Source organism: Thamnophis sirtalis, unplaced genomic scaffold (genome assembly GCF_051295495.1).
Source record: "Thamnophis sirtalis isolate CommonGarterSnake01/CBP01778 unplaced genomic scaffold, rThaSir2_p1.2 scaffold_2, whole genome shotgun sequence".
NCBI classification, from domain to species: Eukaryota; Metazoa; Chordata; class Lepidosauria; order Squamata; family Natricidae; genus Thamnophis; species Thamnophis sirtalis.
The window spans coordinates 113,009,408-113,261,044 of record NW_028261382.1 but is presented as its reverse complement, the minus strand read 5'-3'; the positions used below and the strand labels follow the sequence as shown (position 1 = coordinate 113,261,044).

Here is a 251,637-nt window from a genome sequence, read left to right as displayed (position 1 = left end):
AGAGATAATGTTCATAAATAAATCTTTTTTAAAAAAAGTGTTCTGATGGAAATGCTGATAGTTTTCTTTGCTTGTTCGTAGAGTTTTCCTCACTCTGATATAGGCACATATGCAAATTAGTCAGAATGACTTAAAAGATTAAAAAAGACTTGCTCTTTGAATATTACCTAATAACGACGGTTTGCAAAACCATAATTCATACTTTAAAAAGCTCAGTGACTAAGTCCAAATCAAGCAAATTGTATTATATCTTATTGTGTAGCCTATGGCAATATACTAAATCCCAGTGAAATTCATTTTGGTTTTGTATATCTTGTAGGTGTGCCTTTGAGTCAGTCTTGATGACTCCCTGGACAAATCCCTGCAGTTTTCATGGCAAGGTTTTAAAAAATGGTCACACTTGGCCAATCAAGAATTCTATCCTGTTATGTTCTGCTCCGTTCCATTCCATTCCTATTTCTTTGGAGCACATGAATGTAGCACCCCAGGACCGGTGGCAGTGAAGTACAAAGCATATTTCATAGTCTCCTACTTGATGATTTGCTTCCCATAACTGGAAATTGCAGACAGCTGTCACCTGTTTCTTCAGGCCTGTTTTCAAACTACCATCAGCTACTCTTGTGGAAGCAGTCCTGAATGGTGTGTTGTTTAAAAGTGTTGTTTTATTTTTCAAATTAAAAATGGAATGACTTGCACAGCGTTTGCACAAACCAAAGTTGGATGGTGGGGAGAACGTGTTGGGTGGCAGCATACAGAGAATGGCTTTGATGAACATGAGTCATCACAGGAAGGCAGATGCAAAAAAAACACCTCCCAAGATAAAATCTTGGCATGCGTTATGCCAGGGTTCCCAGTAACACCCCCAAGGAAAGAAGACTCGGAGGCTTGAATTTCCTAAAAGTTCCATTTTATTAGAGATGTCATATTGGCACATTTGGGAAAACCCGAATCTGAAAGCTTCCAGGTTTTCCCCACCCAAGTGAAAATTCAATTCCCTGCCCACATGTCCATCACATGGTCCAATCAGACCCCGTCCCAATTGGAGATGCCTCCCAATCACACCACTCCAAGTGCAGGGAAAAATGTCCCTGATACTCTGAGGCTCTCTGAGAAAGGAATTGTCAGGCATGGAGAGGGCTGGGTTATCATTTGATATGTACATGTTCGTGCATTCTGGTTCAGATCTTGCTTAATGTCAGGCGTGCCTCCATCAATAACCAAGAAAGAAAACTCCCAATTCCATTGTCCATGGAATTAAAATACTTTGGTTATGAAAAGATAGCAGCGAAAGTAAAGCAAGATCTGAGCCAGAAAGTCGCGAACAAGTACATATCAAATGATAAACCAGGCCCCTCCCTCCAACAACCCCACCCCAGTGTTCAATCTGCTACTCCCTTAGGTGTCTTGTGGATTGCATCTCCAAAAGGCAACATCATGTTGGTATGCAGGACAGTTGACCTTGACCAGGTCCAAACACCTGCCACCAGCATGTGCAGAAGATGGTGAGAAGAAAATTCCCATTTTCATATCACCTCCTGTACCATTTATTCCCATCCCAAATACCATGGCCCCACCCTCCCCATTTCTATGGCAGCCGATAGCAAGTAAGCGAAGCAGAGGCTGGCAGGAATGTTATTTTGACTATATATCTCCCATACTCCATATAATTCCCCCTCCTATTTTCCCACAGCAGAAAATGTGGCAGGCTGGAAGGCCCAATGCAAAAGATGGCTTGATACATTAACATAGCATCAAGAGAAGTCATTGTCTTCTTTCTTCTGGATAGTTTAGACCAAATCTAAAATATACCTGTTCTGTCCTCGGAGATACGACCGGTGCCTGTCAAGAAATGCAGAGAAAATCTGGATTGACTGCGACGCGCCGTCCGGCTGGCGGAAGAAGTGCAGCTTTTCTATTGGTTCCCCGTCTGACAGCCTCCGTATAAATAGCTGTCAGATGGGAGTGTATTGTTGTTGTCCTGTTACTGATTGAGTTAAGGTTAATAAATAGTTTTGCTTCAACCACTATCTCCTCAGTCATTCAATACTTGAGAGGAGACGTAAAAATACCACTCAGCTCTGGGCACTGAATTCTGGGAAGGAAATTGACTTAATTATTAGAGCATATCCAGAGAATTGAATAAACAATCCAAAAGGGGAAAAAAATTAAGAATAGTTGGAGTCATTGGGTATCTTTTGCCTGGAGACAAGAATACTACAGTACACTGAAATGTGATAACCGATTACAGGTATCTGAATGGTTGTTATGTAAAACCAGGACAGAATTGTTCCACAGGGCCGGATAAGAAATGACAAGGGAGTAATTTATGCTTGAGCAGCAGAAACAAAATCTTGCAGTAAGGGGTAAGAACTCTTCCGTAGTAAATCAACCTGCCTTGGCAGGGGGGTGAATTCTCCTTTCCTGGAAGGATTCAAAGATAGCTGAGCAGCCATCTTTCAGAGATGCTGCACTTGTGCATTCCTGCATTGAGCAGAAGTAGAAATAGGGGTGTCAAACTCGATTTCATTGAGGGCCGCATCAGGGTAATATTTGACCTTGTGGGTGTAGGGCGTGGCAGTGGCGAGGGTGGGCGTGTTGAGCTCGAACTCATTCGAGACTCTGTTTTTTGTCTGTGACAGCTTTCTGCAGCCCTCTGCTCATTCACATCCAGCAAAGTCTTCCAAGGGAGGATTTATAGTCACAGACCTTATCTGGCTTGGAGAACTGACAGGTCGATATCTGCAAAACTTGTCAAGGAGTCTCGGAAAATCACGAACCAATTAAACGAGCTAATTGTCTCCTGCAAACTCCACTCCCTTTTTGCTCCTCTTTTATTTCTTCTGGGAGGGGACATTCATGGTCTACCTGTGGCCTTACTCCCAAGTCGACCCCTGTTCTTTAGCTGTTTCCTTAATCTAGCAACTCTGCACATGAACACACTGGGAACAGGCTCCAGCTGTTCGTCCGCCTCACTGATGTCTGACTCTGAAGGCAGCTGATAACTGGCATTTGGCCCTGGCCCCCTCTCTGCCTCCGACACAGAGCCCTCATCAGAGCCTTCCCCAGATTCCAGGACTGGCCCATGATCCTCCCCAACCTCCTCACTGTCCGAATCTGCTACCAGCTCCGTTGGCTGCTGGCAGGCCACAACAGGCTGATCCACATTCATCTCAGTTCATTTTATCAAGGTTGGACTTGGAATGTTGCTTTTCAACCTGTGGCTGATTAATATATTTCAATGTGCACCAATGGCAAAATAATTGGGAAGGTTACCCACAAAATACTGTATATAGTATTTTATTTGTGAGAATCAGAGCATGCTGGAAACATGCAGCAACAACATGTATTTTTGTGCCTGGATTTCTAACTTGTCTCCAACTTGAAAAGTCTGGGCAAGGTTATGTGGCTTTTCAGCACATACGATTATCTGGAGATGACAATGGATGATTACAGCTTTGTAATGTAAGAGGAGTAGATGAATGACAAAGAGCATCAATGAATGAATAAGATGAATAAAAGTAGGTTCAATGAGTACCTGGGAAATTAAAAGAAAGGGAAGGATGCACCGTAAGTGATTTAAATGAGGCTCTGATCCTGCAAGTAGAATTGATGAATATGTGGACAGGAAGGAAGAGGGAAACAGAAAATTATGATTGGACAAAGGAGAAGTGAGAAGTTTAATCAATAAAAGAAAATGTTACAAAGCAGAGTGTGGAGGTGGTTGAAGCAAGCAATAAAATAGAATAAGAGCTGGAAAGGACCTTGGAGGTCTTCTAGTCCGACCCCCTGCTTAGGCATAGGTATTAGGGGGTCTTGGTATAAATTGGGTTTAGCTGTGTTTTCTTATCTATCTGTCATCTGAATTTCTTTGGATTAGTATCCCTTAGTTCCTTTCTGCACTTTGCATAATGTTGCTTTCTTAGAAATGGGATCACACGATGGAGGTGTGTGTGTGTGTGTGTGTGTGTGTGTGTGTGTGTGTGTGTGTATTTTGGAGCAATCCAGTCGTAGATGGGAAATGAAACTTCTTGCTTCCCATTGCTGTTCCGGATTTCAAGAATCTTGATGTGCATCAGTCTATTTTTAGGACAACTGCAGCCCTCTCATTTCCCCATTCTGGAGCTATGCTGCAGTCATGCTCTGCAGCTGTTGAAATGTGTAAGTGATTGATGCACACTAAAAAGATGCGGATACGCCATTAGAAGTGCAAGTATAATGAACACTTTTGGAGCACGTCCAGCTGCAGAGTCAGTGAAGCATAAATCTATAGCAATATGTTCTGGTCGGACTGCTGGCCATAATGGTGGTTGACAACTGGGATGTAATAATTTATTAAGATTTATAGCTTTCTCAGGAAGCATTGAGCAAAGAGCAATCCTTGTGCTGCATATACTACTAAATATTTACAGCGCACAAACTGCCTATTAGGCCAATCTTCCTGAAACGGATGTTGTCAAGATGTGTCTGGGCTACAAGTTTTCAGAAGTCCTAACTAGCTTGATAGACTTGCATTCTCACTATATTTTAGAAAAGAGCAGATTGGAGAAGGCTTAGCTAGGCTAATCGAATCACTGCAGTTAAGCGAATCATAGAGTCATTAAGTGAATCTGGCCTTTTCCATGCACTTTGCTTGTGAGACATTGGCTGGGAAGTTCACAAATCTCCAGCCATTCCAGGCCTTCTTTCTAAATGCAGAATTTATATTTCTGAGCGTTAATGTATTCACTAGCTATAAAATACTTCATTGTGGCTCCAGCAGCCAGCCTTTGGGAAACTGTTGTCAACAGCCATCAGTGGTTGCACAGTGGTTAGAATGTTGTATTGCAGTCTAACTCTGCCCACTGCCAATAGTTTGATCCTATGTGGCTCAAGGTTGACTCCTCCTTCCATCCTTTGGTAAAATGAGGTTCTAGATTGTTGGGGACAATATGCTGACTCTGTAAATTGCTTAAAGAGGGCTGTAAAGCAGTGTGAAGCAGTATATAAGGCTAAGTAATATTGCTATTGCTAGTAGTGAAAGCAGGAGAATGAGTTCTAGTCCTATCTTAGATATCAAAGCCCCAGCTGGATGACTTTGGACCAGTCACTCCCTCCCAGCTAAACCCAGGGTTATTGCAGGGAAATAAATAACCTTGAGTTATTTATTTAAAAAATAATAAAGGCAGGATTAAAATAAATATTGTCTTGGGATTCTCAGATGACGTTGGAAGGAAACCTATATAACACCATCCTTCTGATGATCAATGCTTCTCTTCCCACTATCCATTTTCTCTCTAAAGGTAAAGGTTCCCCTTGCACATATGTGCTAGTTGTTCCTGACTCTAGGGGGCGGTGCTCATCTCAGTTTCAAAGCCAAAGAGCCAGCACTGTCTGAAGACGTCTCCATGGTGATGTGGCCGGCACAACTAAATGCCAAAGGCGCACGGAACACTGTTACCTTCCCACCAAAGGTGGTACCTATTTTTCTACTTGCATTTTTACATGCTTTTGAACTGCTAGGTTGGCAGAAGCTGCAACAAGCTCACTCCATTACGCGGTGCTAGGATTCGAACTGCTTACCTTTCTGATCGACAAGCTCAACGTCTTAGCCACAGCCACCGCGTCCCTACATTTTCTCCCTAGTTACTACTAAAAGTCTTGGTGCTGTCTGTTTGTAGCCTTTAATTAACCAAAACGTTGTATCACAGGACAGCAATTTTTGAATCAAGGTACCTCAAATACACTAACTTAAAAAATGCATCCAAAATCCAGGACCTGTGATTCCTATGGAATTGAAATTTCAAGGATATTCAGAGCAGTTGTGTTCATAAAACTGTGGCCTCTGTGGTGCTGTTGTGGTCAGCCACGGCCATGTGGTCATGATTTCTGATATTCCCTGCCAACTTCCCACAAGCAAAATCAATGGGAAAGCCAGCAGGAAGTCAGAAGTCCCTTCTGCTCCCATTTTTATTTTTTGGTCTGCCTGTTGTGATTCTGTTTAGGTAAGTAAATACTGACAAAGGATGACCCAGTGGGTCAGAGTTGCCTAGTATGCACTAAGGTTTAACCATTCAATTTAATTAATTTAATCGTTAGGTGAAAATTAAACCCATCTTTCAGGATAAAAGCCGTGTCCTTCGAAGACGCCCTCTGAAATAGGCTCATTTGGGCTTCTGCTCCACTTAGAAAGAACTGAAGGAGCAGTTTGGGACCTTGAATTAATGTAATCCATCCTAATTCCCATAGACAGATTCTTATGTCCCCGAATAATTAATCCCAGAAAATAGATTTTCCCCTTCATTGAGCAATTTTAACTGAACTATGGGTGAATGGAAAAGCATTATAATTTTAAGGGTTTCATGAATATCTTCTAACAAACAAATTCACGCGGTCATATATGAACGAGGGGCTATCAGAAAGTGCACAGTCAGTGACAGAAGATGTGCCATCAAGTCAGGGTCAACTCTTGGCAATCAACTAGATAGATTTTCTCCAGGTTGATCTACCTCAAAGTGGCCCTTCTGATTTTCCAGTTCTTTTATCCTAATTATCAATTAATTATCCACAGTAACTGAGTCCATCCATCTTGTTGCTGGTCATTCTCTTTCCTTCCTTCCATTATACCCCACTAAATACATACATATATCCATATATATGTATGTATTTAGTGTCACAACGCTTTGTATGCCCAAATATGGGAGGAAGTCTACTGCTTCCTATCTCTGTCTATCGGCTCGTCACAAGAGACCATCCAGACAGAAACCCAATATTTTTACTGTTGCCTTTGTTACATTTGTGTGGGTCTCTTGTGACGAGCCGATAGACAGAGATAGGAAGCAGTAGACTTCCTCCCATATTTGGGTATACCAGGGGTTGTGACACTAAATACATATCTATTTCCCTGGCTCAGCTGATAAAGGAGGAGAACCTTGTGGCTTAGTGGTTAACACATCTGCCTAATATGTAATACAGCCCAGGTTCGAATCCCAGTAAGGGTATGGCTAGCTGATGAGAGCTAAATAGCTTGAAATAGATCTATACTAGTCTCCCTTTATTTATTTATCAGCACAAATACAACATATATATATATATATATATATATATATATATATATATATATATATATATATATATATATATATATATATATATATATATATATATATATATATATATATATATATATATATATATATATATATATAAAACTGTCAGAACATTTCTCCTTAGTTCTCCTAGATATTCCACAGTTTGACATGGTTGACACAACAAAGGCTTTTCATAATTGTGAAGCACATATGGATTTCTAGTTAGTATTTCTTTGGGTTTTTTTTTTGCTTTCTCAATTATCCAGTGTGCAGCTGCAATAATGTCTTTTCCTAATAGAGGCACAAGGGTGTATTAATTGTGCTGTGTTTATCTAACTGCAATGTTCTCTTTTCTTCCCTTTACCAGATGTTGCTGTGTTTACATGGCACATTCACCTAACTGAACTATGCTTTCTTTAAACATGACCCAAGTTTGGGGTTTCATATTGGTGAGTTCATATGTGTGTGTGTGTGTGTGTGTGTGTGTGTGTGTGTGTGTATCTGTATATTATTTGTAATTTTCCTTTAACTTCCATCATCCATACATCAGAGGTGGGTTGCCAATTTTTCTACTACCGGTTCAGGTACACTCCTGCCCACGCCCGCGTGCATGCATGACACTTCTGTTGCACATGCGCAGAAGCATCCGGGTGGGTGGGCGGAGTCTCCCGCTTCTGCTACTACCGGTTGGCCTGATCCGGACCGATCTGGAAACAACCCACCTCTGCCATACATACTTTGTGGACAATGCATTGACTGGGTCCATATACTTTTTACACAGTGCTAACAATAATAATACAAATATACAAATATACAAATATACAAATATACAAATATACAAATATACAAATATACAAATATACAAATATACAAATATACAAATATACAAATATACAAATATACAAATATACAAATATACAAATATACAAATATACAAATATACAAATATACAAATATACAAAAATACCAATATACCAATATACCAATATACCAATATACCAATATACCAATATACCAATATACCAATATACAAATATACAAATATACAAATATACATATGTGTGTGTGTGTGTGTGTGTGTGTGTACATATATATATATATATATAAAAATCCTTGTCTTCTATATTGAAACTTATAGCTTCTAAGGATTCTAATTCCAGAGGACTTAAGAGATACAATCCCAGGGCTGATCAAAACTTACTAAGAATTTGTATTATTGCTGTTAATAGAAAATTGAGATATCAGAATTATAGTGGAACATTGAGTAATTTTTGTGAGCACAAATTGGGAAAATAGTATCATACACATGGATATATAAAATAATTTATTACAATTATAATGTGTACGTCAAGGTTAGAAGTTGGAAGACAGACTTTGAGCTAAAGTCAACAGCAATAAACTAAACAGTGCAATTTGCCTACCACTCTTCCTCAATTTTTCCCCACAGCGCCTAAGCTTTTTCTTATTTTTAAGAAGAGCTATTAATCATGACAAAAATATCTGCACTTTTCTCTGGTAAGGCCATAAAACTTTTTTTGTGGAAGTTTATATTCTAAAAGTCTCAGTTGTTGCAGCAGGTGGCAGCATCTAGCTGACCTTGACTGATTTTATTTATTCATCAATTTTATATGGCTGTTTATCTCATGGAAAGTGACCTGGGTGGCATCCAACCATCCAATAAAACAGCAAATATATGAAACATTCATTGCCTAAAGCCATTATATAATAGCTATTAAACAAGCATTAAAAACTACAAAGGCAGAACTAAAACAGGAGAGAAAAGAATAGACGGAAAGATGTTAAAGCTAATCAGCTTCAGATCTGATCAGGATTTGGAGGGGAGACTGTGGAAGCCCTAGAGATAATAAAGCAGATTGGAAACTTGAAATTCCCTAGGGGTAATGGGAAGCATTTCCATATTTCACCCCCCACCCCAAAAAACCTACTGTACATAGATGGTTCCACTTAGGTAGCTATCAGGAGAGAAATTTTCTCTTTTTAGTTTATAGATTTCCCTTTGAATTGGGCAATTGAGTATATTAGGCTAAGACAGTGATGGCTAACCGTTTTCCCATCACATGCCAAAAGCAGGGGGAGCGCAGGGGATCGTGCGAGGTGTACCCACACCCATAATGCTATGCATATGACTCCCCCCTCGTGTGCATGCACATGCGACCCCCACCGTCCTTCCCCCGCTTTTGATGCACGATGGATCCGTTTTTCACCCTCCCCAGCCTCCAGAGGCTTTCTAGGAGCCCGAGGAGGGTGAAAACAGCCTTCCCCACTCCCCTGGAGGCTTCAGGAGGCTTCCTGGAAGCCTCCGGAGGGCGAAAAACAGCCCTCTGAGCAACCCGGAAGTGACTTCAGGTTTGCCCATGCGGCTATTTTTGCCCTCCGGAGAGCAAAAAATGGCCCAATGTGCAAATTGGACATCCGTTCCTGAACCTCCGGTTTGCATGTTGGGTTGTTTTTCGCCCTCAAGAGGGCAGAAAATGGCCAAAAAAGAAGGCCGAAGTCAGCTGGCCAGCGCATGCCATAGGTTCGCCATGATGGGGTTAAGAAATTGTCACTGACTCGAAATCTCCAGATTTAATGGTTAAGAAAAACTTGCAGATTGGTCTCTCAAGTATGGTATAATACAGTGGTGGGTTCCGGCGCACGCATGTTTTGTAGCTGGAAATGACGCTTCCGCAAGCCTCCTTGATGCTCCAGCTGCTCAGCGGAGTGTCACGCAGGTGCTGTAGGCGCCATGCACGTGCACAGAAGCGTCGACAGCTTTAAAACATGGGAAGGCGCGCAGGCGGGCATGTGGGCCCTCCGGAGCACCGTACTAGAACAGTACCCGGTGCTCCGGACAAGTTCCGGTACGCCCGTACCGGGGCGTACTGCCTGCAACCCACCACTGGTACAATACTAATTATAAGCGCCTCCCCGCCAGCTGTTCAGACTATTCATAAGATCTAAGAACTGTAATTTTCCTGCTTCTTGGGACAGAGAACAAAGAATGTCCCAGTTAAGACCAAGATCTTGTGAAATATTACTATCGCTCTATAGAACCCTATTCAGACTACACCTGCAATACTGCAATCAATTTTGGTCATCATAGTACAGAAAATAGGTTGAGATCTTGGAAAAAAGTTTAGAGAAGAGCAACCAAAATGATCAAAGGCCTGGAGACTAAAAAAATATGAAGAACAGCTGCAGGATTTGGGTTTGGCTAGTCCAGGGGTCAGCAACCTGTGGTTCTGGAGCCGCCTGTGGCTCTTTCAGCCCTCTGCTGTGGCTCCCTGTCGCCGGTCGGCTTCACAATTGATAGGGCTTTTGGTTAGGACAGGTAGAGGAAAAAAGACACTGTGGTAGGAAGAGACTCTATGGTGGAAGAACCGGACCTCTGGTCAGCAGAGGAAAAAGGATGCTGTGCTACGAGGAGACTCTATGGTGGGGGAACCAGGCTTCCGGTTGGTCCAGAATTGAACAGGGAGTTTTTAGTTAGGACCTTTGTGGCTCTTTGAGTGTTTAAGGTTGCCGACCCCTGGGCTAGTCTAAAGAAAAGAAGAATTAGGGGTGACATGAAGCAGTATTCAGGTACTTGAAGGGCTGCCACAAAGAAGAAGGGGTCAAATTATTTTCCAAAGCACTGAAGGGCAGGACAAGAAACAATGGTTGGAAACTAATCAAAGGGAGAAGCAACAAGGAATTAAGGAGAAACTTCCTAACAGTGAGGACAATTAACCAGTGGAACAGCTTGCCTCCAGAAATCACGGGCACTCCATCATTGGCTGTTTTTAAGAAGAGTCTACAGTCACTTATCTGAAATAATATAGGTTCTCCTGCTTGAGCAGGGGGCTAGACTAGAAGACCTCCAAGGTCCCTTCCAACTCATTCATTCTAAAGGTTCAGCTCTAGTTCTGGTAAAAAATATCTTCATGTTCAGCCAACACTTGCTTTCTTGACTCCTTCACAACACAAAACGCAACTTGGAAAAAAAATCATTTTCTGCCTTCATTCTTTCTCTCAAAAAGAATAACTGTACTATCTCCCTTCTTCCTTTCTGCTGTCACCTTATCACAATGGTCAAATTTCTAATCTTTTAATAGTGTCTCGTCCTCTGGAAAGAAACTTTGGGATAGAAACTGTAAAGTAAATTTCTAATTTTAGCTCTGCCTTTGCAGTACAGATATACTGTTCTTAAATTTAGAATGGAGGTAGGGATGGTTAATAACAATATGGATGAAATAAGGAGCATTCAGATGAAGGGTTCTGTCTATACCAGTCAAATATTGTTGCACAACTGCTCTGTGTACAACAAAATGTATATAATGGAAGATAATAATGTACCTATACTATTGGGTTTTAATGGGCTGCTAATCCATAATGTGGTTGAGTTTTGATTTAGTATATTGTGTAAAACCAACTCAAATACTTTGTTGTAATTGTTATAATCATCACCAATATCATCATAGCAATAGCAATAGACTTCTATAGTGCTTTATAGCCCTCTCTAAGCAGTTTATAGAATCAGCCTATTGCCCCCAACAATTTGGGTCCTCATTTTACCCACCTCCGAAGGATAGAAGGCTGAGTCAACCCTGAGCCTGGTGAGATTTGATCTGCCACTGCTGGTAATTGGCAGTTAGCAATACTGCATTCTAACCACTGTGCCACCACGGCTCTCATCAGATTTTTGTCCTATTTTTTATCAATCAGTTGGTAGTAATTTGGAGTTCATGATTTAGTAAATAACATTGATAAGAGCCCAGTTCTATCCATATATTTTTTTTCAGAAGAAAGTGCTGTTGAGATCGGTAAGCTTTATCAGAAGGTATCAGTGCCTACATCTACAGAAATGTGTGGAAAATAATTCTAGCACAAGAAGGATTCTGCCGATAAGGAGCTTTTTGAACTGCTGTTATAGCAGGTAGATTTGGAAAACTGCCAAGGGAAGGGATTGTGCAGAGTTTATTTATTTATTTATTTTTAGCAGATTTTTAAAATTATTTTTTCCCTTCTACAACACCTTACAGTCATTATATCAACATTATTATGTCATCATACTTGTACATGTATATAATATTTCGCTTCTATATTTACACACCTTTATACACAATTCTATATATATTTATATATATTGTTTTTTGGCTTAATTAATTTTATTCTTGTTTTGCAGCCATTTGTACCAATTGTTCCAAATTTCATAATATTCCGACTCTTCTTTATTTTTTAATTTCAATGTTAACTTGTCCATATCTGCACAATCCAAAGTTTTTTGTATCACTAATTCGTCCGAGGGAGTATTATTTTGTTTCCAGCATTGGGCAAATGCTGTTCTAGCTGCAGTTAGCAGATGGGTTAATATGTACTTAATTTTCTTTGTATATTTCCCTTTGATTATTCCCAGCAGAAAGATTTCGGGTTTGTATTTTATCTGTTCTCCTGTAATTTCTTGCACCCATTTCCAAATTTTTGTCCAATATTTTTGTGTTTCCAGGCAGGCCCACCATATGTGATAAAAAGTCCCTTGTACTTTTTTACACTTCCAGCAGGTCAGATTCATGTTTGGGTACATTTTAGCCAATCTTGTTGGTGGCAAATGCCAACGATAAAACATTTTGTACATATTTTCTTTAAGTGCTGCTGATTGTGTTAGTTTATAATTTGTGTTCCGAATTCTTTCCCAACCCACTAATTCTATGTTGTAACCAAAGTTTTTGGCCCAGGCTATCATGCAACCTTTAACTTTTTCTTCTTCTAATGTTACTTCTAATAAATATTCGTAAATTTTTGTTATGAATTTATTTTCCGGGCCAATTAAAATTTTATCTATTTGTTGTAATTCTGTGTATATTCCATATTCTTTTACATCTTTTTTGTATTTTGATTGTAGTTGGAGATATGGCCACCAATCTATATTTATATTTTGCTCCTTTAATTCTTGATCTGTTTTCAAATTCCCTTGGCTGTCTAAAATTTCACTATATCTAACCATTTTTGATAGATCTAGTGTATTGGGATGTGTCGTGGCTTCCATAGTGAAAAGCCATGTTAGTACTTTCATGTAATGTTTTTCTCTAATTTTATTCCAGACCTGTATCAGTGCATCTCTAATATAGTGTCTGTGAAAGTATTTTTTTCTTTCTTTTTACCCTCTTCCCATAGGAAAAAATGCCATCACATTTGCAGAGTTTAAATTACAATACAATACAATACAATACAATACAATACAATACAATACAATACAATACAATACAATACAATACAATACAATAGCAGAGTTGGAAGGGACTAAACTACTTCATTATTTTCAAACCAGAATGTAAACACAGCCATGATGGGATTAGACCAGTAATGGCTAACCTTTTTGTCAGTGTGTGCTGAAAGCATGCGTGCAGGCGCCCACACCCATAATGCAATGTGCCAGCGACCCCCGCCCCGTGCCCCTTGTGCATGTGTGCGTGACATCCCCGCTTGACCCCCCCATGCATGCACCCCATGCATGTGCATCTCCACATGCGCCCTCCCATACATGACAGAGACCCAAGGAACAGCTTGCCAGTGGGAGGGGCGCATGCATGCATGGTGGAGCTGGGCTGGGGTGACAGCTGGCATGCTCGCAGAGAGGCACTGCATGCCACCTGTGGCACGTGTGTCATAGATTTGCCATCACGGGATTATACCAAAACTCTTTCACTGAGATATGGCCTCTGATACTAAAAGCAATGTCTAGTAGCCGCTGGGTCTTCTCTGCCATGCTTTGGTCCCAGCTTTTGATATCTATCTATCTATCTATCTATCTATCTATCTATCTATCTATCTATCTATCTATCTATCTATCTATCTATCATCTCTCTGTCTATCTGTCTATCTGTCTATCTGTCTATCTATCTATCTATCTATCTATCTATCTATCTATCTATCTATCTATCTATCTATCTATCTATCTATCATCTATCTATCTATCATCTATCATCTATCATCTATCATCTATCTATCTATCTATCTATCTATCTATCTATCTATCTATCTATCTATCTATCTATCTACTATCTATCTATCTATCTATCTATCTATCTATCTATCTATCTATCTATCTATCTATCTATCTTTCAGTTTGACTCCAGAGTGTAATCAGCCTTTGGTGAAGAATGTTGACTTTTTCATACGCTTCTGAATTCCTATTGTTGCAGAAGCTTTTGATATCTATCTATCTATCTATCTATCTATCTATCTATCTATCTATCTATCTATCTATCTATCTATCTATCTATCTATCTATCTATCTATCATCTATCTATCTATCTATCTATCTATCTATCTATCATCTATCTATCTATCTATCTATCTATCTATCTATCTATCTATCTATCTATCTATCTATCTATCTATCTATCTATCTTTCAGTTTGACTCCAGAGTGTAATCAGCCTTTGGTGAAGAACGTTCTCTTTTTCATACACTTCTGAATTCCTATTGTTACAGAAGGAGAAAAGCTTTATCTTCTCTGCACAAAGCATAGTTTTAGATACCTTCAGAGATATCTAAAACTTAAAGAGGGGTCCAACTTACTTTCCAAAGCACCAGAAGGGGGAAAAAAGAAGAAACAATGGATGGAAACGAATCAAGGAGAGAGGGAACCTGGAATTAAGTCCTAACAGTGAGGACAATTAACCAGTGGAACAGCTTGCCACTAGAGGTTGTGGACGCTCCATCATTGGAGGCTTTTAAGAAAAGACTGGACAGTGGCGAGCCGCTATCTGAAATGGTATAGAGCAGTGATGGTTAACCTTTTAGAGACCAAGTGCCCTAACTGCAACCCAAAACCCACTTATTTATCTCAAAGTGCCAGCATGGCAATTTAACCTGAATAATGAGATTTTACTATCTAAAAGAATGATAAACAGGGCAGAGTTCAGCTAATTGTTCTAAGAAAAATATGATAAAGGCACTTTTATGGCCCTTCATTTTTTTTCTGCTTTTGAAATATTACGTTTAGCAACAATAAAAAAGAAAAAAAGTAATATCATTTCTCTTTCCCTTTGTCTCTCTTTCACTCTCTCTCTCTTCCCCCTCTCTTTCCCTCCCTCCCACTTTCCCTCCCTCCCACTCTTCCCCTTTCTCTCTTTCTTTTTCTCTCTCTCTCTTCCCTTCCCTCTCTCTTTTTCCCTCCCTCCCCCTCTCTCTCCTTCCTCTCTCTCTCTCCCCCCCCCCCCCGTGGGAGAAATGCGATGGAGCTGGGCTGGGGCGATGGCACATGTGCCCACAGAGGGGGCTCTGAGTGCCATCTCTGGCATGCGTGCCATAGGTTCACCACTACTGGTATAGAGTCTAGAGGACCTCCAAGGTCCCTTCCAACCGTATTCTGATTCATTTGTTCCTTGCTCTGCTTCCCCCATTGATGCTACTGACTGGGAAAGAAAGCATTGCTTAGAAGATCCAGATGCAGCTGTATGAAGTCAACTGCTGGCTCAGCAACTAAAAGGGGGAAAAATACCATCTAATGTACTGTATAGTGAACACACTATGTTCACTAGAGACGTGCAAAAGATTATGTGTTGGAGGAATCTGATTTTAGAACAGGGGTGTCAAAATCGCGCAGTCACATTGTCATCACATGACGTATCACGATTCCCCCCTTCGCTAAACTAGGGGTGGGCGTGGCCAGCGTGTAATGCATCCACCCCGTGGGCTGCGAGTTTGACACCCCTGTTCTACAACCTCCCTTCTCTGAAATATTTCCTTTTTCACCACCAACATCAAAATAGGACAATCCTAGCAATCCTGGTGTGTTTTGTGTGTTTCCCAAAGTACATTGTCCAAAACAGGAAATGGTTTGTGGTGTTACTAACATTTTCCAGTCTAAAACATTTTCCCCTGGCATTCTGATGCTTATCTACACATGAAGGCTAAGCCCTTCAGTACCCTAGATACAGTGGTGGCTTTCAAAAATTGTTGGAACCTACTCTGTGGGTGTGGCCTCCTTTGTGGGAGTGGCTTGCCACCCATGTGACCAGATGGGAATGGCTTGCCGCCCATGTGACCGGATATGAAGATGCCGACGACACTTGTCAGAACCACCTTAAATTACCTCACACACAGCACTGGCATGCATAAGAATATGATGTAAACTTGTTTTTTAAAAGGCATCTTTGGTTTGCGTTAAAACAACTTCAACACTCGCAATGTTCTGATTGCACCACAAACGCAGTAGTCATCCTTACCTTTCACAGAGGGCCTGAGTTTTATAAATATGATGAGCATGATAGTGTAGAATAATCATATCCAAGGACCAGTGGTGGGTTTCAAAAAATGTTGGAACCTCTTCTGTAGGTGTAGGCTGCTTTCCGGGTCCACTGGTGGAACTTCTTCTAACCGGTTCGGTAGATTTGACGAACCGGTTCTACTGTATAGGTGCGAACTGGTAGGAACCCACCTCTGCCTGGATAAGACCGAAGATTGGCCAGAATGTCACAACTGAGTCCTTATATTGCTTTTTCTGGTCTTGGTGCCCTCTGTATATGCTGGGCAACAAATCTAAGTGCTGAGCTATAAAGAGTCCAAGATTTGTAGTCCATCTTATCTGGACAATCTGAACTGTCATCATAAAATCTGCTTTCTTGATGCCTCAGCATGTTCTCCATCAATAACAAACCCAATAAGTGAGTCTGTCATTAATGGGAGACAAGGAAAGTGATTGGTGGATCTCTGATATCATTTTCCCTCCTATTAAATCAGCAACTGCTGGTGAGAGAGAAAAAAATCATTGGTTGCTTGCCTTAATGGGAAGTGACAAGTGTTGGTAGGTGCTTTTAAAAAATGGATTTAGGAGAGGAGGTGGAAGGGAGAGAAAGAGAAGGAGAGTGGGTAGGAAGAGGAAGAGAGAGAGCAGGAGTAGGGAAGAGGTAAGGGAAGAAGGAAGGAGAAGGAGAGGAGGAAGGAAGTAGGGAAGGGAGGGAAGAAGGAAGGGAAAGAAGAGGAGGGTGGAAGGGAGAGAAAGGAGAGATAGTAGGAAGGGAAGAGGAAGAGTGGAGGAGAGGCAAGGGAAGAAGAAAGAGGTAAGGAGAGGTGGGTGGAAGGGAGAGAAAGAGAAGGAGAGAGGGCAGGAAGGGAAAGAGAGAGGGTAGGAGTAGGGGAGAGGTAAGGGAAGAAGGAAGGGGAAGGAGAGGAGGAAGGAAGGAAGTAGATAAGGAAGGAAGGGAGAAAAGAAAGGGAAAATAAGATGGTGTTACAACAGGTGCTAGGGATAGTAAACAAAGCAACCCAAACTGTATATTATAACCTTTCAAATGGAATAACAAAAGTATAAGAATGGCAAAGAAAAAGAATAACTATGGGAAAGTATATCTATAATTGTATGTAAGAGAATAAATGATAGTAAGAATATAAAGCATAATATAGGTAAACAATATTTTGTTATAAATAGCTAAGTATAAATAAATATAGAAGAGCACATAAAAATGGATAACGATTAAGGGGACCATGAATGCAAGATAGAAATGTATAGAAGGGAAAACACTAACTGTAAAGAAACCGATACGGAACTGCTATATGATATATGATGGAACTTCTTGTTCCTATGTTGTTTTAAGTCATGTGTTTGTTTTTGTTGATGTGTTTATGTGTTTAAAATAAAAAAAATGGATTTAGCCTCTTGTTAAGTTAGAGAGGTTTATCTGTGTCTTCAGGGTCACCTGAGTGGGGCTCCTGGTTCCTGTAATCTGCAATCCCCCCACTCTGAAAATCCATTCCTACTCCCACACATTCCAAGGGTGTTCATCCCAAATTGTACAGCTAAAAGTCTGTAGATTCTCAGTCATCCAGGTCATGCTTGTCCCAAGGATGCATTTTTCAGGAGGAAACTGGACTTTCTTGTTTTTTTTCTTTTGAAGATGTTTTGCTTCTCATCCAAGAAGCTTCTTCAGCTCTGACAGGATAGGGTTAGGGGGCAGGGGTGTCAAACTCGATTTCACTGAGGGTTGTGTTTGGCCTGGGGGTCCAGAGTGGGCGTGGACAGGGTGGGCATGGCCAGCTTGTATCGGGGGCACCTGTGGCGGCCCCAGCACTCAGCCAGTGAAAATGGGCTCCTGAGCTCTGTTTTGAGCTGTGACAGCCTCCTACAACCGTCTGCCAGAAAAAAACAAAGCATAGGAAGGCTGCGTGCAGCTCTCTGCATTTTCTCTGGCAGAGGTACCACCGGCCAGTCCTTCACTGTTTCCAGGGCAGCCCCGTAGGCCAGGTCTAAGCACCCTGTGGGTTGGATCCGCCCGCCCCCCCCGGGCCTTGAGTTTGACACCCATGGGTTAGGCTTCCCAAAAAAACAGAAAGTCCAGTTGCCTCCTGAAAAAAGCATCCTTGGGACAAGCATGACCTGGATGACTGAGAATCTACCGACTTTTAACTGTACAATTTGGGATGAACACCCTTGGAATGTGTGGGAGTAGGAATGGATTTTCAGAGTGGGGGGATTGCAGATTACAGGAACCAGGAGCCCCACTCAGGTGACCCTGAAGACACAGATAAACCTCCAAGTGCTTCAACGACCTTCTAAAAGGATGCAAATGACCAGCTGTCTGCAAGGAATCTAAATCCTTCCATTCCCCACTATCCTGTCAGAGCTGAAGAAGCTTCTTGGATGAGAAGCAAAACATCTTGAAAAGTAAAAAACAAGAAAGTCCAGTTGCTTCCTGAAAAAGCACCTTTGGGTCAGGTCTATCCTCGCTATCTTAGGCTATTTCTCCACATAGGTGTTGAATCTTTCAGAAGAGTGTTGAATATGTCCAAAAAAATAGCTGACAGATAGATCATAGACCCAGAGAAGGCATTCGATGAAAAGATCTCCTTCACTCCCCCTTTTCATCTGTGATCTGTCAGGCTCCATGTGGGGCGGACTAGATAATGACCAGGTTTCATGCATGACTGGAACTGACAATGCAGACAAGGGGTTTCTGGGCCCAATTAGAACAGTGGTGCAGGTAAAATGCTGCAGGAGGGACAGAAATGGTGCTATCCCTGCAGCAAAGTTATAGAAATCATTTTCAAAATAGCCATGAGTTGACAGGAGGATCTATAAAGCATTTATTGGTTTACAGATTTTTAATATTCTTTCCCATTTCTGAAAGTACGTGGCTCTGACCTGGGGGGGGGGGGACGGACAAGGAAGGAATGAGCAATCCATTAAGGAGGGAACGACAGAAAATATTATTCAGTCCAGGAAAAGGGGAAGCGTGAAAAAGAAACTCAACATAGCTCCACCTTGATTTTGTTTGGTAGGAGACGGGACAGTCAAAGAGAGAAAACCTCAACAATCTGTGATTCTACCTTACAGTAATGAAGTGATATTCCCGGAATCTCGGCTATGCTTGTTTCTTGACTTTGCCTGACTCGAAGGGTTGATAACAATTTTGAAAGCCTCTTCAAAAAAGGTCGACTTGGATCATGTCCTTGTACTTACAATCCTGAAGAGGTTCACATACCATTGGACCTCTTTGGAAGGGCAGGTATTTTCCCCCTTTTCTCTGAATTCTTAAAGTGCTTCTAACGTTGATAGATTGATGTAAGATTTACTAGGGCTGAAACATACAAGGAAAGTCTTGCTCATAGGGAAGGTTTTCATGTATTATTTCTTGCACAAATGAATGTACAGATATCCACCAGGTCTGTAGTACAAATAAATGATCGGAGTTCATGTATTCTATAGCAGTGGTGGTTAACTGTTTGGCATGGGGTGCCAAAACAGGAGCATGTGTGCGCGCATGTGTCAGAGTGCCAAAACCCAGAAGAGAGAAGTTGGCTGGTGCGCATGTGTGTGGCGGCTAGCTGCACTTCCGGGTTCCATTGTGCACTTGCACGCTGACCAACTGGTCTTTGAGCATGTGCATGACGGAAGCTAGAAGAGAGCAGCTGGCCATGCATGCATGTGCGCCATTGCTAGCTGCACTTCCAGGTTCCGTCGCATGCATACACGGAGACTAGCTGGCCAGTGCACATGCATGCAATGAAACCTGGAAGAGAGCAGCTTGGTGCGCATGCATGCGTGACAGAACCCGGAAGTGCAGCTGGCAATGGCACATGTGCCCACAGAGAGGGCTCTGCGTCAGTGGTGGAATTAAAAAATGTTTACTATCGGTTCTGAGGGCGTGGCGTGGTAGGCATGGCAGGGGAAGGTTACTGCAAAATCCCCATTCCCTCCTGATCAGGTCGAACTCGAGAGGCAGAGAATAGATGGGGGCGGGGCCAGCCAGAGGTGCTATTTATTGGTTCTCTGAATGACTCAAAATTTCCACTACCAGTTCTCCAGGTCGGTACCTACTGAATACTACCTACTGCTCTGGGTGCCACCTCTAGCACATATGCCATAGGGTCGCCATCACGGCTCTATAGGGTGTAGGGTGTAGGAGATGGCCTTTGGAAAGTAAGTACTAAAAATGAATGAGACACTTCTGCTTCATATATATTTTGGACAACTTCTGTAAAGATGCCTGGGAATTGCAAATCAAAATATTTACTGGCTTCTTAGGCTCCTGAAATGCTTCATTTATTTTCAGTTTCTTCATTGTTTTCTCAGTATTAATCCTGTATTATGCTAAAGATGCTGCAAGAAATTAATGCTGATATGTTCAACAAAAAAAGAAGAATCAGGTGACTCTTGAAACTAGCTGCCCCATAGCGGAAGTTCCCTAAAATGATGCATGGTGTGTGTTTTTTCTGTATATATCTCAGTTCGTTTCAGATCCCCATTCCTTTAAGATTGCAGACCTTTTGAAAAAGAATGCATAAAATTAAAATAAGAGTGTCATGAGATTACGGGGATGTGGGGGCGGGGGAGAGCTATAGAAATAAAAAGAAAATATAGAGGCAAAAATAGAATATACTTGATAAACAAAGATATGAAAAAGCACAGAAACACTAAGGTACATATTGTTGATAAACAAAAGAAGAAACTGATAAATGAGATCAAAGGCCTTTCTAACTTACAACCAGAGCTGCGTTCCTACCAGTTTGGACCAGTTCAGCCAAACCGGTAGTAACTTGGTGGCTTGGGTCACTGGAACCGGCAGCGACCCAGGCCTGCCACATCCCCAAACCAGTATGATAATGCTCTTCAAATACTTCAGAGTTTTCAATATTTCCCCCCCCCCCCTGTTATATTCTCAGGGTACAAATTTTATAGGAAGACATATTCCAAGAATATTAATAAAGGCCTCTTAAAGGTAATGACAAGTTGCTTGTGGAACTAATTTCCTAATTGGAGGTTGCGAGCTTCTCTTCCAGGGATATGTTCAGTTAGAGGCTGGACAAACAGCTGTTAAGGATAGTTGCATCTGCTTTCTTTCATTGTTTTCATGTATTTCCTGCCAGAAGATGGTGGAATAATCATCGCCAAGGAAGATTCAGTCCGTGCACAGCCCTGAAATGCCAAGTTGCCCATCGCTGCTATTTAATCTTCTCTCCTCTCTGTTTTTTTCTCTTGAATGGATTCTCCCACCTTGGAAGGATGGAAAGCTGAGTCAACCTTGAGCCAGTGAGATTTGAACTGCTGAACTCAAGATTCACTTTATTATTAATAACTGCAGTGATTCACTTAACAACTATGACAAGAAATGTTGTAAAATGGGACAAAATTCACGTAACAAATACCTTGCTTAGCAACCTGAATTTTGAGGATTGCCTGCACTGTAGCCTTGTTCTAGGTAGGCTAATGGTCTGGTTCTCTATATGGCAATAGGAGATGTAGCTCCACATGTATCTGAATTGTCCAGTTTGAGAAATAAATCTCTTTTTATCACTGCAGCGACCTGGCCCACTTTCTCTTCTGGTTCAAAAACTAATGAAGGGGAAGGCATTTCAGAGAATATAAATACAAAAGACAGGATAATAGGGGTGTGTGTGAGATTCATATCCTTAGAATAAGATTAGGCATTCCAAATGCGTGTTTTCTTTTGTTTTTGCAGATATTGGAGATGTGTCAAATCAAAAAAACCAGCGGTGGAATTCAATAAATCCTTTGATATTGTTGCAAGAGGCCTGAAAATCTGACATGAACTTCTTGATTTTTTAAAATTGAATTTGCCCAAGAGTTACCACCCGACTTGTTCTGATTTTGCCATTTTCAAAGAGGCATCTGTAGGAGTGCAAAAGAGCAATAAGCTACAGTAGAAGCGACTTAAAGGTTAACCACACTATGTATATAATTGTCTGGAGGGAAAAGAGTATTGTCTTCATGCCTACAACTGACTCAGCTGTGATCATTTTTAAACAAGAGATTATTAACTGGGCTGATATTAGGTGGGAGGAAATATCTGGTTTTCCAGAAACAACAACAGGTGGCAGATAGAATTGAAATCAATATTATTATGTTTTTCCCATTTGGCTGAAATAGAGGCTTGGGAGATTGCACTTGAAAGGGATGATCTACAAGAGATACCGAATTTATTTATTTATTTATCAACTTTAGAGACTGTCTATCTCACACACAAAGCCAGCTTGACATTGCATTGTATTGCATTGAAACTGGATTGAATTGCATTGTCTTATAGGAATGGAAATGTCACCCCAGGCAGTGGTGAAATGCAATTTTTTTACTACCAGTTCTGTGGGGGTGGCTTGGTGGGTGTGGTGTGGTTTGATGGGTGTGGCAGGGGAAGGATACTGCAAAATCTCCATCCTTACCCAACTCTGGGGCCAGCCAGAGGTGATATTTGCCAGTTCTCCAAACTACTCAAAATTTCTTCTACCGGTTCTCCAGAACCTGTCAGAACCTGCTGGATTTCACCCCTTCCCCTATGACATGTTAAAATCAGTGTCAATCCTGCAACATAGTCAAAATTTTTAGAACAAATATCTCAACCCTGATTTACGTCAGACCACTATCTCCATCATTTCTAGCCAACATAGAGAGTGGGTTGTGTGCGTGCTCAATTCATTAGTGAAGTCATCTCACTACTTTCCAGAATGCAACTAAATAGGCCATTGTGGCTGAGGATAATAGGAATTGCACATATTTGAAGGGCACAAAGTCTGGGAAAGCTGGGTTAAAAGAAAAAAAATGTCTTTCTTATTTATTGCATGCTGTAATGCAACATGAAAGGCATTTGGAAGTAGCAGGCACAGCATCATTTTTATGTGGGTCTCTCTGTCACAGAAGTAAGGGTCATCCTAGAAAGAGAAATATGTACCAGTCAGATCTTAACCCTAGCTAATGAGCATCCATCCATCCATCCATCCATCCATCCATCCATCCATTGTTTCATTCTCAATTCTCATGGGTAGCTGCTACGTGAATTTCCATTTAATTTCCACGTGACATGAAAATTCACGTAGCAGCTACCCTTGAGAATTGTGCACCTCTGTTGGAACTATATGGGAAGTTGTGCGCCTCTGTGGGCAATTATGGAATTGTAGGGCTTCCCAGGAGATGTAATGTTATGTGGGGATGACCTTGGGAGACAGGAGGAAGAATCATAGACTAGGCAACCATCTTGCAAAAGACATCTCAGTCGACAGAAACAGAGAGGGTGTGGGAAGTATTTCAGAAGGGACCCTCCCTAGTTGTCCACAGAATAAAAGGAGAGGAAGTGAGAAATACTTTTTAAGCTTGAAAGATTTTGTTAATGTCACCTTGACCTAAACATAAGTTAGTATTCATGCTTGTGCATATTAGTTGTGCCTATTAGAGCAGTCTTCCCCATTATGAGGCTGAGATTAATAGCCTCTCGATTCCCCAGCATGCAACATTCTGAAAAATTATACTCACAATACAACCATTTGAAAGGCACCAGATTGGCAAAGACAGCTGTTAATCTCTGGGAAATTCCATGAAATGCGTGACTTGTTTCTTGGCCACATTGCAGCTTGTTTAACTCTCTCCAGAGCTCCCTGCAAAACCAAAATTTGTATTTAGTGCTGTGGGTACATAACCAGAAACCTCAAGAGATATTTGCAGCCTCCAAATCACTTGAACGTTACTGCAGAGCCCATCTAGAATTTGCCACCAAAACATAACCTTGAACTGTCATGGACACCACTGTGGCTGCGTTCTCCAAAGACGGTTTAGAGTTCCAACTAAAACTGGTTTTTTCTTATACTTTTCTTCCACCGTAGAGGGCAGCTTTGGGGGATAGAAGGAAGAATTGCTGCCAAAACAATGGTCAGATAAAAGAGGTCTGAATCTGGAATAAACATGTTATCTGAAAAAAACATCTCAGACAAGTTCACACAGATAAAGGGAGGGAGAAGGAAAGTGGGTTCAGATTTGCAAGATTCTGTTATTATAGTTTTACAATAAAAATAGCATTGATGTATTCAGAGGTGGGGAATTATGGCCCCTTTATCACTTGTGGACTTCAACTCCCAGAATTCCTGACCCAGCCATGCTTTGTACTCTGGGAGTTAAAGTCCACAAGTCATAACAGGGCCATAGTCCCCCATCTCTGAATTATGTGATAATGGATTCCTAATTTGATTTACCTAGAAGGGTTGACCCCCACCCATGGATTCCCAGGGATGGTGCTGGATTTCTTCTAAATTGCTTTTATGGTGCAATAAAAAGTGAACAGGTTTTCATGTCAGGAATGGTGATTGTGGGTTGCGCTCAACACCTGTTGTGTTAATCTTCCCTCTCCTGTTTGATTAGGGCAAGTAAAGATAGCACACTCCCTTTTCTTAAAATAGTGTATTTTGAATTTTAAAAAAAAGGTTTAAAAAGCTGGATACAAATTTCCCTTCCTTTTTCTTTGCTTCTTCTCCATCAACCTGCCTTGGTTGCAGTTAGAGCTAAAAACTGTAAATCTGATAGTTTTTCTTTCTTATTTCAGTATTTAAAATTTCAATGGCTTTCCATTTTTTTTACAAAGAAATCTGCTACATTTGAGCTGTACAAAAAAAAGCTGGACCCTTTAGAAGTATTGGTTGCCTAGGCAAGTAATAATAATAATCCTATTGCAAGGTGGTAGTCGTGATTCTTTGCTCCCCATCAGTCCTCCTGGGTAAAGCAGACAGGAAACATGAGTAGATGAACTAATTCTACTTAATTGTAATGCTACATTTATAGAAACTTGCAAATCAGAAGGCACAAAATCCCTACCTCCATTTTTAAGTATCTGATCCATGATAGATGATAGATGATAGATGATAGATGATAGATGATAGATGATAGATGATAGATGATAGATGATAGATGATAGATGATAGATGATAGATGATAGATGATAGATGATAGATGATAGATGATAGATGATAGATGATAGATGATAGATGATAGATGATAGATGATAGATGATAGATGATAGATGATAGATGATAGATGATAGATGATAGATGATAGATGATAGATGATAGATGATAGATAGATAGATAGATAGATAGATAGATAGATTTGATAGTTAGACAAACAATATGTTAGATGATAGATAGATATAGATAATAGATATAATATGATAGATGTTAGAAAGGTAGATAGATATAGACAAACAGATGATAGATAGATAGGTAGATAGATAGATAGATAGATAGGTAGGTAGGTAGGTAGGTAGGTAGGTAGGTAGGTAGATGGATAATATGATATATGATAGAAATATAGATAATATGATAGATGGTAGATAGATAGATAGATAGATAGATAGATAGATAGATAGATAGATAGATAGAGACAGAGATGATAGCTAGCTAGCTAGCTAGCTAGCTAGATATAATATGATAGATATAATATGATATAATATGATCGATGATAGAAAGGTAGATAGATATAGACAGACAAACAGATGATAGATAGATAGATAAATAGATAGATAATATGATGGATGATAGATAGACAGAGATGATAGATAGATGGATAGATAGATAGAGACAGATGATAGACAGACAGACAAACAAACAAACAAACAGATAATATGATACATGATAGCTAGCTAGCTAGCTAGCTAGTTAGTAGATAGATAGATAGATAGATAGATAGGTAGGTAGGTAGGTAGGTAGGTAGGTAGGTAGGTAGGCAGGCAGGCAGGCAGGCAGGCAGGCAGGCAGGCAGGCAGGCAGGCAGATAGATACAGGCAGACAGACAGATTTATCTGGTGTCATCCCCCTCAAAATAAAGTTGCAACTGTTTGGAGAAATGTGACTAGTTTCTGTTTTGCTTTTTCACTGAAAGCAAATATCAAACAGTTGTGCTTTGCCTCATTTAACTGAATGGTCTTGGATGCTCTTGGGCTTAACGTCAAAAGTCTTGAAAATAACTGTATGTTTGAACAGCCCCACCCTGTTGCAGCAGCTGATACTTTGGGAACAATTACAAGGAAACCCTATGAACGGGAGCAGAAAAAGAATGACTTGTTCCTTGAATTAGTCACAGGAGATTCCGTCTGGAGTGGGCTACTGGGAAGTAAGTGTGGAATTCAGGAGGACCATGGAGAAGCCAGCAAAGTAAGTGAATGCATTGATGATTGCAATCTGCCTTGGGAAGTTCAGAAGAGGAATCAGCCCAACTTAGCCATCTACAAGTGTTAGGAGGGACTACAACATCCTGGATGGGAACACTGAGACTTGCAGTCCTCACATTTGGAATTAAGTAGGCTGGGCAAGACTCTCATAATAATTGCAGTGTCTGCATGGCTCCTGTATGATACCCATAGCAAAACAAAGGCACACATCTATAGTTAATGAATACAAGGGTAGGTAGATGCTTTAGAGTGGCCAGCTTAGCTTGAATGCATTCTGTGGCTCTGTTCTGCTGGTACCACAATTGAGAAAAAATTTAGCCCATCTTGTGCTATATACAGCCAGCCCACCTGATTTCTTTATGGCTTAATGTATTGTGTACAGATGAAAAATCAGGTTGAATAAAGCAGGGTTCAGTTAATTGAAAGGAAGCATGTTATTTGAGCATAATATAAGTGGGACTTTCTTCTGAATAGATCTTGCATAACACTAAAGAGAGCATTTAATGTACTGTAGTTGTTCTCTAAGAGATTCTGTATAATTCTGTGGTTTTAGACTGGATTCTAGAATAATAGAATTGCTGAAGTAGCTGCACCTGTTCAACCAGTCTGGCTCTGATAAAAATAGTGACTTAATACTTTTCTTCTTATTAAGGAGATTTCTCTGCATACATTAGAGGAAAGAAGCCTGTTAGTTCCTGGAGTTATCAGACGAAAATTCTCACCATACTTTATTCTTGGTTATCTTGACCTAGAATGCTGCAACGTGTTGGTCAGCAACCGCTAGAGCAGGGGTTTCCAAAATTGACAACTTTAAGACTTGTGGACTAAACTGGCTAAGGAATTTTGGAATTGAAGTCTTAAAGTTTATTTATTTATATTTATTTATTCAGTTTGTCGAACATGTACAAGATAGCAGGTACAAGTATAAAAAGGACATGAGCAAGGAAATGAGTACAAATAAATGGGAATAGTAGGACAGGGATGGTAGGCACCCTTGTGCACTTATGGACGCCCCCTTTATGGACCTCTTAGGAATAGGATGAAATCAGTGGTGGGTTTCAAAAAAATTTGGAACCTCTTCTGTAGGTGTGGCCTGCTTTCCTGGTCCACTGGTGGAACCTCTTCTAACCAATTCAGTAGATTTGACAAACCGGTTCTACCGAACTGGTGCGAACTGGTAGGAACCCACCTGTGGATGAGATCCACGCTAGACAGTTTAAGGTTAAAGTTATGGGGGTTTGAGGATGTAACAACAGAATCATGTAGTGCATTCCAGGCATTGATCACTCTGTTGCTGAAGTTGTATTTTCTGCAATCAAGTTTGGAGCGGTTTACCTTGAGTTTGTATCTATTGTTTGCCCATGTATTATTGAGGTTGAAGCTGAAGTACTATGCTTAGGGTTAGACTGTAGGCGGACTAGTTCCAGGTTGTCCAAGCCTAAAATTTCGAGCCTGGTGGCATAAGGGATTCTATTGTGAGCAGAGGAGTGGAGTACTCTTCTCGTGAAATGTGTGAAATACCTCCTGAAAGTTGCCAAGCGTGGAGACTCCTGACCTAGAGAGTTAGGGGTTCCTCATATTTAATATAATCTGATGGCTTTGAAGAGTGGGGGTGATTAGACATACCTGCAGCATCTAATTGATCTTGACGTTATTGTAGTGGGGATCAGAAATTAACAGAGAAGAGGAAACACCTTCTGAGGTTGAATATTGTCAACAAATAATCTAATCTAAGAATGAGCTTTTGCCACTCTATTTTCCTGAAGAAGGGAGCGAGGAAAGAGGAGAAACTATGTTTAACTTTTATCGTGCTTTATAGTCCCAATCTAAATTGACACTTTGCATAGAAAAAAAAAAGAATACTTAGATGTAAGTAATATGTGCAAAGTTTAGTGTAGCATTGACAAGAGTTTTGGAGCTGTAGAGTGTCTGTGGAGATTCTTAGTTATCCAGGTTATGGTTGTTTCACCCTTGTCCCAAGGGTGCTTTTTTCAAGAGGCAACGGGACTCTTTGGTTTTTCTTTGAAGATGTTTCGCTTCTCATCCAAGAAGTTTCTTCAGCTCTGACTGAAGAAATTCCCCACCATCCAGTCAGAGTTGAAGAAGCTTCTTGGATGACAAGCGAAACCTCTCCAAAGAAAAACCAGAAAGACCAGTTGCCTCTTGAAATAGCACCTTTGGGAGCTGTAGAGTGGAAAAGATCTTTCCTTCTCAGCTTATCAACCATGGTCAAGATATCTAGAGGTGGAGTCTTCTCTTCATCTGATCACCACCTTCAGGATGGTGCACTCTCATTGGGACCCCAGACCTACTGACAGAGCCAGGTCTTCTGGCCGTTATGGGAGGTCAGAATGGTGGAGGCACCAGATCTCACCTTGGGGAACACGATGTCTCAAAGAGCCACAGCAGAAAAGTATCTTCTCTTGGACTCTGCCAGCTGAAATTTCTTGAATAATGGGACCCACAACATGCCCTTCTTGCTGGCACAGGTGGCAATGGGGACAGTTCCTCAGATAGCCTGGATCCATGCCATGAAGGGCTTTAAAAGTAATTACCAACACATTGAATTGTACCTTGAAGCAAACGAGGAACCAAATTAGTTTATGGAACAGCCATGTAATAGGGGTCATCCTAGGGTCTCCAAGAACTATCAAGATTTGAAGAAAAGGCATGTGAGATGTCATTGTCAGCCTCTGTTTTGCTGCTTGCTTTTCGGCTGCCATTGAAATGGGGAGGGGGGGGCATGGTATTTGGGGGTGGGAAGAGCCGAGGTGGCGCAGTGGTTAGGGTGCAGTACTGCAGGCCACTTCAGTTGACTGTTATCTGCAGTTCAGCGGTTCTAATCTCACCGGCTCAAGGTTGACTCAGCCTTCCATCCTTCCGAGGTGGGTGAAATGAGGACCCAGACTGTGGGGGGCGATATGCTGACTCTGTAAACCGCTTAGAGAAGGCTGAAAGCCCTATGAAGCGGTATGTAAGTCTAACTGCTATTGCTATTGCTAAATGTTCTGTGCAGAAGTGACTGTAAGAAGGGAGTTGTTCTCACCATCTACTGCGCATGTGGCAGGGAGAAGAGTTCCCGCCAAGGCCAACTGTCCAGCATACCAACCTGATGATGATTTTTGAAGATTTCTCCCACATAATACCTGTGGAGTGTTTGGATTGGACTATGGGATGGGGTTACCAAGGGGAGGGGAATGGATCACATATTGATATCTATGATATCTTTTGCCTCAAATCCTGCTTAGCTTAGCTACTATCTACTCATAACCAGTAAAAGTACTCTTAATTCTGCAAAATGGAGTTGAGTGGTTTCTTTCTTGGTTAGAAAAAGGTCTTACATTTTTAGTGAGAAAGGTTGGTTGTTCCCCATGTGCTCCTTTTCCTCTTTGTCTAATTGTGCTGACGGTGTTTTCAGCAATTCATACTTACTGAGTGGCTTTGGCTAATAGCAAACAAACAGAACTGATAGACTGAAGGAAAAAAAGATATGACCGCCTGACTCATGCGATTTATAGCAAAACAACTAGACTCTTGTCATCTAAGGCAAGTTATTAACACATTTTCCTTGAGAAGGCGCAACAGCAAAAGCGCATGAAAAGTTAGCTGGTTTTCTTTGCTTGTCTGTGGCCGCTTGGGGGTGCAAGAGAGTAATTTTGCAATGGGACAATGAAAAGGCAAGAGGGAAATAAATAAGAGTGAATATTTTGTACCCGCTTGCTTAAAGAATGCACTGCTGTCTTCTAGATATTAAAATATATGTGTTGCTGCAGTTTTCAAGCTCTGGGGTGTTACATTCTCTTGGTATTGCATTAGATTGGAACATTATAATGGGTGCTGAAATCCACAACATGAAAATGGCTGGGGAATTCTGGGAGATGAAGTCGGCTCATATTAAAGCTATCAACATTGAGAAACACTGATCTGTGTAGATCATCAGGATCTACATGATCCTTTATTTTCACGGTCCTTTAGTTTCCTGATTTTTGGGGTTATTTCAGACTGCAAGGGATGCCTGATCTATGTAGAGATTACCTCATGAAGATGATTCATAATCCCAAATAACCAATCGGATTTGGCCATCTTAAAACATGAAGTGAATCTAAAGAGAAAATACTGTTTCTTATTTTTTCATTTTCTTCTGAAACTAACTCTCCCTCTACATACTTCTACATATCAGTGGTAGGTTTTGGATCCCGTTGCAACCAGTACAGTTCAACGGGGACAGGTGTCCACCACATAAACACACGCAGCACGCGGGCACACACTCACAGCTCCGCGATGCCTCCGTGATGCTCCAGCTGCTCGGCGGAGTGTCACACAGGCACCGTATGCTCCATGCGTGTGCGTGGAAGTCCCAAACAGCTCAACTACTGGTAAGGAGCACAGGCAGGCAGGTGGGCCCTCCGGAGCACCATACCAGAACAGTACCTGGTGCTCCTGACAGGCACCGGTATGCTCGTACCAGGGCGTATGGGTCGTAACCCACCACTGATACCTATACCTATACCTATACCTATACCTATACCTATACATACACATACTGTATAGATTAGATTAGATTAGATTTAATGAATTTATAGGCCGCCCAATCCCGAAGGACTCCGGGCGGCTTACAACAAATACATTTAAAAAATAGAAAAGTTAAAAAACAGAGAAACATAGATTAAAAAAAACCACAAAATACACCCAGACTAATCAGGGCTGGACCTCAGTCATGAGGTCAACAGCCCGGGGCCTGCCGGAATAGCCAGGTCTTAATAGCCTTTCGGAAGGCCATGAGAGTGGATAGGGTCCGGATCTCTGGGGGCAGTTCGTTCCATAGGGTCGGAGCGGCTACAGAGAAGGCCCTCCCCCGGGTGGTCGCCAGCTGACATTGTCTGGCTGACGGCACCCGGAGAAGGCCCCACCCTGTGCGATCTTATCGGTCGTTGGGAGGTACGTGGCAGAAGACGGTCTCTATACATATACATATACATGTGTGTGTGTGTGTGTGTGTGGGTGGGTGTATTCTGCTCCATATGTGTATCTGGAGAAAAAAAATTGTGGCTGTTGCTTTTATCAACAAACAGTAATATTGTTTATTTGTTTTAAAAGAACCACCCTTATTGACACAGCAGATCTATGTGAGGAACAAAAGAATAAACATAATAGAAAACCCCCAACCATCAAAATAAAACTCCATAAAAACTTATGGCATCCCAAGGCAGTACTGTCCCACACAACCACGCACCATCTTGGTGGGCTCCAACCTCATCCTACCCCAAAGCCTGTGGGAAGAAGCACCTTTTCAAGGCCTTCCATAAGATAAAGAGGGTTGGGACCTGCTGAATTCTGCTGAAGAGTCCAGGAAACAGAGAAAAATAATCCTGAGTAAATATGCTATAGATGATAATATTTAAGGGAAGGGACTTGGAGTGTGTTTCTCATCTGTTTGATAGGAGGTTTTATCTCCCCATTGATTTCGTGTTAAATAAGGGTGATGAAATTAACAGAACAAAATAACAGAATTGAAGGAAACTTGGAGGTCTTCTAGTCCAACCCCCTGCTCAGCCAGGAAATCCTATACCAGTGATGGTTAAGCTTTTTTGGCACCAAGTGCCAAAACTGGAGCACATGTGTGCATGTGCATGCGCTGGAGCACCGGAACATGGAAGAGAGCAGCTGGCTGGTGCAAATGCACTCAGTGGCCAGTTGCTCTTCTGGGTCCCGTCGCACACATGAATGCCAGACAGCCGGTTTGTCATGCATGCGCACCAGTCAGCTGCTCTCTTCCAGGGTCTGGCATGCACATGCACACTGGCCAGCTGATCTTTGTGCAAAGACCAGCTGTCTGGCACGCATGGGCATGACGAAACCTGGAAGAGGAGCTGGTGACTGTGCATATGCCCACAGAGAGGGCTCTGTGTGCCACCTCTGCAGTGGTGGGTTTCAAAAAAATTTGGAACCTCTTCTGTAGGTGTGGCCTGCTTTCCAGGTCCACTGGTGGAACCTCTTCTAACCGGTTCGGTAGATTTGATGAACCGGTTCTACTGAATAGGTGCGAACTGGTAGGAACCCATCTCTGCACCTCTGGCATGCATGCCAGAGGTTTGTCATTATGGTCCTATACCATTTCAGACAAATGCCCAACATCTTCTGAAAAACTTCCAGTGTTGAAGCATTCACAACTTCTGGAGGCAAGTCGTTTCATTGATTAGTTATTCTAGCTGTCAGGAAATTTCTCCTTAATTGTAGGTTGCTTCTCTCCTTGATCAATTTCCATCCATTGATTCTTGTCCTGCCCTTTGGAGGTTAAATTGACTCCCTCTTCTTTATGCCAGCCCCTTAGATATTGGAACATTGTTATCTAGCCCTTCTTTTCATTTCCAAAATATTTGTGCAGTGTGATTTGAAATATCTATAAACCTTTAGCTCTATCTTACCCCCTTGGCTTACTCATCAGTCTGCGCACTTGAAAATCAAGAATATTGACATTTCCCCCATTGGATGAGATAAAAAAAACATAGCAATGTCAAGAGATGGCTCATTATACGGTACTTATTTGTTAACAAATTCCTTTTTGCCTTCAGTTCTTGTCTTTTCACAGCAATGCGGTAAGTGCTGATGACAGATGTCCCCTTAATCAAAAGTGATGGCAATGCCAGTGATCAGAAATGTTTGTTTGGTTTAGCCTTTATTTGATTTAGGGATGGACTGAGATGGGTTAATAATTCAGTCTACAAGCCTATACTCATAATGACCTTAAACGTCTTGTAGTTGTCAATTTTCTTTTGGGAGACTTAGAGAGCAGTAGATTGTGAAGTTTCTGCTGTTCGCCCATGAGGCCAATGTTGAGAAAAGACAGGAGACAAATTTTCTCGGGATGGAGCGACCCAGATTGGGGGTCTGGTAGCCCCTTTTATTGGGATAGAACAAAGGCAGGAGGAGCAATAGCATGTGATAAAAAACAGCCTGTAAAAGTACAATTTCTAATCTACTGCTTCAGGAAAGTTCTCTCTATATATGGTCAAATCCTGGGCGTCATTGGTAGAGCACATCTCAGAATGTTATGTTATTCACTATCAGGATGTTATGGCTTTCTCGAAGCCAGTTGTCTCCTGTGTGATTCAGCGTGGCTCTGCAGGCCTTAATATGAACTAGGCCATGGAGGACACACACCTACACAAGGAACCATATTACAACAGTAGATATACTTCATGGTATACGTATATGACATGCACAAAGAAGACATGACAACAGTAGATTTAATTTCACCTCTGTTCTCAGGAGCACTGATGCAGAGCTTCAATGTATTTGTATTTAGTTTATTTGTATGCCGCCCTTCTCCAGGAGGGACTCAGGGCGGCGAACAACTCAGGGGGGAAAGGGGACATAAACACAGTACACATAATTAAAATACACGAAAATCACACAGCCATACAAGTCGAGAGGGGAGGGAAACTCATCAACCCCAGGCCTGCCGGCACAGCCAGGTTTTGACGGCTTTCCGGAAGGCCTGGAGAGAGGTGAGGGTCCGGATCTCCGCGGGGAGTTCATTCCAAAGGGCCGGAGCTGCTACAGAGAAGTAAACTTATTGACTGATAAGATGATATTCTATTGCAGTTTCCCCATAAATTTGAGGAAAATAGATCATTTGCTGACCGGGGAATTCTAGGAGTTGACGTATTCACATATGAAGTGTCCACAATTGGAGAAGATTAGATTATGTGAATGTTTTTTTCAAAATCCTGCAGGAGCAATCTTTTGTTGTAGAGTAAGTAGGAGGAGAACCATTTACTTCCCATGCATGAAGAATCATCTCATACCAAAGAGCACATCAATCAATCAATCAGAATAGATCTGGAAGGAACCTTGGAGATTTTCAAGTCCAACCCCACCCTGCTCAAACAGGAGACCTTATACCATTTCAGACAAGGGGCTGTCCAGTCTCTCCTTAAAACCCCCCAGTGATGAAGCATCTACAACTTATCCTCACTATTAGGAAGTTTCTTTTTAATTCCAAGTTGTTTTTCTCCTTGAGTAGTTTCCATCCATTATTTCTTGCCTTACCTTCTGGTGCTTTGGAAAACAAGTGTACCCCCTCTTCTTTGTGACACCCCCCTCCTCAAATACTGGAATACTGCTATCATTTCACCTATTTCTTCTTTTATCTAGACTAGCCATACCCAGTTCCTACAATCGTTCTTCACATGTTTTTATTTTTGTCTCCAGGCCCTTAATCATCTTAGTTAGCAATAGCAATAGCAATAGCAGTTAGACTTATATACCGCTTCATAGGGCTTTCAGCTCTCTCTAAGCGGTTTACAGAGTCAGCATATCGCCCCCACAGTCTGGATCCTCATTTCACCCACCTCGGAAGGATGGAAGGCTGAGTCAACCTTGAGCCGGTGAGATTAGAACCGCTGAACTGCAGATAGCAGTCAGCTGAAGTGGCCTGCAGTACTGCACCCTAACCACTGCGCCACCTCGGCTCTATATAGTTGCTCTTCTTTGCACTTTTCCCAAAGTCTCAACATCTTTTTTGTAATGTGATGACCAAAACTGGATGCAGTATTCTAGATGTGGTCTTTATCTTTACATAAATGAATTCTATGCACCTTACAAAATGGAGACCTTTAATTCATGGCTAGCTTATGCGGGGGAAAAGACAAACTAGCTGGGACATTTCACCAGCATCTTATTATTGTTTTTTTTGCAGTGGTGGGCTTCTGTTTTTTTTAATACTGGTTTGCTTGTGCACGCAATGCTTCTGTGCAGAAGCGTCCAGGGGGTAGGCGGAGCCCGATCTGGCCCCAACCGGGAACAACCCATCTTTGGTTGTTTGTCTATGGGGAATAAAGTGATCCTTATATACTTAGCAGAAACTGTACTGTAATGGGAAGAAGGAATAACCTTGAGGGACAGGAGGAAAAGCCACAACTCAGTCAACAGTCACATAAAAGAAAACGGAGTCTGGGCTAGAATTGTAGCCTGAGTAAACGTCTCAGACAAGATACTTCCTGGTTCTCACAAAGATTAAGGGAGAGAAGGTAGAAGCACATTCAGACTTAATGTTGATGAAAGAAATGTCCTTCTGGGTTCGGCTCCGAGTGGGGAAAAAGACACTGGAGACATGGAGGCTGCTTGGAAAGATGGTTTTAATGGTGGACAGGACCACATGGCTTGAGTCCTGAACAGAAAAGGGGATCACGTGCTTCAATGTTGGTGGAGAAAAGAGAAGGAAGGACTGAGATGCTGAGTCCCTGGGTTTTATGCCCCCTCTGGCCTTTGATCTTGAGCTTGCATTCTGATTGGTTGTCAGACTCCCATGGGCCCATGCAGGGGCAACTCTCTAGGCTGCGTTTTGAATCCAGGTTTGGTTGAGTTCTCAGCTGTGCACAGCTCAACTTACGCAGGTTGACCTGTTTGTGCATGCACATGCTTCAACAAGTTGAATTTCACATGTATGTACGCGCTGGTCCATCTCTCATGTGGCCCGGTTCTCTCCCCCCCCTACCACCTCAGGCCACCAAGCCACAAAAGTTGTGACCGCTGATCTAGTAGATCCCATGGCTTTTCTTTCTTTCTTTCATGTAGTATACAGGTAGATTAGTTTCTTAATCAATAATATCTACTTTAATGAAGGTAAGCGCTCTTTTTCCAGAAGTGCTGTATACTTTAGGCAGACTGGTAAAAGATGTTGCAGAACTATGATGTAATGCAATATAGAACTCCTCAGGCATTCATAATTTGAGATTCGTCTTTCGGTTTTGGTGGGAACACTATTTCGTGACAAAGTTTTTTCAATTTCACAGCCCATGACTTGTGGCTGGGTGGAACCCCCCCACTTAAATTTATCATAGTGCCTAATGAAACGCCTCCTTTGTCAACAAAGAAATTTCTGTTCAACTTTTGTATTCACCTCTCTCGCTCTGCAAAAACAGAGGGGAAGGATATAAAAGAATAGAATGAGATTCACCTGCATTTATGGGGATGAATGGCAGGGATTAATTCATCATTGTATAATTAACTGATTTTTAATCTGCTTAATCAGCAGGAATTTTGGGGGCGGGGAGCAGAGATAATTGCAACATTGTCATGACACTTCATTCCGTTCTTTCAAATAACTCTGTCAACTGATGGAATCACAGAGTTCTTTTTTAAAAATCCTAAAACATCAAAGATGCAGACGGCTGTCTAATAAAGAGGAACCCCACTGTTTTTCTGGATAATTTGCCTCGTTTTGTTAGGAAGTTACTCTTTTTCCCCCCAGCCTTCATACTCCATCTCTCCAGAATTTAAATCCATTATTCTGTTTCTCGCCGTGGAATGACAGTGAATAGGTCTGAATTCATGCCAAAGGTTTTCTTTTCCAATAGACAATGAACAAGGCAAAATAGTCTGGATCAGCAATCTGTGGCTCTGGAGCCGCATGTGGCTCTTTCATCCCTCTGCTGCGGCTCCCTGTTCCCAGTCAGCTCCACAATTGATAGGGCTTCCGGTTAGGACCGGTAGTGGAAAAAGGATGCCGCATTAGGAGGACACTCTATGGTGGGGGAACCGGACTTCCAGTCAGCTCCAGAACTGGACAGAGAGCTTCCAGTTAGGACCTTTATGGCTCATTGAGTGTTTAAGATTGCCAACCCCTGGTCTAGATGCTAACATTCTTTTTTTCTAATTTTGAGTCAGTTTTGGACTCCTGGAGAATCCCTGCAGGGTTTTTCCCCCCAAGATTTCTTAGAAGTGGTTTGTCCTTGCCTCCTTCTTAGAGCTGAGAGAGAGTGACTGTCCCAAGTCACCTGGCTGGTTTTGTGTCCAAGGTGGGACTAGAAGTCGCAGTCTCCTGCCTTGTAATCTGGTGCCTTAACTACTACATCAAACTGGTTCTCTTTTAGTGATATGAGTTTCTGTGATTATAAGAAAAGCAGGTAATTTTCTTGTCATAATGCAAAAGTGGTTGGTCCTTGCCTCTTTCCCAAGACTGAGAGAGAGCGAGCAACTGATCCAATGTGGTCAGCCTCATGCTTCAGGTGGGACTAGAATTCAGCTTCCTGGTTTCTAGCCTGATGCCTTAAGGCAGGGCTCTCCAAACGTGGTAACTTGAAGACTTGTGGACTTCAACTCTCACCTTTTCTTCCTGTCCATGTTAAATATATGGCAAAATCCCATTGGAGGGTAAACCCTCTTAGGGTAAGGGTTAGGTCCCCATGAACTCAGAGAGCAAAATGGATGTTGCCAATGAATTGCAGAGTATCAGTATATTTAGAAGGGGCATAGTTTTCAGCCCAACTTTTGTAGCTGTCCATGTCAATTACATGGGAAAAATCTCACTTAGGGTTAGGTCCACGTGAACCCAGAGAGCAAGATGGATTTCATCAATGAATTCAGAGCTGATTGGTATGGTTATTACGGAGCATAGTTTTTTAGCCAACCTTTTTTACCTGCCTAAGTTAAATACAGGGCTAAAAAAACTATGCCCTAAAGATAATGATGTGCTGTGAAATCATTGGAACATCCACTTTGCTCTCCGAGTTCAAGGGAAGACCTAACCGTAACTCTAAGTGGGTTTACTGTCCAATGGGATTTTCCTGTGTAATTGACATGTACAGGTAGAAAAAGGTGGTGTTAAAACTATGCTCCCTCCTAACGATACTGTGTACTGCAAATTCATTGGCAACATCCATTTTCTTCTATGAGTTTATGGGGACCTAACCCTAAGTGGGTTCACCCTCCAATGGGATTTTCCCATGTATTTGACATGGACAGGTAGAAATGTTGGGCTAAAAATGTCAAACGCCTCTTAAGTATACCAATGTGCTGTAAGTTCAGTGATGACATCCACTTTGCTCTTCAAGTTCAAGGGAACCTATGCCTAACTCTTAGATTAGATTAGATTTATTTGGCTTGTATGCCGCCCTATTCCCGGAAGACTCAGGGCGGCTAACAATAAGAAAGGGAGGGGGTACAAAAATAAAAATTGAAAAAAGCAGTTTAAAATTCAACAACACTCGTGACCTCGGGTGGGGCTGGATAATTCAACAGCCCCAGGCCGGCCGGAACAGCCAGGTCTTAGTTGCTTTGCGGAAGGCCGGAAGGGTAGTAAGGGTCCGAATCTCAGCGGGGAGATCGTTCCATAGGGCCGGAGCAGCCACAGAGAAGGCCCTCCCCTGGGGAGTCGCCAGCCGACATTGGCCGACAGATGGAATTCGGAGTAGTAGTAGTAGTAGCAGTTAGACTTATATACCGCTTCATAGGGCTTTCAGCCCTCTCTAAGCGGTTTACAGAGTCAGCATATTGCCCCCAACAACAATCCGGGTCCTCATTTTACCCACCTCAGAAGGATGGAAGGCTGAGTCAACCTTGAGCCAGTGAGATTTGAACAGCCGAACTGCAGAACTGCAGTCAGCTGAAGTAGCCTGCAGTGCTGCATTTAACCACTGAGCCACCTCGGCAGACTAGGAGGCCTAGTCTGTGGGATCTAATAGGTCTTTGGGAGGTAACTTAGTGGGTTTATCGTCCAATGGGATTTACCCATGTATTTAACATGATCAGGGATGCGGTGGCTCAGTGGCTAAGACACTGAACTTGTCGATCAGAAAGCTCAGCAGTTCAGCGGTTTGAATCCCTAGCGCCGTGTTACTTGTCCCAGCTTCTGCTAACGTAGCAGTTCAAAAGCATGTAAAAATGCAAGTAGAAAAATAGGGACCACCTTTGGTGGGAAGGTAACAGCGTTCCGTGCGCCTTTGGCGTTTAGTCAAGCTGGCCACATGACCATGGAGACATCTTTGGATGGCGCTGGCTCTTCGGCTTTGAAACAGAGATGAGCACTGACCCCCTAGAGTCGGAGACGACTAGCAAATATATATAAGGGGAACTTTACCTTTACCGTACTTTAACATGATTAGGAAGAAAAGCTGAGCTGAAAATTATATATTTAATGTTTGAAGAATACAAGTTTTCGGCTGTACCAACCTGAGGAAGCCCGTTGTTTGCACAAGAAACAGGTTAAACTTTGTAGGGAGTTGTTCTTGGATCTCACTGACTTATCACTGAGAGGCAGAGCTATGTTCAAATGCAAATATATATTAATTGGAAAACCTGTGCCCGATGTAACAGACAAGGCAAGAAAGACAACCATCCACAAGGAAGATGGATTCTTCAGGAAACAGCCCCGAATCCCACAGGTGAATGTTAGAATTATTCAGTGATTTTTTAGTTGTTCTGTGTGTATCTAATGATGATTACAGCCCACTGGGTAATTATTTCAGACTAAGCTTCATCAAATATAGATAAACTTGTTACAAGCAAGCAGATGATGCCTTTTAATCAAATATTGTCCTGGATTGGTCTGGGGATGTGGGAATTCAACAGTTGTGGCTTTTAAAGTATTATTTATGACTAGCATTGTGGTGAATCCGTAATTGAAATTTACTTAGTAAAACCGTAGTTTTTTTTTAAAAAAAGAGTTAATGTGTGAATCCAGCCTTACTACTTTATAAATTTAATAATCTAATTTTCTCACTATTCCATTCTAGCCATTTTCTTAAGTTTTGAGCTGCCCATTAAGACTGGCTTGATTTAATCTACTTATGTAGGGGTTGGACCTATTTTTATATATACAGTATATGCAACAATATATTCTGAATTAGTAAATAACTGAGATTTCCAATTTATCTGAACAAGTTACTTGAAAAACAAACTACTTTTTGCTAACAGTTACCAAACTGTCAGAATGTATGTTAAGAATGTTAAGGAAGTTGTTGACTTTAAATGTTGACTTTAAATGTGTAAATTAGGTATCTAAATATGAACATACATGCTCTTGGTCATAAGGAATTTCTTCCTTTTCAAGTTTATTTAATAAATTGTGACTTTTATTGTATTCAGACCAGAGGTGGGTTTCTGCCGGTTCGGCCCGGTTTGGCCAAACCGGTAGTGGTGGCGGTGGGAGGCTCCGCCCGGACGTTTCTGCGCATGCACAGAAGTGTTGTGCGCAAGCACGAGCAAACCGGTAGTAAAACGGTGGGCAACCCACCACTGATTTGAAGTCTGAATTTATTCCAACTTCCTGAAATAAATGGTGGAAATATGAATTAAATAGGGCTATACACTACTCAGCGTAGGTTTCAGGATTCTTGATCTGTAGAATTTTGTTTAGGAGAAGGAGGACAATGAGAAGAACATCTGGATTGTTCGCGAATAAGCTTTGTTCTAATGTAACTAAATTTCATTCACAATGGCATACATTTGCATTCAACAATTAATTCTACCCTGTTGCTTACTTTTGGAAACATCCTTAATCCCCGAATGACTACAGGTAGCCCTTAATTTACAACCTTTACTTTAGCAACCGCTCAAAGTTACAAAAGCACTGAGAAAAGTGAGGTGACCATTTTTCACACTTACGACCGTTGCAACATCCCCACGGTCACATGATCGAAATTGGGATGCTTGGCAACTGGCATGTATTTATGACTGTTGAAGGGTCCTGGAGTCATGTGATCATCTTTTGCGACCTTCTGACTAGCAAAGTCAGTAGGGAAGTATGATTCCTTTAACAACCATGTAACTAATTTAACAATTGCAGTGATTCACTTAACAACTGTGGCAAGAAAGGTCATAAACTGGGGCAAGACTCACTTAACAACTGCCTTGCTCAGCAATTGACATTTTGGACTCACCTGTAATAAATTCACTAGGCTAAATATTTCCTATATACTTTGAATTTGTGAACTCTAGGAACTTTAAGAAAAATAAATGCTAGAATTTTCTAAAATCAGTATTTAGCATTATTAAAATTAAGGAAACACACTTTCTAAGACATAGCAATATATATATTTTTCTGCTTGCTTTATTTTACTTTTTCTAGTCAGCGAAGCTATGCACTAGTCCTGAAGTACATAAGTGATGGAATGGATGCAATATTTTTCAATCACAGCAACTTTACGATGTATGGACTTCAATTCCACAATTCCCCAGCTAACCATCTTGCTAAGACTGAAAAATGCTATAGAATAGAGTATTCATCTAAAAGCCATATGCAAAAGCAAAAGCCCACAATCGGCTGTATTTTCCAGCTGGCGAATCAAATTTTTGTTTGCAACACAATAAAACGTTTGGAAGAAGTTTTATTCACATTAAAACTTTCTTCCGATGTACAGTTGGAAGCAAAAATGCAAGATACGGCCAGAATAATAATAACGATTAAGATCTGCACTTAGTCATTTAAAGCAGCTTTTAAAAAAAAGACCTGGATATTATAAATTCTCCTTACAGTAAGCTTTTGCAGATATCCCAGCAATATGAATCCATTACTATTTGCTTGACTTTTGATTACATTGTGCAAGAAATTGAATGAAAATGGGGTTTGAGTTATTTGAGCGTTTTCCTCAGAAAAAATAAGAGAGGTATGAAAAAGTATTTCAAACTCATTCTCCCAAATCATGGAGTAGGGTGTTGTGAGCATCTGTGTTTTTTTTTTAAGTCAAGTTTTTTAAATTTATATATACCCTGTTTCCCTGAAAATAAGACTTCCCCGGATAATAAGCCCAATCGGGCTTTTGAGCGCATGTGCTAAAATAAGCCCTCCCCTGAAAATAAGCCCTCCCCAAAAATATTGCAACACAGCAGCAGTCATGAGGTGACCATGCTTGCTGCCTCCTGCACCTCAAAAATAATAAGACCTCCCCGAAAATAAGGCCAAGCTCTTATTTCAGCAGTCAAAAGAAAATAAGACCCTGTCTAATTTTGGGGGAAATACGGTAAATATTTTGAAGAAAGAGTATTGTCCGGACATTTTGTTTTACAGAAGAAAAAAGTAACAAATATACTGAGTGTTAATGATAATACATAAAATAATTATAACCATATTTATAAGTATATTAGCTTATTTATGATCATATTAATTATACTAACATACTTAGTTATAGACAACATTCATATTTTACTTAAATATAACAATAATCTTTCATCTAATTTCTACCTCTTATCTCTAACCGTTGATAAAACCTATTCCACATTGAGTAGTACTCTGTATCTCCTTTATCTTTTATTTTCAATGTCAACCTGTCCATCTCTGCGCAGTCCATTATTTTCCGGATATTTTCATAATGGGGTGGGGTGTTCTCATTTTTCCAATATTGTGCAAATACAATTCTCACTGCTGTCGATACATGTAACATTAAGTATATAATCCCTTTATCATAACTTTCTGGTATTATACCTAACAAAAATATTTCTGGTTTTAACTCTATATGCTGCTTAATCATCTTTTCCAACCAGGTGTGTATTATCATCCAATATTTTCTTGCTTTCATACATGTCCACCACAGATGATAATAAGTACCTGGAGTCTGATTATATGTCCAACATTTGATGGACACATTGTTAAATATTTTTGCTAATGTTGGAAGAAATGTCTTTCTGGGTTCGGCTCCAAGTGGGGAAAAAGACACTGGAAACATGGAGGCTGCTTGGAAAGATGGTTTAATGGTGGACAGGATCACATGGCTTGAGCTCCTGAACAGAAAAGGGGGATCACAAGATGTTGGGTGAGGAAGAAAGGAGAGAGAAGGGATGAAAGTTCCTGGTTTGATACTCTCTGTTTGGCCCCATCTCTCTGTTTCCTGTTCCTGTGTAAGAAATGTATTCTGATTGGTTGTCAGACTCCCACGGGGCCATGCAGGGGCAACTCTTTAGGTTGTGCTTTGAGTCCAAGTTTGGTTGAGCATTGCTTTTTCCAGGTGCCCTGTGGTGAGATGGGTAAAGAACTAATAGTATCATGCCATAATCCCATCACCCTGGAGCCGAAGGGGGGAACTGTTTGTTATATAGAATAGAGTGGCTTGGGCATTTTAATGGCCCATTAAGGAAACTGAGGGCTATTAAGAGTGAGTCTGTTTCCTGCCTAAAAACATGTTTCTCCATTTCTGATTCAGGGAAATATAATATTCTGCCTTTTCGATATTTCCTAGGATATTTCATTTTTCTAGGAGAGGGGTGGGTGCTAATTTCCTATGCTAGTCTTGCCGGTGGCAAATGCCACATGTAAAACATTTTATAAAGATTTTCCTTCTATGCAGTAGCCATTGTCATACAATGTGTCTGTGTATGCTTAAGGTGTATGTTTTTTTGTCCTCCTTCTGTATGTACACAATCTGTTTTTCTATGCTATTATTTCCTCCTTTTTAAAGGTTAAGTGTCATCAGTTGTTGGGCAGTGCCTAAATTGTATAATATAAATAAAAAAATAAATAGAAACAGAGAAAAGGGATTTGTGCTTCCGTGCTGCTTCATCTGTTTCCGCTCCTCTATTTTTAATCATCAGGGTGGGTTCTTTACATTTTTACAACATTAGAAAGAACTGCTCAGCTACCGGCTGTTCTAATTCTCGGGAACGGAGATGGTGGGATTGCAGGCATATTTTCCAACTATTTTGCACAAACATGCCATTTGTTCTGCAAATGTGCTTTAAGTTGCCCCAAAAGCAAAATGCTCAGTTGGGTGGGTAGCTCTTAGTATAGTTTGGAATCAGCACCTTGGATCAGCAAGATGCTTGTTTTGTCCCCTATGGTTTTTGCTGAGATATTAATGATATAGTGTTGGAAGAAATGTCCTTCTGGGTTTGGCTCCAAGTGGGGAAAAAAGACACTGGAGAAATGGAGGCTGATTGGAAAGATGGTTTTAATGGTGGACAGGACCACATGGCTTGAGTCCTGAACAGAAAAGGTGATCACATGCTTCAATGTTGGTGGAAAAGAGAAGGGAAGGAAAAGGAGGAAGAGAAGCTGAGTCCCTGGTTCTATGCCCTCTCTGGCCTTTGATCTTGAGCTTGCATTCTGATTGGTTGTCAGACTCCCATGGGGCCACGCAGGAGCAACTCTCTAGGCTGCATTTTGAATCCAGGTTTGGTTGAGTTCTCAGATGCCATGTGGCAAGTTGGGTAAAGGGCCAATATTATCATGCCTTAATCCCATCACTCTGGAGCTGAAGGGGAGAACTCTTTATTATGTAAAGTGGTCCAGCTCAGGCTTTAATGTCTCATTGACAAAGGGGGATGGGCAGGAAGCTGCAGGCAGCTATTCTGTCTTTTAAAACATGTTTCTTTCTTTTCACATCCAGAGACATATTCTGCCTTTTCAATATTTCCTAGGATATTTCATTTTTCTGGGAGAGGGCTGGGTGATAACTTCCTACAATGTCTATGGAGATTCTCAGTCATCCAGGTCATGGTTGTCCCAAAGCTGCTTTTTCAAGAGGCAACTGGACTTTCTTTGTTTCTTTGCAACTGGACTTGCTTTGTCCTTCTTTCTTCAGTTGAGTCTGAAGAACTGAAAAAGTTTCTTGGATGAGAAGTGAAACTTCTTCAAAAAGGAAAAATAAACATAGAAAGTCCAGTTGCCCAGGAGTGGCATTTACATATCTTCCCTACCGGTTCGCAAATGTGAATGTGCATGTGCTTGTTGCTAAAAAGGGCCCAAATGGGATGCCATAGAGCGAACTGGTCCAAACTGGTAGAATACCACCTCTGCAGTTGCCTCTTGAAAAAGCACCTTTTGGAAGCGTTCAGACTTCTAAGATTCTGTTACTATAACTTTATCATAAAAGTAGCACTATCACGTACGACTCTGGTTTCCTAGTCTAGTCTACCTTGAAGGCTTGACAGAGGCTTTTAACAGTGGTTCTTCATCCTCCAACACTATGGAGGATACGGTCCATTCCATCGAAAATGTAATTCAAAAAGAAGGAAGGGATGATATACAGGTAGTGCTCAACTTATGACCACAATTGTGTCCTAGGATATTTCATTTTTCTGAGAGAGGGCTGGGTGATAACTTCCTACAATAGAAGAGAGCTAGACAGATGATTAGACAACTGGAGGCTAAAACATATTGTAGAAAGGTAACACCCACCCCTCTCCTAGAAGAATGAATTATTTTAAGAAATATTAACAAGGCAGAATATGCCCCCTAAAAGAGAAATAGAAATCGTAAGACAGAAATTCAGCCCCAGCTCCCTGCCCCCTTTGGTTTTCTACAAGACAAAAGACTGGGCCAGCTTATCTACAAAACAATAGACCTTCACCCTCAGGACATGATAGGATTAACCCTCTACCCATCTAGCAACAGAACTCACCCCATGACACCTGGGGAGATTGCATCACCCAGCAAGGTTCAATCAAACCTGGGACTCAAGACAGCCTATAAAGTTACCCCTGCATGGCCCCATGTGAGTCTGACAACCAATCAGCATACTTGCCCTTACACAGCAACAGGAAGCTCTAAGGCGGGGGCCAATGATAGGATGTGTGGGGTGTGTGTGTGTGTGTGTGTGTGTGTGTGTATTCCATGTTCTTGATTGCCCAGAACCTCAAACCATATGTAGTCTAGTGAAAGGGAGGACTATGGGTGACATGATAGCAGTGTTCCAATATTTGAGGGGCTGCCACAAAGAAAATGGGGTCAACCTAGTTTCCAAAGCACCAGAAGGCAAGACAATAAACAATGGATGGAGACCAATCAAGGAAAGAAGCAATCTAGAATTAAGGAGAAATATCCTGACAGTCAGAATAATTAACCAGTGGAACGGCTTGCCTTCAGAATATGTGGGTGCTTTTAAGAAGAGACTGGACAGTCCCTTCTGGAGTGCTGTAGGATCTTCTGCTTGAGCAGAGGTTTAGACTAGAAGACACCCAAGGTCCTGTCCAACTCTGTTGTTACAGTGCTTATTTTCTCCTTCTGCTGCTCCTGTTCTTCTTGGTCTTTCTCCTCCTCCTCTTATTTGTTCATTTGTTTGTTTATTTGCAGAAAAGGATTGTTCGCTGGAATAAAGATGAAAATGAAGAGGAAAGGAGACAAGGGGTTATTTATTGCAAACAAGGGAGCAACAGGTAAGCCTGTCTAGTTGGAGAAGATTTCAGCCAAATGAGAAGATGATATCCGAATGTTGCAGGACAATTGCTTCCTTGAGACATCCTATCGTTCTGTGCACAATAAAGAGCATGATATCATGCTACATTTGTCCCAGGGAAACCTGAACTCTGAACTTGAGTCTCTTGTAAAGGGAGGACCTTTCAAGCATCAATAGAGCAAGATCAATAGACTGTTTTATGTGTGTTTTGTGTGTGTGTGTGTGTTTGTGTGTTAGTGTTAGTGTTACAAAGTTTGTGCCATTTTCCATGCTGATTCACTACACTCTTGAGCAGGAGATTTGAAAACTCAGAGCCACCATTTATTATTTATATCCAGCTTTTATTCCTTTTATCAATAATTCAAAGTGGCAAACATATACTGTACTCCTTTCTCCTCCTATTTCCCCCACAACAGCAACCCTCTGAGGTGGGCTGGGCTGAGAGAGAGAGTGCCCGGCTTTCATGGCAAAGGCAGGATTAGAACTCACAGGCCTCTGGCTTCTAGTCTGGTGTCTCACACCAAATTGGTTCCTAGACCAAATTGGTCCCTAAAATTGGTTCTTAATTGAGACTCTTCTCAACCATTGAGAATATCTGCTTAGAGCAGGGGTGTCAAACTCGATTTCATTGAGGCCCGCATCAGGGTGGTGTTTGACCTTGGTGGTGGTGGTGGGACAGATTGACATCACTTGTGTTGGGGGTGCCTATTGTGGCTCAAGCACTCTGCTGGTGAAAACGGGCTCCTGAGCTCCGTTTTTGGCTGCAACAGGCTTCTGCAACCCTCTATCAGTGAAAATGGAGCTTGGGAGAGCTGCGTGCGAACCTCCCGAGGTCCATTTATTGTTGGCAGAGGCACTGTTGGCCAGTCTTTTATTGTTTCTAGGGGAGCCCCGCGGGCCAGATCTAAACACCCCACAGACTGGATCCCCCCCACCCCCCGGATTTGAGTTTGACATCCCTGTCTTACAGCATTTCTCTAGTGCAGATAAATTTCTGGAGCATTTCTCTAGAACCATCCCTAGGAAACAATGGGTGGGTGTCAGCCTTTCTAGGTAAATCAAATTAAGAATCCATTATAGAGCATAGGTGGGAGACTATGGTCTAAAGGTGGTATTCAGCAGGTTCTGACCAATTCTGGAGAACCTGTAGTGGAAAGTTTGAGCAGTTTGGAGAACCGGCAAATACCACCTCTACTTGGCCCCACCCCCGTCTATTCTCTGCCTCCTGAGTCCCATCTGATCGGGAGGAAATGCGGATTTTGCAGTAACCTTCCCCTGGAGTGGGGAAGGAATGGAGATTTTGCAACATCCTTCCTTCCCTTGCCATGCCCACCAAACCACACCCACCAAGCCCACCAAGCCACACCCACCAGACCACGCCCACAGAACCAGTAGTAAAAAAAAATTGAATCCCACCACTGTTACAGTCCCTTTATGAATTGTGGATTTCAATTCCCAGAATACAAAGCATGGTTGGCTCAGGAATTCTGGGAGTTGAAGTCCACAAGTCATAAAAGGATCATAGTTGCCTGTTCTAGTGGACTAGCGCAGTTTTAGATCAGAGGTGGACAAATATGTGATGGTTTGAGACCTCAGTTAACATTTCTGGATGTCCAGGAACCACAATGATCAAGATAGGGATGCAAAATCAAGAAATCTTTAGGCCTTTAAAGGGGAGGGAGAGAACAAAAGGCTTTGTTTTTTGTTAGAATGTTAAATCTATTTTAGGGCCTAAGCTATTGAACATTTCTTATCCAATACGGCAGGAAATTTTTAATTTTCAACAAGCTTTGATCACCGAAGGTTCTAATAGTTTGAAACAAGGGGCTTCTAGGCAGATATTTGCTCTCTCCTGCTTTAAACCTAATGCTCAAGCTGTCACATGCAGATATGCAATAGTTAGATAATCATTTCTAAAACATCAATAATGGAAGACATGTTTCTCTGAAAGTCCTCCTGCTTATCAGAAATGAACTTTCTCAGCCACATGCAGCTGTTAGGAATATAATCTAACGGTTGGGTTGGCAATATATAAATTACGTAACAATGTTGTACCTGTTTCTTTAAATCATACTGTAAAATGTGATTGGTTGCTGGTTTCCTCAATCGGCCATAAGAGGGAGCCAGAATGACTGTTAGCTGTCTGTTCGTTAGATGCTGGGCTGATCTGGAAGTGCCATGAGCTATTGCAACTGCTAGTAAACTTTGTGTACCGGACTAATTATATGATACTGGACTTTGTTATTTGGATTGTCCCTTAACTGAAAGACGTTGATGACTGACTGTCTTATCCGTGTATGACTTGGACTGTTTGATGGACTCTGATACCTCTATTTCCACAAAAGTAAAAGCCTATTTAAATTGCAGTGTCTCTGTATGCTGGTTTGTGTGTTCTCCAACACAACTCTCACAACGCTTCGCTGAACGCACTCGCTCTCCCAACGGGGAGCTTACCTAACAGCAGCTATAGTGGATTATTGCTTTAAATCTCAAAGGTCCTCCCTAAATTTATCTACGTGTTTTTCCCCCGCTTTGGGAATGTGTGTTTTAGGGAGAGGAAGGAGAGAATGGCTGTACAGTTATAAATCTAAACCAAAGCTAGACGTCAAAGGGACTGATTAACTTGTCCACAGAGATGTCACGAAGAAACTTCCAATTTCCCTTTTAATTATGAGCAGATAAATAAGGAAAATGTCACACAGGGCTTCATTATTGACATTGCCAGCAGGCATTTCAAACAGCGTAATGAGGTAGAATTCATGCTATCCAAGCAACATGATGTCTTTTTCATGTTTTGGATTTGGATTTGGATTTATTACATTTATATGCCGCCTTTTTCCCCGAAGGGGACTCAGGGCGGTTCACAATTCAGTCAGGGAAGGGGGTACAGACAGGGGATAAAAAGACGAACATAACAATACACAATTTAAAACACACAACAACCATGCCATTCGAGGAGGGGGGCAAAAACTCTTTAGCCCCAGGCCTGTTGGAACAGCCATGTTTTTAGGGCTTTGCGGAAAGCCTGGAGGGTGGTGAGGGTTCAAATCTCCACGGGGAGCTCGTTCCAGAGAGTCGGAGCAGCCACAGAGAAGGCTCTCCTCCGGGTAGTCGCCAGTCGGCATTGGCCGGCGGATGGAATTCGGAGGAGGCCTAATCTGTGGGATCTGATCGGTCTATTGGAGGTAATTGGCAGCAGGCGGTCTCTCAAGTACCCAGGTCCAATACCATGAAGGGCTTTATAAGTGATGACTAGCGCCTTGAAGCGTATCCGAAGACCAATAGTCAGCCAGTGCAGCTCGCGGAGGATAGGTGTTACGTGGGTGAACCGAGGTGCACCCATGATCGCTCGCGCGGCTGCATTCTGGACAAGCTGAAGTCTCTGAATGCTCTTCAAGGGCTGCCCCATGTAGAGCACGTTGCAGTTTTGGACTAGAGTTCCAGTCATATTACATATATATAGGGCAAAGTTTGCACACTTCTACCACAAAAAATCCATGCTTTTAATAATAATATAGTAATAATTCTCACAACTACAATTGAGCCTAAAATTTATGTTGCTAAGCAACACAGTTGCTAAGTGAGGTTTGCCCCATTTTACAACCTTTTTTGCCACAGTTGTTAAGTGAATCACCACAGTTGTTAAGTTAGTGATATGGTTGTTAAGTGAACTTAGCTTCCCCATTGACTTCACTTGTCAGAAGGTCACAAAAGGGAATCACATGACCCCAGTAGACTACAACCATCATAAATACCAGTTGCCAAGTGTGTGAATTTTGATCACGTGACCACGGGGAGGCTGCAACAATCAGACGTGTGAAAAACAGCCATAATTCACTTTTTCCCCAGTGTTGTTACAACTTCAAACAGTCACTAGGTCAAGGTTTCCGACTAATGAACCCAAGCAAATAGCAATAGCAGTTAGACTTATATACCGCTTCATAGGGCTTTCAGCCCTCTCTAAGCGGTTTACAGAGTCAGCATATTGCTCCCAACAACAATCCGGATCCTCATTTTACCCACCTCAGAAGGATGGAAGGCTTGGTTTGGTTTGGTTTTTTGACTCAGGCTGAGTCAACCCTGAGCCGGTGAGATTTGAACAGCCGAACTGCAGAACTGCAGTCAGCTGAAGTAGCCTGCAGTGCTGCATTTAACCACTGTGCCACCTCGGCTCTCTAATCAGATGAACCCCATCCCTGAGTGTCACAGATCATGTTGGCCAATTAGGAAAATTGGCGGGCTCTCCAGGCACTCCTTCCCCAACCTTATCCATTGCCAGTAGAGATGACCTTGGTTCTCACGAGAAAGCTCTTTGTTGTGTCTAGTAAGGCGTTCTACCCTCCTTCCCCCCCTTCCCTCTCTGTGTGGCAACTGAGGACCAGAAAAATGGCTGCTGCCAGATTCAGTTCAAAGTTGACAATCGGTTCTCCCTCTAGTGAGTGAGAAGTATCGTTGGGTTGCCTTTGCCCCCATCTTCGCTGTCATGGGAGTTGGGCTGCCCACTAGTGAGCAAATTTGCTTAAGTTAATAATCATTAGTCCGAATCTTGACACACTAAATAAATGGCTGTAAGTCGAGGGCTACCAAGTAGAGGGCACAATTTGCTCACAACTACCACAAAATCCATGCTTAGGGACATTGACATATTTTTCTTCCACAGAGGAGCAGATACATGAACATTTACAGCATGAGGTTGTGAGCGGTCGAGATGACGAACTACAAGATATGCTGAATGATGAAACTGGCGCCGTGTGTAGCGCTGAAGTCTCAGAGTCTTGGAGTAAAAGGTACTGTATATCAATCAAAAAATCTGTTCCCTTGCTCCTGTCTCTTGTTGATCTACTCCGGGGGTGTCAAACTCACAGCGTCACGTTGTCATCACCTGATGGATCACGACTTTTCCCCCTTCAGTAAAATAGGGATGGGCGTGGCCAGCGCGTGACGCATCCAGCCCGTGGGCCGCGAGTTTGATCTAGCCGAAGACTGGAAACCATGGAAGTTGTCACTTTTCTCCATCATCTGGGATTAACTCTCAATAGATTGAGAGTTGGAATGAGTATTGAGTATTGAGTATTGAGTAATTTATTTATATGCCGCCCTTTTTCCTGGGGGGACTCAGGGCGGCTTACAACTCGAAAAGGGAGGGAAACAAACAATTAACACATAAGACAGTACATCATTAAAAGCACAACATTCATACTATTCGGGTGGGTTACAATCTTTAATCCCAGGCCTGACGGGATAGCCAGATTTTAAGGGCTGTGCGGAAGGTCTGGAGGGTGATGAGGGTACGAATCTCCACGGGGAGATTGTTCCATAGGGTCGGAGCTGCCACCGAGAAGGCTCTCCTCCGCGTGGTTGCCAGTCGACATTGACCGGCAGATGGGACTCGGAGGAGGCCTAATCTATGGGATCTAATTGGTCGGGTGGAGGTAATTGGCAGTAGGCGGTCTCTCAAGTACCCAGATGCTTAAGCATAAAGGTGTAAAACTCAAGTGTAAATGCTCATGTGGACGCTCTTAGTGAATAATGACATGGAGGAGGAGGAGGAGGAGGAGGAGGAGGAGGAGGAGGAGGAGGAGGAGGAGGAGGAGGAGGAGGAGGAGGAGGAAGGGGCGGAAGCTATATGTCAACAAAATATTTCCACCTGAAGACAAACCTGCCTCAGATGAAAAAGTGGGAAGGAACAGATCAACAATCTTGATTTAGCCTTCGCTCTTGTCTGTAGAAAGCAAGATGCTGACTTCAGTGCAAATTGAATCCACCTTCTGTTATAGATGAAGCTACAAAATACATGTACAGCAGTATTTTTCATGTATATGAGATTGATAGCTGTACTATATCATGCAAGAACTCAGTTTGGCATGCAGGCAACCTCAACATTCCCGGTGTTATATCCTGTTCTTTGGGCTGATAACAGTCTCTTTGTGGTTAATATTTAAACACAAAGCAAGTTTTGAACAGGTGACTGTGGCTGTTTGATTCACACAGACCGGAGTTCCAAAAAGATGAATTTTCAGCATGCAGCACCTGCCTGCTTCCCTGGAAAAGATGCAGCTGCTTTAAAAAGCTACTGTGGCTATGTTTGTATTAGCAATAGCAATAGCACTTGGATTTATATACTGCTTCATAGTGCTTTTATAGCCTTCTCTAAGCGGTTTACAGAGACAGCCTATTGCCCCCAACAATCTGGGTCCTCATTTTAGCCACCTCAGAAGGATGGAAGGCTGAGTCAACCTTGAGCCACTGAGTACTGTACATTTAGTACTGTATTTCTCCAACAATAAGACCTTATCAGAAGTAAGCCCCAATTTGTCTTTTGGAACAAAAATTAATATAAGACCCAGTCTTATTTTCGGGGAAACATGAGTACTAGGTGGGACAGTCAAGCAGAAGAGTATCGGAGCACATCCATGAACACCAAGTAGTAGCCAGAAGATATCATGGAAACTCCTTAATCTCACAATACATGGACATACTCAACTGTATTCAACTGTGAAATTGTGACCCTCCTAGATCAAGCTAAATCTAAAAATACTAAGGAGTTCCAGAAGCTTGGCATCCCCCCAAATAAGCCATCAATAAAGTCATAAAAATAAACCATATTTACAAAGAAACAATAAAATGCTAATAAGGAAACAAAAAGACCAGAGCACGTTATCTCCAGCAGCCAACACCCAGATAAGCAGGGATTAATACCCAGCAAGTAATTAAGCAGAAAACAATATCCTAATCAAGGAATTACCAAGAAAAAACCCACATCCCACTAACACTGGGAGGGCAAACTACAGCAAACAACTTAGTTCACTTGGGTGACATTCATTCAGAATATCCATGATATTTTCAAAATCTCCATTAATATTCCATTATCCCATTCACTACTGTGCTGTGTGCGGGTATCACTAACCTACTAATTCCTACTTTCATATACACCCACAATAGCATAGATGACACCAATTCATAAGTTTCCAATATGCATCTTAGCTCTTCCGTTCATGATTAAATCTTTCCAGCTGGTAGGAAAGAAGGAAGGAAGGAAGGAAGGAAGGAAGGAAGGAAGGAAGGAAGGAAGGAAGGAGCAATGGAAGAAAGGGGAAAGGGAAGGGGAGGGAAGGGGAGGAGAGGAGGGGAGGGGGAGGAGAATGAAGGGAGCTGGTAGGAAAGAAGGAAGGAAGGAAGGAGTAATGAAGGGAAGGGAAAAGGGAAGAGGAGGGAATGGGAGGAGAGGAGGGGAGGGAGAGGAAAAGGAAGGGAGGGAGGGAGGAAGGAGCAATGGAGGGAAGGGAAAAGGGGAGGGAGGGGAGGGAAGGAGGGAGGGCGGGAGGAAGGAAGGAAGGAAGGAAGGAAGGAAGGAAGGAAGGAAGGAAGGAAGGAAGAAAGCATTCTTCTAACTTTCTAGCAGGTCTGATTTATACAACATTTTAGCCTTGAGTGGTATGTTGTGCAAACTCAGTCACTGGACACGTCATAGATGAAAATATTCTAAACACTCATTCTAAATAAAAGGTTTGGGCTGTCCGGTTCTAAAAAGTCCTTCCAACATTTTGCTCTTGGAATGGATGGCTTTATGCTCTTGGGAAAAGACTAACAGAGCACTCTCTTGCTTGTCCTCCATATTAAATCATGTTGAGGATGATAGCGCCTTTAATACAGAAGGTCATCTAGATGCACCATGTAGAGTAGTGATTGATCGCCACTTTCTCCAATGCTGATTAAAGTTCTCCAACTGACTGACCATAGGACCTCTTGAATGCTGAAACCTGACATTGTTCTGAAAGGATGGTTTCCCTCCAATGTTATATAACATATGAAGCCATTAAACCTCATAATTGCTGGTATTATTTAATGCCTTTTACATTAGGCTCCCAAGGGTTCAGAGAGAGATTGTTTCTAGTTCCTTTGGGAGTGACTTTGAAAACATAGTTTTTGGCTTTGGCTTGCATTTTGAGTGGACTAAACATTTTTGCTATACATGAACCACCGACCGAAGTTGGTTCTCCTAAAAATCATGCTTAGAACCAAGGGTGGCCTACCAGAATCCTCCCGGATTCGGGAGAACCCCTAGCTAATGTTATGGCCGCTTTGGAGAACCTCCAAATCCCATCCCTGGCTGGCCCCGCCCACCACAACTTGCTCCTCCTGCCCCGCCACGCCGCTCCCAGGAATCTGAGTCCCCTTCGGGGGAAAAGGGCAGCATATAAATATAATCAAATCAAATCAAATCTCCACGTGGCCCATTTTGGATACAAGATAAGTGCAGGGACCACACGGAGGCTCAGGGAGGGGGGAAAACAGGCCTCCTGGAAGTATCAGAAATCTGGAAACAGGTCCGTTTCCGTCTTCCAGAGGGCCTCTGGAGCCTGGGAGAGGCTGTTTTCACCTTTCTGGAGGCTCGAGGAAAGCCTATGGAGCCTGGGGAGGGTGAAAACGCCGCCCCATTCCCGCCGTGGTGCATGAAGCTGACTAGGCCACACCCCCATGGCCAGGCCCACCCAGCAACTGGGCAGAGAACCGGTTCCTAATTTTTTTCAATCCCGCCCACATAATGGTTCTCTGAAAAACTTGCAATGTTAAGTAATCCCTATGTCTGAGTATGGAAAGGGACAAATTAAATCGTATTAGACTTGTTAACAATGTAAAATGTAGCTTTCTGAAGTCTCAGTGCTGTCTTTATCTTCTGAATTGGAAACAGAGCCAAGCTGCAGTTGAAAATCCATGAAACGGAAACGAAGACCCAGAATTATCAGGTAAGGTACAAAATGTTGGCCAGCGTCTTTGGTCAAGGACCTGAATATCCCTTTCGGTTTTGCAGGAGAAGGCACAGCAGAACCTGGAGGTGGAGTGAAAGAGGGATCAGCCTAGAATCCTTACGTAGTCACAAGCAAGCTGAGTCTAACAACCCCCCCCCCCACCCTTGAGTGCTGTTGTCCTTCAGCTAACTCTTACCCTGGGCTGAGTATTAGTTGAGAAGAGTCCTGTAAATAGGGTTTTAGCAATAAAGCAGCTTAGTTGAAGCTTCACTGACGCCCCCATGTTATTAGTGTGCAGTACCGTGGGTTATTTATGCTGCCTGCCAGCTGCCTGCAATTTGGCAATTCAAATCTCACCGGGGTCCAGATTGACTCAGCCTTCCATCCTTCCAAGGTGGGTAAAACGAGGACCCAGATTGTTGCGGGCGATAGGCTGACTCTGTAAACCGCTTAGAGGAGGGCTGTAAAACACTGCAAAGCAGTATATAAGTCTAAGCGCTATTGCTAAGTGCTGTTGCTATTCACAGGTGCGCCTGGTGTTTCCCACCTGACAGATCTTGAGTCAAATTTCCATTGCGTTCTTGCAGATTGCCATAACCATCACGGAAGCACGTCAGCTCGTTGGTGAGAATATAGATCCGGTGGTGATTATAGAAATTGGGGATGAAAAGAAGCAGACTACAGTCAAAGAAGGAACCAACACACCATTTTATAATGAAGTATGTAAACTGAGCAAAGTGGTTAGGAAACAGATGTTTTCCCAGTTGGTTTGCTTTATTTTTTATTTTTTAGTAAAATGAATAAAATGGTTAAAAGGCCAGCTCTGCCACTTGTTGAAGTGATCTTCCCCCATTTGGGGATATATTAGAGTGATACGGGCGTTATGGCAGAATACACGTTGTCCTCGAACTTGCGTCTGGAATTGAGTCTGGAATTACGGTTGTCAGTCTTTAAGCGGGTCACCACATGACTGTACTTGATTTTATGACTTTCTTTTGCAAGGGTTGTTAAGCAAACACCTTGCTTGTTAAGCAAAGGCTATAATCGTTAAGTAAATCTATTGTCTGCAATGGGGAAATTTTGTCAGAAATTGGAATTAAAGACCAGTTTCCAGCAAAAAAGTCATATCATGTGACCGTGGGGATGGGGCTCAAAACTTTAAATCTAGGTTGTATACAGCCCTAGGACAGTGATGGCTAACCTTTTGCATGCATCCTTAATGCAATGCATGCGTGACCCCCCTGCACACACCCCACCCCCTGCACATGCACATGTGACCCCTGCATGTGTGTCCCATCCTCGTACATGCGCGGCAGAGACCCGAAAATCAGCTGGCCGGCGGGAGGCGTGCACGCATGCGCAGTGGAGCTGAACTGGGGCAACAGCTTGCATGCCCACAGAGAGGGCTCTGCATGCCACCTGTGGCACCCATGCCATAGGTTCACCATCACAGCCCTAGGGATTGTAATTTGTAATTTTGAATGTCACTAAGCAACCAGTTATAAGTCAAGGACTACTGCACATTCCAAGATAACTTGCAAATGTACTTATAGCTTAAACATGCTAAAAATGTTGCTAGAGTTTCACTAAGTTTCAGTTCCCAGATTTCTTTCTTTAGGAGAAGGACTTATCATTTAATTTAGGGTTCAAATGAAAAAAACAATCAGAAATCAGAATTCTGTAATAATTAAGATGATAACAATAAATGTTGTGTCTCAGCTGGATGAGGACAAGAGCGATGGAGAAGTTATTATTATTTTTTCTCTATGTGATTCTCTCATGTTATCTTTATAGTGGAAAAAAAAATAAAGATATGAGATTTAAAGATACTCTTCTGTTATACTTATTTATTTGGTTTTTTTCCCCCCTTCTCAGTATTTTCTATTTGATTTCACTGGGCCACAAGTTCATCTGTTTGACAAAATTATCAACATCTCTGTAAGTACACACACCTTGGGCAGACAGTTAATGTGTTGTTTGAAAATAGTTGTGGAGGAGAGAAATGGCTTGTACTTGAAAAAGTTAAAAACTGGCAGGACTACTTTATGTTAGCACACAGCTTAGGTATTTTTAAACACTGCCTCTTTAACTTTATTTCTAATTGTAATAATATTTATTCCAAGAACAAATCACTATTCTCGTTCTTCTGCTTTTGGAAAGTTCAAATGTTAGAGACGGAACTAAACTTTCATATAATAAAAACGTTTATTCTCCAGAACTGTAACTTCTCTGGGTAAAATTGCTTTAAAGTTCTTTAGTGAGGTAGCACACTAAGATAGATAAATACATAGATGATAGAAGATGATAGATAGATAGATAGATAGATAGATAGATAGATAGATAGATAGATAGATAGATAGATAGATAGAAAGAAAGAAAGAAAGAAGATAGGGGATGGATGGATGTACAAGATTAGATAGATAGATGATATAGATATAGATTAGATAGATAGATAGATAGATAGATAGATAGATAGATAGATAGATAGATAGATAGATAGATAGATAGATAGATAGATAGAATAGAGAGAGGGAGGGAGGGAGGGAGAGAGGGAGAGAGAGAGAAATGGACAAACTTTTCATGTCTTCTTTCATAGGTTATGCATAACAAACTTCTAAAAAGTTTATTGATTGGCTCCTTCAAAGTAGATTTGGGAACTGTTTACAATGAACCAGGTAAGCAAGATCTTTTCAGCAATCCTTTTTTTGTTAGATTTTTTTTCTGCTTAACTTGTTGCATCTCAAAGTGAATTCACTTAACTTGCAATTAAAACAAAAAGCAAACAAAGCAATCCACTTCTGTATTGTATAGATATTGCATATTCACTGCCCATATTGTATCATCTATGTTAAGGTTTCCCACGAGAGTGGACAAATTTGGATCACAACTTTTGCTATGTTAGAAGTTTGAAAATTGGCACCAGCCTCATGTAAGAAAGGACAATATCCATAGGCAGAATATTTGAATACATTGCAATTAACCCAAAGGTGATCATAAACCTTCAGAAACAGAATTACAAAAATTGGTTTCTTTGAGCTAAAGTTGACAATGAGATTTAATATTATTTCTTGACTTCTGGGGGAAATAAAAAGGGGAGCTTAATTGCATATTTTTTCGCGCCAAGCTAATAGATGATAGATAGATAGACAGATAGACAGACAGATGGATGATAGATAAGATAGATAGATAGATAGATAGATAGAGAGAGAGAGAGAGAGAGAGAGAGATAGATAGATAGATAGATAGATAGATAGATAGATAGATAGATAGATAGATAGATATAGAGAGATAGAGAGATATATACGTAGATAAATAGGGAGGGAGGGAGGGAGGGAGGGAGGGAGAGAGAGAGAGAGAGAGATGATAGATAGATAATAAATTGATATATACAGATAATAGATAGATAGATAGGTAGGTAGGTAGGTAGATAGATAGATAGATAGATAGATAGATAGATAGATAGATAGATAGATAGATAGATAGATAGATAGATAACCTTTATTGTCATTTTTTACTGTGGGCACACTGGCACCCATTAAAAATGTTGCCTGCTCTCAAATGTGTGCACATACATTACACACACACACACGAAATGTGTATACGTATGTTATATATGTATATATATATATATATATACATTAGTTCATTTACGTTATTGTCATTGCATCTCGTACAATGAAATTAAATGCCATCTTCAGTGTACATTATACATATAAAAACACACATCCTTCACATTATTGTGTTATGTGTGTGTGTATGTGTGTTTGTGTCTGTGTGTGTGTGTCTGTATGTATATAGTATATATACATATACATACACACACCACAGAAACATACACACACACAGAAGTCAAGGTCCATCTTGAATATGTATTGGAAAGAGGAAGCTTGACAGTTGACAAGGTTGATTATATGGATCAAAACTGTGACCGAATCTGGATGTTTTGCTTCGGACACCTCCTCCCTGAAGGTAACAAGGTAACAAGGAAAACAGATTCTGCCTTGCTAAAATCCTTTTAGCAGGGATCTCAAAACCCCTGCTGAATGCTGTTCTCATGTGTATATATTTCCAGGTCATCAGTTCTGTGACAAATGGGCCGTTCTCACAAATCCAGCTGACATTAAGACAGGAGTCAAGGGATATCTCAAATGTGATATCAGTGTGACGGGAAAAGGAGACGCGATCCAAGCAACTCAGAAAGGAAGTAATGCCGAAGAACAGATAGAGAAGTATAACATCACTTCCCTTCTTCTCCAGCTGGCCCTTACCTTCCATTTAAAGCTGCCATGCAAAATAATGGAAATCCTGCAGGAGTAACATGGGTCTTAGTTATTGCTTGGCAAAATCTCTCTTAGCTCTGGTGGTTTGCTTGTGATTAAAGAGTTCCTTGGGAAACGGCGGTCTTAATTGGGGCAGACCTCTTGGGATTTTATGGAGAGAAGCTTTGATGGTTGCATGTGGGTAAAATAAAGATGTTGAAACGCGTATCATGCATTTCATTTTCAGTCCCATTCTGAGATATTACTGATCATTCCTCGCTAGACTGGAGGCTGGCAATTTAAAATTTAAATTGAAACAGCAAGCATGAGAGGCAGGATGGATCTGCACTAAAAGGAATTCAAACGCTTTCAAATCATGGTCATAATTTGAACAGAGGGCCCTCTGTTTGTTTTTGGAATTTATTAATACCTGTCCACCATTACTTGTGTGAACGGTGTCTTTAGCATTGTGTTCCTCAACCTTGGGCAACTTTAAGATGTGCGGACTGCACAGTGCTGACTGGGGAACTCTGGAAGTTGAAGTCTACACATCTTAAATTTGCTATGGTGGCACAGAATCCAGTATTGCAGGCTAATTCTGCCGACTGCCAGCAGTTCAATTCTCACTGGCTCAAGGTGGACTCAGACTTCCAGTGACAGGGACAACAGGACGTGGTACATTCAGATTTGCAAGATTCCATTAATGGATCCTCACAATAAAACAGAATTAGCACAACGTTTGTGTTTTCTGAGCCATGGTGGCGCAGTGGTTAGAATGCAATATTGCAAGCTAACTCTGCCTACTGCTAGGAGCTCAATCCTGACCGGTTCAAGGCTGAATCAGCATTCCATCCTTCTGAGATCGGTAAAATGAGGACCCAGTTTGTTGGGAGGCAATATGCTGACTCTGTAAACCGCTTAGAGAGGGCTGTAAAGCACTGTGAAGCGGTATACAAGTCTAAGAGCTATTGATATTCCTAAGGTTGAGAAACAGTGCTCTGGACAAATATATACAGTTGTTCCAAATTCAACATCCAATTTGACTTGGCTTTGAAAAATAAATAAATCAAATTTTGATTTAATTTAGGTTTGAATGTAATGAATGCAATTAAGAGTAATAGACTACTGAATTAAAGTCACTTGATCATTTTGCCTAGACAATAATTTCCTCCTACAGATCCATTCAAAGGGGACAAATTTGGGTAGCAAATTTGGACAGCTTTGGGTTGCAGCCAAGAGTTCATTAAGCATTGAGTTGCTTGGATGTATGCAACTGTTTGTGTGGAATTTATTTGCTGAGTTTTCTTCAGAGGTTAGCTTATTTGTCTCTTTTCTTTTCTTCCATTTCCCCCTCTTCTTTTCCAGAAATCTCTTGATTCCAAAGGGATTTCCATCAGAAAGACCTTGGGCTAGATTTTATGTGAGAATCTACAAAGCTAAAGAGCTTCCAAAAATGAACTCCAGCATCATGGCCAATGTCACAAAAGCTTTTATAGGTGATACTAAGGATCTGGTGGACCCATTTGTGGTTGTCATGTTTGCAGGTCAAAGGGTAAGTGGGCACATACAGGGGCTGTCCTTTCCTGGTCAGTTGGTCTCCCACAGCCTTCGGTTTTTTTTCTTGTTGTCACCTAACAGCTAAAAAAGCATAAAATTGTATTTTAGCTGTCTTGAATTTTGAATGAGCAGGGTTATGTTGGCGGTTCCACCACAAAACCGCGGTAGACAAAAGCGCGGTCGACGAAAGCGCGTATGTGACGTCATCACAGCGCGACGAAAAAGATCAAAAAATGTAAAAATAAAGCGAAAACCTTACCCTAACCCCCCCAAACCTAACCCTAACCTAACCCTAAACCTAACCCTTAACCTAGCCCTAAACCTAACCCTAAACCTAACCCTTAACCTAACGAAAAACCTAACGCTAACCCTTAACCTAACGCTAAACGTAACGCTAACGCTCTAAACTTAAACCTAACCCTAACCCTTAACCTAACCCTAACCCTAACCCTAAACCTAACCCTTACCTTTATGTGAATCGGCTTGCTGTAATTTAATTTTTATTTCACTTTTTCGATCTTTTTCGTCGCGCTGTGATGACATCACATACGCGCTTTCGTCGACCGCGCTTTTGTGGAACGCGGTTTTGACGGGTCACGTATGTTGGCAACTTCAGCAATTTATGCCTTTGTTTTACAATGTTTGTATACTGCCCTAAATCACAAGACTTTGGATGGTACATAATAAAGGGGAAAGCCACAATGTGGTCAGTTTTCCTAGCGCCTTTCAAATCTGAATTTTTGTCAGTATTAATCAACTGTAGCTGCAACTGCTGTAGATTAACTGCCCATTCAAATGAGGCTGAATGATCATCTCTTAGAAATGTTCTACTAACCCACTTAGACTGGAGGTGGAGAACTATGGCACCTTTATGACTTGTGGACTTCTACTCCCAGAATTCCTGATGGCTGGCTCAGGAATACTGGGAGTTGAAGTCCAGAAGTCATAAAGGGGCCCATAGTTCCCCACTCCTGTACTAGATACTGCAGTGAATAAGGGCTTGGAGTAGATGAAGTTTCACACTTCATCTGATTCTATGAAACAACTGATTTACAGAATTCCTGGAATTACAGAAGGTTTGGGGACAAATGTATCTCAACAGTTGTGGTGGGACCCTCAACAGATTCCCCAATAAGTGGCCAACTTATAAAATGTGGTGAAACTCACTTAACAACGCTCTTGCTTAGCAACCAGAAAGAACTCTGGCATATGAAGCACGCAAGTCTTAAAGCTATCAAGTTACAAGACCCTTGCACCCCTAACCCTTTAGAAAAAAAACCCCCAGGGGTGTTCAAACTTGACAGCTTTAAGACTTGTGGACTTCAACTCCCAGAATTCCTCCTCCAGTCATGTTGGCTCTGGAACTCTGGCATTGAAATGTACAAGTCTTAAAGCTATCAAGTTACAAGACCTTTGCACCCCTAACCCTTTAGAAAAAAAACCCCAGGGTGTTCAAACTTGACAGCTTTAAGACTTTAAGGTTTAGATAGGACTCTTAGAGGCGGGCAGGGCAATTGGTGAGCCAGCCAAACAGTGAGCGGCGGGGGGGGGGGCAAGCCTGGTGTGGATGGGGGGGAGGGAGCTGGAACCAGTTCTAAACGGCACGGTAGATTTGTGGAACCTCTTCTATAGAAGAGGTTAGAACTGGCAGGAACCCATCCCTCGAATCTGCCCACCGGCCTGCCACTTGCCCAAGTTGAGCTATGCACTTGTGTGCTCACCGAACCACTGCTTGCATGGCCCAGTTCCCCTCTCCCCTCAGCCAGGCCCCCAAGCTGCAAAGATTGGGGACCGCTGCATTAGAGAATATTGTTCCCAGTGAGAATAGAATGGGTATTTGGTGGTGACTTCCTTCAACCCGTCTCTTTTGTTTTAGGGGCGAACCACAGTGCAAAAAAGCTGCGCGGATCCTGTGTGGCATGAACAGGTTGTCTTTAAAGAAATGTTTCCCCCATTGTGCCGGAGAGTCAAAATCCAAGTATGGGACGAAGGCAGCATGAATGATGTGGCTTTGGCAACTCATATGATAGAGCTGAAGAAGATCTCAAATGAACAGGATGGCGATAAAGGTAAAGAGACAAATGCTGCTCTGGTGAAAAAACTCAGGCTGCAGTGGTGTGATGAAACTGTGGGTGATCTTGGGTAATGAAGGGAACAGATGCTGCCTAGGAAACAGTCAGATAAGAGAAGCAGGAGCCCCCAGTGGCTTAACGGTTAGAGAAAGAAACTTAGAGTGGACCTATCATAATTGATCAAGCATTTAAAAATGACAGCAGGAAATGTGTACATTCAGATTTGCAAGATTCCATTAATGGAGCCTTATAATAAAACAGAATTAGCACACCTTAGTTTCAATTGAGAAAATGTGACCAAGCCAAGTCAAAAACGTCAGGGAATTTCTAGAAGACTGGCACTCTGAGAAATCAGCCCTCGAGATCAGCATAGATTAACTCCAAGCTTACATCAGACCAATAATCAAATAAAAAACACCCCAATCAAGAAACTGCCAAACAGCAAACAGAATCCTTAAGACAATCCCCACCAACACCGACAGGCAAGCTACTAGAATATAAACTGACAGCAAACTGTACTCCTTACTAGCACTGATGATGTTACCTAGTTTGGGTAATGAAATGTCTGCAAGAAAACAAGCAAGCTCAGACAGCACCAAGGACCTCTCCTTTCAACCCTGAGCTACAAATATTCTTTATACACCTTTTGAGATGTGATGGCGCAGTTGGTAGAATGCAGTATTGCAGAATAACTGTCAGGATTTCAAGCTTCACCATCTCAGGGTTGACTCCGCCTTCCATCCTTCTGAGGTTGATAAAATGAGGACCCAGACTGTAGTTAAAGAATATATCATTTCTTCTTGCAGGATAGATTAAATTGCCTTACACACTCATAGCCACAGTTTTCCATTGGAGGAAAAAAGATGGTACCCAAACAGAGGTAGTATTCAGCAGGTTCTGACCAGTTCTGGAGAACCGGTAGTGGAAATTTTGAGTAGTTCGGAGAACCAGTAAATACCACCTCTAACTGCTCCCTCCCACATCTATTCTCTGCCTCCCCAGTCCTAGCTGATCGGGAGGGAATGGAGATTTTGCAGTATCCTTTCCCTGCCATGCCCACCAAGCCATGCCACGCCCATAGAACCGATAGTAAAAAAAATTGAATCCCACCACTGTACCCAAATGCATATACACAATGCATTTCCTGTTATTTTAGTTCACCACAGTACATATATCTAAAATTGTAGAAAAGCTATCCAAGAACTTGGTTTTCAATCATACTTCCTTTACTGGAGCTTCTTTTCATGGAAATCAAACTCTCTTGTTTTCCTCAACTGGATTGGATAAGGTACAAATAAAGCACACACACACCCAATTCATTTACAATTATTTAAAAGTCACCTATAGTTTCTAGTCAAGACTTTATTTTTCTTCTATAGATTTACTAGCAAATAAATATATCAATTTATAAGACGGGCAGGAAGCCACTGTGTCAACTCAAAAAATTATTTGGCATGCAACTAAACATGCCCGCTTGTCTGGGCATTCTTTGTTTTTCTCCTGCTTTATTAGACTTTCTCTTTATGGAATGTGTCTCTTTTTTTCCAGGTTTTCTGCCTACTTTTGGGCCCGCTTGGATCAATCTTTATGGGGCACCCAGAAACCACAGCTTGATGGATGACTATCAGGAGCTCAACGAAGGTTACGGGGAAGGTGTCTCTTTTAGGGGACGTCTCCTAATTGAGCTTGCAGTGGAAATCCTCTCTGGTGGAGCTCAGGAATCAAAGTTCTCAAAGATGATCAAGGATGTGAAGCGGGGGTCACCAAAGGACAAAGATTCTAAAAGTTCAAAAGGGACCGGAAAAGACAAAGGGGCAGAAGATGGCAAGCCACCTTCCTCTCCAGATAAAACAAATTCAACAGATGCGGAAGTGGAAGCTTTTGATGTGCCCCCTGAGGTAAATAATTAAAATCTGGATCTGCTTTACTAGATGGATCCCGAGAAGTAGGTCTGGCCTTGTTGTAGATAACACAGCTCCTACTGAAAGGTAGTTCTGTGGGTCATTTTTTCAAAATTTTCTGTTTCCTCAACACACTACATTTCCCAGAAGAGTTGAGTTAGAGGTACTTTTGCATTCAGAAACAATGATAATGTATTATGATCTATTGAGGCAGGATAAGGAAATAACATAATCATGTGCCAGTAGTGGGATTCAAAAATTTTTATACCGGTCCTGTGGGTGTGGCTTGGTGGGCGTGGCTTGGTGAACGTGGCAGTGGAAGGATACTGCAAAATCCCCATTTCCACTCCACTCCAAAGCAAAGATACGATAAAATCCCCATTCCCTCCCCACCCCACTAACCTGCTTCCCAGCTCCATTCTCCTGTGCAGGGCAACAGAAGACCCAGTCGATCAGCTGGGACTCAGAAGGCAGTGCATAGATGGGGGTGGAGCCAGCCAAGGGTGGTATTTGCCGGTTCTCTGAACTACTCAAAATTTCTCCTACTGGTTCGCCAAAACCAGTCAGAACTGACTGAGTACCACCTCTGACGTAACCCAAACCAGCAATCAAAGACTATTCAATTATACTAAAGAATATAATAAGACAAACAAAGACCTTATGACCCTTCTGGCAAGGAATCCCAAGGAGATGATGGCAGGTGGAATCCTTTCAAAGCTAGAACCTATGCTCCATGGAGCATAGGTTCTGAACATGGAGCATAGGTTCCATGGAGCATAGGTTCTGAACCATAATTAAGCACATCTGCTTCTCTATGGTCTCATCTCACTGGATTTTATCAGTGACAAGAGGATAAGTATCTGTTTTGGAATATGCTGTATTCCTGCCAGGACTAAGATCATCAAATTTTGTTGAAGGTTGTGATGAGACCATATGAAAGTTAAGGCTCATCTATTTCTTAAGGTTATATAGCAATAGCAATAGCAGTTAGACTTATATGCCGCTTCATTGGGCTTTTAGCCCTCTCTAAGCGGTTTACAGAGTCAGCATATTGCCCCCAACAATCCAGGTCCTCATTTTACCCACCTCGGAAGGATGGAAGGCTGAGTCAACCCTGAGCCGGTGAGATTTGAACAGCTGAACTGCAGAAATGCAGTCAGCTGAAGTAGCCTGCAGTGCTGCATTTAACCAGTGAGCCACCTCGGCTCTTATGAAGATGGGAAATTATCATTCTACTCTACAAGTCAGAACAAAGAACTAGGCGGAAGAGTGTGACCTTTTAGTGACTAAAACAAATATTTGCTTAATTATGCACTACATGTTTGTCCACTACATGAGAATATTAAGAAAGAGGCATACAGCATTATCTAATTCTTCCTCTGTTGGAGCCACCCTCACTACAGAAGGTTCATGTAGAAGTCATATGTTCTTAAAACGCTTTACAATTTGTACTGGGCCTATGTCAACACGCAAATCTCTAAAGGCAGAGACCGATGGAGCTGGCCTTCTGTTTGCCTCCAAAGCACCTAGGGCAGTGGTTTTCAACCTGTGGGTTGGGACCCCATTGGGGGTCAAACAACCCTTTCAAAGGGGCTGCCTAAGATCATTGGAAAACACAAATTTTTGATGGTCTTAGGAACCGAGACATCAATTTTATGGTTGGGGGTCACCACAACATGAGGAACTGTATTAAAGGGTCACGGCATTGGGAAGGTTGAGAACCACTGACCTAGGGGCAAAACAAGATGTCACAGATGGAGGAGGATTAAAGAGAGATCCAACCTAGAATTAAAGAGAAATTTCTTGACAGAACAATTAATCAGTGGAACATCTTACCTCCAGAAGTTGTGGGTGCTCCATCATTGCAAGTTTTCCAGGAGAGACTGGGCAGCTGGAACAATAGTCTCCTGCTTGAGCAGGGGATTGGACTAGAGGATCTCCAAGGTCCCTTCCAATCCTATTATTCTGTGTTCTATGTTCTAGTTCTACTTTAAATTATATGCAGTGCCAACCTTGGGATGGTAGGAAGCGCCAAGAGCTGTTATCTCCTTGGTGTTCTTATATTTATATCTGATCTGTCTGCATATTAAATCAGAGACATTTTTAAGGAAGAGCATCAACATCCTTTGATGGCAAATGGTGTGACTAAGGCTGAAGGCAAAAGGATGAGTGAATGGGTAATGAGGGTAGCATTGATGAAAAGAATATGGAATGATTAGGGGACTGGAGACTAAAACATATGAAGAACGGTTGCAGGAACTGGGTATGTCTAGTTTAATAGAAAGAAGGATTAGGGGAGACATGATAACAGTGTTCCAATTTCTCAGGGGTTGCCACAAAGAAGAGGGAGTCAAACTATTTTCCAAGGCACCTGAGGGAAGAACAAGAAGCAATGGGTGGAAACTAATCAAGGAGAGAAGCAACTTAGAACTGAGGAGAAATTTCCTGACAGTTAGAACAATTAATCAGTGGAACAGCTTGCCTCCAGAAGTTGTGAATGCCCCAACACTGGAAGTTTTTAAGAAAATGTTGGATAGCCATTTGACTGAAACGGTATAGGGTTTCCTGCCTAGGCAGGGGGTTGGACTAGAAGACCTCCAAGGTCCCTTCCAACTCTGCTATTGTATTGTATTGACTTGTGCTTGATAGCACTATGTAAAATGCAACATATTTCATCCACATGAGGGGGTTTTCTGTCCTTGGGCCTTGCAGATTTGCTTTTAAGGATCCTCGGCTTTTTAGAGCAGGTTGTGAAAATGGGAAGGGAGTAGGGCTGCAGGGACAGAGAAATTACTTCTCCCAGTTCTATTGATGTAAGTAATTTGTTAACTTGTCCAGGGGCTTATTGTTTAGAGCTGAACAGTATAATTAAACAGGTGACATTTTATCCTAAACACACACATTATTTAACATTGATTTCATGCCATATGCGCTTAGGCATGAATAAAGAAGTCAGTAATTTATGTTGGTAATCAACCTTGTTGCAGCATTTTATATATATCTCCCGTAAAGCTAACTTTTATCTTATGGAATTGCCTGTAAGAAAAAAAATGCTCAGTGCATAATAATCAGGGCACAGATTGGTACTTGATGAGGATTTGTTTTGGTATAAAATGACATAAGTACTTTTACCATCTGATGCCGGCAGCCATATTCAAATGAAATGCATTTGTAAATTCTGCCTGAATCATTGACAATGACTTATGTGAAGATGGATTAGAACTGAATTATCTAAGAATTGATGTAATTGAGGCTTCACCTCTATCAAATCTCATCAATTTCCATGGAGGTAACGTCTAAGTCATGATATGCAATATTGTACAATATGATTCTCTTAGAACTTAAGGGCATCCAATAGATATCTGGTCATTGACTGTAATAAAAGGTTGATCAGGTGATCCAATACAGCAAGCTTTTCAAGTTGGTGGAAATTTTGAAAACCTGTTACAAGCGGATTTGGCAAGTAACAAAACATCTTGATTTGCGCAGGGCTGTGGCCATCAATTATTTTAGTTTCTAAAGAGGCTTCTAACTTGCAGTGGTGGGATTCAAATAATTTAACAACCGGTTCTCTACCCTAATGATTTCTTCCAAGAGCCACTTCACCAAACTGCTCAGAAAGTTAACAACTGGTTCTCCCGAAGTGGTGCGAACCGGCTGAATCCCATCACTGCTTCTAAGGGTTAGCTATGGCCAGAGGCATTGCTAAAATACAAGTTATGCTTGAAGCCAGTAATTTTTTTTTTTTTTGCAAACTTACTAGTTTCCTATTCATTTTTGTTTCATTTAAAGGAATCTAAAAAGTAAAATAAACAGTGCAAGAAATGACTTTCATCTATGTTTTGCTCAGTTCCATAGCATATATTTCCCATAGCAAATATAAAACCAGCAGTGTGCCAAATTTTTCTGTGCATATCTTAGTGTCTGTTCATGTGTAAGCTATTACAAATTCATTTTAAAATAGATTCCCTTTGTTATGTCTTCATCAGATCCATGAGGAACAACTTGAGGAGTTCCTTCTTTTTGGGGCATTTTTTGAAGCAACAATGATTGATCGGAAGGTTGGAGATAAACCAATAAGCTTTGAAGTATCTGTTGGTATGCGTATACAACTCTATTCCAAATAGAAATTCCCCAGGCTGATGTTGCTGTTAACCATTTGATTTGGCTGTTCTTTCAAATAGCGTTACCTAATTTAGAAAGTGGGTACCAATATCTCAGGGGTTGCCACAAAGAAGAGGGAGTCAAACTATTCTCCAAGGCACCTGACGGTAGAACAAGAAGCAATGGGTGGAAACTAATCAAGAAGAGAAGCAACTTAGAACTGAGGAGAAATTTCCTGATAGTTAGAACAATTAATCAGAGGAACGACTTGCCTCCAGAGGTTGTGAATGCCCCAACACTGGAAGTCTTTAAGAAGATGTTGGATAGCCATTTGTCTGAAACGGTATAGGGTTTCCTGCCTAGGCAGGGGGTTGGACTAGAAGACCTCCAAGGTCCCTTCCAATTCTGCTATCGTATTGTACCAGATGTGGTATTCTGTCGGTTTGCCCCGATTCGGGCGAACCAGTAGTAGCGGCAGTGGGAGGCTCCGCCCACCTGCCCAGATGTCATCACTGTGCATGTGCAGAAGCACCACGCGCACGCTTCCGGTTCCATACCGGTAGCGAAGGTAAGAGGATTTCATGCCTAGTGGGTACTAATACCATGAAAAAACCCCACATCTTGTTCTCTCCTCAGGTTGCTTGATTCAGGGCCAGTAACAAACTTCAGGAAAGATCCAACATGTCTCTTCAGTACAAGAAAAAAAATTCTTTCATTCAAGTTACCTCAGTTGTTATCTCAAGATAACAAGCCTGTATTATCAGCTTGGGTGTAGAGAAGAAGGCTTTTTAGGTAAATAAGCCTAAGTCTAATATTGACTGAAACATGAGGCTTGGGAGAGGCTGAGTATCTCAGAACCTCATGAGTGTATTTGTGTACTATGGTTAAGAACAAGCCCTTATCCTGTTTCTCCACCCTCTGAAGAAAAGTTAAGGGAGATACTTTTCCATTACTCATGTTGGCTAGTATAGATAGTCCTCGACTTATGGCCACCATTGAGCCCAGAATTTATGTTGCTAAGTGAGGAATTTGTTAAGTGAGCTTTACGACTTTTTATTTTTGCTACATTTGTGAAGCGAAACCCTGCAGTTGCTGTCTTAGCAACATGGTGAGTCTGGTTTGCCCATTGGCTTTGCTTGTCAGAAGGTCTCAAAAGTTGCTCATTCGACCCTGGGACCCTGGGCAACCGTCATAAGCATGAGCCAGTTGTCAAGCATCTGAATTTTGATCACATGACCACAGGGATGCTGCAAAGGTTGTAACTGTGAAAAATAGCCATGTCACTTTTTTTCACTTTTTTGTAACTTTGAACGGTCACTAAATGAAATGTTGTAAGTCAAGGACTACTTGTCCTGTATTTCTCAACTGGATATGATTCTATAGGATCAAATAATTGATAGGATAGTAGTCCAAACCGTCAGGATACCAATGGGAAGGTTGCAGACAGGGATTTTTCAATGACCAAGGATATAGGTGAATCACACAGGTGATTTGTTATAGGGATCCAATTTAGGATGCCTTTCTAAAGCCTGGACTATAGGAGATCTCTCAAAAACTACCTGAAGGAAGGAGAATTATGGTTGGGCCTATTCCAAAGTTCTCTTTTTCCAAGGAATCAAGATTGCCATTTGCATTTATCGTCAGATTAACTAGATTCTGCTTTAATTGCCACTCTAGCTTCAATAGAAAGACTCCAAAACATCGACTTGAAAACATAGACATGCAAAACAACGAGATCTCTTTATTTACATATTTCCTTCTTCTCTCTCTCTCTCTCTCTCTCTCTCTCTCTTTCTTTCTGTCTTTCTGTTTTTGAAATGGAGATGAGCACCGCCCCCTAGAGTCAAGAATGACTAGCACATATGTGCGGGGGGGGGGGGGGACCTTTACCGTTAACTTATAGTTTCGTACACCACACAAAGTCCACTGTAGTTGGCCGCCAATAAATTTAAACAAACAAACAATTAATGAATGCAATGTTGTTATACTGCCTGTGAAATTAGACAGACGTTGGTTGTCCACTGATGAACCCAAAACCAATTGTAAAACTTGGTTACCTTTTTCTTAAGCATTTGGATACCTGAGGGAGTTACAGTATTAGCACTGGCGGAGGGAGATGTTCTGTGAAATCCTGCAGAATTTTAAGAAATCTTTATGCTACCCTCTCATCAGCACCAGATGTCTGGGACTGTAAATGAATTCCTGGCTTTTATCTTTAGTCCTAGTCTCATTTCCATCTTTCTCATTTTGCCATCCTGACAAGCAGTTTGGGTTTTTGCAGGGAACTTTGGAAACGTGATTGACGGAGTGTCATCTGGAGCCAGGGGGAAGAAGAAGACCCATGAAGAAGAAGAAGAAGGCTCCCCTTTGCTGCAAGAAGGAACAGGAGAAGATTCACCTGATGTTGCAATGCCTCTGATATCTACCACATCTCCTGAAAAGCCATTAATTACAGAAGGAAACAGGTAGATTCGTTCTGCTAGGTCTCCATCTCTTGCTCTCTTTAGAACTTAAAAAAACAGTGTTGGAAGGGACCTTGGAGGTCTTCTAGTCCGGTTCCACCACAAATGCGCGAACAACAAAAGCACGCCTGACTAAACCGCAGTGACAAAACCGCGCCGACAAAACCGTGCGACGAATGAGCGACGAATGAGCCCTGAAGCGCACCGACAACAGCGCGCCAACAGAAGCGCGCTGTAACCTAACCCTAAACCTAACCCTAAACCTAACCCTAACCCTAACCCTAACCCTAAGCCTAACCCTAACCCTAACCCTAACCCTAACCCTAAACCTAACCCTAAACCTAACCCTAACCCTAACCCTAAACCTAACCCTAACCCTAACCCTAACCCTAACCCTAACCCTAACCCTAACCCTAAACCTAAACCTAACCCTAAACCTAACCCTAACCCTAACCCTAAACCTAACCCTAAACCTTACCTTAACTTAAATCGCGCTTCTGTCGGCGCGCTGTTGTCGGCGCGCTGTTGACATCGCGGTTTTAGTGCTGCGGTTTTGTCGGCGCGCTTATGATGTTCGCGCTTTAGTCGGATCACGTTCTAGTCCAAGCCCCTGCTCAAGCAGGAACCCCTATGCCCGGGATGGAGAACCTATGACACGCGTGCCACAGGTGGTACACGGAGCCATTTGTCAGGGCACGCGAGGCGTTGCCCTGTCAGCTGGCCAGTGCACATGCAAAAACAGTCTCCCCTGCCCCACTGGAGGCCCTCTGGAGGCTTCAGGAGCTTCCCTGAAGCCCCCGGAGCGCAAAAAACCGGCCCTATGGGCAAACCGGAGGTTCCCACACACGAGCCAAAAAAGGTTTGCCATCACTGCCCTATGCCATTCCAGGACAAATGGCTGTCCAGTCTCTTGAAAACCTCCAGTGATGGAAGGTCCACGGTTTCTTGAGGCAAGCTGTTCCACTGGTTATTTATTCTCACTGTCAGGAAATTCCTCCTTTAACGGGGGTTCTTCATATAATGGATTGGCACATCATTGAGCTACTGAACCAGTTTTGAAGCTAATAGGATACCATTACTGCCTCCTGGGCTCCATTTTTGGTGGCAGAGGGCTGCAGGAAGCTGTCACAGCCGAAAACGGAGGGCTGTGCGTGGCCCTCATGGGCTCTGTTTTCACTGACAGAGTGTTAGCAAAACAAACTACTAGCAAAAGTGGCCTTTGATCACACAAGTGACATTGAGCTGGCCACGCCCATTCGGGCCATGCCTACCCCAGCCCCTCCGAGGTCAAACACAACCTTCATGCGGCCCTCAATGAAATTGAGTTTTTGACACCCCCTGCTCTTAACAAATAACCCCACAGCTCCCTGCTTATTATGCAATTGCTCTTTCTGGAAATTTGGGGATTCGTCTCTGTGCGCTGTGATGTACCTGATGCATTTTAAATAGTCAAGGAAGGTTAAGGATTAGCAGCCTAGAAACACTTGCGTATTTGGAATGGAAGCACCTGAAAAAGAAGCTGTTAGACAGGTGGAAAACGTTGCAGCTGAAAAATAAGGCTGCCTCGAAAATATTGTTCCCGGAGAACAAACATAAAACACCAGACTTGGAATGAAGTCATCAGTCAGTGTGTCAGAATGACGGTGTAATACACAGAACTGAACTACCTGCAGTTTTCTTTGTGTTTGTAGGGAAGTGTATTTTTTTAAGCCCAAGAAATTTCTAAGTTCAGATATATAAATATTTTATTGATTCATTTCAGTCCATTTAAATGGACATCAGTCAGACAATAAGGACTGGATGGTTAACTTAACATTTGCGGGAACCTGTTTTCAGTCATGGCTGCTTCAATTTCTTTAAAATAATGTATCAAATGACTTTGTACTGGACCATAATCTGTTATGAACATAAAGGCAGTGATATGATGTTAACTGATGTGAATAAACTAAACCAGGGGAGATTTGGCTAAAGGCTGGATGTGAAATCTCCCCTCCCAGATATAGGTTAGACCAGGAAATAAAAACCAAGCCAATTGTATACAGGTAGTCCTCAACTTATGACTACAATTGAGCCCAAAATTTATGTTGCTAAGTGAGAAATTTGTTAAGTGAGTTTTGCCCCCTTTTACGAATTTTCTTGCCACCTTTGTTAAGGGAGTCACTGCAGTTGTTAAGTGAATAACATGGTTGCTAAGGGAATCTGGTTTCCTCATTGTCTTTGCTTGTCAGAAGGTCACAAAAGGCGACCACATTACCCCCCAGATACTGCAACCGTCATAAAGGTGAGTCAGTTGTCAAGCATTCAAATGTAAATCATGTGACTATGGGAATGCTATAGCGGGCATTGTGAAAAATGGTCGCGTCGCTTTTTCAGTGATATTGTAACTTTGAACAGTCACTAAATGAACTGTTGTAAGTTGAGGACTACCTGTATTATTGCTGAGGAACTTAGCATGGCTGTTTTGATGAAGAATTAAGCTCAAATCGAAAGAGATTTTTGCTCTTTTCAATGCAAGGAAAGAACTGGCTCGAACCCTACCCTCAAACTGTTTGATGTCAAAAGATGAAAAAAAAAAACTTTCCCATGGTACTGCCTGGTGTGATGGATGGATGGATGGATGGATGAAAGGATGGAAGGAAGAAAGGGAAGGGAAGGGGAGGAAAGGAGGAAGGAAGGAGGGAGGGGAGGGAGGGAGGGAGGGAAGGAAGGAGGGAGGGAGGGAGGGAAGGAAGGAAGGAAGGAAGGAAGGAAGGAAGGAAGGAAGGAAGGAAGGAAGGAAGGAAGGAAGGAAGGAAGGAAGGAAGAAAATTAAGAAATGGGACACCCAGGCATATCTGAGAATCCCAAAGAGTGGTTTGACCAGGTTCTAGCAGCACCAATGATTCAATTCTCTTCAACATCGTCATCAATGATTTGGATGAGGGAATAAACGGGGAACTCATCAAATTTGCAGATGACACCAAGATGGCAGGAATAGCCAACACTCTAGAAGACAGGCTTAAGATACAGAAGGATCTTGACAGACTTGAACATTGGGCACTATCTAATAAAATGAAATTCAATGGTGAAAAGGGTAAGGTTCTACATTTAGACAAGAAAAACGAAATGCACAGGTACAGTATAGGTGGTACCTTGCTCAATAGTAGTAACTATGAGCGGGATCTTGGGAGTTCTAGTGGACAACCATTTAAATATGAGCCAGCAGTGTGCAACAGCTGCCAAAAAAGCCAAGACAGTTCTAGGCTGCATAAACAGAGGAATAGAATCAAGATCATGTGAAGGGTTAATACCACTTTATAAATGCCTTGGTAAGGCCACACTTGGAATACTGCACCAGTTTTGGTCGACACAATGTAAAAAAGATGTGCAGAGAAGAGCAACAAAGAGGATTAGGGGTCTGAAAACTAAAACATATGAAGAGCGATTGCAGGAACTGGGTATGTCTAGTTTGATGAAAAGAAGGACTAGGGGAGACATGATAGCAGTCTTCCAATTTCGCAGTGGTTGCCACAGAGAAGAGGGAGTCAAACTATTCTCCAGAGCACCCAAGGGTAGAACAAGAAGCAATGGATGGGAACTAATCAAGGAGAGAACTAAGGAGAAATTTCCTGACAGTTAAACAATCAGTGGAACGACTTGCCTCCAGAAGTTGTGAATGCTCCAACACTGGAAGTTTTTAGGAAGATGTTGGATAACCATTTGTCTGAAATGGTATAGGGTTTCCTGCCTAGGCAGGTTGGACTAGAAGACCTCGAAGGTCCATTCCAACTCTATTGTTCTATTCTTATTCTATTCAATTAATTCATTAATCAATTCATAATTTAATTGGATATCTTTTTTAAAAAACAGTTAATTTTTTTTGAAAAATACTTTTTTTATTTTCCATTTTCATAACATATAATCACATGTATACTATTACATAGCCAATATCCTATTGCAGTGTTTCTCAACCTTGGCAACTTGAAGATGTCTGGACTTCAACTCCCAGAATTCCCCAGCCAGCATTCACTGGCTGGGGAATTCTGGGAGTTGAAGTCCGGATATCTTCAAGTTGCCAAGGTTGAGAAACACTGTCCTATTGTATTAACTAGTAATTACATCAGTTCCTTTTGTCATCAACGCCCAGAAAGATAAAAACCCATTATTAGCTCTTCTGCTCTCCACACACCTCTTTCTTCTACCTCTCTCCTACCTCCTTTCTTCCTTCCATCATCCTTTTCTACTCTACTTCCCCTTCCCTTCTCCTTCTCCTGTCTCTGCATTCCACTCCTCCTTATCCTCCTCATCTTCCCCCCTTACCCTCTCTCCTATCCCTCTCTTCCTCTCTTTCTTCTTTCCTCTGTTTCCCACTCTTCCTCTCATTGGTGTATTTCCGCTTCTGAGCAAACTCTATTCTATGTTGATGGTATTTATGCTTCCATATCAATATACTTAACATATCTTGGTTTTAAAGAAAAAATAAGAGAAGACAGTATACATGTGCAATCATATTACATTAAAATTTAACACCCCTCATCAAGCCTAATATGCATTCCTCCCTCCCTCCCCCCCCCCCCCCAGTCTTCCCTCCCCTGACTTCCCAGAAAGTTGGTTGGATTAGAAGACCTCCAAGTCCTGACTTGGGAAGTGGGTCTCAACGGACCAATGAGCATTCTTCTCTTTCAACAGAAACTACCTATACTTGCCATACGGTGAGAAGAAGCCTTGTGTTTATGTCAAGAGCTTTTGGGGGAATCAAACCTTTCGGCTGTATTTCTCAAATACCCTGGAAAAAATGGGAGATCTCTTGGTAAGTTTGGAATAATGCTGATGTTTGAGCCGCACACAGAGAATGCGTCTTTGTGAAACAATTTTGAACTGAATTTATTATATTTCTATGCCGCCCTTTTCCCCGAAGGGGACTAATTTTCAATCAATCAACCAATCAATCAACTCAGTTGTTTGAACTGGCATAAGTGAGCAGCCTTTTCTGGATGGTTTGAAATGCTGAATACATACTGAGGATGCATTGTGCTCCTACGCTTTTGCTGTTATTTTCGAGGGGTTGCTTCTATTTATTAAATTCGTAGACTTCCTAAAGTCCCTGGTTATCCACTGAGTTGCCTTTGCAAAATGGGTAGCCATACAAATTGACTAAATAAATAGGTTTTTATAATACAGTAATTTCCCTCTAGAGTGAACACACATCTCTTATTGGAAATCTTTCTGTTAATTAAACTGTTTTGAATCCAGTGAGAAGGAGCTGGTATATTCACTCTCTAGTAAAAATGGTTTAGGTTTTGTAGGAGTTAGCACCCACCTCTCTCCTAGAAGAATGAAGTATCCTAGGAAATATTGAAAAGGCAGAATATTGTATTTCCCTGGATCAGGAATGGAGAAACATGTTTTTTAGGCAGGAAACAGACTCACTCTTAATAGCCCCCACTTTTCTTAATGGGGCATTAAAATGACTGAGCTAGTCTACTTTACATAACAAAGATAGGATTGGCCTTATATAGAAATTCACCCCATGGCATCTGGGAACTCAATCAAACTTGGATTCAAAGCACAACCTAAAGAGTTGCCCCTGCATGGCCCCATGGGAGTCTGACAACCAATCAGAATACATTTCTTACACAGGAACAGGAAACAGAGCGGTGGGATCGAACAGAGAGTGTAAAGCCAGGAACTTTCAGCCCTTCTTTCTCTTTTCTTCTTCGCCCAACATCTTGAAGCATGTGATCACCTTTTTCCCCAAGACCTGAAGCCATGTGGTCCTGTCCACTATTAAACCATCTTTCCAAGCGATCTCCATGTTTCCCCTATCTTTTCCTCCACTTGGAGCTGAACCCAGAATGACTTTTCTTCCAACAGTTTGTTTTACTATTATGGTGTATCACTTGTCACACAGGCTTCCTTTTAATAGTGTCAGAAAGGTTAGACTTCTTTCTTTTCTCTTTTTCTCAAGTCGGAATTTTAATAAAACACACCAGACAATCAGTGGAGAGTCGAAATATATTTATTCAGCCAAAGTTGTCGAGTTGCTTTGGATGGATGGCTACACCATCTACTTATAAGTCTTTTAAAGATTTAGTCGATCATTATCAATGGTATAAAATATATTGGCTTATTACAAGAGTTTCCTATTGGCCCTATCAGCATGAACATCTTGTGCATCAACACCCCAATCAACAACTAAAAAATTATGCACAACCAGGCATAAACCATAAATATGATGCATAGAATAGCTCAAAGTACATATTCCAGTAGAGGGAAGTTCCCTGAGAATGGGCTTCAGCAGGAATCAAAAAATTCAGAAGACTAAATCTCTTGTCCCGGTGACTGACCTAGATTGGATCCTGCAACATTATTCCGGGATACTTATATTTGCCTTCATTTGTGAAAAGTTTCCTTTTATAGTCTTTAAATAAATGTTTTCTTATCTTCAAGTTTCAGCAAACTTCATTATTTAGAGTTTAGCAGATGTTTCTTTAGCTACAGCTAAACAATGGGCATTTTTTTTCTTTCCTATACATGTGTTTTTCTAAATATATGTTTTCTTTTGTTACATGAAAGATTCACCTATTTATACTAACAGTGGGAACCAGCTACTGTCTTCCTTATTGTAAGCATATAAAAATATTCCAACAATAAATGCACCGAAATGGATAGACTCACAAAAGAACTAAAAGACAAAGAGGAATCCGAGTATTACTTAGTATGGTACCAATGGCTAAAGAGGGGGAAAGTAGGAAAGCAATAAAGGGGGGGGGGAGATTAAGAGACCAGAAAATAAATACAAAACTGCAGAATTAACAAGAGGGAAAAATATAAGATATATTGTATATAAAAATAGTATGAAATATGATCAAATGTATGAAAAAGATATATTATATGGAATTATTAGAGATAGAAGATATGTATGTGTGTGTGTGTATACATACATACATACATACATACATACATATATACATACATACATACATAGATGTATAAGGCATATATGTATAGATAAAAAACCATAATGGATAAAAAAATATTCCAACAATAATATATATCTAAAGCAATATGGGTCGCAGTGGCTCAGTGGCTAAGACGCTGAACTTGTCGATCAGAAAGGTCGGCAGTTCGGGGATTCAAATCCCTAGGGCAGCGTAACGGAATGAGCTCCCGTTACTTGTCCCAGCTTCTGCCAACCTAGCAATTTTAAAACATGTAAAACTTCAAGTAGAAAAATAGGAACCATCTTTGGTGGGAAGGTAACAGAGTTCCATGCATCTTCAGCGTTTAGTTATGCTGGCCACATGACCACGGAGACATCTTCGGACAGCACTGGCTCTTCGGCTTTGAAATGGAGATGAGCACCGCCCCCTAGACTCGGGAACGACTAGTACATAGGTGCAAGGGGAACTTTTACCTTTACCTTAAAGCATCGGCTGCTGTTTGGAATTATTTTAATGCCCTTCATAATATTGATCTTCTCTTTATCTTTCAGGAAGAAGGTTTGGAGCAAGTGAAAGATCTCATTAAAGTTTCTGAAGTTGCATCAGAAGAGAAAATAAAGTCAACTCTGAGTGATTTTATCAAGCAAAGTAGGTAAGAATACTCAGGGAAGAAACCTCTCAGAATAGTCCTACATGGTTGAGAGAAACTGGTGATGTTTGGAAAAGTTACACTTTCTGAATCATGTAGAGAGAGCCAGTTTGCAGGTAGTCCTCAACTTACAGCCACGATTAAGCTCACAATTTCTGTTGTTAAGTAATACATTTGTTAAGTGAGTTTTGCCCGATTTTTACGATCTTCCTTGCCATAGTTGTTAAAAGAATCACTTAGTAACCCGGTTGTTAAGTGAAACTGGCTTCTCCATTGACGTTGTTTGTCAGTAGGTCATAAAAGGGGATCACATCAGGGGTGGGTTCCGGCAGGATTATGATCGTGGGAAACAGCAACGGTCATAAATATGAAGCAGTTGCCAAGCATTTGAATTTTGATCACATGATCATGGGGATGTTGCAGAGATCGTAACTGTGAGAAACAGCGCCATTGTAAACAGCAGAAACAACAACAGAAACAGCGCCATTTTTCAGCGCCATTGTAACTTTCAACAACTAATTCAGAATTGCTTGCTTTTTTTATATCCTATAAGTATAAAAGTTATTACTGGCTTTGATTCCAATTTTATGCAAAGATCTACTTTCAATTGTTTTTTCCTTTATAAATTTACCAGCAATTCATTACTAGATAATCCAGCAAGTGTTTGAATCTTCCAGAAGAACATAACATTGATTGGAAGTGTTCATTAACAATTCTTGCAAACAGATATTGCCAAAATCCACAAGATCAACATAATTATGCATATTTGTTTAAACTTCCATTGGGTGCGGCGATGGAGGTGCAAAATAACAACCTATTCCCCCAATACATTTAATTTCCTTTGGAATATTAACATAGAAATTGTGTTTCTGAAGCCTCATATTTTTCATAAATAAAAATGATGATTCTATTTTAATATTATAAATTAAAGCTCTTAGTATATTCTGCCTCTCTACTTTGCTGAATCAAAGTATATCCTGGTAGAAGCGCTACCAGGAGATATATATATATTAAAGAAATGTTCTTTTATTGCCTCTAAAGCTTCCTTTGTGCATCCATAGGGCCTTTATCACAAATGCTGAAAAAAAGCCCAAACTCTTGAATCGGACAGCTTTGGATAAAAAAAGATTGAAACTGTGCAAGCAAGAACTGGTATGTGGACTATTTGATTAGGCTGTTGTGGGAATGAATTAGAAACTTGCTGGACCAATTGTCTGGCATTATATTTGTGCTAAGCCATGTATGGTTTAACTATAATGTAGCAATAGCAATAGTTAGGCTTATATACCGCTTCATAGGGCTTTCAGCCCTCTCTAAGCGGTTTACAGAGTCAGCATATTGCCCCCAACAACAATCTGGGTCCTCATTTTACCCACCTCGGAAGGATGGAAGGCTGAGTCAACCTTGAGCCTGGTGGGATTTGAACAGCCAAACTGCTGAACTGCAGTGCTGAATTTAACCACTGCGCCACCTCGGCTCTTAATGTAATGAATAAACTGAATAAACTGTTCCAAGATCGAATCTGAGTCAGTCAATGGGACCAGAATAGAATGGAATTCTTTATTGGCCAAGTGTGATTGGACACACAAAGAATTTGTCTTTGGTGCATATGCTCTCAGTGTATATAAGAAGACAAGATATCTTCGTCAAGAATCATAAGGTACAACACTTAATGATAGTCACAGGGTACAAATAAGCAATCAGGAAATAATATCAATATAAATTGTAAGGATACAAGCCACAAAGTTACAGTCCTGCAGTCATAAGTGGGAAGAGATGGGTGATAGGAACAATGAGAAGACTAATAGTAATAGTAGTGCAGCCTTAATGAATGGTTTGACAGTGGTGAGGGAATTATTTGTTTAGCAGAATGATGGCGTTTGGGAAAAAACTGTTCTTGTGTCTAATTGTCTTGGTGTGCAGTGCTCTATAGCATCGTTTTGAGGGTAGGAGTTGAAATAATTTATGTCCAGGATGCGAGGGGTCTGTAAATATTTTTGACTCGTGCAGTATACAGGTCCTCAATGGAAGGCAGGTTGGCAGTAATTGTTTTTTTCTGAGTTCTGGTTATCCTCTGAAGTCTGTGTCTGTCGTGTTGGGTTGCAGAACCAAACTAGACAGTTATAGAGAGCAGACTGCTAGAGCAGGGGTCGGCAACCCCCTGGGTCTGGAGCCGCATGTGGCTCTTTCATCCCTCTGCTGTGGCTCCCTGTTGCCGGTCGGTTCCACAATTGATAGGGCTTTCAGTTAGGACAGGTAGAGGAAAAAGGACCCCGCACAAGGAGGAGACTCTATGAGGGGGGAACTGGACTTCCAGTTGGCAGAGGAAAAAGGACGCCATGCTAGGAGGAGACTCTATGGTGGGGGAACCAGTCAGGTCTAGAATTGAATGGTGGGGGAGACTTCTGGTTAGGACTTTTGTGGCTCTTTGAGTGTTTAAGGTTGCAGACCAGTGGTGAAATCTAAATTCTGTGGGCATGGCTTGGTGGGTGTGGCTTGTTGGGGGTCATGTGACCAGGGGTGGGTTTCGACCGGTTCGCACCGGTCCCTGCGATCCGGTTGGTCGCCGAACCCGGAAGTAAGTAACTTCTGGGAACGGCGAAGCCCCGCCCCCCGCGCCCGCGCGCGCCCGCACACCCGCGCCCGCTCCTTACCCGGTTTTTTTGAATTTTGCGCTTTCCACGCATGCGCAGAACGCCTGCACGATCCTCCAGGAGCAGCTGGAGCATCGCGCAGACGCTAGTACGCACGCGTGCGCCGCGTGCGTGCGCGAGGACGCCGCCGGCCTCGTTCCAACCGATCCGGTTGGAACGGGGCGAGAAACCCACCCCTGCATGTGACTATGTAGTCATGTAACTGGGGGATCAAAAGACAGAAACTCACTTTAACAATGTCCTGCTGGAACAGGGTTGGACTAGGTGACCTCCAGGTCCCTTCCAACCCTGGATTATTCTCTGAAGCTGTGTCTAGTGCCAGGTTGTAGTCCTTCCTTCCTCTTCTTTTTCCCTCCTTCCCTACCTTTCTTTTTCTTTCCCCCTTCTTTCCTTCTCTCTCTGTCTCTGTTTCTCTCTCTCCTTCTTTCTTTCTCAGCAGAGCTGTCTGCAATTTGGCAGCTCAAATCTCACCAGGCTCAAGGTTGACTCAGCCTTCCATCCTTCCGAGGTCGGTAAAATGAGGACCCAGATTGTTGGGGACAATAGGCTGACTCTGTAAACTGCTTAGAGAGGGCTGTAAAGCACTGTAAAGCGGTATATAAATCTAAATGCTATTGGGGGTTGAGGTCTGTTCTCCAAGCTTTTGGGTTGGTTTTATTACCAAACCTTCCATGACCAGGAATTTAGGGAGCGATTCAGGAAAGATTTAAGGAACGATTTCCCTAAATTCCCCTGAAGATATTACCTAGCCTGGTAACAAAATGTTTGGAAACCAATCCCCAAGCTCGGGGAATGAAACTCTACTCTCCTCCTACACCTGAGCTACAGATATTCACCACTACTGCAAATCCGTTGTTTCTCTGTGCTTTTACAGGAAGCCATGTCGAGGGATGCTAAAGGGATTCTCCAGCAGCAAAAAAAGAAGATTTCGCTAGATGAAATGATGCGTGAAACACAAAACTTTATAGAGAGGATTCGGTTCTTAATTGACGAGGTAACTGCTCAAGTTTCCTTTCTTGATCCACTTGACCTTCAAAGGCAGCACCCTACTTTCTGCCTTAGAAATGACTTGTGATAGGTAATGTCTTCTGAGACCGGAGCATTGCTTGCAAATTGCTATGGGCTTCTCTAGTGTAAAGAATAAAAGCATGACTAATTAGGCAATGAGTACCAATAAGAATGAGCACCAGTAGATATGCTTCTCAACATCTCCGTTGGAACTGGAACCTATGGTCAAGATTCACTTTACAAGAGAAAACATAATGTCTCCTTAGCCTACATCTGTGATGGTGAACCTAAGGCCAGAGGTGGTATGAAGCGCCCTCTCTGTGGGCATGCACGCTGTTGCCAGTTGCTCTTCTGGGTTCCATTGTGCACCTGTGCGCCAGCCAGCTGTTCTCTTCCAGGTTCCTGTGCTCCAGGGTGCACCCGTGCTCCAGTTTTGAGACTTGGTGCTCTCTCTGTTTGTTTGTGTGTGTTTGTGTGTTTGTGTGTGTGTGTGTGTATCAGGGGTGGGTTCCTGCCAGTTCTAACCTGTTCCATAGAAGAGGTTCCACAAATCTACCGGGCTGTTTAGAACCGGTTCCAGTTCCCTCCCCCCCCCCCCCCGTCCGCACCACGCTTGCCCTGCCTGCCGCTCACTGATTGGCTGGCTCACCAATCGCCCTGCCCGCCTCTAAGAGTCCTATCTAAACCTTAAAGTCTTAAAGATGTCAACTTTGAACACCCCTGGGGTTTTTCCCCCTAAAGGGTTAGCAGTTAGACTTATATACCGCTTCATAGGGCTTTCAGCCCTCTCTAAGCGGTTTACAGAGTCAGCATATCGCCCCCACAGTCTGGGTCCTCATTTTATCCACCTCGGAAGGATGGAAGGCTGAGTCAACCCTGAGCCGGTGAGATTTGAACAGCCGAACTGCAGAACTGCAGTCAGCTGAAGTAGCCTGCAGTGCTGCATTTAACCACTGCGCCACCTCGGCTCAAGGGGTGCAAAGGTCTTGTAACTTGACAGCTTTAAGACTTGCACATTTCAATGCCAGAGTTCCTGAGCCAACATAACTGGAGGAGGAATTCTGGGAGTTGAAGTCCACAAGTCTTAAAGCTGTCAAGTTTGAACACTCCTGGGTTGTTGTTTTTTCTAAAGGGTTAGGGGTGCAAGGGTCTTGTAACTTGACAGCTTTAAGACTTGTGTGCTTCAAATGCCAGCGTTTCTGAGCCAACATTTTGGTTGCTAAGCAAGAGCGTTATTAAGTGAGTTTCACCACATTTTATAAGTTGGCCATGCCCACCCAGTCACATGACTGCCAAGTCATTCCCACTCGGTCACATGGCTGGCAAGCCACTCCCACTCAGTCTTATGGCTGGCAAGCCACTCCCACAAAGCAGGCCACACCTACAGAAGAGGTTCTAAAAAAATTTGAAACCCACCACTGGTGTATATGTGTGTGTATTTTTTACAAAAACCTTTTCTTACGTTCTGATGTATACATTTGGACGAAGGACATTCAATTTTACTCCCTACCCAACTGAGTCAGCAGATGTCTGAATGTAATTTTAATTTTACCCTATGTTGTACTGAATGTTAGTGAGTCCCTAGCAAGATAACATGTAAACATTGGGGTTATTTTCTTTTTCATGGTTGGTTTTTCATGATTGCCCCATTCTGATGTACAAACATGACTTGTTTAAAAGTAGCCTTATTTGTCTTTTTTTCCACAGCCCTCTCTTTTTTCTTTCTATTTTTTGGAAAATGACAGAGGCATAGGGTCTTAAAAACCCTCTATTATTATCGCATGGATTGAAACACAAACACGCACAAAAACCTCACACTCCCCTGTGTATAATGGGCAATCTAAAAGAAGGAGCTACAGGACTGGAATGAAGGATTAATTTTCCTCATTCCAAGATATTTAATGATGTCAAACTGGGTAGGATTAGTATGTGTTTATGCTACAAAAAACAAAAGCTGAAAGTTAAGAGATCAAAATGTTCAATAAATAAACCCTTAAATCTGAGCTCTGAGTGCCATTAAAAAAGGTATAACATTGTGCCATAAAATAGAGGTTGTAAATACTTTTTTATGAATGCAAGCTGTGCCTGTGTTTTTTAATTTTGAAATATGAGCTCGATGTATTTAACAGAACCTTTTTTCATCGATCTGTATTTTTCAAATGGCTGCGGCTTCAAGAACAGATTTTGCAACCTGCCTTAAGCTGTCAATGTTCCCCTTTCTCAGCCTCAACATACAGTGCCTGACATCTTCATCTGGATGCTTAGCAACCACAAAAGAATCGCCTATACAAGAATCCCAGCCAAAGACGTGCTGTATTCCCCTGTGAAGGAGCAGCGGGGCAAACATTGCGGGAAGATTAAAACCCACTTTTTGAAAGTAAGGCTGAAAAGAAGTAAAATCATCTTAATCCTGACTAAGTCTCATAGCAGTGCCCCCCCCCCCCCAACCTATTGGGCATCAGGGACTGGTTCTGTGGAGAAAGGGATTTCCACGGAGAGAAAGGGGCAAGGGGTTTCGCACGCTGCCTGCATACCGCAGATAGGGCTTCATTTGTTTATGTGGCCCAGTTGCTGGGATCACTGACGTCAGTGCACAGATCGAGGGTTGGGGAGCCCTGTTTTATAGGACATTTATCCGTGACCCATCAAAACCGCGTTCCACAAAAGCGCGGTCGACGAAATCGCGTATGTGACGTCATCACAACGCGACGAAAAAGATCAAAAAATTGAAATAAAAATTAAATTACAGCAAGCCGATTCACATAAAGGTAAGGGTTAGGTTAAGGGTTAGGGTTAGGGTTAGGTTAAGGGTTAGGGTTAGGTTTTTCGTTAGGTTTAGGGTTAGGTTTAGGGTTAGGTTTAGGGTTAGGTTTGGGGGGGTTAGGGTAAGGTTTTCGCTTTATTTTTACATTTTTTGATCTTTTCCATCACGCTGTGATGACGTCGCATACACGCTTTCGTCGACCGTGATTTTGTCGTCCGCGGTTTTGTGGTGGAACCCATTTATCAAGTTGTGTTGTGGCCTGTTGGTCATCAGCCCAACCAGCAGCCGAATCAGATGAGGAGGAGGTGTGGGAGTCAGAGTCAGCATCAAGGCAACCTGAGAACTCTGAGGGGGAAGAGGGAATGGAGCTGGCAGAGAGAGAGAGACAGAGAGAGAGAGAGAGGCAGAGCCTGGGCCATCCTTCAGCCCTCAGATGGAGAGTCAAAAGCCCTCAGGACTGGAGGTGGCTAATGAGGAAGATGAGGAAAAGCTGGGTCCAATGCCTGACGTGTGGATGCAGAGGAGAGGAGAGCAGTGGAAATCTATGGGCCGATCCTCAGGACAGAAGAGCCACCGCTACTAGCGAAGCCCCACCCTAGCTCTGGGGATCAAAGGCAGCGGGAGGAGGATGGACAGACTTGTTTGCCTGCTATGTATATGAGAGAGAGACTTTTGCTGGGGCTGCTGGCACTCCTAATAAATAAATCATTTATTTAACTACAGAGGGTTTGTCATGTTTGGGAACTGGGTCAGAACAGGTTGCCAGAATTATTTGTGAAGCTTCTGAATCTCTCAGACGACTTTCCCAATGAGCTGCAAATATTCTCTTCTATTGCATATGGAGATGCTCAATCATTCGGGTCATGGTTGTCCCAAAGGTGTTTTTTCAAAAGGCAACTTTATAAACTATTGTAGGTGTCATGGCAAGTTAATAGATGTGCAGTATTTTTGCAGTGACAGATTTTGTATTTTTCCCATTTTTTTCCCCCTGCGGAGTAGAATTCTTTCTCCTCTCTTCTCTATCTAAACATCTCTCCTATTATTCAAATTGATATTCTCCACTATTTCTAGATCGGTCTATTAATCCATCTTTCTACGGTACATATTGTATTTTGTTTGTTTGTTTGTTTTCTTCTATAATACCTTTTCAACTTCTGGTCTGGCTACAGCCCTAGAATGTCCTAATAGACTCCCTTCCAAGTACTATCCCAGCTGGGCCCTGCTTAGCTTCTCATGATCAACAGAAGCCATCTAGGTGATGCCACCAGTGGGATATTAGGAAAAGAAATATGGTTAGAAATATCACTAGTGGTTTGATATTTTATCTTTTCCCTTTAGTTGCCAGGAAAAAGGTCTCCAGGTTGGAACGTCCATGGAAAAGTGGACACTTATCTCTGGCTTGGCTCTAGTAACTACGCCCATGCTATTTTCGACAACTTACCAGTTGGATATGAAGCAGAAGCACCTTTGGCAGAAAGCACAGGATCCCATCCTACTCCGTATCCTGCCAGTCTGATCTACAAAAGTGAGATCCTACATTATATATTTAGTTAACATTAGCATTATTTTTCCCCAGAGAGTATACTTCTATTTATTGTTAATCTTGCATTTCATACCTTCAAACAGAGATCTTATTCCTTCATTGTTCAACAAAGCATCACTGCCTATATATACCAGTTTTCATTTGTTCCCCTATTAGAATTGCTTTATCAGCAGCAACATGTCATTATAGTAAGTTCTTAACCTTATAGATTATATCCCCAGACCTTATGTTAATACTTCATTGTGTCATTATTAGATTATTTCACAGCATAATTATATCATCATTTACTTTTTTCAATTAAGGCATAAGTATATCATTTTTCATTTCCAAAGTTTTTTTTCCCCCTAGCCACCGATAAAACAAGTCCCATATCTTATAAAGAATGAAAATAAGGCCTTTAGTTATATTAGATGAAATATCTGAGACGGTAAATAATACTTGAAGATGCAGAGGTTAAAACAACTGTAACCAAACGACATGCTGCATGTGATGATGGTTTTTTTTTTGTCTTTTTTGTCTTTTTTGGCTTCCCCCTCCTCCCCCCACTTTTTTTTTAAACCCTAGCTTATTGTGGTGTTTATTAAATATACAACAGAGAGATATGGGATGTATAAACTTAGTAGGGATGCACCTGTGATCAAATGACATATTGTATGTGATGATGGGGTTTTTCCCCTCCTTTTTTTTTCTTCTCCTTTTCCCATTGTTTTTTTTCCTCTATTGTTATGTGATGTTGTCTTTGTAATTAAAATAAATAAATAAATAAATAAATAAATAAATAAATAAATAAATAAAAAAAAAGTGAGATCCACTTTGTACTTGGGTACTAACAAATTATCTAATGTATGAGGGGTCCTTGATACTCTCTGAACTTGCTTGTTTTCTTGCAAACATTTCATTACCCAACTAGGTAACATCATCAGTCCTAGTAAGGAGTGCTGTTTGCTGTTAGTTTATATTCCAGTGCAGTGCTGGTGAACCTTTTCAGCCCTGAGTGCCGAAACAGGAGTGTATGCGTGGGGAAGCGCCGGAAACTGGAAGAGCAGCTCCCCAGCATGCATGTGTGTGCCTGGAAGCTGAGCTTCCAGTTTCCAGCATGCGCAAAGACCAGCTGGCCAGCACGCATGTGCACGCCAGAAACTGGAAGCTCAGCTTCCTGGCGCACACATGCGCGCCAGGGAGCTGCTCTTCCAGTTTCCGTAGTTCCCATACGTGTGAAGACCAGTTGGAACCCGGAAGAGCAATGGGCGGAGGCTGGCATGTCCAGAAGAGATGGCTTTATGGGCCACTTCTGGCACGCATGCCATAGGTTTGCCATCATGATTCTAGTGGCTTGCCTGTCACACTGAAAGCAAATGACACACATTACTAGCACTGATGAGGTTACCTAGTTTGGGTAATGAAATGTCTGCAAGAAAACAAGCACTCCAGCTCTGAGAGCATCAAGGACCCCTCATATCAACCCTGAGCTACAAATATTCTCCTTTATTAGTATATAATGTCTGTTGTGCAGTTGTTGCTTATAGTTTTAGGCACTTCTTCGACTCTAAAGAACAACATAATTAAAATTTAAAAATTATCTTTGGTTTTTGTAGAAAATGAAACGTAGATCACTGGTTTTATTCAATTGATTGAATTTTCCTGATTATATGTTCTACTCAACAAAAACATACTACTTTAGAAGGAGTCGTTCGAAAAAAGAAAATTAAACGGAAGCCATACATTGGATTATATGACTATATAAATCCCTTCTATTAGAAAGCGAGGATTAGTATAATCCTCACTAACTGCCCCGTCCATTTTGTTATGAAATGTCTGACATGAATTGACTCATCTAATCAGGAACAAATAAGGGTTCAACTTAATTTTCAGCATTAATGAGGAGTTGGGACTTCGGACATTTCATTCTCACAGCAGAAATATCCTGAGTGTTGTGCAACCATGTACATTTTCTTAAATATATAAATTAAATTCACCCTGCTTAAACGGTTCCACCACAAAACCGTGTTTGACTAAAGGGCGCTCGATGAAACCGCGTAGCTGACGTCATCACAGTGTGACAACAGCACGGAGAAAAAAGCACGCTGTGAACGCTAAACCTAAAATTAACCCCTAAACCTAAACCTAACCCCCCTAAACCTAATCCTAAACCTAACCCTAAACCTAACCCTTAACCTAACCTTAAACCTAACCCTAAACCTAACCCTTAACCTAACGCTAAACCTAATCCTAACCCTTAACCTAACCCTAAACCTAACCCTAACCCTTAACCTAACCCTAAACCTAACCCTAACCCTTAACCTAACCCTAAACCTAACCCTTACCTTAACTTGAATCGGCTTGCTTTAAAAGCGCTATTTAAAGCGCCCTTCTTTCTCTGCGCTTGCTGTTGTCGCCCTGTTGATGACGTCAGTGATGCGGTTTCATTGGGCACGCTTTAGTTGAGCGTGGTTTTGTCGTGCCATGGCTTAAACAAGGGCATTTTGAAGCACATCTTGGAATGACCATGTAAATGGTCTCATGGTCAGGCCCAAGAAGTACTAAAAAACTAGGTGCAGAGAATCGTATAATACTCATATGTTGTTGGGCAGGGGTGTCAAACTAGATTTTTTCGAGGGCCAGATCAACATTATAGTTCTCCCCTGTGAGCTGGCCGCGGGGGGACGGGAACAGGACGGACATCTCCTGCAGCACCCTGCTGGCCAAAATGGGGCATGGGGGGAATGCGCCAGCCCCCACAGCCTGTTTTTGGCCTGGATGGCCTCCTGCAGCACTTGCGCCTCCCCATGCCCTGTTTTGGCTGCCAGAGGCACCGCGGGCCAGTCTGTTGCTATTTCCAGACCGACCCAATGGGCCAGATTTAAGCACCCCGTAGTCCGCATCCGGTCTGTGGGTCTTGAGTTTGACGCCCTTGTTGTTGGGGATGTCAGCGTTCCAAATATCATCCAAAATTAAATCAGAGTTCAAGTCAGAGCTTTCCTCAAAGTTCCAATTTATTAAGAGAGACATGTTGGTACATCTGTGGAAAACCTGAATCTGAAAGCTTCCTGGGTTTTCCACCCAGTTGAAAGTTCATGATCTTGCCCCCACACCAGTGGTGGGTTTCAAATTTTTTTAGAACCTCTTCTGTAGGTGTGGCCTCCTTTGTGGGAGTGGCTTGCCAGCCATGTGACTGGGTGGGCATGGCCAACTTGTAAAATGTGGTGAAACTTGCTTAACAACGCTCTTGCTTAGCAACCAAAATGTTGGCTCAGGAACTCTGGCATTGAAGTGTGCAAGTCTTAAAGCTGTCAAGTTACAAGAGCCTTGCACCCCTAATCCTTTAGAAAAAAAACCCCAGGGGTGTTCAAACTTGACAGCTTTAAGACTTGTGGACTTCAACTCCCAGAATTCCTCCTCTCGCTCTTCATCTTGATGATGTGTGGACAGGCGGGGGGGGGGGGAGGGAGCTGGAACCAGTTCTAAACCGCACTGCAGATTTGTGGAACCTCTTCTATAGAAGAGGTTAGAACTGGCAGGAACCCATCCCTGTCCCACACCCACAAGTCCATCACATGGTCCAATCTTTCACTGCCACGCTGGCAGCTTCCACTCATCCAGTTCTGGTCAGGCTCAGAGGTGCGGAGAAAAAAAATGACCTTGGGCTTCTAGAAAGGAGTGTTTTATTTTGACAACAACACACTCTACAATTCTACTCCTTACTATTTCCCCCTCCCAATTACCCCACTAATGAAACAGCAATAGAGAGTGTGGCAGGCCAAAGCAATAGCAGTAGCAATAGCAGTTAGACTTATATACCGCTTCATAGGGCTTTCAGCCCTCTCTAAGCGGTTTACAGAGTCAGCATATTGCCCCCAACAATCCGGGTCCTCATTTCACCCACCTCGAAAGGATGGAAGGCTGTGTCAACCTTGAGCCGGTGAGATTAGAACCGCTGAACTGCAGATAACAGTCAGCTGAAGTGGCCTGCAGTACTGCACCCTAACCAATGCGCCACCTCGGCTCTTAAAGATCCTAAAAGGAATATGACTGCAGGCCTGACAGGGGAAGGAAAGAAAGAAAAAGTTCAAAGTATACCATTTCAGATGTGAACTGGATATTTTTCCTCTGGCGGAAAAGAAGGAAGAACTAGGCTATTTTCCAGCGAGCGTTGATCCCACCATGAATCAGAAGAAAAACGATACAACCTGTTCCATGCTCTTTTATAGTCCCTTCTCCTACTGCCATGTTTCTATCCTGCTCCTGTTCATCCCCAAGTGATATGCCTAACTCTCTCCATTCCCTGCTTGCAGCCAAGAATATTTTTCAACTGAGAGCTCACATGTATCAAGCAAGAGGATTAATTGCAGCAGATAGCAGCGGCCTCTCGGATCCTTTCGCTAAAGTGACTTTTGTTTCACACTGCCAGACCACAAAGGTAAGGGGAAATGGGAATAATTAATGTAGTTAGAGCAGAGTTTCTCCCAGAAGCATTCTTATTAGGACTACTAGAACAAAAAATGGATAAACAATCTCAATACATAATCATACACATACCCACTGCAGCCAGGATTGCTTTCGCACAAAACTGGAAAAAAAATACACCCTCAGATGAAACAAAAATTGGAAAAGTACTCGAATGTGCAGAAATGGACAAAAAGACAATAGAACTAAAAGAAAGAGAAGAATCAGACTTCTATAAAAGTATGGAATAAAATGTATAAGTGGCTAGAACTCAGAAGCCAAAACAGAAAATAGAGAATATAAATATATGGTGATACAAATAATGAATACTATTATAAGTGTTAATATTATGTTTGTTACATTATAGGACAAGGTTAAAGTAATAGGAAGGCAATGCAGAAGGGAGAATTATAACCAGTGTTGGGTTTCAAATTTTTTTAGAATCTCTTCTGTAGGTGTGGCCTGCTTTGTGGGAGTGGCTTGATGGCCATGTGACCGAGTGGGAGTGGTTTGCCAGACATGTGACTGCGCGAGCGGGGCCAATTTGTAAAATGTGGTGAAACTCACTTAACAACGCTCTTGCTTAGCAACCAAAATGTTGGCTCAGGAACTCTGGCATTTGAAGCACGCAAGCCTTAAAGCTGTCAAGTTACAAGACTCTTGCACCTCTAACCCTTTGGAAACCCCCCCTCCCGGGGTATTCAAACTTGACAGCTTTAAGACTTGTGGACTTCAACTCCCAGAATTCCTCCCCTCGCTCTTCATCTTGATGATGTGCGGATAGGCAGGAAGTGGGAGCTGGAACCGGTTCTAAATGGCACGTAGATTTTTGGAACCTCTTCTATAGAAGAGGTTAGAACTGGCAGGAACCCTCCCCTGATTATAACAGCTAAGCAGGAAAGCTGATATAGAAAGCTGTAAAATTACTGTACATTGTTATGTATGTTCTGTGTTTTGTTTTGTTTTCTCTTGTTGTGTCTTCCTTACTGTTTTTAAAGGTTAAAACATTCAATAAAAAAATATTTTTTTTAAAAAAGAGCAGTGTTTCTCAACCTAGAGCAGGGATGTCAAACTCAAGACCAGGGGCCTGGATTTGGCCCACGGGGTGTTTAGATCTGGCCCGCAGGGTTGCCCTGGAAACAGTGAAGGACCAGCCCGTGGTGCCTCTGCCAGCAAAATGGCGTTCGGGAATTCTATTTTCGCTGGCAGAGCGCTAGGGTCACCACAGGCGCCCCTGATACGAGTGACATTGAACTGGCCATGCCCACCTCAGCTCCCTGAGATCAAACACAACCCTTGATGCAGCCCCTCAATGGAATCGAGTTTGACACCCCTGACCCAGGGCATTGTAAAATGTGTGGATTTCCTCAGCTAACATGATGGCTGGGGAATTCTGGGAGTTGAAGTCCACACATCTTAAAATTCCAGAGGTTGGGAAACACTGACCTAGAGGAATGCGGTTGTAGTAAGCTTGATGTGATTAGGTAATGCAAGCCAGAAGAAATCCTCCTGCAAGTCTGAGCAGGTGTAGGAAAACCGATTCTGTAACTTGTTGGTTAAATAATTAATAGTGCCAAAGTTTTAATTTTAAAAAAAATTTTTTTAGAAATGTGCAAGACGAGCCACTTTTGTCATGATTGTGGGTAGCATACAGCAAAGATAGTTATACAATATAATTTTTTTTAAAAATCTTCAAGACTGAAGAAAAAAAATCATTAAAGACAATCAAAGGATCTGTTTTAACCTTTTTAACTTGCTTTCCGTGGTGGCTCAGTGGCTAAGACGCTGCGCTTATCGATCAGAAATGTTGGCAGTTCAGCGGTTCAAATCCCTAGCGCAGCGTAATGGAGTGAGCTCCTGTTACTTGTCCCAGCTTCTGACAATCTAGCAGTTTTAAAGGATGTAAAAATGCAAGTAGAAAAATAGGGACCACCTTAGTGGGAAGGTAACAGCACTCCCTGCACCTTCAGAATTTAGTCAAGCTGGCCACGTGACCACGGAGATGTCTTTGGACAGCACTGGCTCTTCGGCTTAGAAACGGAGATGACCACTGCCCACTAGAGTCAGGAACGACTAGCACATATGTTCAAGGGGAACTTTTACTTTTACCTTCACCTAACCTGCTTTAACCATGGTCATTTGGATATATTATGTTGAAAACTATGGCCAAATTCATTTGAAAGATATCAGGTTATTGCCAGGATAAACTGTAGTATCTTCTTGCAAGCTCTGCTATTATTAATATACTATTTTTTCCCTTCTCCCTTAGATCATTCAGCAAACTTTGTCTCCAACTTGGAATCAGATGTTGCTTTTTAATAATATTGAGCTTTATGGTGAAGCCAAGGAAATTGCCGAATTCCCTCCTGTAATCATTGTGGAACTCTATGATGATGATGCTGTGGTAAAGATAATTTTCCCTTGTTTATATACCTTATTTTAAAGGGTTGTTGGTCAATGTAATGAATTGCAGAGGCTTTTTAAAAATATATATATTTTTGAAAGCATCCTAATATCAGGGACAAGATACGAATGATACATAGAAGCAGAGGCTGCTCTAGAAAAAAAATATTCTAATTCTATTAATACAGTGAAGGAGCTGAGTAAAACACTGATTTGTTGCCTTTCACCTAAGACTCAACAGTATTGGAACTAATATACTGTATGCTAGGGAGACATGATAGCAGTGTTCCAATGTTTGAGGGGCTGCCATGGAGAGGAAGGGGTCAACCTATTTTCCAACGCACCAGAAGGCCAGACAAGAAATAATGGATGGAAGCTTATCAAGGATAGATTCAACCTAAAAATAAGGAGAAATTGTGGGAGCGTCATCACTGGAAGCTTTCAAGAAGAAACTGAACTGCCACCTGTCAGAAATGGATGTAGGATCTCCTGTTTGGGTGGGTGGGTGGATTGGACTGGATCAGTGGTGGGTTTCAAACATTTTTAGAACCTCTTCTGTAGGTGTGGCCTGCTTTGTGGGAGTGGCTTGTTGGCCATATGACTGGGTGGGAGTGGCTTGCCAACCCTGTGACTGGCTGGGTGTGGGCAACTTGTAAAATGTGGTGAAACTCACTTAACAACGCTCTTGCTTAGCAACCAAAATGTTGGCTCAGAAACTCTGGCATTTGAAGCACACAAGTCTTAAAGCTGTCAAGTTACAAGACCTTTGCATCCCTAACCCTTTAGAAAAAAAAACCCCAGGGGTGTTTAGGAGAAACAGGAGGAGGAGAATTCCTCCTCTCGCTCTTCATCTTGATGATGTGCAGACAGGGGGGAGGGAGCTGGAACCGGTTCTAAACGGCACTGTAGATTTGTGGAACCTCTTCTATAGAAGAGGTTAGAACTGGCAGGAACCCACCTCTGGACTGGATGACCTACAAGGTCCCTTTCAACTACTCTACTCTACTCTACTCTACTCTACTCTACTCTACTCTACTCTACTCTACTCTACTCTACTCTACTCTACACTACACTACACTACACTACACTACACTACACTACACTACACTACACTATTAAAAAATCCAGAAAGACAAGGAAAAAACTCACAGGCAAACGAAGACAAATCTAGCAGCTCAAATGAGAGCCTTGAGAACTAGATGCTCACCTGGAAACAAAACATCCATAGTTTTAGATCCCCAGGCCCCAATTTTGCTATGGCTTTGGTGTCCCTATCCAAATCCTCCCAAACTTATGAAAGGACTACATGGAAAATAATTTCAACCATCTCTCACTGGGATCTCACAAAAAAATCCCGAAGTCTCAATAAAGGAGAATATTTTTTAGCTCAGGGTTGAAATGAGGAGTCCTTGGTGATCTCTGAGCTTGCTTGTTTTGCTGTAGGCATTTCATTACCCATTTTATTATCAGTGCACTGATGATGTTATCTAATCTGGGTAATGAAATGTTGGAGTAGCACAAACGCTTCAATCTGAAGTCTCACTAGAATTTCTGCAAGATTCCTGGTTTGTTACCTGAGATCTAATAAATTGTTGGCACCAGAAAGTACCCAGGGGTCCTATGAGTGTTAACCACCATACACAATTATTTTAATTTGGATGGTGGGTTCCGAGTGTTCTTTGGGGGAAATGGATGCTTATCTTGCCAAATCTTGAGGTGGGCAACAGATAGGATATCAGAATTTAATGGGCTCGGGTAAGCTATTAACATACTTTATCTTAACTAAGGGAATATTGACATGATGCCCATTCTTGCTTCTGAAATATCACCAAGGGTTTAGTTTGTTTCATTAAATGACGGCACACTTGTTATTTAATTTGTGTTAATTGATTATGTGCCATCAAATTAGTGTTGTTTCTTAGCAGCCATATGGATAGGGGTCCCCCCCCCCTCAGTTTGGATCTCCAGCTCTTCTAATGCTGCCAGAATTCTCTTTTTCTACCTCCATCAGTAGACTAATGGGCCACTTATAGTTGATTGATCAAAGACATATAGAAGTACTAAGATAGATTAACAAATTTCTGTTGAAATCCAGATATTTAATATTGCTATGCTGCTAGTAATGCCTTTGCTTATTCCAATGATTGCAAGCATGAGCTTGGAGGATCAGCAGAATATATATGTGTGTGTGTGGGTGTATGTATGTGTGTATTTATCTATCTGTGTGTATTTGTGTGTGTGTGTGTGTTTTCGTAGATTTTCACAGGTGTAGATATGTTGGTCTTGTTATATTTGGGTCTTTTCCCATGTAAGATTGAGATTGTCTTGGTAACATTTCGGCGAGGTCTCACTCACCATCTTCAGGCTGGGTTTTGGGCTCAAAACCAGCCTGAAGATCCCAAAACCCAGCCTGAGGATGGCGAGTGAGACCTCGCTGAAACGTTGCCAAGACAATCTCAATCTGACATGGGAAAAGACCCGAATACAACAAGACCTGTGTGTGTGTATGTCTGTGTGTATGTCTGTGTGTCTGTATGTATGTGTGTACATGTATGTATGTATGTATGTATGTATGTATGTATGTATGTATGTTGTGTTTGTGCTGATAAATAAATAAAGGGAGACTAGTATAGATCTATTTCAAGCTATTTAGCTCTCATCAGCTAGCCATACCCTTACTGGGATTCGAACATACACAGAGAGCCATGTATATGTGTGTGTGTGTGTATGTTCCAGCATAACTCTGGAACGCCTGGAGCAATTTCAACCAAACTTGGTACACAGATGACTTACTCTCTGGAAGCAAATACTGTGGGGTAAGACACCCCTAAAACCCCTCAGGTTATGTGTTCTGTTAAGATACAGTCTGTTGTGCCTTAAAACGGTTTCTACTGTAGTGCCGTAAAATGGCTTCTACTGTGCAGTGCAGTGCAGTGGAGTTGCCATGGTAACAGCTTCACAGCTGTTACCACAAGGGGGATGGTAAGGGGGAAAATCCAATATTAGGAATTACATTTGATCCGGACATTTTCCCCCTATAAATAAATACCTGGGCAACACTTGTTACACAGCTAGTGTGAACATAAATGACATTGTGTATTTTTTTCCTTTTTAAACAAATAGGGAAAATCAGAATATATCGGTGCAACTGTGGCTGCTCCAGTAACTAGGCTGGTGGAGGACAAATATGAACCCCCAAAACTTAGTTACCACCCTCTCTACTGTGGCAGTCTTTCAGGGGGAGATCTTCTGGCTGCATTTGAACTGCTTCAGGTGAGTTTGGAACAATTTCATTTTTAATAAATGGATTCAAGTTTATTCGGTTTTATTTTGACTTCTAGAGACCACCTAGATAGATCTGCAGAGTTTCCAGTAAGAATGATCTTTATGTAGAAAATCATTATAGGAAGGTTTTATTTGAATTAAAAGTTGGGGGCAGAAGGACTGTTAATTTGATCAAAAGAGGATTAGGTTAATTCCAGGGAGAATTGCGGAATGTTTTTTTTCCCCAGAGTGCTTTGAATAGCATCGCGGCTGAACAATAACATGTTTTTTTTGTACTGTAGGTCCCTGATTCTGGCCCAGAAAACCTTCCACCTCTTGATCCTCCTGATGCCAGTCTAATCTATGCAGTCCCAGCCAATATACGACCTGTATTAAGTAAATATAGAATAGAAGTAAGTTTGGATAAAATGAACAGCCTAATGATCCTCTGAGCCCTTGTGTAGTGCATGTAAAATATGCTGAGGCAAAGTGAGTTTGTTCACATCTATTTGTACTTCTGATGCACACCAGTATGGATGTCATTCTTTGAGGGGGGAGGGGGCAAGAGGGAGAGGGGGGGAGGAAGGGAGGGGGAAAGAGAGAGAGAGAGAGAGAGAGAAAGAAGGAGAGATTGAGAGATCATGATTGTCCCGCACTTAAGTAGGTCCTCGCAATTCACTATGTATTAACATTCTAATTTAAGATTCTTAGCCAAGAAAGAGAGATCTAAGTTGTGTGCCTCTTCGTCCTCAATTATTCTTTTGCTTTTCTTTCTTGTTAACTAATGAATTAGTTAATTAACACAATCAGGGGTCAGTTGCTTTATCTATATATATATAAGCCAAGTACCACTCACTCATCATGAAATCTCCAGAACTATAAAGCCTACAAACTTGACATTTGGCACGTATGTTCCTCTTGGCTTCTAGGTGCTCGCTAAGAAAAGATTTTTCAAAAGGATCATCAGATTATTAGTATTTCTTTTACAGTAATTAATATGCTCTGATGCTAAGGAGTTCTACTCCCCCTTCCCACCTGAAAAGAACTCTGTTCCAACTGCCAGCTGCCTCACATTCCTACCTCAGTTCAACCTGGCAGACATTCCATTCCTTCACTCAGGAGCTGTCTGGGTACAGTACTAAATGTTGGTACCTCGCCAAAATGTCTACGCCTTCCACCTATGGAACTGCTTCCGGGCTCAAGGCGGTGGGAGCGATATTCCCTTATGTGTTTCAATCACCGCCCACCACTGAGCCAGCAGATTGAACCAGATTTCTCTTGCATTGCCTGATCACATAGTTTTGTCACAAAGCACAGGTATCCAGCTAGTCCTTTATAAGTTGCCCAAAAGAAAAACAAGATTGATCTCATTGCTTCATGGTTAACCCAATCACCAGCTATCCACACCCAATGCTCTTTTTACCAACCTTATCTTCTCTCCTTTCCTCCCAACCTGCAGTGTGAGGATCCAAATTATCACCTCCTCTAAAGGGTTGTTGTGTTTAATACATTGATCCCTGAAGTGAATTCTGTAGACATTACATATTATTTCTTTCCCTGCCACAGGTTCTATTCTGGGGTCTTCGGGAATTGAAGAAAGTGCAGTTTCTATCTGTTGATCGTCCCCAAGTCTTCATTGAATGTGCCAGTAAAGGAGTAAAATCCTGTGTGATCCAGAGCTACAAAAAAAATCCCAACTTTAATACCCTAACAGACCGGTTTGAAGTGGTACATACATACAAATTTCTGCTAAATATATTCATCTTTGCAATCTTTGCCTTTTGCTTAAAATGATGAAATAGCATTAGATACAATTGCATAAGAATAATTTAATAATCTAGCCCAATGCAACCCATGGGGGACATGAGCTTCAGTTTTGATTGAGTTCTGAAGGGCAGTAGGTAACGTTGAACAAATCACTTCACTTACGGCTTGCCTTACTGTAGTGGAATGTAGTCTGGATTCCCAGGTGGGAGGGGCTGCATTCCAGAGGCCGACCAGGCAGGGAAGCTTAGATAGTTTGGTTGGGAGGAAGAGAGTTAAAATGGCTCCTCCCTAGCAATTATCAGATTATATCTATGGTGATGCAAATAGTATTTGTATTTTATTTCATTTGTATTAGTTTGTTGAACATGTACAAGATAGCAGATATATGTATAAACATGGACATGAACAAGGAAATGAATACAAATAAACGGGGACAGTAGGACAGGAATGGTAGGCATGCTGGTGCGCTTATACATGCCCCCTTTACGGACCTCTTACAAATGGGGTGAGGTCCATGGTAGATAATTTAAGATTGAAGCTGTGAGGGTTTGAGGATATAACAACAGAGTCAGGTAGTGCATTCCAAGCATTGATCACTCTGTTGCTGAAGTCATATTTTCTATAATCAAGTTTGGAGCAGTTTACCTTGAGTTTGTATCTATTGTTTCCCCATGTATTTTTGAGGTTGAAGTTGAAGAAGTCGTTGACAGATAGGATGTTATAGCAGATAATTTTGTGTACTACGCTTAGGTCAGACCATAGGCGGCGTAGTTCCAGGTCAGTCGTGGGTTTCAAATTTTTTAGAACCTATTCTGTAGGTGTGGCCAGTTTTGTGGGAGTGGCTCGGCAGTCATGTGACCAGGTGGGCGTGGCCAACTTGGAAAATGTGGTGAAACTCACTTAACAATGCTCTTGCTTAGCAACCAAAATTTTGGGCTCAATTGTGGTCATAAGTTCTCTTTTTCTTTCTTTCCTTCTTTCCTTCTTTCCTTCTTTCCTTCCTTCCTTCCTTCCTTCCTTCTTTCTTTCTTTCTTTCTTTCTTTCTCTCTCTCTTTCCTTCTTTTCTTCCTTTTGTCTCTATCTCCTTTTTTCTTTCTTTCTTTCTTTGATTCTTTCTTTCTTTTTCTTTCTTTCTTTTTCTCTCTTTCTCTTTCTCTTTCTGTCTCTCTGTGTGTGTGTCTGTTTGTCTGTCTGTCTGTCTGTCTGTCTCTCTCTCTCTCTCTCTCTCTCTCTCTCTCTGTGGCTCTTCGTCTTCCTCTCCCTCCCTCTGTCTCTGTCTCTGTCTCTCTCTCTCTCTCTGTCTCCTCCCTCTCTCTGTGTGTGTGTCTGTCTGACTCTCTCTCCCCCCCTCTCTCTGTTCCTCTCTCTGTCTGTCTGTCTCTGTGTGTCTATCTGTCTGTCTCTCTCACTCACTCACTCAAACACAGACACACACATATCTTGTTGAGTATTCCAATCACATTTGAAACACTCAACAACTAGACTGTATTGACGGTTTTTTGCAGCATTCTGCAGCCATAAGACCAAAATATAGGTTAAAAGTACCTGGCAGCGGCATTTTTCCCTGGGGGGCTCAGCACAACATCCCAAGACCGATGTCACCACATCCGCCCTCTTCGGGGATAGGTTCTCTTAAGAAGAATGGCCCTCTCGCATTCCTCGTCTTCCGGCCGCATCCCCACACCATGGAAAAGATAGACACGCGCATGCCCCGCACAATTACAGGCCCAGAGAGGGAAGCCTCTGCACAAGCCCTGGTGAGTGAGAACAAGTTTCTGCCATTATGAAGGCTGTGCGATGACGGATGGAATCTTCGCCGCAGGGCAGTAAAGCTCTGTCTGCCAGAGGCAGCAGGATCAAAGCCCCTCTCCTAACTGGCCCTCCTCCCTCTGAGGGTGGGGGGGCGCAACTGTCACACTGCCTCTGGCTTCCCTCTGAGAGTCTCCACTCTCCGGGGCTGTAATTGTGCAGTGTGTGTGCGCACGTCTATGTTTTCCATGGGGGGGGGGTCACAGATGGGCTCCGGAGTCGCTCCACGCTCCACTCCAGAGAGGAGTTCGGATGTTTGAAAAGCCCCGCGTGGAACTCCTCTCATGTTCCTTCTTTTGCTGTTTGTACATGCCGCGTGGGGCACGCTGCCTTGTCTTTCACAGCCACCTCGTTTCCAATTGGGGCCTGGATCCATGGAGAGGGATGGAAAAGATGGATTTCTCCCCCTCCCCCGCATTGGAAATGAGGCAGCTGTCAAAGACAAGAGAGCTCGACCCACGTGGCTTGTTCAAACCGAAAAAGAAGGAACAGGAGGGGAGTTCGGCTGTTTGAAATGCCCCACGTGGAACTCCTCTCCTGTTCCTTCTTTTGCTGTTTGTACACGCTGCGCGGGGTGTGCTTCCTTGTCTTTCACAGCTGCCTCGTTTTGAATTGGGATGAGGATCCATGGAGAGGGACGGAAAATATGGATTTCTCCTCCAAATTGGAAATGAGGTGGCTGTCAAAGACAAGGGAGTGTGACCCAAACAGCAGAAGAAGGAACAGGAGGGAGGATTCATTGGGCAAGCCCACGGGCGTGAGCTGCTCTCTCCTCTGACAGCTGCCTCGTTTCCAATGAAGGGGGTGGGGAATCCATGCGATTTCCTCCCTCTGCGGTTCCCCACCCTCCCTCCGCGTGCTTGCACTAGCCAAAGCCTCCCAGAAAGCTTCTGCTGGCAGGGGGGGCAGGCCAGGGGAGGGACCATTCTGGTACCAGGCCCCCGGAAGCCCCGGTACGGGAAGCACGCTAAATTCTTTCAACCGGTACGCATGTACTGGACAGGACCGGCTGAAACCCACCTCTGTTCCAGGTTGTCTAAGCCCAAAATTTTGAGCCTGGTGGCGTAAGGGATTCTATTGGAGTGGAGGACTCTTGTGAAATACCTCTATATATTGTGAAATACCTTCTTGTGAAATACCTCTTTATATAAAACAAATAGTTGCTTTAGTTTAGCAAGATTTCCCTCTATAGGTGAGGAACAATAAGGGAAATGGCTCAGAAGTAATTCCACATGTTTATCTAGGCTCTTAGGGCCTGACACTTACACTGTGGTTGAAATCAGAGTTTACAACCTGATTGTGAATTTCATTTCATTTTTAAAATATCAGAATGGAATTAAGTATAACTTTCCTACCTTCTTCAGCTGCCATTCTTGTGGGACAGCTGATAACCAACAGTTAGAATTACAGTATGTTTCATACCCATGAAATTTTTATCCCTAATGCTGTCTGCACAGTAGAGAGGAAATTCTTACTTTAAAAAAAAAAGAAGAAGCTATGCAGTGGTGGGTTTCAATTTATTTTACCACCGGTTCGTTCGTGTGCGTGCAGAAGCCTCCCGCCATCACCACTACCAGTTTGCCCGATCCAAGGTAAACTAGCAGAAACCCACTTCTGAAACTATGTCCAGAAAGAAAATAATCGAAGACTTAACTTTCCAAACTCCTCTTGCATTGTTTTTCACTAACTTTAACTGCACCCTATGCACTTCACATTTCTAGCGGCATCTGGCATACAATTTTAAGAAAAATATTACAGAATTGTTGATTACATCATTAAGATTGTAGAAAGTTAATGCCCACCCTTCTCCTAGAAAAATGAAATATTCTAGGAGATATTAAAAAGGCAGAATATTATATTTTCCCTTAAGGAGGAACTTGTTTCTAAAGACATAAACTCAGAGCTTCAGCTCCCTGCCCCCTACACCCCATCAGCAGACAAAAGGCTGAGCCAGCTTATCTACAAAACAAAGGACCTTCACCCTCAGGACATGATAGGATTAGCCCTCACTCAAGATCCAAAGCCATTAAGTCATAATAGGAATTGCCCAACACCCTTTCAGAACACAAGCCTCTTCATTGCAGCATCATCCAGCAAGATTCAACCAAGCCTGGGACTCAAGACAACCTACAAAGTTACCCCTGCATCGCTCCATGGCAGTCTGACAACCAATTAGAACACCTGCCCTTACACAGGAACAGGAAGTTCTAAGGCAGGGCTCAAGAGAGTGTATAAATCTCTCTCTTTCTCTCACCCATGTGCTCAACTACCCAGGTCCTCAAACCACATGGTCCTGTTCATCATTAAAACGATCTTTCCAGACAGCCTCCATGTTTCCAGTGTCTTCCTCCCCACTTGGAATTGTTGGACTTTAAATTAGGTAGAGGAAGAAAGGGAGAGAAATGCAATTTAACTGATGTTTTAAATGGAAAAAAATAGCATGGGAAACAAAGAGAGAAAACTTAATCTTTGGTTGCTTATTTATCAATCTATTTCATTTCATTTCTACATGTTTTAGAATGTTTTTTAAAAAAATACTGAGAATGCATGCATATTTTTTGCAAATTTATAATTCATGTGTGCTTTTTTGTTTTTCACATTATCAGATCATATACTTATTTTAGTAAGATCTTTGCATAATGTATATATCTTGCTGTGCACTTTATGAGTGGTGAAGTTCATTAGAACATTTGGACAAGTATGGCTTTGATGTTTTAATTATCTTAATTTGTGTGCAGTTTCAGAAGTGTCAGTTCAATACGCTCCTGTTGTAGTGATCATCAAAGAATTTATGTTTCATGAGAAATTAATCAGGTAGACTGATCAAATAAATTGTGTCTAATATAAAAGTCTAGCCACCGTAGCACATTATCCAAGTTTGGAAAGAACGAATTATGACAAGTCTCTTGTTCCAAGGTTCTTATGAATCAATAAATGGACTTAGACTTCAAACGTGACTTTAATTAAAATGAAAATGAAGGTGAATCTAATAACTAGGATTTATTAGGTGCAAAATCAGAGGCTTGTTGTTTTCAAATCACAAAATGCCTGGAATTAAATGGGATTTTTACTGAGAGGTTTATGTAAGGTTGGACTATAACTAAGGCTATTTTTTTTTTGTAAATGTGTTTTTTGTTTTCCATTTTCATTTCGTACAGTCACATATATACTGTGCATAACCGGGGACATATAACAATAAACAATAAACACAGCCATTCCTCTTGTCAACAATACCCCGCAAAATAGAAACCCAATGTACCTCTTCGACCCTCCATACACCCTTTCTTTCGCCCCCCTCCAACTTTCCATCTTCCCTCTACCCTACTTTCCCTCCCCCTCTACCACTCCTCTCTCCCAGTACACTCCCTCCCTTCCTTCTCACCCTCCTTCCCATCCTCTCTCCCACCCTCTCTATCCCTCTACTCCTCCCTTCGGTGTATTTCTACTATCTATTAATATATTCAGCTTGTCCTATTTTTACAGTGAAATTAAAGAGCAACAGTATACAAGTGCAGTCGCGTTACTTTAAAATCTAACACATACTATATATCCCCCCTCCCCCCTAACACCCCCCTCCCTCCCCCCCCACTTCCCAGAGCCCGTACACGGTATAGATTTTTAACCTAAAAACCTAACTAAGGCTATTTTTTTAAAGAGAAACATCTGCAGTGATTTTAAATCCAATAGATTTTAATCTTTGTGACATTTAATGGGATTGTTCAAAGGAACAACGACATGTTGGAAATAGTTGATGAAAGGTTCTAAAACACCAGTGGCCTTTCTACCGAATATGAGATATGATATTTAAAGAAATCCGGCTTCTTGGGGAAAAAAAATCCGGAAGACAAACTGCAAATCATCTCAAGTAAATTACAGAAATCCAATTGCCAGAGGATTTTCTTGTGGGATTTGATAGAAAACCCATTTCCAGTTGGAACTAAAATGTGCCAAAAGGAAATGAGCAAAACTGCCGTTTTGAGAAGATAAGGAAAGATCTGACTGGTTCTTTTATGTTTCTCCATTGTTAGGAATTGCCCGAAAATGAACTTCTGCATCCTCCACTAAGCATATGTGTGGTTGACTGGAGGGCCTTCGGACGCAGCACACTTGTGGGGACCCACACCGTCAACTGCCTTAAGCAGTTTCTGCACAAACTCAAGGAACCTCTCGTTTCCTTAGCTAAAGAAGCTGATATTGTGGAAGTGGACAAAGGTAAGACATGCCAAAAGTCCGATCAGAATCCACCCTCCTTTCTTTTCACAGAGCTGTAAAGATGTAAGGCCTTGGAGACCACGCTGCTGTTGCTATATTAAGTGGAGCTGGTTGTTTTTGCGACATCTACTTTAGCAGGATTTATTGGTTAATGTGTCATTGTTAAATTCTAATGTTTGTTTGTTTTATATTGTTGAACTGAGCAGCATGGAAGGATAGTGGTGGTAGTGGCCTAGAGGTCTGATGAGGGTAGTCCTATAGCAGTGGTGGGATTCAGCCAGTTCGCACCTATTCGGGAGAACCGGTTGTTAACTTTTTAAGCAGTTCGAAGAACCGGTTGTTGGAAAAAAAAATCTCCTTTTGCTTCTTTCCACTTTACAGAGCTAATCCTGTAAGGAAGGCAGGAAGGAAACATTCTGGTTTTATTTCTAGCCTAATCTTTATTGCCCTGCTTACAGAAACTGCCTCTCCCGTTAACCCTTATTAGATTGTAACTGCTAAGGCGAAGCGCCCATTGACGTGAGTGACGTTGAGTTGGCCACGGCCACCAGTCACATGACCACTGAGCCACGCCCACACAGCCGTTCATTAGGGCAGAGAACAGGTTGTTAAATTATTTGAATTCCACCACTGTCCTATAAGTTAGGGGTGTCAAACTCTAGGCCTGCAGGCCAGATCTGGTCTATGGGGTGCTTAAATCTGGCCCATAGGGCCGGCCTAGAAATATCAAAGAACCAGCTGGTGGTGCCTCTTGTTGAATTTTATATATTGACTTCTTTCTAGCTTCACCTGCTCCAGCACAACCTCACATAAGTCAACTTCCATCACTTCCATCAGATCACATTTATGTTGATGTGGAACACGGAGAGCCTCATTTAGCCTTCCCCAAACCTGAAGCAGCAGAAGTACATATTCCCATATCACCTCCACTGCTACCACCAGCTCCTTCACGGAAACATTCATTAGCCTCTTCCTCTAGACCTTTGAAAGATGGAAGATTGAAAGTAAGTTACATCCAATTTGGAGCTTTTTGCATTTTCCACTAGACTATGCATTCCCTTCTTTATGATGAAACAAGGGGCAAAAAAATATATCAAGCTCAAAAACACATCCATGTAGTCCTCAACTTATGACCGGAGTTGAGCCCTACATTTATGTTGCTAGCCACGGTGGCATAGTGGTTAGAGTGCAGTACTGCAGGCTACTTCTGCTGACTGCTGGCTGATTGCAATTTGGCAGTTCATATCTCACCAGGCTCAAGGTTGACTCAGCCTTCCATCCTTCCGAGGTGGGTAAAATGAGGACCCAGATTGTTGGGGGCAATGCGCTGACTCTGTAAACCACTTAGAGAGGGCTGTAAAGCACTGTAAAATGATATATAAGTCTAAGTCAGCAACCTGGGCTCTGGAGCCGCATGTGGCTCTTTCATCTCTCTTCTGCGGCTCCCTTGTTGCTGGTCGGTGCCACAATTTTGAGAGGAGCTTCCGGTGGGTGGGTAGGAAGCACAGCGCTCCAGGAGGAGACTCTATGGCAAGGGGTGGGTTTTCTGGTCAGTTCCACAATTAGGACAGGTAGAGGAAGGACACCGCACTAGGAGGAGACTCTATGGTGGGGGAACCGGACTTCTGGTCTTCTCCAGAAATGCATGAAGGGAATTTTGCTTAGGACCTTTCTGGCTTTTTGAGTATTTAAGGTTGCCGACCCCTGGTCTAAGTTCTATTGCTATTGGTAAGTGTAACAGTTAAATGAATTTTGACCCATTTGATGACCAGTCTTGCCATAGCTGTTAAGTGAAGCGCTGCAATTGTTAAGTTAATAATACAGCTGTTAATTGTTTGATGAGAACATGACAGGAGAGAAGTAAACATATACAGACAATCCATGTAATTACAAGTAGTCCTTGACCACAATTGAGCCCCAAATTTTTGTTGTTAAATGAAACATTTGTTAAGTAACTTTTGCCCCATTTCATGACTTTTTTTTATTTCCATTGTTATGTGAATCATCACAGTTGATAAGTTAGTAACCCAATTGTTAAGTGAAACTGGCTTTCCCATTGACTTTGCTGGTCAGAAGGTTGCAAAAGGGGATCACATGACTTTGGGGTGCAGTGATGGTCATAAATATGAACCAGTTGCCAAGCATCCGAATTTTAGTCTCATGATCATGGGGATGCTGCAAAGGTCATAACTGTGAAAACGGTCATAATTCACTTTTTTCAGTGGCTCTGTAACTTTGTATGGTCACTAAATGAACTGTTGTAAGTCAGGGACTACCTGTATATACAAAACCTCTAAGGGGGTATGGCAGTGGCCTCACAACTGGATGTCCAACTGGCGTTGCTTCGTGAAAATTTTCTATGGGACCAGAGAACACACCTTGTGGGCAATCTTTTACAATATGTTGAATAGCTTGCATATCAGTATCACAATAGCAACAAGGCAAATCTTTCCATCTCCACTGATACGGGGCAGAGGGATTTCTTTACACCGTATCCCATCCGTAGCTTTCCTTAAGCTTCACATGCTCCCTGGGGGGTGCTTAACAGGTGACAACGACCAGATGCAGGCCTATTGCCCTTATGAGCCTCGTGGCCATGACAAACAGAAATGCATAAAATCAAATAGACTATATCTATATGACTATGGAACTATAACGTCACATTATTATACTCTCAAGGCAATGGATTATGAAGCTATTGCTTATAGTTTGTTCCTTATAGGAACATAAACTAGGATGAGTAACCATGCTGAAAATTGTTATATAATTTAATGCTATAGGTTAGACAGGCCTGATTTGAAAAAAACAAAACAGAAAGAGCACAAAAGAAAAGTGTGTGTGTGTGTAAAATATATATATTATATATTATATATATATATATATATATATATATATATGTATGTATGTATGTATGTATGTATGTATGTATGTATGTATGTATGTATGTATGTATGTATATATATATATATATATATATATATATATATATATATATATATATATATATATATATATATATATATATATATATATATATATATATATATATATATATTTTCTGAGGTTTTCGCGGGTGTTAGTATGTAGGTCTCTAGTTGTTCGGGTTTTCTCCCGCGTAGAATTGGAGATGTCTAGGCGACGTTTCGACGAAGTCACATTCGTCATCTTCAGGCTGCTGCTGACTACTTCAGGTTTGGTGTTTCCAGGAGTAGTGGTGTTTCACTACTCCTGGAAACACCAAACCTGAAGTAGTCAGCAGCAGCCTGAAGATGACGAATGTGACTTCGTCGAAACGTCGCCTAGACATCTCCAATTCTACGCGGGAGAAAACCCGAACAACTAGAGACCTACATATATATATATATATATATATATATATATATATATATATATATGTATGTATGTATGTATGTATGTATGTATGTATGTATGTAAGTATGTATGTATATGTGTATCTATGTGTATGTGTCTGTCTGTCTATATATGTGTGTGGTATGTGTATATGTATATGTATGTATGTATATACAGTATACACACACACACACACACACACATCACGTTTTCCCGAAAATAAGACCTCCCTGGATAATAAGCCCAATAGAACCCCGTGTGGATAATAAGCGTATGCATTACAATGAGCACTCCTCTGAGAATAAGCCCTCCTCTAAAATATTTAACCACATATTTAGCCCTGTCCCCACCATTTACAATACAATACAATAGCAAAGTTGGAGGGAACCTTGGAGGTCTTCTAGTCCAACCCCCTGCCTAGGTTGGAAACTCTACAACATTTCAGACAAATGGCTATCCAATATCTTCTTAAAGACTTCCAGCGTTGGGGCATTCACAACTACTGGAGGCAAGCTGTTCCACTGATTGATTGTTCTAACTGTCAAGAAATTTCTCCTCAGTTCTAAATTGCTTCTCTCCTTGATTAGTTTCCACCCATTGCTTCTTGTTCTGCCCTCAGGTGCCTTGGAGAATAGTTTGACTCCCTCTTCTTTGTGGCAACCCCTGAGATATTGGAAGACTGCTATCATGTCTCCCCTAGTCCTTCTTTTCAACCATTCTTCATATGTTTTCGCCTCCTGTGCCCTAATCATCTTTGTTGCTCTTCTCTGCTCTCTTTCTAGAGTCTCCACATCTTTTCTACATCATGGCGATTTCCTGAGGGGAGGGGGGAACATGCTCTACGTGGCCCAAATGCACCAGCCATCCATGCAGAACGCCCTCGCAGAGGCTGCTCCCACAAACCCTAGCTACTGTGTCCCTTCTCTTAGTGGTGGCCGCAAAAAGAGCAGCAGGCCCATAGACGCTTGGGCTGGCAAAAGTGTGCCAGAAACAGAGAAAGAACTTCTGGTCCTCTCTGGATCAGTTGATCTGTGTGCCGCAGGCCAAGGTTAAGGGGCCTCCTGCACCTCAAAAATAATAAGACCTCCCGAAAATAAGGCCAAGCACTTATTTTTTGGGGGGGGGGGGTGTCAAAAGAAAATAAGACCCTGCCTTATTTTCAGGGTAAATCTCATCTTTACTATTTTTATTAATAACTCAAAATGTTGAACATCGCTAATATTTCTTCATGCTCCTATTTTTTTCACTAAAACAGCCCTATGGGGTGAGTTGGGTTGACAGAGAGTGACAGGCTAAAGTCACCTAGCTGCTTCAATGACTGAGGCGGGATTAGAACGGATCATCTCCTAGTGATTGGTCCAAAGTTACCCACCCAGCTTTCATGCCTGAGGTGGGACTAGAGCTCACTTTCTCCTAGTTTTCAGCCTGGTGTTTTAACTACTAAACTGGCCTATAATTCATCATCCTAGAAGGAATCCAGATTTAATATATCCTTATTCAGTATTTCTTTGTCTTAGACATTTGTATAAATTGGAACCATTTGTTAGGGAATAACTGTGTTGATATAATTGAAAATAGATACCAAAGTACTTTTTTTTAAAAAAATGACTTCAAGCAAAAATCATTTTTACCTGTAACATTTTTAAGGACCGCAAAAAATCAATTTACCGCTCTACCAAGAGAAAAAAGAGAACTGTCGCTGATGAATCTGCTGAAAATGTCATCGATTGGTGGTCAAAGTATTATGCTTCAATACAAAAAGTACAGAAGGTAGGCAAAGTCATAATACACATTTTAATCTATTTTTCTATGTGATGTAATTTTTTTTGGGGGGGGGGGATTGAAGTTTTTTTTCCTGAGTAGGAATAGCTCCTTTTCAGACACTACACACACACACACACACACACACACACACACACACACACACACACAGAGTTTCCAGTAAAGAGTTTCCTAAGTAAGTCCTGAACTCATTGGTAGCCTCACATGAAATGAGCAAGGACATACATTCAATTTTGCAGCTACTAAGATTGTCAGACAAGCAGGCACAAAAACAGCTGGGGAAGTGATTGAAACCTGGGAAACGGGCCCTCGACAGGGGTGGTATTTACTTACCTTTCCTACTGGTTTGTAAATGTGAGCGCATGCATGCGCTTCTGGATAAAAAAGGGCCTAAATGGGATGCCATAGAGCCGGGTTGAGTGGGGCGGGGCCAACTGCGATTTCTGCTACTGGTTCGGGCGAACCGGTCCGAACCGGTAGAATACCACCTCTGCCCCTCTTCAGTCAACAGGCGTGCTTATTTACCACCAGATTTTTTGGTACTTAGAAGGCAAGGGCTGGGCAGCACAAGCAAACCACAGTCAACAATTTAATGGCCAGCCATCAACACCCCAGTCAGCATCTAAAAAGCCACATACAACAGGCACCACACAGGGAATAGCACACACTCTGCTAGAGAGAAGTTTCCTGAAGATGGGCTCCAGTACGAGTCCTAAAGCTCGGAAGACAAAATCTCTGGTCCTGGTGATCAACCCAATTTGATCCTGCAATATTATCTTGGGACACATACATTTGCCTTCATCCCTAAGTAAATAATTAAATAACAGAAAGTAAATATGTTAAAGCTGGATTGCAGTTAAGCAGCTTGATCTGTATTTTCATAAGTACTTTTTGTTTTATTTCCAAAGGCAAAAGTCTTCGATTTCAGTGATGGAAAACCAGGAACATGTGAGTAAATATTTACATCTTTATTAATAGTGCTTTTCATAGTAAATGGTAACAGTCCATTCTCTCAAGAATACTCACACTCAATCAATATTCTGGTATATTCTAAGTGATTTGTATCCAAAATGTCTGTTTGCCTACAGAATATATCTTTCCTTGGAAAAGGAATTTTTGATCCCACTGAAAATGTCATTTGTAGAAGGAGAAAGAGAAGTCCATTATCATGGCAATTCCTCTTCATTCCTATCCTCTGGTTGTCCCAAAGGTGATGTTTCAAAAGGCAATTGGACTTTGTTTTTCCTTGAAGACATTTCGCTTCTCATCCCAGAAGATTCTTTAGTTCTGAAGAGTTCTGAACAGAACTGAAGAAGCTTCTTGGATGAAAAGCAAAATGTCTTCAAGGAAAAACAATGTCTAGTTGCCTTTTGAAAAAGCACCTTTGAAAGTTCCATGGGGTATTCAGACTTCTCTCTCTCTCTCTCTCTCTCTCTCTCTCTCTCTCTCTCTCTCTCTCTCTCTCTCTCTCTCTCTCTCTCTCTCTCTGTGTGTGTGTGTGTGTGTGTGTGTGTGTGTGTGTATCTGGACATCCTAATCTACAAAAAACCCAATGGCTCCCTAGGACACACCATCTACCAGAAAAAAACACACACCAATCGCTACTTAAATGCACAATCCCATCACCACCCTGCACAGATCAACTCTGTAGCCAAGACTCATCTCCAGAACCAAACGCCTAGCCGACAAAGATCACCCGAAAACTGAATTACCCACTCTCACAAACGTATTAATCTCCAACGGATTCCAAAGAAAAACAACTACCAAACTAATCCAAAGGGAGACTCCCCCCAAAAACCGAGAAACAGAATAGGACAATGGCATCGCCCTCCTCCCTTACATCAAAGGCACCACAGATAAAACCAGCAAAATTCTCCACAAACACAATATCAAGACAGCCTTCAACAGTGACCAAAAAATAGTCAACCTCTTGAGAAACCCCAAAGATAAAATCCAGCTAGAAAACCAAGGAGTCTACAAAATACCATGCAAAATCTGCACTGCAACATACATAGGACAAACGAACAGGAGAATAAATGCACGCATCGCAGAACACAAGAACGCAGTAAGAAAAAAAGAAAAGAATTCTTCCCTTTTTCAGCACCTTAAAGCTACAGGACATGAAATTAATTTTGAAGGAATCAGGTTAATCTCCAAAACTGAACACTTCAACAAGAGAATAATTATGGAAGCTATCGAAATAGAGAAACACCCCCACAACATGAATAAACGTGATGATACCTCTCACCTACCAGACATCTGGAAACCAGCCCTAGTCAACAAACAAGGCCCACCCACCCCCCAGGCCGTTTCAACACGAAACAACAATAGACACACAGCCAGCACCAATCAGCACCAATCTACCAATCATGATACAACCACACAACCAATCATTCCACTTACTGAAACAAAGCCAGCACTCCACACACCCCCACCAAGATTTATAGAAAGATGGCAGTTCTGATCACACTTTAAGCCCAAAACCCAGCCTGAAGGTGGCGGGTGAGACCTTGCTGAAACGTTGCCAAGGCAATCTCAATCTTACACGGAATGGCTGTGTGTGTGTGTGTGTGTGTGTGTGTGTGTATGTGTGTGTTCCAGCATAACTCCGGAACACCTGGGCCGCTGAAATGAAAAGGACTGAATTATGTCCATAGTGTCAAGTCACTGAACCTTTGATAGTGATAGTGTGCATTTTGGATCCATTTTCTGTTAAGATACAGCCTGTGGTACCTTAAAATAGCTTCTACTGTACACCACAGAGGAGTTGCCATGGTAACGGCTTCGCAGTACTTCACAAGGGGGCTCCCTCTAATACAGGATTGGGATAAATACATATCTGGGCTATGCCGGGTTATCAACTAGTATCCACTAAAACAGATATATAGAAAACATGGGATTACTGGAATGCAAAAGACTTTTACCTCAAGTATGTTGGCAGCAAATCTGGATGTTCTACATCAGGGGTGTCCAACCTTGACAACCTGAAAACCTGTGGACTTCAACTCCCAGAATTCCCCAGCCAGCCAGGCTAACGAGATTCAGAAGTTTAGCACATTTCAGAAAGGTCTCAAAAGGCATACTTAAGGCACGTCCACATAGAAGGAGATTCTGAGTGACAAAGGATCCCCCCCCCCCCAACATCCTTCTTCATGGAGAACTTGCCACAGTAGGTTCTTTCTTACCTACTGCAATTTCATAGATGGGCTGCAGAAAACAGACTCAAGGTTATGGGACCTGTTTTTGCATTCACATGGTGTGTGAGGTTATTTGGCCATTCCTCTCATAGGAACTTTATAACTGAGATTATATAGGAAGGGTGATGTTTAATTTTCCCTCCCTCTGGTTGCACTTCTGATATACCCATCTCTAGTACATACTGGCAAGGAAAACATGGAGAAATGCTGGGCATTCATTGTCTACTTTGGCCCTAAACTTGAGTGTTTGGTCTAAATTTCTAGTCTAAATGAGCAGAGAGATGGACTGCAGGAAAGGAGCGGGTTAATTCAAGCTATAGCATCTTAGAGAAGTTTTATTAAGAAGATGGTGGCTCATAATGTCATCTTTTGTGTAATTGTTATTAGCTGGGAAGTTGGTCAAGGTGAGTGGAATTCTAATCATTAAACCACTGACACAGCAGAACTTCTGGGAGATTTAATTATGCGGATTATTTGCATCTGCCCCTGAGTGAAATGTTTTAATCAGTTAGCCAAATTATACGGAGTTCTTCTTTCCGATTCTGTATTCATGTTCAGTATAATTTTGCCCTCATTTGAAATGCAGTTCTGCTGTTTAGCAGGCTATGCGTAGTAGTATGTGGGAAAGATCTTGGAGAGGGGGACAAAGAGATACTGCCTAGAGAATGGTCAGATAAGAGAAGGCATAGCCCACAGCTGTATAATGGATGCAGAAAGAGATTCAGAAGGGACCCTCCCTAGCTTTTCAAGCTGTGAAAGAGGCAGCCAAAGAATTGTACCTTCAGACCTGTAAGATTCTGTTAAGGTAGCCATACAATAAAGTAGAATTAGCGTGTCTGGCATATTTCTTGTTTGATCTACGTGGAAATGCTGACACCATGTGCCATTGTTCCCCTTGTTGTCTTGGTAAATACTGTTGGAAGAAATGTCCTTCTGGGTTTAGTTCCAAGTGGAGAAAAAGACACTGGAAACATGGAGGCTGCTTGGAAAGATGGTTTTAATGGTGGACAGGGTCACATGCTTCAAGATCTTGGGTGAAGAAAAAAAGGGAAGGGATGCTGAGAGTGCCAGAGTTTTATATCCTCTCTGGGCTTTTGAATTTGAACTTATATTCTGATTGGGTGTCAGACTCCCATGGGGCCATGCAACTCTGTAGGCTGTCCTGAATCCCAAGCTTGGTTGACTCGTGCTGGGTGATGATGTAATGAAAGGGCTTTGGGATTCCTATTATGGCTCTGTCTGAAGGAGATAGATCTTTGTTATGTAGTATAGACTGGCTCAGGCCTTACTGACCCATTTACAAAGGAGGGGGGCTGAGTCTCTGCCTCATTTTTAGGGGAAATATTCTGCCCTTTTAATATTTCCTAAAACATTTCATTTTTTAAAGAGCTAACTTCCTACAGCACAGTATACGCCTTCATAGAAAATATGGCCCAAGCATCAAATGTTGGCTTGGAATATCTGAATGCCGGTGTGAAGAAATTTGAAATATTTTGCCAGACCTAAAATCAAAGGCTATTTAAATAGCGTGGTTATTTATGAAGAGCTATTTAAATCAAAAGGAAGTGTGAAAAACAAAGGAGTATAGTGTGAAGACTATGCCTGTGGAAATATGGAAAGCTACAGCATGGGTGGGCATGAACAGAAGCAAAACTGAAGCAGTTTTTTGACATGAGTACAGAAGTGGGTTCCTACCAGTTCGCACCTATTCGGTAGAACCAGTTCGTCAAATCTACCGAACCGGTTAGAAGAGGTTCCACCAATGGACCCGGAAAGCAGGCCACACCTACAGAAGAGGTTCCAAAAAATTTTGAAACCCACCACAGCCACACACACCCCACACACAGAGAGAGACAGACAGACTGACACAGAGAGAGAGAAAAAGAGAAAGAAAGGAAAAAATAAATAAAGAAAAAACAAAAAAAGAGTGAGAGAGAAATGAAAGAAAAAAAGAAAAAAGGGACAGAGAGACAAAAGGAAGGAAAGAGAGAGAGAGGGGGGGAGGAAGGGGGAGAGAGAGAGAGAGAGAGAACACATGGCTGGCAAACCACTCCCACCAGGTCACATGGCTGGCAAGCCACTCCCACAAAGGAGGCCACACCCACAGAGTAGATTCCAAAAAATTTTGAAACCCACCACTGCATGAGTAGCAGAGCTTCATAGCAAGGATCTCCAAACTTGGCAACTTTAAGATTTGTGGATTTCAATTCCCAGAATTCCTTAGCTAGCATGTTTACAGTTACTCATCTGGTTTGGTTGCCAGTTTCAATTGTATATTCAGTAATAGTAGCCTTGAGTTTCAACCTTGGTGCAGAAATCTTGATGGAAGCAAACAGAAACTTTTAACTGGATTTTGGTCTGGATTTGTACAGCCCATACCTAGCAGTTCTATTTTTGTCAGAGCCATTACCATTAAAATAACTGTATTTTCATTTCTATAGCAAAAGACATGACGACCTCTGTAAGCTTTAGCACTGAAGATGAGCCAGATAAAAAGAAGAAAGAGAAATTGCTGAAAGGCAAAGTGACAGAGACGTCTTCCAAGCTAGCCACCATGGAGGTAAAGTTAATTATGATTCATTCAGATCTGAGAATATTTCATATTTATACTGATTTGGAAAACTGAAATCCCAGTTTGGAACATTAGTACAGTATTTGAGGAATGCAGGACAGTTGGTATTCAGTGTGAAATGAAACCAGCTATAATTCTGTACTCCTATAGGGAAAGGGACGCGGTGGCTCAGTGGCTAAGACGCTGAGCTTGTTGATCAGTTTGGCGGTTCGAATCCCTAGCGCTGCCTAACAGAGTGAGCTCTTGTTACTTGTCCCAGCTTCTGCCAACCTAGAAGTTTGAAAGCATGTAAAAAATGCAAGTAGAAAAATTGGGACCACCTTGGTGGGAAGGTAAGAGTGTGCTGTGTGCATTCGGTGTTTAGTCATACTGGCCACATGACCATGGAGACATCTTCGGACAGTGCTGGTTCTTTGGCTTTGAAATGGAGATGAGTACTGCCCCCTAGAGTTGGGAACAGCTAGCACATATATGCAAGGGGAACTTTTATCTTATAGGAGAAGGAGTGGTAGCACTTGGGGGAGTTAAAAGAGGGATCAGCCTAGAATCCCTATGTAGGTACAAGCAGACTAAGTTCAACTTCCCTTGAATTTCTTTCACCTTTATCTAACTCCAAGGAAATGCTAATCGTTAGTTGAGAATGTTCCTGTGCATAGATGTTTTAGCAATAAATGTGTTTAATGACCTTCACATGTGGATCTGAACTTCCATGCCTGACAACTCCTCTGAATAAAATAAGGCACATTGATCTGGATCAAAAAAAAATCTCAATTATGAAAGCAAGAGTAATCATCTTATTTTGTATCAATGATTGTTTCAAATTTCTGAACACAGAAGCTTGCTTAACACAACTGACAGGAAACATCATTAAATTTGCTTTATACAGTGCAGTGCTACACTGAAAGGTTGTTGTTTATGTGATAAATTTATGAATTACAAGTAGTCCTCGGCTTTCAACAGTTCATTTAGTGACTATATTAAGTTACAATGGCATTGAAGGAAGTGACGGATGACCGTTTTTCACACTTATGACTGTTGCGGCATCCCCATGGTCATGTGATCAAAATTCAAACGCTTGTAACTGACTCACATTCAATGATGGCTGTAGTGTCCTGAGGTCATGTGATTACCTTTTGTGACCTTCTGACAAGCAAAGTCAATAGGGAAGCCAGATTCACTTAACAACTGTGTTACTAACTTAAGAACCACAGTGATTCACTTAACAACTGTGGCAAGAAAGGCTGTGAAATTGGGCAAAATTCATTTAACAAATGTCTCGCTTAACAACATAAAGTTTGGGCTCAATTGTAGTCATAAGATGAGGACTATCTGTATAGCTATATATAGCTATATAGCATAGTTTAGACTCTCTAGGCAAGGCACCAGAGGTGGGTTCCTACTGGTTCGGGCCGGCCTGCCACGCCCCCAAACTGGTTCTATCAGTAGTGGTGGTGCCATCTTGATTTTCAGTTCTGCGCATGCGCAGAACAATCTTTATTACAAAAATTAATTTTTCCCCTTTTCTACAGCTGTGCGCCTGCGCAGACCTTTTTAGGTGCAAATGTGCATGCGCGTAGAACAGTGATAGGTTCCAGATCCCATTCCAACCGGTCGTAGCTGCCAGCAACGCTTCCGCAAGGCTCCGCGATGCTCCAGCTGCTTGGCGGAGCGTTGCGCAGGCGCTGTACGTGCCATGACTGTGTGCGGAAGCACTGAAGGCTCTAAAGGACAGGTAAAGAGCTCAGGTGGGCAGGTGAGCCCTCCGGAAGCACCGTACTGGAACGGTACCCGGTGCTCTGGGCAGGCTCCGGTATGCCCGTACCGGGGCGTACCGCCTGCAACCCACCACAGGCGCAGAACATGCGTTTGGCATGCACGTGAGCGAAGAGAGCATGCACATGGGGAAAAAATTGTGCACCAAACCAGCAGTAATAGCCGATAGCATCCCACCCCTGCAAGGCACATAGGAAATATAAAAGAAAGTAATAAAAGCAATTTATTCCTAAAATATAGTAACAAAATAGCAAAAACATAAATGGAAACAAAACAGAGTACATGCGAATAAGCTATAGTAATACAGAAAAGAAAAGACCTGTGTTTTTCTTCCTTAGCAGTGAATTTTGGTCCATTCCCTCCCCCCCCCTCTCCTGCCCTCCTTTAAGGTCTATGATGGCGATTTGGAGAGCGAGTTCAACAATTTTGAAGACTGGGTAAAAACATTTGAACTCCTTCGAGGCAAAATTACTGAGGACGATCATACTGATTTTGAAGACAGGATTGTCGGGAAATTTAAGGTAGGGTTCAAGACGGACAAAATATATGTGTGATATGTCAAGGATAGGTGTTGTAGAAAAATCCATATTACTCGTTACTGCTGTGTACTGCTTCAAGAGCCGAGGTGGCGCAGTGGTTAGAGTGCAGTACTGCAGGCCACTTCAGCTGACTGCTATCTGCAGTTCGGCGGTTCAAATCTCACCGGCTCAAGGTTGACTCAGCCTTCCATCCTTCCGAGGTGGGTGAAATGAGGACCCAGATTGTGGGGGCGATATGCTGACTCTGTAAACCGCTTAGAGAGGGCTGAAAGCCCTATGAAGCGGTATATAAGTCTAACTGCTAATCTTCTGAGAGTGCAAACATAGATGAGCTTATCTGCAAAGCTTGGCAGCCCTGCTTTTCCTCAGAATTAAATCAGCTCTGAGCCTCAATGAACTTTGCTGGCTTGGGAATTCTGGGAGTTGCTGTCCACACCTTTTGCTGTGTTGCTGAGGTTGAGAATCACTGACCTACTCTATATGTAAATATTAAGAAGTGGACAGAGGGGTATATTGATCTATAAGCCAAATGTTGCAGCAAAACAAGATCAAATATTTTTTTAGCTCTTCACTGATTGACAAATGAAGGTAATTTTCAGAACAGAAGTGGGTAAGCGATATATAAGCGATTGAATAATTTGTGGAGTGTTAGGGCTGCCATAGATTGTTCCGTGGCACGACAAAACCGCGCTCGACTAAGCCGCGCCCGATTAAACCGCGTCGCTGACGTCATCAACAGGGCGACAACAGCGAGCGCAGAGAAAGAAGGGCACTTTAAATAGCGATTTGAAAGCAAGCCGCTTCAACTTAAGGTAAGGGTTAGGTTTAGGGTTAGGTTTAGGGTTAGGTTTAGGGTTAGGTTAAGGTTTAGGGTTAGGTTAAGGGTTAGGGTTAGGGTTAGGGTTAGGGTTAGGGTTAGGGTTAGGTTTAGGGTTAGGTTAAGGGTTAGGATTAGGTTTAGGGTTAGGTTAAGGGTTAGGTTTAGGGTTAGGTTTAGGATTAGGTTTAGTGGGGTTAGGTTTAGGTTTAGGGGTTAATTTTAGGTTTAGCGTTTACAATGTGCTTCTGTCTCCGCGCTGTTGTCGCCCTGTTGATGATGTCAGCTACGCGGTTTCGTCGAGCGCGCTTTAGTCGAACACGGTTTTGTGGTGGAACCAGATTGTTCACATAGTAGATAATGTTCTATAAAATATGCTGAAAGGTTTCCAACTTTTGATACAGTTTTTGGAGTGGTCTTGATTTCCTTCCTTCCTTCCTTCCTTCCTTCCTTCCATCCTTCCTTCCTTCCTTCCTTCCTTCCTTCCTTCCTTCCATCCCTCCCTATTTGAACTGTAACTCAGTTTAGGCTTACAGTACAGTAAAGTTTAAGCCATCCTATTTTATGAAATACACCATTGTTCTCAACCCTAGCAACTTTAAGGTGGGTAGACTTCAATTCCCAGAATTCCCCAGCCAGCAAGACCAACTCTCCAAAGTCCACACATCTTAAATTTACTGAGGTTGAGATGCACTAAAGTATTGAATAGTCGGCACCTCTTTTCATATTTCAAAACCATGCCACTGAACTTTGGCAGTGTAGCCAGAAAGCATTTTAGATGCCATAAATAATAATAATATTTTAACTGCATATTGCACTATCACCAACTTATCCATAGTTTCCTTATATAGTGGAGGGGGTGGGGGAGAGTTGAACTAGTGATATTTTTCCTTTAGTTTAGTTATAATGTCACCAGTTAAGATTTACAGACCTTAATCCAGCTGTCAAATAGTATCCGCGTTTTTTCCTTTGGCAAGTTAACAGAAATGCAGCACTGAGTTGCTGTTCTGAGATTGTTAATCTTATAATTGCCAGACCAAGGTAAGCAACCTAACAGCAGATAAACAAGTCAGAAAATCTAAACATTGATTGCAGAGCTGCTAGCCACATCTGTTTCGTTCCTTTGAATGCTAGACTTAAAATAACAATGCCGAGATATTGCCAGAAGTGACTAAAATATTAAATAAAGTTGTCCTTAAGAAAAAATGAAAGAAGAGCATCAACCTAAGATGATGGGGTTTAGGGAATAATTTCCAAAATCCTTTTTTTCCCGTCTGCATTACCTGAGTTTATTTGACGTGAGTAATTTAGCCATGTTGTATATATTGACCGAAGGGCTGCTTCTGCATATACAAAACTCCTGAAGACTCTTCCTCAGGCGACGGAGGTTCTCTGAGAATTCTGCAAGGCCTACCCCCAAATCACTCAGTGAATGTTCTAATCAGAGTATATATTGTGGCCGTAAGTATCCCTTAAACTCCTGTCAAATTCTTCTTTTAAGTTAAAAAGATTCCGTTGGTTCCAATGCAAGAAAGAGTTCCAAGATAATGAAGATATAAAGATCTATAAAAAGCAAATAACTTGCACCTCTACTTGTAGGAGGAGTGGCAGACCTGGTGGGTGGAGTTAAAAGAAGAATTGGCCTAGAATCCCTATGTAGCTACAAGCGAACTAAGTTCAACTTCCTTTGCATTCCGTTGATCTTTATCTAACTCCAAGCAGGTGCTGTTAGTTGAGTAGATTTCAGTGCCTGGGCATAATTATCGTGTTTCCCCAAAAATAAGACAGGGTCTTATTTTCTTTTGATCCCTAAAATAAGCACTGCAGGAAGTGGCGAGTGTGGTCACATCATGGCTGCTGCTGTTTTGCAATATTTTGGGGGAGGGCTTATTTTAGCGCATGCGCTCAAAAGCCCAATTGGGCTTATTATCCGGGGAGGTCTTATTTGGGGGGAAACAGGGTAGGAATAAATCAATTTAATTGATCTTCATGTATGGATCTGATCTTCTGCACCTGATACATATTCTGGGAGTTGAAGTCCATTCATCTTAAAGTTGCCAAAGTTGGGAAATGATGCTTTAGACTGTCAAACCACAATGACACATTGCTGTCATGTGATGTATCACATCTGTTTCCCTTTGCTAAAATGGGGGTGGGCGTGGCCAGGAAGTCACGCATTTGGTCTGTGAAAAGCAAGTTTGACACCCCTGCTTTAGACTGATGGAGAGATGGTTCAAGAATACCACACAGACCTCTTCTGTCAGTCCTTGTTCAGAACAGATTGCTCAAAACAGAAGCAAGAACAAATTGAAAATAATCCTCCACCCCTTGAGAACCCGTAGGAAAACAGAAGCTTCTCATAGTGGGAAAATATTGGGGAAAGGCAGGTTTAATCTCATTTTTATTTTAAAGTAGAACATTTTCCACTTGCTCAATGGGGAAAGACTGGAAATCTTGGATAAATGGTAGAGTTGGGAGGAGTTCAGATGAAGGAGAAGAGCTTCATAGAGGCCTTCAAACAGGATCTTAAACTCCCCAACTTTTTCAGTCTTTGCACATCTGCCCTTCACAGATGCAGCATCACCCTGAAAAAAAGAGATGTGGTTTAACAGGTTTGTTTATGTATTCTGTTTGGGTGCAGCCAGATCAATAGAAACAGGGTGAGGGAGAGGAAAAGGAAGTGCAGGCAGCTGTGTTCCTGTTTTGTTGCCCTGGTATGATTGGTGCCCTCAGAGCAGTGGTGGGTTCCTACTGGTTCGGACCGGTTCAGCTGAACCTGTAATGGTATGGCGGCCTGAGTCGCTGGAACTGGCAGCAACCCAGGCCTGCCACGCCCCTGAACCGGTTCCCTGGTTTCTTCTGCCATTGCCGGCATGTTTCCGCGCATGTGCGGAACAGTTTTTAGTCAACTGCGCATGCGCAGCCATGTGTGGTGGGCGCGTGCGCGAGCAAAACGCCCTCTCAGCGAACCGGTAGTAAACTGCTTAGTAACCCACCCCTGCCTCAGAGCCCACCTTGGTTCATGGAATCATAGAATCCTATGGCTAGATGGGACCTTGGAGGACTTCAAGTCCAACCCCCTATCTGAAGTTTGTCTTTAAAACCAGCTTTAATGAACAGAAGAGCGTTTATTAAATAATATTTTTTTCAATTTTTTTGCAGGCCTTTAATCTTAGTCCTGCTGACCCTGATGGTAAATCTGATCCATATATTGTGCTGAAATTGGGGGAAACACAAATTAAGGACCGAGACAGATATATTCCAAAGCAACTAAATCCCATCTTTGGTCGGTGAGTTCATTAAATGTGCACAGTGTTTTACGATTAATGAGTTACTCCTGACATTTTTCTTCCCTTGAGTTGCATTTATTAAATCTTGAAATGTCATGGTTTGTAAATCTTGGTTCTCAAAGCTATGCATACTGTCTAATCTAGAGTTATGTGTGGGAAGAGATTCATAATTAGCAAAATGTTGGATGTGTTATGATACAAGTCCCATCCTTTTGAGTGTATGTGTTAATAGCTGTCTACTTTTGCGAAAATTTTCACACAATGGCATAAAATCACAAATCATTTGAATATTATATTAGGAAAAGTGAGGTCTAAAGTGATATATTCTCTTAAGAATACATCTTAAGTTTAAAGTTACTCTTCTGTAATTAAAATATTTGTACTGGAGTTTTACCTGTGCAGCTTTCTACATTAGATGTATATCATTCTTACAACACATCTGCAGAATTCCTAGTTTGGTCTAGAGATTACTTTGGCCTTCTAGTAGGTTGTTAGAACAGCAGCCCGCAACCTTTTGAGTGCAAGGGACTGTGTGATGACCCAGGGCAAGGCACAGAGGCAACATGGTCAGCTGAGAGTTCAAACTCCCCTTCATTGCTCCAACTTTCCCCCAAACCAGTGGTGGGTTCCGGATCCCATTGCAACCGGTTGGCTGCAGTGAGGCCCAGCGTCCACCACGTGCAGGCACACAGCACGTGCGCAGATTGCGCATGCCTACTTACCACCCGCAACACTCCAGTTGCTCAGTGGAGCATCGCGCAGGCGCCATATGCTCCGTGCCCATGCGCGAAAGTTCCAATTGGCTCAAATACATGTAAGGAGGGTGGGCGGGCGGGTGGTAAGACTTGGCACAGAGTCTCTGAGATTCATGGACAGATCTTCACACTCCTGAAACGAATGAACGAATTGTTTTCTGAAAAAGCCCCCTCTCCTTTTGCTCCCTTTTTATTTCCTATGGGAGGGGCCATTCACCATCCACCTGTAGCTTTATTCCCAAGTCAACCCTGATTTCTGAGCTGTTCTTTTCTTCTGGCAGCTCTGCTCATGCACACCCTGGGAACAGGCTCCAGCTGTTCCTCTGCCTCACTGCTGTCTATCTCTGTAGGCACCTGATCACTGCCAGGCGGCCTCAGTCCTGTGTCTGCCTCTGATGCAGAGCCCTTGTCTGAGCCTTCCCCAGCCTTCAGGACTGGCCCATGCTCCTCCCTAACCTCCTCACTGTCTGACTCTGCTGCCAGCTCTGCTGGCCGCTGGTGGGCCACAATAATAGTCAACCTAGCAGGTAGACGCACTTGGTTAAGGTGGCCTACATTTTGTACAGGGATCAGACCAGATCTTTGGATGGAAGACCACTGGGAGATCCCAAGACTGTAGTCTAGAAGGGGAAGTAAATGAAATCCCAGAGGAAGATACTGTTGTCAAGAAAACTGTATGAATGTGTCCATAAAGATAAGAGATTTTATTTCTGTTTGTGCTGAAAACAGAGATGTTTATAATTACTTTGCCAACTGGTGTGACGAAGCTTGAAGATTTCCACCTGTGACTTCTCATCTCGTTACCTTGCTTAATTTGTTGCTAAATTTTCTGCAGCCTCATTAAACTTTGGAGAAGAGAAAGTAGAGAGAACAAATGGCATAAACCCCACTAAAGAGACTTTTGTGAATTAACCCTTCTACCTCTTTCTTATATTTGCCTTGAATGCTACTATCTTGCCTCTGTCTGTTGCTGATTAATCATCATTTCGTGGTGATACCAGCTAGGATTTTCCAAGAAAAAAATGAACTAATGTAAATGAAGTCCATTATAAATGGAAACTTTGGATGAACTTCAATTCTTTCCCTCCATCTTGTCTAGAGGCTGGTTTCCAGGATATTTTTCCCATCCGAATGTCCATCACCCTCCACTAAACACACTTATTTTCCTTTCTATAGGATCACTTATACCTAATATAATTCTTTATAAGACCTTACATTGTTTGCTAATATAGCTTTAGAACTATAGAGCTCCCACTGCCTTAAAAAAGTTCAAAACATTCTTAAAGATTCTTCTCATCCTGGGCACCATTTTTTGAACTATTACCATCTGGCAGGCGGTACAGGACAATAAAAACAAGGACAAATAGGCTGAAAAACACCTTCCACCCCAGACCAGTAACTATATTGAATTCTATTGTATAATGCAATTTTTTTATTTATTAATTGGAACTTGTCAAACAAAAACAAGAAAAAGAATAAGAGAATAAAATACAATGACAGGGGCGATAGGCATATTAGTGCACTTATGCACCCCCTCCCCTTTCTCACCACTTAAAAGTATGAAGTGAGGTCCATGGAAGTTAATTTGTGACTGAAACTGTGAAAATTTGTAGCTGAGACAACTGAATCAGGTAGACAATTCTATTACAGAAATCATATTATTACAGTCAAGTTTAGAATGATTTACATTGAGTTTAAAGTAGTTGTTCGTGTGCATATTATTGCAATTAAAACAGAAAAAGAAAGAAAAAGGCAGAAACAAAAAAAAACCCAGAAAAATATTAATGCAGGTTCAAGAGTTTTCAATTCAATTGTATTGAATGTGAAGGATACTGTATGTGTTTCTGTTTTATTTTTATAGTTGTTGTTGTTGTTATTGTGTATAATGTACACTGAAGATGAGATTTAATTTCGTTGAACAAGGTATAATGACAATAAAGTAATCTAATCTAATATGATAACCTGATTAGGGCAAAATCCACTCCATTCTACACCATGAACAACTCATAATTTTAGTTAGCCTTTTTCTTAATTAACTATTTTTAGGATTATAGTCCAATCCTGACTACTTGAGAGACCGCCTGCTGCCAATTACCTCCCAAAGACCCATTAGATCACACAGATTAGGCCTCCTCCGGGTTCCGTCTACTAGCCAATGTCATCTGGCTACTACCTGGGGGAGGGCCTTCTCTGTGGCTGCTCCGGCCCTTTGGAACGAACTCCTCTCTCTCTGGGCCTTCCAAAAAGCCGTTAAAACCTGGCTGTGTCGGCAGGCCTGGGGTCGATGAGTTCCCTTCCCCTCTCGAATTGTGTGGCTGTTGGTTGTTTTTAAATTCCCTGTATTTTTTGTTGTAGTTCTTGTGTTTTCCCTTCCTCTCCTTTGGGTTTGTGCGCCACCCTGAGTCCCGCCGGGAATAGGGCGGCATATAAATAAAATGAACCTCAAACCTCGAACCTCAATCATAAATGAATTTGACATTATTATTATTGTTGTTATTATTACTATTTTACTCTTTTTGCATTAGGTCATTTGAAATTCAGGCAACTTTCCCTAAAGAATCCTTGCTTTCAGTCCTGATCTATGACTATGATTTGATTGGTTCAGATGACCTCATTGGAGAAACTAAAATTGATCTGGAAAACCGTTTCTACAGCAGGCACAGGGCTACTTGCGGATTACAAAGCCAATATGAAATGTAAGGTCCCTCCAGGACATTCAGTTCTATAAGGAATGGGGGTGGATAAGGAAATTGAAAAACTTCTAGAGCAGGGGTGTCAAACTCAATTTCATTCAGGGTCGCATCAGGGTTGTGTTTGACCTGAGGGGGGCAGGGGGTGTGTGGCCAGGGGAGCGTGGCCAGATCAACATCACTCCTATCGCTGGCATCGGTGGCAGCCCAAGTGCTCTGCCAGCATTAACAGGCTCCCGAGCTCCATTTTCACTGGCAGAGGGTTGCAGGAAGCCATGGCAGCCAAAAACGGAGCTCGGGAGCCCATTTTCGCTGGCAGAAGCACCGTGGGCTGGTCCCTCGCTGTTTCCAGGCCAGGTCTAAGTACCCCGCAGGCAGGATCTGCCCCCCAGACTTTCAGTTTGACACCCCTGTTCTAGAAGAAACTTGAATTTGCTGAATTGTAGACATTTATGAAAGTTTTGTACAGTTCAGCAAAGCTAATTTTGACCCACGGTTTGAAATGAGCTTCCTTCTCTCATTCCTCCCTCTGCAAAATCCTCTCCTCTCCTTGAATTTTTAGTGAAGGATACAACGCTTGGAGAGATGCCCTCAAGCCAACTGAAATCTTGAGCAGGTTATGCAAAGATAACAAGCTGAATGAGCCGATCATGCAACCTGGAAAGATACAAATAGGGAGCAAGATCTTTACAGGACGGACTGTCTTTCAGGAAGATGAAAATGGTAACTGTGTTGTGCACAGGGTGAATTATTACCAATATCAACAATACCCAGAGAATACCCCGCAGTGCTTTGGCCACTATATAAAAAACATCGGGTGATGCATTATTATTTCATCAGTAACAGTTCATTAATAATAAGTATTGCCAATTAGCTTGCAGAGCTAAGCAATGGTGGCTCATTAAGCAAGGGGGATCTAAAACAGTAGCCCCCAACAGTAGCCACCAGGGATTGGTTCCGTGGAGAGAGAGTTTTTCTACCAAACGATGGGGGTGTAGCTTTCATCCCACGGATGAGGCTTTCCTTGTTTGCATGGCCCAGTTTCTGGCATGAATAGAATAACAGAGTTGGAAGGGACCTTGGAAATCTTCTAGTCCAACCCCCTGCTTAGGCAGGAAACCCTACACCACCTCAGACAAAGGGTTATCCAACATCTTCTTTAAAACGTCCAGTGTTGGAGCATTCATAACTTCTGGAGGCAAATTGTTCCACTGATTGTTTAACTGTCAGGAAATTTCTTCTTAATTCTAAGTTGCTTCTCTCCTTGATTTGTTTCCACCCATTGCTTCTTGTTCTGCCCTCAGGTGCTTTGGAGAATAGGTATGGAGAATGTATGGAGAATATAATAGAGATGCGGTGGCTCAGTGGCTAAGACGCTGAGCTTTTCGCTCAGAAAGGTTGGCAGTTTGGCGGTTTGAATCCTTAGCGCCGTGTGACAGAGTGAGCTCCCATTACTTGTCCCAGATTCTGCCAACCTAGCAGTTTGAAAGCACGTAAAAAATGCAAGTAGAAAATTAGGGACCACTTTGGTGGGAAGGTAACAGCATTCCGTGTGGCTTCGGTGCTTAGCCATGCTGGCCACATGACCACAGAGATGTCTTTGGACAACGCTGGCTCTTCGACTTTGAAATGGAGATTAGCACAGCCCCCTAGAGTCGTGAACGACTAGCACATATGTGCGAGGGGAGCCTTTACCTTTACCTTTGTGGAGAATATATACATGTAGCAACCCTATGCCATTCCAACTCCCTGCAGCTTCCTGCCCCCAGCAGATATTTGGTCCCTATTGAGAAAGACTGGGCCAGCCTATCTACAAGACAAAAGGCCTCCAGCTCCAGGGTGATAGGATTAAGACATGACCCTCCAGGACATAATAGGATTGTCTATCAGCAGAACTCACCACATGGCACAAACACCTGGGAACATTAAATCACCCTCCAAGTTTCAACCAAACCCAGTAGCTCAGACAACCCATGACCCCTGCATAGCCCCATTGAAGTCTGACAGCAACCAATAGAATACATGCCCTTGCCACAGGAACAGGAAGCTCAAGGGCAAGGTCCAAGAGAGGGTATAAATAACACTCACTCTCCACTCCATATGCTCAGCTGCCCAGGACCTAAAACCCATGTGGCTCTGTTCACCAATAAACCATCTTTCCCATCAGCCTTCATGTTTCCAGTGTCTTTCTTTCCACTTGGAACGGAACCAGATGGCTATTTTTTCCAACAATTGTTTGTATTGTTCCATGGGGCATTCTCATTCTCAGTATTTGGTCATCTGTCTCTACATTTTTTTTGTGGGGGGGAGACTTCCTAGAAACCAACTCAGCACATAGTGGTTTCATGGACATTTCTGTTAAGTTATTTTGGCAACAATATGGAAAAGGTTTACATCTTCTGAGATGTTTTCTACTTCCTTAATTCCTGGAGTTCTGCATCTTCAGAAGACCAAACTATATTTAGATTCCAGGCTGCCACCAGTTGAGACTTTCTTCATTGTACAATATTGTAATGACCCACTTTGTTAATTGATGCAATGATAATTAAACAGTATATTAACCTTCTAACTCTCCTGTTCGTTTTCACGCTGTCTTTCCTTGTTCAGAGGGGGAGCCAGTAGAATCGTATGAACACCTTGCTTTGAAAGTTTTGCGTTCTTGGAATGAAATTCCAGAGGTTGGATGTAAGTTGGTGCCCGATCACATTGAGACAAGGCCTCTTTATCACAAAGACAAGCCTGGCATGGAACAGGTAAATGCAGCTGCATCTTAGATAGATGGCAAACAATCTTATTATATTACTTCTATCCTAATTTTCAATAGTAGAGAATGTACTGTATGTAACTCAGGATTGAACTCTTGGGTTCTTGGTGTTTTCGGAGTTTGGTTATTTTCCTGCACATGTTCTGTAATCGGGCAAATAGACAATTTGCAGAACGCATCCATGAATGTGACCTGGAAGTCAGAAGAAAGAATGAATAATCCTTAATCTCTTAACACCTAGATAAATTAAACCACAATTACAACTGGGAAATGGTTAAGGTTTAAGGTGAAGCCAAATCCAAAAATGGTAGGGTATTCTCTGGGAATTTGAATTTGAAATTCTGACAAATCAGCCAGCAACAGATACACAGAGATAAACCCCATTTACATCAGAGGTGGTATTCAGCCGGTTCAGACCGGTTCGAGCGAACCGGCAGCGGAAATTTTGAGTAGTTTGGAGAACCGGCAAATACCACATCTGGTTGGCCCCGTCCTTCCACCCCCTTTGTTCCTTGTCCTATATTCCCTTGTTATTTTTAGCTCAACTGATTTGCGCTGACACCAAGGGCGATCTTTGAGTGCTGGGTGCGCAAAGCACACTCTCATAGAACCAGCAGGAAAAGATTTGGAATCCCACCACTGATCTATGCATCATTTATAAGATAAAACCCAAAATCAAGAAAAGAAAAAGCAGCTTGGAGCATTTTCTTCGTCAAAGCAAACATCCAGATAAGCATGAAACTGCACCTGATAAATAATCAGGAAAGAAACGATAGAAGCAAGAAAACAACAAGGAGAAAATTATATTCTAACTAAGACTGGCAAGACAAGCCAGTAGTATATATTACTCCACTGCAGTGGTGGGTTTCAAAAATTGTTCGAACCTACTCTGTGGGTGTGGCCTCCTTTGTGGGAGTGGCTTGCCACCCATGTGACCAAATGGGAGTGGCTTGTCGCCCATGTGACCGGATATGAAGATGCCGACGACACTTGTCAGAACCACCTTAAATTACCTCACACACAGCACTGGCCTGCATAAGAATATGATTTAAACTTGTTTTTTAAAAAGCATCTTTGGTTTGCGTTAAAACAACTTCAACACACGCCATGTTCTGATTGTACCACAAACGCAGTAGTCATCCTTACCTTTCACAGAGGCACTGAGTTTTATAAATATGAGCATGCTAGTGTAGAATAATCATATCCAAGGACCAGTGGTGGGTTTCAAAAATTTTTGGAACCTCTTCTGTAGGTGTGGCCTGCTTTCTGGGCCCACTGGTGGAACCTCTTCTAACCGGTTCGGTAGATTTGATGAACCGGTTCTACCAAATAGGTGCGAACTGGTAGGAACCCACCTCTGCTCCACTGATGATGTTACCTAGCTTGCTAAAGAAATGTCTGCAGGAAAGACGTTTTGTGCTCAGGAAACACAAGAACCCAACATTTCAACTTTCTTTTATGTTAGTTGAAAGTGTTACAGAGTTGGAATATGAACCGTGCTTCCATGATTTGAAGAGATTAATATGTACTAGAGGAAGACTGAGCAAACTTTTCTCCATCAACAGCTGCATTCCTTCAGAGGTAGCTGTCAGAATCGTGCATTAATGATGGTAGACTGAAGCAAAGAAGAGGTCTAGAGTGAAGACCATTAGTCCTCTTTCTGACATCTTTTTCCCCCTTCCTCTATCAAATCCCCCTTTCTTTCTTCTATTCTCTTTCTGGATCCCTCTTCTCGCTGTCTGAAGCAATAGATCACAAGGAAACAGAAAGCTCCGATCACAGGTTGCACTCAATCACTTGCAAGGCTGCTTTGGAAATTAGATCAAGAGACTCATGAAATAAAGGAAGTGCCATAGATTTAGGGCCACAAGCCTTGAGCCTGGCCAGGTGACTCAGTGGCTAAGACACTGAGCTTGTCAACCAGAAATGTCAGCAGCTTGGCAGTTTGAATCCCTAGTATAGGTCTCCTGCATGAGCAGGGGGTTGGACTAGATGACCTCCAAGGTCCCTTCCAATTCTGTTATTGTTACTGTTAAAGACTCCGACAGAGAGGAGGCGCAAAGGCATTTTCTTCCCAGGTCCTTGTTGGGGAGGTGGAGGAAGATGAACTGAATTATTTGACAGGGCTGCATTTGTCAGAAATCCTTGGGCAGAGGGGTTGGACTAGAAGACCTTCAAGGCCCTTTCCAACTCTATTAATCTGTTTTAAAAAAGCAACTTGCCTTCAGAAGTTGTGGGAGTTTCATCACTGGAGGCTTTCAAAAAGAGACTAGAAGAAGACGAACTGAATTATTTGATTGGGCAGCCATGGTCAGAAATGGTGTAGGGCAGTGGTAGTCAACCTGGTCCCTACCGCCCACTAGTGGGCATTTCAGCTTTCATGGTGGGCGGTAGGGGTTTTGTCTGATACTGAAGCACTTTCCTTTTTTTTAATTTAATTGACTTTAAAAAAAAATTCATAGCATTATCTAAAAATGTTCATTAGGTTTTCATAAAATCATCATTATGTGGAACCGGTGGGCAGTTAGAAAATTTTACTACTAACAGAGATACAAGAATGGGCGGTAGATATAAAAAGGTTGATTACCCCTGGTGTAGGGTCTCCTGCTTGAGGGTTGGGATGGGGGGTTGGACTAGATACAAGATCCTTTCCAACTCTGTTAATCTGTTAAAAAAGAACAGCTTCCCTTCAGAAGCGGCGGGAGCTTCATCACTGGAGGCCTTCAAGAAGAGACTGGACTGCCGTCTGTCAGAAATGGTGTAGGGTCTCCTGCTTGGGGGGGTGGGGGGTTGGACTAGATGACCTACAAGGTCCCTTCCAACTCTGTTAATCTGTAATGATTCTATTTCTTATCTTAGAATCTTATTCTCCGTGTTGTGTTTTCTCCTCTCAAGGGTCGTGTGCAGATGTGGGTGGATATATTTCCTAAAGATATGCCTCTTCCCGGCCCTCCTGTTGACATTTCACCTAGAAAGCCCAAAGGGTAATTGATGACGTGCATTTCTTCTTTGCCCTCAAATATACGTTTGCTAATGTCCTGCATCTTTCATAAGGCAGCATTTCTTATTAGGAAAAAAAGTAAAAGCTCCCTCAAGCTGCCCCCCACCCCTTGCAATTACAGTAGCACATCCGTCTAGTGTTTGTGACACAAACAGTTTGCCATTACTACTTTGGAGGATTTTCCATTTTGCTTCCAAATCCTGAGATTTGCTCTCCTGTTCAAGGACAAAACCGACCTTTGCAATTTTAAAGAGCAGACAAGGCTACTTAAGTAGCCCCTTAGCTGGCAGGAAATTCCAGATTTTTTTGACAGGTTTTGAATGTCCTTTTCATTTTAAAAACACCTCCCATTTTCTAATCCTCATTTGCTCTTGCTTGTCCTAAATGGACATTGTTTTGTCTGGCAGAATGGCTCCTGAGTTAAGAGGAGAGATCCTGCTTTCTTTCTAGTGAAATAATCATTGCAAGGTTTTTAGTTTAATAAAAATGCTTCCCAGATCAACATTTTTTGGGGGGTGGGGGCATCATGAGCAGTGATCCCTATTTCAAGTTTGTTTCTGCACTAAGAGGAAACTATCATCTGTCTTTAGCGGTATTATTTTCTATTGCATTGTCTCCAGAATTAATATTTGCTGCTACCTAAGTTAGAGGTGAGGGATGCAGTGGCTCAGTAGCTAAGACGCTGAGTTTGTCGATCAGAAAGGTCGGCAGCTCAGCGGTTCGAATCCCTAGTGCCACGTAACAAGTGAGCTCCCATTACTTGTCCCAGCTTCTCCCAACCTAGCAGTTCGAAAGCACGTAAAAATGCAAGTAGAAAAATAGGGACCACCTTTGGTGGGAAGATAACAGCGTTCCGTGCTCCTTCGGCATTTAGTCATGCCAGCCACATGACCACAGAGAACGTCTTTGGACAGCGCTGGCTCTTCGGCTTTGAAGCAGAGATGAGCACCGCCCCCTAGAGTCAGGAATGACCAGCACATATGCGCAAGGGGAACCTTTACTTTTATAAGTTAAGGCTTTCTGAAAAGAACTTTGCTTATTTCTATATCGGCCCATTTTTGCCATTATAAATAGGCAAACATATCTGCTTAAGTCCTGTAACCTGAAGAAATTTGGCAATTCTTATTTAACATAATTTTAGACAACTAGTGCTATTATCAAATTGACTGTTCAGAAGGGGGTATATGATGAATAGGAATCAGATATAATATCCAAAGAAAATGCGGACATTTAAAAAGTGTTGAGACAAGCTTCCAAAAATAATTTATTAATTAGCAGGTGGGGTAATTTTATAAATATATATATCATGTTTGCTCAGTTTTAACATTGAATTGATTTTTTAAAATGCACACATGAATGAAGAGTTAATGAAGGGCTTTTTAAAAATTCTCATAGCGTATAATTTGTACCAAAGGTTTTAATTTAAATTCGGTTTTTCTAAGAAGCATGATCTATATTTAATAATGCAAAAATATTACAGGAATATGCCTTTAGTTCAGAGAAGCTATGTTGTAGTGTATTTAAGCATTGGATATATCATGTTCAATAAGTAGAGAGCCAGTAGTTTAAGGCAATAGGCTAGAGACTTGAGTCTCTAGCCTATTGCCTGGGAGACTTGAATTCTAATCGTGCTGGAGGAGACATCTCGAAAGAGGGAGTTTTGTTCTCACCATCTTCTGCACATGATGAATGCTCGTGTTTGGGTTTGGTCAAGGCCAACCATCTCTGCATACCAGCTGGATGGGGCCACCTGAAGATTCACCCCACATGACACCCTTGGGGGTTGAAGATTGGACCTTTAGGCCAGGGTTACTGGTGGGAGGGATTTAGGTAAACTTTTGATATGTACAAGTTCGTGCCTTTTTGCCTCAGATCTTGCTTCACTTTCGCTGTTGTCACTTCATAGCCAGTAAAAGTACCTTTTCTCTAAAACAATGGAGTTGGGGTTTCCTTTCTTGGATTTTGAAGGAGGCCCGGCTGACGCCTACCTTAGCCATGAAAGCTAATGCTGAGCTTGTTGATCAGAAAGGTTGGCAGTTCAGCAGTTCGAATCCCTAGCGCTGCCTAATGGAGTGAGCTCCCATTACTTGTCCCAGCTTCTGCCAACCTAGCAGTTTGAAAGCGTGTAAAAAATGCAAGCAGAAAAATTGGAACCACCTTTGGTGGGAAGGTAACAGCGCTCTGTCTGCCTTCACAATTTAGTCATGCCAGCCATATGACCACGGAGATGTAATAATAAACAAAATAATAATAAACAAATGTCTTTGGACAGCGCTGATTCTTTGGCTTTTTAAACAGAGATGAGTACCGGCCCTAGAGCCGGAAACAACTAGCACCCATGTGTGGGGGAACCTTTGCCTTTACCTTTATTTTCTTTGGTGTGAACAAAAAGATGGAGTCCAGATTTTCTCTCTAAATGACACATTTATTCAGCTGAACAAAGGTGGGTCTTCCCATAAGATTGGAAGGACCCCGAATACAGTTCAAAGCATGTATGTATTTATGTATGTATGTATGCATGTATGTATGTATGTATGTATGTATGTATGTATGTATATTCATAGATTTTCACAGATTCTTACATGGGAAAAGACCCAAATACAACAAGACCAGTGTGTGTGTGTGTGTGTGTGTGTGTGTGTGTGTGTGTGTGTGTGTGGCATTTGTGCTGATAAATAAATAAAGGGAGACTAGTATAGATCTATTTCAAGCTATTTAGCTGTCATCAGCTAGCCATAACCATACTGGGAATCGACAACACAAATGTAACAAGGCAACATAAAAAAATGGCTTTCTGCCTGGATGGCTCCCAGAGTGAGCCGATAGACAGAAAAGGGAAGCAGTATGCTCCCTCCCATATTTGGGCATACCAGGGGTTGTGACACAATACATACATACATACATACATACATACATACATACATACATACATACATGTGTGTTTGTGTGTGTGTGTGTGTGTATACATACACACATACACATACTCACATATATACATACACATACATTTCTTACCTTTACTTGGTTACATAAGAACTCGGCATACAGTAGATAAGATACAGAAGTTACAAAAATACTTAGGCATGCATCCTATGGTTTTTGATCAGATGCTCAACTGGCAGAGCTGTGGTTTCTTATGGAATTTTCCGCAACCCCAAAGCCCCATGAAGCCCTGAACTTTATCTCTGTCATTTCAACATAAGAACCTTTTAACCAATCATTAGAATTATCAGGATCCCAATCAACCGTATGACCATAGTTGAGGGGTTATAAATTACCATTCTTCCGGAGTGACTTTATATTCTATTAACATGTGACTTTTCTCAATTTATTTTCTCTCGTTTCTCCTCAGTTACGAACTAAGAGTAATTATCTGGAATACTGAAGATGTCATTCTGGAGGATGAAAATATCTTCACAGGACAAAAATCAAGTGATATCTATGTAAAAGGGTACGTCTAGTTGTACCCTTTTGGGATATATGACTTACAGATCACGTCAATTATTTAACAAGGGGAAAATTAATTTCTGGTCACAGCCATTCATCAATCTGGAGTCCCTGCCAGGTTTGCTGGAAATATGGTGTTTTATAGCATGACAATTAGGTGTTTTACAGCAATAGCTCTTTGAAAATTCAGCTTCCACTTAGAATTCAGAAGGCATAGAACTGATAAGAGTCAGGACCAAAATTCAAAAGTAATAGAGAATTCATATGTTCATAAGTTGAAAGGTAGCTCCCTTTGACTTTTGCTTACCTCTATCCAGACGCATTTATTTATTTTCTTTTGGAAATCTATGGAAGTGATTCTTCCGTTACTTGCTTTCTGGATTTTTTAAAATGTCTATGCCTGAAGTTACAAAGTTAAGTCAACAAAGCAATCACATACTCATTAAAAAGTGCAATTAAAAGTCACTTTAAAAGATTATGGAATCTGGTAGCCCTTTGAGGATTCTAGAAATACTACTTAAAGCCTGGAATGGAGTGGAGTGGAGTGGAGTGGAATGGAATAGCATAGCATAGCATAGCATAGCATAGCATAGCATAGCATAGCATAGCATAGCATAGCATAGCATAGAATAGAATAGAATAGAATAGAATAGAATAACAAAGTTGGAAGGGATCTTGGAGATCATCTAGTCCAACCCTCTGCTCAGGCAGAAAATCCTATACCATATACCTCTGAGCAGGCTTTTGAAAATCTATGCACCCGCCCGCCTGAGCTCCACCTGTGCTTTAAGCCTTTGGCGCTTTTGCACACACGCATGGCATGTTACGGCATCTGTGTGATACTCCGCCGAGCAGCTGGAGCATCATGGAGGCTTGCAGAAGTGTTGCAGGCCAGTACGACGCAGGCACGCGCTGCACGCATCTACGCACATGCCGCGCGCGTCCATATGGGTGACGCCGGGGCTGTTCCAACCGTACCGGTTCGAATGGAATACGGAACCCACCACTGGCCCATGTGGAGGCTCGGGGAGTGGGGGAGAGAAATGGGCCTTCCGGAGGTTCCAGAAGTCCAAAGCTCGTGCAAAGTCAACCAGCAGTAACGCCGGTAGCAACCCACCCCTGCAGTAGAGCGCTTGAAAAAGCTCATGTCAACTCTGACCCCATCCTAAGCATCCTAAGCTACGTTGTTGTGATGCCAATTATCTGACTACTTTGTGGCTTGTAAATTCCCATTTCATTTTTTTTTTCATTCTCCGTACACACATCACAGATGGTTGAAAGGCCTTGAAGAGGATAAACAGGAGACAGATGTCCATTACAACTCCTTGACAGGAGAAGGGAATTTCAACTGGCGTTTTGTGTTTCCATTCCACTACCTCCCGCCTGAAAAACAGATGGTTGTGTGCAAGAGGGAGAACATATTTTCCTTGGAAAAGACAGAACGCAAAATGCCTCCAGTATTGGTCCTCCAAGTGTGGGACTTTGAACGACTTTCTTCTGATGACTTTCTGGGTAAGAAGGGCTGGGGCACTGAATGGGCACAACAGTTACACGTCTCCTACTCTCCAGTTTCCCCAAGGATCCCGGTGATATATGGAAATACCCCCTATCCTCTTCAACGCTCCATCCCTTCCACCTGCCAGCCATTTCTCCTTTGCTCAATAACTGGAAAGTACCATTGCTCTCACATCCTTTCTGAGCTGAAGGAATTATTCCTGTCTCTGAGCAATAGCAATAGCACTTAGACTTATATACCACTTCACAGTGCTTTTACAGCCCTCTCTAAGCAGTTTACAGAGGCAGCCTATTGCCCCCAACTATCTGGGTCCTCATTTTACCAACCTCGGAAGGATGGAAGGCTGAGTCAACCTTGAGACAGGCAGGATTGAACTCCTGGCAGTGGGCAGAGTCGGCCTGCAATGCTACAATCTAACCACTGAGCCAACAGGGCTCTGTAAGGATCTCCTTATCTCAGCAGATAGTTTCCTGAGTGAATATGTCAGGGAAGGTTCTCATCATCCAGATAGACTTGTCTGGACTTTGAGTGCTGCCAACTGGAACTTATTTTCAGAATAACAGAATTCGAAGCAACCCCGGAGGTCTTCTAGTCCAAGTTCCTGCTCAGGCAGGAAACTCTATACCATTCCAGACAAATGGTTGTTTCTTAAAAACATCCAGCATTGGAGCATTCATAACTTTGTTTTGGTTTGAAATGTTTTCCTGCTTATCCAAGTAGCTTTTTTCAGTCTGTATGGGATTCAGCCAGTTTGCACCTTATTCTAGAGAACCGGTTAACTTTCTAAGCACTACAGAGAACCGATTGTTGGAAGAAATCTCCTTTTGTTTTTTCCCCACTTTACAGGGCTAATCCTGTAAGGAAGGCAGGAAGGAAACATTCTAGTGTTGTTTCTAGCCTAATCTTTATTGCCCAGCTTACAGTAACTGCCTCTCCAGTTAACCCTTATTACATTGGAACAGCTAAGGCAAAGCACCCATCGACATGAGTGATGTTGAGTTGGCCACGCCCACATGGTCACATGACCACTGATCCACACCTACCCAGCTGGTCATTAGGGCAGAAAACCATTTGTTAAATTATTTGAATCTCACTACTGGTCTGTTGGAACCCTTATATGTCCTCTAAGGTGGACTATTCCCAGGGTGATTCCAGGATGATTTTATTTCTCATTGAATCTGAATAGGCTTCTCAGATGAGTAGGAAGAGAGTTGTTAAGAATCGTTCCTCCTAAATCCTTCTCTTAGGCGGGTTGTTAAGTGTGACCTCCATGATGAACCTGTAAAGTGGTCTTGATCTTCCTGGGGAACTGATGCAAGAGCAGCATAAAAAACGAGGGATAGGTTGTGTTTGAATCCTCCATCTTTATTGAGAAGCGGATTTTCCATTTTGATAGAAGTGGATTCCTTCACTTCTCTTTCAAACCATCTATCTTCTCTCTCCAAAATAGAATAGAATAGAAGTATTTATTGGCCAAGTGTGATTGGAAAAACAAGGAATTTGTCTTGGCTGCTTAAACTCTCAGCATACATACAAGCTATAAGTGATACATCATGATCATATTCATCATAAAAATACATTCATCATGTATCATAAGATGGAACCCTTAGTGATAGTCATAGTTTACTAAATAAGCAATCAGCATAAATCATACTAGGAAACTAAATAAAGAAGTGTAAATCGTAAAGATATAAGCAACAAAGTTATAGTCCTAAGTAGAAAAGGAGATAGGTAATAGGAAAGATGAAAAGAACAATGATAATACAACCTTACTAAATAGTTTGATAGTGTTGTGGGAAATAGTTGTTTAGCAATAGCAATAGCAATAGCAGTAGACTTATATACCGCTTCATAGGGCTTTCAGCCCTCTCTAAGCGGTTTACAGAGAGTCAGCCTATTGCCCCCAACAATCTGGGTCCTCATTTTACCCACCTCGGAAGGATGGAAGGCTGAGTCAACCCTGAGCCGGTGAGATTTGAACCGCTGAACTGCTGATCTAGCAGTAGCCTGCAGTGCTGCATTTAACCACTGCGCCACCTTGGCCCTTAGCAGAGTGAAGGCATGGGCGGGTGGTGGTGGTAATGTAGACCTTATTGTGCTCAAAAGAATGTCCTTTTTCTTGTCCTTTTATTCCTGAGCCAGGGATGTCAAATAATGGTTAATTTGTGTAAACAGTCAAGAAGTTCAAGGTTTTTTAAAAAAAAAATAATAATCTAGAAAAGTTCTTCAGCGCATACAATCTAGATTGTTGCACGATGGATGGACAGCAAAACATTCAACTTGACTGAACTGTGGTGCAAAATGGGTTGCCACCTTCTATTGGGGTTAAATGCTTATCCATCCTTGCTGTGTTCATATCAGATGGTAGTAGCCAGGGATGGCTGCTACGGGTTCAGCCGGGTTGAGGAGAACCCATAGCTAACCTCCAAATCCCATCCCTGGCTGGTTCCCCCCCTCCCGCCCCACCCAGGAGTCTCCACGCGGCCCATTTTGGATGCGAGGTAAGAGCAGAGCCTGTGCGGAGGCTCGGGGAGGGGGGGAAATGGGCCTCCGGGAAGTTCTGGAAGGCTGGAAACAGGCCCGTTTCTGACCTACAGAGGGCCTATGGAGCCCAGATGAGGCAGTTTTCACCCTGCCAGAGGCTCGAGGAAAGCCTCCAGAGCCTGAGGAAGGTGAAAATGGTCCCCCCACCATGGTGCAGGAGGCCGACTAGACCACACCCACCATGGCCAGCCCACCCAGCAACCGGGAAAAGAACCCATTGCTGAAATTTTTGAAGCCCACCCCTGGTAGTAGCTTTCCCAGATTTCCGATAGAAATCTGAGACTCATCTCAATTTGGGACCTTCTCGATGGGTGAAGAATGGAGGAGGTCATGCTAACTTATTTTGCAGATGACTTCTGTAAACGCATCATCCAAGCTTTTGCTTTTCTAATCACTATAACAACAACGATAGAAACATTAAATAGGTTATACTCGTCTGAAGTACTTGGAGCTTAGCCAAGAAGCTGAGAGTTGATCTTGGAAAGTTATATGGCCCATTAAGTGTTTGATTAATGTAGAATTTTATTCTGCGATCCACAGGCTCTCTCGAAATGAACTTGAATGGCTTTTCTCGAGCAGCCAAATCTGCCAAGCGTTGTGACATGAGCACCATAACGGAAAAGGAAGAGAACAAAATTTCCATATTTCAGCAGAAGCGGATCAGAGGCTGGTGGCCTTTCAGCAAAGCTGGAGAACTCACGGTGCGTAAACAAAACAACAACAACAAAAACCCCATTCAGGGTTCAAAGGGTGGAAAGCATTTCATGCATGATAAATCAAAGTGGTCCTGAATTGTTTTCAGGCTTCAGTCTTTTTTCTCCCCTTAATTTCTTTTTTTCTGTATCCTCCCAGGTTTAACATTACAAAAATTGCAATCGATTCATTTGCTGTGGATTCAGTTCCACATGGGCTAGTTATAATGATGTCCTGGATTATTTGTGTATGTATGTATGTACCGTATTTTTTGGAGTATAAGACGCAGCTTTTTCCCTCAAAAAAGAAGCTAAAATTTGGGTGCATCTTATATACTGAATACAGCATTTTTTGCCTCCCGAAACCCCGCCCACTTCACCAAAATGGCAGTGCATAGCCTTTAGGAGGCTTTCAGACTGCTCCTGGGTGTTGGGGAGGGCAGAAATAAGTGAAAAACTGACCTTTTTTGCTCAGTTCCCCCCCCCCCAGCAGCACTTTATAAGTCTCCTAAAGGCTATGCATGCCCCCCCCTTTTTTTGACAAAAAACCAGGCCATTTGGGGGGAATCTGCAGAGTGCAATTTTTTTTTTAATTTGCCTCTTCAAAATCTTGGTGCGTCTTATACTCCTGTGCGTCTTATACTCTGAAAAATATGGTAGGGATGTAGGTATAAAACAATGAAATGAAATGATAAAAAATAAAATAATAATAAAATAAAAAGACAGTCTTAACTGAAAGCATAATCTATCATAAGGCATGTGTCAGGGTTCCAAGTAATACACCCGTAGCAAACAGAACTCCAAGGCTAGAAGGTTCCTCAAAGAAGAAGTTTACTGGATATATCATATTGGGACAAGACTGGTGAAAACTGACTCTAAAGTCCGCATAGTTTTCACCTAATTAAAAGTAAAAGTTTTCCCCCTTTCCCAAACCATCCGCCACATAGTCCAATCAGGTGCTGTCCAGTTGCTGGAAAGCCTGTGAGAATGTCCTTGGTTCACAAGGGAAACTATTTTGTTTTGGCTACAAGACCCCAGCTATCTCTATTCCCCACCCCTCCCTATCCCTCAGCACCATTGTGGCAACACAAAAGCCTCCAAGATGGCCTCAGTCAGGCCAGCTTCAGAGTCAACAGCATTCACTCTGTTTTAAAAATTCGCTGACTATATTCTCACAGCATCCTAAACTGGCAGTTTTGAGTTTGTGGTGAAGCCAACCTATTGGGTAATAATTCACTTGTCTTGTACAAGTTTGAGAGCTGAGGTGACGCAGTGGTTAGGGTGCAGTACTGCAGGCTACTTCAGCTGACTGTTCTGCAGTTCAGCGGTTCTATTCTCACCGGCACAAGGTTGACTCAGCCTTCCATCCTTCCGAGGTGGGTGAAATGAGGACCCAGACTGTGGGGGCGATATGCTGACTCTGTAAACCACTTAGAGAGAGCTGAAAGCCCTATGAAGCGGTATATAAGTCTAACTGCTATTGCTATTGGGAAAAAAAGTTAATTCAGAAAAGAGGTTAATGGGGCTAACCTGTTGTCAGTGTTCCAAATATCATGCAGAATTAAATCAGAGTCCAAGGCAGAGCTATCCTTAAAGTTCCAATTTAATAAGACAGACATGTTGGCAACAAACTGTGGAATCCCAAATCTAAAAGCTTCCTGGGATTCCACCCAGTTGAAAGTTCATGATCTTATCCCGACCCCCATAAATCCATCACATGGTCCAATCTTCTTCGGCCACGCTGGCATCTCCACCCAGCTGGTTCCGGTCAGGTGCAGATGTGCAGAGGCGAAAGATGACCTTGGGCTTCTAGAAAGGAATGACAACAACACATTCCACAATTCTACTCCTTTCTATTCCCCCCTCCCAATTACTACACTAATGAAACAGCATAATGAAATAATAGAGTGTGTGGCAGGCCAAAGATCCTAAAAAGGAATATGACTGCAGGCCTGACACCTGTATTAATTCAGCCACTGACATTTTATGTAACGCTGGTTTCAGTGTTTTGATTGAGATTGTTCTTCCTGTACTCAGCACTGACTAAATTTCAATTAGAAGAAAAGATTTATAGCAGGTGACACAGCCATAATTAATCCAGGCACATTGTGCCTCTGAGGCAGGGTAAGAGACTGAAAGAAAATGTCAATTTCTAAGACATCTTCTTCCTACCTGAGTATACTGTGATTTCCTACTAGACTCAGTGCAAGCAGATACAATAGGTGCCATAGATGCTTTTTCAAAAGGCAATTGGACTTTATTTTTCATTGAAGACGTTTTGTGTCTCAGCCAAGAATTTTAGTTTAGTTTAGTTTATTGTCATTGCACCTCATACAATGAAATTAAATGCCATCTTCAGTGTACAGTTTAGCTATAAAAATAAAAACACAAACCCACACCCTTCACATTCTATATCATTGAATTGAAAACCCAATATTGCATTAATATTGCACTATTCCGTTGAATTCAGTATAGTTACTGCCTTGGGATAGAAACTGTTTTTCAGCTGCCAATTTGTCCTTCTTGAAGCTTCTTCAGTTCTGACTCAATGATGAAGATTGGAAATATTTAAGAGGCATCTAGCTTTTAGCACTCTTTCTGAGAGATCTTGAGGCCACTTGGAAGTTTATCTGCGTTCTCGGGGTCACCTGAATAGTGCAAATGGATGTGGAACCTTCTTGGAACTGTAGAAAGGGCTGTGTTTAAACAGGAGATAGGTGGTGTCATATCCCTCCCCCCTCTGTTCAGAAAACGCTGTTCAATCTTAATGTAGATGGTCTCTTTGACCCCACCCCTTTCAAACCGGTGCTCCTCTCTGTCCAGAATGTGGATTTTGCTGTCTTCAAAAGGGTGACCTTTATCTTTCAAATGCAGATGGACTGCTGAATCGTGTCCTGATGAGTTTGTTCTCCTATATTGCACCACAACCACATTTGTGAATTGGTTGTTTTGTTTCTCCAGTGTACAGCTCTATACATGTCTCACTGCATTCTCACTGCATATATCACATTACTCAGTTTGCGTCTGGGTATTTTATCCATGGGGTGGGACAAGCTTCTACCTTAGTGTATTTTGGGGTCTAAAGTGGGTATGTATACCAAGTTGGTTGAAAATCTGCCTGAGCTTTTCAGATATTCCTGCAACATATGGAATGATACTCCATAAACATTCAGATATAATAGCATATTATGGTCAATGATGTGTAGTTCTGCCCATTGCCAGACTTCCAAGAGACTGGAAGAGTTTGAACTGCTGGATATTAACAATAGACCACTGTTGTGACTCAGCAGAAGTTTGCTGTGAGTTGAGTCGGGATGCAAGATTAACAATGCAGCTGGGGCTCGTTAGTGGCGTCTTCTGGTGATAAAAGAACGGATGGTGCCACGCCCTGGTTGCAGGAGTCAACGTTCATTGATCATCGGTCGTGGTTTGTTTGTGAGAGAGAAGTGGAGAAGTGATTTGCTTTCTGTAACCCTGATTCAAAGAGACCCTTGGAGAAGTGCTTTGCTTTCTTTTTGTACACCTGGTTTTGCCGTAAGAGAGATTTGTTTTGCATTCTGTTATCTTCTTGTCAGAGACTTTATTTATGTTTATTTTTGGGCTCGCAGCCAGTCTGAGCCGAGGACTGATAAAGTTCTTTCCTTTTAAGTTTGTCTGCCTGTCGTCAGTTAACGAGCGAAGAAGGGGGGACAGAACAGACCACTATCCCTTTATATCTGTGTTTCTCAACTTGACAAGTTTAAGACGCATGGACTTCAATTCCCAGAATTCTGGGATTTGAAGATCACACCTTTGAAAGTTGCTAAAGTAGTGAAATTCTGATGAAATATCAGAAGATGAAATATTGGAAAATATCAGAATTATCAGGAATTAGTCAGGTGATACATCCTCAGGTTGCTGGAAAGTGGAAATTCCATTATTTTGCCTAAAAAGATGACATTCCAGATAATAGAACACCATTTTCCAAGAATCGAAAATCCTATTTAATCTCCCTTTTAGCTTCTGAAATCTCATCATCGGAGACATAAACCTAAAGCCACAACCACATCCTTTTAATACCACTGTAACCAGATAAGCTGTTAACCACATCCTTTTAATACCACACTAAGCAGATAATGCATTTCAAGGAGTTTTGAGCGCTCAGTGCATTGCAGAGAAGATCAATTTGAAATTTGCATGCACAGTGCAACAAATGCAGGTAGTCCTCAGTTTACAACCATTCATTTAGAGACAATGGCACTGAAAAAAGTGACTTATGACTGTTTTTTGCACTTATGACCCTTGCAGCATCCCCATTGTAACATGATCAAAATTTGGACACTTGGCAACTGGCATGGATTTATGGCAGCTGCAGTTCTCAGGATCATATGATCCAGTGGTAGGTTCTTACCGGTTCAGACTGGTTCAGCCAAACCAGTAGTGATTTGGTGGCCTGGGTCACTGGAACCGGCAGCAACCCAGGCCTGCCACGCCCTTAAACTACCTATGGTGCCGCCATCTTGGTTTTTAGTTCTGTGCATGCATAGAACAATTTTCATTGCACTGAGCATGTGCAGAACAATTTTCATTGCACTGAGCATGTGCAGAACAATTTTCATTGCACTGCGCATGTGCAGAACAAGTTTCATTGCACTGCACATGGGCATGAGGTGCGCATGTGAGCAAACTGGCAATAGTGCCTGCTGGAATCCACCCCTGATGTGATCCCCTTTTGTGACCTCCTCACAAGCAAAGTCAATGGGGAAGCCAGACTCACTTAACAACCTTGCTACTTATTTAACAACTGCAGTGATTCACTAAATAACTGTGGCAAGGAAGGTCAGAAAATGGGGCAAAACTTACTTCATTTTAGCAACAGAAGTTTGGGGCTCAATTTGTAATCGTGAGTCACAAAAGGTGATCACATGACCCCGGGACAATGCAACCTTCATAGATACATGCCAATTTGCTAAGGGTCCAAATTTTGATCATGTGGTCATCGGGATGCTGCAGTGAAAATGGTCATAAGTCATTTATATCCGTGCCGTTTTAACGTCAGTTGTGAAACAAATCGTTGTAAATCGAGCACTGCCTGTAGTGATTAAAGCGCTCATTATGAGATCTTTAAATATTTTTAACCAAAACTTCATCTCCTTTTCAATCCAGGGCAAAGTGGAAGCTGAGTTTCATTTAGTGACGGCCGAGGAGGCTGAAAAAAATCCAGTCGGCAAAGCTCGGAAAGAACCAGAGCCTCTAGAAAAACCCAAGTAAGTGGCACAATTTATCCCAGGTTTATTATGCCTGGACAGGTAATTAAAATGAACTTTTAACTTTATGTCCGTCCTGAAGCTTCCCATCCTCCAGGAGTCTCCTTGACCGAGTGCCACCTTTTATAATATATCTATCAGACACAAAATGTGAAATCAGCATAAACAAGAAACAAAGCCATTACTGTGATTTATTATTTAATCTCCTCATCAGAAGATGGCTGTTTTCCAAGATCGCTGACCATCTGCCTTACATTTAGATTCAGTTGAGCGACTATGGCTTGGAAAGACCTTAGGAAATGGGCAGATTTGGGGAAACAGGTGGGCAAGCAAGAGAGGGAGCGATTACCCACAATTATTCATTTCTAATATAAATACCCCTGCTCAGATATTTTCAGATCTTTCTTCCAGGCCTAGCTGCAGGAGTCCGGAAATAAGATGAACCAAGAGAGATGTATTAGGTGTGTCTGGCAATGAGTTTCTTGAAAAGAATCATAGAATAACAGAGTTGGAAGGGACCTTGGAGGTCTTCTAATCCAACCCCCTGTTTAAGCAGGAAACCCTATACCAATTCACACAAATGATTATCTAACATCTTCTTAAAAGCTTCCAGTGTTGGAGCATTCACAACTTCTAGAGGCAAGTTGTTCCACTGATTAATTGTTCTAACTGTCAGGAAATTTCTCCTTAATTCAAAGTTGCTTCTCTCCTTGATTAGTTTCCACCCATCGCTTCTTGTCCTGCCCTCAGGTGCCTTGGAGAATAGTTTGACTCCCCCTCTTCTTTGTGGCAGCCCCTGAGATATCAGAACACTGCTATCATGTCACCTCTAGTCCTTCTTTTCATTAAACTAAAAACATACAGAAAGAGAGAGAGAGAGAGAGAGAGAGAGAGATGTGCGGAAGGCCCGCATGCAAACAAAGCACATGCACAGAAGGCCATGTGCATGTGTGGAAGGGGTGAATGTGCCCGTGAAGTGAGCGGATGCACGCAGTGTGAACTTGTGGTAACAAAATGTGAAACTCATCGCTGGGTACATACAGACATACATACACATACACATCAGTGGTGGGTTCCTGATCCCGTCGCAACCGGTACACTGCGATGGGGACGGACGTCCAGGCACGTGCGCTGTGCACACATGCACATGCCACCGCCCTGCAATGCCCCAGCTATGCTGTGCGCACGTGTGCAATTGCCCTGTTTCCCTCAAAAAGCGGTAAGAAATGCGGAGGCGTGCGTGGGCCCAATGAACCACCATTCTGGTACGGTGGCGTCTGCTCCCAGCGGCCACTGGTACATCCATATCGGGGCATATTTCCCGGAACCCACCACTGATACACATACACATACAGACACATACACACATTCAGGATCCTATACCAATCACAATTTATTTTATTAATTAATATTTCAGAAAAAATATAGCGTACTTAATAAAATGCATTTATCAAACCAGCAAGATAGTGCTTAGAGGAAACTTTCAACCAATGTGAGCATTTAATATGATTTATATAATAAATTGTCTATGGGGGTCTGGCTTTTGGCATACCCTGTGTATATGGTGTTTAGCGCACACACACACACACACACACACAACTTTCAGCTAAAGAGTGAGATGATGACTCACTTTTATACATATTCATGTTTCTTGCAATATTACTAAGTCTTCTTTTCATTTCTTTCCCTTTCTAGCCGGCCCGACACATCCTTCTCCTGGTTTGTGAATCCTTTCAAGTGTTTGTATTATCTGATCTGGAGAAATTACAAGAAATACATCATTATTGGCCTAATCCTAATTATCTTAGTTATCTTCTTAGTACTCTTCATCTACACACTGCCTGGAGCCATCAGTCGTAGGATTGTTATAGGAACTTAGAAAGAATCCCTCGTCGATGCAATTTATTAAAATCAAAGTAAATGAAGACTTCGCTTTTATTCATGCTAAGAGCATCCTCTAACTCAAAGTTGTCCGGCCTTGGCAACTTTAAGACTTGTGGACTTCGACTCCCAGAATTCCCCAGCCAGCAAGATTGGACACCTGTGTTCTAATTCTTTATTTCAAGATATTTCAGATAGATAGATGATAGATAGATAGATGATAGATAGATAGATAGATAGATAGATAGATAGATAGATAGATAGATAGATAGATAGATAGATAGATAGATAGATAGATAGATGATAGATAGATAGATGTAAGATGTAAGATGTAAGATGTTAGTGTCAACAAGGAACAGAATTGTATAAATTGTTTAAATTGAAGTACATTCCAGTTGTGTAGAAAAAATTGTCAACAGCTAAGAGGGCACGTCAACTTTGCATACAAAACATTTCTGTCTCAGATTAACAAACTAGATTTGTAAAGATCATATGTTAAATATTATAATTCTTTGGATTGGTGGGTTTCTTTTTTTAAAAAAAACCCACTCCATTCAAATTGTGCAATTGTTTTTGTTCAAAAATTTCCCTAACTTATAGAGCTTTTATATACAATGACTCTGTCACAACTAGTTAGTATAGGTTTTTACTGCAAATTTTAATGCAAATTTCCTTGATGCCATTTTTGTTATGTATGGATTTTTAAAAATGTGAATGTCTCCGATGTAAAATTAATACAGCTTTATATGAATATAAGTATATGTGGGTATTGTGTGTGGATTTGGAGTTTGGAAAAGATGGAGGGATGCATCAGGGGTGAAATCTAGCAGGTTCTGATAGGTTCTGGAGAACTGGTAGCAGAAATTTTGAGTAGTTTGAAGAACTGGTAGTAGAAATTTTTAATTTTTAATTTGAATTTTGAGAACCGGCAAATGCCATCTCTGGCTGGCTCCAGAGTGGGGTGGGAATGGAGATTTTCCAGTATCCTTCCCCTGGCATGCCCACCAAGCCACACCCATCAAGCCAAGCCACCAAGCCATACCCACAGAACCAGTAGTAAAAAAAAATTGAATTTCACCACTGGGTTGCATATATTTGTAGAGAGGATGGATTAAACCCATTTAATGGTTTTTGCCCCTAATTGCAATCCTTCTCCCACCGTACAGTTCCTATTCCATAAACATACACCATTTACACATACTGTGTTTCCCTGAAAATAAGACCCAACTAGAAAATAAAGCCCCAGCATGATTTTCTGGATGGTTTGTAATATAAGCCCTACCCCACAAAGTAAACCCCAGTTAAGGTCATCAGCCAGACTGATGCATTTTAGTACTGTATTTCCCAGAAAATAAGACCGAATCCATCCTTTGAAACAAAAATTACAATACAATAGGAGAGTTGGAAGGGACCTTGGAGGTGGTGGGGCATTCATAACTTCTGGAGGCAAGCGGTTCCAAGGATTAATTGTTCTAATTGTCAGGAAATTTCTCCTCAGTTCTAAGTTGCTTCTCTCCTTGATTAGTTTCCACCCATTGCTTCTTGTTCTACCCTCAGGTGCCTTGGAGAATAGTTTGACTCCCTCTTCTTTGTGGCAACCCCTGAAATATTGGAACACTGTTATCATGTCTCCCCTAGTCCTTCTTTTCATTAAACTAGACATACCCAGTTCCTGCAACCGTTCTTCATATGTTTTAATCTCCAGTCCCCTAATCATCTTTGTTGCTCTTCTCTGCACTCTTTCTAGAGTCTCCACATCTTTTCTACATTGTGGTGACCAAAACTGAATGGAGTATTCCAAGTGTGTCTTTAACAAGGCATTATAAAGTGGTATTAACACATCATGTGATCTTGATTCTATCCCTGTTTATGTAGCCTAAAACTGTGTTGGGTTTTTTGGCAGCTGCTGCATACTACTGGCTCATATTTAAATGGTTGTCCACTAGGACTCCAAGATCTAGTTAATTAATTGATTGATTAATTAATTAATTAATACAAGACCAGATCTTATTTGGGGGGAAACACAGATTAGAGCTCTGTGTCAGGTTGAAAACAACTCTGAACCTTTATAATCCTACATGATCACCTCTGTTGGAGAGCTGAATTTATTTCTGACTCCAGCAGATGTTCCTTCAAGCTGCAGTAAAACTGTTCCTTTTTTCCCCTTTCAAATGTTTCCTGATTTATGGAACTCACAGGAGACTGGTTTTGAATTTGCAAGAATCTGACTTTCCTTTCAGCTTAGCGGGTTTCTAAAGGGGACCTGACATCTTTGCAGCTCCTCCTCATAGGAACAACTAGAAAATTTATTTTTGTGTGTGCAGGGGCTACGTAACATTAACGGAAAGTGGTATGGAATAGAGCTGTGATGGCAAATGTATGGCACGCGTGCCACTGGTGGCACGAAGAGCCATTTGTCAGGGCATATGAGGCATTGCCCTGTCAGCTGGCCAGCACGCGTGCATGCGCTGGCCAGCTAACTTCGGCCTTCTTTTGAAGCCGTTTTTTGTCCTCCTTGAAGCCTCTGGAGAGCGAAAAATGGCTTCCAGAGTGACTTCCAGTTTGCTCGTAGCAATCAAAGAGAAGAAACAAATTGAATATTATATCATATGGGAATTATTCTACCGATGGTTGAAGAAAAAAATATGAAAGTTAGAAATGGAAGTAGATTAGTGAAATATAAAAAATATATTAATAGAATTAAATAGGTCAAGAAGAGGATTGTTATAGTATCTGAGATGTTAAGTATATCAGCATTAAGTCATGAGCAGATAGGTAATGAATATGGTTGTAATTTTAATTGTTATTGGACAAGGCATTTGTACCCAGGTGACACACCATGCAATGGAAGATGGATTGTTTGCATTAAAATAAAAATTAAAAAATTAAAAAAGAAAGAAATTGTGGGTGCTTCAACACTGGAGGTTTAAAAGAAGAGATTGCACAGCCACTTGCCTGAAATGGTATAGGGTCCCCTGGTTGAACAAGGGGTTGGACTAGAAGACCTCCAAGATCCCTTCCAACTCTATTATTCTGTATTCTGTGTCGTAAAGGCTCCCCAGCATTTCTCACCCATTTTTACAACAGCCCACATTTGTCCTCATGGCATCTGCCAAGAACTTGTGAGCTAATCAGTGCTCTCTCTCTCTCCTGCTTAACACTGGGAGAGTGCTAAAATTGGAATGCCAGCTGTTGCACCCATCTCTGTCTTGGGCTTATAAGTGCTTGTGCAGTGAAGAAAAAAACACAGGGATCTTGTGCTAATGTTAGAAAACCAGCTTGTGCAAAGACACACGGTTGCTGGTCTGACGTTGGGCACAGAAAAAGAGGAACCAAGAAATGGGTTGGAGCATGGGGGAAACTATCTCCCTCCCCCCCCCCAAACAACAGAATTTGGGATCAGACCCAGATTCTGTGCAGATCCAGTGTTGCAGAATGAGAAAGAGGGAAATGATTTGCCTTAAATTGCAACTGAGCCAAAAGCAAACTGCATCAGCTGTTTTGCAGCAAATAACAGCATTTGGTCCCAACTCTCATACAGCAGCTGGATCAAAGCCCTGTGTGAAAATGTGCCGATCGAAGAAATTAAACCTGGGGGGTCAAACCACAAAGGATACAAAATATGAATCCACTGGTCCATTACTACTACTATTGCCATTTAAAATCACCATTATGAATCACAATTCTTCTCTGAACAATCTCCCAAGGATTAACATTGGAATTATTGCTCATATGTCTCTATGCCTTTAACTTGGCTCTTTATGTCGGGGAATAAAATGAACAGATGGTAGATGTGATCTTGGAGATTTTGTGGGTTCTTGTTTTTGTTTTATTTTCTATTTTTGATGCTCCTGATTTTGGCAACTTTGTAGCAATTTGTCTATCTATTTTAATCATTCCCTGAAATCCGATTACTGTTACCTGGTGGAGGGTTAAAATAAGATGATACTCAGCAATAGAGTTGGAGGCGGGAGGAGGGGAGAGAAGATGGAGGAGGAGGAGGTGGTGGTGGTGGTGGAGGAGAAGAAGGACAAGAAGAGGAGGAGGAGGAGAGGAGGAAAAGAGGAGGAGGAGGAGAGCAGGAAGAGGCAAGGAGGAGAGGAGGAGGAGGACAAGAAGAAGAGAAGGAGGAGGAGACTAGGAGAAGAAAAGGAGGAGAGGAGGAGGAGAGAACAATTAGAAGAAGAGGAGGAGGAGACTAGGAGAAGAAGAGGAGGAGGAGAGGAGGAGGAGGAGGAGAAGACGAAGAGGAGGAGGAGGAAACGAGGACAAGATGAGGAGGAGGACAAGAAGAGGAGGAGGAGGAGAGGAGGAAAAGAAGGAGGAGGAGGAGGAGAAGAAGACGAGGAGGAGGCGGCAAGGAGGAGAGGAAGAGGACTGGAGGAGGAGGAGAGGAGGAGGAGAATTCTATCTAATTCATATGATTCTATAATTCTCTGATTCTAAATTTCAACCCTCACCTATAGACATGGCCATCAGCCATAATGCCTATGTTTGCACACCATGCTTAAATGCATAGGGAACCTCACCATTGTTTATGAAATTGTCAACTTGGGCGTTTGGATAACAAGACAGACTACAGAGGTGGGCTTTACACAACATGCTTCCTTAGCTACTTTGTGGTCCCCATGTTGCGCAAGCTAGCCCTTGGATGCCTCCATTGCAGTACGGACAATCTGAGCAGATACACATTTTTTCTTGTACATTTTCTACATCAGGAATCTTCTGGTCCAGCTGCCTCTTCTCCTTCCTATTGTTTTATTCTCTACCTCTCTCACCATGCTATCATTACAAAATATGGGTTGCACATATCAGACAATAAGCAAAATGGGCATCGGAGACAGTGGGGCAAAGTGAGAGGTAACTTGTTGCCCCGATTCAAGAGAAGATGCTGTACTGTGGTCAGACTGCTTGGGTGAAGGACCTTTGCCAGTAGATGGTGCTGTCTCTTTAGCTTAGATTGGCTTGCAAGAACATCCCAACTTCCCAACCTGGTAACCTCTAGGCATGTTGGACTACAGGTAATCCTCAACATGTGACCACAATCGGGACCAGAACTTCCATTGCTATGTGAGAAGGTTATTAAGTGAACCATGTCTGATTTTACAGCATTATTTTGCTATAGTTGTTAAGTGAATCACCGTGGTTAAGGGAATTACATGGTCATTAAGCCAATGTGGCTTCCCCCAACGACTTTGCTTGTTGGAAGCCATCTGGGAAGGTCACAAAGGGTGATCATGTGACTCTGGGAAACTGCAACTTTCATAAATGCCAAGGGTCTGAATTTTGATTGGTGGACTACAACAGGGGTCACCAACCTTTCAGACCTCAGGGACCACTAAATTCATAATTTTTTCGGGCACCAGACTGGTAATAATGCCGGCAGGAACCTACCCCTGCCTCGCTCCCTTCCTTCTCTCCTTCTTATAAAGGAGAATATTTGTAGCCCCCCCAGAAATGATGGCACTAGCACTAAAGGTCTTACCTAGTTTGGATAATGAAACAGTTGCAAGAAACCAATCAAGCTCAGAGAGTATCAAGGACCCTTCCTTCCTTCCTTCCTTCCTTCCTTCCTTCCTTCCTTCCTTCCTTCCCTCCTTCTTTCCTCCCTCCCTCCCTCCCTCCCTCCCTCCCTCCCTCTGAAATAATTAATACATCATTTCTATGGCTAGACCTTTTCAATTCTAGGGACCTAGCAGATGTTGTGGCCCACCGCCGGCCAACAGAGCTGGCAGCAGAGTCAGATAGTGAGGAGGTTGGGGAGGAACATGGACTAGTCCTGGAGGTTGAGGAAAGCTTAGACGAGGGCTCTGCATTGGAGGCAGAGAGAGAGTTACACAGTAGTGAGACAGAGGAACAGCTGGAGCCTGTTCCCAGTGTGCACATGTGCAGAGCTGCCAGAAGACAAGAACACCTAAGAAAGCAGGGTCGACTTGGGAGTAAAGCCACAACTTGGAGGTGATTGGCCCCTCCCGTAGGAAACAAAAGAGGAGCAAATGGGGAGTAGGCTTCTGCAGGAAACAATTGGTTCCTTCGGTCATTTCAAGAGTGGAAAGTTCTGTTTGTGACTATAAGAGACTCTGCCAAATGTTTCCCTGCATTTAGAAACTAGTTATCTGGCAGCTCTCCAAGTGAGATAAAGTTCGTGTTGATAAATATTCCTCTGAAAGACTGCTTGCCAAGCCTTGCTGACTGTGAATGAAAGGAATTCACAGTCATGTAAATAAAAGAGGTTTTGCCAGGACCAAGACTTTGCTTCATGCATTTTAAGGAAACCTAGGTCAGAATGGCAGAGGAATGGAAATGTTAAAAAATCTACCAAACTAAAATTATCCATGATTTGTTCCCTGGGATTCCCATTGGAGCAGTGCAGACATACCAGAAAGCCTTATACTTCTCCACCAGCAATCACTCGATCACTTAATCTCTTCAGCGATGAACCACTTCAAAAATCAGGCTTGCCTGGGGAGAAGGAGGAGCCATGTCATGATGTTACAACGTGCGGTCTCGATACTCTGAGACCGCTGTTGACACTTTTGCCGCTGGGGGGTCCATTGAGACCTAAACCATCCCATAGAGATGGTGTTCAGGAAGACAAAGCCTTGCTGGTCTCAGGGATATCGCAAAATCCCTGATAAACCCAAGGGAAGTGCTTCAAGCCTGCGGTAAACAGGCAGCCCCTAGGCTGATGAAATCGCGGCGCTCTGGAAGGAAGGAAGTGAAAAGAGAAAGTGAGTCCATCTGGTGAGGTATTTTTCTATTTTGCTAAAGACTGCCCAAAGAAATGTTTCTTTAAAGCCAAATTAGATTCTTAAACAAAAGAACTGAGCGGTGAAAATAATCCTAATGGGATCGCTATGGAAAGTTTTTTTTTCCCCCTTTGTCATTGTAACTATTTTTTGTGGATTGAAATGCTCGTAACGTTCTTCATCTCTCGTCTTAAAGTGAACGGATTGATTTTCTTTTTCTTCTGCTTCTTGTTGCTTTATTTTTTTGACTTCTGGATTAAAACCTTCCTTTTTATTTTAACAATTCTTCCTACTACTTGTTATTAAATCACACTAAAAGCAATCTAAAGAACTTTGTTTCCTACAGAAGGTGAAAATGAACTGCCAGTCGGAGTTTTTTGAAACAACGTATCTCTTTCTTTATTTGACTTCATTAACTTTGCAGCTGAAGGGTTTGCAACTTGTTTACAGAAACTGATAAAAAACCAAGGGCACAAACTGTTTTCACAGGTGCCTCTGAGAATTATTTTGGCAGGGAAAGAAAGAAAGAAAGAAAGAAAGAAAGAAAGAAAGAAAGAAAGAGAGGGAGGGAGGGAGGGAGGGAGGGAGGGAGGAAGGAAGGAAGGAAGGAAGGAGAGAACAGAACCCTTCCCCTTTGAAGAGCATAAAAGAACTTGTGTTTAAGTCAATTTAAAATAAAAGTAAGAGAGGCCTGGAAGACTAGACTGGCAGTCATTATTAGTTTTCTTTTTCTTTTTCTTTCTCTCTTCTGTTTTGGAAACATGGGTCAATACTTAGATGAGGAAACCTTAAAATTCCAAAATATCTTGGCTGGAATTCAAAATCTATTGGAAGGATATGGGAGAATTGAGAAGAAGCTGGAAAAACTAGTCTTCCTCACAGCAAAAGATGATGGGGTTGGAGCCCCCAAAATTAAAGGGGAGAATGAAGATATAGAAGATAAAGATAAGACAACAGATGAATTTATTAATAGAGCAAATGTGGGTGAAAGTGGAAAGGGAATGTGGAAAAGGGAATTCGATGAATTGGAGCTCTACCCCAAATTCCTGGACACAGAAGAGAAAAAAATACTAATGATGATAGACATAAGAAGAGAAATTTTTTCAGAAGCAAGATTGACAAACAAAGACAAGTTAACTTTAGTAGCAACTGGTGGGCAAGGAGATTATCTGAGAGACCCTTCAAGCAACAAAGTGCGGAGAGAAGCCTATAAAAACCTTATAAAGGAGATAAAAAGAAGACTGACTCCACAACTGGCAAGAGAGATAAGACTGTTTTGTTACTGGAAAGATACAGGTTGACAATGAAAGTTGGTAATAAAAAATATTTTTTTTATTATTGGTGATTAATAAGTAGGAATTTTGTAACTCCTAGATTGTTTTAGATTGTTATTGAATGTTTACTCACTAACAATAAATTAACCATAAATAATAATAATGAAATGATAATGGATACAGCATAATGATATATACATGTATTGACAATTTAGTAAAAGAAATTTGGATATAAATTGTATATTGTGACTTGGGAAAAAGACCTATAAATTTTATCAACAAATTTTCATTTAGATCTTGTTATAAAGGTGTAAGGTTTTTTGGGGGGGTGGGGGCCTTGATGAGAGGAGATGGGGCATAAATAGTAAATGATTTTAGCCAATTATAATAACAACAAGGAAATGTTAATGGTCATTGTTTAACAATATATACATGCTATGGTATTGGCTAAAGTAAATTAGATATAAATTTTAGTCAGTGAGTTGGGGAAAAAGGGGGGGGGGAAGGCTTAGAAACTTTATTTACTGATTTTTACTTAAAAGATGCTATGAAGGTGTAATGTTATTGGAGGATTTTTTTTTGAAATAGCCAAAGAATGCTATTATGTGGTTTTGTCTTTAAATATGAATGATTTGAGGTAAAAGCATGTTCAAATAATTGTAGTCAAGTGAGAATTGTGGTACATTGATAGTAAGATATACAAAGATTTTTGACTTAAAGTGTATAATCTAATATGAACTATAAGTAATGACTGTGGAAGAAATGCACGAAAGTTATCTGTAACCAATCGACACGCTTTCTACAAGATGTAATGAAGGATGATTCTTTTTTTTTGTTTTTGTTCAATTAAAATCAAAAAAATTCAAAAAAAATCAGGCTTTCCTCTGCCCAAAAGAAGACCAATCTTTCAGCCCTACCACTCCAGGACGCCCAGCCAGTTGACAGTACATCCACAATCACGAAAAGAAATATCAACACTGCTAGTGTAAAGTAATTTTTCATCCATTTCAAAGCCAGAGCAGCAGACTTCCAAAGAAATGCACACATTGGCTTGAAACTTCAGACAAAATGTTATTTATCAATGCCCCTGAAGCTGTATTAAATGGACTGCTTGTTCTGTCAACTTCAAAATGTTTCAGTACTTTATTTATTTATTTATTTATTTTAGTTTGTCAAGCATGTACAAGATAACAGGTATAAGTATAAAAATGGTCATGAACAAAGGAAATGAGTACAAATAAATGGGGACAGGAGGGCAGGGACAGTCGGTGCGCTCATGCACGCCCCCTTTTCGGACCTCTTAAAAATCGAGTGAGGTCCATGGTAGACAGTTTAAACTTGAAGCTGTGGGGGTTTGAGGATGTAACAATGGAGTCAGGTAGAGCATTCTGGGTGTTCATTCATTCATTTATTCATTTACTTTATTTGTATGCCGCCCTTTTCCCTGAGGGGACTCAGGGCGGCTCACAATTCAGGGGGAGGGAAGGACAAACAAGTTACAAACATGAAGACAATACATCATTAAAAAAAGCACAACAGTCATACTATTCGAGTGGGGTTGGAGTCTTTAGCCCCAGGCCTGTCGGGACAGCCAGGATTTAAGGGCTACGTGGAAGGTCTGGAGGGTGGTGAGGGTACGAATCTCCACGAGGAGTTCGTTCCAGAGGGTCGGAGCAGCCACCGAGAAGGCTCTCCTCCGGGTAGTTGCCAGTCGACATTGGCCGGCTGATGGAATTTGGAGGAGGCCTAATCTATGGGATCTTATTGGCCTAGTGGAGGTAATTGGCAGTAGGCGGTCTCTCAAGTACCCCTCTGTTGCTGAAGCCGTATTTTCTGCAATCAAGTTTGTAGCAATTTACCTTGAGTTTGTATCTATTGTTCACCTGTGTATCATTGAGATTGAAGCTGGAGTAGTTATTGACAGGTAGGACCAGGGGTGGGTTCCTGCCAGTTCTAACCTATAGAAGAGGTTCCACAAATCTACAGTGCTGTTCAGAACTGGTTCCAGCTCCCTCCTCCGCCGGTCCGCACATCATCAAGATGAAGAGCGAGAGGAAGAATTCTGGGAGTTGAAGTCCACAAGTCTTAAAGCTGTCAAGTTTGAACACCACTGGGGTTTTTCTTTTTTAAAGGGTTAGGGGTGCGAGGGTCTTGTAACTTGACAGCTTTAAGACTTGCGTGCTTCAAATACCAGAGTTTCTGAGCCAACATTTTGGTTGCTAAGCGCCAAGCCCCTCTCACTCAGTCACATGGCTGGCAAGCCACTCCCACCCAGTCACATGGCTGGCAAGCCACTCCCACCCAGTCACATGGCTGGCAAGCCACTCCCACAAAGCAAGCCACACCTACAGAAGAGGTTCTAAAAAAGTTTGAAACCCACCACTGGGGAAGACGTAACAGACAATTTTGCATACTATGCTTAGGTCAGACTGTAGGCGGCGCTGTTCCAGATAGTCCAAGCCCAAAATGTCAAGCCTGATGGCGTAAGGGCTTTCTATTGTGAGCAGAGGAGTGGGGTACTCTTCCCGTGAAATACTTCTGGACCCGCTGAATTGTATTAATGTCCGATAAACAGTGTGGATTCCAGGCAGATGAGCTGTATTCAAGGATTGCTCTTGCAAAAGTTTTGTATGACCTAGTTAGCAGTATAATGTTACTGGAGAAGAAGCTTCGCAAAATTAGGTTAACAACTCTTAATGTCTTTTTGGCAATGCTGTTACAGTGAGCTCTGGGGCTTAGTACCTGCTGAGCACCTGCTGAGTTTTGAAAGTTTACCAGTATTTAAGTGGGGAAAACACATCTTGAATCATCTTAATTTCTCCTGAGTTAAGAGCAGCCAAGACAAATGCAGAATAAGATAGCGAATGTTATTATATGCCCTGGTTTACAAACTGATTCATTTTCCACACTCTAAATAATGTCAGTGCTAAGATTTTATTTTTTATCTTGTGATGCTGCTTCTGCGCACTCCATTAATATAAAATATATGCTTCCTTCTATTGCCAAAGGACTGTACTCATTATTTTTTCTGTCTGAGGCATTCAGCCAAGCTCTAATGGTAGAAAGCAAGTCAAAGGCTAAAATATCATTATGTTTACAGGATGTCAGCTACCATGGAGATAAAAAAGAATAGCATAAGGTTTTTCAGATTACAGAATTCAACGTATACATGACCTGGAAGAAATAAACATTCCCCATTCCCCAAATACTGCAATGTGCTCTACATGGGGCTGCCCTTGAAGAGTATTCGGCGACTTCAGCTGGTCCAGAATGCGGCCGCACGAGCGATTGTGGGTGCACCTCGTTTCACCCACATAACACCTATCCTCTGCGAGCTGCACTGGCTACCTGTCGATCTCCGGGTACGCTTCAAGGTGCTACTTGTCACCTACAAAGCCCTTCATGGTAGTGGATCTGGGTACTTGAGAGACCGCCTACTGCCAATTACCTCCACTCGACCAATTAGATCCCACAGGTTAGGCCTCTTCCGAGTTCCATCAGCCAGTCAATGTCGACTGGCAACTACGCGGAGGAGAGCCTTCTCTGTGGCAGCTCCGACCCTATGGAACGAACTCCCCATGGAGATTCGTACCCTCACCACCCTCCAGACCTTCCACATAGCCCTTAAAACCTGGCTGTCCCGACAGGCCTGGGGCTAAAGACCTTCACCGTACCCGAATTGTATGAATGTTGTGCTTTTAATGATGTATTGTCTTATATGTAACTCGGTTTGTCTCCCCCTCCCCTTGAATTGTGAGCCGCCCTGAGTCCCCTTGGGGATACGGGCGGCATACAAATATTAATAAATACAAATACAAATAACGTACGGTACATTAAAAGAAAAACATTTTCTAAGATTAAGTGACAGTACAGTAAAGGAGGCAGATGAAATTGCTTCTAACCTTTTGGGGGAGAAAGTTATTGGAAATTTGGGGTCTGTTTTCCTTTGGGTTAACATGACAGTGATCCTAACATTGTGTGATTTAACACTGGAGGCAAATGGTTGATGGCTGGCCTCAGAAAAGGGATTGTAGGAAGTTAGCACCCACTCCTCTCCTAGAAAAATGAAATATTTTAGGAAATATTAAAAGGGCAGAATATTTCCCCTAAAAGGGAGGCAGAAACTCATCCTCCCCCATCTTTGTCAATGGGCCATTAAGGCCTGAGTCAGTCTATTCTGCATAACAAAGATCTATCTCCGCCAGGCACAGCCATAGTAGGAATTGCTCAAAGCCCTTTCATTACATCATCACTTAGCAAGGCTCAACCAAGCTTGGGACTCAGGACAGCCTACAGAGTTGCCCCTCCATGGTCCCATGGGAATCTGGCAACCAATCAGAATACAAGCTCAAATTCAAAAGCCCAGAGAGGGCATAAAGCTCAGGCACATTCAGCATCTCTTCCCCTTTTTGCCCAGCATGTCAAGCCATGTGATCCTGTTCATCAATAAACCTTTCCAAACAACTTCCATGAATCCAGTCTCTTTTTCCCCACTTGGAACTGAATCCAGAAGGACATTTCTTCCAACAAGACAATGAGCATTACATGTGTGTTTAAAAAGAAAGCAATGAGATCAGCATTTCCAGAACAGATATTCTTTCGTTAATTAATTCATCGCTGAGGGAGGAGGACCGAGCCGGGAGTCCCCCACCCCACCGTCCATGCCTCTCCAAGCCAGGTAAGAAGCGCTGTGCCCACTCTTCTCCAGCTCCTCACTTTCTCTTTAACCCCCTCAAACCGCCTTCGGGTCTGGCTCTGCTTTCCCCGCTTTTGCTTCAACTTCGCCTTTTTGCAAAGGGGGAAGTGTGTGGCCGGGGGCACGCGTGTATGAGCAGACTGCCTAGCCCTGGGTTTCCCCTTCTCTCCCCCCCCCCCCGCCTAATATGCTTGCCTCACCGGCAGTGAACCTCACCGCACGTCACTGCTATCTATCGATCTATCTCTCTGTCTGTCTGTCTCTGTTATTGTTGTTGTTGATGAGGATGAGAGAGAGAGAGAGAGAGAGAGAGAATCTATCTTTTAATTGCTTGATCAATAACAACACTACTGAATAAAAAGCATTTTGCCCAATTCAGTTACATTTAAAAATTCTCAAATCAGGGAAATAGTTAAAAGAGTACGAAAGAGTTTAAAGCGTTTTAAAATGGGAAAACCAACAGTTTGGGCAATTTAATTTACTCTCTTCTGTAGGTCAGCTCTTGCTGGAAGCAGCCATCCATAATGAATAAACCGGCAGCAATCAGCCCAGGGTCTGGAGCAGGTGTGTGGCATTTTTAAAAAAAATAATTTTTATTAAATGTTTGGATCTTCAAAAACAGTAGGAAAGACACAACAAAGAAAAAATAACACAATAAGACAAAACAAAACACAGAACATACATAACAATATATGGTAATTTTACAGCTTTCTATATCAGCTTTCCTTCTTAGCTTTTATAATTCTCCCTTCTACATTGCCTTCCTCTCACAATAACCTTGTCCTATAATGTAACAAATATAATATTAACACTTATAATAGTATTCATTATTCATATTTCTAAATATTTGTATTCTCTATTTTCCGTCTTGGCTTCTGTTTTCTAGCCACTTGTACATTTTATTCCATACTTTATAGAAGTCCGATTCTTCTCTTTCTTTTAGTTCTATTGTCATTTTATCCATTTCTGCGCATTCGAGTATTTTCCTGATTGTAGTTTCATCTGAGGGTGTATTGATTTTTTTTCCAGTTTTGTGCAAAGGCAATCCTGGCTGCAGTGAGTATGTGTATGATTATGTATTGAGATTGTTTGTCCATTTTTTGATCCAATAGTCCTAATAAGAATGCTTCTGATTTGAGTTCTATTTTTCGCTCAGTAATTTCTTCTAACCACTTCCGAATTTTGCACCAGTACTTCCTTGTGAGGGGGCATGTCCACCACATGTGATAGAATCAGAGGTGGGTTCCTACCAGTTCGCACCAGTTCGGTAGAACCGGTTCGTCAAATCTACCGAACCAGTTAGAAGAGGTTCCACCAGAAAGCAGGCCACACCTACAGAAGAGGTTCCAAAAATTTTTGAAACCTACCACTGACACACACACACACACACACACACACACACACACACACAGACTCACAGAGAGAGAAAGAGAAAGAGAAAGAAAGGAAGAAAGAAATAAAGAAAAAAAGACAAAAGAAAGAAAAAGTGAGAGAGAAATGAAAGAAAAAAGGAAAAAGGGACAGAGAGACAAAAGGAAGGAAAGAGAGAGAGAGACAAAGAGAGAGAGAGAGAGACAGAGAGAAAGAAAACACATGGCCAGAAAGCCACTCCCACAAAGGAGGCCACACCCACAGAGTAGATTCAAAAAAAAATTGAAACCCACCACTGGATAGAATGTGCATTTTTCATTTGCAGTTTGGAAAGTTAACAATTTCTAATGCCCATTATCTTCAAAGTGAAAACTGCTGGCAGCAAACTCTTGCTATTTTCCATACCTCGAAAACTTTCAATTAAAATGAAATATCCTATCAATAAAAATGGCATTTAAATAATAATAACAATAATTAAATGGTTTATATACCTAATATTACTTAAGGGATCAAAGCCTTTCAGAAATGTTGGTTTTGATCAAGAAGTGGAGATGTATGTATACAGCATTTTTTAATGACCTGGGACTTAACAGTACTGCCTGATTGCTAGTCGTCTCTAAAATAGGCCAGTGGCCTTTTTTGGTGGGCAGGAATAATTGATGTGGCTCTATATTTGCCTTGTTTTCATCACAAATGCAATTTCCTCCTAGGTTCTTTGCTACGGTTTAAAAGTTCTCTTATTCCCTTATCTCAAGTCTCCTTTTGTATTCTTGTCTGTTTAGGATGTTTTCCTTCATTGCAGGTTGAGTCCAACAGCTCGTCAGTTGCTTTGCAGAAACAGAACATCCTTTATTAATAATTATCATGGTTTCTTCTATATTTCACATACATTTTTATAACATAATGGTTATAGGCAGGGGTGGGTTGCTCCCGGCATTACTGCCAGTTCGATGCGCACAAAATTTTTCAGGCAATGTAGGAGAAATCCAGTTCAATCTGTTGGCTCAGTGGTGGTTGGTGATTGAAACACATAAGGGAATATGACTCCTGCTGTCTTGGAAGATATTCCATAGGTGGAAGGCGTAGTCATTTTGGTGAGGTACTGACGTTTAGTATTGTAAGGAGCCCCAGATCGCTCCTGAGAGAAGGAGTAGAATGTCTGCCAGTTTGAACTGAGGTAATGGAATGTGAGACAACTGGCAGTTGGAACAGAGTTCTTTTCAGATGGGGAGGGGGAGTAGGACTCAGCATCAGAGCATGTTAATTTCTGTATAACAAATACTAATGATCTGATGGTCATTTCAAAAAATCCTTTCTTAGTGAGCACCTAGAAGCCAAGAGGAACATACAGACCAAATTTCAAGTTTGTAGGCTTTACGGTTCTGGAGATTTCATGATGAGTGAGTGGTATTTGGCTTTTTTATATATAGATGAATAAGCCCTCTAGTTTTAACATCCTGTGCGTCTATAAATATAATTACTGAATAAATAATAGTTAGCTGGATCTGCCAAACACAGTGAGTCATACATGACAAATTTCAATCATGGGTTCAGAGAATGTACTTAAAGCCAAACAATCCACATCATGGCATGTCCTTCTTCCTAATGTACACTCAAGTCCCAAGTATCACCTAGTAAACATACTGTACATACATGTGGGCATCAGAGTGTCATAACAGGATACATAATTTTGATTGCGCATTCTCACTAATATATACCGTAAAAGTCTCCAAAACATAAGGGGCTACAGAAAATAATACTGAAGCCACTATTGTCAATTAAAACATGGATGGAAAACATGAACTTTCCGCGTTCCACTTCTAAAAATCAAAATATAATAAATAAGTAAATGGGATAGCTTAAAATATTCACAACATGTCTAGTTTTGTTCATTATGCAAGTGATGGGGGAAACTGTCACCTTGTTGTTTTGAAACAATATAATTAACGTTATTAATTCCGAAGCTTAGCATTTAAAAGAACAAAGGATATGTTTGTACATTCAGTGCAGCTGCAAAGGTTATTGTGGGTCCTCCAGTGGCTTTTGCTTTGCTTTGTCTTCTGATAATATGACTTTCTGAGTAATAGGAGAGGAAATAAACACAGACCTGAAATAGGCTTGTTTATATTTTTGACAATTTTAATAATTGCAAGTGCAGTTTATTGAGTCATGCTTATGGCTTAAGGCAGTGTTTCTCAATCTTGGCAGCTTTAAGATGTGTAGACTTCAACTCCCAGAATTCCCCAGCCAGCGTGGGTCATTTAACACATAATTTCCCTAGAGATATGCCATGAAGAGCATCCGGCGACTTCAGCTAGTCCAGAATGCGGCCGCGCGAGCGATTGTGGGTGCACCTCGGTTCACCCACATAACACCTATCCTCCGCGAGCTGTGCTGGCTACCTGTTGATCTCCGGGTGCGCTTCAAGGTGCTACTTACCACCCATAAAGCCCTTCATGGTAGTGGATCTGGGTACTTGAGAGACCGCCTCCTGCCAATCACCTCCTCGCGACCAATTAGATCACACAGATTAGGCCTCCTCCGAATTCCATCTGCCAGTCAGTGTTGACTGGCGACTACGCGGAGGAGAGCCTTCTCGGTAGTAGCTCCGACCCTTTGGAACGATCTCCCCGTGGAGATCCGTACCCTCACCACCCTCCAGACCTTCCGCACAGCCCTTAAGATCTGGCTATCCCGTCAGGCCTGGGGTTAGATTGTAATCCGTCCCCTCCTGAATGATGAATGTTGTGTTCTATTTTTAATTATGTATTGTTTTATGTCTCACTGTTTGTATTCCCCTCCCCATGAATTGTAAGCCGCCCTGAGTCCCCCCAGGGAAAAGGGCGGCCTATAAATAAACTTTCCAATTCCAATTCCAATGATGAGAATGGAGACCCAAAAAATCTAGAAGGCAAACGATAGGGAGAGTGGGTCAAATGCTTCCTTCCTAAAAAATTTGCATCTGAAGCTGTGAGATATTCTTGGAATTTGGTTTTATCAAGGTAAATTCAGAGTGGTTTGCTCCCAGTTCGGTCCAGTTTGGCCAAACTGGTAGTGGAATTCAGGCCTGGGTTGCAGAATCGGCAGCGACCCAGGCCTGCTATGTCCCCCCCTCCCAAACAGTTCCTTCGCTGCCATTCCACCACCATTTTGTTTTTTAGTGACTGCGCATGCACAGTTCACTATAAATTATTCTGCACATAAGCCAGTTCGCACCTATTTGGGAGAGCTGGTTAATTTTCTAAGCAGTTCAGGGAACCGGTTGTTGGAAGAAATCTCATTTTGTTTTTTCCTACTTTACAGGGCAAATCCTGTAAGGAATGCAGGAAGGATACATTCAGGTATTGTTTCTAGCCTAATCTTTATTGCCCTGCTTACAGAAACTGCCTCTCCGGTTAACCCTTATTACATTGTAACAGCTAAGGCGGAGCGCCCATCGATGTGAGTGATGTTGAGTTGGCCACGCCCACCCATCCACATGACCACCGAGCCCCACCTACCCAGCAGGTCATTAGGGCAGAGAACCGGTTGTTAAATTATTTGAATCCCACCACTGCCCAGTGTAATATAGAATATAGCACTGTGATTTTTGGACTGTTTTCTACCAACACTCTTCCTTGTCCCATGACATTCAGGGCCAGTTAATATTGAAACAATCGTCCTACAAATAATTTAAAATGTACATATGCATAAATTGTAATTTATAATGGTTTAATGTTGATACATACATCCATAAAAATTCACATGCTGATTTGTTTTAATTTACTTTGCTGGTTTGATTTATATCCTGCTTTTTCTCTATTTTCATCCACTATAGGGAATCTGATCTTTATCCAATATCCAGGATTTCATTCTTTTAATTCTTTTCAAGGTGGTCCTCGACTTACAACCACAAGTGAGCCCAAAGTCACTGTGGCTAAGCAAGACAGTAGTTAAGTGAGTTTCGTCCCATTTTACAATCTCTCTTGCTACAGTCGTTAAGTGAATCACTGCAGTTGTTAAGTTACTAGTACAGTTGTAAATTGAATATGGTTTCCCCATTGGTTTTGCTTGTCAGAAGGTCACAAAAGGCAATCCCATGAGCCAAGGATACGGCGACCGTCATAAATATGAGGAGGAGGATGCAATGGTCGCAAAAATATGCATAAGTCCTTTTTTTTAGTGCTTTTCTTTAGATTGTATTTTTTTAAAAAAAAATATTTTTAAACAAACATCAACAAAAAAACAAAAAACAAAGCCATCTTCAATTACAAACAGTGTGTCAGTTGATTGCAAGGTTTCTGTGCATCCCTTCCATAGTCATCACTTACAATTCATTTATAATCACATATTATCAAATCAAAAATATTTATATACATTATTATTATACCTCGTTTATTTGACTATCAGCATTATTCTTCATTTTCCACAAGATATATTAAGTATTGGGATCGTTTACACCACAGCAATTCGATATATCATCTCAGATATTTCCAGTAGTAAAGCATTTTTATGTTATATTCTATATAATTCAATTGTTCTTATATTTACCACATTCTCTAGTAACTTTCATTACCATATTTTTTTTATCTAACCACGAATAAAATAAATTCCAAATCCTATAAAATTGTTTATCTTCTAACTTCAAATGTCAGTTTACTCATTTCAGCACATTCCCTTATTTTATGAATAACTTCCTCCCGCGTTGGTATTTTCTGATTTCTCCAATTTTTAGCAAATACAATTCTAGCTGCTGCTAACACATTTACAATCAAATCTTTAGATTGTAATTTTGAACAGTTACTAAACAAATAGTTTGTAAATCAAGGATTACCTATAATCCTTTTCATTCTTTCTTGTGGATCAGGGGTGGGTTGCTCTTACTGTCCCTACCGGTACGCTGATCACGATCTGTTTGCGCATGAGCCTGATGTGCGCTGTGCACGCATGCGCAATTCATCGCCCCTGCGACAACCAGCTGCTTGTTGGGGCTCGCGCAGGCACACACTCTGTCCGTGCGTGCACAGCAGGGGTGGGTTTCTTGCCCCGTGGCAACTGGTTCGGTTGGAACGGGGCTGGCGGCATCCTTGTGCACGCGTACAGTGCACGCATGCGTACTAGCATCTGTGCGATGCTCCAGCTGCTCCTGGAGGATCGCGCAGGCGTTGTATGCATCCTGCGCATGCGTGGAAGCGCAGAACTCGTCAAAACCGGGTAAGAAACGCGGGCAGGCAGGTTGACACTTCGGCGTTCCCGGAAGTTACTTACTTCTGGGTTCGCCGACCAACCGGTTCGTGGGGACCGCCGCGAACCGCCTGAAACCCACCCCTGGTGCAGTGTGCCTTTTGGCATAAATATAGCTATAGAGCGCGGGCAGGCGGGTGGGCCAAACGAGCCACCGTACCGGTACACTCTCAGCTGCTCCAGGCCACTACAGGTATGGTCGTACCGGTCCGAACCAGCAGCAACCCACCACTGTTGTGGACGCAGACTGAATCCTTTAGTAATGCTTTAATCTAGCACTTTATTTCTTGATTGTGTGTAAGCAACTGAATGTGATGAATTGTTCCCTCTTGTTAATTCCAAGAACACTTTAAAATGCTTGCAAGGAAACTTTTAAATGAAAGAGCGGTTCGTAAAAGCCAGAGAGACCATTGAACAAGCAGCTCCATTTGCTATACCAGGGTAGAAAATGAAATACTATTTGAGAAATTGGAAATGGAATGCCTTTCTCCAAGCAGTTTTTTCAAGGATCAGATCATAAAATTAGAGAGAAATTTGCAGCTGCTTTTCAATGCTGTGAATGTTTTTTTCCTCTCAAGATGAGAAGCCAGTGATAGGAGATGATATTAGTTTTGACTGAGCCCTTAAAAAGCCAAAATGAATTTGCACTTTCCCTGATTTACAAATTGTTGAATGCTCAATCTGGAAGAAACCGAGATGTGTCTGATCTTCCAGTACAAACGATGGTTTCATTTGGTTATGAACTGAAGTGTTTTTTGTGGGAAATTGCCTCATTACTTTCAAGTGGAAGAGCATTTGAGAGACAACTTCTGCAAGTGAATTGAGGGGGAAAAGAGATATATGGAAAAACAGCATCTCTGTTCAATTTGAAAGCCTAGAGTTCAAGATATGCAAATCCTATTACATTACTACGGGGATGCGATGGCTCAGTAACTAAAACACTGAGCTTGTCAAATAGAAAGGTCAGCATTTTGGCGGTTCGAATCCCTAGTGCCGCGTGATGGAGTGAGCTCCCATTACTTGTCCCAGCCTCTGCCAACCTAGCAGTTCCAAAGAATATAAAAATGCAAGTAGAAAAATAGGAACCAACTTTGGTGGGGCGGTAACAGTGTTTCGGGCTCCTTCAGCATTTAGAGAGATATCTTTGGACAGCGCTGGCTCTTTGAAATGGAGATGAGAACCGCCCTCTAGAGTCGGGAACGATTAGCACAAATGCGCGAGGGGAACCTTTACCTTTTTATTACATCGCTTTAATACTTTAAATACAGAAGAGTTGACTGAAGAGCAAACAAATGGAACATAAAGAAATAAAATGTATGCATATTCATGAATACCTTTTAATAATCCTACTGATTACTGAAATTTAATGAACTCCTTTGCTAAAATTAGATGTAGTGATCTCTGTTTTCTTTTATACTTTGCTAAACTGTATGTGAATTCCACATTTCTAAACTACCACTTACAATACCACCTCTAAAGAAAGAGATTTTATTTTTAGCTCACAAATCCTGAAGGACCAAGTAATAATAACTGCATTTTAGTAGGATGTGGGAGAGGGTGTAAAATTCTTATCTCAGAGGGGGGGAAACATCATTTCCCCAGAGAGAAAATCCTGACATTTAGAGGAAGACTTCAACTTTGATACTTCTATTTCTTTATTATTGTGATATAAAAATGTGAAATCACAGCTGCCAAGTTATTTAGTTGGTGTTGGTTTTCATACACTTTGGGTTCTTCCCAAGAACCTAGACTGTCATAATGTGTTGGAATAATATATGTACGGATCTAAGTAAAGTGGCCTTTTGTAACCGACAGATGGCAATTTTGTCATTGCGCAGACTTTCTAAATGCTGTCCAAGATTTTTTGGCGTGGAACCCAGTAGCCAGTAGCCCTTGCGACCATCGTGGGTGGTTTATATAATGATCTTTCAATCTTGATTTTCAGGTGTTGATACCCTAATCTTCCCCAATTCTTTGTCTTCTAGTCAAATGTTTTTGATATCGTCATATCTGTTTTTCCACATTTCCTTCTTTTCAACCACAGTTAAATCTGATATGTGATGAGCCAAGGCTGCATCAGTTTATATTAAGAATATAAATATTTTAACCTGCTCATTTTTGACTACTCTGTGTTCCCACCAATTTTTCATTGCTTAGTTAGTTAGCCAGAAATTCAAAGGACAAGTTTCAGCTCTTAACATTACTACAATTATAATGGTACACTTATGTGATTGCCATTTTGTAAGGTAAAGGTTCCCCTCGCACATATGTGCTAGTCATTCCCGACTCTAGAGGGCGGTGCTCATCTCCATTTTTAAACTGAAGAGCCAGCGCTGTCCAAAAACGTCTCCGTGGTCATGTGGCTGGCATGACTAAATGCTGAAGGCGCACGGAACACTGTTACCTTCCCACCAAAGGTGGTTTCTATTTTTCTACTTGCATTTTTTACGTGCTTTCGAACTGCTAGGTTGGCAGAAGCTGGGACAAGTAATGGGAGCTCACTCCGTTATGCGGCGCTAGGGATTCGAACTGCCAAACTCCTGATCTTTCTGATTGACAAGCTCAGCGTCTTAGCCACTGAGCCATCAGTGAGCCTGCCATTTTGTATTTTCCTTAATATCTTACATACCATTCCAAAAATATGGTGATAAAAAAGCCATTTGGAATCTTTTAAAAGCACATCCCAACCCACATTTTTTAAAATCCATGTATGTCGTAAAGAATTCAAGAATACAGCATTTGTTTGAAGCATTCAGGAACAACGCTTGTGCAAGATTTTACACACCTCAGGTTATTGTCCCTGATAACTTCTTGTCTTCATCTCATTACATTTGTGACAGTTGGAACTCGTCCATTCCTATTGAGTCACTACTGAGACACTATTCCTATTGAGATGGACGGTTTAGAAATGTGATAAATATATAAGCAATGAATTAGATTTTTTAAAATTTCTTATTTCTGTTGAAAGCGTTGCAGTTTCACTTTAAGGTATGAATTTGGGCCATTGATATTCCAATAATAATACAATACAATAACAGAGTTGGAAGGGACCTTGGAGGTCTTCTAGTCCAACCCCCTGCTTAGGCAGGAAACCCTATATCATTTCAGACAAATGGCTATCCAATTTTGTCCATTTTGTCCATTTATTCCATTTTTCCATTTATTCCATTTTGTCTTATCCTTCACAAACATGTTCACCCTTTAGCCAGAACATAAGAACAGATGCAAAATGAGGAACCTACTATTTGAAGTATCAATTAACATAGAATCAGGTGCTATCATCATGTGAAACTGAGTCTCTTTTATCTTATTCTCAATATAAGTGGACACCACAGTGTCCACCAAAAGTAGAGTTGATTCTCTGCATCTTTCCTTTGAGTGATGGTGACATTTCAAAACTTTAATAACTATTGGTAAACTCTTTACACTGTAACCTTCATTGAACCCTAAGGCTGTATGAAGGAAAATTCAATTTAACCTTTGGGTAATAAACAACATGAAACATTACTGAAGCACCTCTGAAAATAACTGCAGTGGGAACATCAAGTCATTTGAATATTTTAGAAGTATATCAAGATTCCAAATTCACTAGGCAGAGATGAAGTGGTGAGCATTCATGGGACACAACTGCCACATGTGAAACATACCGTATTTTTCGGAGTATAAGACGACTGGAATATAAGATGCACCAAGGTTTTGAAGAGGCAAATTTTTAAAAAAAGGTTTTGCACTCTGCAAACCTCCCAAAAACGGCCAATTTTTCATGAAAACAGCTGCATTCCCCCCCCCAAAGGCATGAATAGCTTTTAGGGGGCTTGCAGAGTGGTCCTGGAGGTGTGGGGGGCAAAAACAAGCAAAAAACAGCCCATTTTTCACAAAAATGGGCTCGTTTTTTGCCAAAAAAAAAAAAGGGAATGGATAGTCTTTAGGAAGCTTATAGAGTGCTCCTGGGGGCTGGAGGGGGTAGAATTGAGCAAAAAATGGGCGTCTTTTGTTCATTTCTGCCCTCCCCTGCCCCCAGGAGCTGTCTGAAAGCCTCCATAAGGGTATGCATGGCCATTTTGGCAAAGGGGGTGAGGTTTCAGGAGGCAAAAAAATGCTGTATTGAGTGTATAAGACGCACCCAGATGTTCAGCCTCTTTTTTTGAGGGAAAAAGGTGCGTCTTATACTCCAAAAAATACAGTAGCTACAAGTCAAGGAACACAATATTTGGAAAGCACAGGTAGTCCTCAACTTACAACCATAATTGAGCCCAAAATTTATGTTGCTAAGCAAGACAGTTATTAAGTGAGCTTTGCCCCATTTTATGAATTTTCTTGCCCCAAGAAAGTGAATCACTACGGTTGTTAAGTTAATAATACAGTTGTTAACCGATTCCGGCTTCCCCATTGATTTTGCTTGTCAGAAGATCACAAAAGGTAATCACATGACCCTGGGACACTGCAACCATCGTAAATATGAATCAGTTGCCAAGTGTCCAAATTTTGATCACACAACTATGGGGATGCTACAAGGGTCATAGGTGTGGGAAAAAATCATGTCAGTTTTTTTCCAGTTGTAACTTTGAACAGTCACTAAATGAATCGAGGGCTAACCTATAGGCCAACATCTAATATAACAGAGATGGAAAATGATTTCTGTGGATGGAGCCAGAAACGATATGCAACTCCCAGCAATCCGATTGCACTTAGCTGTAATTGCACAGCAGGATTCATAGCAGAGAGAGAAGCCATCTGGGGAGAGCTTCCCTTAACATGCAGTATCAACAAAGCACACCATAATCCATTTGTTTACTAAGCGTGGCAGCAACACACCATGTAAATCTTTCCGGCACATGGTTTCCAGAGGCCAAAACAAGAGTATAGTAATTGACGCTGAAACACCGACACAGCTCCCTGGCATTTTAACACTCTTGGCTTTTTCTCTTTTCTCTTTCGCTCGCTTCAATTGAAATGGGAATGGAAACTGGAAGTCTGATTATTAAGAAGAAAACAGTATTTTGGAAACTATCAAGTTTCCAAGGAGGAGAGGAGAGGAGAGGAGATAAAATATAAGAGTTGGAAGGGACCTTGGAGGTCTTCTAGTCCAACAACCTGCTCAAACAGAAAAACCTATACATTTCAGACAATCTCTTTTTAAAAACCTCCAGTGTTGGAGCAACCACAACTTCTGGAGGCAAGTTGTTCCACAGATTAATTGTTCTAACTTATGAGCTATGGTGGGGCAGTGGTTAGAATGCAGTATTGCAGGCTAATTCTGCATCACTGCCAGGGGTTCGATCCTCACCAGCTCCAAGTTAACTCAACCTTCCATCCTTCCAAGGTCGATAAAATGAGGACTCAGGTTGTTGGGGACAATATGCTGACTCTGTAAACCGGTTAGAAAGGGCTGTAAATCACTGTGAAGCAGCATACAACCCCTAGTCCTTCTTTTCATTAAACTAGACAAGATGTGCATTTTTGGGAAGTGACATTTCTGTATAGGAGGAAGGGAAGAAATCTGTATGGAAATTGTCCCTGGCCACATCATTGTTGTCCTATTTATCGCTCTCTGAGTCATCACTATGGAACAGAGAAAAGGGGGGTGGGGAGAGCAAGAGAATGGAAGTCACTCGGATTAATGTACATTAGTAGCTACTGACAATTCAGGGCACAAGCAGCTCTGCTCTATATAAAAGTGCAACGTATAGAAGCTGCACAAAAGCCCAAGCAGATCAATAGCAGATTTGCAGAGTTGCCAGATCATTATCAGAAGTTTGGAAGCCTCCAAGGAGAAAGACAAAAAGGTCCATGTGGTGTTCTTAGGCATAAAACAGAGGTGGATTGTTATTGCCTACTTTTAGAAACATAGAAAGGTAGAAAACTGACAGCAGGGGCGGGGAAAACCAGTGGTGGGTTTCAAAAAAATTTCGAACCTACTCTGTGGGAGTGGCCTTCTTTGTGGGAGTGGCTTGCCGGCCATGTGACCTGGTGGGAGTGGCTTGCCGGCCATGTGTTTCCCCCCCCTCTCTCTCTCCTTCCTTTTGTCTCTCTGTCCCATATTTCTTTTTTTTCTTTCATCTCTCTCTCACTTTTTCTTTCTTTTTTTCTTTTTTTCTTTATTTCTTTCTTCCTTTCTTTCTCTTTCTCTCTCTGTGTGAGTCTGTCTGTCTGTCTGTCTGTCTGTCTGTGTGTGTGTGTGTGTGTGTGTGTGTCAGTGGTGGGTTTCAAAAATTTGACGAACCGGTTCTACCGAACTGGTGCGAACTGGTAGGAACCCACCTCTGATTGGAACAAAACGAACAGAGTAAAATGGAAGTTATTTTGACTCATCATCATCAAATCTTTATTCAGTCATGTACACACACACACACACACACACACAAACACACACACACAAACGCACACACACGTTGTGGCTCAGTGGCTAAGACACTGAGCTTGTAGATCAGAAAGGTCGGCAGTTCGAATCCCTAGCACCACGTAACAGTGAGATCCTTTTACTTGTCCCAGCTTCTGCCAACCTAGCAGTTTGAAAACATGTAAAAATGCAAGTAGAAAACATTTAAGAGGGGTTAGAATAAATTCTATGGCATCAAGTACTGTACAGACAGTTGAGCAGTACTTGGCTAGAGATAGAGACAGATTGATCTGATAGTAACATTTTAAGATAAAACAAATTAGAATGGCCAGGATGTTTAATAAAAAGTGGAAATAATAATTCCTGGTATGTTCTTGCATAGAGGGGACAATAGAGGACAGCACTCATATATTGCCCTTCCAAACAGCTTGGGCCAGTGGGAAACAAAAATGGCTTACATCAAGGAATTCATAAATATTTTGCTTATCCTGTTACTAATTCAAGGCATCAGAAAAAAGATGTAAATTTCCTGGCTTTATCTTTATCTGAGAAGTGAGATAAGACCCTGCGAACTGCAAAAGATCTAAGGTACTTAGTCACTTATACACATGATAGAAAGTGCGGTTAAATTCTACACCCTCTTATCCAAATCAATACTGCAGATAGATAATGTTAGACTGTGGACAATGGTCTTCTTCATGAGCACCCTTTGCATATATTTAAAAGGTAAACTTAATAAAATGAGCATCTCTAATTGTATTTTTTTAAAAAAAATAATGAAGTTTCTGTGGCTATAAGATCTATATCTTATAGCCACAGAAACTTCATTATTTTTTTTTACATCAGTTTCTGTCCTGAGAGGGACGCTTTAGAGTAGGGTTTCCCCAACTGTGGTAACTTTAAGATATGTGGACTTCAACTCCCAGAATTCCCCATTTTGGCTGGGGAATTCTGGGAATTGAAATCCACATGTCTTAAAGTTGCCACAGCTGGGAAACTTTGCTTTGGATTGACACCAGAAGTGGTATTGAGCTGGTTCTTCCCGGTTCGAGAAAACCGGTAGCAGTGGCTCTCGGTGGCTTTGCCCACCCACGCCGATATAATGCGCGACCTTCACATTTGTGAACCGGTAGAAAAGGTAAGTGAATCCCACCACTGATTTGTCACTCAACGTTTGTTGCTGTCTCCCTGAGTGATCTTCTTGGAATACTGTAGGGCTACCAACCCCTGAAGAACAGGCTAAGATTTAAATACTAATACTTTCTGTCAGCTCATGTTGAACTTCATAAATCTTCTTATCATCACAATTGTCTCAAATGACCAGATCATATGCGACTGTTCAGGCCCATAAGTCATTCTTAGTTCAGGAATTTATTTTTCTTCTGAGCATCAAGTTACGCTGGGCTGGAAGTCAGATTCTGTCCATATACTTGCCAGCTCTCAATTCATCTTCCCTGGTTAATCGATATATAAATCATTTTAAATGAAATTGGGAATGGAAGCAATTGCTTGTGCTCTTCAGTTGAACGCTGAACTGTTGATTAGAGCTGAATTGAACATAAAAAGCCCAATTATAAATTTAAAAAAAATACTCAGAGATGTCCACGCTACGTGATTGCAACCCTACAAGAAGAAATTTGAGGTAAGGGTTCTCCGTCATTATTATAAAACACTATTCTTCATCCATAATAATTATGCCATAATGTACATTTATGAAAATATTGATTCCTATAGCGTGTTTTTAGTAACAATACACATTATTGTTCAGTCAGCCTTGTAAAGTAATTCTGCAGATTCTAAGCAATTAGTGGCTTCTATTTTCACGCTGGTTGTAAAATAAGGGCATAGACTAAGTTTTTACTGGTAGACGATAAAGAAAATAAAAGTTTTGTACTAAATAATCTGCAGAAACCGATATAAAGTTTCTTCAGAGAGATCAGTCAGAGTGATAAACAAAGGATACCCCTTATGGCAATCAGACCAGTTTTTAAATGCAAGATTTAACACTTCTTATTGTTTCTAAGTTATGTTCCATAATTTACAGTTTAAAATTTAACCAATTGATGGATTGACATGTTGCCTAGTTTGTTGAACTGGAAAATAATTCTGAAAAAATTGCAAAATTTTGGATCTCTTTCATAAGCTGTTGGCAGCCTTTAAACCAGGGATGTCAAACTTGCATTGTCACGGCGTTGTCGTGTGCCCTATTGTGACTTTTCCCTGTCGCTAAATTGGGCGTGGGCGTGGCCAGTGCGTGAGGCATTCGATCTGCGGGCTGCGAGTTTGACAGCCCTGCTCTAAACTAAAAGTAGTCAAGCAACTCTCAGTGAGATTGGAATGTACTCTTATGCAACAATTTTGGCTAAATTTCATCCTTCAGCAAATCGAAACTAATTTATATGAAAATACAGTATGGCATTAATGTATCCATTGGATTAGTGGGTTATGGATATCTTGGGAAAGTACATTTGAATGGAGATAATGTTAAAACCTTTTTAGAATGAATAATTCACTGGAAGCATGAACGGAAAACTTTCTAGTTTAAAAAGCTGCCTTCCCTATGGGTCTCCATTCTTTGGTAAACAAGGCCTATCACTCTGTCTGCCTGCCTCTGTGTGTGTGTGTTTGTGTGTGTCTGTCTCTTTGATCTCTCTCTGTCTCTTTTTCTCTGTCTCTCTCTCTCATCTCTCTCTGTCTTTTTCATCTCTCTGTCTCTGTCTCTGTCTCTCTCATCTCTCTCTGTTTTTCTCTTTCTTTGTCTCATCTCTCTGTCTCTCATCTGTCTCTCTGTCTCTGTGTCTGTCTGTCTGTCTGTCTCTCTCTCACACACACACACACACACAGAGAGAGAGAGAGAGAGAGAGAGAGAGAGAGAGAGAGAGAGAGAGAGAGAGAGGGAGAGAGACCTATTTATGACCATTGACTCTATTTTGCCATTTATATTCTTGTTGAGGGACCAATGAATTCTGGCACAAAGAGAGTTATTCAAGATCAGAAACAAAAATGTGACGACTCCAAAGTCTAATTTCAAAAAAAGTTATTCAGAGATAGAGAGGCATAATGGAAAAACGCTTAGCCACTTCAGCAGTTTAAGCCAAAATCCTGATCCATCCTTGCTCAAATTTCAGAAGGCAAAGACAAAAGAAGACCTCTTCTTTTCCCTTTCCTGTTGGGAAAGCTTTGGGTTTCTAGATATTGGAAAGATTTTTTTTTTAAAAAAAAAACACCATTTCAGAATGTTCTAAATATGTCACACGTGTTTTGAATAAAGGTGGTGTCGTGGACAAGGGCTATCTGGATTTTAGCAAAATGTTTGATGCAGTCCCACATAATGAACTTATTTAAAAAGTTGTAGAGGTTAGGACTTAACCACTTCCGAATGGGAAAATTTGCCACAGCAAACTCGCTGTTGACCAACTTCTCATGGCCAACTCGCCATGGAACAATTTGCAATGACCAACTCACCATAGCCAACTCATCATGGGACAACTTGCTGTGGGACAATTTAACAATTCGATTTAATTATTTAAAATGAATTAAATATATTTTAATTTTCGCAACTCACATTTCACTCTGCCCGCCTTTTGCATCCTTTTAAAAAAATGATTCTATCCCACTATTTCCAACGGCAGCTAGTTGGCCGTGTAAGTTGTTCAGCAGTGAATAAGCCATGATGAGTTGACTGTGGAGAATTGGCCATGGCGAACTCTCCTAGACCCTAACCACAGGCTGATGCAGTGAATAGGAATTTGACTCAGGGATTGATGACAGTCTGTGATTGTTAATGGGACACTGTCTCTACTGAGACCGGTCCCAAGCATTGCACCACAAGGCTCAGTCCTAGTTTCTGTTCTGTCCAATGTGCTTGTAAGTGATATAACAGAAGGATTGCAAGTCAGATTTGTCTTTTTACTGATGATTTAAAGGTGTGTAATAGAGTCGACGTTCCTAAGGGTATTTGTAACATGGGAAACAATTTGACGTTGCTGGAAAAGTGATCAAAATTGTGCAAACTGCAGTTCAGTGTTTTTAAATTGAAATTCATGCACTTAGAGAAAAAGAATCCTCTGCACAGTACAGTATTGGATCAATACAAGGGGGCTGCTATGGGTTCGCCCAGGTTCGGGAGAACCTGTAGCTAAAGTTATGGCCGGTTCAGGCCCTGTCCACCCCACCCCTCTCAGGTGTCTCCACGTGGCCCATTTTGGATGAGAGGTAAGTGCAGGGCCCGTGCGGAGCAGAGGTGGGTTCCTACCAGTTCGCACCTATTCGGTAGAACCGGTTCATCAAATCTACCGCACTGGTTAGAAGAGGTTCCACCAGTGGACCCGGAAAGCAGACCACACCTACAGAAGAGCTTCCAAATTTTTTTGAAACCCACCACTGGTCCTTGGATATGATTATTCTACACTATCATGCTCATATTTATAAAACTCAGTGCCTCTGTGAAAGGTAAGGATGACTACTGTGTTTGTGGTGCAATCAGAACATTGTGTGTGTTGAAGTTGTTTTAACACAAACCAAAGATGCCTTTTAAAAAACAAGTTTACATCATATTCTTATGCATGCCAGTGCTGTGTGTGAGGTAATTTAAGGTGGTTCTGACAAGTGTCGTCGGCATCTTCATATCCGGTCACATGGGTGGCAAGCCACTCCCATCCGGTCACATGGGCAGCAAGCCACTCCCACAAAGGAGGCCACACCCACAGAGTAGGTTCGAACAATTTTTGAAACCCACCACTGGTTCCAATGGATAAGTAAGAATAATCAGGAAAGGCCAGAAACCAAAAACAATTTTAAAAAAATGTTCAGTAACAAATAAGAACAGGCAGAATTAGCAATAATCCAAGCAAAGCATTATTGAAGAGTGGCTATCAGGAACAACCATGTGGAAGAAGCATTAATAAAAAATATGCATGCAGAAATAATCTTTTAAACAGCTAAAAGGAGAAAACCATGAGCACGGAAATATCAAGTAAACATCAATTTAAAGAAAAATTAAAATGACCACAGTTAAAAGCATTAGTAAAACAAGTATATCACTATGTGTTTGATGTTACTTCTTCTAGAACATCCGTCTATTTAAACTTGTTTATTAGCTTAGAGGAATTGTTAAATTCTCTTTTTTATCAAAGAGAAAACAATTTGTCTTAAAAATTAAAGAGAAAAAAATATATATTCCTCTGAATCCCAAATAAGAGTAGAGACGTTTGTTTCATTCATATTAAATGTGAATTTATGTAATGACATACTTCTGAAGCCATACATTAACTGAAATTTAGTTACTATTTTAAATCTGTATTTCTTTACATGTAACTGTGCAGTTGTAAAATTTAGGGAAAGGTCTGTAAACAATGCATTATTTTAAAAAAAATAATGAAGTTTCTGTGGCTATAAGATAGAGCATCAGTTTATATCCTGAGAGGGACGCTTTATAGTAGGGTAACCGTTTCCCCAACCGTGGTAATTTTAAGATGTGTGGACTTCAACACCCAGAATTCCCCATTTTGGCTGGGGAATTCTGGGAATGGAAATCCACATGTCTTAAAGTTGCCACAACTGGGAAATTTTGCTTTGGATTCACACTGAAATTTAGTTTCTATTTTAAATCTGTATTTCTTTACATATTACTGTGCAGTTGTAAAATTTAGGGAAAGGTCTGTAAACAATGCATTGTCACAAAAAATGAAACATTAACTTAATGTTAGGGTGAATGGTTTGTCCTGCTTGGATGGTGGGGTTGGATTAGATGACCTACAAGGCAGGGGTGGGTTCTAGCCGGTGTTGTTGGTTCGTTTGTGCACATACTTTGCACACACTGGATGTATGCTGCGCACACATGCAGAGTTCAATGGAAATTGTTCGGCACATGCACAGAACTCCCCAAAAAGATGGTGGCGGCGACAACGGCGACTGGGGAACCGGTGCGGGGGCGTGGCCAGCCTGGGTAACTGCCGGTTCTGCAACCCAGGCCAGGATACCACTACCGATTAGGCCAAATCTGGCCAAACCAGTAGGAAACCCCCCCCCCCTGCTATAAGGTCCCTTCCAGCTCTGGTATTCTGTAATGTTAGGGTGAATGGTTTGTCAAATTACATTCCTTGGCTAATAAGAAGATATCAAGGAACGGGCATTATTTGGCATTTCAGTTTCAATCAGAAGAGACAGGTTTAGCCGAATTGAGATTTAATTTCAGGTAATGCCACATCACATGAAGTTAATCCAACTTAGAAATTTAGTTTTAGATAACCACAACCAATGTGTATGTATTTATCTGATTTTATGTGTGCTGGAAGAGCAAGTGATTCAGAAATAAACATTCCAATACTGAAAAGAAATCCTGTTTTTAGGTCACAACTAATTCTGTTCTAAAACCATGAACAAAATGTTAGGCAGCAAATATCTGCAACACAGTTTCTCCAGATACATATATAACTTTTACAAAGGTCACCGAAAGCAAGTGGAGATATGGATGGTTGGTATTCTATTTTCTTCTCACGGATTTCATTACCTCATGGCTTGATCACATAATTCTGGTTGCCATCCCTTTATTTGCCATTTTCCTTCAGCTCAAAAACCCAAACCTAGAAAAATGCAAAAGAAATTTGGACCTGTGTTGTCCATCAACTCAGTTACAAATCTTATTTTTTGTTGACTTAAAATTTTCCTCCGGTGGCTTCAAAGCAGTGGTAGGATTCAGCCAGTTCGCACCTATTTGGGAGGACCAGTTGTAAACTTTTTAAGCAGTTCGCAAAACCCGTTGTTGGAAGAAATCTCATTTTGTTTTTTTCTCACTTTACAGGGCTAATCCTGTAAGGAAGGCAGGAAGGAAACATTCTGGTGTTGGAAGGAAACATTCTGGTGTTGTTTCTAGCCTCATCATTATTGCCCTGCTTACAGAAACTGCCTCTCTTGTTAACCCTTATTACATTGTAACAGCTAAGGCGAAGCGCCCATCGACATGAGTGACATTGAGTTGGCCAAGCCTACATGGTCACATGACCACCGAGCCACACCTACCCAACTGGTCTTTAGGGCAGAGAACCGTTTGTTAAATTATTTGAATCCCACTTCAAAGCTTCTAAAACACTGCTTATTCTGCCTCAGATATATTCCTAAAAGCTCCCAGCAACTGATCCAGCGTTAATTTTGAAGATTTATTTATGGATTAATTTGATCAAAATATAAAACATCTGTCTTCAATTATCCACCTACAGGTCACATATATATGCTCATTTCGCTAATTTTGTGAGTCATTTTGTGAGTCCCAGGCCTCTGTGAAACATAATTGTAACCCTGGTGACTCTTTAAGACTGCTGATATCAGATTTGATGGAATCTTTTTTTAAATGTCAATAATAATAATAATAATAATAATAATAATAATAATAATAATAAGGCATACTGTGGTTACATGGGCTGCATTAAAATAAACATTGGATGATGCTTATATTCATCAAGTTGTTTTTGATTCCTAGCGACCAACAAATCTATTTCTAGATAAGTGTGTTTCTTTATTGCAACTGTAAACAATGAAAAATCTCCTTTCACTGTACAAGCTACAAAATAATTGTGTTATAAATATTTGCGGTAAAACTCACTTAGTTTGATATATGAACCGCTGTTTCAATCAACTAACCTGGTTCTACTTCTGTTATTTATTGCTACATATTATTAATACTTGGCATATAAATATATCATTCAAAGCTACTTTTATATGACTTGTAAAATTATATCGATGATTTATTCAATGATTTTGATCCGTCCCTATTTCTTATAAAGGGCTGATTTCTAAACAGCTTTTCTAATGTCATAATTTTCACTTCTTCATTTTTATTTATCTATAATGGAAAAAGATGTTGAACATTAAAAAAATGGAAGGAAAATGCTGTTTACTCTTTCATCTAGATGAATCACTCCTATTTCCTTTTTGGCCCCTAGAGAGAAAATTAAAAAGAAAAATGGTTCATTTTTCACTTAGTAAAAGGAGATGCAACTCCCCCCCCCCCAAATAATAAATGCGTCAACATGGATGAATCGTATCTTTTACTAATAACGAGTCCTACAGATCATAGCAAATTCTATCCAACAGGGAAATTAAGGATGTTCTCGTAGTAATGAAATTCTTCATACCCTTCTGAAGTGGCAGAAAAAAATCAGCTGCATGACAATCCCACTATCAGTCTTTAGCCTGTCTTTTTTTTTTTCAGTCTCCCATTCAAATGTGAGAGAGGCTAATCTGAGGGCCACTAAAGGTTAGCTCATGGGTCAGCAAACTTAAACACTCAAAGAGCCATTTGGACCCGTTTCCCACAGAAAAGAAAACACCGGGAGCCACAAAGGTCCTAACCGGAACTGTTCAATTCTGGAGCTGACTGGAAGTTCAGTTCCCCCACCATAGAGTCTCCTCCTAGCGCGGCGTACTTTTTCCTCTACCTGTCATAACCGAAAGCCCTATCAATTGTGGAGACAACTGGAAAACCCTCCCCTTGCCATAGAGTCTTCTCCTGGCGCACTGTGCTTCTCTCCCCCCCCCCACCGGAAGCTCCTCTCAAAATTGTGGCGCCAACCGATGACAGAGCCACAGCAGAGGGAGGAAAGAGCCACATGCGGCTCCAGAGCCGCAGTTTGTTGACCCCTGGGCTAGTTCACTATCCCAAGGGCTACAACACTGAAGCCTTTGCACACTTTGATCAAAGAGTTAATAGCAATTGCAATAGAACTTAGACTTATATACTGCTTCACAGTGCCTCTCTGAGTGGGTTATAGAGTCAGCCAGAGGTGGGTTGCTCCCGGTTCAGCCCAGATTGGGCGAAACAGTTGTAGCAGTGGTGGGAGGCTCCACCCCCCTGTTGTCCCCAATTTGGGCTTGAGCCTTGTGCCGAAGCCAATGATGGACGCCAGACACAAGGTGCAGGTTTTCTGATTACTTTTTATTGGGGTACTCCAAGGAAAAGGGTTCCTGGTCAAAAGGCCAAGAACCAAGAACAAAGGATTAAGAAAGCTTTATACATTTTCACTGAAGGAGAAGGCGGGACAAGGTGAGATAACAAGAAATATCTAATAAATTTTTTAGTAATAATTCTACAATTTGTTCTATGGGTCTCTAGCTGTCTCTAGTCCTATGCGTTGACTAATGAATGCCCCAGGAGTTATCTAATACACATTTCATTTGCTGCAGGCCATCCCTAACTTTCAGCTGAGGTCTGCAAGTTGTCTAACTACCCATAATTGCTACAAGCTTTAAACATGCATATTTCCTGTTGATAAGCATTCTTTGTTCTTTCCAGACAGACCTCCACAATTATAGTTGTCCTGATTTACTTTCAAGTGTGTGTCATGACCTTGCTTTAGCATCTAGCCCATCACCGTCCGGACACTTCTGCGCATGCAAGCGCACCCGAACCGGTAGAAAAAAATTGGCAACCCACCACTGGAGTCAGCATATGGCCCCCAACAATCTGGGTCTTCATTTTACCTGACCTTGGAAGGATGGAAGGCTGAGTCAACCTGGAGCCAGTGAGACTTGAACTGCCAAATTCCAGTTCCCAAACATAAGAGGCACCTTGCTTGCAAGCTCAGTTGGTTTCAGCTTGGATTGATACAGCTGCCATCTTTACTGTTTGGATACTCCACCTCCCTAGGCAGACACTGCTGAGCATTAGGCTATCATTCTCTCCCACGATCCCCGGGATATGTCTGAGAATAAGTAGGAGCCTTTTGGGAAAACAAAAATGGCAGTCAGGAGTTTGGAATAATATAGAAGAATGTGATTTTCCAGTGAGACTGATCTATCAGGGCATCCTGGTGTACTCAACTGTGGGATGGAGCATACTGTGTCTGCTTAATCTTAACATTTAAAAACAACACTTAATCTCTCCCCTGGTCTAGCCAACAAAGCAAGGAGAGCCCGTGGCTTAGAGATTAATACATCTATCTAATATACAAGTAGCCGGGGTTTGAATCTCGAAAAGGGTATGGCTAGCTGATAAGAGTTTGAAATAGATCTGACTGACTTCCTGGGCGGGACTTACTGATGGTAGCAGCTAAACACAGCTGCTCCCGTATTACTAGTGGCATTATCTGTTAAGATGATCATCTATCAAGGAGTGGTAGAGTGGGAGGGGAAGTAGGGTAGAGGGGAATGATGGAGGGAAGATGGAAAGTTGGAGGGGGGTGAAAGAAAGGGTGTATGGAGGGTCGAAGAGGTACATTGGGTTTCTATTTTGGGGGGTATTGTCGACAAGAGGAATGGCTGTGTTTAATGTTTAATGCTATATGGCCCTGGTTATGCACAGTATATATGTGACTGTACGAAAATGAAATGGAAAATAAAAACACATTTACAGAAGATGATCATCTATCAGACATCTGACAGACACCTTCCTCTTCGGGAAAAGAAGGGAAAGGAGAGAAGCTTTGTCAAGCAAATGCCTTTCTGATCTTTGCAGCTTCTGTGTCTGTGAAGAGAAGGGGGGCCAGCTGAAGGCAGAACTGCTCCACGCTGGAAATCTCCGGCTGCCTTGCAGCCCCAAGTAAGCTTCCCTCCCACTCAGTTCAAAGATTGAATTACCTGATTTCAAAACGAGCAGAATTCGTATGCGAGAGCATTAATTGTTTATTTAAATCTAGCTTCTATGCTACAAGATCCTCTTCCGTTATTTTATCTATTTAAAGAGGTGTCTAAAATGGCGACGAGCCAGTTGAATTGCTGACTAACATTGTTTATCGGGAAAATATAAATTCAACAGAAGAATGGGATGCTATCTCAAAATGCATGCTGCTCCACCAAAGACCCACTGGTTCTAATCAGGTGCAGTTTATACCATTTCTTAAAAACGAAACAAAGCACCCTCCATCCCCTTCCTTCTTCCCTCCTTTCAAGAACTTCAGGTGACGTGAAGAAGTTGAGTGCCTTCAACTGCTTCAAACTCTTCAAAACTTTTAGTTATTATTTTTTAATTCATCTCCTGCATTTGTATTCCAGGATTTATTCAAAGAAAGAGAAGAAAGAAATGCTAATGTAATGCAATTGAGGGAAAGAAAGCTTTGAGGAGGTAGAAGAGGGGCATTTTATCTAGGCCCTCTACTATTTTTTTATTGAATGGGAATACCTTCACCCACAGCCCCTTCCCAAATGCAGGCATAGGTCTCCATTGTCTCCATCAATTAGGCTGTAAAATATCTACAAGCTTTATACTTGGAGACACATATATTCATTTGCAATACAATCAGCAACCAGCTGGTTTTTGTTATTTCTTATTTTTTGCTAATAGCAATGCCTTAATTTTCCAAATAACAAGATCTTTGGAACGTATTATAATTATAGGCAATCAACACCCTCTTAACATAATCTTTCATTTAGGCAGCTCCCCACGGAGAGTTCTCATCTTCTGCATTTGTTTTCTGACCTACTTCCCACATTTTTAATGGTCTTTTTATTTTTCTTCATTAAGTCCATATAACCACATCAAAAATTGACAATAGAAGCTTTTGAAATACAGACACACACTATATCATTTGTGGCTTTCTTACAAAATAATAATCTAGGGAGATCTCTTTTTTTCCCCCTGGCAGAAGTCTATTTAGAACAGGAATACAGGTAGTCATCGACTTATAACAGCTAATTTAGTGACCATTCAAAGCAGTGGTGGGTTGCAGGTGGTATCCCCCGGTACTGGCGTACCAGAGCCTGCCCGGAGTACCGAATACTGTTCCAGTACGGTGCTCCGGAGGGCCCACTCGCCCACCTGAGCTTCTTATCTGTCTTTTAAGTCTTCAGCACTTCTGCACACGGTGCATACAGCGCCTGCGCGACGCTCCGCTGAGCAGCTGGAGTGTTGCGGAGCTTCGCAGAGGCGCTAAGATGCATGCATGCGCTGTACACATCCATGTGGATGCCGCCGTGATGTGTGGATCCGGACCTACCACTGGTTCAAACTACAACAGCACTGAAAAAAAAGCAGCTTATAACTGTTTTTCACACTTACAACCTTTGTAGCATCCCCATGATCACATGGTCAAAATTCAGATGCTTGGCAACTGACTCATATTTATGACCGTCACTGTGTCCCAAGGTCATCTGATCCCCTTTTGTGAGCTCTCGACAAGCAAAGTCAACGGGGAAGCCAGATTCACTTAACAAGCATGTTGCCAATTTATCAACTGCAGTGATTCGCTTAGCAACCATGGCGAGAAAGGTCGTAAAATGGGGCAAAATTCACTTAACAAATGTCTCACTTAAAAACAGAGACGTTAGGCTCAATTCTGGTTATAAGTCATGGACTGCCTGTACTGATAATGCTGCTGGAGCTGAGAGGACTTTGGCCAAGATACACGCTATTTATTTAAGATTTATTATATAAGGCGATCTCAGTGGCTCTCAACTCCAGATCAATTCCGGGCAGCTTATTATGTAAAAAATGAATACAAATACAGTAAGATAAATAATGCATTAAGGTAAATTAAAATACAGTAAGGGAAGGGATGCAGTGGCTCAGTGGCTAAGACGCTGAGCTTGTCGATCAGAAGGTTGGTAATTCAGCGGTTCGAATCCCTAGCGCCGCATAACAGAGTGAGCTCCCGTTACTTGTCCCAGCTTCTGCCAACTTTGCCAACTTCTGCCAGTTTGAAAGCACGTAAAAATTTCAAGTAGACCAATAGCAGTAGACTTATATACCGCTAGGGACCACTTTGGTGGGAAGGTAGCAGTGCTGCATGAGCCTTTGGTATTTAGTCATGCCGGCCACATGACCACGGAGATGTCTTCAGCCAGTGCTGGCTCTTGGGCTTTGAAACAGAGATGAGCACCGCCCCCTGGAGTTGGGAATAACTAGCACATATGTGCACGGGGAACCTTTACCTTAAGGGAAATGAAATGACAAATCCAGACAACTAACATCAAAATATGGGCAACATATGGCCAATACCTGAAATAATAAGAGGTTCCATTCAGCCTATCCTAAGGCCTTGGAGAAGATCTGGAGATCTACTTTACACTCCTGAGGGATCCAAGCTTTCACCTTCATTTCCCCCTTCTGTATGAAATCCTCTCCAGGGAATTCCTAACAATGGTCACCCAGAGTCCTGTCCCTAGTTGATGGGCATGTAATGCATGCAAATTATTTTTAAAAAGGAATAAGGTTTTAATCTGTGGGTTGCACTCACCAGCCTGAAGCCGAAGTCCATGGTTCCACCACAAAATCGCGGAGGACAAAATTGCGCTCGACGAAAGCGCGCATTTGACGTCATCACAGCGCGACGAAAACATCGCGCTGTGATCGAAAAATGTAAAAATAAAGCTAAAACCTTACCCTAACCCCCCCAAACCTAACCCTAAACCTAACCCTAAACCTAACCCTTAACCTAACCCTAAATCTAACCCTAAACCTAACCGTTAACGTAACGCTAAACCTAACGCTAACCCTTAACCTAACACTAAACCTAACGCTAACGCTCTAAACCTAACCCTAACCCTTAACCTAACCCTAACCCTAACCCTAACCCTAACCCTAACCCTTACCTTATGTGAATCGGCTTGCTTTAATTTTAATTTTATTTCAATTTTTAATTTTTTTCGTCGCGCTGTGATGACGTCACATGCGCGCTTTCGTCGAGCGCGATTTTGTCCTCCGCACTTTTGACGGGTCACGGAAGTCCATCTACTCTTAATATTCCCATACGGATATTCTCTCGCCAGTCAGCAATTAATTGAGCAAGAAGATGCCTTGTGTTTCCTGAATTTCATCGTCAATTCATCCTGGGTGATAAGCAGAGGTGGGTTTCTACAGGTTTGGACCAGTTTGGCAGAGTAGATAGTAACACGGCCACCCATGCACCCGAACAGGTTCTATTGTCGGTGGCGCCACCTTGATTTTGACTTCTGCGCATGGGCAGAACAATCTCCATTGCAGAAATGTACTCTCCCCCCTTTTGTAACATTCTGCACATGCACAGAACTTTTTTGGTGTAAATGTGCATGCGTGCCGCGGAACAAAAATATTTTTGCATTGAACCAGCAGTAATGCTGGTAGCAACTCACCCCTGGTGATAAGAGTTATTCTCAACCCAGACCCCAATAAGATTCAGAAAAAAATAATCAACTTGCAGCCTTTTCACAGATATAAACAAATTCATTATCCGTCCTCCATCTTTGGCATTACAGAAATATCTTCAGTCCCTTATTTAATCCCTTTTTAATGACCAAATCCATTATTCATCACTTCACATTTTTCTATTTTCAATAAAAAGCCCATGAAAGTTTCAGAATAACAGAACAGAAGAGAACAGAATAGCTCTGATTTAGTTGATTTCTAGTTTAGTGATCGTTCAAAGTTACAACAGCACTGAAAAAAGTGACATGTGACTATGTTTCAGAGTTACAACCTTTGCAATATCCCATGTGATCCCCTTTTGCAACCTTCTGACAAGCAAAGTCAATGGAGAAGCCAGATTTGCGTAACAACCATGACACTGACAACTGCAGTAATTCGCTTAGCAAAGGTGGCAAGAAAGGTTGTGAACTAGAGGAAAGGAGAAGCCAACGTCGCAATGATACAACGTGCGGTCTTGACACTCCGAGACCGCCGTTGATACTTTTGCCACTGGATGGTCCATTTGGACCTAAACCGTCCCACAGAGACTGTGATCGGGAAGACAAAGCCTTGCTGGTCTCAGGGACATTGCAAAGTCCTTGATTGACACAAGGGAAGCCTTCAAGCCAGCGGTAAACAGGCAGCCCCTGGCTGATGAAGTTGGGACGGCTCCAGAAAGAAGGAAAGGTTGTGAAATAGGGCAACATTCATTTAACAAATATTTCACTTATCAACAGAAATTTTGGGCTCAATTGTGGTCGTCAGTCGAGGGCTACCTGCATAAGGATCTCGGTTTCATTTTGAAACTTTGCAGGGTTCAGGTTTGCTACGCATAGATATGTTGTAAATATTTGGATTTCTTTCGGATGGTCTGTTTGAAAAAGAAAGACAAACTGTGTGCATTTTTGTGTATATTCACGATTCCTAAATCTCCAGTCCCCTTAATATAATTCTCTTTCTACTTCTGTGCATTGGAGGTAGCATTTTTATTTTTTAAAAATCAGTCTATTACTGTACAACAACCCATCGTGATGCTTCACATTTGTAATCGTTTTTATGGCTGAATGATCGCACAGTGAATTTCCTGAAAAATTGATTTTGACACAATGTGATTTCAGGAATGAGATGCTCACTCTTCAAAACATGATCTAAATTATATGGGTATGACGGATTACTAGCAAACACAAAATTATGGATTGATACAAGCATTAGCCAAAAGAAATAATGGGAGATAGGACAGGAATCAAATCAGACTAATATAAATCAGAAAGGACAACTCTTGCTCAAACTATTATTTGGTTGTAACAGAGGTAGAACTAGTAGTAGCGGGGGCGAGAGGCTCCAAATACCTGCCCGGATGCTTCTGCGCATGTGCAGAAGCATCACACACACCCAGGAGTGAGCACTGGAGCGCGCCCAAACCAGTAGTAAAAGAATTAGCAACCCACCTCTAGGTTGTAGACTATGGAAAGGAAGATTCAAAATCCTCTCCTCCATCTTTGGGGTTCCCTATTTTTAAACTTACCAGTTTGGTGTAGTGGTAAAGGGTTCACCGACAAATGCGCGCTCAACAAAAGCGTGCCGACGAAACCGCGGCAAGAAAACCGCGAGGTCGAAATCGTGCTGACGAATGCATGCCGACAAAAGCGTGCCTTCAACAAACAACTAATAACAACCTAATAACCCTAATCCTAACCCTAATCCTAATCCTAAACCTAACCCTAAACCTAACCCTAAACCTAACCCTAAACATAACCCTGAACCTAACCCTGAACCTAACCCTTACCTTAACTTAAATCGCACTTTTGTGGGCGCGTGGTTTTGTCGGCGCATTGTTGTGGGCGCGTTTATGACGTCGCGGTTCTCTCGCTGCGGTTACATCGGCGCGCTATTGTCGTGTGTGCATTTGTCGGGTCACGGTGGTAAAGGCATTAGGCTGGAAACTGGAAGAATCTGAGTTCTACCGTAGTCTTATCTTAGGCACAAAGCTAGCTGGTAATCAGTCACTTTCTTTCAGCCCCAGGAAGACAGCAATGGCAAACCATTTCTGAAAAAACTTGCCAAAAACCTGCAGGGACTTGTTCAGGCACCCTCTGAGAAGTGCACACGACTGAACAGAAGAAGAATAAATAAATTTCAAGTGGACTTTGACTTTGCTGTTCTCAGTTGTGAAGTCGTGTCCAACTCATCGTGACCCCATGGACAACATTCCTCCAGGCCTTCCTGTCCTCTAAACTCAGGTCTACTGCTTCGGTGACTCCATCTAGCCACCTTATTCTCTTGTCTTCCCCTTCTTCTTTTGCCCTCAATCATTCCCAGTGTTAGACTCCTCTCCAGTGAGTCCTTCCTTCTCATTAGGTGGCCAAAATATTTGAGGACTTTGACTAGTCAGCTATTTGATTAAATAATGTCTTCAAAGAAAAAACTGTTCCCAAACAGGAGAGTTAGCCAACCAATATCGAATTCACTGCTCAGAGAAATTTATCTGTAGCTTTTTATCTGTTTATCTATAGCTGGACAGCCATTTAAATAGGAGCCAACCATGTGCAGCAGCTGCCAAAAAAGCCAATACAATCCTAGGATACAGTGATAGAGGGATAGCACCACAATCACTTGAAGTACGTTTCCAAACCTTAGTAAGTCCACACCTGGAATACTGCATCCAATTTTGGACATCATAAAAAAAGTTGAGACATTAGAAAAAGTACAAAGACGAACAGCAAATATGACTGGGGCCCAGAGATGAAAACATACCGTGTTTTCCCAAAAATACGACCTGTCCTGAAACTAAGGCCTTGCCACATTTTTCACATGGGAAAAATATAAGCCCCCCCTGAAAATAAGCCCCTTGGACAACCCCCCACCCCTTCGGCCAGGCAGAGCACCGCTCACTGATCCAGCAGTATCCTGAAGGCACCAAGCCGCAGGAGCCGGGGGGAGGAGCTCATGTTGCTTGGCGCCTTCGGGATACTGCTAGGTTGGGGTGTGGCGTTCTGCCTTGCCGGAGGGGGGGAGAAGCAGGCTGCAGCACAGCCTCAGGGGTGAAGCAGTCATGAGGTCATCACGCTCACGAGCAGCCGCCCAGCAAACCCCATCTCCAGCCGGGCAGAGCACCATTCACTGACCTAGGGGGTATCCCTAAGGCAGGGGTGGGTTCGGTGTCCTCGTGCCGGCGGCGTCCTCGTGCATGAGGACACCGAACCTCACCACATACTAGCGCCTGTGCAATGCTCCAGCTGCTCCTGGAGGATCGCGCAGGTGCTGTATGCGTTCTGCGCATGCGTGGAAGCGCAGAACTCGTCAAAACCGGGTAAGAAACGCAGGCGGGCAGGTGGATCCTTCGGCGTTCCCGGAAGTTACTTACTTCCGGGTTCGCCGACCAACCAGTTCACGGGGACTGCCGTGAACCACCTGAAACCCACCCCTGCCCTAAGGTGCCAAGCCACATGGTGCTCTGCCCACCCCCCAGCTTCCGCAGCTTGGCACATTCGGGATACCCCCTAGGTCAGTGCATGGGGCTCTGCCTGGCTGGAGGGTGGTTGCGCGAGCGCCTGTTCCGCCCCCAGCTCGCATGCCTCCCAGCCTCACCATTCAGGGCCAGGGCACTGCTGCCGCTGGCACCGCCACGCTCCGAGCATAACTTCTTCCCCAGCTTCCAAACTCTGGAACTCGGCTTCCGATTCTGCGAGTGCACTCCTAGAGCGGCTGCTGTTGGAAGAATTGCTTCACCCCTGAGGCTGTGTTTGGCTCTTCGGGAGCCCGCTCGCAAGGGAGCAGCCGCCCAGCAACCCCAAAACAATAAGCCCTCCCCTGATAATAAGGCCCAAGCCATATTTTGTGGGGAAACACGTATGATGAACCTTTGCAGGAATTGGGTATGGCTAGTCTAGTGAAAAGAAGGGTCAAGGGAGACATGATAGCAGTTTTCCAATATTTGAAGGGTTGCCACAAAGAAGAGGAAATCAACTTATTGTCCAAAGCACCAGGACAAGAAACAACCGATGGAAATAAATCAAAGAGAGATCCAACCTAGAACTGAGGAATTTCTTGACAGAAGACCAATCGATCAGTGGAACAGCTTGCCGTCAGACGTTACGGGTGCTCCAACATGGGAAGCTTTAAGAAGAGATTGGACAGCCACCTGTCTGAAATGGTGTAAGATCTTCTGATTGAGCAGGAGTTGGATTAGCAATAGCAATAGCAGTTAGATTTATATGACGTTTCATAGGGCTTTCAGCCCTCTCTAAGCGGTTTACAGAGTCAGCATATTGCCCCCAACAACAATCCAGGTCCTCATTTTACCCACCTCGGAAGGATGGAAGGCTGAGTCAACCCTGAGCCGGTGAGATTTGAACAGCCGAACTGCCGAACTAGCAGTCAGCTGAAGTAGCCTGCAGTACTGCACTCTAACCACTGTGCCACCTCGGCTCTTCGGCCCTTAGAAGACCTCCAAGGTCCCTTCCAACTTTGATGATCTATATTATATGTTCTTTTCAAATGTGCACAGAAGGAATGGCTTTGTTCCCCACATTGTGGCTAGAAGTAGAGGTACAACATGCCTGAAAACACAAAGCAGCTATTTTAAACAGCAACTCTAAGTCTCCTCTGTTGTAACTATTAATAGTACAAAACATGTGTGCACAAATATTGCTGCAGATCCTCAATGAAACAATGGTGACACTAAGCTTGATTTATTCCTTCTAATGCAGAGTATCAAGGGAGGTGACCTCAATTTACTAATGCAAATATAATTCACAAACATATTTGGATAATCTAAAATAAAGTTGGAAGTTTGGGACTCAGTCTGTTCTGGGAATCCAAGTATTGACTTTACAAGTTGTATGAGGCACCCTATCATGATAAATTATATGCGGGCCAGTCCTTTGCTGTTTCCAGGGTGGCCTCGTGGGTCAGATTCGGCCCCTGGACTTTGAGTTTGACACTCCTGTCCTAAGGTACCGTATTTTTCAGAGTACAAGACACACTTTCCCCCCACTAAAAGTGGGTGAATGTAGCCCCACCCACCCACCGTCCCCCACCCTTTGGCCTCTGCCTCCTAGCAATTTACCTCTTTGCAGCAAATGGGGAGGCTTCAATATAGCAATCCCTGCAGCCTGAAACAGTGAAACTTGCTGTTTGCTCAGGAGGCAAAAATTTTTCTTGTGCTAATCAAGCTGTTTGCTGCAAAGAGATAAGTCAACAACTATAAATTCCTATAGAATGTTCAAATTATTAGACTTATTTTTTAAACACTGCTTTATTATTCGAGACAACTTAACAAAATGAAGAAGCTTTTTAAAATAAATGCTTGATCTGAAGGGGCCCAGTGCTATTGTTTTAAAAAGTGCTATTCTTTTAAATAGCAGAGAATAACCGTGACCCGTCAAAACCGTGGTAGACAAAAGCGCGCTCGACGAAAGCGCGTACCTGACGTCATCAGCAGCGCGACGAAAAAAATTAAAAATAAATTAAATTGAAATTAAAATTAAATTAAAGCAAGCCGATTCACATAAAGGTAAGGGTTAGGGTTAGGGTTAGGTTAAGGGTTAGGGTTAGGTTTAGGGTTACGTTAAGCGTTAGGGTTAGGTTTAGCGTTAGGTTAAGGGTTAGCATTAGGTTTAGCGGTAGGTTAAGGGTTAGGTTTAGGGTTAGGTTAAGGGTTAGGTTTAGGGTTAGGTTTAGGGTTAGGTTTGGGGGGGGTTAGGGTAAGGTTTTCGCTTTAATTTTAAATTTACCACTCACAGCGCAATGTTTTCGTCGCACTGTGATGACGTCACGTACACGCTTTCGTCGAGCGCGCTTTTGTCTACCACGGTTTTGTGGTGGAACCGAGAATAACTATACTTCCAGGAAGCACATCAATTTTAACAATGAATGTACTAGTCTGAAATATAATACTACCAACATTGTCTATATATTGTCTATGCTGTTGGTTGCAAGGAGGCAAATTGCTGGGTGGCAGAGGCAGATATTTTTCCTTTGTTTTCCTCCCCAAAAGCAAGGTGCGTCTTATACTTCGGAGCGTCTTATACTCCAAAAAATACGGCATGTTGTTGCTGCGTGGGAATCATTGACTAAAGAGTAGCACAGTCCCTGCTTTCTTTCAACTAATCCTTTTGCTCTATCAGCTTTCAACAGCAAATGGCGTTCCAATGGAAATTGCGATAATGCCGTCCTCTGGCGAGAACAACTCTGCCTAATGTACGCAGCCACAGAAACACAATTCATTTTATTTTTCCTGCCTCTGGAAATTCCGCGAAATGCGAGAGCAAGAGGAGGCCCACTAAGTGCGCAAAGCGTTTCAGGATGTTATAGATTTCTTGCAATGGCAAACGAAGAAATGCCTTGTGTTTTAATGATAAAGAAATGCAGAACTAAAAAGAGAAGGAAACATTACTGTCCTTTTTAATGGGTGCCAAGGCTCAAATAATGACGCTTGCCATTAAAAAGAGGTTGTGTTGCACAGTGAATACAAAAGAGGTTGTGTTGCACAGTGAATAAACGGATACTTTTCCTTTGATCAGGAGCTGTGCTGCGTGGCTAACTGTGTCGTTTGTGTTTTATTGGGTTGGGCCAGGAAGAGGTTACTGAAGCATAAAGCCATTGTAATAAATTGTCAGCATGGTGCACCTGTTCATGGTGAGCATAATAGCAACCCTGCTGAATCCAATGTGGCCCATTGTGGTCCAACATCTTCTCAGAAGGACCCACTAGACTAGGGTTATGAAACTCAAGGCTCATGGGCCGGATCCGTCCAATGAGGTGCTTAGATCTGGCCCGTGGAGCCACCCTGAAAACAACAAAGGACCGTCCCGCTGTTTCCAGGACACTTCCAACACGGAGCTCTGTTTTGGCTGACAGAGGGCTGCAAGAGGCCATCGTGGCTGAAAACAGCGCCCCGCATAGCCCGCTCAAGCTCTATTTTTGTTGGCAGAACGCTTGGGCCACCACAGGTGCCCTAGGCACAAGTGACATCAAGCTGGTTATGGCCACCCTGGCCACGCCTACCTTGGCCCCAGTGGTCAAACACAACCCTGATGTGGCCCACTATGAAATCAAGTTTGAATCCTCTAAGATACTAAGGAGAAGTCAATGATTCAAGTGTGCAGAATACAAATGAACACATGGAAAATAAAATTATTTTTAACTTATAGAGTTATGTGAAGAGATAAGCAGATGCTGACAGGACCTTGGTAAATCAGTCTGGAAGGTACTAATTACATTGGCATTGCTTTGAACCTTGTAGTTACTAATATAATGGCTTCTTTCTCTTTGCAATTCCTATTCAGTGGTTAAGGACGCGGTGGCTCAGTGGCTAAGACGCTGAGCTTGTCGATCAGAAAGATTGGCAATTCGGCAGTTCGAATCCCAGCTTCTCCCAACCTAGCAGTTCGAAAGCATGTAAAAAATGCAAGTAGAAAAATAGGAACCACCTTTGGTGGGAAGGTAACAGCGTTCCATGAGCCTTCGGTGTTTAGTCATGCCGGCCACATGACCACGGAGACGTCTTCAGACAGTGCTGGCTCTTTGGCTTTGAAACGGAGATGAGCACTGCCCCCTAAAGTCGGGAACGACGAGCACATATATGCAAGGGGAACCTTTATCTTTATCTATTTTCAACGTGTCCAAATAAACCAGCTGTTAATATTTAACTTTGGGTTTTGTACAGGTATTCCTTGACTCATAACGACAATTGAGGCCAAAATATCCCTTGCTCAGGGAGACAGTTGTTCAGTGAGTTTTGGTCCATTCTCGCCACTGTTGTTAAATGAATCACTGCTGTTGTTAAGTTTGTAATTTGGTTGTTAAGTGATTCTGGTTCCCCGTTGCCTTTGCTTGTTGGAAGTTTGCAAAAGGGAATCACATGACTCCAGGACATTGCAACCGTCGTAAATACGAATTAGTTGCCAAGCATCTTAATTTTGATCACGTGACCATGGGGATGCTGCAAAGGTCATAACTGTAAAAAACGATTCTGTGGCGTTGTAAGTGGTCCCTAAACAAATGGTTATAAGTTGAGAACTACCTGAATTTGAAATGTAGACTTCGTTTTATTTTTATTTTTTTAATTTCCCTGCTGAAAAGTCTTACACATCAAATACTACGGGGACTTTTGAGGCAATGCTAAATAACACTTCGCAATTCAATGCCTTATCACTTTTAAGAAAAAAATCTTCACACATTGAAAATCATCTCTAATTAGATACTAATTAGCCACATCAATGAATGAATTGATGTACTGTTGATTAGCTAATTAATCCCATCAATTAGTTACTAATTAGAAAGCCAGTATAATGTAGTGGTTAAAGCTTTGAATTCGGAGTAGAGGACTCCAGATTCTGATTCATATTTAGTCATAGAAGCTCCCTGGCTGATTTTAATTCAATCCAGTCTACCTCGCAGGGTTGTGGTTGCAGAGAAAAATATGAGCACAATGCAGGCAATTAAACTAGCAAGCAAACCAACAAATGTAAACGTTTAGTAGAGGGCAAATTTGAAGAATGAACTAATTTTAAGAACGTAACAAACATTTGCAATCCGAAATCCATTAGAATTAATGCTTAACAATGTAGTGTTGTTATTCCATTTCCCCCCACCCACCCACCCCCCGCTTCTCATCGGCTTTTCCAAGTCTGGAGATGAATGTCATCTCCAAAAGATGTCACACAAACACACACACACACACACACACACACATACATCTCTCCAATTAATAACGCAGCTTGAGAAAACCGTTAAAACACTGTTAACGCTACCTGTCACGCCATTGTGGCAAGGAGTTTTAGAAAAAGTCTTCTGTAAGTTTATATATAGAAAGTGATAATAAATTCCTACCAGGCTGCTACAAATAGATGGGATTTGGTTCAGGGTTAAAAATAGAACAGAAGGAAGGCGAAAGGACAGAACTGAGCCCAGGAACAAATAGAATCAGAATCGTTCAAACAGGTCTGCCACAGTTGCCGAAATAAATTAAATTGGAGAGGAGTATTGAAGCTGAACTACGGCGCTGTGGGCTATAAAGATTCAGAAAGAGTACCAGGTTTTTCAGGCTAATTCAGCCTCTTGGCTCAAGTACTAATAACAAGAGTCAGCTCTTTTTAATACTGGGGACATTTCGGCACTGTCTGTAAATTGGTATTTACAAAAACATTCTGCATGAGCTGATTTCTGTTTCCTAAGATCTGTTGGAAGAAATGTCCTTCTGGGTTCAGTTCCAAGTGAGGGAAAAGACACTGGAAACATGGAGGCTGCTTGGAAAGATGGTTTAATGGTGGACACTGGACAGGATCACATGGCTTGAGCTCCTGTACAGAAAAAGGGGATCACATGCTTCCAGATGTTGGGTGAAGAAGAAAAAGTGCCCAGATGCTGAAAGTCCCTGGGTTTTATGCCCTCTCTGGGCTTTGCTTTTGATCTTGTATTCTAATTGGTTGCCAGACTCCCATGGGGCCTTGCAGGGCTGGCTGATGCAATCTTCCCAGGTGCCTTGTGCTGCGTGGGTTAATCCTACTGTTGTTATGTAGAGTAGACTAGTTCAGGTTTTAATGGCTCACTGACAAATGTGGGGGTCTATTTCCTGCCCAAAAACATGTTTCTCCATTTCTTATCCAGGGAAATATAATATTCTGCCTTTTCAATTTCAATTTCAATTTTAATGGATTTGTATGCCGCTCAATATTTCCCAGAACATTTCATTTTTCTAGGAGAGGGGTGGATTTTAACTTCCTACAGATCTGTTCAAACAATTGGGACATTTATGAGATCTTGGAGTCTATACAGATAGTCCTCGACTTACAACCGCAAATGAGCCCAACATTTCTGTTGCTAAGGGAGACATTTGTTCAATGAATTTTGCTCCGTTTTACCTCCTGTCCTGCCACAGTTGTTAAGTGAATCCCGACAGTTCTTAAGTTAGAAAACACAGTTGCTGAATGAATCTCAGTTCCCGCTTGACTTTGATTGTGAGATGCTATGACTGTAGCGAATACATGTTGGTTGACAAACTTCCAAATTTGCATAATGTGACTGTGATGCTGCTGCAGTGGCTGTTAAGTGTGAAGGCATAAGGCACTTTTTCAGTGCAACTTCGAATGGTTGTTAAGCAAAGGGTTGTAAGTTGAGTACCTCCTGTATGCAAATATTTAATCTGTGATGATTCACTTTCACAAATCTAATTTTCATCCCAATCACACGAGAAAAACAATACAGGTAGTCCTCAACTTACAATGGTTTATTTAATGACTGTTCAAAGTTACAATGACACTAAAAAAATGACTTATGACATTTTTCGCACCTACAACCATTGTAGCATCCCTGTGGTCATGTGATCAAAATTAGGAAACTTGGCAACTGACTAGAATAGAATAGAATAGAGCAGAGCAGAGCAGAGCAGAGCAGAGCAGAGCAGAGCAGAGCAGAACAGAACAGAATAGAAGAACAGAGTTGGAAGGGACCTTGGAGGTCTTCTAGTCCAATCCCCTGCCTAGGCAGGAAACCCTTATACTGTTTCAGTCAAATGGCTATCCAACATCTTCTTAAAGACTTCCAGTGTTGGGGCATTCACAACTTCTGGAGACAAGCTGTTCCACTGATTAATTGTTCTAACTGTCAGGAAATTTCTCCTCAGTTCTAAGTTGCTTCTCTCCTTGATTAGTTTCCACCCATTGCTCCTTGTTCTGCCCTCAGGTGCTTTGGAGAATAGCTTGACTCCCTCTTCTTTGTGGCAACCCCTGAGATATTGGAACACTGCTATCATGTCTCCCCTGGTCCTTCTTTTCATTCAACTAGACATACCCAGTTCCTGCAACCGTTCTTCATATGTTTTAGTCTCCACTCCCCTAATCCTCTTTATTGCTCTTCTCTGCACTCTTTCTAGAGTCTCCACATCTTTTTTACATTGTGGTGACAAAAACTGGATGCAATATTCCAAGTATGGCCTTACCAAGGCATTACATCATATCTATGATAGCTGCAGTGTCTCGGGGTCCTGTGATCCCCTTTTGTGGCCTTCTGTCAAGCAAAATAGAGCCGAGGTGGCACAGTGGTTAGAGTGCAGTACTGCAGGCCACTTCAGCTGAACTGCTATCTGCAGTTCAGCGGTTCAAATCTCACCGGCTCAAGGTTGACTCAGCCTTCCGTCCTTCCGAGGTGGGTGAAATGAGGACCCACACTGTGGGGGCGATATGCTGACTCTATAAACCGCTTAGAGAGGGCTGAAAGCCCTGTGAAGTGGTATATAAGTCTAACTGCTATTGCTATTGCTAAAATCCACGGGGAAGCCAGATTCGCTTAACAACCATTTTACTTACTTAGCAACTGCAGTAATTTACTTAACAATGATGGCAAGAAAGGTGATAAATGGGGCAAAACTTAATAACTATCTTGTTTAGCCATGGAAATTTTGGGCTCAATTGTGGTCATAAGTCGAGGACTACTTAGTGTTGTTTTTTTTTAATGACCTGTTCTTCATCCATATGAGTCATAAAGCCTTTTGGGAACATCCAAATAAAACTTGTTTAATTGTTGGTGTATGTTTGACCTTGGCATTTGGAAAACATCTCCCAGGAATGACTCCAGCCTAAGCAAGGGATACAGATTGCTCTGTCCATCAACCTTTTCTTCTGCAGGTCTACGAACTTTCTTAAATTACAGCCTTTTCATTTTCCTGGCATGGATCCTGAATCTTTAACAACTGCAAGATGGTTAGCAAACCACCGGTTGACCATCTCAGCATCACAATATCAACATACTGAGGTGGCCTTCTTGGTTAAAGTTCTGCCTCTCACACAGATATATTTAAAAAAAAACAAGAATAGAATCGAATAACAGAGTTGGAAGGAACCGTGGAGGTCTTCTAGTCCAACCCCCTGCCTAGGCAGGAAATCCTATACCGTTTCAGACAAATGGCTATCCAGCATCTTCTTAAAGACTTCCAGTGTTGGGGCATTCACAACTTCTGGAGGCAAGCTGTTCCACTGATTAATTGTTCTAACTGTCAGGAAATTTCTCCTTAGTTCTGAGTTGCTTCTCTCCTTGATTAGTTTCCACCCATTGCTTCTTGTTCTAGACCTTGAAGGTCTTCTAGTCCAACCCCCTGCCTAGGCAGGAAACCCTACACCGCTTCAGACAAATGGATATTCAACATCTTCTTAAAAACATCCAGTGTTGGAGCATTCACAACTTCTGGAGGCAAGCTGTTCCATTAATTAATTAACAAAATTGGAATAATGTGTCAACTCTGAATTTAACATTGCTGAGGCCTTCTTTGAGGCTTCGGGGTTGCCACAATGCAGAAGAAAGGGTCAGGGAGGGGGGAAACATAGATAGCTGGAGTTTTGTGGTCAAAACAGAATAATTTCCTGTGGAAACCAAGGACATTCCAACAGGTGGCTGGAGAGAGGAGGAGTGGAGTAACCAAGCAACTGGCCAGCAGTTCGATTGGACAATGTGACTGATTGTTTGGAGAAAGGGGGAACTTTCACTTTTTAATTAGGTGAAAACCACAGGAATTCTCAGAGTCAGTTTTCACCAATATTATATCTCCAAGAAAACTGTTCGTTGAGGAATCTACCCACCTTGGAGTTCCGCTTTCTATGGGTTTATTACTTGGAACACTGGTTATAAAGTATGTGTGATGATGCAGTGGTTGGAGTGCAGTACTGCAGGCTAATTCTAATGACTGCCAGCTGCCAGCAGTTCGATTCTCACTGCCTCAAGATTGACTCAGTGTTCCATCCTTCTGAGGTCAGTAAAATGAGGACCCAGATTGTTGAGGGCAATAGGTGGACTCTGTAAACCACTTAGAGAGGGCTGTAAAGCTCTGTGAAGCAGTATATAAGACTAAGTGCTATTGCTATTAGCTTGGGGACTTTAAAAAAAGATGCAAAAAATAAAAGCAGAGCAAAAGCAGGCCTAATATATATTAATTTTAGGAGGAACTTCCTTACAAGTAGTTCTCAACGTACAACCACAATTGAACCCAAAATTCACAACCAAGGCATGAAGACAAGAACAGTTGTTAAGTGAGCTTCGTCCATTTTACAACTTTTCTTGGCATAGTTGCTAAATAAATCACTGGAATTTTCAGGTCATACTATGGTTGTTAAGTGAACCTGGCTTCCCCATTGACTTTGTCTGTCGGAAAGTTACAAAAGGTGATCTCGGGAGACTGCAAACGTCATAAATATGAACCAGTTGACAAGCAATCTGAATTTCGATCACGTGACTATGAAGATGCTGCAACAACGGTCATAAAGGTGAAGAACAGTCATAAGTCACTTTTTTTCAGTGCTGTTGCAACTTCAGATAGGCATTAAACAAACAGTTGAAAATTAAGAGCTACCTGTATTCATGAATCTTTACAGTGTTAGATGTTAAAGGACCAAAAAAAAAGGAAAGATCGAAGGATTTTAAATTAAAAAGAAGAAAGCAGACCATTCCAGTTATTCTTTCCTTCATACCTTGGGTGTGAATTTCTCCAAGATAGAACTAGGAGGATAGGATAGGATAGGATAGGATAGGATAGGATAGGATAGGATAGGATAGGATAGGATAGGATAGGATAGGATGGAGCAATTTTGACCAGAAATCTCCAACCTTGGCAACTTTAAGCCTCATGGACTTCAACTCCCAGAATTCTCCAGCCAGGAATTCTGGAGAATTCTGGGAGTTGAAGTCCGCCAGGCTTAAAGTTGCCAAGGTTGGAGACCCCTGATCAAGACCATCAAATTCCTCCTCCCCTATTAAAAAAAATATCCAAATTAAACCTTTTCAGACAGCTGCCCAGCCTTTCATTGAAGCCTTCTGATGATGGACATTCTCCTCCCTAAGTCCCAAAATAATGGATCCCACTATCAAACTGTGCACTGCGATTCCTCTAATATCCCTATAATTTAATTCTTTAATTCTATGCCTTGCACCCTTGCAACAAGCAAGACCTGATCTTGACCTTCTTCTGCGTGGCACCTTTTCAGATATTTGAAGAGGGCTGCTCTATCGTCTTTCAAGGTGTTGATTGACCATTGCCAAAAATAGCTCACAGGTTCTTTTTATACAAGGAAGTGCTGCTTGTTCCCCTATGCTTCCTTGTGTACTTATTCCAGGAACAGAGAAATGTGACAATTAGTAACTGAACCATTGCATAAAGACAAAATTCCCATTATTTGATATGAGTACCTGGTCCAATCAAATACTTCTAGATTTGACACTGTTTACATGCAGGAGATGGGGACAGCAAACAAGAAATTAAAAGATGTTTGCTCCTGGGGAGGAAAGCTGTGGCAAATCTAGACAGCATCCTAAAAAGCAGAGACATCACCTGCCAACAAAAGTGCATATAGTCAAGGCTATTGTTTTCCCAGTTGCAATGTATGGCTGTGAAGGTTGGACCATAAGAAAGGCTGAGCGCCAAAGAATGGAGGCCTTTGAACTATGGTGCTGGAGAAGACTCCTGCGAGTCCCTTGGACTGCAAGGCGATCAAACCGGTCAGTTCCAGAGGAGATCAACCCTGACTGCTCTTTAGAAGGCCAGATCCTGAAGAGGAAACTCAAATACTTCGGTCACCTAATGAGAAGGAAGGACTCACTGGATAAGAGCCTAATGCTGGGAAAGATTGAGGGCAAAAGAAGAATGGGACAACAGAGAAGGAGGTGGCTAGATGGAGTCACCGAAGCACTAGGTATGAACTTAAATACACTCCAGAGGATGGTAGAGGACAGGAAGGCATGGAGGAACGTTGTCCATGGGGCCGTGACTTTGCAACTAACAACAACAACATTCAGGAGAGTTTCCCAATGTTTATAAAGAGAGAAGAACTGTAAATCCTTTAATACGTGACTGATATTCAATTAGTTAATCTGTTGCCTTACCCAGATGAAAATCCAATAAGATTTGCCTGCCTCAGGAGATAATGATCGTAAGCAGATTTTAAATGTCACTTCTCCATATCTGTGCATTATGTTCCTTATGTGTATCAGTTCAATATATTCTAATATGACTACTTATTCATATGTATTCATGAATACATATGAATACAGAAGGCCAAAACCGAAATTGGGTGAACAAAGACTGTCATACCATTAGGTATAATATACCAGAATTAAGCAGGAAATTGGACAAGACTGGACACTATTACATAAATAGCTATATGAGCCACGGTGGTGTAGTGGTTAAAGTGGGTTCCACCACAAAACCGCGCTCGACTAAACCGCGCCCGACTAAACCGCGTCGCTGACGTCATCAACAGGGCGACAACAGCGCGGAGACAGAAGCATGCTGTAAACCCTAAACCTAAAATTAACCCTTAACCTAACCCTAAACCTAACCCTAAACCTAACCCTTACCTTAAGTTGAATCGGCTTGTTTTCAAAGCGCTATTTAAAGCGCCCTTCTTTCTCCACGCTGGCTGTTGTCGCCCTGTTGATGACATCAGCGACGTGGTTTAATCGGGCGCGGCTTAGTCGAGCGTGGTTTTGACGGGTCACGGTTAAAGTGCAATACTGCAGGCTACTTCTGCTGACTGCCAGCTGCCTGCAATTTGGCAGTTCAAATTTCACCAGGCTCAAGGTTGACTCAGCCTTCCATCCTTCCCAAGGTGGGTAAAATGAGGACCCAAATTGTTGGGGGGCAAAATGCTGACTGTAAACCGCTTAGAGAGGGCTGTTAAAGCACTATGAAGCAGTATATAAGTCTAAATGCTATTGTTATTGCTAATTTTGCATCAAAAGCATACAGTTCTCCAAAGTAATTTGTTACTGGGCTGGCTGGCATAGCTCAAACTTCACCTCTTCTTCAAGATACGTGATTACAATAGTTTATTTAGTGGCCATTCAATGTTACAACTGAGAAAAATGACATGATTGTTTTTCACACTTACAACCATTGCAGTATCATGTGACCATGATCGAAATTCAGATGCTTGGCAACTGCCTTGTATTTTTGACGGTTATAGTGTCCCAGAGTCCCCTTCTGTGACCTTCTGACAAGCAAAGTCAATGGGGAAGCCAAATCCACTTAACAACTGTATTACTAACTTAATAACTGAAGGGTTTTACTTAACAAATGTGAGGGGAAAGGTCGTAAAATGAGGCAAAACTCATTTAACAAATGTCTCAGCACAGAAATGTTGGGCTCAATTGCGGTCATAAATCGAGGACTCTCTGTAGAAGCTGTGAAATTATCTAGCTGATTCAGAAATTTACATGAAGAAACTTTTTTTGTCCTTCTTCCTCCAGTTTATGCCGAAGAAGTCGCACATTTTTTTGTTCCAGACTTTGGCTCTTCATTTGAAGAGATGGCTTCCCACTAGACCTTCCCTCCCCTAATGTGCAGTTTAGGACAAGTTGAGATCAGTGGTGGGTTTCAAAAATTGTTCGAACCTACTCTGTAGGTGTGGCCTCCTTTGTGGGAGTGGCTTGCTGCCCATGTGACCGGATGGGAGTGGCTTGCCGCCCATGTGACCGGATATGAAGAAGCCGACGACACTTGTCAGAACCACTTTAAATTCCCTCACACACAGCACTGGCCTGCATAAGAATATGATGTAAACTTGTTTTTTAAAAGGCATCTTTGGTTTGCGTTAAAACAACTTCAACACACGCAATGTTCTGATTGCACCACAAACGCAGTAGTCATCCTTACCTTTCACAGAGGCACTGAGTTTTTTTAAATATGAGCATGATAGTAGCAATAGCAGTTAGACTTATATACCGCTTCATAGGGCTTTCAGCCCTCTCTAAGCGGTTTACAGAGTCAGCATATTGCCCCCAACAACAATCCGGGTCCTCATTTTACCCACCTCGGGAGGATGGAAGGCTGAGTCAACCCTGAGCCGGTGAGATTTGAACAGCCGAACTGCTGAACTGCAGTCAGCTGAAGTAGCCTGCAGTGCTGCATTTAACCACTGCGCCACCTCGGCTCTTAGTGTAGAATAATCATATCTAAGGACCAGTGGTGGGTTTCAAAAATATTTGGAACCTCTTTTGTAGGTGTGGCCTGCTTTCCGGGTCCACTGGTGGAACCTCTTCTAACCGGTTCGGTAGATTTGATGAACCGGTTCTACCAAATAGGTGTGAACTGATAACCCACCTCTGGTTGAGATGTTCCTCAGGCATCCTTGGGTGTGACATCCTTTCTCATATCATCAATGAGCTCTAGCCTAGTTGGGCTCCATGAGGTTGATTAGCCTGCCCAGACAATTCTCACACCAAAGTCCCCATTGTCTACTCTTGTAGAATTCCAACAATGAATGACAACACTTAAGGGAATAAGAGTTTTCTACCTCTCCCAAGGATATGATCCTCCTTCACCTATCATTGACAGGCTGGGTTTTTGTGTTTTTCTATGATGAAGCAGAGGTGTGCATTACTGACCACTGAAGAGGTCAAGTGTCCTCTGGATCTGGGTGTGAGCACGTTCTCTGGGCCTCTATTGTAAGGTACAGAGAATTCTGTTGTATTAGATGTGAAGTATCCTTCCATGCCATGGATGTCAGCTTGTTTGAACAAAGAGTAGACAAAGCAGGAGTTACTTGTCACAAATTTATAACCCTGCATTTTCTCTAAGGTGCTCGAGGAAGCATTTAAGGATTGCCATAATGCCCCCCCCCCCTTGCTTCAAAGTATATTCTCTGTGGCTGCTCACTACCCAGACTAAGCCATTAGTCATAACTGTTTCCATCTCAAGACAGTTGTCAAATTAATTGCTGTTCCTAATAGGATGACAAACTGGAATACAAGAATGCAGTTTTGACAGCTGCTGCCACCAGCTAAGATTTAAGAGAGAACAGCAGCCTGTTTTTTTAATATAAAAAAACCCTGTAATCAAAGTTCTTCACTCTCTCCTTGTTCATCACAAGCAACATAACACCAGATCTGAATAAACAACCTTGTAGTCTACATAAATCACCATCTCTTTAAACACACACACACACACACACACACACACACACACACACACACACAGAGGGAGAAGGAAGATGTCCTCTGAAGTTGATTGCCACCTCATTTACACTCAAATAGTCCTTTATATGCATGTTTCAGTTATGGTAAATGCATGCCACATAACGAAGGTGTATAATTCCAGCTGATGATCTAAATTATAAGGTACTATCAGGTAGCATTCGGGGTACACTGAATGGGATCTCAGAAGGTATTGATTCCCACTAACAATAAACTTACAGAATGAGAGAAATGGATACATAATATGCTGCTGAAAATCAATATATGTGTGCTTTGGAGGGCTTGTAAATATGCCCATCAGCCTAGAACTAAAGACAAATGTCTTCTAAGAGAGAACCATTAATCCGTAGAACGGCTTAGGTACCTCAGGAAGTTGTGGGTGTTCCATCACTGGAGGTTCTTAAGAAGACCAGACAGTCATTTGTTCAGAATGTTATAGTGTCTCCTGCTTGGAAAACAGGATCGGAATAGAACGGTGATGGCACACCTTTTTGGCCTTGGGTGCCAAAAGCACACGTGGGCATGCTATCACGCACACTCGCATGCCCACCCCATAATTTAATGCCCCCTCCGCACCATGCCATCTGCACATGCAGGCGTGACCCCCTCCCAGCCCCGCACATGTGCGCACAGCTTTCTCACAGCCTGTGGAGGGTGAAAACGGCCTCCCCCACCACCCAGAGGCCCTCCGGAGGCCGGAAATGGCCCTATTCCAACTTCTGGTGGGCTCCTTAAGTCTGTTTTTTGCCCTCCCCAGGCTCCAGGGGCTTTCTAAGAGCCTGGGGAGGGTGAAAAATGGCTGAAAATAAAGGCTGAAATTCAGCTGGCAGGGGACTGACAGGGGACTGCCTCGCGTGCCCTCAGAAATGGCTCCGCATGCCACCTGTGGCACACGTGCTATAGGTTCGCCATGATGGGACTAGAAGATCTCCAAGGTCCCTTCCAACTCAGTTATTCTATATTTTGAAAAATTAAAAAAGAAAACAAGGTTCAAACCTGCTTTTTACGGAAAAGTGGGATCCACAGACCTATACATTTATTTTGTACAAGTCCAGACTAATATTCCCAATTCCTATTTCCCCAGCAACAATTTGGTGACGTGGGTTGGGATGTGAGAGAGTGACTGGTGCACAGTCACAACCTGGCTTTCATTCCTAAGGGATGAATATGAACGCGTGTTCGGTACTCTCACCCACAGTTTGAGTCGAGCAGCCCAGCAATGCTTCAGCCAATTCGCCATACTGAACAAACAGTTAGCAGCTCCCGGTTCTAGTGAACCGATGGAAACCGGCTGAATCCCACCACTGGTTCTGTTCCTGGTTTCTAGCTTGGTGCCTTTAATCGCAGCATCAAACTGAACCTCGTGATTTAGACAAAGATGAGCTCTAGAGGACCTAGTATGAAAGAGGCTGTAGCCAAAAGCAGACGGTGTGAGCAAGACAAAGAAATAGGCAGGACCAGGAAGAACTAGAATTTGATTGAATAAACCTTTTTTTTTCCCAATTACGTGGACTTGTGTGTAATTATTCCCCCATGTATTCCATATTTTTCTTCCTGTCTCACAATAAAGTTTCTATTTTAATGGCAAGTTTTAGAAGCCATGCTCATGACTTCTAGACTACGCTTGTCCCTGGCTCCTGAGTTTGCATCCACCTGAATAAGTGACACTGTTACCCTTTTTAAAATTGCTCCTTTTCTTTCCTGTAATTGCTTCTTTTGACAGAAAGCCCTCCTCCAGCACTTTGGAAAGGCTGTGTGAGCCGCATCAGCTCTTTGTATGTAGAAACTTGATTGAATAGCTATATAGTATAGGTGTAACATTAGCCAAGAACACAGAAGATTGAGGATAGCAACTCCTCAATTGAGCTTGGTCATAGGGTCCTAAGAATTGCCTTGCTGGGTTCAGCAAATTCTATATACAGGCAGTCAGTGGTGGGATTCAAAATTTTAAACTACTGGTTATGTGGGTGTGGCTTGGTGGGCATGGCAGGGGAAGGATATTGTAAAATCTCCATTTCCACCCCACTCCAGGGGAAGGTTACTGCAAAATATGTTCCATTTCCACGCCTAATCTTTGATTGTAGTGGTCCTTGAGCAGTGGTGGGATTCAAAATGTTTCACTACTGGTTCTGTGGGTGTGGCTTGGTGGGCGTGGTATGGCTTGATGTTCTGACCCCCCTCGTCCCACACCAATGCACGCCGAGCCAAAGATACTTTAAGGAATTTATTAAAAGACAGACAGGTCCTTGGCAGCAAACCAGCACAGATAAGCCTTGGCAGCAATCCAGCCTGCCAAGCTAGCCACAAAAGTTCTCCAACTTTGAGTCAATGCGTTGACTCCTGCAATGGGGCGTGTGCACAAACATTCCTCTTATAGTCTTGGGAGGAGCCTAATTACCACCAGCTGAGTGCAATTATCTCCTGTAACTGCGCAACTGTTCCTTACGCCTATCAGCTCTTCGGTGCCGGGCATCCAGGAACAACTCACTGCTGACGTCCGGATCACACTCCCTTGTCTCCTCCCCACTGGTCCAAGGCTCAGGCACCTCCTGTTGGCCAACCAGCCTCTCTGCGCCCTGCTCGGAGTCGGAACCCTGTCCAGGGTCCTCCACATCTTCCAGAGCTGACTCATAGGGCCCCTCGCTGTCGGAATCTGGTGGCAGCTCCAATGGCTCCTGCTGGGCCACAACAGCTTGGTGGGCGTGGTATGGCTTGGTGGGTGTGGCAGGGGAAGGATACTGTAAAATCTCCATTCCCACCTCACTCCAGGGGAAGGATACTGAAAAATTCCCATTTCCTCCTGATCAGCTGGGATTCGGGAGGCAGAGAATAGATAGGGGCACGGCCAGTCAGAGGTGGTATTTACCGGTTCTCCGTACTACTCAAAATTTCCGCTACCGGTTCTCCAGAACTGCTCAGAACCTGCTGAATACCAACTCTGCAGGCAGTCTTCAATTGTCAACCACAATTGAGTCCAAACTTTCCTTTGCCAAATGAGAGAGTTTGGGAAGTGAGTTTCGCCCCATTTTACGACCTTTCTTGCCACAGTTATTAAGGGAATGACTGCAATTGTGAAGTTAGTAACACGGTTGTTAAGTAAATCTGGTTTCCCCATTGACTTTGGTTGTCAGAAGTTCACAGAAAATAACCACATGACCCTGGGGTACTGTAACCGTCATAAATATGAGCCAGTTGCCAAGCATTTGAATTTTGATCATGTGACTGTGGTGATTTGCAAGGGTTATAACAGTGAAAAACAGTCCTAAGTCACCTTTTTCAGTGCCGTTGTAATTTCAAACGATCACTAAACAAATGGTTATAAGTCAAGGACTATCCATACTAATGAACAATCAACCTGCTGCATTTGGAAGGCTTACAGAGACAGCATGATTATTTCTAATGTATTTACCTATTTATTATATTTGTTTGTCTTCCATCTTGCTCAGGGTGACTCTGGGTGACTTTCAACAAAGGAATAAAACCATACAGACGCCTATATCTAGCTGCAATAAAAATACAATCACAAATTATGACTATAAGATGGGGTGGGTTGGAGCAAGGTGAGTGGGGTTGTGTGGGATTTACTGTTGCATCAACACCTCCAATGTCAGAGTCCTCCATTGGGGTCCCACATAATTGTTGCCCACAGCATCAATTCACCAGATTTTTTATTGCCTACTATGAATTTGAGGGCTCAAGTTTCATTGTTATTGTACGAAATGCTCACAGTGCCTTTGCCTTGCCTATTTTTAAAGCCATCTATGCTGCTAGCTATCAAATATCAAACATCAATGAGCCATTTTATATAACGAACCAGAAAGTCTTTCTTTATTATCCGCCTAATTACACTGTCAGGGCTGAATATGTGAAAGATCATTACAGGACTTTCGTTTTCCTGTCTTAATAATCAGGCATTAATCATTGTCTGAAATGGTATAGGATTTCCTGCGTAGGCAGGGGGTTGGACTAGAAGACCTCCAAGGTCCCTTCCAACTCTGTTGTTCTATTCTATTCCATTCTATTCTATTCCATTTCATTCTATTCTATTCTATTCTATTAGCAATAGCAGTAGCACTTACACTTATATACCGCTTCACAGGGCTTTACAGCCCTCTCTAAGCAGTTTACAGAGTCAGCCTATTGCCCCCAACAATCTGGGCCTCATTTTACTCACCTTGGAGGGATGGAAGGCTGAGCTAACCTTGAGCCAGTGAGATTTGAACTGCCAAACTGCAGCTAGCAGTCAGTTGAAGTAGCCTGCAGTGCTGCACTCTAACCACTGCACCACCTTTTAAGTGCATCTTTGAATTTAATATTAATGAAAGGGCCAGCTAAAAAAAATTCCCTTCTCTAATCCTATAAGGAAGTGTGTGTCTTTTGCAATCTCAAAAACTCAAAAGCAAAAACTTAAAGAAGTAGTGTTAAGATCAGAAGATGTGGACTTAAAATCGCCAAGAGTTGGACACAACTGGACAGATATCATCATCATCGTCATCATCATCATCATCATCATCATCATCATCATCATCATCATCATCACTACTACATCACCACCAAATTTTATCTTGGCCAAGTGTTCCATCTCTCAGGCTGGGGGGTCAAACAGTACGCCCCTCAGACAGGGTCCGCAATTTGGGAGTCCTCCTGGACCCACAGCTGACTTTTGAACACCACTTGTCAGCTGTGACCAGGGGGGCATTTGCCCAGGTTCGCCTGATGCACCAGTTGCATCCCTACCTGAACCGGGAGGCACTTCAGATAGTCACTCGCGCCCTTGTGACCTCTAGACTGGACTACTGCAACGTGCTCTACATGGGGCAGCCCTTGAAGAGCATTCGGCGACTTCAGCTTGTCCAGAATGCAGCCGCGCGAGCGATCGTGGGTGCACCTCGGTTCACCCACATAACACTTATCCTCCGCGCGCTGCACTGGCTGCCTATTGGTCTCCGGATACGCTTCAAGGCGCTAGTCGTCACTTATAAAGCCCTTCATGGTATTGGACCTGGGTACTTAAGAGACCACCTGCTGCCAATTACCTCCACCAGACCGATTAGATCCCACAGACTAGGCCTCCTCCGAATTCCATCCGCCAGCGTCGACTGGCGACTACCCGGAGGAGGGCCTTCTCTGTGGCTGCTCCGACCCTCTGGAACGAACTCCCCGTGGAGATTCGCACCCTCACCACCCTCCAGGCCTGGCTGTTCCGACAGGCCTGGGGCTAAAGAATCGTTGCCCCTATCTCGAATGGTATGATTGTTGCGCTTTTTAAATTATGCATTGTTTTGTGTTGTTGTCAAACTGTCTGTATCCCCTTTCCCTTGTTCAAGTTGTGAGCTGCCCTGAGTCCCCCTCGGGTGAAAAGGGCGGCATACAAATGAAATAAATGAAATGAATGAATCTTATCATGCTTTAAATCCTAACCCTGCAGAAGTAAATTAGAAATGTAATAAAAGGAAAATATCTATGGTGCATTAGCTGATTCCTCTCATTCTTGGCTGTGAAATGTAATTGCACGCAATTTATATTTATTATCAGAAGGAAACAGATTTTTTATTATTCGTTGTGTTCTATTGCACTGGATAATTAAAAATGGAGTTCAGCAGAGGTCTTTTCGGTTTTCTAAATAATTTTCTTTTTGGTGCAAAGGAGAAAAAATTATTTCTTTCATATGTTCCGGAGGAAAACTTGCATACCTGAGTACCTTTTTGGTTGCCGATAAGGGTTGCAGATTAAGAGTGTAGTGGAGCAATAAATAACTCAGCCTGCCTAGGAAGAAAAGACACAAAAGTCCTGTATTATAAATTAGCGAAATATATCAAGGGCAGCAAGAAAAGAATTTGGAGACAGAAACGAATATTTTTTTTTCTTGAGGATCAAGTATAATGGCAAATTAAAAGACATTTGAGCCTTGAAAGGTCTTGAGAATGCAATTCTTTCCTATTCAATAAAGTTCCAATCAAAACATTTCTAAAATAAGCCCTGTGATTCCATAAACAACCTGTCAGGCAGCCCATCAAAATGCTTACCAACTCTATAACGCCCTCTGGGCTGCCGATTCTCCAGCCTTGATTCCTTTATAAATTAATTCACTTTTGGTTAAAGTCATTTGGGTGACTTTGGGCCAATCAGCAGATGGTGAGGTCTAGTCCTGGCTTAGACATGACAGCCATCTGGGTGATTTTGAGTCAATCACCAGGAGACAGTGAATTCTAGTCCGGGCTTAGAGATGACAGCCATCTGGCTGACTTTGAGCCAATCACCAGGAGACTGAGAGTTCTAATCCTGGCTTAAACATGAGAGCCATCTGTGTGACTTTGAGTCAATAACCAGGAGACTGTGAGTTTTAGTTCTGCTTTTGACCTGAAAGCCAGGTGGGTGACTTTGAGCCAATCACCAGGAGACTGAGAGTTCTAATCCTGGCTTAAACATGAGAGCCATCTGTGTGACTTTGAGTCAATAACCAGGAGACTGTGAGTTTTAGTTCTGCTTTTGACCTGAAAGCCAGGTGGGTGACTTTGAGCCAATCACCAGGAGACTGTTCTAATCCTGGCTTAGACATGACAGCCATCTGAGTGACTTGGGTCAGTCACCAGGAGACAGTGAGTTCTAGTCTAGATACCAAATGACTTTTCTTCTCTTTTACATTATCAATAATTTGAGTTGATTTTCAGACCTGGTCAGGTGATATATTTTAGATATCCCAGATAATCTTCACTTCCACTCATTTGTTCAGGATCATATTTTATTTGTTTTGCTTGCTTGTGTGGGAAGTTATCATCCAGCCTTCTCCCAGAAAAATGAAATATCCTAGGAAATATTGAAAAGGCAGAATATTTCTCTGGATGTGAAAAGAAAGAAACATGTTTTAAAAGACAGAATAGCTGCCTGTAGCTTCCTGCTTTGTCAATGGGCCATTAAGAAGGCCAAGCTAGTCCCTTTTACATAATAAAGGCTTCTCCACTGCAGCCCCAGAGGGGGATGGGAGTAAAGGCATGATAATATTGGCCCTTTACTCAACTGACTACATGGCATCTGAGAACTCAACTAAACCTGGATTCAAAACACAGCCCAGAGTTGCCCCTGCAGGGCCCTAGGGAGTCTGACAACCAATCAGAATACATTTCTTACACAGGAACAGGAAACAGAGAGGTGGGACTGAACAGGTTATAAAAAGCCTAGCAAGCCCCTCCCTCAGCCCTTCTCTACTTCTCCACCAACATTGAAGCATGTGATCACCTTTTCTGTTCAGGGCTCAAGCCATGTGGCCCTGTCCAACAATAAACCATCTTTCCAAGCAGCCTCCATGTCTCCAGTGTCTTTTTCCCCACTTGAAGCCGAACCCAGAAGGACATTTCTTTCATCACTTGTCTTGGTATCACTGCTTGTCTCATTGAGAGGTCATTACTAAACAAACAATAAACTATCCAAATGAAAACTTCATTTGCTCTAACTTTATTCCTAGATCCCAACTGGCAGCCTTGTTTGTACAGAATGCCGATTTATTTGTCCACCAAATTCTTGCGTTTCTGCCTAAAACTTTGCCAGACCTTCACTTCCTTGCAATGTGGATAACTTGAATCAGATAGGGAAGATGTTAAACAAACAAAAAATGTCACTTAGAATATTCTGTTGGTTTCAGTTTCAGCTTAATGAAGATTTAAGTGGGGCTGCAGGTGAGAAAATGAAGTAGCCACCAGCATTTGATTCAGCTTTGTATCATGGTTTTCAGATAGAAGATTTCGTAACTGCTCATCACTGTCATTCCAATGTTGAGTTCATAAATTCATTTTCAACCCAGACAACACCTTTGCAACGTTGTTTAAGAACAACACCACCAAATATTGAGAGCTGTTGAAATTATGCAAAGCTGTGAACTGAGTTTGGAAGATGGAGAACACACAAGAATATGAAAGCAACACTTGTGTGCGACTTATTCACACACTTCTTCCGAACTGAACCTAAAATATATACAATACTCATATCTTCATACCCCTGTGTACTTGGATGTTTGCCAAATCACATTTTATGTATTCTATTAAGTAGTTTTTGTTACTTAAAAGGTAAAGGTAAAAGTTCCCCTCGCACGTATGTGCTAGTCGTTTCCAACTCTAGGGGGCAGTGCTCATCTGTTTCAAAGCCGAAGAGCCAGCGCTGTCTGAAGACATCTCCGTGGTATGTAGCCAGCATGACTAAATGCCGAAGGCGCACAGAACACTGTTACCTTCCCACCAAAGGTGGTCCCTATTTTTCTACTTGCATTTTTACATGCATTACATTACATTACATATATTTGTTACTTAGCTGTTCTCGGCCCCCTCCATCCGGTAATGAACGCAGACACAGGCTTACCTGTTTGCCACTCTTTATTCACAGCAATTATAATCCTGTTGGCTAAAAGCCCAGACACGACTCACTCGCAAGAGGTTGGCAGCAACCCAGACTCCAACATACACAGGAACACAAGGCAGACCAGACAAGGAGTTCTCCAGATTAGTACGAATGGTTGTGTCCTGCAAAAGGACTCCTCCCAAAGTCTCTTCTTATATATTCTCTTGGGAGCGGCCAAGCCACAACCACCTGGGCTTGATTATCTCTTATGAGTCTGTCTCCGTAACTGCTGCCTCCGTTTCTCCGCCCTCCATTGCCTGGCATCAGGGACAAACTCCCTTTGATCTTCCCCACTGCTCCATGCCTCAGGTGCCTCCTGGTGGCCAACCAGCCTCTCTGGTCCCTGCTCTGAGTCTGAACCCTGCCCAGGGTCCTCCACATCTTCCATAGCAGACTCAGAGGGGTCCTCGCTATCGGAGTCCATCGGCAGCTCCAACGGCTCCTGCTGGGCCACAAAGCGCCTTGAGAATCCATGATTTTTCCTGTCCTTCACTTGGATCTTGGATCTTTTGCACAATAACATGACACGAGCATTATTATTCTGAGACCATTATGTCTTATAACCTAACGGATCCCATGCACAATTCACAAGTTGAGTACTTCTCTGAAAATTGACATTAGCAGTCAAATCAAACCTGAGTCTCTTTGAGAGTGGGCAGCACACAAAATAAACAAACAAACAAACAAACAAACAAACTTAAGTTTAAAAGGAAATAAAAATATTTTCCAAGCTGATTATTCATGAACATAGCAGTACAACCTGCTGGAGAAGATATATGTGTATGATATAGGTGCACACCTGTTGAAAGAAATGTCCTTCTGGGTTCCGCTCCAAGTGGGGAAAAAGACACTGGAGACATGGAGGCTGCTTGGAAAGATGGTTTATTGGTGGACAGGACCACATGGCTTGAGCTCCTGAAGAGAAAAGGTGATCACATGCTTCAACGTTGGGTGAAGATGAAAAGGGAGGGCAGAAGGTTCCTGGTTTTATATTCTCTGTTTGGCCCCACCTCTATGTTTCCTGTTCCTGTGTAAGAAATGTATTCTGATTGGTTGTCAGACTCCCATGGGGCCATGCAGGGGCAACTCTCTAGGCTGCGTTTTGAATCCAGGTTTAGTTGAGTTCTCAGATGCCATGTGGCAAGTTGGGTAAAGGGCCAATATTATCATGCCTTAATCCCATCCCCCTGGAGCTGAAGTGGATAACTCTTTATTATGTAAAGGGACTAGCTTGGCTTTCTTAATGGCCCATTGACAAAGTGGGGATGGGCAGGAAGCTACAGGCAGCTATTCTGTCTTTTAAAAATGTGTTTCTTTCTTTTCACATCCAGAGAAATATTCTGCCTTTTCAATTTTTCCTAGGATATTTCATTTTTCTGGGAGAAGGCTGGGTGATAACTTCCTACAATGCCTTAATCCCATCACCCTGGAGCTGAAGGGGAGAACTCTTTATTATGTAGAATAGACTGTCTTGGGCATTTTAATGGCCCATTGACAAAGGGAGATGGGCAGGAAGCTTCAGGGAGCTATTCTGTCTTTTTAAAACATGTTTCTCCCTTTTCACATCCAGGGAAATGTGATAGTCTGCCTTTTCAATATTTCCCAGGATATTTCATTTTTCTGCGAGAGGGCTGGGTGCTAACTTTCTACACACCTTTTGAAGTTTAGAGGGAAATTTCTTTGAACTTAATTTCCCTTGGCTTTTGAAGATTCCTTTGTTTTGCTCTGGAGAGCAGAAAACGGGGCATTATTTCCAGATGGTTCGTTATTTGTGTGTTCACAAAATTTTGTTACCTTGTGAAACGTAGGCATTATGATTGGTTGCAGAACCAGCCAGCTGTTTACATTGAATTTGGCATTCTGATCGACTTGTTCAGTCTTTCTCAAATACTTTGGATAGGTAAATACTGTTGTTTGAGGGTGTTAAAGGTATTGTTGCAGGATTCAGTGAAACTGCTGTAGGAAGTTATCACCCAGCCCTCTCCCAGAAAAAATGAAATATTCTAGGAAATATTGAAAAGACAGAATATTTCTCTGGATGTGAAAAGGAAGAAACCTGTTTTAAAAGACAGAATAGCTACCCACAGCTTCCTGCCCATCCCCCTTTGTCAATGAGCCATTAAAGGCTGAGCTAGTCCACTTACATAATAAAGAGTTCTCCCCTTCAGCTCCAGAGTGATGGGATTAAGGCATGATAATATTGGTCCTTTTACCCAACTTGCCACATGGCATCTGAGAACTCAACCCAACCTGGATTCAAAACGCAGCCTAGAGAGTTGCCCCTGCATGGCCACATGGGAGTCTGACACCCAATCAGAATACAAGCTCAAGATCAAAGGCCAGAAAGAGCATAAAACCAGGGATTCAGCTTCTCTTCCTCCCTTTCCTTCCCTTCTCTTCTCCACCAACATTGAAGCATGTGATCTCCTTTTCTGTTCAGGGCTCAAGCCATGTGGTCCTGTCCACCAATAAACCATCTTTCCAAGCAGCCTCCATGTCTCCAGTGTCTTTTTCCCCACTTGGAGCCGAACCCAGAAGGACATTTCTTCCAACCCTGCCTTTTGCAATTGACGGTGGTTTTGTCAATACCAATGGTGTCCAAATGATGCTTTGAACTGGAGGAGGATTTGCACCCAAGAAGCCTGTCCCTATGGGTACTAACTTTGCTTTATTTTTGCCATAATCATTTTACTTCTATTTGCAGGTCTTTATAGTTTGTGATTCTCTCCAGTGTTTCTCTTCTCTTCTGCTGCCTCCAGGTCCTACAATGTCCATCATCTAGCCCCATGATGGCAAACCTATGGCACCCATGCACAGTACATGCACAGTGGTGGTGGTGCATGTACGGGGGGGGGGGGGGGCTTGCATTGCATTTTGAATACAGGATGTGCTGTTGTGCAAACGTGTGCACTTTTGGCACACAACAACAGAAAGGTTAGCCATCACTGTTTTTGTCTTTCTTATTGACAATTGTTAAACTTGGGGTTTAATTATTAAATCTTCGGCTATTATTATCTTGTTATTCATCATTAATTCTGGATCTGCTCCCTGAAGAGGTTACCTACTCTAATTTGTAGGAATACCGTTTTAGAGAATGGTATTCTTATCCAATTACCTCCACTAGACCGATTAGATCCCACAGATTAGGCCTCCTCCAAATTCCATCCACCGGCCAATGTCGACTGGCGACTACCCGGAGGAGAGCCTTCTCTGTGGCTGCTCCGACCCTCTGGAACGAACTCCCCGTGGAGATTCGAACCCTCACCACCCTCCAGGCCTTCCGCAAAGCCCTTAAAACCTGGCTGTTCCGACAGGCCTGGGGCTAAAGAACTGTTGCCCCCGTCTCGAATTGGTATGACTGTTGTGTTTTAATCATACATTGTTTTTTTATGTCGTTTAAATTCTTGTTTGTATCCCCCTTCCCTGGTTGAGTTGTGAGCTGCCCTGAGTCCCCTTCGGGGGGAAAGGGCGGCATATAAATAAAATCAACATCAACATCAACATCCTCTCTGGGGTTTTTTCTTGCTTAATTTGCTTTCTGATATCCTTTCTCCTAACCTCGTCTTTTCTTTTTCCTTTTCTTGTTGGCTAAAAGAATCATTCATTTTGGTGCATTGATTTTCTGTAAGACCATCAACAATAGCTGATCAACAGACTCTGCTTTCATTGCCACTTCCTCATTGTTCCTGTTGAGGCAAACCACATATACAGCTGCAGCATTCCAATGTGCTAAAGCTGTTCTCCATTAAACTTAACCAAACACCTCCAGGGAGGAATGCAGTGGCCACAGACCTCAATCACACTGGCAGCCTAATGTGGTTCCTTGGAAGTCCTCATGGAAAGGAAGGGAGCGCTTTGCATTTTAAGCACCTTTTTATTTATTTTTTAAAGCAGGCTCTAAAGCAGTATCTTCTTTATTCTGCAAGAAATATTTGGTAATATTCAAATATTACCACACACACACCCCAAAAATAACTACCACAAAGAGTCAATTTATTTTCCAAAGCACCAGAGTGCAGGACAAACAACAATGGATGGATTGGATGGATCAGAGGTGGGTTCCTACCAGTTCGCACCTATTCGATAGAACCAGTTCATCAAATCTACCGAACCGGTTAGAAGAGGTTCCACCAGTGGACCCGGAAAGCAGGCCACACCTACGGAAGAGGTTCCAAAAATTTTTGAAACCCACCACTGGTCCTTGGATATGATTATTCTACACTATCATGCTCATATTTATAAAACTCAGTGCCTCTGTGAAAGGTAAGGATGACTACTGCGTTTGTGGTGCAATCAGAACATTGCGTGTGTTGAAGTTGTTTTAACGCAAACCAAAGATGCCTTTTAAAAAACAAGTTTACATCATATTCTTATGCATGCCAGTGCTGTGTGTGAGTTAATTTTAAGGTGGTTTTGACAAATGTCGTTGGCCTCTTCATATCCGGTCACATGGCCGGCAAGCCACTCCCATCCGGTCACATGGGCGGCAAGCCACTCCCACAAAGGAGGCCACACCCACAGAGTAGGTTCGAACAATTTTTGAAACCCACCACTGGGATGGATTCTCTAATCAAGGAGAGAAGCAACTTGGAATGAAGGAGAAACTTCCTAACAATGAGAACAATTGATCAATGGAATAGCTTGCCTTCAGACATTATGGGTGCTTCATTGGAAGTTTTTAAGAAGGGACTGGACAGTCACTTGCCTGAAATGGTATAGGATCTCCTGCTTAAGCAAGGGGCTGCACTAGAAGACCTCCAAGGTCCCTTCCAGCTCATAGTTGGGGTTGTAAATCAAGGATTGTCTGTATCTCCTTGAGCAAGGGAAATCTCTGCAAAACATATTGACCGAAACTGAAAGTTCCCTTCCTTGAAAGATCAAAGCTTCTATATTTTGCTGGTGTTCCAGATGCTTCAAATAATTGAGCCAAATCCAAGCACTTTCAAGGACATTGCAATGTCCAGAGGCATCTTTACCACAAGCCCTTAGCTTACAAAAACAAATATTAAGACAGAATCAAAATCACGTGAAGGATTAATACCACTTTATAATGCCTTGGTAAGGCCACACTTGGAAAACTGCATACAGTTTTGGTCGCCACGATGTAAAAAAGAGGTTGGGACTCTAGAAAAAGTGCAGAGAAGAGCAACAAAGATGATTAGGGGACTGGAGGATAAAACGTATGAAGAATTGTCGCTGGAATTGGGTAGTTTGATGAAAAGAAGGACTAGGGGAGACATGATAGCAGCCTTCCAATATTTGAGGTGTTGCCACAAAGAAGAGGGAATCAATCTATTCTCCAAAGCACCTTAGGGTAGGACAAGAAGCAATGAGTGGAAACTAATCAAGAAGAGAAGCAATTTAGAACTAAGGAGAAATTTCCTGACAATGAGAACAATTAATCAATGGAACAACTTACCTCCAGGAATTGTGAATTCTCCAGCACTGGAAGTTTTTAAGAAGATGTTGGATAACCATTTGTCTGAAATGGTATAGGATTTCCTGCCTGAGCAGAGGGTGGGACTAGAAGACCTCCAAGATCCCTTTCGACTCTGTTATTCTATTCCATTCTAGAATGAAGAAGGGGGGCATAGGAGGAAAGGGGATAAGTAAATGGCCTACGGGCAGGGAATGTCTGGAAAGCGGCAGCTAATGCCTGCAATGAAACTCAGCTGAATTAAGGTGGAATCCAACTAATTTTACAGCTAAATAACTTATGATGCAGGTAATTAGTTTGAATAATTACTCCAATTAATATTGCTAGTACAGGCGGTCCTCACTTACTGATTGCCTTGTTCAGCAATTGTTCAGTTAGAACGGTGTTAAAAAAAATATCCACCAGCTTTGCAATCAATCCTTGCATTTATGACCAACCCAACCCAGGTCGGTGTTGTGCGATTTGCTCCGTGCGCATGCACAGTTGCCTGTAAATAGGTCTGTGCATGTGCAGAACACTAAAAATTTTAAAAATACATTATGTGGTGACCGGGGAACCAGTTAGGGGTGTGTGACGAGCCTGCCGTTCCTACCGGTTCGGCAACCCAGTCGCAATTGCCACTACCGATTCACCCAAACCAGTGCGAACCAGTAGGAACCCACCTTTGCAACCCAAACATCCAATGACAAAATCGTTTGTGTGAAGAAGCGTAGGGTTTCCTGTCTGAATAGGGGGTTGGACTAGAAGACCTCCAAGGTCCCTTCCAACTCTGTCATTCTATTCTATCCTATGGTCACACACGATTGCACTTCTGGATGCTTTGCAACTGGCAGTAGTGCCACAATAATCCGTTTGGGAGTTTAAAAGAATATCGTGAGCAGAATCCATATGCAATGGTGGCGACTATCTGTAGCTCGGGTGTAGGATGAGGTTGAATGTCCACTCTCCGAGTTTGTGGGTTGGTTTGGTTTTTGAATATTTTGTAACCAAGCTAGGTAACATCTTCAGCAGAGTTCGGATGTTTCAAACATATTGAAAGTATCCTGTGACTATCACTATGTGTTATATCTTACGATTCTTGGTGAATGTGTTTTTTATGTACACTAAGAGCTTATGCACCAGTGGTGGGATTCAAAAATGTTTACTACCGGTTCTGTGGGCGTGGCTTGATGGGCGTGGCATGGTGGGCATGGCAGGGGAAGGATACTGCAAAATCCCCATTCCCTCCTGATCAGCTGGGACTCGGGAGGCAGAGAATAGATGGGGGGCGGGGCCAGTCAGAGATGGTATTTACCGGTTGTCTGAACTACTCAATTTTTTCCGCTACCAGTTCTCCAGAACTGGTCAGAACCTGAATACCACCTCTGCTATGCACCAAAGACAAATTCCTTATGTGTCCAATCACACTTGGCCAATAAATAATTCTATTCTATTCTATTCCATTCCATTCCATTCTACTCTAATTCTATTCTATTCCATTCCACTCCACTCAGTTCTGTTCCGTTCCATTCCATTCCATTCTATTCTATTCTGATTATGGAGATTTATGGGGGGGCAAGGATAGTTGATGCACCAAATATAGCCTCTCAACTATCAAACGACAACCCGGCCTTCACGTGGTGCCCCCTGTTCCCACCAATCGGGCTCTGTCGACCCTTGGGACTGGCGTCCCCTTGGGTATATCCAGCCGAAACAGCTTCCATGGATCGCCATAAATTTCCATGGAAGTCGCCTATACCCACGTTGGGTGAAGAGGCGTCAAGTGAAGTGAAGTGATGGAGATTTATTCCAGCATTTTTCTCTCTCATCAAAAACAAAATCCAGAGTTGTGTTTTTCAACCTTGGCAATTTTAAGATGTGTGGACTCCAATTTCAAGAATTCCCCATCCAGCATGCTTAAAAGTTGCCAAGGTAAAAAAAACAACAACAACAACCAGGAATCTGGAGCATGTCATTGGTACAGACAGCAATCAAAGACGACAGTGGAAGCATATACGTTCATAATGATGCTGTGATGTGCAATCCCAAATGGCATGTTGCGTAGCAGCCACAAAATAGCCAATTCCTGGTGGATACCAATAACCTCTAGTTAACCCCAGGAGGAGTAAGTATACCAACGTATACTTGTAAAGTTGCACAAGCCTTCCCCCTTAAGTGTGACATGCGTACCTTGCTCCGTGCAACAGAAACCAAGGATAAAATGCTATGCTCAGGCAGAATAGGTGCAGGGCAGAAATGTGTCTTAATGAACAATAATTATTGTTCAACGTGATTCCCTATGTAATTATTCTGGGGGAGATGTATTATCTTTGGAGATGTCTCCAAGATGGCATCGTTTAGCTTCAATTCAATATTCTTTTGATCCTTGGGATTTTTATGATAAAAACGATTGGAAGAACTGTTGCAGAATTGGGTAAGTCTAGTTTAATGAAAAGAAGAACTGGGAATGACATGATAGCAGTGTTCCAGTATCTAAGGGGATGCCACATAGAAGAGTGGGGGTCAACCTATTCTCCAAAGCACCAGAAGAAGGGAGAAGTGGTGAATGGAAAGTAATCAAGGGGAGAAGCAACCTAGAACTAAGGAGGACTTTCCTGACAGTGAAAACAATTAATCAGTGGAACGGCTTGTCTTCAGAAGTCGTGGGTGCTCCCAGATTGGCAGTTTTTAAGAAGAGATTGGACAGCTATTTGTCTGAAATGGTGTAGGGTTTCCTGCTTGACTGGGGGGTTGGACTAGAAGACCTCCAAGATCCCTTTCATCTGTTATTATTATTCTATAATAAAAAGTTATGCTCTTTGGTAAAGCTTCATTCCAGGTGACTTTACATCCATAAAGTTTTCTTGGTACAGTTTGGGAGTGGTGTGCTTTTATCCGGTTCCACCACAAAACTGTGTTTGACTAAAGCGCGCTCGACGAAACCGCGTAGCTGACGTCATCACAGCGCGACAACAGCGCAGAGAAAAAAGCACGCTGTAAACACTAAAGCTAAAATTAACACCTAAACCTAAACCTAACCCCCCTAAACCTAATCCTAAACCTAACCCTAAACCTAACCCTTAACCTAACCCTAAACCTAATCCTAACCCTTAATCTAACCCTAAACCTAACCCTTAACCTAACCCTAAACCTAACCCTAACCCTTAACCTAACCCTAAACCTAACCCTAAACCTAACCCTAAACCTAACCCTTACCTTAACTTGAATCGGCTTGCTTTCAAAGCGCTATTTAAAGCGCCCTTTTTCCTCCGCGGTCGCTATTGTCGCCCTACTGATGACGTCAGCAACGCGATTTAATCGGGCGCGCTTTAGTGGAGCGCGGTTTTGTCGTGCCATGCTTTTATCCTTGCCTTTTTCCAGAATATGTTCCAAGTCTAATCTTCGATTGTAACCTAATCTTCGATTGAGGTTTCCCATCCAAACACTAACCAGGCCTTTGCCTGCTTAGCTTCTGAGCCCAGAAAGGGGTGGCTGAAATATATTTAATGATATTTAATGTGAAATGATATCGTTAACCCTTGACTTGCAAACACTTGTCTAGTGACTATTTGAGGTAACAATAGCACTGGAAAATGTGCTTATCGCTGGTCCTCATACTTACGACCATTGCAACAATTCAAAGGCTTAACATGTACAGTATTGGCCACAGTTCCACCATCAGGGAGTGATATGATTGCCATTTCTGACTCTCCCAGCTGGCCTCTGACAAGCAGGGAAGCTGGATTTTGCTTAACAACCTCATGTTCCCCTTGCGTTTTGCTTAACAACCATGGCAAAAGTGTTTATAAAATCAGATGCGAGCTTACCTAATAACTTCATGAAAACAGGGCACGAGCTTTCATAGCCCCATTTCCAAACAGCAAAACCACTGAAACGTGTAATACTTTTAGCCCTTTTTTTGTGTGAAAACGGTGGAGAGGAATCCATTTTTCTGTGTGACAAGGATTACTGTTCCAATGAATAGAATTGTTTGTTTGCTGCCAACCATCAAAGCATCTGTAGTGGCTAGATAATAGTATCATAAATACAGGCTTCCCTGGCTTTATGCTAGGATTATATTCTCAGACTCTTTTAGTGTCCAGATGGAAACGGAGCGACTGCTCTCAACTGATCAAAACTCCACCAATCTCTGCCCATCCCTAGCATACAAATCACAAATGAGAACAATCAACAATACAGATTTCAGACATTGTGTTTTGATTTTAGGTTTACATTGAAGGATCAACAGGCAACTTAAGTTCCAGAGGTTTGGTTCAATAATGGGTTTTGGCTCCCGTTGCAACTGGTACACTGCAACGGAAGCCGGGCATGCACCATGGGTATATGCGCTGCGCACGCATGCGCACCCACCGCTTGTGATGCTCCAGCTGCTTGGTGGAGCGTCGCTCAGGCATCGTACACTGCCCGTGCGTGCGCATATGACCCATTTCTTTCAAATACAGGTAAGGCACAAGGGCAGGTGGGCGGACCCTCCAAAGCACCGTTCTGGTATGGTGGCTGCTGCTTCTGGCAGGCACCGGTACATGCGTACCGGGGTGTACCGCCTGCAACCCACCACTGGCTTGGTTCCATCTTCATATCCAGAACAGCAGCAAAAAACATATCTAGAAGTACAAATATTGCTTTAGAGAAAGGCTCCCTAAAGTCAACGGTTGCTGGCTTTGATTACCTACGAGTGTTCTGACCTAGGCTCCCCAAGATCATGAAGCAGACTCCTCCTCGTCTCGATAAAATCTCTTTTATTTAGGTTAAAGGGAATTCCTCTCCAGCAAAGTCCCAGCAGTCTTTCATGAGATTTCGGTTCCACCACAAAACCGCGGTAGACTAAAGCGTGTGTGACTAAAATGCGGTGACAAAACCGCACCGTCAAAACCACGCGACAACAGCGCGCTGACAGAAGCCCGCTGTAACATAACCCTAAACCTAACCCTAACCCTAACCCTTACCTTAAGTTAAATCGCGCTTCTGTCAGCGCACTGTTGTCGGCGCGCTGTTGTCGGCGCGCTTTTGACATCACGGTTTTAGCACCGCGGTGTTGTCGGCGCGCTTTTGACGTTCGCGGTTATGTCGTGCCACGGAGATTTCACAACCTCAGAGTTGCCAAGCCGATAACTTCCAAATGCCACTCTGTGGCAGCAATAACTTGGCAAGAAGTCAGGAACAGACTTTCACCCTAATGAATTGAACTATTTGCCTCCTGAAAACTCCCCTCCCCTTTCGCTCCTCTTTATTTCCTATGGAAGGGGCCATTCCTGTGCCTTTAGTCCCAAGTCGGCCTTGTTCCTTAGCTGTTCCCTTCTCCTGGCAACTCTGTGCATGCGCACATCGGGAACAGGCTCCAATTCTTCTTCTGCCTCACTGACCTCCAACTCCGAAGGCAGCTGATAACTGTCCGATGGCCCTGGCCCCACCTCTGCCTCCGATGCAGAGCCCTCATCAGAGCCTTCCTCAGGCTCCAGGACTGGCCCATGTTCCTCCCCAACCTCCTCACTGTCTGAGTCACCCGCTCTGCTGGGGTGCCACAAGGAGTTTACATTCCAAAATGATTAAATCTAGAACTTTTAGCTGTGTTTTGTGTGCCCCTGCTTTGCATATTTGTGAGACCTATATCTGTTGCAGTGCTGATTAAAAGTCTGGCCAAATTTAATTGGAATAGTGAATTTCTGTCAACTGTTAAATTTGTGAGCCTGATTTTACTTTCCTGTTTGGAACGATGGCACATTTTTAGTAGCACAATTCAAGTTACTTAATAGGCCCACCATGATGACTGGCACTATTCATTATAACGTATGACAGCAAGGAGCATTTCATACAAGAATACATACTGTGCAAAGGTGGGCAATTAATTTTCCCAAGGTGTCATGTGAGAAATGGAGATTGCTGTGGAAGGCCAAATAATTAGGGACCGTGAAGGTGTGTAGGCACGCATGCACGCACATACTAAATTGAATAAAAATTGCAGTCTTCAAAATAAAATGCAGTTGTATCGCATGCATGGCACACATTTATATCTTATTTCCAATTTCTGACTGACCTCATGTGAACTCGACAGGGATAGCCAAAGGGCTGGATGTGGCCCTTTTATGTGGCCGTAAAATGCCCAGATGTGCTGTGCAGTATCAGTTAAGTAGTTCATTTCCCTTCGTTAAAAATGTTTTCCATTTCAATAAATTGATTCACAACAGTAACAAAATATAATAAAATGCACAAACGAAGATGAAGTTGCATGAAGTTGATATTGCTGCCAGGTTTTTTCTTTTCTTGTGTAAAGGAGATGGGATGGGATGTTGTGTCCAATCAGTTTGTCGGCTCGTATAAATGTATTGTCTATTTGAAGGGTATTTCCAATTCATTCAAATGATACAAAGGTTAAGCCAAAAGTTAGGAAAAAAGGAGCAAAATATTTCAACAGACATCAAAATAAAAATCACTAAATGTGTACTTACCATCTATATGCAACTTCTTGAAACCGGTGAAAATTCAATGTGAAACAAGGAATATATATTTAATAATGAATGCAAGTATTGATGTAAAATTAATGCATCGAGCTACCAAAAATAATTGTATTCACTATTACATGTCCATGTCTGAACATTCCGAAGACAAACCAATGAAAGGAATATTATTTAATCACATTAAGCTGGTTTATTAATCATGGCTTACTGAACAAACCAAACCACAGGAGCTGGTTGGTACAATTCACTAAAGAGCTGTGGTTCCACAGTGGTTAGAATGCAATATTGCCGACTAATTCTGCCGACTGCCAGGAGTTCGAGTCTCACCGGCTCAAAGCTGACTCCGTTCTATCCTTCCGATGTCTGTAAAATGAGGACCCAGATTGTTGGGGGCAATAGGCTGACTCTGTAAACCACTTAGATGGGGTGCAAAGCACTGTGAGGTCTAAATGTTACTGCTATGTATGAAGTAGCTTTGAAGAGGTGTACAGTTCTTGAACTTCAAAGGCTAAAAGATGCCTTAGGCCACACAGGAATCTCCATAATATCTGTGTACAAGTGTTAATTCATCATCTGTTTTTTCCTAAATCATGTAATGACAGCCCTCAGTTGTTCCAAAATGCTAAATGTACAACATTCGAGCTTAGTACTTGAGTCCCTGTTCCTGTACATGTTTAGAGGCAAGAGGGGAAGCTAAAGGATTTCCATTTTTATTTCAAGGCAATGCTTTTTTTCCCCACTACCTTTATCAAAAAAAATTCTAGTTTCACCCAGAAAGTAAAGGTAAAGGCAGATGATAAGTAGTTTCACCCACTAGAACGAATTACAGTATAAGGAAGTTTAAGATGGGGATTGGCATTATTTAAAATAAGTGCTTGTATCTTCAAAATGATTTATAGAGGACTAGAGTAGGTTTCAATGTTGTTTTTCTCCATTTTTGTGGATGTTTAAAGCCAACCCAAATAATGTTCCCCAACTTGTTCTCCTTTTTAGGGCTTGGTTCCTTCCTATATGAGCAAGGGATTGCAGTGTTCCTCCAATGTAGTAATTTTCCAGTAATTTTAGCAGTGCAATTCTTGATGTTGAGAGCTGGGAACTGCATGTGGTCCATCCTTTGCCAATTCCGAGTTATTGCAAAATTTCTAGACATCAGAAACACCTGCATTTTTGTGATCAAACGTGCTATTTAGGTTGTTCAGTAAATACATTTCACTGGAAACGTCAGATGAACAAATGGTCCTCTTTATTTAATAAAAACAAAATGCTTTAGAATATACCCACCACATAATCAAGAAAACATAATGCTCGTTAGGAAGTTTCAGTCCGTTTGAATACTGCACAGTTAACTGCAAGCACAAGGCAAGATGAAAAGAAACCCTATTAAATGAAAAGTAAACAAGTTTTATTTCTGGAAATTAAAGTCTGCACAGACTAATCACTCGTCCTGACAGGATCAATTTTAGACCATCTGATTACCATTCTCCTCCATTGACATTTACAGACAAGGACACAAATATCAGTACTCTGGAATTGCTAAAGCAGAGAAAACATGCAACAGTGGCAGAAATTTGTTTTACAGTAGAATCAGCGCATTTTGGGGGTGTGGGAGGGGGGATAGACAGCCATATATGTCAAGGCTTAATATTTTGCTTTATTTCTCTTCTAAACTCTCCTTTGCTCTCATCTTTGTCAACTGCTCCCATTCACACCGCTTCATCTGTTCGGCATCAGACCGGCCCAATTCTCTTCTGCATGAAACAAACTTTTTCCCATTTCCAAATGCCTTCAGATCAGGAATGGAGTTTGGCCTGATTAATATTATGCTTGTTTTTTGTTTAGAAAGACAAACTAGGTTGGAAGTTCATGGGTCGGGTGGAGACTAAGCCCGATTTTCAAATATACTATGGCAAAACAAACATGCACAGAAATAATTCGGTGAGAAGATTCGGTACCGGAAATCTGAGAATGAAGATGGCCAATACTTCTAAAGCATCTTGCAAAAGCAAGATGCTTTAGACACATTCCAAATTTGCTGCATTGCATGCTAGCTATTATTGGCGATATCAACTTATAGGGGTCACTTTGATCTAAGCTGCGACCTGGCTAATTTAGTGATACAGTCGGTCTAGGGGGGTGTGAGGAACTCTGATCATAAAATGGGTCTGTACATTGGCCTCGCCAAAAATATCTCTCCATCACTCCTTTCACAAGTCAACACTTGTTCTAACCAGCTTTGCTTCAGGCACCTGGGTACAAATATGGCCACAAGACAAATAAAAGCCAGAAAGTTACAGCATGGTATTTCCTAGGGCAGCTGTCACCTAACTACACTGAAGTCTGGAGCGGAAGATTTTGTGGATATCTAGGGGGAATTTGTGCCATGCGTTTCCGAATGCGAACCCAAAAGATGTACACCGCATCTATGACAGGTAGTTAAGTAACAATCCAGGTGAAGGTGAAGGAAGAGGGAGATATGGTAAAGGTCAACCATTGGTGTTGAAGTGAAATCGCATGTTAACAATTTACATTTAAAAAAAGGAAAAACCCCTTATAAAAAAGATGTTACTAAGACACAGCCACAATAAGTTAAGTGCTTCTGTAAAATAGCATGCTGCTTATTGTCTCTAAATTCCTATATACTTGGACAGCATAGTTGTATATCTGAGGTACATTAGTTTATATATGTATAGATAAACATTGTAAAAAGGTTATTTTTTTCCATCCAGTTTTTTGTCTTCTTCATCTCCAAGGAAGAACAAGGGAAACATTCCTAAAAGGCAGCCAATGGCCACTCCAATAGCTTTACCCTAAAAAAGGAAAGAAGAGAATGGGATATTCATTTAGGATCAAATCTGATACTAAACATCATTTATGCACAGGTGGTCCTCGACTTATGACCACAATTGAGCCCAAAATGTCTGTTGTTAAGCGAGACATTTGTTAAGTGAATTCTGCCCCAGTTTACGACCTTTCTTGCCATAGTTATTAAGCGAATCACTGCGGCTGATAAGTCAGTAACCTGCTTGTTAAGTGAGCATGGCTTCCTCATTGACTTTGCTTGTCAGGTCACAAAATGGGATCACGTGACCTTGGGACACAGCAGCGGTCGTAAGTACGAACCAGTTGCCAAGCATCTGAATTTTGATCACGTGATAATAGGGATGCACCAAAGGTTGCAACTTTGAAAAACGGTCATAAGTCACACTTTTTACAGAGCCGAGGTGGCGCAGTGGTTAGGGTGCAGTACTGCAGGCCACTTCAGCTGACTGTTATCTGCAGTTCAGCGGTTCTAATCTCACCGGCTCAAGGTTGACTCACCCTTCCATCCTTCCGAGGTGGGTGAAATGAGGACCCAGACTGTGAGGGTGATATGCTGACTCTGTAAACCGCTTAGAGAGGGCTGAAAGCCCTATGAAGCGGTATATAAGTCTAACTGCTATTGCTAACTGCTATTGCTATTTTCAGTGCTGTTGTAGCTTTGAATGGTCACTAAATGAATAGTTGTAAGTCGAGGACTACATGTGGTTCAGGCTGAAGTTTTCAGATTAGGAGTTCATCACTTTGCACAGGAAATAACATGCAATTACTGTATTTTTTGGAGTATAAGACGCACCAAGATTTTGAAGAGGCAAATTTAAAAAAAAAAAGGTTTTGCACTCTGCAGACCTCCCAAAAATGGCCTGGTTTTAGTGAAAATGGGGCCATTTTTTGTCAAAAAAAGGGAATGCATAGCCCTTAGGAGACTTGTAGAGTGCTCCTGGGAGGTTGGGGGGGGGCCAAAAAAGAGCAAAAAGTGGCCCATTTTCCACTCATTTTTGCCCTTCCCAGACTCCAGGAGCACTCTGGAAGCCTCCTAAAGGCTAGGCACGGCCATTTTTGCAAAGAGGGCAGGGTTTTGGGTGGTCAAAAATTATGTATTCAGTGTATATGACCCACCCATATTTTCACCCTCTTTTTGGGGGGGAAAAGGTGCGTCTTATACTCCGAAAAATATGGTAAGTAGATTTGAAATCCTCTTGTTAGAATCAGTTGTATGCAGATTATGATGTATTATCTACACTAAAAGGTTCAGTTTCTATTTTTATCCCCACAGGAATAACAGATAATAATGCATATGTTAGATACTTGCTTCAGTTATAGTGGTTTCCACCAAGGTCCTCTGTTCCAGCGGGAACAGAGGTTTAATCTCATTGGTTGAAGGGTCTGACAGCTCCTTATAAAAGGGCTGCTGTCAGATTCAACCTTTGCTGGATTGTACATAGTTGCTACTGAGTTAATAAAGAGCTGTTGTTACTGTTAGCCTGTGTGTGCCTTTCCATTACCCAATCTAACAGCATACATAGTTGGTGTCCAAATCCTAGTGTTCAGGCAATATTGAAGTTGCTATTTTTCTCCGTCTTGGTTTCCCTTGAGCTCTCATCCATAAATACACATACTCACCAAGTGTGCACTAAGACGTGTTTGCCACATATCAGCTTGTTTGGGGGTGAGATCGGGAATTGAAAGGCCCAATCTGGAGGCCATAGCTTCAACATAGCCTGCAAGACTTGGGAGAAAAAAAATACAAATACATTGAGCACATGAATCCCTGAAACATGCCAATTTTGCTTAATTTTGCTTAATTGTAGAAAATTAAAGTTAGCCATTAAAGAGCCAAGCTGTATAAAATTTTGCAATGACAACCCAGCACCGATAAACTATACAGTAGAAAAGGGAGCATTTTTAATCTTGAATGTAATATTGTTTTGCATCATTTATATGTGCAAAATGCATTCTAATTTAGGTATAGAATAGGTGGCAAACACTTAAATGCCTTCCTTTCCCCTTTGAGTGTTTTTAATATTCTTGCCTTTTTTAAAATACTTAAAAATATTTTTGTTTTGAATTATTATATTCTAATATCATGCTACATTTATTAAACCTCCTTAAATGCCCAATTGTCCCTGGAAAAGCAGAATATAAATTTAATAAAAACATAGTTCCCTGCTAGATGATTCTTTAGGTCATACTACAATGTCAACTCTTGAACTTCCCATTCTTCTTCATGTAAACATCTATTCTTAGCTGACTTGAGAACTGGGTAAGAATTCAAAAGAGAATGAGGAAATATGAACTCAACTGAGGGCAGCAGGCACGACTAATCTATGAAGTTAAATCCTTTGCTCCAAAACCCTAACTTGAAGCGGAGTTCCAGCTTATATTATTCTGTACCAACCTATCTTCAAACTCCAATAAATACAAATAGTCCTTGGCTTACAACAGTTCATGTAGCGATCGCCAAAGTTGCAAAGGCACTGAAAAAAGTGAATTATGACCATTTTTCACAGTAATGAACTTTGCAACATCCCCATAATCCTTTTACCAAAATTCAGGTGCTTGGCAATTGGTTCACATTTATGACCTCTGCTGTGTCCCAAGGTCATGGGATCATCTTTGGTGACCTTCTGACGAGCAAAATCAACGGGGAAGCCAGATTCACTTAACAACAGTGTCACTAACATATCAACTGCGATGATTCACTTAGCAGCTGTGGCAAGAACAATTGTAAAATGGGGCAAAACTCACTTAACAAATGTCTCACTTATCAACAGAAACTTTGGGCTCCATTGTGGTTGTAAATCGAGGACTACCTGTATATCAAAATTAAGAAAAAACATGAGGGAACATGCAAAGCATTCCCATGTTCAAATCAGGTTGTTAGGCCTTAAGATGTTATGGTGCTTTTCCAGCTATCATTCTGAGCAGAGACTAGCATTTTCAGCTTCAAATGATTCTATTATAGAAAAATACTGCAAGTTCATGAAAAAAATATAATTAAACTTACCCCAATCCAGCTAAGTCTGAGACAAGATTTCCCAAGGCAGCAGCTAGATAGTTGGAAAATTACAGTATTATATACATTAGTAACACTGCAGAAAAACCCAGAAAATGCTTTATAACCATATTATTGCTTAAAACTAAAATTCTTCTGAAGATTATTATTGGATATATTTATATGCCTCATAAAAGCTGATTTTCAACATAGAATAAAAATATAATATCAATCAGTCAGCTGTCATTTTTTTTAAAAGTATGAGAACATCATAAATTTAGCAGGGTAATTTACAAAATTGTCCAGTAATTGGCCATGGCCATGGTTGATCCCTAGGAGGGTAAGCCCTTCTAGGTTATTCCTATTAAAAGTGAAGCAGCTGCCTCATGTTGGGACGGGGGGGGGGGGGGTGTTGCTACTCAGAGAATCTGAAACACAGTCCTCAGAAGAGGAACTTGTGGAAAAAATATTCTTTTAGATAGGCAATCCCTAAGGAGTTTTAAATCAAAAAAGGACTTTGATTTGAGCCCAGAAACAACTTAGAAACCAGGGAAATTAATATAATGATACAAATTTAATGTCCCGCAATGACTATACCTCCATTCTCCACATTGTTTAGTATACATGTGTATGGATGATTAGTTCAAATTAGAAATCAAGCACCATGAAAGCTACGGGTTATTTTCTGCAAGTATCCCACTGGCCTCTGTGGGAAGGAAATGCTGATATGACAGATATTTAATCTGCTCCAACAATACACTGTTTATATTCTCTAGAGCAAGATCATGACAAACTTTGATCTACAATAAAGCAGTATTCAAAATTCTATTTAAAATTAAGTACGGTCGTGTTTATTTTATTTGAAGAAAGCATATTCTATTCCCCAAAATTATTATCAAACTTTCTAAAATCAAACTATTGAATAACAACAGATAAAAGATGATGCAAATTTCTTCAAAAGCTGGAAGGAAAATGAGGAGGCCAATTCGTCATCTGGGGAATCTGGGTGTATATACTGTATGTTAAACTGTAGCCAAAATCCAACATCACAAAATGGTCTGACGCCAAGTGACTCATCTTTTAATCTGTTTTTAGAAAAGCAATCAAAAAGGGGTGTCCAAACAGGTGGACAGGTCAATAGAAGCTCCTTTCCTCCAATAATACGTATTTTTATTTTCTTCACTCCCCCACCCCCAAAAGTGCAAGATCTGTTTTTTTTTCAAATGAATTGATAGTTGATCCACTGGTTGAAACAAGAATTGATCAAGTGACCTGTCACCTGGGGCTGATTATTGTAGGCTGGCTCAAAGTCTCCCAGCTGTTTTTCATGACTCGGAGAAAACTAGAATTCACAGTCTCCTGGTTTCTAAATTGGTGCCTTAGCCACTAAACTAAACCATTGTTTCCTCCAAAGACAATAATAAATCACCCAATTATTGTTCAGACAATAAGTAATAATTATTTCCCCTTTGGAAAAAAACAAAAACCTCAATTCCATACTCTTTCAATTACTTCTACAAAATAAATTCTCCCATATTGTTGTATCCATACAAAACAGCACTCAGATACAGCTATTTTTTAAAAAAAGAGTAGAAATACTATATTATTTACAGATAACATTTCCCAAAATTGTGTTGGAAGTAGAAGAAGAAAAATATCAGGAAACTTCAGACAAAGATGGATATGGTTCCTAATTTTATCTCGTGATAAAAGTTTCCACTGATGTTAAGCACATTCTTTCCTCAAACAGCAGCAAGGAGTTCTATGAATTTCACTGTGCACAGAAACTTAAATGATAAATAAACAGCTATAAATATCCACATAAACAGCAAATGGCCTTCATTACTTGCCTGCCATGGTAGAAATTCCAAGCACAATCCCTATTGATAACTCTATCTGTGTGCCCTAAAAATAACAGAGAGTTTCATTATCACCCACACATTATGTAGACAAAGCACCAGGAATCACTTGTAAGAAACAATGCAAGTGTAAAAAGTGGGAGGGGCGCACACCTGCTCAACTGTTCCTCTAGAACAGCGGTGTTAAACGCAAGGCCCGCATCCTTAGATGCTTAGATCTGAACCGCGGGGCCACCTTGGAAACAGCAAAGGACTGGCCCATGGTGCCTCTGCCAATGAAAACGGAGCTCATGAGGGCTGGGTGCGACCTCCCTGAGCTCTGTTTTTACTGGCAGAGGGCTGCAGGAGGCTGTTGCGGCCAAAAATGGAGCCGATTGGGGAGGAGGGCACATGCAGCCCTCCTGGGCTGTGTTTTTGCTGGCAGAGAGCTAGCAAAACAAACTAAAAACTAAACAAAAGGAGAAATGTTTCTCCTTTTGCAATTCATGCAAGAATGGACAGGAAAGGAGAAAGGGGAAGAGGAAAGACAGCAAGGAATGAAAAATAAAGGGAAGAGGAGAAGGAAGAAGAATGATAAAGGAAGAAAGGAGGGGAGGGAGGGAGATTATAATGAGAGTGAGGGAGAGCCTGAGGAAAGTGTTGCCTTAGTACCTGGCCACCACAGGTGACATCAAGGTGGCCATGCCCACTCACACCCAGGTCAAATATAACCCTGAAGCGGCCCTCAATTAAATCGAGTAAGACACCTCTGCTCTAGAAGACCCCAAAGCAATAAAACATGATACTGCATTGGTGTAATGGTGTGTTAAAACAGAACTGAAACTAGCAATGCTGCATTGCTGCAATACTAGAAATATTTCAGTATATATAAAGATTGGTATCAAGATGACTTACCGCAGCAATCATAATGGCATTATCAAAAAATCCAAAGCCTACAAAAGGTAGTGCATTGTGGAAGAACACTAGAACAAAAAGAGAGGTGTACAATGTTTTAAGTACTTTTAAATCGCCGTTTGCAATTATATCCAAAAATATGGCACTGTTTGTTATTTATCCAAATAAGGGTTGAAATGTACTTAAAATCCCAGGCACGCCACCCTGTTTTTATAAATAACCGAAACAAAAAGGGGCTTTTTCCTACTCTCTTGAATACCACTAACCACCAGCAATTTGTATGCAGCAATCACCAACACCAAAGTAACTATCTCTGAAAGACCAGATCCATTCTGAGTACTTTCTAGATAATTCCATCTGCAGTAGGGTGACGCAGGGGGAGAAAGCAGCACATACATAGAGGAATCAGTGACAGCCACTGGTGGAATTGCTCTGGACACAGCTAAACAAGTGATTTTAGCCGATCTGTAACTGGGAGAGAGATATGAGGAAGAATTCAAAAGATCCTCATCAGAACAGACCTCTGTTGTAGAGCCTAAAATAGCATGGCTAATAGTGTCCGTCCGTCCCCCCAAAATGTGAAAACTATCAGCCAAATACTAAGAGTGGCAACACTGCAGTTATTGGAGGCTTTCAAGCCCTTGGAAATATCTGATTTAAAAAAAAAATAATACAAAATAAACATAAGCATTTACCGTGTTTCAGTTGTCCAGTGGATGGTGGTGCAACCTCCAGCTTCTCTAAATTTAAAGAAAGGAATCTATAAGTATAGACATATTTGGCTAGTTATTTTGTACACAGCAGTGTTTAAATGTGAACACGTAGAATAATAATTCTGATGAGAAAAATATAGGTAAGGTAGATTCTTCCAAACTTCACTGGGATTTAAAAAAAAACCTGTCCTTTCAGTCACTAAATATGACGTAACATTTTTTCTTAACTTGGTTATCACTATAATCAGTATCCTACAATTTTAAATGGCTTATCGTATTTAAGTAATAGGCAAGATGCAGACTTTGAAGGTGGGGGGAATCATTTATATTTTCATTATTCTAGATAAAACACACCCTTAGCCAAGAAAGGCAGAACTACTTTGACATCTCAACCAGTACTATAAAAAATATTAACTGCCCAGAATAATTTTGTAACATTACTTTATGGCTATCAAACAGTTCCATGACAGAAATCTTTATCAATTTCCACTGACTTCAGGGATTACTCAGGAAATAAAAATGGATTTAATTAACAATGAAAGAAATTGCTTAAGCAGTAGATCACCAAAAATTGGCAGCGTAACTAATATTCACCAGCCATAAATAAAGAATTAAGGATGTCATGAGGACGTATCTGGCAAGCATAGGGTAAAATTTATCTTAATTTTATGAAGTTTAAGGTTTCTGGGTTATTAAATAAAGATTTTAATTTGTTTGCCATGTGCAGTATACTTCTATTTAAGTTGTTTAGATTCACCTGACTAATATACATAAGCACTAAATCCATTTTTTGTGATAAGCAACCTATAGGCAGTTAACAAAAGTACTGATCATGGCTGGCAAAGAATTATGGCAAATGGGTATCATTTAATCATGTTTCAAATAAGTCAGGTGTCATGGGTAACATTAAGTTATGACTCCAGGTTTGCAAAATGACAGTAGCTGCATTCACAAATCACATTCAACAAGATCCAGGGTCCATCAAATTTTTGAGTAACGTGCACACACAATAATATATTGGATCAAAGTTAGCTCTTACTGGTGACTATTTAGCACAATCTAACCCAGTGATGGCGAACCAATAGCATGCATACCACAGGTGGCACGTGGAGCCATTGGTCAGGGCACACGAGGTGCTGCCCTGTCAGCTGGCCAGCACGTATGCGCCCATTGGCCAGCTGAGTTCACCCTTTTTTAAAGCCATTTTTTGCCCTCCCCAGGCTCCAGAGGCTTTATAGGAGCCTGGGGAGGGCGAACCTCCCCTGTCCCCCCCCCTGCCCCCCGGAGGCCCTCCGGAGGCTTCATGAGCTTCCCTGAAGCCTCCGAAGCGCAAAAAATTGGCCCTGCGGGCAAACTGGAAGTTCAGGAACGGACTTTTGACTGAGGGTCAAATGAGGGTCATTCTGACTGCTCTGGAGGCTTCAGGGAAGCCTCCTGAAGGTCCCTGAAGCCTCCGGAGGGCTTCCGGGGGGCTGTTTTCGCCCTCCCCAGGCTCCTATAAAGCCTCTGGAGCCTGGGGAGGGTGAAAAAAGCATGCAAAAATGGGGGGTCATGCCTGTAGTGTACGCATGCGCACTGGGAGGGTCGCGCATTGCATTATGGGTGCGGCATGCCAACACAAAACCCCCTTGTGCTCCCTCCACTTATGGTACACGAGCCAAAAAAAGGTTCGCCATCGCTGATCTAACCTGTTTCTCCATGCAAAGCTCCTGGAGTAAGTGGAGGAAATAGAAACAATACAATGCAAAATAAATATATTCCAGTTCAGAGCCTCTGAGAGAATGATGACCTGACATAAAGAAATCTACAGAGGCAGAATGAGGGATTCTATCTTCCCCAAGTTTACCTTCTGTGCCTCAAATCTGGTACTATTTCAGAGTATATAAATATGTATTCATTTCCTCTCCAATCTGTCTGTTAAGGCAAAGCCAGAAAGTCGCTTGATGGGGAGAATCTTAAATGCATTACAAAAAGGCTTTTCCCCCCTCTTTGTACTAAGATTTTATTCAAGAATCCGTTAAAAATGGCATAATACAATAAAAAATGTTTGCACTGCTAGATAAGAGGCACAGGAATCAAATCAATATTTTAACCTTATTTCAATAAGTGGAATATTCTCTCAAACAGATTATGAGAACAAAGGCTTCAATTGAATGTTTCATTTGCAGGTTTTATATGAATATGCAAATATTTATCAAAACATACTTTTATCAGTAATGTCCTGTCTTTGGCCTCATTAACACAAAAAAGTAGTTATCATTCAAACATGGATAAAAAATCCCAGAAGATCAGATATGTACTTTCTTGTGTAATATTAAATATTAAAAGTAACCCACATTCAAAATGTATAAATAAATGTATCATCTTCTATAATGTTTTCAAGCTTTCTTACAAGTAGTCCTTGATTTATGACCACAATTGGGATTAGAACTTCCTTAAGTAAGGGATGCAGTCCTTAAGTGAGTCATGCATGATTTTATGACGTTTTTTTGCTGCAGCCGTTAAGGTAATCCGGCTTCCCCCATTGATTTTGCCTGTTGGAAATAGCAATACCACTTAGACTTCACAGTGTTTTACAGCACTCTCTAAGTGGTTCACAGAGTCAGCACATTGCCCCCCCCCCCCAATAATCTGGGTCCTCATTTCACCCACCTTGGAAGCATGGGAACTGAAACTGTTTGTTTCAAATGCAAAACATCAAATTAAGCCACTTGTGGTGAGTTTCTAAATCTCATGCAAAAAACCTTCTGTAGCCTAACATTAGATGTGGTCCAAAGCCAAACGCCTCTTCAAAAATATCTTTTAGAGTAACAGTATTAATAAAATAAAGACAGTCTTGGAAGCAAGCAAGCAGCAGGAAAAAAACTGCTCTTCTCAGAGTTCAACTAGCTATTACGAGCAGGGCTACATAACAAAATGACAGATTATTTGGTCTGACCAGGGAGAATTCTTCAAATCATGGTTTGCTATTACATCCAGACAAGACAAAGGTGTCAAAATGTCCTAAATTAAACTGAAAATAACCCGTAGTAAAACATATGTTAGAGGCCTTATCAGAATGTATAAGCTTTTCAGACCATTCTCACTTCATCTAAACTAATGTACCTGCTTAAAACATTATTGTAAGTCCTTTAATTAAAGTGGGATCAGTTTAAATTAAACTTGCAAGAAATTTTTAATTAAGAATTTGGCTTGTGATTCTTTTAGACCAGCTCGGCAGTTAATTCTTACTGTTACTCTGAAAGAAATCAAATGTTGATGCAGACGGAAATAACCAAAAGCATTTATACCAGAACATGCCCGATCGTTTGATGGTGAAACATTAGTAAGTTCATGTACGGTTGTTATATGACCAGCACCATTTAATTCACACCATGCCTTATTTATCAACAAATAGCAAAATTTACTATACCCAAAGCCCTAGGTATTTCTGCTGAGGCTACCTGTTTCACTGACATCTTAAATGGTACCAGCGGTTTAGGAAATCTGGATGCTAAAAAGTTTTCATACAAAAGAAACATCACGTTATTTTACTTTCAGATGAACATTTTAAATTTTCACTATTCAAATCCCAAGTTTATTTATTTAGAAGTAACAGTAACAGTCACTGACTTAATGGATATTACTCCCTTATAAATATTGTTTATCTTGCATCTTTTACTGTGTCACTAATGGAATTTACTCTATAGGATGGAACATTAAACTGAAAACGAACCTTCACTCCACCTTCACCAAATTAAATATGTAACCATATTCTCATTTACTCTGGTCCACTGCACTTCATAAAAAACACTTGCACAAACATCTGAAATAGTACAGGGTTTCCTGCCTAAGCAGGGGGTTGGACTAGAAGACCTCCAAGGTCCCTTCCAACTCTGTTATTCTAAATTCACCTGCACAAACATATGAATTCTCATGTAAAAAAATGTGAAATATTTGTGATTTGCAGCAGGAAATAGCTTAGTTGGTAGTGCAGATTCTTTGACTTGAAGGCAGTATTAGTCCATTACTAAAATAAAACACAATCAATGGCAGTAGAGTTTGTTTTTTCATGCTTCCAACCCATCTTGTTGTTCTGACCAGGTGATGATGGAACATTCTCACATACCATTTTCAGTATCATCAACTCATCATGGACTGATTCCCAGTATCCCATGGTTTTCCTTACCAATGTCGTTCTTGCAATGTTATAAACAACTCATGCAACCATCAGTCCGCCATTCAACTGAGCAACAGTGTAGGGCAAAAAACTGCTACCCACAAAATCTACACTCCCAGGGTACCTCAGAACTTGATGCTCTCACCACATCTGTTTTACATGTACATGAAGCCACTGTCTAAGTCCATTAGCTGATTCAAGATCAACTAGCATCAATATGCTTTTTATGTATCTTGTCGTTTGACTGGACAAGCAATGCTGTTGCAATCATGTCCTAATGCTTAGACCAGGGGTGTCAAACTTGCAGTCCCCGGACCGGATGTGTCACATGCTGGCCATGCCCATCCCTGGTTTAGCAAGGGGGGGGGGAGTCGTGATACGTCATGTGACGACAATGTAATGTCACAAGTTTGACACCCCTGGCTTAGACACTGTGAGTGTTTGGACATGAAGGAACAAGCTGAACTCCACCTCGCAAGACTGAGTAGCTGTGGGTGTCTGGGCCCCCTGGTGTTCGGAATCCTCCAACTGTGTTCCTGAGTGGGGCTACATTGCTTTGTTTAGGTCTTGTGTGAAATCTGGGGATTCTACAGCTGCAGCTTGAAAAGCAGGAGGTAGATGTGGCCAGGAGAGCCTTCACATGGGATATGTGGCCCTAGCTGCACCCTTTTCTGAACCAGAAGGCACTTCTTACAATCACTGATTTGGTCGCTTTGAGATGCATCATCGCAATGTGCCCTTGAAAACCATTTAGAAGATACAGAACACAGCAACACAAGCAATGATGGGGACTGCATCATGCCCATGTTATTGACTGACTTCCAGGTGCAATTTAAAATGGTGGTTGGCATCTTTAAAGTCCTACCTGACATAGGGCCAGGTTATTTGGGAGACCACCTGTTTCCTATTCTTTTGCCCATCTCATAAATCTGACGGTTGGCTCATTCCTTCTTTCATCAATTCAGCAATGACATCCTGCAGGACTCAGGTAGCAGAGCTTTCGTCCCTGCCTTATCAGTTTTAAAAGAGCCTAAAAAGGGCTTTTTCCCCAGCCCTTGAGTTAGGTTGGCAGGGGAACTTCATCATTGTCTGTTTTGGGGGCAATGGTCGCCGTTCACTCAAGATGTTATTTTGGGATTTATTCTTGGTTTTATTTAATAGATGTTTAAATGCCTTGAGTTGTTGGGGTTTAGGGTTTGACCAAATAACAAAAAATCTGCAAGCAGCCAAAACAATTTTGCCTGCACTTCTAAGTTGGAAATGATTTAGCCGTGCAAATCAACAGCGGTGTGGTGGCACTGCAGCGATCACAATTTTGTTAATACAACTGGTGTAAAGTTCCTTGAAATTTCAATTACATGGGGGTAATGGGTCCCCGATTTTGAATGTATTTTTAAATTAGCGGATTGGGGGTACTCGGATTCAAAACATTTTGGCCTCTGCTTTTATTGAAGGTTACAGACAGACAGGAGAGTGTTAGATAGATACATGTAATTTAATTTTTTTGTCTTTCTTAGGGACCTGTAATTCAGAACAAATGCAAAGGTTGTGAATCGGCAGGCATTCTCTCTTGACCCCTATTCAATGACAGAGTTGTCTGGTACTCAGTCCACTTTCTTCACTTTAGACATGGAATCAATATCTTCAGAGGGGTCAGTGAATGCCTCATGTCATTACAAAGCCCTCCCTTTCTGGTGGGAGAAAAATTGTTTTCTCTTTTTTTAAAAGGCAGAAACTGGCACAAAAGACTAAGAAGACAGACAGGCCACTTTTCATCTCCCCAGCAGCCTCAGAACTAGTTAACTGGCATTGTAAAGAGCTAAATCTGAGTTGGGAACAGCAGTTGATATGAAGTGAATGAATCAGCAATTGTGTACATGCAAAAAAAAACAAAAACCCAAACAGAACATGAAATTTTGGGAGGCATCGGTATAGTTCCCAAACTGCAGGAAATACTTTTTCCCCATTTCATTTTCCATGAGTCCACAGAGTTTCTGACTGACTGGAAAGTCAAGTAAATGGAAACAAAGACGGAGGAGAATAATTAGGATGATTTGTAGTCTGGAAACTAAGTCCTATGTTGTACTTTGTCTGGATCTTCTGAATGAAAATTCTTTAAGTACCTGGATTCTTTAAGTAGCTCTTTCATCATTCCAAGACATGGAATAATAAAGTTACAGGAAGAAAGGTTTCCATTGCATGTTGGGGAAAATCCTGTAGCAGTAATTTGTCAACAAGTCCACAAGGCAAACAGGTGTTTTCATTCCCTGCCAGCAGACCAACAACAACCGTCAATTTTACTGGCGAGTATTTGGTTTTAAAAATCTCAGAATACAAACTAGATAACTCTCCTCAAATATTGGCCCATCACAGTCTTTAGAGGATGGAACTTCAGTTTCCAGATGGAACATGAATTTGTAAGAATTCCATGTAAACACAGCAAGGATTATTTTCACACAGTACTGGAAAAATGAAGATATACTGCGAGATGAAGAAATAGTCAAGAAAATGCTAGATTGTGCAGAAATTGATAGATTGACACTGAAAATTAAACAGAAAGAGGGTGGATGATATTATCAAACATGGAATTTATTTTACCAATGGTTGGAAAAAAGGGGGAGATAAAGAATGTGATCTGTATTGTTAAGCAAATTAAATACCCAGACAACACAATGTTTATTAAGCACTGACGAATGTTTTTAATAGAAAACCAATAAAATTAAATAAAAAATAAATACAGAATTCCATGTAAATATATACTACATTTTATACACTCTTAGTCCAAAGCTGTATTCTTGAGGCTTTGATTTCTGGTCTGATATTAAGTAAAATAATAACTCTGGTCTCCCTACAATGCCTATGATGTGATGGAAAGTTTCCAGGAGTTTGGATAATAATTACTGTATTTTTGGAGTATAAGACGCACCGGAGTATAAGATGCACCAAAGTTTTGAAGAGGCAAATTATACGGTAGCTGCAAGATCTGTGATCTGCATGTATCCTAATGCAAAAATGATCACATAAGTCAATAGTGTCCAACCTTAGCAAGTTTAACACCGTGGATTTCAACTTGCCGAATTCCCCAATTATCCCAGGGGAATTCTGGGAGTTGAAGTCCACGGGTCTTAAAGTTCTCAAGGTTGGACACTTCTGAAGCAAGTGATATGTTTTTGCAAGTTGGAATTGTAAAGCGCTGTAGTTTTCTACATTATTCTTGATAGTTTGACATTATTTTTTGTAATTCTTTGTAATATTATGGTATGATTCACATGTGGATTTGTGTAGCATTTAATCATCTGTCAATCTAGAATGATTGGTATCACATAATTACTATAACTTGATTAATTTAAAAAGAATTATGTCTGATTATGCTTTGAAGAGGTTTTTTTTAACCAAAGTAAGGGACATTTCTATCTGCAATCAAAATTTCTATTTCTGAGTCGCTACCATGTCCTCCCATATAACACCTTTTTCAGGAAAGCTGTTCAGCTGGTCCTATTTTTATGCCTATATATTATATAAGCCATTTATTGGCTAATCCAAACCTTCATTTCATCTACTTTAATAAGTTCCGCTTCACTTTGAGAGAAAATTATGGAAACTGTTTTACACTTGAAACATTTATGACCTACTTTGATTCTTTCATGTAAATGTACCAAAGGAATTACAGTGGTACAACATTAAAGCACAGATCGCTGAATCAAATTTAGTTATAGAAAGAAATCTTCCAGCCACTACTACTACTGTTTCCAGGAACATTACTGGATTATTGTGATACTTTGGAATAATGGAAGCATAAAACCAAATGATTTTCTACCATGTAAAATTCTATTGAAAATCAGAACTGCATATTTGATTGATCATAAAAGTAACGTAAGAATTAGCATGCTTTTTGTTTCAATGATATTCAGACTGATACTAAAACAAGGAATAATTTAAAAAAAATAACAGACGTTTGTGTTGTGTGCATATTCATTCTCTTCTCACCCCTTTGAATGGTCTGTGGCTTTCTCAATCTCAGGTCCTCTACCAGATGCCTGGGAGTTTTTTGAGGGTTCTGTGCAGTGCCTTAACAGCTGGACAGAGAGCTCCAATATAGTTCTAGTGTTCTGCTGGAGCCACTCTCCCAGCTTAGGAATCACAATGTGGCGTGGTCCTCGCACCATGGGGACAATTTTGGCCTTTATTTTCCACTTCCTAATTCCTCTTTCAGCCCCTGGCATTTCTCCAGGTTTTTCATATTCCTCCTTCCTGATGTTGTGGTTTCTTGGCATTGCTACATCCATCAACACTGCTGCCTTCTAGTCTTATCTGCTACCACGATGTCTGGCTGATTGGCCAGTACCTGTCTGTCTGGATCTGGAAGACTCACAGAATCTTAGCTCTCTGGTTCTCCAACCTTCTGTGGAATCTCCCATCTGGAGTTGGGAAGATCTAGACCACAGATGTCAAACTCAATTTCATTGAGGGCCGCAATAGGTTGTGTTTGACCTCGGGGGAGTGGCTAGCTTGACATCACTCATGTCGGGGGCACATGTGGTGGCCCAAGCGCTCTACCAGAGAAAATGGGCTCCCAAGCTCCATTTTCAGCTGTGACAGCCTCCTGCAATGCTCCATTTTCACTGGCAGAGGCAGAATGGAGCGGTCCTTGGTTTTTTCAGGGTGGCCCTGCAGGTCAGATCTAAGCACCCTGAGGGCCGGTACCAGCCCCTGGGCCTTGAGTTTGACACCCCTGATCTAGACTGTACATTGTGCAAACGTTTCTGTACACAATGCCAGCTCTTTCGTTGTGCCATTCAAGTGTATGCTATGCGTGCTTGCATTTTACACCTTGCCACTATGTGTTGAGACTGCCTCTGAGACCTCTTAGCGTAGTCTGCACCTCAGATCCTGTCCAGTGTGATAGAATGGTCTTATGCTGCTATGAACAGTCCAACCCCTGGTAGGATTTCCCAATGTCTGCCACCTCAGCTGTCTGTCTATGCAGAGGTCTGGTCTTGCCATGGCACTTCCCTGGCATGATCTTCCTCCCTTGTCTGCTGCTGTCTCAGGCATTCTCCCATCAGCTCATCCTTACCCGTGTACTCTTGGATGCTCTGGGCTTCATCCAGGACAGTGGCTCACTAAACCCACCAGCTCTCTTTCTCCTATCTATTCCACAACAGAAGAGAATGAATACACTTATAAGGTTTTTTTTTTAATCCCACCTTTGTTATTTTTAAATAACTCAATACTGTGAACTGAATTCACAACTCTGTTGCTCTTATTCCTCTGTAAAAAAAAAAGCATGCAGCTCTTTATCACAGATTAGACTAAACTATTTAGGAATGAAGCAACTAAAAGACCTCCATTATTTTTTACGTTTTCCATACTCACATGGATGCCTAAGACAGTTTGTCTTCCAATGGCCTCTTTAATACCATATATAGCACTGAGGGCTTACTGCAGTTTCAAATACTGACAGGCTGAAACCCCAAAACATTTCTACATCACTGCGAATGAAAAATATCCATAAAAAAATAAATGCGGACTTTCCACCATGGGGAAGGTACAGGATTGAGGCAAAATCAGACACAATTTTTTCAGCAGAACCTATTTACTGCCAATTCTCTTCTAGGGTATTCAAAAGAGTCTTCATATTCCAGCACCTTTGTTGCATATTTTCTCACTAAGGAAAGTGTGAGGAAACATAACAGAAGTGCTGAAATGAAAGCCCTCTGAACAGGCGATAGCAATTATAAATCACAACAACCCACCAAAAAATAGCAACGTGCACATGGTAGTACATCACACAAATTATGCACTTGCTGCCTGGTATCTGATGCAAGTTTCAGTATTTGTGTCCATCGTCCAACAATCCACAAGCCCCAATTTAAATAGGCTTCAGACTGGCAAGCATATTAGCAAAAACATGAAGGTGGGATTTTAAACTCTGAGAAAATTACTTAAAAGATTCTAGTTTAAAAAGCCTGTAATTAAGAGAATAAGAACACATAAACATGCACGAAGGGGATGGAAAGTATTTCTTCTATTGAGCATTCCTCCAAGACTAAATAATAATACGCCAGTCTCTTATCCCCCAGGATAGGAACAGTTCAAGCCATTCAATTCCTTCAAGGACACCATTATATGGATCAAGGTCAAATGCAAGCTACTTCCTAAATGCATAAAATACAAAACTTAGGCATAATAGCTTGCAGTTAATAGTCTGTAACAGATGAAGATAAAAAAAAGCAAAGCAAGCAGTTTTGATATTTTCCATTTCAAAGGTTGACATAGCTGAAGAACTGCTCTGAATTTATCAGCTGGCTGACAGCTGTCCATTTTTTTTTCAAAAAGAGAATGAAAAATTAATGTGAAAATAATAATAGGCTCATAGCTACTTTAGACTTCAGCACAATCACACCGACGCAGGCCGAAACTCATAATTAGCTGTCATTTGTTTTGGAAAAAGCTGAGTGGGCATTATTTGCACTATGATGCAACTCACATACGTAACTGGAAATTTAATGCAATTGCTCATAGTTAAGATTAATTCACATACCATGCTATGCCAGTATTTGCTTTAACCAACATTTGTTGATTAAGGCAGGGTCCCATTTTATTTATAATTCTAATCTATAAATCACAATAATTTGATATCAATAGGCTATTTCAAAGTGAAGCAAACTATATTAAGCAAAATTTAGCATGAGGTGTGAACACAACTTAAGTACTTTGACACTGGAAATATCTAGCCATATTCTGCAAAAAATGAATTCGTTCATTTTAAGATGTCATTAGACTATCTTTGCTACGTTACACTAACACAGCTTAGAGGTATAAATTAATGTATCTTAATTAATTACATCTAAATGTGTCAGATTTCTTCTTTTTAGCCCGTTTCTATTAATACTAATTAAGCTTCTCTTCCCTTTCTGTTTCTCCTGATGTGAATAATATAGATTGTAAGCAGTTAGACATGGGCATTCTACTTCTTTATAAAATGTTATTCAATGTTGAATTCAGACACTCAATCATGATCCTTAAAACTTGGTTTCTTTTACAAAATATAATAACTCAAATTCAGGCAATACTGTAAGTCAAAACAAAAACAAATTAAGTTTGATGTATAACATACATGAATTCAATCTGTGCAATAATATTTAAATAATGCTGCCCCAAACTGCACAATTAAAGTCTAAATATAAGCTCAATCCTCAGTCAGGTATATTTATATTCCATTCCTTTACAACTTAAAGTGGTTGCTCTATCTATATTCATAAACTATCATCCATCTTAATAGTCAATACAGGTAGTCCTTGACTTATGACAATTGAATTCAAAATTTATATTGCTAAGCATAACATTTAAGTGAGTTTTGCCCCATTTTACAACCTTTCTTGACAGTTGTTATGTGAATTTGGCTTCCCCATTGACTTTGCTTGTCAGGTGGTTTCAAAAGGTGATCACATTCCCCCCCCAGGGCATTGCAGTTGTCATACATGCCAAGTTGAGAAGGATCCAAATTTTGATCACGTGACCATGGGGATGCTGCAATGGTCGTAAATGTGAAAAACAGTCATAAGTCACTTTTTTTCAGTGCTGTTATAATTTTGAACAGTCACTAAAATGGTTGTAAGTTGGGGATTACCTGTAAAGGACACAATTCAATACAAGTGTTCTATTGATATTATTGCTCTCAGCAAAGCAAAAGGAATTACAGGTAGTCCTCCACTTACAACCATTCATTTAGTTATCAAAGTTACAACAGCATTGAAAAAACTGACTTATGACCCATCCTGACACATATAACCATCACAACAACCCCACAGCACATGATCAAAATTTGGGTGCTTGGCAACCAACATTTGTTTATGATATCAGAGAGCCATTTGCAACGTTCCCAGCTGGCTTTTGACAAGCAGACAATGGAAGAAGCCAGATTTGCTTAATGACCCTGTGATTCACTTAATAACTGCAATGATTTGCTTAACAACCATGGCAAAAAGGTCATAAAATGCAGTGCAACTCACTGAAAAACTGCTTGCCTTAGCAATGGAAATTTTGGACCCAATTGTGGTTGTAAATCAAGGAACACCTATATTCCACCACATCACATACTTTTTTACTTGAGGGATATGCAATCTTCCAGAACATCATATATGTGTTATATAAGTATACTGTGGCAGCTCTCAAGTTCCACTGAGACATGTGCACCTGTTAGCTGCTAATTACAAACTGCTAATTAGCACCAAAAAAAAAGCTAGGAGTAACTGACATTAGCAACTGTATTGCCACAATGCAATATGGTTATTTAGTATCACTCTACAGAAGTATGCCTCCGTTCTAGTTTTGTTCATCAGAGTTAAAAGTTATTGAAGAAAGTTGTAGTCTACGTAGACTTTCAGAAACAAATAGTAAATAATTCAATTGATTACATTTGAGGGAGAACCACAATCAACACTGGCAATGAACGTTAACACTCAGGTATTTTGAACATACACAGTTATTCCCTTTTTGGGTGGGCAGCATTATGCAGAGTGCTGAAAAAAAAAATCAAAGAAATTAAAGGTATACAAATCTTGGGTCAAAATACTACTTTCCCCTATATTTTTGTGCATATTTTGGTAACACTTGACACAATATTCTTCGAGGTCCTATGTCAAGTTTTTTCCCCCATTTCATTTGGCTTTGATCCCCGACTGAAATTAAGCCAACTCTGTAAATGCTCTAGATTGGTACCTGTTCAAGTTCCACTGCTTAAATTAAAACATCAACAAACCAACTGAGGCTCCGAGAAGACATTGTGCTAAAACCTTATCAGTCCTTGCATGCAAGCTGCAGTTGGACACTATCAGGCATACCAATGAATCATCAGACAGAATTGGAACCGAGGGATATGCACACGTGCTGAAGCACCAGAAACAACTTTAAAATGGATGGAAACTAATCAAAGAGAACACCAACCCAGAACTAAGGAAATATTTCCTCACCGAACAATTAATCAGTGGAGCAACTTGCCTTCAGACGTTGTAGGTGCTCCAACACTGGAGGTTTTTAAAGAAGAGATTGGATAACTATTTATCTGAAATGGTATAGTTTTTTGTTTGAGCAAGGGGTTGGATTAGAAGACCTCCAGGGTCCCTTCCAACTCTATAACAAAACTTTCTACAGCACTGAAAACACTCCACACCTCTAGAAATCATTGTTTCTGTACTTTTTAATAAAAGAGACCTGCTGGAAGAGGCAATCCAAGTTACACACAGAGTCTTCTTGCACCATGGTCTGAAACAACTAAAGGAAAATATGAGAAGAGGCCATTCAGATGTCACTTAGGGCACAGTAGCTGGTACAGTAACACTCATCCTGCGTGGGATTCAGCTGGAAAAGCAAGTAACAAGCAAAAAACAAACAACCCCCCCTCCCCCAACAACTGCACGTGGCCAACCATCAGCTGCGGCACACGGGATCAGCAGGGAGCAGAATATTTTCCTACAGGAAAATGCAGGCATGCACACGCCTGTTTGGGATTTGGAAGCATTGGCTTATTTCAATGCAAACAAGAAGTGGAATGACATGATCCTAGAGTCGCTGCACCCCCCCCCCCAATGGGTCAACTTGCTGCGCGACAATTTAACAATTGTATATAATTGTTTAAAGCAGTGGTTCCCAACGTGGGGGGCCCACGCCCCACAAGGGGGCAATTTGATTTTTAATGGGGGCAATTTCAACGTTGTTTAAACCAAGTTAATGCATGAGTAGAGTTCACTTTTTGAGTAAAGAAAGAATTTTATTGTGGGGGGGGGGCGCATCAGGATTTTAAAGATGCTTAGGTGGGGCAAAACTGCCACTGGTTTAAAGTAAATAAAACAATCTGTTTTAGTGTTTGCCATTAATGCTGTCCAACCTTTTTGTATCCTTTAATTTTTTTTAATGATTCCATCCCATCACCCTCTTTCTTTGATATTAGCGTCCCTTTTGCCCTGCAGCCAGTAGCAAGTTGGCAATGGGAAGTTGTCATACACACACACAGGACCCAGTTTGATTCATTTGGATTTCCTAGCAAAAATCGCGCCAAAGCAGCCTTCAAGAGCCAACATTCCCAAATTGGTCCTTTTTGGGGGGTGGGTGGGGTGTCTAGGTGCGTGCATAAGTGCACCAGCGTGCCTACCGTCCCTGCCCTACTGTCCCCATGCATTTGTACCCCTTTCCTGTGTTCTTATTCATCGTTTATTCTTATCCCTGCTATCTTGTACATGAGTGCCGAATTAAATCAAATCAAATCCATCGCGGGCACCGACTGACTGCGCGCGTTCAAGTGTTTTATACTGGACTTCCCAAGAAAAGCAGCCAGCCTGGCACTGGGGATGCACCCCCGCCGCACCCCTCCCCGACCCCGCTTTCCAAGACCGACGATCTCGCTGACACCCCGCCCCAAAAGATCCGTGTTCGCAATGAACCCCCCCCCCCCCCAAAGCTGAGCCACAGCCAAAAGCGCGCCGCCCGGGGTCGGTTCACACGTGCCCGGGGGTCTTTTCTCTCCGCCTGCCCTCCGTGGCGAATGGGGGGGGGTTCTCCTCCTCACCTTGGGCGATGGCGATGGACTCGAAGCGGTGCAACTCCCTCAGCAGGCAGCTGCGCTCCGTGGAGTGCAGGCTGTAGATGAAGTCGCGGGCCCCCTGCGCCGTGTTGAGCGCCTCCACCGGCTCCTTCTTGGGGTGTGTGCCCAGCGGCCGCGGGGAGCCCAAGCAGGAGGCCGCGGCCGGCGGCCACAGTCCGTCTCCGGGCCGGGGGGCGCGATGGAGGGCGCTGAGGCGCCGTCGGAGGAGCAGGAGGCAGCGGCACCCGCCGAGGCGGGACGCCCGCTCGGAGGAACCGGCCGAGCCCAAGCGCAGCGCCAACCGGCAGCTCAGCCACGTCGGCGACGACATGCTGCCCGCCCGCCGGCTCGGCTACCGGCGCTGGGAAGGAGAAGGGCGGCGGTGGTGGTGGTGGCGGGGACGCCCGGCCGCGGGGAAGGCGGTACTCATGAGTCTGTCCCGAGCCTTTCCTTGACCGCGCCCTGCCCGGCGGTCCCGGCGACTCAGAGCCCGAGGACGGCTCCGGCCAGCCGCCGCATCTCCCCTCAGAAACCAACCGCGGCAGCGAAGGAATCCGCCTCTCAGCTCCCGCCTCGCCTGTCAGGCTGGACTGAAAGGCGGGAGGTGGCCGGCAGGCGCCACGCAGGCGCGCTGGCCTCACTTTGCCAATGGCCGCGGCCCCGCCCCCCCACGCCTTATCAACCAATGGGAATGCCTTCTCTTTTCGTCTCCGCTTCCCCCACCCCCGCTACTCCTAATTAGATGCGGGGAAGGATGATATTCCAGCCACGCCCACATCCCTGCAGATCACCGCCCCGCCCCCTTTTGCTTCCTTTGATTATATATCGAGGTTGACCGTTGAGTGGCAGCCCAAAACTCCAATTTCTGGCTCAATCATGGGGTGATCCGGATCTTTGCTACCTAAATCAGACAGCCTCCCCACCTTCAGTGCACATTCTCTCTTGCATCCTCTCCCTTGGGTGTGGTTGTTCTCCTTCGCTCTTGATGACTTCATGGAAACATCTATATTATTTCTCTGGGAGCGGCCCAGATGTTCTGCTAAAAATATAAAGGCAATGTCTGCAAGCAGAGTTTGGTTGCTCGGTTCGGACATAGGCAAGACATAGTAGCTCAGAGGCTAAGACACTGAACTTGTTGATAAGAAAGGTTGTCAGTTCGGCGGTTCGAATCCCTAGCACTGCGTAATGGATTGAGCTCCCGTTATTTGTCCCAGCTTCTGCCAACCTAGCAGTTCGAAAGCATGTAAAAATGCAAGTAGAAAAATAGGAACCACCTTTTGGGTGGGAAGGTAATAGCATTCTGTGCGCCTTTGGCATTTAGTCATGCCGGCCACATGACCACGGAGACGTCTTCGGACAGTGCTGGCTCTTTGGCTTTGAAACGGAGATGAGCACAGCCCCCTAGAGTCAGGAAAGACTAGCACATAGATATGAGGGCAACCTTTACCTTTTTATGTACTGTATACATGTACATAACTATAGGGGGCAGTGTTCACCTCTGTTTGCAGACCATGAAGCCAGCACTGTCTCAAGACATTTCTGCGGGCATGTGGCCAGCATCACAGATCCCTGTGATCTTCCCACCAAGTGGTGCCTATTTATCTACTCACATTTGCATGCTTTCAAGCTGCTAGGTTGGCAGAAGCAAGGATCGGAGCTCAGCCCATCGTATGGAGTTCGGGTCTCGTGTGGGCTGCTAGCTGACGAACCCAAAGTCTTAACCGCTGAGCCACCACGCTGCCCAAATGTAGGAAAGTGGTTTCTATTTTTTTTTTTCTTTCAGAAAGTTTTCATCTGGAAATGTACTAAAACAAGGTCTGTCTCTTTTCCTATCTCCTTAGGGTTTTTTAAAGTTGTTATAAATTAGTGTCTTCTTTATATCCTTACAAAGGAATAGTTTTTTTTCTCCGTTGCTGTTGGGAGAAATGTCCTTCTGAGTTCAGCTCCACGTGGGGAAAAAGACACTGGAGACATGGAGGCTGCGTGGAAAGGTGGTTTAATGGTGGACAGGACCACATGGCTTGAGTTCCTGAACAGAAAGGGTGGGGGTCACATGCTCTCAGATGTTGGGTGGAGAAGAGAAAGAAGGACTGAAAGTTCCTGGCTTTATACCAGTGGTGGGTTCCGGATCCTGGTGCAACCGGTACAGTGCAACGGGACCGGGCGTCCACCACATGAACGCGGGCAGCACGGACGCACGTGTGCAGCACGCGCATGAGTACTTACCACCTGTGACGCTCTGCAACGCCCCCGCAATGCTCCAGCTGCTCGGTGGAGCGTTGTGCAGGTGCCATACGCTCCGTGCACGTAAGCCCCGAACAGCTCAAATACAGGTAAGGAGCAAGGGCGGGCGCAGTGCCGGATTTAGATGAAAAGAGGCCCTAGGCTATTTCACTTACGAGGCCCTTTCACCTTCCATTTTTGTAAATTGCATGAGAGACAATAAAATACATCATTACTGTGATATATATCAATATATATCAATATATATAGCTGGCCTCCCGACGGAGGGCGTCTCTGCTCTGCGGCAAAGGCAGCGAGGCCAGCCGCACTCCCCTGCTGCGCTCAGCTGCCTGGCTCGGCCCCCTCGCCCTCACCTGCCTGGCCGCTGGTGGGCTCCGCGTCGACGGGGCGGCTACTGGGAGCGGCCGCGCCTCTCGCCCGACCGCCGGTGCCGGGAACGTGGGCGGGCTCCCCAACTGCCGCGGCGCTGGAATGATCTTAACCCATACATTTTTATGTTTGTTTATTAGTCATATGCGTAGAATTTCTCCTTATTTTCGGTTCAGTGTTTTAGTGTTCACTGTTTTTAGAATAGTGTAATTTTAATTTTGCTAACAATTTGAATGTA

At 42.0% G+C, this 251,637-nt stretch overlaps 2 protein-coding genes across 4 annotated transcripts; one reads left to right on the top strand and one right to left on the bottom strand.

Annotated features, from left to right (window-relative positions):
• Nucleotides 1-26,432: 26,432 nt before the first annotated feature.
• FER1L6 (fer-1 like family member 6) lies at nucleotides 26,433-147,178 on the top strand. Of its 2 annotated transcripts, none has more exons than XM_087706697.1 (41): nucleotides 26,433-26,476; nucleotides 46,280-46,362; nucleotides 51,043-51,169; nucleotides 55,075-55,129; nucleotides 55,720-55,851; nucleotides 57,008-57,070; nucleotides 57,729-57,807; nucleotides 59,205-59,361; nucleotides 60,757-60,943; nucleotides 62,825-63,017; nucleotides 64,569-64,918; nucleotides 68,911-69,019; nucleotides 71,307-71,490; nucleotides 76,156-76,276; nucleotides 78,962-79,062; nucleotides 80,121-80,211; nucleotides 82,588-82,707; nucleotides 84,946-85,098; nucleotides 86,824-87,010; nucleotides 91,321-91,445; nucleotides 93,741-93,875; nucleotides 96,998-97,147; nucleotides 97,441-97,551; nucleotides 98,705-98,866; nucleotides 104,744-104,927; nucleotides 105,711-105,931; nucleotides 109,926-110,048; nucleotides 110,969-111,008; nucleotides 115,699-115,817; nucleotides 117,992-118,123; nucleotides 120,294-120,419; nucleotides 122,121-122,248; nucleotides 125,529-125,699; nucleotides 126,256-126,416; nucleotides 128,301-128,446; nucleotides 131,353-131,441; nucleotides 134,811-134,909; nucleotides 136,176-136,417; nucleotides 139,506-139,666; nucleotides 144,803-144,903; nucleotides 146,599-147,178. In XM_087706697.1, the coding sequence occupies exons 1-41, from the start codon at nucleotides 26,460-26,462 to the stop codon at nucleotides 146,780-146,782; spliced, it is 5,619 nt and encodes a 1,872-aa protein (XP_087562823.1). In that variant the 5' UTR covers nucleotides 26,433-26,459; the 3' UTR covers nucleotides 146,783-147,178. The 2 variants fall into 2 exon arrangements, with proteins under 2 accessions (XP_087562823.1, XP_087562822.1); XM_087706696.1 differs by lacking the exon at nucleotides 26,433-26,476 and adding an exon at nucleotides 39,567-39,659.
• Nucleotides 147,179-227,234: 80,056 nt separating this feature from the next.
• Nucleotides 227,235-249,400, bottom strand: TMEM65 (transmembrane protein 65). 2 transcript variants are annotated; one of them, XM_087706694.1, is made up of 8 exons: nucleotides 248,772-249,400; nucleotides 237,458-237,538; nucleotides 234,028-234,072; nucleotides 233,333-233,400; nucleotides 232,430-232,484; nucleotides 230,592-230,634; nucleotides 229,208-229,313; nucleotides 227,235-227,574 (listed from the first exon to the last, which is right to left on the bottom strand). In XM_087706694.1, the coding sequence occupies exons 1-8, from the start codon at nucleotides 249,115-249,117 to the stop codon at nucleotides 227,476-227,478; spliced, it is 843 nt and encodes a 280-aa protein (XP_087562820.1). In that variant the 5' UTR covers nucleotides 249,118-249,400; the 3' UTR covers nucleotides 227,235-227,475. The 2 variants fall into 2 exon arrangements, with proteins under 2 accessions (XP_087562820.1, XP_087562821.1); XM_087706695.1 differs by lacking the exon at nucleotides 237,458-237,538 and having other exon boundaries at nucleotides 248,772-249,399.
• Nucleotides 249,401-251,637: the final 2,237 nt, after the last annotated feature.

Bases quoted from the DNA above. Each gene is read 5' to 3' on its own strand.
- FER1L6 (XM_087706696.1), top strand. From the start codon at position 39,625: ATGGATTCTTCAGGAAACAGCCCCGAATCCCACAG. The intron at 55,130-55,719 runs GTAAGGTACAAA...GCGTTCTTGCAG, and splicing joins CGAAGACCCAGAATTATCAG to ATTGCCATAACCATCACGGA. The intron at 71,491-76,155 runs GTAGATTCGTTC...CTCTTTCAACAG, and splicing joins TTAATTACAGAAGGAAACAG to AAACTACCTATACTTGCCAT.
- TMEM65 (XM_087706694.1), bottom strand. From the start codon at position 249,117: ATGTCGTCGCCGACGTGGCTGAGCTGCCGGTTGGCGCTGCGCTTGGGC. The intron at 234,073-237,457 runs GTATAGTAAATT...CTTTAAATTTAG, and splicing joins AGAAATACCTAGGGCTTTGG to AGAAGCTGGAGGTTGCACCA. The intron at 229,314-230,591 runs GTAAGTTTAATT...TTTTCTCCCAAG, and splicing joins TCAGACTTAGCTGGATTGGG to TCTTGCAGGCTATGTTGAAG.